This window comes from Excalfactoria chinensis, chromosome 15, assembly GCF_039878825.1.
Source record: "Excalfactoria chinensis isolate bCotChi1 chromosome 15, bCotChi1.hap2, whole genome shotgun sequence".
NCBI lineage: Eukaryota > Metazoa > Chordata > Aves > Galliformes > Phasianidae > Excalfactoria > Excalfactoria chinensis.
In genome coordinates, this window is record NC_092839.1 from 1 (window position 1) to 269,748 (window position 269,748).

General features: G+C 48.7%; 8 protein-coding genes and 1 pseudogene across 34 annotated transcripts; 4 read left to right on the forward strand and 5 right to left on the reverse strand.

The window, feature by feature from the left end:
- Positions 1-6,537: 6,537 nt before the first annotated feature.
- Positions 6,538-7,982, forward strand: LOC140259012 (class II histocompatibility antigen, B-L beta chain). Its single transcript, XM_072349890.1, has 6 exons — positions 6,538-6,628; positions 6,838-7,107; positions 7,207-7,488; positions 7,573-7,683; positions 7,772-7,795; positions 7,883-7,982. Exons 1-6 carry the CDS (start codon positions 6,538-6,540, stop codon positions 7,894-7,896), a joined length of 792 nt encoding a protein of 263 aa, XP_072205991.1. The 3' UTR covers positions 7,897-7,982.
- Positions 7,983-13,133: 5,151 nt separating this feature from the next.
- On the reverse strand, positions 13,134-28,278 carry LOC140259249 (uncharacterized). Of its 8 annotated transcripts, none has more exons than XM_072350370.1 (6): positions 28,094-28,278; positions 17,215-17,294; positions 16,476-16,558; positions 16,172-16,298; positions 15,450-15,548; positions 13,134-15,353 (listed from the first exon to the last, which is right to left on the reverse strand). In XM_072350370.1, the coding sequence occupies exons 3-6, from the start codon at positions 16,497-16,499 to the stop codon at positions 14,257-14,259; spliced, it is 1,347 nt and encodes a 448-aa protein (XP_072206471.1). In that variant the 5' UTR covers positions 16,500-16,558; positions 17,215-17,294; positions 28,094-28,278; the 3' UTR covers positions 13,134-14,256. The 8 variants fall into 8 exon arrangements, with proteins under 8 accessions (XP_072206471.1, XP_072206472.1, XP_072206476.1 ...); XM_072350371.1 differs by having other exon boundaries at positions 16,476-16,561; XM_072350375.1 differs by having other exon boundaries at positions 13,134-15,350; positions 17,215-17,531.
- Positions 28,279-32,049: 3,771 nt separating this feature from the next.
- Positions 32,050-34,013, reverse strand: POLR2I (RNA polymerase II subunit I). Its single transcript, XM_072350377.1, has 6 exons — positions 33,859-34,013; positions 33,658-33,712; positions 33,475-33,548; positions 32,686-32,760; positions 32,333-32,384; positions 32,050-32,237 (listed from the first exon to the last, which is right to left on the reverse strand). The coding sequence occupies exons 1-6, from the start codon at positions 33,915-33,917 to the stop codon at positions 32,175-32,177; spliced, it is 378 nt and encodes a 125-aa protein (XP_072206478.1). The 5' UTR covers positions 33,918-34,013; the 3' UTR covers positions 32,050-32,174.
- Positions 34,014-36,424: 2,411 nt separating this feature from the next.
- On the reverse strand, positions 36,425-81,226 carry LOC140259247 (uncharacterized). 4 transcript variants are annotated; one of them, XM_072350365.1, is made up of 6 exons: positions 81,200-81,226; positions 78,796-78,871; positions 42,528-42,600; positions 42,230-42,377; positions 41,735-41,833; positions 36,425-41,623 (listed from the first exon to the last, which is right to left on the reverse strand). In XM_072350365.1, the coding sequence occupies exons 3-6, from the start codon at positions 42,549-42,551 to the stop codon at positions 40,431-40,433; spliced, it is 1,464 nt and encodes a 487-aa protein (XP_072206466.1). In that variant the 5' UTR covers positions 42,552-42,600; positions 78,796-78,871; positions 81,200-81,226; the 3' UTR covers positions 36,425-40,430. The 4 variants fall into 4 exon arrangements, with proteins under 4 accessions (XP_072206466.1, XP_072206468.1, XP_072206465.1 ...); XM_072350367.1 differs by lacking the exon at positions 81,200-81,226 and adding an exon at positions 48,813-50,002 and having other exon boundaries at positions 36,425-41,620; positions 78,796-78,872; XM_072350364.1 differs by lacking the exon at positions 81,200-81,226 and adding an exon at positions 48,813-50,002 and having other exon boundaries at positions 78,796-78,872.
- Positions 63,196-81,523, forward strand: LOC140259340 (olfactory receptor 14A16-like; annotated as a pseudogene).
- L3MBTL1 (L3MBTL histone methyl-lysine binding protein 1) lies at positions 78,002-120,430 on the reverse strand. 2 transcript variants are annotated; one of them, XM_072350362.1, is made up of 31 exons: positions 120,120-120,430; positions 110,407-110,512; positions 110,021-110,159; positions 109,046-109,269; positions 108,066-108,210; positions 107,769-107,907; positions 107,016-107,139; positions 106,318-106,414; positions 104,057-104,148; positions 103,351-103,455; positions 102,294-102,429; positions 101,725-101,816; positions 100,389-100,540; positions 99,085-99,161; positions 98,561-98,646; positions 97,868-97,978; positions 97,475-97,589; positions 97,183-97,282; positions 96,106-96,303; positions 95,718-95,764; positions 94,617-94,774; positions 93,651-93,713; positions 87,969-92,832; positions 87,581-87,723; positions 85,809-85,907; positions 85,114-85,374; positions 83,281-83,379; positions 83,132-83,195; positions 81,200-82,771; positions 78,796-78,871; positions 78,002-78,406 (listed from the first exon to the last, which is right to left on the reverse strand). In XM_072350362.1, the coding sequence occupies exons 3-23, from the start codon at positions 110,154-110,156 to the stop codon at positions 92,698-92,700; spliced, it is 2,532 nt and encodes an 843-aa protein (XP_072206463.1). In that variant the 5' UTR covers positions 110,157-110,159; positions 110,407-110,512; positions 120,120-120,430; the 3' UTR covers positions 78,002-78,406; positions 78,796-78,871; positions 81,200-82,771; positions 83,132-83,195; positions 83,281-83,379; positions 85,114-85,374; positions 85,809-85,907; positions 87,581-87,723; positions 87,969-92,697. The 2 variants fall into 2 exon arrangements, with proteins under 2 accessions (XP_072206463.1, XP_072206464.1); XM_072350363.1 differs by lacking the exons at positions 78,002-78,406; positions 78,796-78,871; positions 81,200-82,771; ... (4 more) ...; positions 87,581-87,723; positions 87,969-92,832 and adding an exon at positions 93,085-93,454 and having other exon boundaries at positions 101,725-101,825.
- Positions 120,431-124,967: 4,537 nt separating this feature from the next.
- SRSF6 (serine and arginine rich splicing factor 6) lies at positions 124,968-129,547 on the reverse strand. Of its 2 annotated transcripts, none has more exons than XM_072350243.1 (6): positions 129,276-129,547; positions 128,843-129,000; positions 127,462-127,589; positions 127,019-127,227; positions 126,600-126,689; positions 124,968-126,478 (listed from the first exon to the last, which is right to left on the reverse strand). In XM_072350243.1, exons 1-6 carry the CDS (start codon positions 129,380-129,382, stop codon positions 126,121-126,123), a joined length of 1,050 nt encoding a protein of 349 aa, XP_072206344.1. In that variant the 5' UTR covers positions 129,383-129,547; the 3' UTR covers positions 124,968-126,120. The 2 variants fall into 2 exon arrangements, with proteins under 2 accessions (XP_072206344.1, XP_072206343.1); XM_072350242.1 differs by having other exon boundaries at positions 128,852-129,000; positions 129,276-129,521.
- Positions 129,548-184,226: 54,679 nt separating this feature from the next.
- On the forward strand, positions 184,227-261,120 carry EPB41L1 (erythrocyte membrane protein band 4.1 like 1). Of its 15 annotated transcripts, none has more exons than XM_072349807.1 (26): positions 184,227-184,346; positions 194,447-194,496; positions 220,294-220,495; positions 221,248-221,412; positions 224,206-224,310; positions 224,393-224,435; positions 225,457-225,532; positions 225,865-226,083; positions 226,179-226,266; positions 226,704-226,856; positions 227,667-227,764; positions 228,298-228,473; positions 228,888-229,036; positions 229,764-229,799; positions 231,832-232,023; positions 233,225-233,323; positions 247,819-250,470; positions 251,018-251,125; positions 252,256-252,654; positions 254,051-254,158; positions 254,559-254,639; positions 254,848-254,910; positions 255,207-255,302; positions 256,434-256,514; positions 257,435-257,551; positions 260,979-261,120. In XM_072349807.1, the coding sequence occupies exons 3-26, from the start codon at positions 220,319-220,321 to the stop codon at positions 260,985-260,987; spliced, it is 5,490 nt and encodes a 1,829-aa protein (XP_072205908.1). In that variant the 5' UTR covers positions 184,227-184,346; positions 194,447-194,496; positions 220,294-220,318; the 3' UTR covers positions 260,988-261,120. The 15 variants fall into 15 exon arrangements, with proteins under 15 accessions (XP_072205908.1, XP_072205906.1, XP_072205915.1 ...); XM_072349805.1 differs by lacking the exon at positions 184,227-184,346 and adding an exon at positions 185,029-185,131; XM_072349806.1 differs by lacking the exon at positions 184,227-184,346 and adding an exon at positions 185,038-185,173.
- A 3,632-nt stretch (positions 261,121-264,752) lies between these two features.
- AAR2 (AAR2 splicing factor) lies at positions 264,753-269,078 on the forward strand. The gene is made up of 3 exons (XM_072349822.1): positions 264,753-265,738; positions 266,273-266,502; positions 267,855-269,078. Exons 1-3 carry the CDS (start codon positions 264,991-264,993, stop codon positions 268,020-268,022), a joined length of 1,146 nt encoding a protein of 381 aa, XP_072205923.1. The 5' UTR covers positions 264,753-264,990; the 3' UTR covers positions 268,023-269,078.
- The last annotated feature ends 670 nt before the right edge of the window (positions 269,079-269,748 follow it).

Here is a 269,748-nt window from a genome sequence, read left to right on the forward strand (position 1 = left end):
ATGAAGTTCCGCCCCCCCCAAGCCCAACCCCTTCCTAAGCCCCGCCTCTTCTCACGAAGCCCCGTCCCATATTCCCAGCATTCCGCGAAGCCCCGCCCCCTTTAAGCCCCGTCCAATCCAAAGCTCCGCCCCCTTCAGCGTAGAACACCACGGAGCCCCATTCTCCCTTACCCCCGACCCCTCCCTAAGCCCCGCCCCTCTCCCTTAGCCCCGCCCCATACAGCATTCCGCGAAGCCCCGTCCCCTTGTAGCCCCGCCCAATGAAAAGCCACTTCTCCATGAGCACAGCACACCGCGAAGCCCCGCCCTTTTTAACCCCGCCCCCATATTCTCAGAAGTCCTTGAAGCCCCGCCCCCTTTAGCACCGCCCCATTCAAAGCCCCGCCCACTTCAAAGCCCCCCCAGGAGCCCCGCGCACCATGAAGCCCCTCTCTCCCTACGCCCCGCTCCCTCTCTAAGACACGCCCCTCCCTAAGCCCCGCCCCTTCTCACAAATCCCCGCCTCCATGACCAGAGCATTCATCGAAGCCCCGCCCCCTTTTAGCCCCGACCCACTCAAAGCCCCGCCCCCATGTTCGCAGCACACCGTTATGCCCCATTCTCTCCCTAAGCCCCGCCCCCTCCCATTAGCCCCGCCCTCTCCCCTTAGCACCGCCCTCTCCGAAGCCCATCCCCCTCGCTTAGCCCCACCCATCTCGCTTAGCCCCGCCCCCATGAGCGCAGAACACCATTAATCCATATTCTCCCTAAGCCCCGCCCCTCTCCCTTAGCCCCGCCTCCATGTTCACAGCATTCTTCTCAGCCCCCGCCCCCTTGTAGCCCCGCCCCCGTTAATAGAAGATAGAGGGTTGGTCCTCCAAGGGACGCTGGCCCTTTAAATCCTAGAGAGCCCCATAGAGTCCCCAAAGAGCCCCACAGAGCCCCATATAGGGTCTATAGTCCCCATAGAGCCCCCATAAAGCCCCATTAAACCCCATAAGACCCTATAGAGCCCCAAAGAGCCCCATAGAGCCCTATAGAACCCAGTGGGGCCCCATAGAAACCAATGGGGCCCCATAGAGCCCCATAGAGCCCCATAGAGCCCCCATAGAGCCCCATAGAGCCCCCATAGAGCCCCATAACCCCCTCAATCCCCCCCAATCCCACCCCATAGAGCCCCATAGAGCCACAATAAAACCCCATAGGATTCCATAAGACCCCATAGGACCGCATTAAACCCCATAGAACCCTATAGAGCCCCATAGAAACCCCATAGAGCCCCATTGAGCCCCATAGACCCCCCATAGCCCCACATATGACCCCAATAGAGCCCCATAGACCTCCATAGTGCCCTATAGACAAACCATAGCCCCACACAGACCCCCACAGAGCCCCACAGAACCCCAATATGACTCAATAGGACCCCATAGGACCCCATAGAGCCCCATAGGACCCCATAGGACTCAATAGGACCAATAGAGCCCCATAAGAACCAATGGGAACCCGTAGAGCCCCATAGAACACCGTAGAGCCCGATAGGACCCCATAGAACCCCATAGGCCCCAATGGGACCCCATAGAACCCAATGGGACCACGTAGGACTCAATAGGACCCAATAGAGCCCCATAGGACACAAATAGGGCCCAATAGGACCTCATAGAACCCCAATAGGCCCCAATAGGCCCCAATTGGAACCCCATAGAGCCCCATAGGACCCCATAAGACCCCATAGAGCCCCATAGAGCCTCATAGGACCCCATAAGACCCCATAGAGCCCCATAGAGCCTCATAGTACCCCAATAAACCGCAATAATGCCCCATAGAACCCCCATAGGACCCCATGGGACCTCAATATAGCCTCATAGGACCCCAATGGGACCCCATAGAGCACCATAGAACCCCATAGGACCCTAATACGACCCCATAGAGCCCCATAGAGCCCCATAGGACCCAATGGGACCCCATAGACCCCCATAGGACCCCATAGGATGCCATAGAACATAATAGAGCCCCATAGGACCCAATGGGACTCAATAGGACCCAATAGGACCCCATAGGTCCCAAAAGAACCCAATAGGACCCCCATAGAGCCCCATAGGACCCCACAGAGCCCCAACAGGATCTCATAGAGCCCCCCCATAGAACCCCAATAGGACCCAATAGGACCGCATAGAGCCCCAATAGGTCCCCATAGAGCCCCATAGAACCCCGTAGAACCCCAATAGGCCCCAATAGGACCCCATAGAGCGCCATAGGACCCCAATAGGCCCCAATAGGACCCCATAGAGCCTCATAGAGCCCCAATAGGACCCCATAGAGCCCCATAGAGCACCAATAGGACCCCATAAGACCCCATAGAGTACCATAGGACCCCAATAGAACCCCAAAGGACCCTCATAGAAACCCATAGGACCCCAATAGGCCCCAATAAAGCCCCAATAAAGCCCCATAGGACCCCATAGGACCTCAATAGAGCCTCATAGGACCCTAATAGGACCCCATAGAGCCCCCATAGGACCCCATAGGACCCCATAGAGCACCATAGGACCCCAATAGAACCCCAAAGGACCCTCATAGAAACCCATAGGACCCCAATAGGCCCCAATAAAGCCCCAATAAAGCCCCATAGGACCCCATAGGACCTCAATAGAGCCTCATAGGACCCTAATAGGACCCCATAGAGCCCCCATAGGACCCCATAGGACCCCATAGAGCCCAATAGAGCCCAATAGGAACCCATAGGATCCCATAGGCCCCAATAGGACCCAATAGAACCCCATAGAACCCCCATAGAGACCCATAGAGCGCCATAGAACCCCATAGAACCCCAATAGAACCCTCATAGAACCCAATAGCGCCCCATAGAGCCCCAATAGGACCCCATAGAGCCCCATAGAGCCCGAATAGGACTTCATGGAGCATAGCTGCCCCATAGGACCCCATAAGGCCCCATAAGACCCCATAGAGCCCCATTGCTGCCCCATAGCTACCCCATAGGACCCCATAAGACCCCATAGCTGCCCCATAAGACCCCATAAGACCCCATAGAGCCTCATAGCTGCCTTATAGGACCCCATTATACCCCATAGAGCCCAATAGGACCTTATAGAGCCCCACAGAGCCTTATAGAGCCTCAATAGGCCCCAATAAAGCCCCATAGAACCCCCATAGGACCCCATAGGACCTCAATAGAGCCTCATAGGACCCCAATGGGACCCCATAGAGCACCAATAGGACCCCATACAGCCCCAATAGAACCCCATAGAACCCCAATAGAACCCCCATAGAACCCCCATAGAGCCCCAATAGGACCCCATAGAGCCCCATAGACCCCCCATAGGACCCCATAAGACCCCATAGAGACCCCATTAAACCCCATAGGACGGCACAGAGACCCCATAGAGCCCATAAGACCCCATAGCTGTTCCATAGCTGCCCTATAGGACCCCATAGGACCCCATTAAACCCCATAGGGCCGCCATAGACCCCATAAGACCCCATAGGACCGCACAGAGATCCTATTAAAGGCCATAGGGCCCCATAGAGACCCCAGAAGGACCCCATAAAACCCCATTAAACCCATAGAATCCACATAGGACGCCATAGAGACCCCATAAGACCCCAGAGAGCCCCATAGCTGCCCCATAGCTGCCCCATAGGACCCCATAAGACCCCATAGAGCCATATAGCTGCCCCATAGCTGCTCCATAGGTCCCCATGAGACCCCATGAGACCCCATAGACCCCATTGAGCCCCATAGCTGCCCCATAGGACCCCATAGAGACCCCATAGACCCCATAAGACTCCATAGGACCCCATAGACATCCCATTAAACCCCATTGGACCCGTAGAGACCCCATAAGATCCCAATAGGGCCCCATAGGACCCCATAAAACCCCATAAGACACCATAGGGGCCCATAGCTGCCTCATAGCTGCCCCATAGGACCCCATAAGACCCCATAGAAACCCCATAGAGCCCCATAGAGCTCCATACCTGCCCCATAGCTGCCCCATAGAGCCCCATAGAGACCGCATAGACCCCATAAGTCGCCATAGGACCCCATATGATCCCATTAAAGGCCATAGGCCCCCATAGAGACCCCAGAAGGACCCCATAAAACCCCATTCATCCCATAGAAACCCCATAGGATTCCGTAGAGACCCCATAGGACCCCTAAGACCCCAATAGGGCTCCATAGGGGCCCATAGGACCCCGTAAAACCCCATAAGGCCCCATAAGACACCATAGGGGCTTAGAGGACCCCATAGGACCCCATAAGGACCCCATAGGACCCATAGAGACCCCATAAAAATACACAGGACCACATAATAGCTTCATAAGATCCCATAGACCCCAAAAGACCCCATAGGACCCGATAGAGACCCCATAGACCCCATAGGGCCCCATAGGACCCCGTAAGGACCCCATAGGACTCCATAGAGACCCCATAAGTCCCCATAAGACCCCATAGGTCCCCATAAAGACCCCATAGACCCCATAAGACCCCATAACACTCCATAGACCCCATAAGACCCCACAGACTCCATAGACCCCATAAGACCTCATAGGACCCCATAGAGGCTCCATAGACCCCATAAGACCCCATAAGACACCGTAGAGACCCCATAGGACCCCATAGACCCCATAGGGCCTTATAAGACCCCATAGACCCCATAAGACCCGATAGGACCACATAAGAAACTATAGACCCCATAAGACCCCATAGGACCCCATAGTGACCCCATAGACCCCATCGACCCCATAGGGCCCCATAGGACCCCGTAAGGACCCCATAGGACCCCATAGGACCCTATAAGTCCCCATAAGACCCCATAGGTCCCCATAAAGACCCCATAGGCCCCCATAAGACCCCATAGACCCCATAAGACCCCATAACACTCCATAGACCCCATAAGAGGTCACTGTGAAGGGAAGACTGGGGGACTTAAGGGTCTCTCCACAACTACCCTATGGCCATCCCATAGTCTCCTCTTTGTCACTCAATCAAACCCCATCTCCCCCCATGTTATAACTCAGTGGTCACCTTGTGATCCCTTCTTGCACTTCAAAGCTCCAGCTGCTCCTGCTCACCTCCAAGAGCACTGACACTCTGGTGTGTACCTTGGGTCTGGCCATGGCCATGGCTGGTATCATCACAGGCACCATCCTCAGTGTCAAGGTCACGCAGATGAATGGTGCCCATAGCCAGAGGAGTCTGCTGCAATGAGGAGGCAGCATCCCATGTGCCCTCATATCCCCACAACCCCATCCTGACCCACACATCCCCTTCTGTGAGACCTGTCCTTGGGGTGCTTGGTCAGAGGAAAGGTGCTTGGAGACAGCCCAGCCCCACTGCTGACCTGTTTCACTGCAGCATTTGTGGCCCTGTGCAATGGTGCTGTGAGGTCTGCGAGGTCCATGAGGGCAATTGGTGATGACCATGGGGTGACCAAAAGGGACCACGGGAGAATGTGAAGTGTTTGCAGTGGGACCTCAAGATGAGGGAACATGGGGTAAGAATGGGGTGACAAAGAGGTGATTATGGGAGTATCTTGGGATACTCCCAAGTGAAACCAGCGAGACTGTTGGGTGACCATGAAGTTACTATGAAGGAACTATGGGATGACACATGATGAGACCATGGACAGAATACTGTGTGGCCATGAATTAACCATGCAATGATACATGGATGACCATAGAGTGACCACAGACTGGAAAAGATGGGAAGAGCCTGGGGAGTGGTACAGGAAGCAACTGAGTGTGTCCCACAGAAAAATGACAGGGAGCAGTTAGCAGCAGGGCTGGGTGGTATCACTGGTCTATAGTGAGAGTGCTGCCTCACAGGGCTCCCTTTTATACTTAGCCACCATTAAGTACAGAAGGGGGGAGAGAAATTGAATGAAATGAAATGCTGTCTGCATCCCAATGCTGCTCCCCACACCTCCTGAATGGGCAGCTGCCCTTGAGTCCTGGAGCAGACATGGGGTGACAAAAAGATGAGCATGGTGAGAGCACTGGATGATCATGGGTTTACTATGAATGGACCATGGGGACTGTGGATTAAGCAGGGGAGAGTGGTGTGAGCAAGAGGGCACTGGAGTAAATAGTGGGTGACAGTGAGAAGATGATGGGCAGACAGTGACATTTCTATCAGGTGACCGTGTGGAGATGACAGGAGTGATATGAGGAGAACATGGTGTGAGAATGGGGATATGAAGAGGTGACTGTGGTGTGAGTATGGTGAAACCACGGGGTGACCACTGGATGACCATGGCAATGCCATGGAGGGACCGTGGGGCCATCCGTGGGACTCAGGCAGTGGGTGGAGCCCTGTGAGTGACACGGCTGTTCCCAGGCAGAGCAGCAGCACCGAGCATTCCTCGGAGAAGACAGACACACGGATGCCACACAGGATAGCGCTGTCGTGCGAGGGCTGATCGAAGTACCCTCAGTGGAGATCTGCCTGGAAACGGCTGATGCCGCCCGGCCCAGCCAACTCACTGCTCCAGAGCAGCGGCGCGGGCTGCCGGCACCCTTCATCCTCCGACAGCAGCCATGGGGAGCGGCCGTGTCCTGGTGGCTGGGGCCGTGCTGGTGGCACTGGTGGCCCTGGGGGCACGGCTGGCCGCTGGCACGCAGCCCTCGGGTGAGTCACGGTGTGGGGATGGTGTTGGGTGGTCCCTCCCGGTGTCAGCCCCGTGCGCAGCGCTCGGAGCTCCGGCGCTCAGGATGCCGGCGCCAGCGGCACCGCTGCTGTGGTGAGCGTGGGGGGGCCGGGACGGAGTGAGGATGGGACAGGGCTTTTGGGTCTTTCGAGGGCCATCTGGGCTCCCTGACAGTGCCTTCTCCCAGCAGCATTTTTCCAGTGGAGTGCTACAATCGAGTGCCACTTCCTCAATGGCACCGAACGGGTGAGGTTTCTGGTCAGGCACGTCTACAACCGGCAGCAGTACGTGCATTTTGACAGCGATGTCGGTCTCTTTGTGGCCGATGCAGTCCTGGGAGAGTCTTCTGCTAAACTCTTCAACAGCCAGCCGGACGTGCTGGAGAAGAACAGGGCTGCGGTGGAAATGCTTTGCAACTACAACTACGAGATAGTGGCCCCTTTGACGTTGAAGAAGAGAGGTGAGTTCATGCGTCCCCAGAGCTTGTTATAGTTGCAGCACTGATGAGCACATGCAGTGCTCTCACAGCCTGTCCCCAACACTCGTCTCTCTCCCGCAGCAGAGCCCAAAGTGAGGATCTCTGCACTGCAGTCAGGCTCCCTGCCCCAAACCGACCGGCTGGCTTGCTACGTGACGGGCTTCTACCCACCTGAGATCGAGGTGAAGTGGTTCCAGAACGGGCAGGAGGAGACAGAGAATGTGGTGTCCACAGATGTGATCCAGAATGGGGACTGGACCTACCAGGTTCTGGTGGTGCTAGAGACCAGCCCAAGGCATGGGGACAGCTATGCGTGCCAGGTGGAGCACGTCAGCCTGCGGCTGCCCATCATCCAGCTGTGGGGTAAGGCCCCCAGCCCCTGTCCAGCTGTGGGAAGTAGTGGGAGTGTGGCCTTCAGAATCTAAGTCCCCCTTCCTGTCCCTGCAGAGCCCCTGGTGGATGAGGGCAGGAGTAAGATGCTGATGGGCATCGGGGGCATTGTGCTGGGGCTCATCTGCCTGGCGCTTGGTCTCTTTCTCTTCCTGCACAGTAAGAAAGGTGAGCAGTGGTGGGGGGGTGGGGGTGGGGTGGGGCTGATGGTGGCAGTGAGCTGTGACCATGCTGACCTTGTCTGGCTCAGTTTCAGGGCAACGTGATCCAACCACTCCAGGTAATGTCTCATCCCACCAGTGACATTACTGTACTAGGAGGAACCCCAAGCCCACTGTGGTCCTCATTTCAATTCCTTTCCATACAGGGATCCTGAGCTAGCAGCTGCCCCACACTGCTGCTCCACCAGCATGCCCTGCACTCCCTATCCCGGAGCTTGAGTTTCCCTTTGGGTTATTACTGTGTTCCCTGCTGCCACTGCCGAGCCTACCACGAAGATATTGACTCCACCGTTCTGCTTCTTTACTGTGATCAACCAATGATACTGTCGCCTCCCAATCCGTCGACAAGTTAAGGCTGCCGTGTGAAAGTACCGTGCCTCAGCGCATGGGGAACAGACGGGACTCACACACAGTGCGTAACGCCGAAAGTACAAGTTTAATGCCTCACAACAAACCCTATATAGTGGTACAGGTGACCGCCCCTGTGTGACACTCGTGACCTCCCTGACTCCACCCCAGGTGCACACAGGCACCACCTACCCAATACCCAACAGACACCTCTGTGTTTCCACTGTGATCACCTAGTGATCATCTCTTTGTCACCCCATCACAACACCATCTTTGCCCCACATGACCCACACAATTTCCAGTGATCACTCTATGATAGCCAGACTTTCCGCTTCTGATCACTTCATTCTCGAGCTATTTTTCTACCATGTGTTTTTCCTGCTAACCTCACGGTCATCCAGTGGTGCCACCATTTCTCAGCATAGTCCACCCATGGCCTCACCAAGAATATTCCATGGTCATCCTATGGACACCTGTTTGTCACCCCATTCTCACCCACAGTCACCTCATAGTTGCGTTATGTTTTGGCCATGACACCTCATGATCACTCAGTGTTCCTGTCACAGTGTCCTGGTTCCAGCTCGGATACTGCTTGGTTACTCAAGAATCCGTGGAGCTTGGCAGTGAGATGGGGCCACAGTGGGGACCAAATGTCAGAAGGAGTCATGCAAAGCCATGCTGTCTGCAGACAAATTATGCCACCTGGCTCTGCTGTTCCCTGCCCCTTGCTTCCCAGCTCCAAGCATGCTTGGAAGCTCCTCTCCAGTAGGTCAGTGCTAACCTGTATGGATGGATGTAGGCAATTTTTCATACTTGCTTCTGTTGAAATTCATCACGTTCTTGTCTGACAATCTGACCAGTCTGTTCATATCTTGTTGAATGGCAGCACAGACTTCTGGTGCATCAGCCACTCCTCCCAGTGTTGTACTTGTTGAGTGTATACTCTATCCCTTCATTCAGGTCACTGATGAAGATGTTGAACAAGATTGGACATAGAATCATCCCCTGGGAAACACTGCTAGTTACAGGCCTTCAAGCAGACTCTGAAGCAATAATCCCAACCCTCTGAGCTCTGCCAGTCAGCCAGATGGCAATCCACCTCACTGTTCTCTTACACTTCCCTAGGAATGATTAATTGGGATAATTCTCCTGTCTGGGTGGCCTGCAGTAGACTCTCACTTTATTGCCTTGCCCCTTAAACCTTACTTGAGGGCTCTCAACCACGTCATTGGGAACAAGTGCCATGCATTTCAGCCCATCATTACATGCAGCAACACCATACTACCTCGCTTGCTCTGCCTATCTGTCCTGGAGAACCATCCAGTACACACAACATGCATATCACAAAAGCCTTCCCACCACACCTTGCTTATGCTAATGATGTTGTAGCTCCAGGACCAAGCCAAAAGCTTCTAGCTCCTCTTGCTTACACCTCATTCTGTATGCATTGCTATAGAAACGTTTTTCAGTGTGCTCCAGTGTGCCCAACTCCATGTGTAGCAGATCCAAATGCTTTGTCAGCACACTGTGCCTCCAACTTTTGATTGATACCAAGACAAACAAACAAATAAACAAACAAACAAAACACATAACAACCATGCAGATGGAGACCTGGAGAGTTGCTCATTCTCTGTTGAGCTCTGTCTGTGAGGCTGCACCAGCTCCGGGCTGTGCAGAGCTTGTGTACTACACAGAGGGCAAACATATCTGCTGGGTGGATACAACCGCTGGTTGAACAGGCTGAGTGACAGAGCCCTCCCTGCACACCCACCTGTGTAAGTTTGCGTTAGGAAGGGAAATAGGGCTGTGTGCCAAACAGCCTTCCCCTGGAAGCATGCAGGGACCTGGAGTCAGACCTTCTTGCACCCTTCACTGTCCTTCTACCACACTTTGTCTTTTATTTGGAGAAAGTAGGGCCAGAGCACAATGAAAACAAAAGCTCCAGGACAACTCAACTACTTCATACTCCTTCCCTTTTCCACCCCACAAAAAGGCCATTTGCCACCCAAGGGATGCAATGATCAGGTCTATGAGGAGCTGAGCAAACAAAGCTTAACTTCCAGGGCTCGTCTCTTCCATGTGACTTCTCTGAGGTCTAACACACAAGGATGAAGGTCCTCTGTGAAAACTTGCAGGTAGGGTATCCTCTTCTGCTTGCAGGTCATTTTTAGTAAATCTCCAAGAGATGTTTTACTGTTCTCCTGATCCTTGTACATGATTCATCAGTGGACTGTGTCACCACCAGCAACGCCAATCAGGGTGAATGGACGGGGAGATGTTCCCAAAGCGCCTACAACTAGGTGGACAGAATAATGGACTGGCATTAATATAGTGATAACCATCTTCCAGCTTTATTATGCAAAATAAAAGAAAACAAAAAACCCACACCCCCTACAACAAGGTTTACATTCTTATTGTGCTAAACAAACACAGCTGAGACCCGATTACTCCACTTGGCATCCAGTTCAGATTGGCTGTTGCCAAACTTCCTCAATACTCTCATATGGGTCTGTTCAAGTAGCCTCTTGGTATACTGTGCTGCTCAACTCCAGCTGCATCAAATCATGTGGCCCCATTCCATCAAAAAGCATCTCCACAAGTCCCCCTTTTCTTTTTGAGCAACCCACAATATTGATCACAATACAACAGACAACAATTATCAATAACAGAATCAACAGCATATGCAAGCTGTCCTTGATTATCCCTCTGATTCAAGCCGGAATGTCTGTAAACATTGAAGTCAACCACTGGTCTATAGGACTAATATTCCTTTAAATTTTCCTCACATGCTTCTTAAGGTAACTAATTGACTTATAAATCAATTCACTGTGATCACTAGTTAAATTCCCTAAATTGCAAGGACCTCCCTCCACATTAGCCAAAATTCCTTGCCAAACTCTACCTCCACATATTAGAAACATGTCTGAATTAAGTATGCCAATTAAACATGTCTGGAACAGATCAGTGGCTGATGCCATGGCTAAACAGAATTCCAGCGTATTATTCACATCAGCCCAAATTACCCATAGATTGGCCTAAGGGTCAATCTTGTGAATTGCTGACACTCCTATCAGGAGGCCCAACAGGACCAGCATGGTGCCAAGGATGTGCTTTTGTCCATCACACTGGGACCCACTGTGGCCCATGACTGGTGGTATAATGTGGCATAACCCCGTCCCATGAATAATAAACAATGAATAATTTCCAAACACCAGTCATTGGATTGCAATACAGCACTGAAACCCCTTGGGTAGCTGTGTATCAGTCCACCAAAGCTTGGTGGTGTACTACAATAGGAGGATCTGTGTTATTGCCCTGAATACTCAGGAAATTGAGTGATAATAATAATAATAATAACAACAATGAGTTTCTCCTGCGGGTCCTGTATTTCCAGATATTTCTCTATCTGCCCCTACAGGAGTTGATGGGCTCTTCTATGATAGCTTGCCCAGGTGGAGAGTGGGGTATCCCTGTAACATGCTCCAACCCCCATGATTTAAGGAATTGGCGTGTTCTTTCCCCAATGTACTCAGGACTGTTATCAGTCTTTATTTGTTGTGGCACCCCCATTACAGCAAAGCATGCTGTGAGATGTTTGCACATGCGCAGCCCTCTTTCTCCAGAAAAAGCAATGGCCCACAGGCGTGACATCTGTCTGCCATACTTCTAAAGCCCCTGTGGTTTTATCCTGATACCAATCCTGGGACTGTGATAACTACATCGACCACATGCCTTAATTATCCCCACAGCCTCTGCCTGTGTCAGGATGAATTGCTGCCGAAGCACTTGATCATTCTGGTGAAACACCTCTTGGGAATGTCACGCCTTTACAAAATCACTAACAGGGGGCTGTACTACAGCACTGACCAATGCATCAGCTCACACATTTCCTTCACCTAACCCTCTATCCCATTGGTGACTTTGGATATGGATCATGAAACACTCCACTGTACAACAGTTAATCGCTGAGTGAGAAGCGCAAAACAACTCTTGAAGCCACGTGCTTTTCACCTGCCTAAGGAGGGCACTTTCAATTCATTGCACAACCCCGGCTACATATAGCAAATCTGTGACTGTATTGACTGGGCATTCAAACCAAGTTAGCAATGTCCAATGAACAGCAGCCAATTCCTGTACCTGCAGTGAGTCCCCAGCTAACCCTTAATCATGTGCAAACACCAGCAACCTCCTTCTTGCCAAGGGCAAGTGCCCCTATGAGACCATCTGCCTGCATCCATGAATACTGTGATCCCTTTTACTGGTTTCTCCCTGACCTTCAGCCTGGCCACCCACATGAGTTGTGAGAAAACCTGCCACAGTGTACCCTTCACCTGCCGCAAGTTCACTTGTCCCATACAGCTTAAGAAGCTCATCTGCAAAGTGGTAGAATTTCAAAGGCACCATTCAAAGTCCCACTCTCAGCTGTTGTCAGTCACCGGAAGGGCTACATCCGACAGCTGCTCGGCGATGGGTGCTGACTGCCCAGTTACCGGGGTATCCAGTGGCAATGCAAACCCTGCCAACGAGAGCAGCAGACCGCCGAACGGAGCATGCACAGCTGCCGCAGCCACTTGTCTCTCGGCTTGCATATCATGCAAAGTGTTAATAACATCTCTCCACGTGGTCCCCAAAGCCCACGCCGCTTTCCTGCTAAGCTCAGAGCCGATGGTCACTTGCTAGAGGGCATCACCAACCTAGCTCACTGGGACTGAAAATCATCGACGTCTCTGGGAAATGCTCACAGGTCTTAGACCATTTAAACAAGTCTCGCAACAGTTCCAAAGTCACCTGCAAGTCCCCTCTCTTATAGAGTGCACTACAAAGCAACTACAATGCTGCTTCTATCTCCATGTTCTAAGTAGTCTATTTCCGGACTGCAAAGGTGGTCAGCCTTTTATCCAGCTTACCATCACACACTGCACCTCAGTCAGAAACCCCCATTGCCGCTTGCCGTTAATCTCCCGACGCATTGAAATCGGCAAGCTCTTTCAGGTTTGCCTCCTTCCCCTGTCCACTCACTCCACATTCGAATTCCACTTGTCAACGCCAATCAGGGTGAATGGACGGGGAGATGCTCCCAAAGCACCTACAACTAGGTGGACAGAATAATGGACTAGCACTAATATAGTGATAACCGTCTTCCAGCTTTATTATGCAAAATAAAACAAAAAACCCACACCCCCTACAACAAGGTTTACATTCTTATTGTGCTAAACAAACACAGATGAGACCCGATTACTCCACTTGGCATCCAGTTCAGATTGCCTGTTGCCAGACTTCCTCATATGGGTCAGTTCAAGTAGCCTCTTGGTATACTGTGTTGCTCAACTCCAGCTGCATCAAACCATGCGGCTCCATTCCATCAAGAAACATCTCCACAGGACTCTGAAATAACTGAGAGGAACACATGCACACAGAACATCCTGACACAGCTGCACTTCCTTAAGAAATAACTTCAAAAAGCTGCTTGCAGGAAGAGGAGAAAACTGGGCATGGGGAGAGATCTATTAACACAGAAAGAGACCATCAGAAGCTCCCAGGTATAAGTCCCTTAGCCAGAGAGAGTCAGTGATGCTTCCTCTTTTTCAAACTCTTTCTGTATGGTGAGAAGCGTTAGGGTTTCCATCACCCTTGGGGATTCCAGCATCCTTGGCGTTGCTCCAGTGTTGGTTTTCCCATGAGTGGGAACAAAACAATTGGCAAAGAAGGGGTAGATCTATTTGAGCTGCTGAACTGTGGAAAGACACTGCTGCCCAAATAAAGTGGGGCTGAAACTGGAATATCCTTGAGGACCTTTTCAACCCAGGCCATTCTATGGTTCTCTGTAGTGCACTGGGAGTTACAGAGTTAATGCTCCAGGTACCTGGTTCTGAGAAGAGAACAGCTACATACCCCAGGAGACTTTGTGTTTCCATTTACAGATTGGAGGTAAAGATAAAAACTGTTTGCAGATCACAGGATGTCATTTTTTTTCCCTTTCTGCTCGTCCTGGCAGCATATGTGCTGGCCTTAAGCATTAGGAGTAAGGCCTTCAGCCTTTAAACACTCTCATTTTTATTTGATCTATTAACTTCAGTTCCAATTACATTGTATTATACTGTGTTACCTCGCATTCTGATATATTTTCTAGTAACTTTGCTTTCCTCCTCAGACTGTTGCCACTGTTTTGATGTTAGGCCTGTCTCCCTACCCTTTTCCCTTTTCCCCTTTTTTTTGTTCCCCTTTTCCCCTTTGCCCTTTTTCCTTTCCCCATTTTCTCTTTTCTGGCGTGTGGGTTTGTAGGTCCTCCTGCTGCATCAGTCATGGAACCGGGCTGAACCATGCTGCAAACTGCTGACATGCACTGAAAGGGTCTCTCTCCTGTGTGGATGCGCTGGTGGTAGTTGAGCTGGGAATCGCTTTTGAAGCTCTTTGAACACTCAGGACACTTAACGGGTCTCCTTTCTGTGTGGACGCGCTTGTGGTGCTGTAGTTCATATGCAAATCTGAAGCCCTTCTCACAGTCAGAGCACTTAAAGGGTCTCACTGCTGCATGCATGCGCTGGTGACGCTTCAGTACAAAACTGTACTTGAAGTGCTTCCCACACTCACAGCACTTAAAGGGTCTCTCTCCAGTGTGAATGCGCTGGTGGCAGGTGAGGTGGAAACTGTTTTTGAAGCTCTTTGGGCACTCAGGACACTTGAAGGGTCTCTCTCCTGTGTGGATGCGCTGATGGCGCTGCAGTACAGAACTGTATTTAAAGCCCTTTCCACACTCACAGTACTTAATGGATCTCTTTCCTTTGTGTATGCGCTGGTGGCCCATGAGGTGGGAATTGGTTTTGAAGCTCTTCGGACAATCAGGGCACTTAAAGGGTCTCTCCTCTGTGTGAATGCGCTGATGGCAGGTGAGACGGGATTTCCATTTGAAGCTTTTTGTACAATCTGAACACTTGTACAGTCTCTTCACTGAGTATACACAGTGGTGGCTAACAAGGCTGGAATTCCTTTCAAGGCTTTTTTCATTCTCAGCACTAGGGTTCTGCCTTTTCTCCTGACACATTTCCTTGCTCCCTGCATCTTCAGGCTGCTTTTGACATGTGCTGGAGTCCAGGGGGTCTCTCACAATCTCTCCCGGAGGGTTTCCCTGTTGCTTCTTGAGGTGCTCTCCTTGTTCCAGACCCCCTTGGATATCCTTTCTGATTTCTCCCACCGAGGCACTACCCCACTGCCTTTCAGTCATATCACACTTCTGCAAAACTTCCTGAATAGTTGTGACCCCACGTTCTGCTGGATGACAGAGAAAATCCAGAAATAACACATTGGGCCTAAGCTACTTCTCAAAGATGGCTCTTGTCAGCCTCAACCTCCTCCCTGCCAGCTCACCTGGGCTGAGGTCTCCTGCCATGTCCTCCAGGCCATGTGCATCGGGGATCCAGGGGTCTTTCCCTCCTTCAAGCAAGGATATCACTGGAGGTTTGGGGGCTGGACATGGAGGTTGAATACAGAAACAGTGGACATGAGAGCATTTCCATGATTCCGACACAGCTGCTTTTCCAACAACTCTACTCTGTGTCCCTCCCAACTTCTGTAAGCACACTAAGGGCCTGAATGACACTGAATGACCAACACATACTGGCTTGCTTTGAAGCCAAGCACGACCTCTACATATATGAAAATTATGTAGGAACAATTTCTCTAACATTCACCTTAGGATTTCTTTTTTTAAATTGTATCCAAACTGCTCAATGCTCAGGGCTTCATAAAGGTTTACAGGAATTCAATCAGAAAAAAAACAAAAAGGTAAATAAATAACCACAAAGTTGTCAGGTTGCTAGAGACGGTTCACCATACAATGACAGTTTGTAGGAGCTGATCCAACCCCTCCTGGCCGATGTCTGCTTGCCAGCAGTGACTCTGAGTCTTTTCTCACAGTGCTGAGCACAACAATCCCTTCTGAAACTCATGCATATCTGTATTTCGTTTTTGGTGCTGCTGTGTTACTCCATAAGTAACTGCACTGCAATTACTCTATGCCCTGATTGCAGAGGCCCATTCTGCACAGCCTAAGGAGCCCGAACAAGGAGGAAAGGCAGCAAAGCCCTCACCCAGTGAGGCCACGCACTCGTATGTCTCCAGCATCACATCCCGGTACAGAGCTCGCTGCTCAGGGTTCAGCAGTGCCCACTCCTCCCTGCTGAAATACACGGCCACATCTGCAAAGCTCACGGGCTCCTGCAAGCAAAAAGGCTGATTGCTGAGAACAGCCAAGTCCCACGGAAGCAGCTGGCAGAGGAGAGAAACTCCAGTCCCAGCAGCTTCTCTGTTCCCAGCACATAAATGCTGACTGAAGCCACCTCCCTCGCCCCACGTAATCACATCCCTCACTTGCCTGCTTCCCCATGCCCCTACCTGAGATGGATGCGCCGTGGCCATTTGTTGCTCTCCTGCAGACAGGGATAGTCACAGGTGAAAGGCTCAAGTTTCACTGGAGCCTGCTGGGACAAGAGAAATGGCAGGGGAAGTGTGAAGGAGTGCAGCAGTCCCTGCCCAAGGCCAGCTTCCTCCAGCCCATTTGGTGGTAAAAGCCACCTGGGACTCAGACAAGCAGCACTACACCCATTTTCAATCTTGTCGACTTACTACTAAATCACTACAGTGTACCTTCATTATATCAATCAGTATATTCCTGCTAGGAGTACATACTGTAGTTGTATCCATCCATTATAAATTGGCAAACTCTGCAGATGGGATACCAGCTGATTAAAAGAGTCATGGACTGAACTTGTCCCTGTTGGGTATTGGGCAGGTGGTGCCTGCATGCACCTGGGGTAGAGTCAGGGAGGTCACGAGTGTCTGCCAGGGGTGGTCACCTGTACCACTGTATAGGGTTTGTTGCAAAGCATTAAACTTGTACTTTCGGCATTACATACTGTGTGTGAGTCCCGTCTGTTCCCTGTGCACTGAGGCACGGTACTTTCACAAGGCAGCCTTGACTTGTCACCGGATCGGGAGGTGACAGTCCCAAACTCTTATATGAATGGGCTCGAGAAATTGTTAAGACTGAGAAACAAGAGATCATTAGGGGCATTAAGAGGACAAAAGACAGAAAGGTGTTCTATGCATAAAGGCAAGATTGGATGTTACATACCTCATTGCACTCCACAACTTCATAAAGGGAGGTTGCGATGAGGAGGGGTTTGTCCTCTTCTCCCAAGCAACAAACAGAGGCTGCAAGTTGTACCAGTTGAGGTTTAGATCAGGCACAAAGAAAAACTTTTTCTTTCAGAGAGTGGTCAGGCGCTGGCTCAGGGAGGTGGTGGAGTCCCCATCCCTGGCAGTGTTCAAGAGGTGTCTGGATGAGGAGCTACAAGATATGGTTTAGTGGCCTGTGGTAGTAATGGTGATGGAAGGACGGTTGGACTGGATGATCTTGTAGGTCCTTTCCAACCTTGTGATTCTATGATTCTATGATATGAAGCAAGGGAGAACAGAAACAAACAGGATCAAGGAGCAGAAATTAAAGGAAAAGAAAATAAAAAATTTTAAACAAATTTGCAAAAGTGGAGTAATGCATCATGTGAAAAAAAAATGTCCCAGCAGTCCTAGAGTCATGATTCATAATCAGCCCACTGATACTGTGTTTAGTGTAACTGTAGCAGTGTTTAGTGTAACTGTAGCATGCCAGAAATGTCCTTCTTGCCCTTCAGGAACCATGCAGCAGAAACACTTGACACTGTCAGCACTGTGCTCCAAATGACCTGAAACAACTATTCATATGTCAAACATATTCAAGATGTTCCAAGCGGTGTGACCTCAGTGCTACACCATCTTCATGAGTTTGGGGATTTGTCTGCAGGTAAGAAGCTAAACAGGAGCAGTGCCCCGAGCTCAGCTCTGAGGCAGAATGTGGGAGGAGATAGGTGCACCCAAGTGTCTGACCCTCAGTCCCAAATAACCGGTGTCGGAAAAACTCCAACAGAACATTGTCAGAAAGGTCTCCTGTAGCCAAAGCAGCCATTGCGATGGGTGCTGTGGTTTCTCCAATCCCCAAGAGCAGCCCTGGAGCTGAAGGGCAGAATCAGAAATGCTGGTACTAACCCCCCACAACCAGAAACAGGAACTCTCCCAGCAAAAGGCACCATGAAGGAAGGAATCATAGAATCACAAGGTTGGAAAGGACCTACAAGATCACCTAGTCCAACTGTCCTCCCATCACCATTACTACCACAGGCCACTAAACCATATCTTGTACCACCTCATTCAGATGCCTCTTGAACACTGCCAGGAAGTGACTCCACCACCTCCCTGGGCAGCCATTCCAGTGCCAGACCACTCTCTGAGAGTAAAAGTTTTCTTTATATCTAATCCAAATCTCCTTTTGCACAACTTGTGGCTGTTTCCTCAGGTTCTGTTTGTTGCCTGGTATTATTGATATCACAGACAGGATAGCCACCATGAGAGATCTAGTCTGAAACTTATCTATGTGCACCTCCTGGAGCTGCAAGGAACAATACTTAGATGTGAGCACCTCTCCAAGAAGACTGCTCCATATTCTGAAACTACTGTTTATGTGTATATCTCTCAGGGACAGATGAATTACTTTTGACTATTTGCATTTGTTTATTACGTGTGTGCCTTCTAGGGAAGTCCTCTTTGCATTTTGTGATTTAAGTATCTTGTAACTTAAGTGTGAAATTTGAACCTTTTTAGTGTGCACCTCTTGGAGAAGTGAGGAAGTGATATTTTTTTACTTAGAAGTATGTGCCTCGCCAAGAAGTTTATACACTTTATTGAAAACTAGAAAGAGTTGTTTTAGCTTCTTTGTCTTTTGAGTGCTTCCCTCAAAAAAAGAATTTGCATTTGTTTGCACTTTTTCTGTGTGCACCTCCCGTTGTTGCAAGGAGTCTTGTAACCTAGGTGTGGAGTTGGCAGTTTTTCTGAGTGGTCGCAGGAATATAAGGAGCAATTTAACCTAAAAGGTGTTGTTTTAAACTGCTGTCTTTGTGTGCTCCTCTCAACAAGAGGGAGGCGTGATTGGTGCATTAGCATTTGTTTGATAGGTGTATGCCTCCCTGAAGAGGGATAAGGAGTTAAGTGTACCTTCTCTTCCCTTAGTGTAGATCTTTTGGCGTATTGAGAAATTATTGCCACTATGAAAAGTGAAGATGCGCTATCTGACCTTTTAGAAAAGCATGGTGCTCCGCCCTCTTTATCGGGGATGGACTGGGCACGACAAAACAGAGTGTTTCGGATCGCATTCGTGTTTTACAAAATGTGGCTCGTACCCGAGCCGGGAAAAGAAAATCGTTTATTTGTGCGGTACTCGGTGCTGCTTTAAGAGCAGTCGTGGAGTCCCGAGATGAAAAGCATTCGGCAGAAACCTGAACAGTAAAGCAGGAAGCAGATGCTCTGCTGGAAGTCGGAACAAAGGGGGGCTAAAAGGGGATAGTTAAATGGAGTTTGCAGAAGAATGATCTAGTTAGTTAGAATAACAAGTAATGGAAACAATGGGTCTGGGAGAGAAGGAAGGATGCAGATAAGGAGTGAGACCTCAGGAAGACATCAGGCAAGGAGGAGGTTAGATGTTGTAAATACCAGAAGAGGAGTTGCATCTCCCTGATAAGATGGGTGATAACAAGAGGGGGTCTGCATGCTAAAGAACTATTGAATATGCATCAGAATTCCAGGAAATCATTGACTATATATGAGGTGTACCTATATCTGTGTCACGATTTTACAAGTCGGTGTGCAAGTTTGGAGGAGCTATCCCCCTTGCACCCAGCGCTGCACTACGCTGGAATAAACATACCTGCTTTATAACCAATCTCTGGATTATAGAATTTGATTCCGCAAGTCATTTTGGCACCCCAGATGGGAGCCTCTCTGTTCAGCTGCAGGACTGGCTGAGAGGGGGGACACCTTTGGTGAGCCCCGAGATTTCTCAGAAGGACTCCCTTCCCTCATCCGATTACTGTGGGAGCAGACAAGGACCCTCTATCGGCGGATAAGGTATGTTTAATGGGTACAGGGCAATCCATAAGTTGTGAGGAGATGTTCTACGCAGGAGGTGTGAGCTGTCAAGCTCTCCCCTTTGGTAAAGGGCCCAGGTGGTTGGTTGTGTAATTGTGGGAATCAAATGTTGTTTCTGCATTTAGAATAAGATAAGAATATTTTATTTCAAGGTCTCATTATATAAGTGAAGCAATTTGTAGTTACTACGTAGAAGTCATAGGTACAAAGACTACAGCTCCTGTCTGTCCAACTGTCTGAAATAGAACTACTGATTTTTGGTGCTGGACAAATAAGACCTGAGTAATAAAGGAACCAAAGAGGAGAAGTTAAAATAATTAACAATATACCTGTATAAACTAGCAACAATGTATGTTTTAATGTTTTGTTGTACGCATTGCAAAAATATACAAGTCGTGACATACCTAAGGATGTACCTGAAGAGATATCGGGAAGGATATTTCCAACATAATCACGATCAGAGGCCGTGTAAATCGTGGGTTCGAGTCCCACTGAAGGGTCTCTGAGCCGTTTCAATCATGGGTTGAAGTCCCACTGAAGCGGTCTGAGCTGTTCTAATTGTGGGTTTGGGTCCCACTAAGGCAGTCTCAGCTGTGGATTAGAGTCCCACCGGGATTACCGTGCGTGCACGAGGAGAGCTATTTTTGCTGCCCATTAAGGGGTTGGTTGGTGACAAAGTATAGTGGATACTTTGTCAATGTTAACCTGGGTTTTCCTAGCCGTATTAGCAGGAATTGTTGTGTATTTGGCCATTATTAACATCTCTTATTAGCCCTTGATACTGTACATTTGAACTAAGTGTTGAACCAACAACTTTGATATTTTCTGAGAAATGATGTACCTTGAACTGTGTAAAGACCGGTCTTGTGCAGTCTGTGTGAGTGTGGGTGTGAGTGAGACGCAGCCCAACTGCGGGGCGAGTGCGGAGTCCCGACCCGCGGTTCCGTACTCCTGCGAGGGAAACGTCCGGGGAGGTACGAAGCGAAAGGCCTCTGTGTTCTATATGTTACGATGTTTTTGTATATGTTACGGTGTTTTTGTCTTATTAATTGTTGTTAGTATTGTGGCAACTGTAACGCCCATAATAGTGAAGTGCATACGGAGTAGGGTGGTGGAAAGAAAGTCCACAGAAGGCAAACCACAATTAGTATCGAGACCCTGTTGCTTTTGTTGTAGAGAATACCGCGGTTTAAGGGTGATAGAGGAACAATAGGGTTGTGTTACCTCCACTTTAACGTGTTAACTTTACGGAATTTGTTTTGAACCATTGTTCCCCCTCGTCGTGTGTGTACGAATCAATAGAAAACAGAGTAATGGGGAGGAACACAAGGGAAAGATCCCTTAGGATGTATATTGGCATACTGGAGAAACTCTAAGCCAGAACACCCTCATCAAATACTGTAATCATTGGTGATTAGTGTATAAGTTGGAGGATGGGGAAAAATGATCCCAAAATCAGGAAAAAGGACAGGGAAAAGTTGTTTAAATATTGTGTACAGATATGGTCTAGAGGGTCACTACAGGGAAAAATCAATATTTGGCCAAAATATGAACCTGATGAAGGTTGGATCTGTCAGATCTTGAATTTATATGTAAAGAACAAAACCCCTTTTCGAAGGAGGAATCAGATTATGCTGCCTGTTGGATACAAGAAATCAGCCTGTAATTAGTAAAAAGAAAAAGACATGGACCAGGAAGGAGAGGAATTAGAAAAAGGAACTAATCAATGGGACCCTCTAGAGAATCTCCCCCCCATATAACCCCAATGTTGCACAAAGGGAGACAGGCACTGTCCCAGTAAGAGAAAATGGTAAAGCACATAGGGGTCATTTCACAGAAAAGGGGGACATGCTGGGCTCAGGAGAGAAATAAAACAATGTGAAAGGGATATCGAAAACTTTCCCAGATGCTAGCTGTACCAGCACCTCAGTGAACCCCTTATGGAAGGTCCCACTGGGACAAGGACAAATATGCTATGTAAACTCTCACTAGTGGAGAAATTAGAAATTTTAAGAAGGAAATGAAATCTTTAATTGAGATAAAAATAAGTTATATATTGAGATAAAAAAAATGAGATAAATAAGAGTAAGAGTAGCAGAACAATGAGATCAATTTCTGGGGCTTTCAAAAATTTGGTCCCACCAGGAGCCCCTGGTAAATATAAAAGTGGGACCTGAGTGGGAAGAAGTTGTGTTTTTTGGCTGATATGGGGGCAGCTCATTTATTGCTGGTCCAGAATGTGTCAGGACTCAAATTAACAAATGAGGCCTTAGAGATAACAGGGATAGAGAGAACCTGGATGACAATACCAATTTTTGAGAATACTGAATTAAAACTAGGGGATAAAGATGAAATTGGGAATCAAGAAAAACATGAAATAAGGCCATAAAATTAAGGGTGGAACAGCCCAAGGTATTGAACGCTATGGATTGCTAAAGGAAAGTTATATGGTACTAAGGGTGTTTGTGGAAACTGAAAAACTGTACTGTTTGTTCTGTGGGCTCTGAAGGGAATGGGACAAACTGTTTTGATGGTATAAGAAAGCGTAGTTGTTAATGATATAATTGAGGGTATGTGGAAATGTAACTGAGGGTACAAATTGTGGAATAGTGTACAAAAGAAAAAAGAGTTAAAGAGAAAGTGAGTTTATCTGTGCCTGTATGAGAGCAACCCCCTGCACTGTTCCCCCTCCCCCCACAAGAACTCTTGGAGAAGACAGAGACTGCTGCTGTAAACCACAAAGGAGGTGGAAAGGGGGAGGTGGAAAGGGGGAGGTGGAAAGGGGGAGGTGGAAAGGGGGAGGTGGAAAGGGGGAGGTGGAAAGGGGGAGGTGGAAAGGGGGAGGTGGAAAGGGGGAGGTGGAAAGGGGGAGGTGGAAAGGGGGAGGTGGAAAGGGGGAGGTGGAAAGGGGGAGGTGAAGAGGACAGGGCACTGGAAGTGAGAACAGCCTTCATGTGCAGAGGTCTGGGAAACCTTAAATTCCAGTATTAGCACTAGACACCTCTGGAGAGGAGATGAAACTGAAATAGGATGTTAGTAGTTTATGTAACGATGAGAGTTTGGAAAGTGAAAAAGTTTGGGACAGACACAGGATGAAGTAGGCAAGGACTGGCAAGGTGTAACAGGGATATCAGGACTGAAAAGAGGTGAATGATAGGAAAACAAAACAAAATTGATTGACAATCAGATAGTAAGGGAATTGGTGATAATAACAGCTGTTGCTGTTGTGGCGCTAGAATAGAGCTATAGGACCCAGAGATCCCCTCAGGGAGAGTTGGGGGTGTGGGGGCTTGAAGAGCCCAGGGAGGGCTCTGCCCCTGGAAGGAAAGCAGTGTGCAAACTGCAAAGGGAAACTGCATCTAGGGAAGCAGGATAAAGAGGTTTATTTTCTGGTGGATATGGGTGCTTCTTACTACCCATAGATGGTTTTGTAGCAGTAGTAGAAGCTACTGCCCAACAAGAAAAGGTTTATGTTTTTTTGGATTAATTAAATATAAGCTAAGTAGGAATACCTGCCAGGTTACTCTGGCAAGAAATTTAATAAAACTGAAGCTAAGGGTCCAACAGTACTGACTGAATAAAAGCTGTAAGTCTGGCTCTAACACAAATGGGAAAAACAATGTTGTACTCCCAGGAATCACAGCAATCTCAAATATGATGCACTTAGGGGTGAGGGCATCAGGGCCAAACATGAAGCCCTAAACAGAAGTTAAAAGCAAGAGATTGCCCAGTCAGGGTAAAGTGGTGCCCTATAAGGATATGTAACTGTAGAAGGATAGAAGAAATAATAGATAACTTTTTGGAGTTTGGACTCCAATTTTGCAAAAATTTCTGATAGCAAGTGTAATAGTTTGGTACAAGACTTGAGGGCAAGTAATAGAATTGTTGAATGGATACACTCAGTGGTGGCAAATCCATGCACTTTATTAACCCAGTTAAGGAATGAATAGGTGGAGTTTACCTTCTGGATTTGAAGGATGTCTCTTCTGCCTGGTTTGGCCAATATGGGGAGAAGAGACTCAGTTAACCAGAACAGGGTTGTGAGAACAGCTTAATGATTTGTGAGAACTGGTCAACTTGTGAGCCTGAGACCTGGGATCCTCCATCCCAGGGTGGAACTTTACTGCAGCACATGGATGCCATAGCAACAAAAGAGAACTGTGCAATGGTCTGTGAGTTAGCTGAGTTTCTTGGTTTACAGAAAGCAGAAATAACTCAACAGCAAGTGACATATTTGGGAGATTACAGCTGGACTTTGAACCTTAAGGACTGCCAGGAAAAAAGCCATCTGCCAAACCCCTGAGCTGCAAATTGCCAAGGAAGCAAGTAAGGGATGGCCAGGTTGCCTAAGAGCGATGGCTGCACTGGTGCTCAGTATTCAAGAAGCCTGTAAATCTACATTGGGCCAAAGGATCCCAATTTTAATATCTCATCCAGTGTTTACTGTATTGGAGGCAAAAGGGGGACATTGGCTCTCACCCCAAAGATTCCTGAAATACCAGGCCCATCCTGATAGAGCAGGGTGATGTAGAAATAATTGTAACTAATATTGTCAAGCCAGTATCTTTCCTTAGCTGAACACCTGCAGAACCAGGATTACATGACTGCTTTGAAACAACTGAAGCTGCACATTTCAGACGGTCGGTTGGACCTGAAGGACCAAACCCTTAGAAGATGCAGAAGTTCCTGGTTTACTGACAGCTGCAGACAAGGAGACTGTAAGGCAGGATATGCAGTAAATGCTACTGACCAGGATCCAAGGACTATTAGCACAAACATCATCACCCATTTCAAGCTGGGGACTGGATCCTGATCCAGACACGAAGGAGACAAAACTGGAGACAAAACTGCAACCCGGAAGGACTGTTCCAATTACTTCTATTGACTGAAACAGCTGTGAGGACAGCTGAGAAAGGATGGACTTACTACACACTGGTAAAGGCATCCACTAGCCCTGAGATATGGGAACTGTTGCCACGGAAAAACCTTTAAAAGATAAGAATTAGAAGGAAATCATGAAGTTTTTTTATGTGCATATTTTTTTATTAGTATTTTAACTACCCTTTAACTTCTTCTTGAATAGGTAAATAAATTGTATATGTAAGTGGGAGAGTATTAAAACCCATAAAGAACTAATGCTCACAAAAGTTTTCCATGTTGTAACAAGAAGTTTTTACCACTGTACCCATTCATTATCCTGATAATTATCTGGAAAACATAACATTTGACAATAATGCAGGGGAGGGACCAACTGATAGTTTTGATATGAATAAGGGACTCTTGTAGTGTATGGAATGATGTATGGTGGACAACTGCCTATTGAGGCATATACACTCCTTGAAAATACCCAGAACATCCAGGATAGGGAAGAGCTTAAAAAGGGGTAGAAAATCTTCCTAAAAACCCTGCAGTTAGGACAGTTAAGGAGATCTTAGGCAAACATTGGAAATCGAAACAAGATATGGGGACATTAATGCCTAGGTAGAATGGATTAAGTATACTGTCCAGAGTTGAACAGTGAAGCAAGAAGCAGAGGCTCTGTTGGAATTTAGAATAAAGGGGGATAGTTAAATGTAGTTTGTAGGTGGGAAAAGGAATTATCTAGTTAGTTAGAATAACAAGTAATGGAAACAATGGGTCTGGGAGAGAAGGAAGGATGCCCTGAGACACCTGGTGAGGGATTAGAAGTTTAAATATCAGAAGAGGAGTTGCATCTCCCTGATAAGATGGGTGATAACAAGAGGGGGTCTGCATGCTAAAGAACTATTGAATATGTATCAGAATTCCAGGAAATCATTGACTATGTATGAGGTGTACCTATATCTGTGTCACGATTTTACAAGTCAGTGTGCAAGTTTGGAGGAGCTATCCCCCTTGCACCCAGCGCTGCGCTACGCTGGAATAAACATACCTGCTTTATAACCAATCTCTGGATTATAGAGTTATTCCGCAAGTCAAACCCTGTCATACAAACATTACAGGAATCAGTTAAAGTAACGCAAGAATTGGTAAAAACTTTGCAGAATCAAATAGTGAACCTTGCGGAACAATTACAAAGAGAGAAACATAATTCAGTTTTGTTGCAAATAGCTTTTAAGGAACTGTTAACGTATAAGAATACTAGCGACATTGTTGCCCATAGTATCCCTATTTATTTTACTTGTTTATTTATTACTATTGTTTATTGTTAAATGTATGGTTATTGTCAAATGTATGGTTGTTTCTTTTCACTTTCTACCTTTCATTCATCATGTCACCACTCCTGAAGAATCACGGACTGTTGTCTGCGACAAGTTGGTATTGCACGCTGTGCTGTAGTAACTCATACATTCGTACTTTGTACTATTCCATGTTTCATTCAACATATACAACGTTTTGTATCCTCTATGTATTTTGTAACCACTTCAACTGAAGACTGACAAGTCCAACAGATCAGGGCAACATTTGCAACCAAGCCCCAAAAATCCTTTGTAGCAATTGTGTAAACATTTAATTCCCCCTCACCAGCCATCCCTCTTTGAACGGTCATTTGCACATCAGTTTCAAGTAATCTTTGAATCACAGAATCACTTTGGGTGGTGTGAAAGACAAAACTACTTCTTTTTTGACTCAAAGCTTGTTTCCTAAGGCCTTTCTGGTGATAACACTCTGACTGACAACTGCTAATTATCTAGGGGGGTGAATGGCTGGTGTCACCGTGCCACAGTACCTCTGCTTTTGATTGTAAAGATAAGCAGAAGCAGGACAAGCAGTCTTTTTCAGGGGTGCTGCTTGAAGGGGCTGACCACTACAAAAGGCGATAATGCTTGTGCATGGCAAAGGAGGCACCACTTCCTGCTTTGTTTATCTGTTGGGCCATGAGCGAAAAGAAGAACAAAAAAATAGAGAAATGGGGGATAAAAGGCCCTCAAAAAACTAGAGACTTTGGAGACAAGCTCCCAAAGACACTTTTGACGCAGAATTCCCTGAGGGGAAGACCTCTTCAGAAGAACCACCAGGGGCCGGATTGCTGTGGAGCTTCCTGGTTTCCTCCCATCCCCCGCGGTGATCAGAGTTCCTGAAATCAACAGACCTACTACATACCTTGTTGGACCCACGATGGTGGCTATCCCTTTTGCTCTCTATAGAGACTCCTTGCTTATATTTCCTACCGCCCGTCTTCCCTTCCCCATCTCCCTAAACGGCTAGGGCTTGTAATAAACTGGTCAGACCAACATTTGAACTGTTGTTTCTTAATCACACGCCGGGTAAACATATATCAAAGAACCTTGCCTCCCTCCTATAAACTGGGGTGAGACACCTGGGAGGCCAAACCCAACCTCATCACAACCTCCCTTCAGGAAGTTGTAGAGTGCAGTGAATTCTCCCCTGAGCCTCCTCTTTTCCAGACTGGACAATTCCAGATACCTCTGCCACTCCTCATAAGACTTGTGCTCCAGAGCCCTCACCAGTTTCATTACCCTTCTCTGGGCACGTTCCAGGGCCTCAATGTCTTTTTTGTACTGAGGAACCCAAAACTGAACACAGCACTCAAGATGCAGCCTCACCAGAGCTGAGTACAGGGGATGATCACCTCCCTGTTCTTGCTGGCCACGCTATTTTGAACACAGGCCAGGATGCTGTTGGCCTTCTTGGCCACCTGGGCACACTGTCGGATCATGTTCAACCGAGCATCAAAAAACACCCCCAGGTCCCCTTCCTCTTCTCAGTCATCCAGGCACTCAGCCCCTATAGCGCTGCCTGGGGTTATTGTGACCAAAGTGCAGGACCAACACTTGGCCTTGTTGAACCTCATCCCATTCACCTCAGCCCAGGGATCCAGCTGATCCAGATCCCTCTGAAGCACCTCCCTATCCTCAGGCAGGCCCACACCACCTCCCAGCTTGGAGCACACCACATCCAAGCCGACCCCTGGGGAAGGCACAGCTGAGAAAGACAGAAAACAAAGAGGCCGCGCCACAGCCGGTCACGAGCTAAGCCTGAGGCGACTGACATACCAAACGGCGACTGTCCCCACGGGAACTGCGAGATGCGGAAGAGGATCTCAGCCGTCACTAGAGCGTCACTTCGTCCACAGGGAACAGCGGGCAGTGATTGCGAGAAATGAGGCCCTGTGCGATAGGGCTCCCGGTTGAAGGAGCCCTTCGCAACTCCCCGTTTCGCGCCGACCACACAGCGCCGCTCTGTGACGTCACCACGTTCCGGCGCGTGATGATGACACCGCATCCGGCTTGGAGCGGAAGCAGAGTGCGGACGGAGGAGGGGAACGGAGGGAGTGCAGCCCTGCGTCCGTCGTCAGGGCTGCGATCCAGAGCCGTGGAGCGGTGGGTGACGGGCCGGTGGGGCGTGGAGCTGCAGCAGCGTTGCGTGGGGGCGGCTGAGAGCCTGGGAGCGCGGCCCGGCACGAGCTGCGGGGCACCACGTTCCGTCCAGTCCTACGTGGGGGCGGGGGGAAACGTTTCACAGCGCTGCGGGAAGCGGGGGAGGGAACGGCTGCAATACAGCACACTTCACTTACTGCAAACGCCACGTCTTTACTACGAACACTGGCTTGGCAGCATTCGTACCGATAGTAAACGTTTGTAAATTCCATAAGTGAGAAATTAATGGTTTTTGACAATTTTAACTCTCACACGGAGAATTACCAAAGATAACGACTTCATAGAACTTACACCACCACAAACGCTATGGGCAGAAACGAGGTCGGAGAGCACTTGCTGGAAATATCCAGATAATTTATCAGGATGGTATCTCTGATCAAAGCAGATTTTATTTGCAATGCAATGCTGGCCATCCTGCAAGCAGGAGTGCATGCAGATAACAGTGTTACATCTTTTGTGCCTCCCATGGTTCCTCATTGGCTGAGTAGCTCAGGTTTGCAAATCTTCCCAATGCTCAGCTAAACATATGGATACCTGCTAAACATAAATCTCTTCTATCTAAACATGTATACTGCTAATTGTTTAACTTCTCCTCCTTAAAGTTTTCTATTACGCAGGTCTTGTCTGTCCAGCACCAAAAATTAGTAGTCTTTCAACATAAAGAGCCTATTGATATTCTTGTCACACTCTTTAAGTGTGGGATGTCTAACTTGTCTTTAACTCACAGCTCAGAGCTGTTCCAAATGGCTGGACAGACCAGAGCTGCAGTCTGTGTACCTATAGATTACTCCCATCTACCTCATCTTTGTGACTATGAATTACTTCACCTATCTGCTGAGCATGCAAAGACTATCAGAGACCCCTGATGAAGTGAAAAGGCTCTCCTGAAAATAACTATTAGTAAAATATTTCTCTTGTTAGTTCTAATGCAGAACCAACATCCCATTCCTACAGTTCCCCCCTTTTCTTTTTTATACATTGTTGATTTCTGCAATTCTTTTCTAAGGTATGACTTTATAGACGTCTTCTCCTTCTTGACTTTCTTAATTCCCCATCTCCTGTAATATCATCATTATACCCGAATATGGTAGTGGCTCAATTGGCATTTGCTTCAGTAGTGCTGTCTTGATCAGTCACTGTACCAGTTCCCTCACACAGGGGATAACACAGCAACTGATGGCCATCAGGGTTCCTGCTACTATAATCAAGGAAGTAAGCATGGTTACAGCCAGCCCTTTCCATTTACCAAACCAGAATTCCAACCATCCATTGATAGAAGTATCTTCATGAAGTTTCATCAGCAAGGGTGGTAAGCCTTTGCTGTGCCTTAGTTATTCTGCCATCTGGAGCTCTGTTCTGGGGATGAAAGCAATGGGTAGCTAGCATTACACACACACCCTCTTTTAGATAACATCATATCTAGCATGATCCTAAACTTGGATTGGGCCACACAAGGAAGGAGGATGCCTAGTGGACATGGAGCAATGGCACAGCCTTCACCAACTGGTCAGTCTGTCTGTCCATCTGTCCTGGACAAGAATTCCCACAGGCTGTGTTTATAACAGGGATCTTCTCCTGGGTCTGCAGCTGTGGTTTCCTACGGGCTGCTGGGCTCAGGCCGGGTGCTGCACCCTGAGTCATTCTGCCCTTCCCCAGTAGAGGCACTCCCAGCTTTTCTCAGCACATCAGGGCACCTTTCCCATTCTCCTCCCTCTTGAGCACAGGTTCGAGCTGCAAGGTGGATGCTAATGTGTTTACCTGAATGGGGACAGGATCAGCTGATCCCTGTGCTACCTACACAAACACTGGAACTGCAGCTGAGTGGACTGCTACATCCTCTGGAAGCAAAAGTCACACCCAGAATGAGACTCCGTCACCACCAATCGCATGCCAATGCTGTTGCAGGAGGAACCCCTCAGCTGCCACTTCCCAAGCGCTGCTGTACCACAATACCAGGTGGTTGCTCCTTGTTGTATCTCAGAGTAATGTCTTTGTATATATCACATCCTCAAAGAGACACATAATTGCAGTGTGGTGCTCCCTGTTCACTGTCAGGTATTGTAGGAATGGAATGTTGTTTCTGCTTTAGATATTGAAAAGGGGGAATTGATCTGAAGAAGCAAAGCACAATGTATATGTATTTTGTAACTTGTCCTTAGAAATAGCTGATGTGAAAAAGTAGAAATACCATATGTTTTACTAGCTTATTTTAGAAATTTGTTGAACTATATGATTGATTCTTGCTTACAAAACTGCAATAGTTTTTAAATGTTCCAAATGGTATAGGTATAGTATTATGGACTAGAAAGTATATTGTAGGGTTATTCTGTTTGGATAAGAGACCCTCAGCAAAAGAAAAACAGACTTAACAGACATCAAAGAAGCCAGGGCCTCTGCACAAGCCTGGATTGCCTTGCTCTGTGGGCAGGTTGGGATGCAACAGGCAGGCATCAAGATACTCCCCTCTATCCTCCTTCCAAACTTGTCTTTATGCAGGGACAAGCAGATGTCCAGAAACAATGACTGAGTGTTGAATGAGCAAATATGAGAAGTTAACTAATTAGTAATACATGCTTAGCTAGCAAAAAATTATGTTTATCCAGTATCCAAATGTTGAGTAGCGGGAAGATTGTGAACCTTAAGGACTTAGTCAATGGGGAACCAGGGGAGAAAGAAATAAGCGTAGAGTAATAGGGCATAAAAGATGTAACACTGTTTTTTGCATGCTCTCCTGCTTGCAGGAGGCCCGCCACTGTAATTGCCATCTCTGCCAATTCTAAAGATTCTTTAAAGTCTTTGTTTCAAAGCCATTGGTTTTGGGCTTGTTGGATTTGGCCCAAAATAGCATTACTGGGACCAAGACTTATACCAACCACAGGCTTCAGGATGCCAGAGCACAGGCCTGGGGCCTGTGCTGGCACCATTCACCAACTGCAGCTGCACCGGGCTGCAACGTGAGGCCCTCTGGAGATATCTGCATTACCCAGGGGCCAATGTGGGATCCAACTGGGCTATTCAGTGAAGGAGATTTGATACCTCTTGGGGAAATTTATGTTTTGATGGTGTAATCTGAGATAGAGCAAAGGAGATTTGGCACCCAAAGAGACAATCTAGGGATGCAGACTGTATAGTGTGGTACACTAGGGGTTGGAGTATCCAGAAGACAGTTACAGCACCTATGGGGCCATTTAAGGCACCAGGACTGCAGCATGGGACCCACAATGGGAAACATGAAGCTCAGGACACGTCTGGGAGCTGAATCTGGGGTCCAGTGAGGTGACAAAAACTTGGTTGAGGGCACCTGAGGCTCCTCTGGGGCATCTGAGATGCCATTCGGGGATCCTAGGGCTGCAATTCAGGGTCCATTGGGACACTGGGGGTACAAGGGATGCCACATGGGGACATCACAGGGGACCTGAACTCCATAACTGGAAGTGATGGATGCAACATTTCTGCAGGGACCCAGCCACATGACAGACATTCACATCCCAAAGCCTCCCCACTGCCCAGCGCACCGCAGAGCTGCCTCCCATTCAATGCTATCCCACAGATCCATCAACATGACCAACTGCCAAAAGTCAACCATTTTTTGTATGAAAATGCCATTCTGGCAGGTACAGAGAAGGAACTTGGCAGGTGGAAGGGGTTGTACAGGAGTCAACAGCAGTGGTAACAGCCAGACTTAGGGACACAGCTGTCACTCAGTCCAGCGGTGGCCACAATGAGGGGCTGTGCAGACATAGTAGAGCCTCATGGCATCCTGCAGAGTAGGAGGAGGCGATGGTCACAGGAGGGGGACATGAAGGGGTGGCAGCAGCAGAGATCAGGCTGTGGGATTTTGGGGTGGTGCCTCACCTCAGCTCTTGCACTGTGCGACTGGAAAAAAACAGCCTCCTTGTGCCCACACCTGGGGGAGAGAAAGGAAAGCAGTGACACAGCAAAGACTTGGAGCCCTTATACAACACAGGAACCACAGAAGGGGATGTTAAATAACCCCACAGGGAAGTAATGGAGCTGTCAGGAGGGTACAGGTGATGTACAGGGTATAGCAGAGCCCTGCAGCATGGCAGGGATACCATGCCCTCGACACTGGTAGTGTTGGAGCCCAGAGGGAAAGCAGCAGGGCTGGGGACATCCCTTGGCCCCAAAGGAGCCTCTCACATCCCTGCAGGGGGTTCTGGTCCACACAGGGCTCCCCAAGTCCTCACTTCTGGCAGGGGTGGTCCTCAGTGCGTGGCAGCGTAGGGTCCTGTGAGACATCAGCGATGATCTGCGTGAGCTCACTGTGAGAAGACACCCAGATTGTTAATCAACCCTTCTAACGAGCCCCAAGCTAGTTAATGACCCTGTCATCTCCATTATTAAATTTATCCTTATTAATTGCTCTTGACTTGTTCCATCTTACTGCCTTCTCCTTATCAATTACTCTATTCATTTCTCAGTCAATCTTATTAACAATTCCAACAGTTCCTTTATGATTCTTACTAACTGCCTATGAATATATACCCCCTATTAATTGTCCCCATTAGTTGCCCTCCAGTCAGCTTCCCTCATTACCTATCCTTATTAATCACTCCTCATTTACACCTTGATCACTGTTATTAACCCAACCATTCTGTTATCATTCTTATTACCTATGAATTGATCCCCTTTGTTGATCCCCTTTGTTGCCCTCCAGCCAGCCTGCCTTATTACCTCATTACTGAGCCACCCGCCAAGCACTTTCCTCACTAATTACCCCCTTACTAACAACTACCAGCAGTCTTTTTGAAATCGCAGCCCCCCCCCATTCACCAGCTTCCACTGACACCCAGAACAGGGACGGCCAATATGCCGAGGTGGGAGGATCGGGGTAGGGGAGGACATGAGGGGGCCGTCTTATCGGGGAAGGGCCCGCTGGACGAAGGAGGGGTGGCACGGATGGAGGTGGACGGCTCTGGGGGAAGGAATCCCGAGGAAGGGCTGTCGGGATGGGTCCCACGGGGGTCCGCACTCACTCCACTTCGTGCGTGATCTTGTTGACGTAGATGCAGCTGCTGTCGGCCTCCTGCTGGTAGTCGCAGTTGCGGCACTGGGGGCAGAGATGGGAGCGGGAAGGGTCACATCCCGGCCCAGCTCTGAGCAACGCGGCTCGGGGACTCGCCGGGCCCGTGGGAAGCACCCGAGCCGCGGGGGCTCACCGCGTAAAGCAGCACACGGCTCTCCTTGTCCTCCTTGGGGTACAGCATGTTGTTGCTAAAGAGACGCAAAATCAACGCGGGGCCGGGCCTGGGCCGTGGCAGGGCTGGGGATCGGGCTGGGGATCGGGGCTGGGGATCGGGGCTGGGGATCGGGGCTGGGGATCGGGCTGGGTCCCGGCCCCGCTCCCGCCGCCTCCTCACCACTCCTGGCAGAAGCGGATCCCCACGAAACCCGGCTCGGACGGACCCTCCGACTCCATGACGACTCCGCGCACGCGCACCGCAACCGACGACGGCGACTCCACAGGGTCAAAAAGTATCGGAGCGAGGCCAGACGGCCTTAGGCATGCGCACCGCGACCGACCACGGCGGCTCCGCGGGGTCAAAAGACATCGGAGCGCGGCCGGAAGTTCCTGCGCGTGCCGAAAGGGTTCTTCGCCGTCTCCCCGCGTGGAATCATTGAGTTTGGAAAAGAACGCTCAGATTTAGTCCAAGCACCGTGCTCAATGAGCCGTGTGGCTAAGTGTCACGTCTGCACATTCTTGAACACCTTCAGGTGACCCCACCACTTCCCTAGGCAGCCTGTTCCAGTGTCTCACCACTCTTTCTGAGATTTATCTGCTTCTTAATATCCAACATGAACCTTTCCCTGGCACAACTGAAAGCCATGACTTCCAACTCTGTTTCTGTTACCTGGTGAAATAGGTGACTCCCACCTTGGTACAGCCTTCTTTCAGGCAGTTGTGCAGAGCTGACTTGCAGAAATCAAACTCCATAACCACAAAGTAGTTATAAAAGCAGGTATGCTTATCAGTGCTGTGCACACATGCTGGGTGCAAATGGGGTAATCCCTCCTATCTTGCACACCATGAGGTAGAGGCGTATACCATGAATAGGAGGGATATTACAATGACTTCCAAGAGATTATTATCATATTCTCCACCCCTAGCCCAGCCCTCTTAGCATGTGTACTGAATCATAGTGGTGGCCTTCAGGGGTCGTAGGATGAAGGCTTGAAGTCTTCCTCTTGTCCTTTTTCACCTTTGGTCTGAGTTAAGCCTAATCTCTGCCTCTGTCTTTGTAGTTTAATTGTTACATTCTGTTCAAGAATAGCGTATCCTGGCTGAATGCAATCCTCTCAGCCTTATCTTCCCTAGCTTTTACAACTGTGTTATGCAAATCTTGCCTCCCCTTATCTTCTTTAAGCAGTTCAGCAAGGTTTGAGCAATTCTTACCGTTTTTAATCAATTTTAAAGAAATACATTTCACATCAATTACATCACCCCGAGCCTCCTCCAGATGAAACAACCCCAGTTCCCTCAGCCATTCCCTGTAAAATTCATGTTCCAGACACTTCACAACTTCGTTGCTGTTCTCTGGACAGGATCCAGGGCCTCAGTGTCTTTCTTGTAGTGAGGGCCCCAAAACTGAACTGCCAGACTCATCATAGTATCATAGTATCGTGCGAGTTGGAAGGGACCTTAGAGATCATCGAGTCCAACTCCCGGGATTCGAGCCCTCTAGTGTAGCATAGCGGCACTTCTACCGCTTGCGCCACAGGGGGGATTCGAACCCGGGCCTCTGGTGTTGCAAGCGGCGGTTCTAACACCGTGCGCCACCGGGGGCACACACGGTGTGGCTGTGCCAGTGCTGAGTACAGGAGGACCATCATCTCCTTGGTCCCACTGTCTACACTATTATCTGATACAAGCCAGGATGCCACTAGCTTTCTTGGTCTGGGCACGGTGCTGGCTCATGTTCAGTCAGCTGTCAATTAACATTTCCAGATCCTTTTCCTCCCTGCAGCATTCCTCTGCCCCAAGCCTGTAGTGATGCATGGGATTGTTGTGACTGAAGTGCAGGACCCAATACTTGATTTTGCTAAAGGTCATACAGTGAGTCTCAGTCCACTGATCTAGCCTGTCCAGATCCCTCTGTAGGGCCTTTCTACCTTCAGGCAGATCAACAGTTCCTCCCAACTTGGTTTCATCTGTAAACTTAGGGAGGGAGCACTGAATCTCGCTTTCAAGATTATCAATAAAGATAATGGGATATCAACAATAAGGATGTCATCAGTCTTGTCACAGGAGAATATTTCCTGCCACTGAATACGTGCTGCCATGTGCATGGCTGTGGTGCCATGTGGGCAGCAGTAGGGCTAGGCTATTGCAGGGGCAGGGCTCTGACAGACCCACAAAGCAGTTGCCAGGAGGTGTCAGCAAGGATAGGCTCCAAAAATTAAATTTATTTCAGTTGCCTTTGTGGTGGATGCACGGTGTTAGCAGAGGCAAATCTTACCTGCAGCTGGTCTCTGCAAGAAAATCAAGAGCAAAAAGAACAGTTTCAGTTGCTGCACGGGAGACCAGGGCTGAATTAAAGACTGTGCTGATGCTGAATGGAGAGTCTGATTTAATGACAGCAGGTACAGATGGAGCTGAGAGTAGATGTTTTTGTTGCTTTACAGAAAACTGGTCTCAATTTTCTGTATTTCTATTGTCTTTATATTGAGATTTTTATTTTATTTTATTTTATTTTATTTTATTTTATTTTTATTTTTATTTTTATTTCCCCTTTGTTGTCTTCCTTGGATTGATAGTGTATTTCAACAAGCCCTTCTGATTGCCCTCCCCATCTCTGGATAGTTCCATCCTGTCATGGGTTACTTAGATTTACCTGTGCCCAAGACAGGGGCAGCCACCCCATAGGGCCCCCGGCCCATAAGGGGTGGGAAAAAGGGAAATATGGGAAAAGAGAACAGTGGCAGCAATTTAAGGAGGAAAACTTATTTTACTAAATATGATATCGGAATACAAGATAACACAATATAATACAATATGACTGAGGCTAATAAACACAGAGAACAAAACACAGAGAGAGAGTCCCTGAAAACCGAGAGGCCTACTGTGAATTCTAGGCAACACGGCTGGAACGCTTCCCACTCTGCGAGAGTCCAAGAGAGAGAGAGCTCCAGCCTGGAAGCAAGATTATATATGTCCTCCTCCTGTGACTTATCTCTGGCCGCGACGTCCTCTGGGATATGTAGTTCTCCTCCGAGAGCTGAGTACTCGGGACGCTGCCATTCCACGGAACTGGAGCATGAACCTTCCAATGATCCATACTGCACATGATGTTATGATGTGGAATATTGACAGCAATACCACAAAACCATGACACATCCCCAGCTCAGCATTGGCTTCAGTGGCTCCATTCCTGCACTCACATGCCAGGTCTCCATCTGTCTCCAGGGCAGTCTGTTCCCCTTTTGCACTCCCTGCACTTCTTTCTGCTGTTTGAAATCCTAATTCAGTGGTCCCTGTTCATCCATGTCCAGGGTCCTGCCAGACCCTGCTGGAGTCCCTTCATGTCAGACCAGCAAGCTCCTTGACTCCAAGAACACTGTCCCTGAAGATCCAAGATAGACCCATTGGAATCTCACTTTCCTGGACAGTCCAAGTGCATACTCAGCTAAATGAAACCAACACTCCTGCAGGCAGCTGTGAACATGAAGTGACTCCACACTAGCTGTGCTGCAAAGCACAAGAAGTATACCCAACTGGGTTGTGACCACAAATACCAATCTCCCTCAAAGGGTCTAATGGTTGTTACAAGTGCTCTAAAAGGCTAGGGAATCTTTCTAGGGATACTGCAAGTTTCCAGGTATCTTTTTGGTTGCAGCCAGAGGTCTCTTTCCCTGTGAATGTCAGTAATCTTTCTCATTCCACTGAATCCCAGAGAAGTAAGTGTTCTTCTTTCCCTGTATATATCTTAATATAGCACTATCCTTTGAGTGAAACCACCTGGACTGATCTCTAACTTTGTGGGCCCTCATTCACTGCCCACCCTTGGCAGATGAGGCCCATGGAGATCCCCTGGAAGCTCCAGACAACTCTATAGTCCCTCCCTGGAGGATGTTCTCTGTCCTGCCACATGTGGGACTGCCATGAGGATGAACCTCAGTGACCTTTCACCATCTCTGACATTATCAGACATGATAATTATCAGTACTGTGAGATTATCAGTACTGTGATGAGCTTTTTCTCCTCCAAATATGTGGAGCAGCAACCTTTCTGTGGAACAGGAGCTCAATCTTGTTCTTGGCACCAGCTCTGAAAGGAGAGCCAAATCTTCAGTCAGCACATTGTGAAGATCCAATTTAATAAAACAGATACTAAGAGCACTGTCCTGGAGTTTGTCATAGTATCAGGAGTTAGCAGAGCTGTTTCATTCCTCCATAGAAGCAGGAGGAATGCAAACATTTCTCTAATAACATAATAAATGCTAGTGGCAGTAAAGATAGGCAGTAAAGATTGTAGTAAAGATGACAAATTAAGGACAAGGTCTGCCAGGGGATAAGCACAAAATCATTTGTGGAGAGAGAGGATAAATTTATCTCTATTAAGAAACATCTGTAATATCACATTCTGAAGAGCATCTTCGAGCTCCTGGTTCCTCATGCTGTTGATGAGGGGATTCATTGCTGGAGGCACCACCAAGTACAGAACTACCAACACCAGGTACAGAGATGGAATGGAGATGGTGGGGGGCTTAAGGTAGGCAAACACAGCAGTGCTGATGAGGGAGACCATGGCCTGGAGAGGGAGTCTTTGTGCCCTCCATACTCAGAGGGCATCTCTGGCACATCTATGAAGTTCTGCATAGAGGAGAAAAGAATAAAAAGAGAGCACCCAAATGCTACACAGACACCAGTCATAATAGCCCAAACCCCTGTAAAAGCAGGAGTTTGTGCTTATTGCCACAAGCTCGGCTGCCCAGGAAAGTCCCACAGTGCGGAGACTTGCAGGTGGCCACAGTGTTCATATGACATGACAGTAAGCAAGAAGAAACTGTATAAGACCTGGACAACACATCCTGCATCAGAAACATCAGAAATGTTCCTGGTGCCCCAAGAGCACTGGCCATGGCTTTGCAGAAAGTGGAGGAGATGCAGCCCAGATCAAGGAAAGGTCCATGGGGGTGTGCAGGCAGTGGCTGCATTCTATGGCTGTGAAGAAGAGACTGTAGCCCAGGAGGGCAGCCAGGTAGATACACAGGAAGAGCTGAAAGTGCAGGAGCTGCAGATCTTGTGTGTCTGCAAGTGTCAGGAGGGAGAACTTGGTGATGGAGCTGCTGTTGGACCTGTGCTGTCTCTGGACATAATGACCTATTAATGGAAGGAAAAATGGTAAAATGCAAGGGTGTACTTCTCTGAAGAAAAACCTACCTCCTTTTCATGGAGACCTTTGCAAGTCCCTTGCCTGAGCTCTTGTTGGTGCAAATTGAGGGTGCAATAAGGATCAGGAGACTCTGGTGTGGACTCTGAATGAGTCTTTCTGCACTATGCCAACAGGTAAACAGAATTTCAGTGTGAACTCGGGCTCAATTCACTCACAATAAAATGCTCCTCAGCATGGGTACTCCCAATTCACCTGACCAAAGAACAGTGCTCTGTGGGTATGATTTTATGTATTTCTACTTGCTCCACCACTGAGAAGTGTTTTTAAAGCAGAAATCTGTGAAATCTGTAGTGCCCATCAAGCAAGACAGACAACCAACCAACCAAAAAACAAAATACAAGTGCTGAGAGACAAAGGGAGCAGCATACAGCATAGAGGACAGCTGATGTATCCATCAGTCTCAGTCTCAGCTGCCCCGTGCTTTCACATCTGAGGATATGTGAACTCAGATGTTCTCCCACATGATTCTGGATGCTGCTGAGAGCACAGGAATCCCAGTTCAAGATGCAGAACTCTCAGTTTTTACATACTTGAAGATCTCAGCACTCCCTTTCTTGCCAGGTATACAGAAGTGTCACTGCAGCTGCCTACATACAGCAGCACTTACATCTTATTAGCCCATTAGACTCAGCTCTGCCTTGCAGATCCCTCCTGGCAGCAGGACACTGTCCAAGCCTATTTTAATGTGGGCAGCTGCTAAGGGCCATGTCGCACAGGCCCTGGTGATACTGGACATGCAAGGATAGTGTTCTCTATTGGCAGAGGGGCAGAAAGGAATTTGCTGGGGGAGAGTAAGGCTTTGGATTCTTAGTATTTTCTTGGATGTTACAGACTCTATTTTCATAGAAAACAGAAAGGAGAGACTCAGGAAAGCCAGACTTGAAGTAGGTAGCCCCTGCATATATCTCTTATCTTGCAAAGCCCCACCAAAAGTTCGCTGGGGTCCTGCGCAGAAGAGAGTTCCCTACTCCATGCTGCAGCCTTTGGCAGCAGAAGGCTCCCACCCAGCCTGGGGGGCTCCTAACCCCCACACTTCTCCCCACAGTCCCCTGGGCAGCTCCCCAGGCAGGCTGAGTGCTGAGCCTGGCAGGTGGCAAGTCCCATTAACTCCATTCCAGCCAGACCAAGAACAATTGTGCTTGCTCAGAGGAGGTGTGGCCATATGGCCTGGGTGCACTGAGGAGAGAAGAAGGCAAAAGTGAGGACAAAAATCTGAAAGGGCACAGAGGGATATTCCCAATTGTTTTAAGGGGAAAATCATCTCCATGACTGGGCATCAGTGCTGGGTCAGGAGAAAGCGCTGATTAACGTGATCTCACTGTTAAGTTGTCCCTGTTCAGGGCAAACCATGGTTCTCCAGGGTTCCCTTCTGATTTAAAACCCTGTCAGAGCAACACTGCTGTGTGTTGAAGCATCACTGTCCTCTGTAATCCCTGACTGGACCTCTCCTCAGGACTGCACAGTGAATGTGTTCATTGTCAAAAGGAGATTCTTCTTTATGGGCTGAGGGACAGTGCTGAAAATGGGGATACGAAAGAGTCAGGCATTGATTTTCTCACACTCAGGACATTTGTAGTGCTTGTCTCCTGTGGGGATGTGCAGGTGGGAGAGCAGTGTGGAACTCCTTCTGTAGCCCCTCCCACACTCATCACATATATAGACTTTGTCTCCTGTGTGGATGTGCTGGTGGGAGATGAGGTCAGAATTGCTCCTGAAGCTCTCCTCACACTCAGAGCATTTGTAGGGTTTCTGTCCTCTGTGGGTACGCTGGTGAATCGTGACTTGGGAACTGCTTCTAAAGGCTTTTGCACACTCAGGGCACTTGTAGCGTTTTTCCCCCGTGTGGATGCGCTGGTGGACCATGAGCTGAGACTTGCTTTTGAAGCCCTTTGCACATTCAGGGCACTTGTAAGGTCTTTCTCCTGTGTGGATACGCTGGTGGATCATGAGTTGGTAACTAGTTTTATAGTCTTTGGCACACTCAGAACACTTGTAAGGTCTTTCTCCAGAGTGGATACGCTGGTGGCATTTAAATTCAAAACTGCTTTTGTAGCCCTTTCCACAAATGGAACATTTGTAGGGTCTGTCTCCTGTATGGATACGCTGGTGAGTCATGAGGTGAGAACTGGTTTTGTAGCCCTTCCCACACTCTGAGCACTTGTAGGGTCTCTCTCCTGTGTGAACGCGCTGATGGATCACCAGGTGGGACCTTCTTTTGAAGCCCTTTGAACATTCAGAGCATTTGAATGGTCTCTCTCCAGTGTGGATGCGCTCATGGATCAGGAGATTGGAACTGCTTCTGAAGCCCTTCTCACACTCAGCACACTTGTAAGGTCTGTCTTCTGAGTGGATGCGCTCATGGTAATTGAGCTGAGAACTGCTCTTGAAGCTCTTCTCACACTTGGGACACTTGAAGGGTTTGTCTCCTGCGTTGATGCACTGATGGATAGCAAGGTAGGAATGACCCTTAAAACCTTTCCTACACTCATTGCATGGGTTCTGCCCATTCTTCTGGCTCAGGTCTTTTGGCTGCTTTAGATCTTTGCCACAGACCAGGGTTTCTCCCACTGTCTTTCCTGGATGGTTTCCCAGAGGCTTCTTCAAGTGCTTTCCTTGCTCCAGGCCTCCTTGGAATTCCCTTCTGTTTTTTCTAAGAGAGATACCACCCCACAGACTTCTGGATACACCACTCTCCTGCAGATTCTCCTTTAAATTTGTGATCCCATCACCTGCTGGATGACACAGAAAATCCAGGACTAGCTTATTGTGCCCAAAATATGCACCACCTGATCCCACAGGGGTTTTTGCCAACCCCAACCTCCTCCTTTCCTCCACCACCTCACCTGGGCAGATGTCTCCTGCCATGTCCTTCAGGCTGTGTACATCTGGGATCCAGGGATCTTTCCCTCCCTCAAGCAGGGAGATCACCATGGGTTTAGATGCTTAAATAACAGAAATAGTGGAGATGAAGGCATTTCCTTGATTTTGGCATATCTGCTTACGCAACACCTCCACTATGAGTCCCTGCCTTCTTATGAAACCACAACTAGGGCCTGAGTGACACATGGCCAACACAGACTGACTTGCTCTGTGTACAGTGTGATTTCAATCTCTGAAAATTACGCAGGGGCTTTTCTCAAAAAGCATGACACACAGCAATGCAAGGGAAGCATGCAGGGGGCTGATCCTACCCGTCTTGACTGATGCCACAGTGCATCTGTGTCTTCTATCAGAGTTGTGAGCATATTAATAGCTTCTGAAAATCATGCATTTTTAGGGCATTAGTCAGTATGTAATTTTAACATATTTAATCTCTGTCCTGCCTGCAAAGCCCTCACCAAGTGAGGCTATGCACTCGTATGTCTCCAGCATCACATCTCGGTACAGCGCTTGCTGTGCAGGGTCCAGCAGCTCCCACTCCTCTCTACTGAAATACACGGCCACATCTGCAAAGGTCACGGGCTCCTTGCTGCAAACACCTTGGGCCTGAAGAAACAGATTGTGGAGGAGAGAAACTTCAGCCCCAGCAACTTCTCTCCCCAGCACACAAACGCATGAGCAAAGGCATCTTATTCTCTCCTTGCAGTCACATCACTTGCACCTCTGCCTCGCTGGCTGCATCTCCCGAGCCCCTACCTGGAATGGATGTACTGTGGCCATTTGCTACCCTCCTGCAGGCTGGAATGATCTCAGGTGAAAGGCAGGCAGTCTGTGGGGACAAAAGGAACAGTAGGGCAGTTGTGAGGGAAAGCAGCAATCCTCATCCAACCCAGCCCTCCCCAGGTGTGGCAGGTGAACCCAGCAGCAGCTCAGCACCACATCACCATTTGATCACTGCCCCCACAGTGGGATGAGGAAGAGAACTGGAAGCAAAACAGAACTCATGGGTTGAAATACCTATTGACTAAAACAGGAAAGACAAGAGAAGCAAAAATACAATTAAATAAAAGAAGCACATATACATACATACAAAGCAATTTCTCACCATTGAGACAGACCAATGCCCAGCAACCCCCAGCAGCATCTCCACCCCCAACACCTCCCACAGCTGTCTTTTTTTTTTTTTTTTTTTTTTTTTTTTTTTTTTTTTTTTTTTCCCCTCTGTTTCATCATACTATTTTCTCCCCCTGTTTCTTTTTTGGAGAAGGTGTGAGTGAGCCAGGTGGTGGTGCTTAGCTCTCTGCTGCTGTCCAACCACCACACTCAATCCTCTGTCTCCTGGAACACAAATGCAAGGAGGAACGCAGAGTGCTTTTGCAGAGAATGGAACTGGAGTGCAGTGCCTGAGCCAGTGCAGCAGCTGTGCATAAAGGGACCTTCAGTTGTAGGGGCATCTTGAACAAAAACCTTTGGAGGTACAATGAAGAATGACCAGCCCTGTAGTTCAGGGGATAGCAGAAGCCTCAGAACAAGTGAGCAACCAAGCCAACTGCTCACCGAACAACAGGTAGCATTAAAAGTGCCACCACCAGAGGAAGATCTTGTCTGTTGGGTCCCCAGAGGGCATATGGGGGCTGGTGGAGTGGGAAGTGAAAAATACCAACTTGGAGGCTTTACATAAGAGTCGAAAAGGAGGTGGGGATTTCCATAACACACTGAAATCCATATGTGCAGAGGTATGGAGCATAGTCATTTCACGTCTGGGCAAGTATACGTAAGTTCCTTCAAAAGTAATGCCTCTTAATTCCAGGGAAACTACAACAGATAAAAAGAGCACAATAGCACTTTTAAAGAGAGCAAATTCTTTGCTACAAAACACTGTTTTTCAACACAGACACCACCATTAGCAATGCATTTTTTCCCAGCAATGAACAAATGCCTGTATTCCGCTCTCATAAAAATTTGCATCAGCGGAGGTGACCCACTGTGTTCACTGATGGGACGCACCACCCACCACTTCACTGCACTCACATACACTGTTTATTCTCCATAAACATTCAGCAAGCATCAATGAATGTCAGTTGGCACCATTTTTTCTGCTTGGAGTAGATTTTATTCCATGCTCACTGCTGTCATCTGGCGTCCTTTATCAGTACTAGTAGTTTAATCTGCGGGTCTTTTTACTTCATCGTGGGTCTCTCTGATAGTCTTTATCTCTTGTCCTCTAGATGAGTTTTTCACAATGGCACATGCTCAGTAGGTAGATGGAGTAATTTATAGATATGAAGACTGCAGCTCTTGTCTGTCCAGCCATTGCAACACGTCTGAGCCTCGACTTAAAGACAAGTTAAACATCCCACTCCTGAACAGTGTGATAATGCCTTTACAAGTCAACAACCCCTGACAAGGATATAAATACACTCGTGTTGGAAGACTACCAATTTTTGGTGCTGGACAGACAAGACCCAAGTGATAGAAAATTTAAGGAGAAGAAGTTAATTAATTAGCAATACTCATGTATAACTAGCAACACTTTACGTTCAGCCAGTATCCATATGTTTAGTTGAACACCGGGAAGATTTGTGAACCTGAAGTACTCAGACAACGAGGAACCATGGGAGGAAAAGATCAGTGTCACATAATAGGGCATAAAAGATGTAACAATGTTTCTGCAAGCTCTCTTGCTTGCTGGGCACTCGCCATTGCAGTTGTGAATAAAACCTGCTTTATCAGAGATACCGTCAAATTATTTGGATATCTTCAACATACACCATTTTGCCGGATCGGCCCTCTGCTGCCATCTGGCACATGGCAACAACATGTAATGGAATATCAGTGGGAAGGTTCAGCCTCTACTGCCAAGTCACCAATGTCCATCTCTGATGTCATGGGCCAACATAATAAAAAAGGAAGCATTACTTTCAGAGTATCCCTCGTGAAATACACAGTATCATCAATATGTAAGTAACAGAACATTTTAATTTTTAATATTTCTCTTAAAACATTAAAAAAAAAAAGAAAGAGAAAGAGAAAGAGAAAGAGAAAGAGAAAGAGAAAGAGAAAGAGAAAGAGAAAGAGAAAGAGAAAGAGAAAGAGAAAGAGAAAGAGAAAGAGAAAGAGAAAGAGAAAGAGAAAGAGAAAGAGAAAGAGAAAGAGAAAGAGAAAGAGAGAGAGGTAGTGAGATATCTGAACTTGCTTTTGTGGAACTAATACATCACTTTTGTTCATAGGCAGTGGTTGCAATCCAGTGAGCTCCCAAGATGATCATCAAGAGCTTTTGATGAAATTTTATTCTTCTTATACTTCATCCTAGACAACAGTTCACAAATGTGCACATTGCAAAAAAGAGATGACATGAATAAGGTGTGATTGAGAAGTGAGGGATATTTTTCTCTGGTAAGAGAGGTCTTGGAAAAGTCTGGTAAAGAGACATAATCAGATTTTTGAGTTGAATATCTGATTGCAATTCTATACATTCCAACTGCAAATTTCCAGGTCATGTACTTATATCAATTGGCAACAATGTTGCAAACATAAATTGATGATTTTTTTGGTAATTTTGAAACTCATTCTCAAACTCCTTTGGGAGTGCTGACACTAATCCTCCAAACCTCATGTGAGAGCTGATTAAGGTATTTGTAAGAGTCTGGAACTACACAGATCAAGGAGCCTCCACCAGACCTTTAAACAAGGGAGGGACATCAGCACCTTCCTTTCACTGCTACCTTTCACCCATAGGACAACACAAAGTGGAGTTCTGCAAGTCATCCTGGCTGATCACACTGTCCTGCCTATCCATGACTTTCCCTTAAACCCCTTTTTTCATCCTTTCAAGCAACTCAACTATTACAAAGCAACTCAGTTATGTAACTCTTTCATGCTACACTCGACTTCCCAGCATTCTGGGGAAAAGTCCAGGAGACTTAATGTCATGGTTTTGCAATTTTGTAATTTTGCTATCAGTATTCCACATCATAACATCATGATAAAGCATGGATAATTTTGACGAATGTGTGGCTCACAGAAGAACATTAACCCACGACACTTATCTAATATCCCAAGGATGCTGTTGCTAGATAAACCCATCATAAAGCCTCTAGAATGTATCAGTTCCCCTCAACAGGATGTTCCTGGCATTTTTCAGAGCCACAGTCTCATTAACTGTAGTACTGGTCCGGGGGTTCCACCTGAAACATGGTTGCTGGAAAGTGTACAAGTTTTGGAGTCATCCCTCTTATGTCTGCAGAAATCAAGATCCTCTATGTAACCATACTTACAGTGATGCCTTAGATGGCCTCAAGTTTGCTTACCGTGTGGTACAATACACATACTGTCCTCTGAAAGGTATACTCCACAGAACCAAAAATTCTTATAGTAAACTATAAAGATACCTGGACTTGCCAAGCCGGTACACATTTAGTACCACTTGGATAGGTTTGGGGATGTTAAAATGGAAAATATTTAACACTGGAGAGACAAGCAGGATTGAAGTGTGGGATAGCAATCCCTTCACTCTGCCCAAATAGAATATTTAAGTTTACCACCCCTTGGAAGCAGACATGCTGACAAGCCAAATCCTCACCTGAATGACCTGGGTGGGAAATACATGGAGTTGAGATACCTAACTATTATACCACTGGACAGGAAATCTTTCTGATGCTTGAAAACATATTTGCTTCATCTATCAATCTGAGAAGATACAAATTTCTTTTAAAGAACATAACCTGTTGTCAAACTGTACTAGATACACTTTTGAGAAATTAAACTCATAAGAACCAACGAGTATCAAAAATGGAATTGCAAAATTTATCAGCATTTGATATGTCGTTCCTCAAAGAACAGGTGGTATGTGGCATGTTACACTTAATTGAAACAGAATGTTATATTAGTGTTCATAATACTAACACCTCTATACAGTAAGTTCAGGAGAAGAAAAAAATTGCAGACCAGACTTCTGAACTATTCCTGTCACTTCAACCAGAAGACCGGGTATTTGACCACAGCCTAGTTTTCAAACTATTTTACAATCTTTGGTACTGGCCAGGTGGGAAAAATGATTGGTGCAAATTGGTATAACCTTCTTAATTGGATTTGTATTCTTGATGGTTGGCATAGCTGTTGTTAGATGCGTGATCCCTTCACTACTTTCTTCCACCTCTTCTCTCTCTACTCCTTCCCTGTTTGAAGGTGAAGATTACACTCTCCTTTCCACCAGACTTGTAGGGTGGCAAAAGGAAAAATGGCTTACAAATATTGAAGTTATGATTTTGAGTATTCTCCTATTTTTACTGACTAGTATAGCCATAGGTGATATGATTTCCAGAATATCTTTTTTCTTTTCTTTTCTATTATTTCTGTCTTCTTTTTTACCTCCTCTCATAATCTCTCTCTCTCTTTTCCTTTCTTACTCTCTTTTTTTTTTTCCCCACCCTTCTCCCCTCATTCTTTCTCTTCCATTACTCTACCTGCTGTATTCAGATCACCATATTCTTGAGGTGCTCATGCCATGTGGTGGACAGTAACGGACTAATGAAAAACACCATCTGACATTCTGTGATACGTACAGCATGTCTCCAACACCTCCAAGACACAGCACTGCCATGACAACATGTCAAAGTTTGCAAAGCACAGGATCCTGTGAGATTACTTTCTCCAAAAAACAGGTTTTCTTTCTGGCAAGTAAAATTTATTTTACTTTTTTTTTTTTTTTTTTTTTTTTTTTTTAATTGCAAACTTGCTTGCTTATGATTTTGGTACAGTGTACCTGCAAATCTAGCAGGCATTAAAGGGTGTATAATCACCTACATTCCTCCTTCACTGCTGGTGGGCCCAGTGCTAGAACTCTTTGAAGTAAACAAGTAAACTGGTGTTCTCTTTCCTCTGTCCATCACTTTGTCTCTCACTCTTTCCCTGGTTCTCTCCATTTCCTCTCCTTTCTTTTTCTTTCTCTTTTTCCTGCCATCTTTTACTCACCTCTTTAGTGGCCACTTCCTACATTTGATAAGGAAGTAATACCAGTGCCGAAGTATTCTTGATCCACATAATTCATCGTCATTAGAAAGTTGCCTAATGTTGCCTTGAAATAGTTAATTGTTTTTAGAAAATTGTGTAATTTTACCTCAAGTAGTCGATTGCCTCTTGTTAGAAAGTTCAATAAGTTGTCTTGTACTATTCCTCTAATACACTGTCTCGTATTATTCCTCTGAGTCACTGTCTGACTTTGCTGTGCCAGCCACTCCTGCCAAGCAGGGAGTGCCCTATTGGAAGATGGGGTAAATTCATCTTCCTCACAACACACAGAGAGGGACAGGAAAGACGAACACCTTTCTCTTTCAACAAAATAACACCAGGCTCCATAGCAGTTTGAAAGCCACAGAACACACTGCCAATCTTGATTGGACTGTCCTACCACACCCACCACATAGTCTGGATTTGGCACCTTCTGACTGTCATCTGTTCAGGCCGATGAAAGATGGACTGTGTGGGCAAGTTTCCTAGCAACAATGCCGTCACAGCAGCTGCAAAAAAACTGCTGGTGCCGATTATTACGAGTTTAGCATGCAGGCTCTTGTTAATTGTTGGTAAAAATGTGTAGGTAATGGTGGTGACTACGTTGAGAAGGAGTGTTTTGTAGCTGAGAGACAATCTGCTCTACCAGTGTGCTGTGTTGTGCTCTTTGTATCTATTACAGTTTCAATAGAAATAAAAATGAGGTATTACTTTCAGAGCAACCTACGTGTACATGCACATCGTTATTACTGCCATCACTTGATTTTCCCTCTTCACTCTTCCTTTTCTCTCACTCAACAGCTTTTGTACCCCGCCACGAGCTCCTCTTTGCTTGGCTGTCCCCACCCTCCGCTACGCAGCAGAGCGGGCAGTCAGCGCAAGGCGGGCGCACAGCGGGCTCAGCACAGCGCGATCCGACACCCCCGAAGCGGATCGGACCCGCAGCGCCGCGCTGACCGGGGGCCCCGCACGCACCGACCGACCCCGCATGCACCCACGAGACCCCCCCGCCGCTCGGACAACCCCGCTCACCGTGGCGCCGTCCGCTCCGTGAGGTGCCGCAGCCGCTCCGGACGCCCCCAGCGCCTCCGCCGCGCCCCCGCCCCGCGCGTCCTCGAGGGAGGAGCTGAGCCAGGCCCGATCCCGCGGCCGTGTGAGCCCGGGGGGCGTGAGAAGGTTGGGGGATGGTGGGGGCGGTATTCCTGAGGGGCGGGTGGGAGAGTTTCAGGAGCGCTGCGCAGCAACACCACAGCACTCCTTTTCCACAAGTGCTTTCCCTGTGGGTGATGCTGCTGGTGAACTCACAGCAACTGTATTTCAGCAGCAAAGGAAGGATGAGAGGAAATTGAACGGAATGGGTAGCAGGGACCTCAACGATCTGTGTTCAGGGCCAGAATAGCTCTGGAAGAGTCACGAGGACAAGAAAATCTGCTCACGTTCTAGCAATGGACATCTGCTGCTTGAAAGTAAAACGGTTCATTACGACCTCATGTAGTGCTGCATTCTTGTTTGCAACCAGCCCAGAGATTGAATAACCAGAAACCAGGATGGGGAGAAATCACAGGAATTGTTTAAGGCACCCCACAAATCTAAAGGGCAGTAGGACAAGCCTGCAGCCTGTGCTCTTGAGTACCAAAGCACATTTTCTCCATGGAATAGTGCCGCTTGGATGCAGAAATCCCAAAAACACATCCAGGATTTCCTACTAAGGGAATCAGTCCAGTTATGGCACAAAGCACTGCACCCAAGGGAGAGGATGGAAGCAGAGAAAGAAAAAATAAAATCTAAAGGGAATGTTCTGATAAATGGCTCAATTGCAATCACAGCCATGATGTGAAATTGAATATGATTTATGTCCATGTGGAGGTTATTTCCTGGATGCTGTGTATGCGGCCATGGATTGGCTGCCTGCTGTGGTTTGTTTTAAAGTTTGTTTTTTGTTTTTGTTTTTTTCCCCAGTGACAGGGCACAGAGAAGCTGTACCTTTCAACATGTGGAAAAATAAATAAATAAAAATAAACCAAGTCTCATGCAAATGGAAAGGAAAAGCATATCAGGTCTCACCTTCAGCACATGATCTTTGACTTTTACCAGCATCTGGGTGACTTGGTGACACTTCTCTGCCTGGCCGAGGTGCTGTTCTGACAGTGGCATTTCATGTTAGCTGTGAGGGCAATGGCTGCTGAGCAGGTTCCTTCTGTTCAAACCCTATGAGTCTGAAGCTACAGCAGAGCAATAGCATGTTACTAAGGCAGTATGCCCTCTCCTTTTTGATATTTGCTCATCATAACATGCAGTCTGGAGACTCCATGTTTGATAAAGTCCAACACCATGGACACTGGATCATGTTGGAGTGATGATGCTCCTGCCAGCTGTCTTGTGAACTTAGAACCTCAAGGGGAGAAAAACAGATGTTTTAGGTACAAGGAGGGGTAGGTCTGCCCTCCATGGTAAGATACAGGCTATATTTCGCTCTTGAGTCAACATCTCTGCCTGTATTGGAGCATGTCCTGGTCTTCAATCCCATACTCTTTATGGCCTGATATCTGTGGCTGAATCATTATATAAGCTACCAAAGGGGGGGGGGGGGGGGGGGGGGGAGGGAGCGTTCTAATTTGCCACATGGACATGATTAATGAATTAATTAATGAAAACAGGGGTGTCAGCTACTGCCTCTGCTGGCCATACACTGATTACTGAAGGGTTTACTGATCCCCCAACCTCTAACAATCTCCCTCAAGGTGCAAGGAGATCACACCATTTTGGTCTTGACCTTCCAAGGCCATTTTACCTTGTGTTTCCTGGGCTCTAGGTCTTCAGGGGCAGGGAGAAGATTATTCATGGTGCCAACTTGTGGTTTGAGTGAGGTGTCCTTGCCTGTAAGAGGGGAGGCCCAAGTTGTCTGCAACATTCTTAAAGCACTTGGTTTGCCATCTCTTGGTCTCTCATTCAAGTCTCGCAGGGTTTCATAAAGCCTCTTGGCCTTCATTCACAAGGACTGTGAATCTACCTTCAGAAAAACCTTCAGGGTCCCATTATATCTTTCTTTTAGTCCTGTTCCTTTTGGATTATAGGGCAGGTGAAACTGCCATTCAGTGTTGTCTTCAGCTCACTTCTGCACAGTTGCACCTGTGAAATGTGTACCTTGATCACTTTCAGTGACCTCAGGAGTCCTGTACGATGCCATCAACCAAGTTAGAGCTTTGATGGTATAGGCTTGGTTTGCCTTTGGTAAGGGATAGGCTTGCATCAATCCACTCACTGTATTGACACAAGTTATGGCATATCTGGCTCCTTCAGATCGAGGAGTGGGACCAATATAACCAATCTGCCATTGTTGTAATAGGTTTTTTTCCTCAGGTGTCTCACTGTATGTTACTGGCCCAAGTATCTGTTGCAGTTCTTCTTTCAGTGGAGAAGATGACAGGTGGGGTTCTTTGACTAAGATAGGCAACCCAGCGTGCTGCTGTTTCTGATTGGGCTACCCTGATCTTAGGAATGTGAGTTAGGTCTTTTACCACCCCTGAATTGGCAAAGTTGTTTTAACTATAACCTCTGCGGTCTGAGTTATTGGTTCTACTGCCTGCATTGGTAGCCAATAACTGCTTTTCAACCATGCTGAATCCCTCTTCTGCTCCATGCCAAATCTGTGACCAGAACCCAATTGGGAATTGAATGGAACTCTGGCGCTGCCACAGTCCCCAGCCAAACCCTTCTTTGGTTACATGCACATCTAGTTCAGCTGGAAGGGTGGGATCAAATATACCCAGTGCCTGGGCCTGTTTAACAGCTATTTTTGATTGCTGGAAGGCTTCTTGTTCTGTTCTACCCCAATCCCATACTTGGCCTTTTTTTGTTAATCAATATAAAGGTTTTAGCAGTTGTGCTAAGTGGGGTATAAATGATCACCAGTATCCTAATATACTCAAAAATTCCTGCAGCTGTTTCAGTTTCGTGGGAACTGGGAACGCTTGAATCTTATGTATGATTGCACTGGGTAACACCCAGGAATTTAACTGATAGCCCTGGTCCTTTCACTTTTTGTGGATTTATAACCCATCCTGTAAATAGGTGATTAATGATGGTACTGTCTTCTCTAATGCCTCAGTTGAGTCAGAGGTTAGCATCAAATCATTGATGAAAACATGAAAACATGATCCCCATCCGAGCCTGCTGTATAATCAGTGCAATCTACTTGCTCCATGTAGCATCAGTAGCATGATGGGTGGAGGGAATCTTTCCTTTAAACATCCAGTTCAGCACTGGCATTTGGGGTGCCAGACGGAGCTGTGTTTCAGTGCCAATGACTTCAGAAGCATCCTGAACCCCCTCATATGCTGCTAAGATCTCCTTCTCAGTTGGAGTGTACCCTCTTCCAACCCCCTGTATGTCCTACTCCAGAATCCCAGGGGGTGGCCTTGGGTCTCTCCAGAGTCTCTTTGTCACCAAATGGGACCTTTCACTCCAGCAGCAGTGTAGAGAATGTTCTTTACATCCTGTCCCACCCATACTAGCCCCAGGGCCACAACACGGTCTATCACCTGTTTAATCTATTCAAATGCCTGCTGCTGTTCAGCACCCCACACAAAACTGTTCTTTCATGTCACCTGACAGAAAGGGCTCACTATGAGGCTGTAGTTTGGGATGTGCATCCTCCAAAACCCACTACACCCAGAAAAGACTGTGTCTCTTTCTTGCTAGTTGGAAGAGATGTAGTGGTGATTTTGTTGATCACGTCTGCTGGGATGTGATGACACACATTTTGCCATTTTATTCCTAGGAACTGAATGTCCTGTCAATTGTGGCATACCATTTGGCTGCTTTTGACTCCAGTTCATACTGGAGTTCTAACATATCTGGTACAGCAGCACTCAGTGGGGGTCAGACCTCATTCAGACCTCCACTGGCTTTACGCACCAGCCATATGGGGCTGTTAAATGGTGAGTGGGTTCTGCTGATCACCCCCTGACTCTATAGTTGTGAATGGGGAGCAAGGAATCCCTGTTGGTCCGGTACTGCCATCTGTGCACTGTTTTCCTAGAGATTGGTACCTGCTGCTCTTTTACCCATAGTGACCCCAAAACAGACAGGTCTTCTGACAGGCCAGAAAAGACAGACAGCTGCTTAATGTTGTCTGTTTCTACAGAAGCTATTCCAAAAGCCCATCGGTATCCCTTGGGATCCTTGAAATGCCCCTTTCTAAGATAATCTATACCAACTATTGTGGGGGCGGGATTATGGAAGTCAGAGACAACTCAACTAGCACAACTCAACTCAGTTAGCAGCTGAGTACAGATTTATTACTGCACGAGCTAGATTTTATACACTAGATACAATTGTGGCATATGCAATCGTGGCATAAGAAGATTGGGTAACTAGTACGTGGCGCAACACATTATTGGTTGCCTTCTCCCAGCTACACAGTCTAATAAATTCCTGACATCGTGACAACCTGTGACCCTCTCCACTGCCTAGTTCTTGTTTTCATGTTTCTCTTGTTCATTAAGCTTTCTTACAAGGCTGTAATATCCTTGAAGTTATCATGTCCTCCCTGTTCTCTCAGCCAACTCCCAACAGAGTATGCATGGAGCCCCCTGTCCAGTCACCATAGGATGCTTCTGCGAGTCTTTACCAGTGAGGCTTATTTCCATCTCCAACACAGACAATTCCTGAGAGTTCCCAGTTACTCCAGACATATAAATCAGTTCTGTCCCTTTATAACTGGAGGGCATCAGAGTGCACTGGGCACCGGTGTCCACCAGTGTTTTATATCCCTATAGTTCTGATGTGCCAGGCCATCAAATCCACACACTCTATTATCCATTTCCCTCACCTAGCTAAGGGCAGAGCCTCTATTTGGTACCTGAAGTAACAGAAGCAACTTCAGTGGTGGTTGATCTGCTCTGTAGTTCTCTTACCCGTGCTTGTAGTGCAGGAGTGGGTTTGTTGCGCCACTTCTTCATGTCCTCCCCATGCTCACATAGGTAGCTCCACAGGGAAGCATGAGACAATTTACTGCGGTCATTTGCTTGAATAGTGGGGCATTTGCCTTTGATAGCTGAGACTTTAATAAGTTTGACCAGCTCCTTCAGCAGATCCTTTTGATCATCCTGGTCTTCATCATGTGTTTCTGATACTCCCATGGGTTCATCACGATTAATTGCTAGGGACAATTCCTCCTGCATGCCATCCTGGCACTTTATCTGGTCTTTCTGCTATTTAGCACATGGCTCCTATAGAAGCAAGGTATGGCGGTAATTTTTGTTACATGTTTTGAAGTGTAAGAATCAGTACAAAAATTGGGAGTCTTCTGTCTTGGTCTTCGTGTCTATTGGTCATTGCTACCAGTGAAATGGCATACCTCTCCGGTGTTGTTCTTGTGAACTTCTGCCATATTTCAGGTGTACTTGTCAGTCTCTCAGGATCATGGTTGTTGGGTACTGGGTAGGTGGTGCCTGCGTGCACCTGGGGTGGAGTCAGGGAGGTCACGAGTGTCACACAAGGGGCGGTCACCTGTACCACTATATAGGGTTTGTTGTGAGGCATTAAACTTGTACTTTTGGTGTTACGCACTGTGTGTGAGTCCCGTTTGTTCCCCGTGCGCTGAGGCACGGTACTTTCACACGGCAGCCTTAACTTGTCACTGGATCAGGAGGCGACAATGGTCTTGGTGTGGATCATCAGAAACAAATGTGGGATCTTACAGCGTTTCCACGATTGCTGTTTCTCTCAAATACTGGATGCCTTTCTCAACAGTATTCCATCTTATCAACCCAGGCTCCAGCTTGACTTTGAAAGGATATCTTTCCTTCACAGCCACAGCCAATAACATTATTCCCCAGAGGGCAGCAACTCTGTCCGGACATCTACTGATCCCTCTGTCAATAGCTGAGTCTGGTGCAATGTTTCTCAGGTGGTGAGCTTCATTACTATTCAGGGACATGCTACTGTCCCTGTTGTCCCAACACTGAAGCAACCAGGCAACAACAGTTTCATTCTGGTATCGCATAAACTCCTTTCTTGTGCCTTGGATTTCAGTCATTTTCAGGGGTTGGCAAATAGTGGTAACAGTGACTCCCTCCTCATCACTCTCCTCTCCATGCCTCCTACTTTTCTCCTTTGCCTTTCTCGGTGGTGGTTGTTTTGAGGAGGGCCCCTTGTCTGGATCTTCCACTTCTTCCTCCATTTCTTCTTTCCATTCCAGACATGCGGACATCCATTTCCATTTCTGGCCTTCCACAGGGGCAACTGACACTAAAGCTGGTGCCTACTGTGATTGATCGAGATTGACTCAGAGGTTTCCCATTTTGATTTGGATCTCAGTTTGGGAACTCCCTCTCTCCACAACAGTGTTATGGAGCTCAATAAGCACAAGCCAAGCCCCAAAGAAGCTGTTCCTCATTGGATCTTTCTGAGCTGCACTATCCCTTACTCAGATACTCACTGAGTTTCTCAGGGTTCCACAAGTGTTCAAGAATAAAATCCTATGGCACTGGGGGTCCCCACGCTTCTAACCTCTCTCCTAAACCTCTCCATATTCCCTGTCACTCTGCATTCAGTTTTGGTGGAGGCTTCCTCCACATAATGTAAATTACTATTGCAAAGAATACATGCAGAGAGACTGACAGCATGGTACCTAAGCTGGCCTCCTGAACATGCATAAGGAACTGGGAAGAGTACCTAGAGACCAGTCCAAACATCATGTTGTTAGTTAAATTAGCTGGGATGTACAGGGACCAGGCAGGTATCTCCATCAATGCCCTTAATTGATTATAGGTATATGCAACTCTGACACAGAGTATGTGAATGAGAAACCAGCACATTCAATGGAACATAATGGTCCTTAGTCCTCTATACAGTGCTCTTAAAATGAAGTAGGGACCCACATTTGCCTGCATTCTCCACCAATAATTGTCACGGGGTTATCCCTGGATATCAGTCCCTGACAGGGGTGCACAGGCCCCAGGAAAAGGAAAAAATGAAGAGACAAAGGAGGGGAAGAAAGAAAAAAGGAAGGTTCACAGTGTGACCTGAGAGAGGAGAAAGGGCAGAGAGTGAGCAGATATTTTTAACAAAGAGAAAACACAATGGCAACAATCTGAGGAGAAACGGGAATTGACTGAATGTAACCAAACTAAACAAAATGAGAGAGACGAGAGTACCCAAAGTAGGAGTCAAACCACAATAGTGCAAGGGCAGCATTTGCTTTTCTCTGAGGTGAGCTGAGACGACCAGAGGCAGAAAATGGCTGTGGTCCAGTCTGGAGTGCCACCTCGCTTCCTCTTTGCACCAAGGCCTCTGGGGATGCTTCCACTTCCCTCCAGGAACCCAAAATGCCCCAAAAAGCAGTAACATGGAACCAGGACATGAACTCTTTAAGTGCCACTGTTCTGCATGATGTTCTGATGTGGAATACTCACAACAGAAATCACAAAACCACAACAGTGTCTGTTTTCCTCTGGGTCCAGATGCCCCAAGTTTTGGCCTTTAACCAGTCCATTGTTTAGAGATTCCCCATAGATTTAGATAGCTTCCCTTGTAGTAACTAATCCCTGTGGAGTCAGTAAGCTATGAAATTCCCCCTGTTCAGACCTAGATTTTTTCTATTTTGTCCAAGTCTCTCACACTGTTCAATTATCTGATTATATTCAACAATTATATTCAATCATATTCAACACATTCTAAGTAGAGAACTGTTAGACATAAGCAAACTACATATAGAATGCAAATGATTATCAACCTAGCTATTTTCCTAAAACAACATCCTCAGACAGGAAATCACAAGGTTAAGAAGAACCCCAGGTGCCTATTTGCTTTGGATTAAAGTAAAAGTGAACCCAGACAGCAGACCCACAGTCTTCCTCTTCTTTTTTCCTTCAATTTGTCTTTCTAGCACCTGTGAAAATTTGTCTTCATTTTAGAATTATTTTTATTTTTCTTGCATTGCACTTCCTTTCTTTGCTTTTCTTTGCTTTATTTCCCATTGCCCTGATCATTTATTATTCCCTTTCTGATTTTTTCCTCTTGAATTATTACTGCATTTCCCATTAGTCATTATTCTTACATGTTGTGTTGTCTTTTGGTTTTCTCTTTGAGGATCCAAAATTGAGGAGATCCCCAAAGTAGTCCATCTTGCCTTTTCACCAAGACTTTTCTCCTTCTGCTGAGCTGCTGTGGCAGACAGGGACCAACCTCTTCCTTAGCACCTCCTGCATGGTGCAGACCTTCTGGGATGGGAACCGAGCTCTGCAGCTGCTGCCTTTGAGTCCTCCAAGGCTGTTGCTGACAAGGGTTTCTTTCTGTTGATGGAGGTTCCATATCACATCACAATGGATCCTCCCCAGTTGCCTTTTTCACTTGCTTTTCATTTTTGTTTTCTGGATGAAGTGGTCAAAGATATTTCCTTGAATCCTTCATGTTTTCATTTTTCCTTCAGTGCTTTGCTTTGCTTTGTTATTGCTTTACTTTCCTATGCTACTCCAAGCTTTCCTCTTTCCTTTTCCTCTCTCTGTGTTGCTTTATTTTCCTTCATAGATTTAGCCCTTATTCCTTTCCAGGGTGCAGATCTGCAGGTCCCTCCACACCACAAGTCATGGAACCAGGCCAAACCAGCCCATAAACTGCTGACAAAACCCCATTCCTGGAGATATTCAAATCGGGCTGGACAGGACTCTGAGTAACCTGGTCTAGCTGTACATGTCCCCATACATTGCATGAGAGTTGGACTAGATGACCTTTAGGGATCCTTTCCTACTCAAAAGGGTTCTATGATTTTATGATAAGCCATGTTCCCTCAGCCTCTCCTCACAGGTGTAGTGCTCCAGCACCTCAAAAGTACTTTCCCAAACCTGCTCTGGCTTGCTGACATCTTTCCTATGTTGGGGAATTGAAATCTGGAGGCCACATTCTGCGCAATGTCTTCCCTCCATCTTCTGGCCTTGGTCTCTTGTTCGTGTAAAAAATCATAGAATCATAGAATCACCAAGGTTGGAATAGACCTAAAAGATCATCCAGTCCAACCGTTCACCTATTACTAATAGCTCCCACTAAACCACATCCCTCAGCACAACATCCAGTCTTTCCTTGAACACCCCCAGGGTCGCTGACTCCACCACTTCCCTGGGCAGTCCATTCCAGTGCCTGACCACCCTTTCTGAGCAATAATACCTCCTAATGTCCAGCTTGAATCTCCCCTGCTGTAGCTTGAAGCCATTCCCTCTGGTACTATCACTAATGACACGAGAGAAGAGGCCGACCCCCAGCTCACTACAGCCTCCCTTCAGGTAGTTACAGAGAGCAATGAGGTCTCCCCTGAGCCTCCTCTTCTCCAGGCTGAACATTCCCAGCTCCTTCAGCCTCTCCTCATACAGCCTGTGCTCCAGATCCCTCACCAGCTTTGTTGCCCTCCTTTGAACATGTTCCAGGGCCTGGAAAAAAATGTTTAAAAAAAAAAAAAAAAAAAAAAAAAAAAAAAAAAAAAAAAAAAAAAAGTAGACTGTCTTTTTACACAGTCCGATAAAGACGGAACAAGAGAGGTTGGTTTAAAACTAAAAAAGAGTTTTACATTAGATGTTAGGAGGGAATTCCTAACGCTCCTAACATCACATGGTGAGGAACAGGAACAGGTAGCCCAGGGCATCTGTGCATGTCCCATCCCTGGGAATGCTCAAGACAAGCTCAGATGGGTCACTGAGCATCCTGTCTTACTGAGTGGGGCTGGAACTGAATGGGCTTTAAAGTCCTTCCACTCCAAGCCTTTCTATGATTCAGGATCCTGTATATCCTCTTTGCTTAAGCATTCCTCAATCACTTCTTCTTTCACCAAGAGTACATCTGCCTTGCATCAAAATCACCCACCACTCTCAGGCACCTAGGATTCCATGAAGCCCAGTCTGGCTAATAAAGGAGTTCAGGGAGGAACTGAGTATCACACCCTTTTCTATAACCTGCTTCACCAGGTACCCTGCTCCATTCAGAAATCTTCTTGTTGCTTTTGATATGCCTGGGAAGATTTAATTGAGGCTGAGCTCTAGCTTTCCTAAACTCATCTCTGTACATGTACTTGGACAAAGTCTCGGTATCACTGCCAATGTAGCTCTTCCGGTTTCCTCTGGTTGCATGCTTTCTTTCTGAGTTTTGGGTTGATCAGGTCGATTTTTTCTATTCATGCAGGACTTGTGATGCTTTGCCTGTCTCCTTCTTCCATGAGAAGGACTACTTTTTCTTGGAGGAGGTGATCCTTGGATATTCAGCATATTGTTGAATCCCTCAGCATTACCTCAGTGATCCCCAGCTCTTTGCAGGGCCACACCCTGCAGACACTTGAAGAAGCCAAGGCCTGCTGTTCTGAAGCCCAGGACCATGAGCTTGTCTTCTGCCCTCCTTTCAGGAACCTCAGCTCCACCATCTCACAGTCTCTGCAGTCCAAGGTCACCCTGATGTTCACATTCTCTACAAGTTCCTCCTTGCTGATGAGTAGGAGATCCAGCAAAGCACCTCTCCTCTCTTGTTCCTCTATGGTTTGTGTCAGACAGCTGTCACCTGTGCTTTGCAGGAATCCTCTGGATGGCTTATGTCCTGCTGCATTTTCTTTCTAGCATTTATTGGAGTGAATAACATCCCATATGGGGCAGGTATCTTCTCACTAGTAACAAGTGACAGGACGAGGGGAAATGGCCTCAAGTTGCGCCAGGGCAAGTTTAGGTTGGATATTAGAAAGAACTTCTTTACAGAAAGGGTAGTTCAGTACTGGAATAGGCTCCCCAGGGAGGTGGTTGAATTGCCATCCCTGGATGTGTTTAAGAGCCGTTTGGATGTGGTACTCAGGGATATGATTTAGCAGAGGTTTTTTTTTAGAGATAGGCTACTGGTTAAGCTGTGGTTGGACTTGATGATCTTCAAGGTCTTTTCCAACCTGGGTAATTCTATGATTCTATGATTCTAAGAGCCTGAAACCATGAGGTTTGTGTCTATCTGCAGAGGGCATTTTTTCTGCCCAATCAGGAAGGCAGAAACAGACACTGACGCCCTCCTCTTTGATCCATTTCCATAAGCTCTCAGCTGTCTCCTCTGCCATCACTGTCAGAGCTCAGTGCACTTTCCAATAGACGGTAATGTCCACTGCTCATCTTCCTTGCCTGTATCCCTCTTGTACTACAGCCATGGAAGCCAACCCACCATGACTCTATGATCCAAACAAGATCCTGTACCTGCACAGAGATCATAGTATCATAGTATCATAGTATCGTGCGAGTTGGAAGGGACCTTAGAGATCATTGAGTCCAACTCCCAGGGTTCGAGCCCTCTAGTGTAGCATAGCGGCACTTCTACCACTTGCACCACAGGGGGGATTCAAACCCGGGCCTCCGGTGTTGCAAGCGGCGGTTCTAACACCATGCGCCACCGGTCTCTAGCTAATCACTTTTATTCATTTTGTTCAGTACATGATAGTGAAGACACATCAGAAAGCATCCCATTCCAGAACTAGCATCAGATTTATCCTGGCTGCATCTTGTTTCTACACCCTGGTATTGGTGTCCAAAAGGTGGCACACAAGCATTTGTGAGGTTGGGGTTTTCCAGTCAGCACTGACTGACATCATTATGACATAGCTTTTGTTGAAGGCCCTGTGCTGCATTTGCCAGCTGCATGTCACTGTGCTGGTCACCCCTGAACATGGATGCCACCAGGCTTCTTCTGATGCCTTTAAAATGAGAACCCTGAACACACTGAGGTTTGTAATGCCTTGAGCTGCAGAATATGCTGTAGATGGAGCATAGAGAAGATCTGTTTTGTCTTCTGGTGAGCTCATCCATTTGGTCAGCTGAATAACTCTGCGTACTCCATGGGGACACAGGTGAAGAAACAAACCAGGTGCCCAGAATGAATGGATCTGGAGTCATTTAGGATGGCCAAGAATGAGGTGGCTGTCTCCAAGATTTTCCACCACACTTTGCAGGCACTAGCACACATCTAGGACCACTGAAGGCCCCTGGTCATTGTCTAGTGTCCGATCATGAACAAGAGCCCCTCAACCTAATGAATAAAGTCCAAGGACTCAGATGAGAGACTGTTATGCAGACAACTGTACTGTGCATATCTGAAGTAAAGAAAGAGGGATTTCATCTCCTATGGGTCTGTGGGGTGCTGAAGCCCATTTGAGCCTCAGGTTTTCCATCTGGGGATGGGATGACTGCACTGCCTCAGCTGGATCACCACAGTCCCCAGGGAATGCCAACCCCTCCTTATTCTTGTCTACAGCTACTTTTTTAGTATGGACCATAACAGAGTTTCCAGATGGGGCATTTGCCCCTCTAGTAAAGCAAACACGCTCTTGAGGACCAAGCATGCTTCTGGAATCAGACACTGCCCACAGGACATCCAGTAATACGTTCACATGAATTCAAAGAACATTCTGCTATGATCACCCTGTTTTCGTTCAGGAACTGTCAGCCCTGGAGCCCTGTGGATATCTCCAGGGAGAACAGTGGGGAAGAGAAATCACATCCTCCACTGCCGAGCTGGGCTGAGCTCTGGGGACAAAGGGAGCTCATAAAAGTTGGCAATGCTGCAGAGACATTTCTGCCCAGGAGCAGCTTCTCTGCACCACACAGAAGGGCTGGGGCACAACCCACAGAGAAAGGAGAGAGAGGTCACAGGCTGTGAGGGGCGTGAGCTCGTTGGGGGATCATTGCTCACAGACCTCGATACTGTGTTTCTCTCTGCAGGAAATGCAGATGCTTTTCTTGAAAGGATTGCAAAGTGGGGACATCCCATAGCAGATCAGGACGGAGTCACTCTGAGTTCCTTTATTATGGAGAAGGACCTGCTCCAGACGACACTTCCCTGCTGCAGCACAGAGCACCACCCTGAGGGCTGTGTCCCATGTTGGCTGCAGGCTGTGAAGCCAGGGGTACACTCGGGTGCCCAGGGCTGTCCTGCAGAGCAGGGTCCCTGCTGTGCTCCAGGGGCCGTGTGCCGGGGCCTCACAGCCTGCCAGGCTCAGCCCTCAGCCTGCACGGGAAGCTGGCCAGGGTGCTGTGGGGAGATGTGTGGGGGGAAGGAGCCCCCTGGCAGGGCAGGGGCCTTCTGCTGACAGAGCTGCTGCCTAGGGCAGGGGGTTTACAGTTTACAGTGCTCCAAGGCAAAACCCGGTGACTTTACTGCAGAAATAGGGCAGGGTTTTATCTGCTTCAGTGTGGGCTTTCCTTAGTCACTGATTTTAGTTTCTGCCATCACTTTGAGGTTTACCAGGATGCACAGTAAGACCCTTTACTGCTCCTCAGCCCATAGAAACCACCATCACCCCATGCTGTTTCAGCAGGTTCTGTGCAACCTGGCCCTTAGCATGTACATGCACTGAGATGCTCCTGGGCAGAGCCTGATTCCAGGAGGGGTCAGTAGGGCAGAGCTGAGCACACAGTAGCTGAGATGGGCTCTGTGAGCTCCAGGGGGGGAGCTGTGTTCAGAGAAACAGCTGCAGGCAGGGACAGCTGCAGGGCAGCAGAGACATGGGCAGGGAGGGAGAGGTACCTGCTGCCAGAAAGATGGTGGGAGGGGGACTTGAGCACCTCCATACCATCCCTGAAGTGCAGACACCTTCCCTGCAGCAATTCCCTGGCCTGCTCATTTCTCCCAGTGTAGAACTCCAGCCCAGTGCCATGTTAACTCGGCCATAGCTGCCACTGGAAACACTTGGTTGAATAGTGAGAATTCAAGTGCATCTCAGACACTGATGTGGTGAGCTCTCTTATGCAGTTATGTCCATGGAGGAAACACATTCATTCCTCCCCTTCACCTTTGAGGCTCTGGGAAACACTGTGGGTCTGGGAATGAACTGACATTCCTTTCAGGACACCTCATAATTGTGGCATTTGACTTTTTTTTGAGGGTGACTGCTAGGTTGCAAGTGGCTTTGGATCTCCCATAGCATTTCTGTGTTAATTGGCATCCCCATGGAGAGAACACCTCAGTGTTAAGACCATGGAAATGAACACTGAACCCTCTGTGCCCCTGGTGAAGAAAGCAGAGCTGAGATCCTTAGTTATGATGAGAAAGGAAAGGGATTTAGAGTTCTGCACTTCTTACTTGGATTCCCCAGCTCTCAGCAGAATCCAAAGTGTTTTCATAGGAATAACTGAGTGTGCCACGGGTGCCAGCACAGGGCAGCCATGATCTTGACTGAAGGACGGACCAGCTGACCTCACTGCACTGAGGGACAGAGCCATTGCCTCACTGGACCCAAAATAGTTCACTTGGCATGCATTGCAAACACCAAGAATTTCTGCTTTAAAACCACTCCTAATGTGTAGTGGGTCAAGAAGGAAAAAAAAAAAAAAAAAAAAAAAAAAAAAAAAAGCAATACCACAGAACCCTGCTGTGCTTCTTTGTGAAACTGAGAAAAAACTGCCTGATATCTCATGTATTTTAATCTGAGATCACTCTGTATTTCAACTTTCTTCTTGCTGTTGATCATGCTTTAAGGAAAATGATGACATTGACACATTTTAGCTGTGGCAATCTTATTGTCTTTCTCTGCAAATGACTCTCTACAAATGACTCCAACAGTCTCCAGAGCAGCGTTCCCTGTGCCCAGTGGCATCCTCAGCCAGTAGCAACCAAAGCTCAAGCAAAGATCCTTTAGAAAAGGCAGGGACAGTTTAGGGAGGTGACAGCAAGAAGTGAAGTAGGCTTTGCTCAAAGATTTCTACCATAATGTTGTATTACTTTTCCTTCCTTTATCAGGTCCCCATGCCCAAAGGCAGCAGATGTCCAACAGCAGCTCATTCAGCAAGTTCCTCCTCCTGGCATTTGCAGACACGCGGCAGCTGCAGCTCCTGCACTTCTGGCTCTTGCTGGGCATCTACCTGGCTGCCCTCCTGGGCAACAGCCTCATCAGCACAGCCATAGCCTGCGACCACCACTAGCACACCCCCATGTACTTCTTCCTCCTCAACCTTGCCCTTCTTGACTTGGGCTGCATCTCCACCACTCTCCCCAAAGCCTTGGCCAGTGCCCTCTGGGACACCAGGGGCATCTCCTATGCTGGATGTGTTGCACAGGTCTTTTTCTTTTTGTTTTTGTTCTCAGCAGAATATTCCCTTCTCACTGTGATATCCTATGACTGCTATGTTGCCATCTGCAAGCCCCTGCACTATGGTACCCTGATGGGAAGCAGAGCTTGTGCCACCATGGCAGCAGTTGCCTGGGGCTGTGGGGTCCTTAATGCTGTGCTTCAAACAGGTAACACATTTTCCCTGCCACTCTGCCGAGGCAATGTTGTGAACCAGTTCTTCTGTGAAGTCCCCCATCTCCTCAAGCTCTCTTGCTCAAACTTCTACCTCAGAAAATCTGGATTTCTTCTGTTTAGTGCTATGTTAACTTTTGGATGTTTTGTTTTCATTCTATTCTACGTGCAGATCTTCAGGGCTGTGCTGAAGATGTTCTCTGAGCAGGGATGACACAAAGCCTTTTCCACATGCCTCTCTCACCTGGCTGTGGTCTCTCTGTTTCTCAGCACTGACTTTCTGGACTACATGAAGCCCCTCTCCATCTCCTCTCCAATCCTGGACCTGGTAGTGTCATTTTTTTACTCAGTGGTGCATCTAGCAGTGAACCCTCTCATCTACAGCACGAGGAACCAGGAGCTGAAGGGTGCTTTAAGGAAAATGATGACATTGACATATTTTAGCTGTGGTAATCTTATTGTCTTTCTCTGCAAATGACTCTCAATCTGTCCCATAATGGGCCTAATTTATGTTCTTTATGATTGTAACATTTACTTATTTTAATTAATATATTCTCTTTCTCTTTTTGCTGTTGTACTATTTTTATTAGTGGTTATCATTAATTGTTACACTAATATTTTGATTCCTTTCATTTCTACTAAGACATCACTCTATTCCCTTTCTCCTGGAGCACATACACAATGTGAGTCAGAGCAGATGCTCATAGTTACTAGGTCCTGTCTCTGAATATACAGGCAAATGAGATGTCTTCAGTCTTCACTGAGGCAACTGGGATGTCATAAGCACAGAGAAGGGAAGCTGGGGAGGGATTCCTGTCATCCTCAGGCATACCTGTATACTTCCATTGCCTTTGGAAATGTTCCATTGTCATTCCAAACCTTCTGGACACTCACAGACTCCCAGAGAAGAGATATGGCTGCACTCAGCCCCATCCATCTGGGCCTGCTTCACACCCTGACCAGTACAGCCAGTAAAGCCAAACTGATCCAAGGAGGTATGCAGAGTGGTAGAATCATAGAATCATAGAATTACCCAGGTTGGAAAAGACCTTGAAGATCATCAAGTCCAACCACAGCCTAACCAGTAGCCTATCTCTAAAAAAAAACCTCTGCTAAATCATATCCCTGAGTACCACATCCAAATGGCTCTTAAACACATACAGGGATGGCGATTCAACCACCTCCCTGGGGAGCCCATTCCAGTACCTAACCATGTGTATCCCATTCCAGTACCTAACCATGTGTATCCCATTCCAGTCCCTAACCATGTGTATCCCATTCCAGTCCCTAACCATGTGTATCCCATTCCAGTACCTAACCACCCTTTCTGTAAAGAAGTTCTTTCTAATATCCAACCTAAACTTGCCCTGGCGCAACTTGAGGCCATTTCCCCTCGTCCTGTCACTTGTCACTAGTGAGAAGAGACCTGCCCCACTCTCGCTGTAAGAACCTTTCAGGTACTGGCAGACGGCAATAAGGTCTCCCCTCAGCCTCCTCTTCCTCAGACTAAACAGCCCCAGCTTCCTTAGTCTCTCCTCATAGGGCTGATTCTCCAAGCCCTTCACGAGCCTCGTTGCCCTTCTCTGGACCTGCTCCAGTACCTCCATGTCTTTCTTGTGCTGAGGTGCCCAAAACTGGACACAGTACTTGAGGTGAGGCCTCACCAATGCCGAGTACAGGGGCAGGATGACTTCCTTAGTCCTGCTCACCACACTGTTCTTGATACAAGCCAGGATGCCATTGGCCCTCTTGGCCACCTGGGCACACTGCTGGCTCATATTCAGCTGACTGTCCATCAGCACACCAAGGTCGCTTTCCGTCTGGGAGCTTTCCAGCCACACCTCCCCAAGCCTGTAGGGTTGCCTGGGGTTGTTGTGACCAAAATGCAGGACCCGATACTTGGCCCTGTTGAAACTCATTCCGTTAACCTTGGCCCATCAATCAAGTCTATCCAGGTCCCTCTGTAGTGCCCTTCTCCCCTCAGGCAGATCAACACTCCCTCCCAGCTTAGTGTCGTCTGCGAACTTACTGAGGGTGCACTCAATCCCCTCATCCAAATCATCAATGAAGATGTTAAACAGAAGCGGCCCAAGCACCGAGCCCTGGGGGACACCACTTGTGACCGGCCGCCAACTGGATTCCACTCCATTGACCACAATTCTCTGGGCCCGGCCATCCAACCAGTTCTTCACCCAGCGGAGCGTGCGCCCATCCAAACCATGGGCAGCCAGCTTCTCTACCAGAATGTTATGGGGGATAGTGTCAAAGGCCTTACTGAAGTCCAGGTAGACCACATCGACAGCCTTTCCTTCATCTACTAAGCGGGTCACCTTGTCATAGAATGAAATCAGGTTAGTCAGGCAGGATCTACCATTCATAAATCCATGCTGACTAGGCCTGATCACTTGGCTGACCTTTAGTTCATCCATGATGATACCTGAGATTATCCTTTCCATAACCTTCCCAGGCACCGAGGTGAGACTGATGGGCCTGTAGCTGCCAGGATCGTCTTTCCGGCCCTTTTTGAAGACGGGCGTCACATTCGCCAGCCTCCAATCCACCGGGACATCCCCAGTCAGCCAAGACTGCTGAAAAATGATGGACAGTGGTTTGGCGACCACAACCGCCAACTCCCTCAGAACTCTAGGGTGCAACCCATCTGGCCCCATGGACTTATAAACATTCAGCTTTCAAAGTAGGTCCAGAACCATCTCATCGCAGATCACGCAGGGCTCTTTTGGTTCCCCCTTCCCATCTACCAGTGTAGGGGGCTGCGTTCCCAGGGAGTTTCAAGCATAACTATTGAAGACCGAGGCAAAGAAGGTATTAAGTACCTCAGCCTTGTCCCGATCCTCAGTGACCAAGTTGCCCTCAGAATCCAACAAGGGATGGAGATTTTCCCTAGCCTTCCTCTTGGCGTTGATGTGTTTATAAAAACATTTACTATTCTCCTTGACCTTAGAAGCCAAGCTCAGTTCTAGCAGCGCCTTGGCCTTCCTAATTTTCTCCCTGCACAGCCTCACTACAAACCTGTAATCCTCATAAGTAGCTCCCCCATTCTTCCAGAGACTGTAAACTCTCTTTTTGTTCTTTAGATCAAGCCAAAGGTCTCTGGTCAGCCAGCCCGGCCTCCTCACCCATCGGATCATCTTTCGCGATTTTGGGACAGTCAGCTCCTGCGCCTTTAGGACAATTTCCTTCAAGTATTCCCAACCTTTCTGGGCTCCCACACTCTCCAAAGATACCCCCCAGGGGGCCCTCTCAACCATAGTCCTAAGGAGGTTGAAGTCCGCCCTCCGGAAGTCCAAGGTGGCAGTTCTGCTGACTCCCTTCCGCGGTTCGACAAGGATCGAGAAATCTAGCATTTCACGATCACTTTGTCCCAGACGGCCTCCAACCTTTACATCCCCTACCAGACCATCTCTGTTAACAAACAGTAGGTACAGAGTTTTGTTTCCCCTCGTCGGCTCCTTCACCACCTGTGTCAGGAAGTTATCTCCCACACACTCTAGGAACCTCCGAGACTGTTCCCTGTCTGCTGTATTGTAATCCCAGTCTGGGAAGTTGAAATCCCCCACCAGAATGAGGGGGAGTGACCTTGAGGCCTCCCCCAATTGCCTATAAAGCATCTCATCCACCTCATCATCCTGGGTAGGTGGCCTGTAGCAAACTCCCACAATAACATCGGTATTGTTGGCCTTGGCTTTTATTCTGATCCATAAGCTTTCAACCCTGTCATCACCGTTATTGATTTCCATGCATTCACACTCTTTTTTAACAAAGAGAGCTACACCACCACCTTTCCTACCTAGCCTATTTTTTTTAAAAAGTTGGTAGCCCTCGATCACTGCACTCCACGTGTGGGAGTCATTCCACCACGTTTCAGTGACGGCAACTATATCAAAACTTTCTGAACAAACAATGGCCTCCAGCTCCTCTTGTTTATTACCCATGCTGCGTGCATTAGCATAAAGGCACCTGAGCTTGGCCTCCTTGTGATCAGCAGCAGCCCTAATAGCCTTGTGACTACTATTAGGCATTTCCACAGCCACCAGCTTAACACCAGCCCTCATGTTTTTCCTACAAGGGGGTGAGTCATCCTCCTCCTTCACCAAGGGCCAAGACCTTGGGGGTTTAGAAGCACACCCCTCTCCTGCAAGCACAGGGACATTGCATGCAGTTTCCATGCTGGTGGCCCCAGCTACTGCCCCACCCCCCTTCATAACTAGTTTAAAGCCCTCTGGATGAACCTACCCAATTCTCTTCTTAAGATCCCTTTTGACCGGTGGGACCCAAGGTCAAAAAACCCAAACCCCTGTTGGGCACACCAAGCTCGGAGCTAGGTATTGATCTGTTGGCCCATTATATTGAATCCCTCATTCTTCCCTGAAGCAGGAGGGAGAGAGGTGAACACAACTTGTGCTCCCGAACCCTTTACCTGTCGCCCCAAGGCTCTGAAATCCTTTTTCAGAGTCCTCATGGAGGTTCTGCCTAACTCATCACTACCAACTTGGAACAGTAATAGGGGATAGTAGTCAGAGGGGTGGACTAGGGAAGGAAGTTTCATCCTCACATCCTTAACCCGAGAACCCAGGAGGCAGCAGACCTCTCTATGTAGAGGGTCTGGCCTACATATTGTCCCTTCTGCTCCCTTCAGTGCAGAGTCACCAATAACGAGGACAAACTGGTTTTCATCCCAAGAGGAAGACATTTTCTCGACAAAATCATGTTGCAGCATAATATGGCCAATTCTGTCCAGAATGCATGTTTTCCTCTACAAAAGAAGGGCATTTCTGTACTAAATATCCATTTCTGAAAAAGTTATAAAAATTTTCACGGCAATATTGGAGCTTATCCTAGAAAGAAGAATTTTGCTCGTCATGATCACTAATTAGAAAAACATAATTTTCCCCTAAAAATAGCTTTTTCTTCTCAAAATACTAGTTTGGATGGCAAAAGGATGTAATGATCTCTTCAAAATACTGCTTTGTACCTTCCTAAGATGCATTCTTTCCAGAAGACCTGTTTTGCTCGATAAAAGAAGGACATTTCCACCCAAAATATCAGTTTCAGTCAAAATTCAGAAAACTTTCTTCTGAATATCAATACTTATCCCAGAAATAAGACGTTCTCTCTTAAGTATAATTCTTTCCAAAATTATGATTTTTTTCTATAAAAAGAGCATTTTCTCCACAACATACTGGTTGTCATGCCCAAAAGAAAACAATATCTCTACAAAATGATCCTTTGCAGCATCATAAGACGCATTGTCCCCAGATTACCAGCTCTCCACTACAATATCAAGACATTTCCACCCTAAACATCAATTTCTGCCAAAATTTAGAGAATTTGCACACAAATATCAATACTTATCTCTGAAATAAGAAGCTCTCTCCTAAGAATCACTCTTTATCTCTGCAATAATATGTTTTCTTTCCAAAATAATGCTTTCCATCCCTAATTATCGCATTTTCTCCACTAAATACTAGGATTCATCCAGCAAAGAACACATTTTCACTACAAACTGATGCTTTGGACCATCATATGACACATTTTTACCAGAATACCCATTTTTTCTCTTCAAAATAAGGGCATTTCCAGCCGAAATATCAATTTCTGACAAAATTCAGTAGATTTTCACACAAATATCAATACTTATCCCAGAAATAAGAAGTTCTCTCCTAAGAATCACTCTTTATCCCTGCAATAATAGAAGTTTTCTTTCCAAAATATTGCTTTTCAATCCTAAATATCTCATTTTCTCCACTAAATACTTGGATTCATCCAGTAAAGAACAGATTTCCACTACAAATTGATGCTTTGTACCATCATATGACGCTTTGTTTCCGGAATACCGGTTCTTCTCTTCAAAATAATGGCATTTCCACCCGAAATATCAATTTCTGTCATAATTGAGTAGATTTTCACTCAAATATCAATAGTTATCCCAGAAATAATACATTCTCTACTAAGAATCACTCTTTATCCCTGCAAAAATATCTGTTTTCTTTCCAAAATAATGCTTTTCATCCTGAAGAATTCCATTTTCTCCCCAACATACTGTTTTTCTTCAACATAAGACTACATTTCCTCTACAAAATGTTGCTTTGTAGCATCATATGATACGTTCTTTCCAGAACACCTGTTTTCCTATACAAAATATGGACATTTCCACTCGAAATATTAGTTTCGAACAAAATTCAGAAAACTTTCTTCTGAATATCAACATGTATCTCAGAAAGAAGTAGTTCTCTCCTAAGAATCGCTCTTTATCTCTGCAATAATATTTTTTCTTTCCAAAATAATGCTTTTCATCCCTAATTATCGCATTTTTTTCCACTAAATACTAGGATTCATCCAGAAAAGAACACATTTCACTACAAACTGATGCTTTTTACCATCATATGACACTTTGTTTCCAGAACACCTGTTTTTCTCTTCAAAATAAGGGCATTTCCACCCGAAATATCAATTTCTGTCAAAATTCAGTAGATTTTCACATGAATATCAATATTTAGCCCAGAAATAAAAAGCCTTTTCTTGTGTATCACTGTTTATCCCAGAATATATATTGGTTTCTTTCCAAAATATTGCTTTTCATCCCTAAATATCGCATTTTCTCCCCGTCATAAAGGTTTTCATCCCCAAAATAAGACATTTTCTCTACACAATGATGCTCTGTAGTCTAATATGACGCTTTGTTTCCAGATTAACTCTTTTCCTCTGCTAAATAAGACTTTTCCATCCTAAGTATCAATTTCTGTCTAAATTCCGAGTGTTTTCATTTGAATTTCTAATCTTATTATTAGCGTGAGGTTTATTGGTTGAGTCTGTGTTTTTGGTTAGTCTAGGATATGTTTTTTTGTTAATGTTAGAGCTCGGGTTAGGGTTATGCTTACGGTTAGCGCTATTGTTAAGGATATAGTATGTTTAGGGTTAGGGTTAGTTTTAGCGTAGATTTGTGTTTAGGGTTAGGGTTAGTGGTGTTGTAGTATTAGTGTTAGTGTTGGAGTTACGTTAGATTTATGTTTATGGTGTTTAGGTTAGGCTCAGGGTTATTTTTAGGTTTAGGTTTCTGGTATGGTTAGGATTAGTTGAAGTTTTAGGGATATGTTTATGTATTGCGTAGGTTTGGGTTAGGTTTAGGGTTCGGGCTTGTGAAGAGATAGGGCTGAGGTTTTGGTTAGGAATTGGATTAGAATTATGTTTATAATCAGGGTTTGTAGTTTGGTAGGGTTGGTGTCAATTTAGGATTAGGATTAGGGTTAGGGTTAGGGAAAGGTTTAGGGTTAGGGATAGAGTTAGGGTTAGGGAAAGGTTTAAGGTCAGCGTTCAGGTTAGGATTTGCGTTATATTTGGATTAGGGTTCTATTTAGGGTTATGGTTTGCTATAGGATTAGGGTTAGGATTAGGGTTAGGTTTAGGCTTGGTTTAGAGTTAGGGTTAACGTTAGATTTAGATTTTAGGTTTATGATTAGGCTTATGGTTAATTTTAGATTTAGGTTTCTGTTTGGGTTAGGATTAGTTTTAGGTTTAGGGATATGGTTTGGAATGTGTAGGTTTGGGTAAGGGTTAGTGAGTGCGTTTGGGTTTCTGTAGCATTAGGGCTTGGGTTAGGGATAGGGTTAGAATTATATTTATGGTTAGGCTTTGTATTTTGTAGGGTTGTTGTCAAGTTAGTATTAGGGACCGTTTGGATTAGAGTTAGCGTTAGGGTAATGTTAGATGAGGGTTAGAGTAAAAAGACTAAATAAAGTAAGGTGAGGTGAAAATGTCTTCCTTTTAAGGATTAAAACCAAAGTGTTTGGGAGAAAATACCTTTTTACCAGAAGAAAAGAATTTGGGAGAAAATTTTTTTGCTTGGACAAAGTGTGATACTTATGTGTACTTCTTATTTCAGGTATAAATAGTGATATTCAGGTGTAATGATTTCTTATTTTCACTTCAGTTGATATTAATGGAAGATATCTTTGGTTTTGAAGTGGAGAGAAGGAATTTTGAGAACTAAGCTAAAGTGCGGTATTTTAAGAAGAAAATATCTTCTTTTGGAGTGAAAACCAGTCCTTTTTGAAGAAGATGACATTTTTGTGTTTCAAAAGAAGTATTTTCAGGAGAAAATTATCTTCTTCACCTGGTAGAGAGTGATACTTTAGCGACACATTTTTTGCATTATTTTATAAAGAAAGTTCTGTTTTTGCAAGGAGAAAATGATACCTAAAAGAGAACTTTTCATTTCAGGGATAAGAACTGATATTCGTGTGAAAAATTACAGAAATTTGCCAGAAATTGATATTTCATGTAGAAATGTCCTTATTTAATAGAGAAAAACAGGTATTTTGGAACCAGTGTGTCATTGGCAGCATTTTGTAGTGAAAATGTCTTCTTTTGGTGATGAAACCCTGTATTTAGTGGAGAAAAATTTGTATTGGGGGAAGAAATGCACTATTTTGTAATGTAAATTATATTTTTGCAAGGATAAATGGTGATACATAAGAGAAAACTTTTTATTTCTGGGGTTTAAAAATACTCCCAAATACATAAACCTACCCTAACCCTGCCCCTAACCATACCCCAAACCCGAAACGAAAGCCTACACCTAAGCCTACCCTTACCCTAAAAGAAAGATGCTGCCTGAAGTTTCACCACTCAGCTGCAGCAGAGACTATCGAATCTCGGTTCTCAGCTGTTACCGGTTCTCCGAGAAAAGAGCGGTCGCAGCCAAGTCGGTAGCCGAAAAAGAGCGACTTCAGCCGGCTGCTTTCTTCCGAGGTGGGGGGGGGGGTTATCTAGGCAGCCTCGAAAGGAGCACTTTTGTCCTCAGCTTCTTTTCAGGCTGCAAGCACAACTCCTAGAACTTTTCCAAGTGATTATTCTTCCGTTTGGAAAGATTTCTTTCCTTCTTTTGCATTGCTACTCTCCTAGTTTCTCAAAGTGGAAAGAAATGAATTCTTCTTACTTATCTGACGGGTGGGCTGGGTAGGGCTGGGAGATGCTCATTCGGAGAGAACACGACTTGATGTCTAAATCGCTCCTTTCTAGGCTGCGGGGATTCGCTTCTTCCTCAAAACAAAGGTGCCGGCCGAAGTCTCACTACTCGGCTGCAGCAGAGACGGTTCTCGGCTGTTACCGCTTCTCCGAGAAAAGAGCGGTCGTGGCGAACTCGGTAGCCGAAAAGGAGAGACTTCAGCTGGCTGCTTTCTTCCGAGGTGGGGTGGCTGTTCTCGGCAGCCTGAAAAGGGGCAGTTTTCCCCTCAGATTCTTTTCTCGCTGAAAGCAGAACATCTAGCACTGTTCCAAGCGCTTTTCCTTGCATTTGGATAGATTTCATTTCTTAGATCATAATCATACTTTCGAATATTGAAACACCATTCGGCTCTTTTCTTCCAGTGAGAGGGACAGTACCCGTTAGTTCGAATGCATGGATAGGGGACTCAAGTCTTGATCTCTAGGAATGATCATCTCCCAGCGCTGCTCAGCTCTCCCGTCTCCCAAACGGGAAGGAGATTTCGTTTCAATCCTCTGTCGACTGAGAAACTATGAGTGTAGTAATGCAAAAGGATGGAAGAAACGAAATCATTCCAAACAGAAGAATATACGCTTGGAACAGTGCTACATGTTCTGCTTTCAGCGGTAAAAGAAGCACCCAAAGGTGCGCATCTCGCCCTTTCAGATAAGTGAGAAAATTTCGTTTCTTTCCTCAGTCAACTGATTTACTAACATTTCAGTAATGGAAGGAGAGAAAAGAAATCTACCCAAATGCAAGGAAAACAGCTTGGAACAGGAGGTGTGCTTTCAGCGCTAAAAGAAGCTGAGGGCAAAATTTCCCCTTTCCGTGGTACAGAGAGAACCAACACAGCAAGGAAGAAATTCGCCGGCTGAAGTCGCTCTTTATCGGCTACCGACTTGGCCGCAACCGCTCTTTCCAAGGAGAAGAGGCAACAGACTAGAACCAGGACTCGAGCGTCTCTGCTGCAGCCAAGTAGTGCGACTTCAGCTGGCACCTTTCTTTTGAGGAGGAAGCTTTTCCCCACAGCCAAGAAATGAGAGATTTGGACACCAAGTCGTGTTCTCTCAGTCAGCGCATCTCGCAGAGGTGAGCAGCTCGCTCTTCAGGTAAGAAGATTTCGTTTTTTTCCTCAGTCAACTGATTAACAGTTTAGTAACGGGAAGAGAGAAAAAGAGATGAAATTTATCCAAATGCAAGGAAAACTGCTTGGAACAGTGCTAGGAGTTGTGCTTTCTGCAAGAAAAGAATCTGAGGGGAAAACTGCCTCTTTTCAAGCTGCCGAGAACGGCCACCCCACCTCAGAAGAAATTCGATGGCTGAAGTCGCTCTTTTTGCGGCTACAGACTTGGCCGCCAACGCGCTATTCTTGGAGAAGAGGCAACAGCCGAGAACAGTCATTTGAGCGTCTCCACTGCAGCCGAGCAGTGCGACTTCAGACGGCATCTTTCTTTCAGGTTATGGGTAGGCTTAGCTTTAGGCTTTCGTTCAGGGTTTAGAATAGGTTCATGTTTTAGGTTTATATCATTTTCGGTCAAAATTCAGAAAACTTTCTTCTGAATGTCAATACTTATCACAGAAATAAAAAGTTTCTCTTAAGTATCACTCTTTATGCTTGCCAAATCATTCCCAAATACATAATTTTCTCACTAAATACTGTCTATCATCACCAAAAGAAGACATTTTCTCTACAAAATGCAGCCGATGACACATTCTCTAAAGACTACTTGTTTTCCTCTAATGAGTAAGAGGACCATTTCCAGACGAAATATAAGTCCCTGATAAAATTCAGAATATTTTGACATGAATATCAAATATTAACCTAAAAAAAAAAAAAAAAAAAAAAAAAGTTATTATTCTTAATACTTGTGAAAATAGAAATATCTTTCCAAAATAAAGCAAAAAAATGCTGTCTCTAAAGAATCAGTCTCTACCAGAGGAAGAAGATAATTTTCACCAAAAACGCTTTTCACAAACAAAAATGAAATTTTCGATCCAAAGTACTAGTGTGGTGTTAGAACCGCCGCTTGCAATACCAGAGGGCCCGGGTTCGAATCCCCCTTGTGGCGCAAGGGGTAAAACTGCCGCTATGCTACACTAGAGGGCTCGAACCCTGGGAGTTGGACTCGATGATCTCTAAGGTCCCTTCCAACTCGCACGATACTATGATACTATGATACTAGTTTTCTTCCCAAAAAATAACATATCTTCAATAAACTGCTGCACTAATATGTTGAGGAGAAAACGCCATTTTAAAAGAAGAAAATCATTATTTTGGAAAGAAAATGATCTATTTACAAGTAGAAAGAGAGATACTTAAGAGAGAACTTCTTATTACTGGAATAAGTATTGATATTCAGAAGAAAGTTTTCTGAATTTTGACCGAAACTGATATTTTGGGAGGAAATGTCCTTATTTTGTAGATGAAAACAGGTATTCTGGAAAGAATGCATCATATGATGCTACAAAGCAACATTTTGTCGAGGAAATGTAGTCTTATGAGGGTGAAAACCAGTATATTTGGGAGAAAATGCTATTTTAAGGGATGAAAAGTATTCTTTTGGAAAGAAAATAATCTTTTTGCAAGGATAAAGATTGATACCTTAGAGAGAACGCATTATTTCTGGGATAAATATTGATATTTGTTTGAAAATATTCTGAATTTTGAAAGAAACTGATATTTAGGATGGAAATGTCTTCTTTTGTAGAGGAAAACAGTTAATCTGGAAACAAAGCATTATATTAGGCTACAGAGCATCATTGTGAAGAGAAGATGTGTTCTTTTCAAGATTAAAACCTTTATTTTGGGGAGAAAATGCTATATTTACAGATGAAAACCGTTATTTTGGAAAGAAAATTAGATTTTGTCTGGGATAAACAGTGATAGCTAAGACAAAACATTTTATTTGTGGGCTAAGTATTGATATTTGAGTGAAAATTTACTAAATCTTGACAGAAATTGATATTTCGGGTGGAAATGCCATTATTTTGAAGAGAAAAACAGGTATTCTGGAAACAATGTGTCGTATGATGGTACAAAGCATCAGTTTGTAGTGAAAATGTGCTCTTTGCTGGATGAATCCAAGTATATAGTGGAGAAAATGCAGTATTTAGGGATGAAAAGCATTATTTTGGAAAGAAATGTTCTATTATTGCATGGATAAAGAGTGATTCTTATGAGAGAACTACTAATTTATCGGATAAGTATCCATATTTGTGTGGAAATCTATTGAATTTTGACAGAAATCGATATTCAGGTTGAAAAGCCCTTATTTTGAGGAATGTAATGTATTCTGAGGAATGTAATGTATTTTGAGGAATCCTATGTATTCTGGAAACAAAGTGTCGTATGATGGTCCAAAGCATCAGTTTGTAGTGAAAATGTGTTCTTTGCTGGATGAATCCTTGTATTTAGTGGAGAAAATGCAATGTTTAGGGATGAAAAGTAATATTTTGGAAGGAAAACTAATATTATTGCAGGGATAAGAAGTAATTCTTATGAGAGAACTTCTTATTTCTGGGATAAGTATTGATATTTGAGTGAAAATCTACTCAATTATGACAGAAATTGATATTTCGGGTGGAAATGCCCTTCTATTGAAGAGAAAAACAGGTATTCTGGAAACAAAGCGTCATATGATGGTACAAAGCATCCGTTTGTAGTGGAAATGTGTTCTTTGCTGGATGAATCCAAGTATTTAGTGGAGAAAATGCAATATTTAGGATTGAAAAGCAATATTTTGGAAAGAAAACTTCTATTATTGCAGAGATAAAGAGTGACTCTTAGGAGAGAACTTCTTATTTCTGGGATAAGTATTGATATTCAGAAGAAAGCCTTCTGAATTTTGACCGAAACTGATATTTTGGGTATAAATGTTGGGTATAAATGTAATATATATAATATATTATAATATATATAATTTTGGGTATAAATTTTGTAGAGGAAAAGAGGTATTCTGGAAAGAATGCATCATATGTTACTAGAAAGCAGCATTTTGTAGAGGAAATGTATGTGGGTGAAAACCAGTACGTTGGGGAGAAAATGCAATAATTAGGAATGAAAAACATTATTTTGGAAAGAAAACTAATATTTTTGCAGAGATAAAGAGTGATTCTTATGAGAGAACTTCTCATTTTAGTGATAAGTACTGATATTTGTTTGAAAATTTTCTAAATTTTGGCAGAAATTGATGTTTAGGGTGGAAATGTCTTGATATGGTAGAGGAAAGCTGGTAGACTGGGGACAATGCATCTTATGATGCTACAAAGCATCATTTTGTAGAGATGTTGTTTTCTTTTGGGCATGACAACCAGTATGTTGTGGAGAAAATGCTGTTTTTATAGAAGAAAATCATTATTTTAGAAAGAAAATGATCTATTTACATGTATAAAGAGTGATACTTAAAAGATAACTTCTTATTTCTGGAATAAGTATTGATATTTGATATTGATATTGAAATTCTTCTTTCTAGAATAAGCTCCGAAATTGCCGTGAAAATTTTTATAACTTTTTCTGAAATGGAAATTTAGCACAGAAACGTCCTTCTTTTGTAGAGGACAGAATAGGCCATATTATGCTGCAACATGATTTTGTTGAGAAAATGTCTTCCTCTTGGGATGAAAACCAGTTTGTTGCGGAGAAGAGGCTGCTGTGGGGGTTTGAGAAGTATGATCTTGGAAGGAAAATCATAGTTTTGCAAGGATAAAGAGCGATCCTTAAGAGAGAACTTCTTATTTCTGAGATAAGTAGTGATATTTGCGTGAAAATTCTCGGAATTTTTCCCAAAACTGGTGTTTAGTGTGGAAATGTCCTTCCTTTGTCGAGCTAAACAGGTCTTCAGGAAAGAATGTGCCTTAGGAAGGTACAAAGCAGTATTCTGAAGAGAACTGTCTCACCCCAGTTTATAGGAGGGAGGCAAGGTTCTTTGATATATGTATACCCGGCCTGTGATTAAGGAACAACAGTTCAAATGTTGGTCCGACCAGTTTATTATAAATCTTTATCATTTATATGGGGAAGGAGAGGACAGACACTATTATGATGTAGGGTGATGGGGAAGGGAAGACGGGCGATAGTGAAGATAGAAAATAGAAGCAAGGAGTCTTTGCAGGAAGCAAGAGGGAGATAGTCACCACCATGGATCCAGCGAGGTTTGTCATTGATCTTCATTAGTGGTGGGTCGTCAGGAGTTGTTGTTCCACTGATGATGGTGACCACGATGACGATGACGATGAATGAATGAATTCCAATGGTAGCACCAACTTATTTATAAGGTGCTATCAGATGCCTACAGGGTGATGTTGATTATCACACGGTAGCACCCATCACTTGCCTCCTCCATAAATCAGTGAGAGTCTTATCACTAGAAAACACCTCTGGAAGCAAGCTTTGAGTCAGAAAACAAAGAAGGGTTCTCACAGACCATAGTCAGAAACCATAGTCGAAGGTGAGAATAACCACTCAACTCTAGTAGCATCAGTGGTTTTCTTTTGCTTTGTCAATTATTCATTTGAGATGTATAAAAAGATAAATAAAAACAAAAATAAGTGTTTTAGGGGGGAGTGGGAATATCTGTCATGTTTTCTAAGGGTTATTTCTAGAAAACACTTGGTTTGAACTGACAATCACACAATTTTAACAAGCTGGACCGAACTACAGGAAAATCTTTGCTAAACAGAGACACCAACTGGAAACAGTGCAACCGCTGTTCCTTGAAGTGCACGAGTGGTGTAAGTTATGATCTCAGAAAACAGACTGACAATACCTTCAGAATTAACAACAATGATTTCTTGCACTCCTTTCTGGCTCTGAATTCGCTTCAGCGTTTCTTCTACCTCAGCCTGCAAAAACAGAAAGCACAAATCAAAAGATCACAGCTGCTGTTTGCCTTCAACTAAAGCTTCACAACAGCATGCCTGAAAGTAAAGATGCTCATAGGTGATGCAAACAGACACTGCCTACACCTTTCCATAAAGCACCACATACTTTAGTACTATTTTCTCTGCATGGTCTTTTTAGTTGGTTTCCATCCATTTTGGATTTCAGGGGGAAGTTCTTTACAGAGAGAGCGGTGAGGTGCTGGATCAGCTGCCCAGAGAGGCTGTGAATATCCCATCTCTGCAGGTGTTCAAAACCATGTTGGATGGAGCCCTGGGCAGCCTGGTCTAGTGCCAGATCTGGAGGCTGGTGGTGCTGCCTGTGGCAGGAGGTTGGAACGTGATGATCCTTAGGCTTTCTTCAACCCATGCCATCCTGTGATTCTATGATCTTTCAGAGCAATCTTCAGTCATTTGTGATTACAATCTTGTGCAAACTTGGAACTCTCTTTTAATCTTGTCCTTTTCTCCTCCCCACCTTCCTGCAGCCCCACACATGAGCTCCTTACTGCTGGCTCACAGTGGAAAGACTTCTTAGACTGCTAAGGTATGTAGCAGGCATGCAGCAAAATTTGCATACACACAAATGGAATTCATGAACAAACAGAATAATGTACACTATACATGCAAAACTACCCTCCCTTTTATCAAACCAAAGCTAAGAGGAATTAAAAGCATAAAAAGCAAAAGGAAGAAGTGATCCATGCTCTTTACTTCAATTTGTTATTGGTATTACATAGAAATCACTACTTTGGAAAATCAACTCCTCCAAAAAATAAAAGAAAGAAAAAAAGATGGCTGAAAGCATCAGTTTGGAGGCTTTTGATTCCCTGAAAAGGAAACAGAGACATGCCGCATGTTTCAGATCCTGCACAGACCTGGCACAGAACAAAAGGATCAGCTAAAGCTGGGGGAAAGGCCAGAGCTACCGGGGGCACCTGGCCAACAGGGCTGCATTTGCCAGGCACTGCGAGTAACCCCCCGCCCACGTCCCCCAGCTGGGAGAGGTGATTTGTGTCATTGACAAGAAAAGCATCAGTTCAGCCTAAGAACTGCCAGAAACCTTCCACAGGGCTTTGGGAATGTAAGGAGTTCAGAGTAACACAGACTGCTGCAATGATCAGACAGCACCACCTGAGCTTGTCTTGACAAAGCAGGTTTTATCCTATACGGAAAAAAGCTGAGTTTAATCACGTTGAGCCTTTGATTCCTTCTGAACGCTGGACTGCTTCCATGTGGAAGACAAAGAAAGAGGAAAAAGAAACCCCAAACAGATGACCACAGGGTGTGAAAATGCTGAGGGATAATAGTGACACACTGTTCCACCTGAAATAATTTCCTGCCTCCCCTGTAGATGCATCTAAGCCCAAAGTTGTCCGACACTTAATCACACCTCAACGAGTCTGCTCGGGTGCAAAGAAGAATCCATACGGAACTTCACTGACCCCAGATCTCCCCTACCAACCAACAGTAACCTCACTCGAAGGAGGGGGAGCTGCCCTGGCAGCTCACTGCTGTTTGTATAGGGAAGTCTCCTGGAGCCGCACACAGAGAAAACTCCTCCCCAACACCTCACTGAGCCTCTGCCATTCACCGGGCCAACAAAAACATCACCCAGAAAAACACCACGTACTGAACCCGAGCACCAACAAAAGCTCAATCCCAACAAGAGACAGACAGCATCCGGAAAAGAGACGCACTTTGTGAAAGGAGAGCAGCATCTCCTCCTGTCAGGCTCTCACATAAGCTAATGCAGACACAAGCTGCAGATCAGTGACAGGATTCGTCTAGAGCGTGTGAGCCACAATCCCACCGCACTGCGTGTCTTCATGACCCGCTCCAGCTCTTCACATACAGCTCCCATCTTCATTTCCACATGCACAACGTTATCACCACCTGCTGCCCAGCACTGCGCACAGGAAGCATCCTCCCACGGACTGACAACTAACCGACAGGCCGTTCCGCAGGACATCACACACAGACACGGCCTTTTCTCCCCATTCTCCTGCAGCCGTGGCGGCGCACAGCCCGGAGCCGCAGTGCCGTCCTGCGGGCACACACCGCAACGCGGCAGGGCAGCACCGCGGCCTCCCCCTGCACGGCTCCGGGCGCTGCCGGCCGCCCATCACCCCGCGGCTCCCAGCGCCTGCCGCTTCAGCCCGCGCCTCCCCGCACCGCCCCGGCAGCCCGGCGGCACAGCGGCCCTCCTCCTCCCCAGCAGGCCCGGCCCGCCCCGAGCGCTACGAGCGGAGGAGCGGCCCGCAGCCCGCAGCGCCCGGCCGCCTCACCCACCATTGCGAGCCGCCGCCTAGTCGCCCCGTCACACCCTGCACGCGTGCGCCGACGGCTCCACCAATCGGCGGGGCGGAGGGCGCTCCTGACCCGGAAGCGCTCGTTCGCTTCTCCGAACGTTGCCATAGCGCTGCAGAACCGGCCGGCGGTGCCGGTTGTCTCCCGGTAGGCCCCGAGCCCAGCGCTGCGCAGCCAGCACCGCCAGCACCGCCCGCACACGGCGCTGCCATCCGCACAGCTGTACAGCCCGCCGTGTGCACGCTGCAGCACCAGGCGCTCATCCCTGCCCTCAAACTGATGCGAAATAAGGCGACCAGCCACTAAAAACTGCCTGCAGTGACATCCATAGCTGGGTTTACACAACCGGATGGCCTGCTTTCCTCCTGCAGGAACGGAAAACTGCTTGGAATCTGCTGCAACTGAGCAAGTGACATTGAGAGGAACAGTGGGAGTCACTTTACCTCTCTGCAACCAGCTCCTTCCTTGGGGCTCAGCTCTGGGCCTGAGGCACGTTCACCTGCAGCCCTCCTGCTGCCAGCTCCTCCCCACTCCCAGCGCTGCGATTCACACCACCCTACCCACACTTGTACTCGAGGGGAGGCTATCAGCCTATCAGGCCACGGCTGCCAGCATGCAGCTGGGATTCCTGGGGGGGCAAACAGCAACACAGAGTGCATCAGAAGGGTGAAAGAACCCTCAGGGAAGAGAGGCCAGCTGAAGGGGCTGAGCGCAGGGACACCCTTCTTCCTCAAGGGCTGCTTCCCCTTCTTTCTGTTGGTCCTCCGAGAGCAAGGAGATGCTCACAGCCTGTCACCAGCACTTACGGGTTGGCTGAAAGGCCACCAGTTGGGAAGACCAACAAGGAAATGAAGGAAAACCCGCACCATGTCAAGGGAGAGACGTGAAGCCGACCGCTTCATCATCCTGCAATTGCTAGCCCAAGCGAGGGACGTTCTGACCCGCTACTGAAAGAGGCAGCACCAGTTTTAGAAAGTCTGCTTCACTTTTATTGCGTACAAAAGGATTTGGCTTCTATTTATTACCCTGCCCCCCACCCCAAAATGAAACCCCGGTGCCCAGGATCTCCGCTCAGCAATCAATCACTCGGCCTCCAGTCAGACCCAAGGAGAAGCCTGACCCCAGGGCTATGTCACCTCTTCCCTCTCCAGTCCCGGCCAGCCCTGACCCTCAAGAGACACACCCTGAAGGAACGCAGCGTCTCCAGCTCTTGCCATACATCAAGTCCTGCACAGGTGAAGCCCTCTTTGCTTCTAACGCAGCACAAGCCCTTCCCTTCCAGTTCACTTCCTTCCTCTGCTCCGTCCACGACAGGGAAAGCACGGCTGTGCCGGAAAACCGGACTGTTCAGTCAGCTGCTTTTGGTGCCACCTCCGAGGAAGCGTTGCAGGCGGTTCTGCTGTCCTTTGTGGCTTCTCGCTCAAGCCCTCATCGTTGCTTTCTGCTTTCCTTCTCGGCTTTCTTCCTCAGCTGAGCAGCGCTTGCCTTGCCTCGGCTTTCTTCACTCTCTCCCAAGACAGCCTGCTGCTCTACTGCTCTCACGGGGGCAGCTTGCTGCAAGAGGGAAAAAAGAGGCACTATTTCTCTCACGCACGCTGCTGGTGCAGGCTGACTTAGAGAGCTGTTTGGAAGATAGCCTTGGGCTACTGACCCAGGAACAAGGAAGGACAAGAAACTTGCAGCTGCATCGTCTGTTACCGCCTGCCGAGGAAGATTCCTCACACTCGAGCACTGCCCCACTTGCAGCTGAGGGGAGGAGGAGCTGGAAAGGACAGGTGGACAGAAAAGAAGGGAAAAGCTGAAGAGGCGAGAATCAACTTCTCCCCGAGGCAGATCACACCTTCGTGGGCACTCTTTGAGGAATGCTCATCATTCCTAGTCCTAGCGTTAGCAAGATGGAAATTCACCACCTACCTTTTCACACTCCTCGGGTACGCACTGAGGGCCGTGCCGTGGCTGTGCTGCACAACACCAGTGACTGAAAGAAAGCACGCAGAGAGCGATCTGTTGCAGACAGTGCCAGGAGCTGTGCTTGAACAACGCTTACGGTAAGGCGCGCCTACCTTGAAATGGCCACACGGGAGCTTTGGGACACAGACACGTGTTGCTCTCCTGAGTCCCAGCTCCATTTCTCAGCCACTCACACAATGCTCCTCCGTGTTCTGCAAAGGAAAAGTCCCAAGAGGGAAATTCAGTTCATCACAGAAGTCTTCAAACCTCTGCTCTCAGGGCAGTCGCACTCATTGCTCAGGGTGAGCAGTGGTTACTTTTACTTGAGTGTAGCAGCCAATGCCTGACTCTACAGTACAAATAGTAACCTATGCCTAACTCTAAAATAACAACAGGAACCTATACCTAACTCTAAAGAACAAAAGGAACCTATGCCTAACTCTAAAGAACAAACAGGAACCTATGCCTAACTCTAAAGAACAAACAGGAACCTATGCCTAACTCTAAAGAACAAACAGGAACCTATGCCTAACTCTAAAGAACAAACAGGAACCTATGCCTAACGCTAAAACTAAACTGAACACTAACACTAACCTAACACTACCGTCAACAACAAAGCCCAGAACTGGCACCTAACTCCAACAGGGGGAAGAAGGAACTGGGGGCCCACAGAACCAGAGGAGCAACAAGGTGGAGGAGGAGCAGATGTTAAATAATGCCACCCAGCTAACGCCGGGGGCGGGTGCCGTGCAGCAGGTAAGGAGCCGAGCGCCTGGACCAGCGATGGTGAAGCTGTGACCATGCCAACGCGGGGCCTGGCACGGTGGTGTGGTGCCAGGCCAGCTGTGCTGCGGGCGGATCCACATCCATGGGCTCATCCGGAGGTGGATCCACCTCCATCGGCTCCACATGGTTGGTGGTCACGGGGCTGGTCCAGGCACGATGGAAACGGGCTCCTTTCCCCCTCCTCCACATGATGATCATGGCGGGCCCCCTCCTCCTCTTCGTTTCTGGGGCCCCCAGCTCCTTCTTCCCACTTAAAACAACACTATTCTCATCTCTCACTCTCTTCGTGCTGGACATGGCTGCCACCTGCCCAGCACTCTCCGAGGCGAGTGCACCGAGTGGGGCAGCAGCAACCAAGGTGACAGCTGTGACATGGGGAAGATTCCAAAATGGCACCTGTGCTGCTGGGAGTGGCATTCTGCATAGGATGAGGAGGGGGCTGGAGGGCAGGGCATGGCATGGGAGCTACAAGGTGCTCCCTGTGCCCAGCGGGCAGCCCTTCTCTCCAGACAGCAAGAGGGCACAGAGAAGCCTGACCCGAGATAAAGGCCCTCGGCCTCTTTTACCCTCCCCCTCCTTCCACAAGGGAATCCCCCCTTGGGACTGGGGCACCCACATGGAAACATGGAAACTACAAGCTACTACTTTGCTTCTACAGCACGACTATTGTACTTCAATACTACTGAACTTCAAAGCACCTGCAATCACAGTACGCTCATTTTTAATATTAAACTCTCAAGCTTCCACAGCAAATAATAACATCTGCTCACAAAGAAAATGTGGAGAGGCCACAAAAGAGAAAACCCAGTCATGAAAACGTTTGTATTCAGACATTCAAACTAGGAATGTATACTTTGCCATTGCCTAACCGTACCATTCGGTGCTAGAAATACAATGTTCTGCTGCAGAGTACAATTTGGAGAGACCAAAAGCAGCTAAAACCTGGTCCACTCAGTAATCTGACCACACACTGATATCTGGCTTTTATCTCCCTTGCTTTCCAATTGCTCACTCTTTAAACACATGCAAATCACATTGTCAAGGATTACAAAAACACTGTTAGCCAAAAAATTTATACTAACAGAATCCTAATATTCGAAATGTGTCTAAGTTGGTTGCAAAGAAGAAAGTGAAGAACAACACAGTAACCAAATACTCACTGATACAGAAGGCTTCTCTCACGTGAGCATCCTGAAAACAGAACCGCCAGCCTTAATGAACTCTGCTCTTCAGACACTGACTGAAATTGAAGGCTTACGTGTAGCAGCCTGGATCTGGCAATAGTCAAAGAATCCTTTACCTCCAGCTCCTTAGCATCAAAGTACCGCAAATACTGCTGTGGCAGAATTTCATTGAAGCCTTCAGAAAAGGCTCGTGTCTGTTCCTCAACGCCTCGGGAAAGTCTCCATGCTGCGACCAGCCTGGAAAAGACACAGAAGGATCATTTAAAACGGGCTACGCCAACCCAAGTTCATCTTTGTTAGTTTGTTTTGAAATGAACCGTAAGCTGTGTTAAGAAAAATGATGGAAAGTTCTGGGGATAGAGCACTGTATAACTGTATTTTAATTGTATTCGCAACCATTACCCTGCGCAAACAATTTTAAGTTAAAACCCTATGTTTCCAACCACTCAACTATGGAAACCTTTCCAGATGACTCGTGACAAAAGCCATTTCTACTCCCTTGTCCCTCAAAACCTTCCCACAAAAAAGCCTTTGCGGATCAGATGGTAAGAAAGGGAAATTCTACGGCCACAGAAATAAAGCACGCAGAAAGCCCATCTGTAGCAGACAGAGGAGTGAGCCGTGCTTAACCAACACTGCTTCAGCGCACGCCTACAGTAAGGCACACCTACCTTGCGCTGGCCACGCAGGAAGCTCGTGATGCAGCTCCAGACTGTTCTCCTGAGGCCCAGCTGCATTTCACAGCCACTCACGCTCTGCTGCTGGACATTCTGCAACGGAAAAGCCACCAGATGCAAATCCCATCCCTCGCAGATGGCATCAGACCTCCGCTCTCACGGCAGTCGCACTCCACAGGAGAAAGAAAGCAGACGTGTGCTTGAGCGAGCTCTGTTTGCTGCCAGCTGCTGGTAGGAACCCACGCCTAACTTGACAGTACCAACAGTAACCTATGCCTAACTCTACAATGGGAACAACCATCTACTCCTAACGCTACAGCACCAACAGGAGCCTACTCCAAACAGGAAAACAACAACAATACCTACTCCTAACACTAAAACACAAACAAGAAGCTATGCCTAACCCGAAAACATGAACAATAACCTAGGCCTAACTCGAAAACACAAACAACAACCTACACCTAAAACTAAAACTAAACTAAACACTAAAACCAACAAGAGAAACAGGAACTGGGACATACAGGGTAAAGATGGGACTGGGGGCCCACAGAACTTGGCTGCAGAAGAGGCCTGAAGGAGGAGCAGATGTTATAAAAATGCCACCCAGCTAATGCCGGGGGCGGAGGCCGCACAGCGGGTAAGGAGCCGAGCGCCTGGACCAGCAACGGTGGAGCTGTGATGGTGCCGATGCGGGGCCTGGCACAGTGGTGTGGTGCCAGGCCAGCTGTGCTGCGGGCGGATCCACATCCATGGGCTCATCCGGACATGGATCCACCTCCATAGGCTCCACTTGGGTGGCAGTCACCACGCTGGTGCAGGCACGACGGAAACTCAGGGCTCTCTTACCCCTCCTCTGCCCGATGGTCATGGCGGGCCCCCTCCTCCTTTTCGCCCCCAGGGCCCCCAGCTCCATCCTCCCACCTGAAACTGGGAGAACTTCCACCCTCGCCCTCTTTGCTGCTGACATGGCTGTTATCTGCCACAGCTCTCACAGGCGAGTGCGTTGCAGCGGTGCGGTGACCAGCACGCGGCAGCGGTGACCAAGGTGGGGAGTGTTCTAAAATGGCGGCCGCACTGCTGGCCCTGGCATTCTACATAGGATGAGGAGGGGGCTGGAGGGCACGGCATGGCACGGCAGCTACAAGGCGCTCCCTGTGCCCAGTGGGCAGCCCTTCTCTCTGGCCAGCAAGAGGGCACAGAGGAGCCAGCCCGGAGAAAATGGCCCTCCCCCTCCTTCCACAAGGGAATCTTTTCGGGCTGCCATACTGCCGTGGTTTTGTACCTTTTCTATTGCTATTACTCATCATAACATCACGTGGAGATCATAGACTAATCAATCAGTCATAGATTGATCTAGATAAGTCTGCCACACAGATGCAGCACACAGCAGCATGCTGACGGGGCTCCTGAGCTCAGCGCCAACAACGGCAGGCTCCAAAGGGGACCTGACTACGCCTGCCTCCTGGGACACACAAGCTCTGCTTTCCACAGTCGCATCCAGCGCCTCTCCTTGTGCGGCACCTCGGTGGTTTCAACCCTTCCCTACAATTAAGAGCTCTGACTGAGTTGGGATTCCAGGCACTGTGATTCCATCCCAAATCCGCACGGGGCCACGCTGCCTCGCCCATCCTGTGGGGACCCACAGACCCCATTAGAAATGGGACGTGCTCCTGACTGCTGCCGCTTTCCAAACCTCCCTCTCCCTGCCCCCAGTCTGCTAACAAACATCATCGCACGAGACCGCAGTCCTGACTCGTCCCGCTCACCCACAGCCACAGGAAGGACATCGGACACAGCTTCGCTCGGCTCCACAGCCTCAGTCCAACACGGCACCCAGGCCTGACGCTCCATTCCTCGCTCCGTTCCTTTGCTCGCCGCCGATTCCCACGGGGAGGCCTCGTTCACACACCTGAAACCCCAACGCGCACCAACACGTCAGGCAAACGACAGACGCGCACGAGACGCAAACACAAAACGCCCTCCTCGGATCCCGACCCCGTTCGCAGCACACAGCCCGCTCCTCCCGGCCCCGCTCACCGGCCCCGCTCACCGGCCCCGCTCACCGGCCCCGCTCACCGGCCCCGCTCACCGGCCCCGCTCACCGGCCCCGCTCACCGGCCCCGCTCACCGGCCCCGCTCACCGGCCCCGCTCACCGGCCCCGCTACGCCGCCATGTTGCACCGCCTCGGAAGTGCTCTCCGCCGCCACCAAACACTTCCTGTCACGTGGCCGGGCTGGGGGCGGCTGCCGACTTCGTCCCGGATGCGGCCGTACTGCCGGCACTTCGCTGCTTCCCTCCGCGTCTCATTCCGCCTCTTTTCTCTCGCTTTCCTTCCTTCATTCCTCGCCCTCGGCCCCCTCCCCTCCCTTGGCTTCTTTCTGCCCACCCTCGCTATCCAGCTCTGCACCGGAGATGCCTCCGGCAGCTCATCTCCGCAGGCAATCGATGGCTCGCGCTGTTTCCCTGCTCGGTGCTCTCGAAAGGCTCTGCTCTGCTCTGCCCTTCGGACGTGCGGAAAGCAAACTCCATCGGCACAGAGTAGTTACAAAGCAGGTGACTGTCCTTTCCCATCCCCCGCAGATGAGATGCAGAGCAACGTGGTGCGCCTGGCCCTTGGGCTGCAGGTCCTGATCCTGCTGGGGCTGATGGTGGCTGAGGCCGTGAACAGCCAAAGGAACACAGCAGGACAGCTGCCGGCCCTGGGATGAGACACGGCTCCCGTCTGGAGCACCCAGATGGAAGGTTGTGCTGCCGCAGCCACCGGGATGGAAGGGCTCGGTCAGTATGTGCCCGGCACGCAGAGCTCCCTGGAACTGGCATCCTCCCACCTGAGACCAGCAGTGGGATATTCCTCCTGAAGTCCTTCGCGATGAAATAAGTGAATCATCCCTTCCTTCTCCTTCTGCCTCCAGTAGTCACCTTTGTGGGATGGGGCAAGGTTTAGGGTGGACTTTGAGCTCCGTGTGTCCTGGGGACCCGATGGCGGGGTGGGCTCCTGGGGCACGTACCCACAGCAGTGCTCTGTGCCTTCATTTCCCTCCGTGCAGAGGAGGGATGGCCCCCCTCCCCCTAGCGAGAGCAGTTGGGGTCTAAGCCTGGGAGAGGGAGTAGGGCTGAATAAGTCATCTCCAGCTGCACTGACTTCCATTGCTCACATTCATTTATTGTTTTAAAACACTGACAGAACACATCACACCCTGATCTATATATATAAATTTATTTTGTGTAGATATAAATTTATATATATAAAACCTTTCAACTTCTGTATAGTCGGGACACAAATTCCAGAATAGCTTCACTGGCTGCAACAGAAATAGTTTTGTTATGAAAAAACAAAGGGGATGTGCAAATATAAAAAAAATATATATATCTATAGAATAAAAAATAAAAACAAGTGCAAAATGAATGAAAGTGCAAAATGTCTTTGTTATCATATTGTGCTCCTTCCACATATTCCCCCTTTTTCTCCTGCCCAGAAGGAAGAGTTGGGTTGCAGGGATGGAGCTGGGCTGTAGTCCTGTTATTTTCCACTCCTATGGATCCAGCAGTCCCTCCCCAAGAGGTTAAGGAGCAGGAATAGAAGAGTCGTAATCAAGTTGCATTATCTCATGGCTCCCTCTTCTCCTCCAGCTCCTTTCATTACGCTCAAGTCCCCAGATCTGCCTCTGCAGGAGGCAGATGTGCTAAGCCATAAACCTTCTCAGAGAACTTGTTCTCCCATAGGGCAGACAGAGTTACCCTCCTCACTGCGCTTCAGGTTGGCTGCTCCCAAAGAAACAGAGACTTCAGCCTCACCCCATCACAATGCTGACTGCTTCCACAAAGGAGAATCACCTCCTCAAGAGGCTCCAACTGTGCCCGTGTACAGAGAGTCACCAGTGGACCAGTCACCCCACAAGTTGCCGGAGTGTGTGGTTGGACAACTCACACGATCTGGTGAGAAGGAAAAGAAACTTTGGTCCTTCTGCCTTGGTCCTGATGCTCCCTGAAAGGGGGCTTCCATGCAGTGCTCTACAGAGGCAGAGGACTTGCTAAATGTAGAGGTGCAGGAAAACCTTTTTCTTCCTGGCTTCCCTCCTGGGACCAGTGACAACTTCTGCTAACGGAGAATGCATTGCCGGAGCCCCTGGGCCACCTCCATGGCCTGAGGCCACCACGATTAAACAGTGTCACACCAACAGGGTAGGACATCGTTCTGTGATTTTTCCATGCTGGTATCCACAAACACCTATCCACACACACACACGATGCTTTGGGTTTGGTTTAAAGGAATCAAAAACAGCTTATAGGCTTTAAAGAGCAAATAGCCCTTAACAATCTGCAGACCCTGTAAGTCTCTCACTTAAACCACTGCACAAGATTTGTACCCAGAGGGCTGAGAGGAGTCATGCTAGGAGGCAGATGGACGGATGCTCAAGACAGCAGGCAAGTGAGTGACAGAGACCATCACTCCACACGTCACCTTTCCAGTGGCAATGGTTTTCCAGGCAGCTGCTCCCAGGGGGTGTAACAGCCCAGCAGGGACCTGGGATCAAGCTGTGCCACCAGACCTTACAGGGAGGTCAAAAGAACCCAGGAGAGGAGTATTGCATGGGCAGAGCTTCCTGCTGATGCCAAAGGCTGGCACAGTCTGGAGCACACACCTCTGCCTGTTTTGCTGTTTCCCAGGCAGAGTGCAGCTTGATTACATCCAACAGCAAAGCCGTTCTCCTTCAGCAGGTATCTTCTGAACTCACAAGCACCTCTGCACCACAGAGCAGCCCTGTGTTAAACAAGGCTGTCCATCATTCGCACTGGTTTCAGATCTGACATTTCTCTCTTAGCACCAGAACCAATGCTTAGTCACTTCCCCATGAGGAGGAATGACTTAGCATAAGGTAGTAGATGAGAACAGGATTCTTTCCTAAGTTGCTCCCTTATAAGCTCAATAACCACATGCCACACGTGGGTAACAAGAGCCAAGCAGGAGCCATTTTATCCCAGACTACACCTGAAGATGCCTCAATGTGGTCTGCGTGGAGGTCCCGGGACTGCTCTTCCTTTTTCCAAACACACAGTAGCTGAGAAAAGCTCCCTATTAGCTGAAGAGACCAATTTCAGGACCTTTACTGACTTGAGGAGCCACTGTGGGACACAGGTGTCCCCTCCCACTCACCCTCTCCACAGCCATCCATGGTGCAGCTCTTGAAAAGATGACGGAGCTGTCTAGATCAAACCCTAGAAACGACAAAATAAATAAATACATGGACTAGTTGCATGAAAAGCAAGCAGCAGACATTTCAACAGCAGGTCAAATGCAACCTCAAAGATTTACTAACAGAGTCAAAATGCTACATTTCCGTGGGAAGCCTAGAACAGATCGACTCAGGTGTGACAGTGGCTCCCAAGGCGGTTCTGCACCACACATTGCTGGTGCACTTGCTAAGACACCTCATCTCTGTCTTTGGACACTGGAAGAGAGGGAAAACATATTTTGCTACTGGTATGTCATTCTTGGGAATGGGAAAGAAAGTGAGTGTGGGACTTGGGTCACATCACTGCAGCCTATGGAGAGCCCTTGGGGTGTGTGGCTGCCCTGCAGCACAGCGCTGCCACTCCGCTGCTCCAACAACACCTGCAGCAGCTGTGCACATAACCATGGCACAGTACGGTGAGTGCCATGCGGGAGCTGCAGGGTCTCATTCCCAGGATCAGGGGACACATGGAATATCTGAAGAAAGGGTCTTCTTCCAGAACACAGCTCTGTTACAGGGGAGAATGAGCATTTCCAAAGTGCACACATCCTTGCTGGAAAAGTCGTATATTAGTAAAAATATAGGAGGGGAAAAAACAAAAAAACAACAACTGCCTCTTGGTTTTGAAGGGAAGAAATCCAGGTACAGCAAGGGATCCTGCTCTTCATACAGGAATGCCCAGGGACCACACAAGGGCAAAATGGGGGAGAAGGCAGCTTGGCAGGACTGATTAAGCCAGGCCAAGAATGCCTTTGGAGCCGAGCCCTCATTTTGTCTGTGGATATTTTTTACCCTTCTCAGCTGCTTCAGCTCTAGAAAGGGCTTTACCCCTCATACACGGACCAAAGTAGGCTTGATTCTCCCTTGCACAGGACTTTTTTAACTGCTGAAAGGGGTACAATTTAACCAACCACTCTCTCCCACAGACATGCTGGCAAAGACAGCTTGCACAAGAGGAAATGGAGCTTGCTCTACCATCACCCAGCTCTAGCCCCGCCAGGCTTCTCCATAAAGAACAAAACACAGACGGTCATAGGCAGAGCTGCAGCCAGGACACACTGCCAGAAGGAGCAAGAGATGAGGCCACTGCTTCCCAGCACAGTGAAGGGGCAAAGCAAAGTTATCATCTAGCCTTGAGTCACAAGAATTGAAGAAGGCAAAGAGAGTAGAAGCTCCTCTAGAGCATCTAATCCCTCAGAGAGGAACACACAGAGAAAAAAAAAGAACAAAAATCTCTCCCAGTTGTTGAGCAAAGACAAGCCTGCAAGCATGTATGCAGTCAGTCAGTCCTTCCCTTATCTCAGTGGCTTAAGCTGAGGTGTCAGCCTCTATCTGTTACAGCCTCTGCACCACTCCCCCATCCTTAATCACACCCCAAATGTCGTGCAGTCACAGCGGGGTATCGGGGCAATTTTTGCAATAAGGCAGTCCAACATCCACCCCCTATCTCTGCAGCCTGTGGTTAGCCTGTGCCCAGCGCTGGAGCAGAGAGGTGGCATGGAGACAGAGTGAGGGAGAGGACAGGAGACAGACTGCAGGAGATGCTGCAGGACACGACAAGCCACGGGCACTCAGGGAGGTCTCTGTCCTGGCCAGGCAGTTTGGCAGCACCAGTGCTGAAGGAAGGTCCCAGTGGGGCCAAGAAAAGTCACTTTAAGGTGTCATCGGCATTCTTGAACATGAGGATGGCATTGTAGATCTTGAGAGCAGGGCCCAGCTTAACGCTCATAATCTTGACGATGTCAGCCTGAGTCAGCAGGAGGAATGCTTCGCCATCAATCATCTGCAGAGGAGAGTAGGGACTTAAGGCATCATCGACAACCCAGGCTGTGACATCCTACAGACAGACAGTGCAGGCACTCTGGAGATGTATACAACCACATTCACTTCTGGCAGCCCGCCACAGCCTCCCCCCTGCTCATACAGAGCTTGGCAAGAGCCACCCACAGTGCAATCACTGAAAGCTGATTGCAGCAGAGCGGGGTTGGTCTCTTCGCTCTGATGACAGATGACAGGAGGAGGGGAAATGGCCTCACCTTGCACCAGAGGAGGTTTAGTTTGGATATCAGGAAGAATTTCTTTACAGAAAGGGTTGTTAAGCACTGAAATAGGCTCCCCAGGAAGATGGTTGAGTCACCATTCCTGGATGTGTTTAAAAACCATCTGGATATGATGCTCAGGGACATGATTGAGTTGAGGGTTGTTAGGGTAGTGTGGTTAGGTTGTGGTTGGACTCGATGATCTTTAAGGTCTTCTCCAATCTGAGCTGTTCTATGAAGCTGCAGCACCCTCCTCCTGCTCCCCAGTCTCAGCCTCCTCAGAGGGACCCTTCTTCACTCAGGCCAGGGGAAGAGGGCAGCACAACTTGATATGGACAGAATCCAGAATCTCCCTCTTGCCACTACCTGCAAAGGCAGACAGCTGCACACTAGAATGCCATGCAACTGCTGCCCCCAGGGTGAGAATCTCTGCCAGGTGGTGGATGTGCTCTAGGGCATTCAGCAGCAAAGCCACCGAAGGAAGGCCAGTGATCAATTTTTTCCCCCTCTGTTGGCAAACAGCTGTTTTGGGCAGCTGCATTCATCCTCCAGACCTTCTCACCTCATCTTTGAAGAGCTTGGCTTGGTCCTCACAACCCGTCAGAGTTTGAACAAAGCTAAAGACCTTGGAATAAACAGAAAGAAATGTCAAGATGGAAGCAATGTTTCTGTCTGGAGACACCCCACGAGATCACATCCTCATTTCCACAGAAGCTTTATGACTCCTTTAAGTTAACCCATGCCTGGTAGGGCAAAGTGCTGCATTCTCCTATGCCACTCCTGACCTGGGTGTAAGAAGCTGGAACAATTTTTGCCTCAAAGCTTATTCAGCGGAACTCAGCCAAGACATAGCCTGCTCAACAAACAGCATGGGTGCTGGTCCTTTCCAGCCCCAGAGTAGCAAATGCTACAATAGCTTTATCTCCAATAAGCCATCTCCAGACCAACAATGCGATTCCCACTGAGGGACTGGGAGAGAAGTGGCGTGCACAGGAGGAATAGGGACATCAGGTAGAGCTGGGTGCTGGGGCTGCCAGTACAGTGTCAGAGGTCCAGCTACCCAGCCTTCAAGAGAGGTCACTACTAATACCAAAGAAAGTGAATGAGAGTGACAAGTATGAATCAGAGGTAAATATTTCATCACAGGAGAAAGAGGGAAGCGATTCCCTATTTGCAAAGTCTATGGTAGTTTTTTTTTTGCTTTGTTTGTTTTCTGTTTTGTTTTGTTTTGTTTAGAAAAGAGAAAACTGATTTGGAAAACTAGTATGCTAAATGAAGACTGCTGTCCTTCACCTGCCTACCCTGCTAGCATCACGTTCAAGCCAAGGAAGAATCTGGTAGTCCTACATATTCTTCCCAAGCCACTGCCACCAGGGCATGTGACTGACAGCTGTCCACACATTAGCCCAGGGAAAAGGCCACTGTTCTGTGCCTGAGATGTGTATCATGATGCTGCACAGCCAGCTCAAGTTCTCCCAGTCACTCCCATGGGTTAGGAACCAGCACACACACTCCAAAACCATCTTACCTCATCAATTGTCCATTTGGCTACTGTGGTTGCTGTGATGCCAGCCACTCCTGGTAGGAGTTTGCAGTGCTGCTCCCAACATAGCGATAGAGAGCGGTCAGGATGGGCAGACAGGGCAGACATGAAGAGCGACTGGTGCATGTTGTCTGAAGAAATAGCTGCCAATGAAAATGTAAGGTGTGATATAAAGAAGGGGGATGAGAACATCCTATCCCATCCTACAAGCCTTGGAGAAGACTGTTCAGGAGAGGACCTGGGGCTGGGAACAGATGGTCTCATGGGGTCATGTTAACAAGAGCTAGTGGCTGTCCTTTGAATTAAAAGGATATATTAATGCATCATAGGCATTTAGTATGGTAGGACTGGGGATGGTGGGGAAAGTTCAGAGATCAAGCTGACTTTGCCTTGTTCCCTTCAGTCCTTCATGCTGAGATAAATTTCAATTCAAATTTCACACCAGAATACCATCCCTTATCATTCAACTCCATTTAGGTTTAAAACAAAACTTTAAGCCTTAGTCTAATGAGCCAGTGATGGCTTCCAAAAAGAGACCTTCATTCACCTTCAGTGATGGGCTGAACACCAAGCCAACCTATGGTAAAATCAATACTGGCTGGAGAAAATGCCTTACCACCCTACAGCCACTTACATCCCGTGCCAATCATCAGAACTAAATGCCAAACAAAATGTTCAGCAACAGGTTCTGTTCTACAGTAGTGTGGCACCTCACACTGAGGATTTGGGGTATAGCACTGATAGGATGAAGGCACAGCACCCCTAGCTGAAGAAGACAAAGTGCCTGGAAAAATGCACAGCCAGAGAGACAGGGTCCCAATTCCCTGCCCTAAAACATTCAAAGATTCATAGATACAAATCAAGAGAAGTGATGAGGGACCTGGCAGAGTTCTGATAATAATCATGGACATCCCTTGTCAGATGGTTTTGATATCATGAAGTCTACACAGTCCTCAGCCTGGTGCTGATCTGTGCAAGGACTGACCGAGCAAGCCAAGGAGAGACATACCTCTGCCAGCCACCACTCCAGCTCCTCAAGTCTTACCCCTGCTCTGCAATAACACCATGGCAGAGGAGCACACTTACTCTGGAAATCTTCCCGCTGGATCTTCCGGTACTTTGGAGGTCGCCCTCTAAAGATAAAGGAAAACTGATTTCACCTGTGTTGGAACTGGCCTAAGGGCCCTTCACCACACGGCACAGAGCAATGCCTTGACAGTAGGAGCAAGGATTACCCCTCGGATCCTGACAAAAAGGGTTGACAGCCAAAGAAACATAATGTGAATAGAAAAAATAAACAAACAGGAGAGGTGTCCAAGGTCACCAAAGAGCTGCAATAACAAACGCCAGCTGTCAGCAAGCATGCTCCCCTGCAGGCAAGGAGTCTCTCCAACTCAACCATCCATCCTACGGATGCCATGTGTAGCCCAGTGGCTCCACACTGCTGTGTGGGGCTTGCCAGGCTTGCCCCTACCTCCCATGGTGCCGAGATTTCTTCCGCTGAGGGAAGCCAATCAGGTTCCTCTTGCGAGTTGAGGCCTCAGTGTCAGACAAGTCTGCCTTAAGCCTGCCCTGGTTCTTCTCTGCCAGAGGGCACCCTGAGAGGCAGTAGTGTGCTGTGAATCTCCCTGTCACATGTCCTGATCCATCACAGCCTGGCGTGGGGCACTTCCTGGAGAACAGAGGGCAAGTGAGAGTTGGACAAAGCATAAGGCAAGAGTGGGTGAAGCTGGCTTGGGACCACCCTCCGACACCAAATGCTAGAAGCCATAACCCTGGCCAAACAAAGCGTAGTAAAGACTTGCTGAACACATTCCCTGGAGTCACGGTGACATCTGCATGGGTTCATAGATATGGCAAGTCCAGTCCCTCCAGGTATGAACGCCTGTTCTATCTTGTCCACTGGCATCACAGTCACCCTGTGCAAGTCAGCAGAATGCTGATCAAGCACGTCAGTGGGGTTTGTAGGGGTGCTTCCTCACAGGCATTAAAATTAGCCTCAGAATAAGGCATGTGCTGTGACTGTGCCCAAGCAGGTAAACCCCAGGGAGCCAGACTTGCCTCCTTCATTCTCAAGTACTCTCTGCTATACTTGCTCCTCTGCTCTGAACACAGCTTGTCATGCTGGGATCAGCATTACACCAGCACTGATTTCCCCTGAAAAGGGTCATGCAAACAGCTGACAAAGCCTTGAGTGAGATGTCCCCTCTCAGTACTTCCCAACTTACAACCTCACAGTGAAAGGTGAGGGGTGGGAGGAATATCATCATCCAAGCATCATCTACAAATACAAAAAGGCCATCCTCTACAAGGCTTATAGGACCCCTTGCAGATGAACATGAAGAGCATCCCCAGGAGCTCTGGGGAACAGAACAGCTACAGAAAGGAACGCATCAGCTCATCAGTGGTTACACTGGCAGAAGGCTCCAGGGGCAGAGCCAGGAACAGGAAGGGTGCAAGGAAGGACTGGTTGCTGACAGGCTCAGAGGAAGGCCCTGGCACAAAGTTGGCAGGGAAGCTTTGCCCCTTTGAGCTGAGTTGGGGAGCTCACCTGTGGTGAAAACTGTACTTGGAGCTCTTGGAATGAGGAATGTTCTTGCAGCTCAGAGTTGGGCAGCTTGCGTGAGCAGAGGAAGCTGGTTCCTTTGGCCCTAGACCAGAAGAACAGGGGACAGACTGTCACGGACACAGCCCCAGACACCCCAGCCTGCACCAAACCTGAGTATTGTCCCAGTGAAAGCCCTTCCTCCCTGCCCACCCTTGACCAGCACAATGGATGCACATGGGCAGGTGATATTGACTGTGGGGATCTGGCACACTTGGGCCCTGGTATGAAAACTTACTAAGAGGAGGCTGCAGTGGATGACCAGTTTTTGAGCACCAGCCTATGGGATGTATGTCTGGATGATCTGCATCAATCCAGAAATCATAGACGTGGCTCCAGCCGTCAAAATGGATCTGGGGAAATAAGTAGAGAGGTCACCCTTTAAACCTCAGTGTACCTCCATGAGCAGCTCTGAAGTCTTCCAAGCTGATAGCATACAACAAAGCAGGGATGAACTGCAATACAAGATTCTGCTCCACTCCTGCACTAGGATTAGCCATCTGCCATCTTATAAACTGTGTGCTTCCACAGACCTCTATACACCTTGCCATTGCAACTGGCAGTTAATTAGGAAGGGCAAAGTCAGTACAGCGCCTGGACCCAGGCTCAGCAGCGAGACTTCAGAACCCACTTTTATCCTGTGATCTTCCACATCCTCCACACTGGCCACTCGGATGAAGGAAGGAGTCCTCCTGTCCACTGCCTCCAGCTTCATGTTGACTAGGAAGCCATGGGGCGGGCGCTGGGACAAGGAAAAGTATAGATCAGGAGGGAGTAGAGCCATGCTCCAGGATCCTGTTGCCCCCAGACTACTTTTCTTTCCCAGAAGCATACGTGTTCCCAAAACCCAGCTCCTATCCCCTGTCCTGTTTAGGTAAGAGCCACTGCTGCTCATATTGGCTACCAGGAGAATGTGAACAGACCTCCCAGATCTGAACTGTATTTTCAACAAGATGGAAAAGCTATGCCCAAGGGGAGAAAGCCTTCAAGAGTCATTTGGGGATTCTACAGCACAGCTGCACTTGGCTGGACATAGCTATTTTTACAGCAAGTGGAGATAGCTATCAAGCAAACTTAAATGATTTCCCATCACACAGCTTCTGTCTAGCAGAGGTGATGGTCATTCTTCCAATTTTTCCACATTTTGAACTATTTGCCCAGGACAACCTTCACTTCTGAACCTTGAGCATAGAACTTAGTCCCAGGCCTGTGGTAAGAAGATGCTAAACATCTCTTAATTCTTCATAAATGAGAAGATTTGACAATGGAGAAAACCTGAATTCCTGCCCAGATACAATGGAGAAGATGACAGTGTGGCACTCACCACTTTAAAGGCCCAAGCTGGAACAGCAGATGCTCCTGTTTCTTTTAAGTACTTTTCCCAGATGAAGTTATCAGGGTCAGGATAATCTAGAAGGGAAAGATGCAGAAGGTGAGATACACAACAGCAGGAAGATGGCAAGTAACCCAGAGACCTTGAAAGACCAACTATGCCTGTGCCACGTACGTGGAAACCTAAGAGACAGTGAGACGTGCTACTATTTTGTCCTGGACCATGAAATCCAGGGTTCGGGGAAGCAGGAACATTTGGGCCTGCACACATAGCTTGGGACTTCCTGACCTTTCCACTTGGCCTGACAAACATCATGCTGGACCTGAACATATTTGTACAAGAGACTCTTGTACATGCCACCTCCTTGGCCACAAGCTTGCTGAAGGGAACTGCCTGGGCCTGCAGGCAAGCACAGGCCATGGGGTTTGATTCCCCAGGCATCCCGTCCCACCCCAGAAAGCCTGTCTCTGAGGTGATGTGCCATTGAAGGCTGTGCTCCCCAGCTATCAACTCACCTTGAGGAGGTGTGAGGGGTTTGCCATGCTCCTGACACCATCCGACTGGGTGAATGTATGGACTGCTGGGGTCACACCTAGAAAATACATCTAAACCATTATACAGGACTGAGACACCTGTCTCACCCCTGCTAGACTGTGCAGGCTGCCAGGGCCTGGGATAGGCCAGCAAGTGGCACAGTCTAGATCTATACCACCAGCAAAAGCCCCTGCAGAAACAAGCACCTACAGCACCTTCAGCCCTGAGTGACCCAGGGGACTCCAGGCCCTAGCAGGACAAAGGCTACAGTAAGGTACTCCATCTCATAAGAGCAGGACATGAGTGTGAGTTGCATGGAAGAACTGCCCAGGGAAAAGCAACCCTGAGGGAGGGGGGGGGGGGGGTGGGCAAATGCCACATCTTTCAGAGTTCACAGCAGTCAAATCTGGGGAACCAGCAGGGCTCACACCCTGATCACAGCTCCTAGTATGTCATAGGACACTTGAGGTCTGCCTTGGATCAGAGCATGAAACACTTATTTCGTGTACCCAACACCAGCAAGGAGCAGCCACAGACAGAGATTGCTGCAGACGCACAGCTCCTTGGGGTGCAAAGTAAGAGGCTATCAGTCACAAAGCAGAACTCTATTTGTGCTACTTGGCATAAATTAGCCTCAACTGGGACACCTCCCCACTCACATCCAAAGAGGCAAACAATGCCTCACCTACAGGCCCAGGAATTCTTTTCAAGAGTAGGTATCCAGCCTCTGCCTCAGCTGCATTGCAGAAAACCCTCTCTGACACCCAAGTGGGTATCAGGGCCAGCCTTTGGTTTGTGATCAGATGTTAACTAAAAGGCCACAGCAACACCCCAGACAGTGACAGTGAACAGGTAAAGGCTTGCACCCCAGCACAGGTGGGTGACACTCTTCTTCAGTCTCATAATGGTCTCAAGTTGCATCAGGGGAGGTTTAGATTGAATGTTAGGAATCATTTCTTCATGGAGAGGATGGTCAAGTATTGGAACAGTCTATCCAAGGAACTGTTGGAGTCTCCACCACTGGACATGGTTTAGTGATAGGACCTAGTAGATCAGATGATGGTTAGACTTCAAGATCCTGAATGACTTTTCTAATCTGCATGATTCTATGATTGTTGTTGGGTCAGTCTATGAGTGTTACAGGGTCAGCTTGTTGCTGGATCTGCAGCAGCATGCTTGTGATATTGTCCTATGTTTGCTAAAGCACCTCATCACTCTTGCTGAAGCAGCATCAAGGTGCTACTGAGAGCTGTCACTGGGAACCTAGAAGCCTCTGTGCACTTACCAGTAGTCATAAGTATCATCCCAGTTGTCAAAGTGCACCAAAAAGCGATCGTCCACCACATCAGTCACTGTGGCAACACAGATCAGGGAAGGATTCATGCGGTCCACAGCCTCAAGCTTCATGCCCACCTCGAAGCCTGGAGGAGCTTCATGCTGAGGGGAGAAAGAGGCAGGTTTCTTTCACAGCCTCAGGCCCAACACCCTCCTCACCACGTTTCTTGCCTGCTGCAAGAGAGAAGCTGCCTAAAATAAGACCCTTTCAAGCCTGCAGGCGGGCCTACACTTTGGGTCAGAAGGGCCTGTGTACACAAAAGAACAGGCAGAGGGTAATTAAATCACCTGGGCCATACAAAAAGAAAGAAAAAAGTCTTCAGACCCTCAGGATCTTCTATAAGGAGAGAAGAACTGCCTCTAACTTATACTGATTTCAGTCTAGACATGTTCCTCCCATGTTAGCTACTAATGCCCTAGGTTTGGTAGAAAGAGCTGGGACAGTGCCCTGCATCCTACCTCGCCTTTGCTTCCTGGATCCCAAATCTGCAAACACCATGTCACATGTTCTAATGGGACTGTTGCAGCAGTCACATCCCCACCCTGACAGGGAACCCATCCATTCATGGACTTAGCCATAGTAAATAACTTAAAGAGAATGATTTATCAATAGGTTTAGTCTCCCCTGCAGCTGAAAAGAAACCATCAGCATTTTATATTCCACTATATTCTCACTTCCTTTACCCAAGTTGCTATATCATAGTATCATAGTATCGTGCGAGTTGGAAGGGACCTTAGAGATCATCGAGTCCAACTCCCGGGATTCGAGCCCTCTAGTGTAGCATAGCGGCACTTCTACCACTTGCGCCACAGGGGGGATTCGAACCCAGGCCCTCTGGTGTTGCAAGCGGCGGTTCTAACACCGTGCGCCACCGGGGGCACACACAAAATATAAGAAACAAAGACAGAGACAGAGATAATGAAGACAGAAAACAGGCAACGGAACATTAAGAGTTTGTTTGGTTTTCTTTGGCAAAATATTTGTTGAGAGTAATACCTATTTTTCCCCAGTCAATACCTTTGTGACAGATGTTAACAGCCCATGAGACAGAACCAGATGATTAAGCAAATCAGCCCAACTCAAATCCTGGGCACAGCAAACCTGTGCCCAAGGTATAGATCTTCAGCAGCTAAGCACACCACATCTTGACACAAGTAGTGCATTCTCTTGGCCTTACGCACTGTGGTTTTGAGAATTGTGGGGTGAACAGAGAAAAGCCCAACATTCACTTGGAGAGGAGTCACCCCAAACCTGCAGGCTCTGACAGGGAGAAGTTGCTACTCACAGTGTTTCGGATCAGGAAGAGGTGCTTAGGAGCTGCCTGAGCCTTTGTTATCTTCAGGTAGTTTGTCCAGCTGAATTCTTCTTCCTTGTAACCTAAAACCCCTCAGAAAGAGAAATGAGAGCATCAAGTTCACAAGGGAGCCAAGAGGTCATGTGGTTGAGTCCAGACATCCTAATCCAGCCAACCCTCACACCAAGGGTGAGCAGGGTTTTGAACAACCCTTGAGCACCTACAGCCTGTGGTTTAGGCCAGTGTCTCACTTCAAAGGAGTGCTATGAAATGTTAGCACTGGAGTGGAAAAACAGCTCAGCACTGCTCCTGTGCCCAGGAGTTCACTGCACCCAGGTTAGGGTAGCACCACTGGGCCCCAACCTGGTACACCCAGGGCAACAGGGCTTTGTCCCAGAATGGAGGAGAAGTTAAATGTTGATGGGTGCCTAAAATGGTATCCTACATCAACACCCAGTACAGTATTCCCCCTCCTGGAACCCAGGGAGCCACCCCATCCCTATGTCCTACACTTGAACTGGGGGCTTTCTTCAATAAGGCCCATCAACCAAGACTCTTACCTTTTGGAGGCTGGAGTTTGTGTCCTGTCTCTTCAAACCAGCCAGCAGGGTGGATGTCAGGGGAGTCAGCATTCAGCCAGAAATCATGGCACTCAGAGTAGCCGTCGAAGTGGAGACGCATCCGATAACCACATACCTACCCATAGGGAGGGAAGAAGAAGGAAAGGATCGTGGAAACCTCCTGCTGTCCCTGGCTGGGACCCCTCCTGCACACCATTTCAGCATAGCACTTAAGGAAGCCAAGCACTTAAGAAACAAAAATCATATGCCAGTGCACAAATCAGGATGCCAGACCCAAGAGCTATCCAATATGGAATAAGGTAAGTACAAGGCCACTGCTAGCCAGCTTCTGAGCAGGGGGTTTCAGGCTGGTGCTTAAGGTGCCACAGTAAAATATCTTTGTATTCACTTTTTGTGATGGATCCAGTGAGTGCAAGTATTCTTTTTTCTGCATCTGTGGGAGATGTTAGCACAGAGGTTTAGCTAAATGTCATGTTCCTTTGGTGAAATCTCTCCAGTAGTAAGAACAGTGTCTGCTGCCATGTGGGTGATTTTCCTGGCTGCCTGTGGGCCCAGAGAGAAGTGCAAGGCAAGACTGATTTGGGGGCATGACAAGTGACTGAGTAGAGAATCCCAGAGCCAGAGAGCCTCTGTAGACACAAGAGCAATGGGAGACTTTCACATCTTCCATCTCCAGGCCTCAGACGAGTCTGAGTGGCATCAACTAAAAAGTAAGAATCTGTTGCCACTACCACAGTCCCCCATGGCTCCACTGTGTCATGGTGAAAGGAAAATAACTGGGCTGGGGCATGGCAGCTGCTCTGCAGCACTGTCTCCTCCCCTTACAAATGGGAAGGAAACACCCATTTGCTTGACAAAGGTGACAGAGTGCTAACTCATCTCATGCAGTGCTGACAGCAGAATGCAGGTGAGGGCCCCAAATCCATCTTCTCCACCAGCCTCACAGCAGCACCTCCCCTCCTGCAGAGCCTCCCACTGGGCAGGAATGAGAAGCACAAGGATGGGCAGAAAGATGCAGAAAGCAAAGGCACCTTACCTCAGCCACTGTCAGGATAAAGTACATGGATGGGTGTTGTGGATCGATTCCCTCCAGCTTCATTCCCACTTTAAAGCCATTCTTGTGTTGGGAAGCTATTTGGTACTGAAAACAAAAATCAAACTACAATGTAAAAAAATGGCAGATGTAAATGGGTCCAGAACCATCCCAAGGAACAGCCATCAGCCTATGGGAGCTGCTGGGCCCAGGAGATTGTGGGCAACAGATTATGTTTTTGGCCAAACCGTTATGCTTTTCCACAGATAAAAACACCTTCCTCCACCTCCTTGTGGGTTTGTGACTCTTGCTGCTGTCAGGGCAGAGTGTCCCTGGGCTGACAGGGAGTGGGGCATGGGGTGTGGGCTCCTCTTGCACCCTGGCAATCAACCAATGGGAGGTGGGGGCACAGATCTCCTGCATGGCCTCAGGATTGCCCAGGCCTGACTTGAGGAAGGACTGGAAGGGCTCCACCAACCTGCCAGAGCAATAGGCAGACACGGGGCACTTGGGACAGGGACAGCACCCTGCTGGGGAGAAGGACTTGGGGTCAATCAGAACTGGAGGCTGATTGGTCACTTCCAAGTGAAGATGGGAACCCCACTAAATAGGGAAGCAAGGAACAGAGGAGAAAGAGGAGGAATGGGAAAGAAAAGGTACAGAAAAGAGAAGATGAAAGAAGGAAAAAGACAGGAAAATCCCAACTCACATCCTGGAAGAGATCTAAAGGGGCAGCGACAGCTTTCTGCTCCTCCAGGTAGGACGCCCAAGACCAGCCTTCTTTCTTCTCCTCGCTGGCACCTGAGCGCAGCACAAACGCACACACAAGAGGCGCTGCTGAGGTTCTGCTCCAGCTGCAGTCCCTGCCTGCCTTGGGGCAGGTGAGCACACAGGTCCCACTGGGGCCACATCCCACTCTCACACACAGTCCTGCATACCTGCAAAGCTCAGCACTGTCCTACCAGAGCCCCTTCTCCAGCAAACCTGACCAGCTGCCCAAGGAGGCATAGAGCCAAGTGAACCCCCTTCTTACACATGTTCCTGTAATCCAAATGTCTTTCTCTGCTGTACAACATTAGATGCTCTAGAAAGCATCTAATGACCATGAGACACAAGCCATCTTGTGCAAAAGCATCAGGACACCTCTGTAACCAGCCAGTACATCCAAAATGGCCACAGTGCTGACAGATCAGGGACAGCCAGCATAATCCATCTAGAAGTTTAGGAATCACTCCCTGATGCAAGAGGCTCCCAGCCAGTCAAACCACCTTCCTCTACTACTTCAGAGGTACGAGCTCTGCTATCTTCTCTGAGATATCCACCTGAGTCCTCCTCAGACACCAGAGGCACTCCGATGCTCTAGAGATGCATTTACCCCTAGAATATTCACTTAAAGATGACAATACCCAAATACAGCAAAATATGTCCAGGGAATGCATGTGTACAAATTTCATGCTGGAGAGTAACAAATACACCCAGAGACAGAAGGTGCACCTACTCTGCTGCATCAAAGTATCCAGGTGCATATTTTGTCTATCGATTAACTTCTAAATCATGAGAAAATAAAATGCTGAAAATAACAAAGTTCAGCACTGCTTAATTGTAAGCAGCAGGAAAGATTCTGTGTTCAGGCCTCAGACTGTAGAGAAAAGGACCTGACAAACACATATGAACTCCCTTTTCAGTAGTGCTTTACTCACTGTACTCTCAGAATCATAGAATGGCTTAGGTTGGAAAAGACCTTGAACACCACCTAGTTCCAATCTCTCTGCTGTGGGCAGGGTTGCCAAGCACTAAATCAGGCACTAGATAAGGTTGCCCACAACCCCATCCAACCTCACCTTCCAGGGATGGGGCATCCACAGCTGTGGCAGGGCCTCACTACTCTCTTAGTGAAAAATTTCTCCAACATCAAATCTACATCTTCCCTCTTTGAGCTTAAAACTGTTCCCCCTCGTCCTATTGCTATCCATCCATGTAAAACGTTGATTTCTCTCCTGCTTACAAGCTCCCTTAAGTACTGGAAGACCACTGTAAGGTCTCCCCTCATCCTTCTCTTTTCCAGGCTGAACAAGTCCAGGCTGTCAGCACAGAAGAGGTGCTCCAGCCCGCTGAGCAGCCTCATGGCTCTCCTCTGAACCTATTCAAAATCAGGGTTTGACAACCACGTAGAGCCTGTTACAGTCACTACATTTTCCTATGGAGGTGAGTATGAAGCTGGAACAGTTTCATTTTGAATTAACTTTCACTTCAAAGAAAATATGTTTTCCATAGATGTTTACTTCCAGTATTCTCACAAGCTTTCCTCTCCCCCTCACCCCTGTATCATACTCCAAGGTGGGGAAAAAACAACAACAAAAAACACGGAAACAGTGCATCCCTCAGCTTGTCCAATTTCCCTCTGATTTCACCACAGCTCAGTGTTTGAGATTTGCTCTGATTCAGTCTAGGAATAGATGTGACAAGAGCCAATCCCAAATCACTGGGCTCCTACAAGCCAAGACCTACAGAAACAGCGCCCAAATCTCTGAGCTCTTGATTCCCATCCAAAGAAGGGAACAGCCAGACAAGGCTCAGACAGGTTATTGCTCAGGACAGCACCTCTCAGAGTGGATTATCCACATGGGAGGGTTGATTCCCATAGGGAGTGACCAGAAAGCACTGCACAGTATGACACAGCTCCTGAAGAAGACACAGCCATATCTTGTCAGGGTGCAACCATTCCATGGGGAGAAAGAGAGGAAAGGAAAGAGAGGGAAAGAGACAGAGAGAGCAGGATCAATCAAGCAGAGGAGTTCACAAGCTTTCAAGAACATATACCAATGTGTGGCACTGGTGCTTGACTCTGATGGAGCACCAAAATGTTGGCTTATCCCCACAGGATTGCAGTGGGATCCTGCAGCCCTCAGCCCTCACCATGCGTTCCCATCCACACTACTGTGGCAGAGGACTGCTCACCCCACCACCTACCTGGCCCCTCTGGACCATGCTGGCTCCAAGCGTCAGCCTCTGGATTGCTGATGGCAGAGTCTCCCACAGAGTTTTTCAGCTCTTCCTGCTTTTCCTCCTTGACACAAGAGCAGACAAAAGTGTTAGATGTCAGGATCCCTGCACAGAGGTTTATGCTGCATGTTGTACCTTCACACCAGTGCCAAGGGCCAAGATAAGCCTCCAACAACGTCCATGTTTCAACTGGTACTTAGCTCAGAAATGGGAAACCAACGGGATCAATCTGAGAATCTGACAGGGAAATTTTGGTACTGTGTGGTAGCAATCACATCTGGTTTGGATCTGCTTACAGCCAGGCCTGGCAAGTAGAGCTTCTTTGTCTTGTCAAACAGTCCTGTCCCTCAGAAACACATAACACAGATAGGTGCTCTCTTCAGCACTTCTACTCTAGAGTGGCCTAGACTCAAGACAATAGTTGAGAACATTCAGTACCTAAAGCAGCCCAGTCAGAACATGTCCAACACTGAACATTCCTATGTACTCAGTATGCGAAACAGCCAGTCAATTGTCTAGAGGCCATGATACTCATCTTTTTGGCACTAGCAGCTTCTGGTTACCTCTTCAACATACTGCTAATGTGGCACTGAAAAACGCTAATGAGAGCTGCACACAGTAACACTGGCATGGGCACACACATGCTTGCCCTGCCTTCTTCCTACCATTTGCTCAGATTCATAGTCTTCTTCCGAAGGGCTCTGGTAGTCCTTCCTCTTTCGTTTCTTCACTGGCTTGAGGATTTCAGGAGCACTGGTGCTGCTGGCAGAGTTTTCCACAATGACAGACCTACACAGAGGAAAGTAAACCACTGTGGTCCAAAATATGGCAATATTTGTGGTGTTGGTAAGGGAGTCAGTCCTGGAGAAGTGCTGTTGCCCCATCTCCTGTTTGCACACCATCCCATTCCTCCTGACTATCTTATACACTCTTCTTGGTGCCAAAGCTGGCAAGCAGTCAGAATCAGAACACAGAGCAGAACCACCCTCATGCACTAGTATTGGAAACCTGATCCTAGGGATGGATCCACAGAGATGCTAGAAAATCAGTGCTGGAAGTCACATGTCAGTAAGGAGAAAGGTTGGAAATGCCCTTGCAACCCACACTTCTCACTGCTGTTCAGCCTGGAAGTGCCCACTGTAGCAATCTCCCACAGCAGCCCTGCCCCAGTAGATGCATGTTTAGGAGGCCACAATCTGGGTAAGAGAAAATCTGCCTTCCTGCACCTTTTGTTTCCCCTTGGAATAACTCTTTATCTCCCCTACAGTGTACCCTGGGCAACCTGCCTACAGGGAAGATAGAAACAAGTGGGGTCCTCAGAACCTGCCAGAGATAGATGGAAGCATGCTGACTAGGGGAGAGAGGGCAGACAGATGGATAGGTATGGCCCTGCATGGAGCAAACCCCTCTTCCTTTACCTTTCTTTGAACTGCTGGTGACAATGCTCACTGCAGAAACCCCTGCCTTCCCGGGCTCCATCTGACACATGTCTCCGGCCACAAGTATCACAGTGGCAAATGCTATCTGCTGTAGGCAGTTTGGGTTGCTCTGGCATATCTGAGTCAGAGAGAAGAGGAACAGTGAGAAACAAAGAGCAGAAAAGAAAGAGAAAAAAGCAAGAAGCAGGAGATATTTGCCTTGCTTATGTCCTAAGCCAGACAGCACATGCTGGATGATGTTACCCGCCCCCAAAAGTACCTCTAAGATGCTCTTACCCTGAGCAACAATAGTATTGTCCCTGCTAGTGGGTGCCACATCTGAGTCCCCATCTTTCTTCACATGACCATCCTTTATAGCTTCTGCTGGAGGCATCTTGTCAGCACTCACTACCTTCAGTGTTCCATACTCATTTATTCGAAACTATGCCATTGAACCAAAAATCAGAAGGAAAAAGTTAACAAGGATAGAAATGTAACTTTAAAGCTAGTGGTGCAATATGAGTTCTGAGAATAACAGGGGCATGGCTTGGTGATTAGTGTGTCCAGAAAGAGGACTTAGCTCCTCCAAAGATAGAGGTGAGCACAAAAGTCACCCATCCCAATGCCCCACCATGCAGCCCCCGCTGGCTGCTGAGCCTATCCTGCATGGTCCAAGAAGAGGGAAGGAGCACGAGAGGCTCTAACACCAGCCCACATCTGCTGTCTGCCTGCGCTTGGGTGTGATCAGCACCAGCTGGTAGCACTGAGCAGGATTCATGATGTGATGCCCTGTGGCTAAATAGAAGCTGAAAAATCAGTGCACTTCATGCAAGCTATTTCATACTACTCAGTAGACTCAGTACACTTAAAAGCTGTCTGATGAGTGAAAGGCTGCTACTTTTACGGTGAGTGCAGGACTCCAGAGCCAACTCCACATGGCTTGGAAAGGAAAAATGCCCCACATAGAAAGTAGCATTCCTCTGCCTCCCTGTGCAGGGCAGACCACTGCAGCTCGAAACACAGCATATACGTGCTTTCTCTGCTAAGTTCACAACACGGTACAGGTCAGTCACAGAGATGAGGAATGGGCAACCTCACAAAGCAGGAACAGCTGAACAATTCTCTGGCTGGGCCATGGGTACTGCCAGGGCCCCGCATCATATTCCACGGGTCCCAGGCTGGCACATGCTTGAGGGCTACTACTTAAAAGGGCAAGCAGTTGGAGAGAGCAGCAGAAGGGTGAGGGAAGGGCAAATATGGCCCATGGTTACACTTACCCGCAGGTTACTACCAGGCAAAGTAGCTACCCCATCTTTCCACTCCAGCACACGGACTGTGTTGCAGGTCTGCACCCCACTGATCTGGGGGATGACAGTGGCTGTGATGGGTTCACTCCCTACTCCCTTCTCTGGCCTCTCAGCCCCTGTGTTTCTTGGTGGCTCCCTGGGGAATCGCTGGATTTCTAAAGTGCTTGGAGGAAGGTTGATGGTAGTAGCATTTGCTTGAGAGGGGAAGAAAAGAAACAACCAACCAGAGACATACACAGAATGTTTTGTTGATGTAAACAAATCCTAAATCACAGCAGCCTCAGGTAGCACAAAGTAACCTTCCAGCCAAGGGCTCAGTATCATGTTCTAAAGCACTCACATGCAGGCAGTGTGGCCCAACAGGATCTGCAGCCAGAGATGCTGGTGTGAGGACGTGGCACTATCCACATTCAGGGGGTCTTACTTCAGCCTGCTCCCATGATCAGAATGCCACGTTGTAGCAGTATGCCACTAAGCTTCTGGACTGCTCAAAGAATGCACTATACAGTCCATGGCTTTTCCACAGCAGGATCCAAGGTCAGGAAGAGGAACAACCAGGACATTTGCTTCTACGCTGCTCAACTGGGCCAGATTAGCCCTAGAACTGCAACACAGGAGCCCATACACTCTGCAAAGTGGGCACCCAGGCAAACTGCACTGCACTGGCAAAGGGCCCTAGAGATCAGGGCTTCATTTCAAAAGCTTTTGATCAGCCACAAACTATCCAAGTGATGTGGGATAGCCACAGAGAATTTCTAAGATAGTAACAGCAACACAACTTTGCCTCCCAAGGTTTGAGAGGATCACAGACATACAAGAAGTGTGATACGTATCAATGTGTGGTAAGAAAGCTGGAGAAGCCGAGTTAGACAAGCCAACCATAGAATCACAGAATATCCCACCTCCTGGCTCTACAAAGGACCATCCAAAAATCAAACCACATACCTGGTAAGATGAAGGCAGTCGTTGGCAGGTGGGTGTTCTGCACAGTGCTCTCAGTGGTAACCACATGAACGCTGACCTCCCCAGCAGCATTGCCCTTCGTGGTTCTCACAACCTCCATCTCTGATCTGCTGTCCATCACCTTGCATAGGCACAGAGTGAGACATTGGAAGCCAGAAAGAAAGAAATCACGTTGGTAGTACAAACACAACAAAGGTGTGAGAAAGAGACCATGGACCTCCCTTTTCACCACCTTCCAGGAGGCATTTCTCTAAGGTGCTTTAAAGGCCCACTTATCCTAACAGAGAAGATCATGAAAGTTAAAACACAACCTAGTAAGGCCCATGTTGTACAATCCCAGCCTGCAAACATCAAGGTTTTTATCTTACCTGGCACAATCATAAGAAGGGATGAGTGCAGCAGGTTCACTACAAGCAATGCTGTTCTGAGGTCTATACCATCCAGATGTAGACCATGACTGGGGCTTGGTGAACCCTACACAGGAGAAGAAAGAGGTCTCTGAAGTTCACCTTTCAGTTCTACAACTGTGCAGCGACTCTTGAATTCCTTCTAAATAGCTATAAGAGAGAATTTCACAAATGAGACTTAATCGGGAGGAATATCCATTGAATGTAACTGAATTTCTCACGGTATCACTGATGTTCAGCCCATCCAGACATGAATTTCAAGGAGCAGGCAAGGCATGTTGTGGGGGAAGGGACCATCCCCTGCTGGTCTGGAGCCTGACTTGACCTCAGGCTTTCTTGCTGGTCACAGAACTGAGCCTGCAGGTGGATCTCCAGAATGGCCTGTTGATCTGAGTTCTCAGCTGGAACTGTCCATGATGGCTCAGTACTTTCTCCCCTCCTCAGACACCATGGGCCAGGCCAAAAGCTACTCCAAGGCCAAATGTCTAATGAGAGCACTGTTGGTGTGGATTTGTAAACACACCATTGCCATAGCTGAAATCCAGCAGCTCACAGAGATCTCCCACCATTCCTCATGGGCTTCCATAGTGTTAGACAGCAACCTACCACCAACACTGCTCACATTAACTATGGTTAAACTTTTAATACAGTATTTCTGAGATACTTCTTGCACAAATAACATCAAGTCTCAGAGCACTGCTCTGGTTCAGTGTCCCATAACATCTAGGAGCCTCACCAATGGAAGGAGAGCGGGCACCAAATAACAGGCTGAAGAGTTCCTTCCTCACCTCTAAAGGAGTGAGAAATAGCACTGCAGACAGCATTTGTAACTCACACCTTTTGAAACGCTGGCAGAAAAGCCCCCAAAAAGCTCAACTTGATGTGAAATACCTCAGATGGGGAACATCCAAAGAAATAAAAAGGGAGAAAAGAGAATAAGCAGGAGCACAGCTGCAGCTATGAAGACCTAGCATCACTGTTGCAGCAGGAGCAAAGGCACTTTGGACAGCTCTCCTCTCTGAGTGGGACCTCTGTCAGACATCAGGGAGAGGAGGCCCACAGCTGTGGACACATCAGTCTAACATTCATTTCAGCTTTTGGAGTGACCCACGTCTATTTTATTATGCTATCCTGGTTTTGGCTGATGGTTAATTTTCTTTGTAGTAGCTGGTAAGGTGCTGTGATTTGGATGTAGGATGAGAACAACACTGATAGCATACCATGTTTTATTTGTTCATTAGCAGTGCTCAAGGACATTTCAGCTTTTCCCGCTGCCTTGCCAGCAAGGAGATGGAAAGGAGTCAGAAGGAACTGGGAGGGGATGGGACCAGGACAGCTGACCTCAAGTTGCCAAAGAGATGATGGATATCACACAGCATCATGCTGAAAATTGGGGTGAGTTGGCCGGGAGGGGGGGCTGCTGCTGGCTTGGCATCGGTCAGTGCATGATAAGCAACTGCACTGTGCATCATTCCTTTTATGTATTCTTTTCTTTGTGCTTTTCATTTATTTTTTAATTATTATTATTACTTTTCCTTCCTTTTCCTTCCTATTATTCTGTCCTTACCCAAGAGTTTCACTTTTTCCTTTGCTGATTCTCTTCCTTATCTCACTGTGGGGAAGTGAGCCATCAGCTCTGTGGTGCTGAGATGCCTACTGGGTTAAACTACAACAACAGCTTCTTTAGCACCCAACACGGAGCCCCGTAGATTGAGATAACAACAGATCTAACCTGAGTGTGTTAGTGTGTTTGCAATTTGCTGTAAGTAATTAATTTAACAGTTGCCAATTACAACACAGATTTCTTTGCTGTTAACATTGATTTACTGCTTACAAGGTTTTTTGTAACCACTTTCTAGCTACTTCTATCTCTGGGAGCTGACTTCTCAGTTTGTACGTAACATCTGCTTATGTTACATTGACCATGAGCCTAAACTGGTACTTGTACTCAGCACTGCTGGCATCCTCATACTTCAGGAACTATTTTGTCAGACTATGACTAAATACATTTTCTGCCTTTTCTCCACAGGGAGTGAATCTGCAGAGGACATCTCGCCATTCTCCTCCACTTTCCTCTTCTCCTCCAGGCTACTTACAACAGTGCTAGGAAATTCTGAATATCTTTGGAATGACTGAACAAGCAAACTGTTGCTATATCTGCAGAGTGTGTTTCAGGTTCTATCTAGGGTTAAAGAACTATTTCAGAATATCAAGAATCACAGAATCATAGAATGGCCTGGGTTGAAAAAAGGACCATCTGGTTTCAAACCCCTGCTGTGTGCAGGGTCACCAACCACCAGACCAGGCTGCCCAGAGCAACATCCAGCCTGGACTTGAATGCCTGCAGGGATGGGGCATCCACAGACTCCTTGGGCAACCTGTTCATGGAGAGACCTGCCCTGAAGCAGGCTAGTTACAAGTGGTAGGGTGTGTGAGATCATATGGGCAGGCATTTTGGGCAGTGGACACAACCAGAGCTTTGGAACTTCATATCTGAACAAGTGCAAAGTATTGAAAAACTGTTAAAATGTCTGCATCACACAAATCACTGCAACACTGCTGTGGTTTAACCCAGCAGCAAGCTCAGCAACATACAGCCAGAGGGGGGGGGGAGGGTGGAAATCAGAAAGAAAAAAAAAAAAAAAAAAAGTAGAACTTGTAGGCTGAGATAAAAACTATTTACTAAAATAGAAAAGGAAGAGAGAAATAATAGTAATGACAATAATAATACATGTATACAGAGAGTGCTCCAAAAGCAATGCCTCCTATTTATTTCCAAGGAAACTACAACAGGTACAAATAGCACTATTTGACAGAACACATCCTCAGCTACAAAACATTTCTTTTCAGCATAGTCACCACCCTTAACTATGCATTTTTGCCAGCAATGAACAAGAGTCTGCATGCTGTGCTCCTAATAACCTGCACCAGCAGAGGTGCCCCACTGCCACTGTTTCCACTGCTGAAACTCACCACCCACTGCTTCACTGTGCCAGCAACCACTCTTTGGTGTTCATAAACATTCAGCAAATGCTGATGAATGTCAATGGCTACACTTCTTTTCCACAAGGAGGAGATCGGTTCCACACCCTTCACTCCCACACTATGCTATCAGATTGCCCCTCTGCTGCGGTCTGCCAGATCGCAACAAAACAGCACAGGATATTGAGGGGACAGTTCAACTTCTACTGCCATCCCACCAACGTCTGTCTCTGATGTTTTGTGCCCACATCATAAAATAGAGCAGCTTTTGCATGTATTTACATACATCATATTGCTCACCACCTGCTGGGCCTTGCCAAGGCAGTCCCCAGGCAGCAGTATCCCCTCATGACCAACACCCCAATTTCCAGCATGATACTGTTTGCTATGGATCATCCCTTAGGCAAGTTCGGGTGAGCTGTCCTGTTTCTGTCCCTTTTCAGCTTCCTTTGTGTTCCCCAGCTCCTTCCTGGCGGGACAGTATGAGCAGCTGAAACTTCCTTGGCTCTGTACAGCACTGCTCAGTGCTGCTCTGTGTTATCAATACTGTTCTTTTCTCCTAAACCCAAAACAGCCCCATATCAGACACCCTGAAGGAAGTTAACTCTGTCCCAGATGAAACCAGGACAAATGTTCTAGGGTTTGACCTATGCCTACTGAGCCACACTCAACATTAATCCAACATCCACCACAAACACTGCAGCTAATTCAAGCCCTGCAGCTAATCCACCTCTGCTGACAGACACTGTGGCTAACACAACTTCCACTACAGGGACGGCAGCTGAACCAGAGAGCCTGACCTCCACAGTATCAGTCACTGCTGTATTAGGAGAAAACAACTAAAGCAGAAGCCAGCTCACTTAGTAGGGGAAAAAGCAGCTTCTCCTAGCAGGTACCAAGAGGAAGAATTGGAAGAGGCAGGCTCCCATGCAGTGGGGCCATCACAAGAATAGGAGGAGGAAGAGACAGAACTCAAATGAGTCAGAAACTACACAGTCTCTATTCCTGAGTGAGATGTGAGATACATGAAAGCATTTCAACCATCACCCAGGCAAAAACATTGTCTCCTGGTTACTCCAATGTGAGGATAACAGGACTATTAGCCATGCAGGGAAACCATGCAGCTGGAATCCCTCTCTAATAGGACACTGGCAAGGGGATTGGAAAAGGCCCACCAGCCCTCAGACTCTGGAGGGGACTCCTATTGGGCACCAAATTCCTTCACAGAAGATGATGTATGTCACCTATTTGAGTGGAACCACCACAGTAGCTGTGCTGGAAGAGATTTATGGTCACCTGGATAACAAGCAAGTAATCAAAGATCCAGATGGAGCCCATGCATGCAGCCAATGAGACAGAAATTTGTATGGAGCACACGATCAGTCGTCATATGCCAGCACGCTGGAAAGACGGAGAAGAACCAACAGTGCACATAGTGCTCATCCAGCTCTGGCAACACAAAGAAAACCTCTCCCTTCACGATGGGCCTGCTTCTTGGCTGCAAGGAAACTGCCTGAGGGGTCCAGCAACTCAAAGAGAGCATATCCTCCTTCCTACCTGTATGGTCTGCTGTTTCAGCTACTAGGAGGAAGTTCCTCTGCTCATGTGAGAGAGGATACAGTGGGTACATGTCAAGTGCCCTTCTGTAGTTTTATCTGCATGACCATGAGGAAAACATTAGGAAGTGGGAAGAAAAAAATCTACTTTGAAGCTAGCAGGACAGGTGTGTGAGTTGTAAGAATAACACAACAGCCAAAAGTGGTAAATAACTGTTCCAGTTTCTTTTGGGCAGCTCCCCAGACAGAATAGAAGGGCTAATCGTACTTCAGATCTTAATGGACTTCTGGTTTACACTTATTACATTATTACATGTATTTAAACAACAGATACTCCAGTTAGAACCACAGAATGTCTTGGGCTGGAGGGGCCTTAACAATCACCTCATTCCAACCCCCTGCCACAGGCAGGATTGCCAGCCACCAGACCAGGCTGCCCAGGATCCCACCCACCCTGGCCTTGAATGCCTCCAGAGATGGGGCATCCACAGCCTCCCAGGGCAACATGTTCCAGCACCTCATCACCCTCTGAGTAAAATATTTCCCCAGACATCTAATCTAAATCTCCCCTCTTTTAATTTAAAACCAGTCCTGTCACCATCAGACCACAAAAAATTTGGTCCCCCTCCTGCTCGTAAGTTCCCTTCTAGCACTGGAAGGCCATGATGCCATCTCCCTTGGAGCCTTCTCTTCTACAAGTTAAATCAGCCCAACTCCCTCAGCCTGTCTTCACAGGAGAGGTGCTCCAGCCCTCTGACCGTCTTCATGGCCTTCCTCTGAAATAACTGCAGTAATTCCACCTCCACATCCTTCCTTGCTGGGGTACCCAGGCCTGGACACAGTACTCCATATGGGGCCTCATGAAGGCAGAGCAGAGGAGGACAATCCCTGCACCCCTCTGTTGGTGCAGCCCAGGATACAGCTAACTGTACTGGATGCCAAAGTGAGCCTAACTGGGAAGGAGTGGTAAAAGCACTCCACTGTGACTGGCCCAGAGGCTCCATGCATCTTTGGCATACTTCAAGGACCAGAAAGGCTAACAGTGGACTTTTGGTATAGTTGCCATGGACATGGATATTAAACATTTGTCTACTTTGCCCAGTCTCTCGAATTACCTTTCTGCTCTGCGGTGGCTTATGGCTGACAAACAGCAGGTAATGACTGCTGCCACAGCAATCCACTGGCAACAATATCGCACCAATCAACACTCCCCCATGCCCATCTATTAGCTGACTGGAGAGCCAAGGAGTCATCAACACGATTCAGTCACTCTTCAAACTTTAGTAGTCCCATGTGGCCAGTGGGGAAGTCTAATTAAGAATGGAGGCTGACACGCTGCCACAAACCCACCAAGGCAAGTATCGTGCGCTCACAATGGTGGAAGCAACCACTGCATAGTGGGAAATCTTTCCATGCCCTAATGCCAATGCCTGAAAAACTATTGTGGGCCTTTAAAAGTGAGTCTTCTGGCAACACAGCACCCAATAAAGAACTGAACCAGACAGCAGGACTGCTTTCCAAAACAACCTCATAAATGCCTGGACCAAACAGCATGGCATTGAGTGGATATATCACATCCCCTGTCATGCACCAGCCTCCAGTAAAATCAAATGATACAACGGGCCTCACCTCACCAGGTGTGCCTCACCTGTATTGCGTACCCCCCTCTGAAAACTGCACACTCATTCCTCTCTCTTACCTTCTGTTGAGGGACAGAAAAGGACCTCCTGCTCCTGCTCAGAGTCTAACAAAAAGCCCAGAAAGGAAAAATGACATTCTAGGACACTCCAGCCACGCATGAATGGCTGATTTGTGTTCTCCACAGAGGCCACCACAATAGGCAAGCTGGAAAGAAGAATTTGTAACAAACCCTCAAGAAAATTTTCATCCAGAAATGCTCTCTTTCTTGGCCTGCTTTCCTCCAGCACAGCAGTTTTTGCAATCATGTGCTCAATGCATACAGCCATCTGTCTGCAAACAGACCCTGCCAGTCTATTTCAACCAGTTTTGACAGCAAGATAGATGTCTTCATAATGATGGTCTCTAGTAGTAAAACCTTCGTGTCTGGGAATCTACATAGAGAACCAGATCCCTGGATTGCCTCACCCTCAAAGCTGTCAACACGGAAAATGAGCTGAATCTACTGCGGACAGCTGACCACAGCACACACACATACAAAGGAAAATGGCCACAAAGCACACGTAAGTAAGGCAGATCGTATTCTCTGCTTCTGCTCCTTCTGAAGTTTCTAGCTCATCAAACAAAAAATGTTAGGCTTTGGACATCGCTGTCCTGGACCAGCAGCACCAGGACTCAGAAAGCTGTTGTTTCTATTGTTGCTACATAGAAGAAGCTCCAACTCTGCAGCGACCTTACACTTTAACTCTTGCAAACCCACAGCAAAGCCAAAGGATGATCTCTTTGCAAAGAGGAGTGTTACACTCTGTGGAACAGGCCATCACAGAGCACAGAGAAAAGCAACTCTCAGCTCAGAGACACGGTATAGCCCCAACAACCAGCACTTCACAAAGCACAGAGCAGTCAAAAATTGTATCTTTTCATCACATAATTGACTGAAATTAGCTCCATCTAAAACAGTATCATGTGTTTATCGGCTTTGTGGCTTCTGAGAAAGTCAAACATCTTTCAGTTCTGCACTAGTCCATTTGGGAACCATTTGTCTGGGAAGCAGCTTTAGAGGAAAGGAGCTAGTGGCACGGTGCAGACACAGCTAACAAAGCAGAAACACTTGGAACTTCTCTTCCACCGGTCATCTCCAGGAGCATCACTGTCACTGAGACCTTGCCAGCCAATTCTGAGCACCGCTCACAACATCTCAGCCTGCTGTTCTCTACCACTTACAAGCAGGGAGATGCATCCAAAGAGAACTGAAATATGGTTCCCAAACATTATGAAATACCATCTTTTATCTTCAAACTAATTAAATACAAACTATCCTAGATCACCTGGCTGTTGGGCAGCTGTACCAATGCTAATATAACTATGCTAATATATGCTAATATAACTATATTATATATACATATATATTATATAGTTTATATATTTATATATATATAACTAATATAACTATGCTAATATATGCTAATATAATATAATATAATGCTAATATAACAATGCTAATAAAATATAATAATAATCTACCTACTGCTCTGTCAACAGGGAACAAGCCAGGAGAGAAACACTGTGGATGAAAGAGTAGTGCTCCCAGCAAAACGGACAGCTGAGCAGCTTTGTGTCAGGACAATTAATAGGGCACTACGCCTCCTTTGCAAGGAAATCGCATCTGTTATCAGAGGCTACAATTCAAACCTGATACCTACCAAGGAACGTTTTGCTGAGAGAAAAGAGTGGAACTGAGAAGAAGTGTTACCTCGGTGCTGGTTGTTGAGTTACAGCTCACACTGACTGCTATCAATGTATAGCGGATCTGATCACATGGAACATCAGACCCACTGAGGGATGGGTGGTCCCGGAGCACTTTGGTAAACTGAAGAAAGGGGAAAATCTATAGAAAGAAATGTGGAGATTAAAGCTGTGCACTTCAAGTCTCCCTCCTTGGCAACAGAAAGTTCTGATGCTACAGAAATGGCTCCATCTGCCATTTTTCTTAGAAGTATTGACAACGAATATCACATCACTGAAGAAATGGCTGCTTTGGTGCCACTGAGACTCAACTACACCTCTCTGTTTGTATGAAGCAGTAGAAATGACACTTAGAGCCGTGTATTGGGTGCAGCTGCTGATGGTGCCCAGCGATGGCTGGTGAAAGAGAGGCCTGTAAAATAGAAGACAACAACAGCACTGCCAACAACTCACAGCTGATGCTTATCACCAAACATCAACGAAACTAAGTGCAAAAGAGCTCTAAACATGGATAACGTCGTGCAAATCATCATCAACAACCTGACTTTCATTAAGTCCGAGGGACTGAATCAGGGCTGGTTCCTTAAAAGTGTGGATGCTGATGGTGGGGACATCATTTGTTCTTCAGAAGGAAGATGGCTGAGGGGGAAAACGATCCCAAGATTTTATGATCGGCAAGACGAAATCAAGGCACGAGTGGAAGCAAAAGGGAAGCTGGTGCCAGCAGTTGGATATGGAACATTTCTGATGGATTCGAGTGCACATCTAAATGAGCCCATATGCATCTTCAAGGTGAAAAGCAGCTTATCTGTGCTATGGTTCAAATCGCAGCAGCATTCAGAATGAAACTTAAAATTACGGCAAGCTCGAGCGACAGCAAATAACCTAATGCGTTCTGATAGGCTGGCGGAACGCGGTCCTGCGAGTGGCAAAAAATGCACGCCTTCCTTCCCGTTCTGATCAAGGAACGAGAAGGGAAGTTTCAGCCCTCTGACAAAAAACAAAACAAAACGAAACGGGTTTTTTTTTTGTACTCTTGCGGCCGTTTCCAGCTGACACCAACGCGCTGCCGGGATGTCCGAACGGAACGGCCGGCACGGCGACCCCACGCGCCTCTCCGCCGCTCCTCCCCGCCTCTTGCCCCGCCGGAGCCCCGCGCAGCGCAGCGGGAGGGAGCGCGGCCCGCGGCATCCTCCCCTCCTCCCGGACAGATCCGTATCCGCACCTCCTATTTTTCCCCCGTAAGATACGCCCCCCATTGTTTAGAACAGCGGCTCGTGCCAAGACAAAACGCCGCGTAGCGCTGCCACGGCACGGCCGAGCGGCGATGCGGGACAAACCTTCCCCGCACGCTGCTCAGCGGGGCCGGGGCGAAGGCTTTCCGCTGCGGGCCGCTCGCCCGCCCCCCGCTGTCCCCGCAGCACGGCTTTTTTTTCGCAGCGCGAAAATGGCGGAGTTTCCCCTCCCCGCGGGGTGCGCCGGGGCCGCCCCGTCTGCAGGGGGCGGCGCGGAGCGGAGCGCCGCGGGAAGGCGCTGCCCGCCGGGCCCCGACCCGCGCCCTCCTCCCGGCCCGCCGCCCCTCGGCACGGCGCGCCGCCCGCCGCCCTTCGGGAAGGAAGGAAAAAAACCCAATAAAAATCGAGACGAAACCCAGGCGGGCCGCGGCGCCCGGCCCGAGTGCCGGGGCGGGGAAGCGCCGCCGCAGGCCCGGGCTCGGCGGTGCCCTCAGCCGCCCCGCACGCCGCTGCTTACCCGCACGGCGCCGCCGACCCCGCACGGGGCGCCCCGCGGCCCGATCGGGGCGGTGCTCGCGCTGCCGGGAGCGCGTTGCGCAGATGCGGGTTGGGCCGAGTTCCGCGGCGCTCGAGCGGCCCGGAGCTGCGGAGCCCCCGCGCCGGGAGGGCCGGGCGTGTGCGTGAGTGAGAGTGTGCGGGGGGGAGGGGGCGGTAATTGGGCAGGTTGGGAATGTATGCACTTAATGAGCGCCGTCGCCATGGCAACCCGCGCATTTCTCAGCGCCGTGCCGTCGGTTCTCGGTCCGGTCGCGCGGTTTCGGGGAGCGGCCCGACGGCGACGCCCGGACAGCCCGCACGGCCGCGGGGCGGAGAAGCCGCCCGGGAGGGCTCCGGGCGCGGCCCGGCTGTCAGCGGCAGCTCTGCTGCGCTCGGGACCTCGGCGAGCTGCGGCTGCAGCGGTGAATCCGTCGCCGCTTCCCCCGTCCTCCCGTTCCCCCCATCCTAAGCGGAAGCGAGCGTTCACGAAGTAATCGGTCCCCACAGCGCTAACTGCGGTGCCGAGCTCCGGGCTTCCACAGCCTTGCCTTGTGTCGGGGCAATCTGAGATGGCTCAGACGGCATTTTCACTCCCCGTCTTAAAAATGAAGCTTGAAATTGAGTTACGTTGGGCAAGGAGAGCAATAAAAACCCATCACGGATGGTAAAGTACCTACCTTTCATATAGTGTAGATAGGAGACCTGCAGGATGGCACAAACGGCTTCTTAAGCCCCATCTGAATCAGGCAGGCAGTGGCAGCAGAGGAGCAAGCTGCTCCCTGTGGAGTCCCCCCACTTAAGGTGCCTGCAGCTGCGCCCTCCAAAACTTTCAGCGTGTCAAAAAAGATGCAGAAGCCTGATAAAGCAAGCAGGAAATCACTGACAGGTATTTCCTCTGCTGCTACTGCCTTCTTTCCTTTCGTTATTAAATAAACCCTCGGTACTACAGCAGGGAACAAGTCATCCCATAATGCACTTACACTGCAGCAGGAAGTTCAAACAGATTCAAATGAAGAGCAGAGTGAGATCCGTCACTGGAAAAGCAGTCAGAATTCACCCTCCCCCCACCGAAGGCACACACTGTAGCTCCTCTCTTCTTGGCTATGTTTGCCAATTAAAGAGAAAACAAAGTTATGGATTCAAGAATGCTGGATGCCTGCAGAACAGCTGCTTTTGGAGGGGAAAAAAGCAGGAAGGTGCTCAGCTGTGCAGTGAAGGCCCTGGCAGCTGTACTACATCGGTGTGCCTCACCTGCCATCTCTGCAGCCTCTGTTGTAACACTTTCAACTTAGTTCTTTTTTAATGCTTATTTTCACTCTTAAACAGCTCTTCTCACACATTTCTTCTCCCAGCTCCTCACAACGCTTAACCCTGTGCTGAGTGGCACGGCCCTACCGGACAGCTCAGAACAAGAGCTGCCATCCCAAGCAGCCTTGCACCATCCACGTGCAAACCCCTGCTGTTCCTCAGGCTAACTGCCACGTCACCGTGCCATTACGATCCCGAAGGACTCTGCTGCATTATTTTCATCTCACGTTGATGCTGAGCAGCAATGCTGGTGGCGGATGAGAAGCACAAGTGCCATGTATGGGAAAGGCTTTGCATTTTACCTGTTTCTAGAAGCAACGTTCTTCCTGCTAGCAGATCAATCAGGTGCAACTGTACGTCATTACACCAAGCAGATGAGACACGAGCTACTTCACACCTACTGAACAGCAATATTTACTATCCAAACACACAATATTATCCTGTTCCAGATGCACAGACCAGGAGAGTATTTGCCAAATTCCACCCACGGCTCCATCCATGAGCACAAGCCGCATCTTCCAGTCGCTTCCAACTGCAGCTTCCCATGCAGAGCTCTCCCCTCCATAATCCTCAGTACTTTGCACTGAGGTGGCTGAACTGTCTGCTCCCGTTAAGTCAAAACATTGGAGGAAAAGTTAAGAACTTGGCTTTTAAAAATGGAGCATCTTTGCTGAGTTTATAAACGTGTATTTGAGATCCCTCAATCCAAGTAACTGTCCCATAGAAGTGGCTTCCTGTAAGATGATGACGCAGCCCCAGAGGTAGAGAATCACCCCAAATCCCACCCAGAGCTACGAACCATTGTGAAATGCACTCTAAAGCAGCAGTGTGCATTGTACCAATTGCTGTGATGGTCCCTCACCTCTATCCAGCCAACCATCTCAGATCATTACCAAAAGATGGCACTGAAAGGGCTGGAGCCATTTCAGAGCAGCTGACTGCAGGTTTGTATCAGGTTGAGCCCAAACCCCACAAAACCACATAAGATGAAACAAAGTTCCCCCCAGCACCCACCTCTAGCAAAGCAGCATGAAGGAGCTTGGAGAGTTAAGCTACTTGATTCCTTCCACCTAACTAAACATGGGGAAAACGGGTCCATCACAATGCCCACAGTCTTGTGATCCCAAAACCAGACAGTGACGTTTGTGAACTGTTCATATCTGCCACTGCACAAAAAAAGTTTTCATCTTAGTTTTAATCCTCACCTTTTAAAGTAATGCATTCATCTAAATATTAAATCAGCATTGAAAACACAAACAAGAAATACAGCAAAGATCTGCTAACTGTGCCGCCGTAATATTTGAAGTACGTCGCTTGCAAAGTTCTCCATGCTCAGCTGGTTTTGTTCTTGGCTTGTTTGTTTTCATTTTCAGGCTCCTGAGCTCACACAGTTTGACTTTTGGTATCTGAACACACCCCCAGTGTTCGCCCTTTGACTGAAGGGTACATGAATCACTGCTCTCATTACAGTGCCAAATAAATTAGATTTGAGAATTGGAAATAATCCAATTCGTACCAGATATGAAGCAACAAACCCAGCAAGCTTGTTCTTAGTTCATTTCCTGCTCTTATTTACAAAGTGAGTTTTGAACACCTGCCATGAAACAAGCCTACATGTCTGCCTATTAAAGCATGTTGGGAGCAAGACGTTTTTTCACGGTGGCAAACAGCAGCAGAAAAACTTGCATGGACTTCAGTAGTAAAGCTGGCAGCTTCTGAAAACCAGGTGCTGTGGTCACGAAGGCCAAGGTAGGTTGTTCTCAGGCCTTGGCACTGCTGGGGTACCATCTCTACATCTGCCCCGCTTGCTGGTTTTGGGGTATCAAACTACTTAACAGATGCTCAACATATGCTCCAGCCTCCATCACTACCTCATTTCAGGCCTCAGGACTGGAGTCAGTCACCAACCTAGTTCAGGAATAACCATATTCTGCAACTTCCTCCCTTATCAGACCAGGCGTATTACTGTTTTATCCTCTTCTCCATTAAAGCACAGAGCCAGAGCACAACAGGAAGGACCTTTCTGAGCTGGGGAAAAGGAATCCTCCAGTGGCATACTGACACTGGCAGGCAATGCAGATCAAGTTAAGGCAAATACAAATTACAAGTCTGCAAGAAGCCCTGAGCGATGGTGTATTACCAGGTAATCCCACTGAGGTATACAAGCCATAGTCACTCCTCTCTGAGGGAATAGTTGCAGATGCTGCCACATCTCCTACTTGAGCAGTGAATTTTATTTGCTGTTGTGCAGATCCAAAAATCTCAGCTAGTCCTGACCTGATGCAGGATTAAGGCCATTCCTGACTACTGAGTGTACAGCAGCTTCTCTACAAGGTTCCAATCCCCTTCCAAAGCTAAAGAGCATTCTGACTCACCCACAAGCACAAGATCTCCTACTGTTTGTCAACAGTTCCAGACACATCAGACTGAGGTGCTTTCACCATCTCGCTTTAAGGGAAGCACTTAACACACGAACAGGTGCTGTGGTGGCAGGCAGATGGTTGACTGGATAACCTTGGGGGTCTTTTTGAACCTTGGTGATTCCGATTTGCACCAAAACAGCAACATTTAAGGAGAGGTGACTTAAAAACAAACAAAAGCAAACAAGGAAAGCCCAGGAAGAGACTCCAAAGGCATTCACCGTGATTCTCACATCTTATAGGGAGCAACGCTGATTTCATAGTATCATAGTATTGTGCGAGTTGGAAGGGACCTTAGAGATCATCAAGTCCAACTCCCAGGATTCGAGCCCTCTGTGTAGCAGAGCGGCACTTCTACCCCCTGCTCCACAGGGGGGATTTGAACCCGGGCCCTCTGGTGTTGCAAACAGGAATTCTACCGCTGCGCCACCAGGGCACACCAATTCCTCCTTCAAAATTTGCTTGAAGACAAAACATCTTAAATCATTCTGACCCATCTAATGATGCGTGTTTACCATCCAATTTTAAGAACAAATTTATGTTGCATTATGTCTTATTATATCTTTTCTTAGCTCACAAATATGGTTTTGATGAGCATGTTATTTTACCGAGTCCCACTACCCCCCCAGAGTCCAACCCAAGGGCAGTAGCTCTCTTCAGGAAATCTGACCACATCTTGAAGACTAAAAATATACACACATCCCCCTTCCCCACAAACAAGGAAATGCAGTGCTTTTGTGTAATTTCAAGGGAATCTTTCCAGTCAAGCATCATAAAACCATCCAGCTTCTGCTGAAGTCTCCAGTAAATACCCATAATTGAAGAGAAATTATTATGAGCAGCTCATCCATACTTGGGATGGACACAACATGGACAACAGTAATAAATCTTCTGCCACCACAAAACATAAAATGAAATCAGTTCAGGTTTCACCAGGATATGTGCTTACTGGTCAAGTTCGATTTTGAAGGCTCCCAACTTCTGTGCTTAATAAAGAATAGTAGTTAATCAAGGAGAAGCGTTAAGCAAGATAAATGGCGATTTCCTCAGCATGAGGAGGCAGAAAAATAAGTCCATTGCAAGCCAATAAAACACAAGAGTTTGATTCACCAATTTAATTTTATACAAGTCAAACTACACATTGTATAAAGAGTACAAGGCAGTTCTAATGTTGCATGTTACAAAAATCAATTTAGCTATAAAGGGGAGATTTTAGGATGAGTTCTATTTCACAGTTTAAGTGAATTGGCAACTGTGGTTTAGCAAAGCCTTCATTAAGACTAGAACTCTAGCTTGAAGAGATTACGCTTCCGGTAAAGTTCAGGTTCAAACACAATACGATCTTAGTTCTAAAGTAGAATGTTAACATAAATGAGTCTAAAGGGAGCAAAGACAGTTTTGTTTTAGCTAGTTTTCATATCCAATAGGTATTTCAAGGCTGACAAATCATACAACATACTAGTGGGCTTCAACTACATCCAAGAGACACTTTAGTGTCTGAGAACTGCCACTTGATAGTCAAGCAAAAAAAAACATCACAAAGCTTTCATTCTTTTAAGTCTCAAAAGTATGATTTGTAGCAATACTGCATGACACAGGTTACAGAGTACCTTTATTACCTTTAATACAGTCACAGTATCAGGGAGGAATGTTTTTTTGGCAAGTTAAGATGCAACACAAATGTTCCAACTTGAGTTTATTGCTGGTCTAGCCTTTCTAGTTTAGTTTCTTGCTTACAGCTTTGCAGCAGGTTTCCACAAATAAACTAGAGAATTCTGATCTGCCCAGCAAGACAATCTTGCCTTTGGTAGCAAGCTGTAAACCTACTAAGCCAATGATACTCATAGTTCTAAAACCTTGGGGGGGGGGAGGGAGGAAAGAAAGTCCAGATTTAAGCCTGTTATATTCAATTTTTAATATAAAAACCACTTTGCACTTTAGAGCAGTTAAGTTACTCCAGCAGAAATGCTATAAAATCAAAGTTCTAGCTGAATGTCTAAAAAAAAAAAATAATAATAAAAAACCAAAAAGGGGGCAGGGGAGGGCTTTTCCTGCTTTGTACCACACCATCTGATCTTGTATTTTCAAATTTAGGATACAAATTAAAGCTTTACGCCTCATTAATTAGTTCTTAGGCCATTCACTCCTGCAAGAGAAAAAAACAACTTCTGAAGAACTAACATGACACTAATGGCCTGACAAGTAGGAAAAACGTTCCATAATAGTGTGCAAGGTAAGAGGAGAGTTCTAGTCTTAATCTCTTGAACTAGATCTTGATCGTGAGCGAGACTTTGAACGAGATCTGGAACGGGACCTCGATGCAGCTCTTTTGGGTGGTGACTCTGAACGAGCCTTGGCAGATGGCTGCTGCTGTGGAGAATTGGAACGAGACCTACTCCTTGACCTGGATTTAGACTTAGTATCTCCTTTACCATTCTCTTTGGGAGATCGAGACCTGGACCTGGACCGAGACTTCTCTGACTTCTCCTTAGATCTGCTGTGAGAGCGCGAACCCCTGTCAGACTTGGGTTTTGATTTGCTCTTTGATCTAGACTTCCGGCTTTTAGATCTGGAACGTGAGCGGTCTTTGCTTCGTGACCTGGATTTAGATCTTCCAAAAAGAAAGACAGTTTATTCTGCATGAACTGAAACGTACTCATAGCCATTTTCAGTTGTTAGCAATTAATAAGCAGCAACCCTCTTGTACTAGGAGAAAGCAATAGATCACTTACCTGGAACGACTTTTAGAGACACTACGGGACCTGCTGCGGCTGCTCCTACTTCTACGACTTCTGCTTCTAGATCGCCTTCTAGATCGTGACCTAGACACATTCAAACACAACAGGTCCTTACTGTTTGTTTGGTGTGCCCTGCCCTTCTGTTCATCACAGAGAAACTGTTAAAGAACTTCTCATTAAAGCAACATCATCGAGATGTATCACCAATCCACCTCAACTCAACACGCTATCAATTAATCTAATCATGTAAAAACTCTCATACGCTACTGTTGTTTTATATAACACGGCACATTCTCAGTAATCACCCCATTCCTAAAACACCAACCAAAGGTAAACTCAGTCGGTCAGGCTGCTCATATATACCCTTAATTTAACTTGTCTTGATACAGAGACTGACATATCCCATAAGTTACCTTGACCGGCTGCAAGAGTAAGATCGTCTATGGCTTGACCGTGGCTTGTCTTCAACCAGCCTGATCTTCCTTCCATTTATCTCTGTGCCATCCAGCTTATCCAGGGCACGCTTCATGTCTGAGTACGATCGGAACTCAATTACTCCTTCGTTTGTACGTTCTTTGTGAGCATCTGCATAGGTCACCTCACCAGCTTGCCTCATAAAATCCTTTTAGGAGTTGGTGGAAAAAAATTACACAACTATTTAATAAGTTTGCACTCTGCAATTACATAAGCTTAAGACGAGTCTGAGCAAATGAAGAAGTATTAATTGTGTGCCAACACTCATGTGCAAACGCTTCTCAATTATTTCCACCGAAATCCAAACAAACATTTACACAGAAAGGAAGCTACTGCCCATTACTGAGCACGACACATTTAACGACAGAACACTAATACGTACTTTCAAATCCTGCCAACTACAGCGACTGGAAAGGTTTTCAACAATCAGTCTGTGCTCTGTACGAACAGGCGGTCCATATTTATCTCTTCCAGATTGTCTCCGACTGCTATATCCGCCACCACCCCCACCTTTATTGTACAAAGAAAGAAAGTTAGGTTGTCTCCTAACACCAAGAAAATCAAAACGTTCTGAAAAAATTAGTTAAAACAGTTATATTTACTGGAGTAGGACTTTATTTCTCTACACCTCCAATAAACTTGCAATTTTGCCATGATATATATTAATGGCAAATCAAACAGACTGAAATCCTGTAAGTCTGTCTTCCTAAGATCTGTTAGAGAGTGACTGCTCCTTATTAGATTCACCTTGCTAAGTTTTATTTTACAGAACATTGTAAAATATAAAACTTAACTGATTACATGCATTTCTACATTTTACAAAAACGTTTACTAGTTACACTAAGTACTTACATCACAGTATGAGGTTTTTGGTGGTGGTTTGGCCACAAAACACGCAAGGTAACAGTCACCTAGTTCAGTTTAACCAGTTTTGTCTAACCCTTGGAATCCTCACCATCACCCTGCGTCTAATGGCAAAAGGCTGCTGTCGTCATGGCTTCCGGTAAGGTCAGCCAAAGGGTCATAGGGCAAGGGTCACACAATGTATGGAAAAGCCATGGCCAATCAGGAAAGGCAGTCATCTTAGCCTCAGTGGACACAGCCTCAGCCCCACTGGTCACTTTTAAATTGAAACATCAAGGACTTGTTAAAAAGTTTGAAATTGAACATGCAACAATTTTAAACAACATACATTCGATTCTTTTAAACAGACAGATTCCCACCCCCCCCAAACACCACCATTTTAGAGATTACTGAAGAGCGAACGGCAGTACATCAGTTACAGTACTGGGCACGTTAACGTACGTATAGCTCAGCTCCTCAACAAACTACACGAGTCAGCTGAGCATAGAAAAGTTTACAGCACACCCCACGAACACACCAGATTCCGGCTTGAAATCCTCCCCCACCCGTCACCACTGACTGCTTCTACCCCAATTACGCAACGATATCTATTCATTAACATTAGCGATGGAACACCGCTCTTATCTAAGCGCTCCTACGAACGAGGAGCCTTTCTATGAGCAGAGCACGTTATTCTTAAGCTACAAGAAACTCTTTCTACAAGAAGACCCCAATTTTGCAGCCAAAATCGCTCCGAATATTAGCGCTCACATATCTCAGGGGGTACCTGAGCGCAGCGCCGGCACCGCGACAAACCGCCGGCAGCGCTCCCAGCGGCACGCCAGGTACCCCCTCCTGCACACACCGACACCCACCGCGGCCCCGCCCGCCCCGCCCCGGCAGCGTCCCGCAGAACGGACCGTACTCACTGCGGCTGCTGTAGCTGTACCCGTCTCTGTCGCGGCGGGGGCCGCGGGCGTGCTCCACAATCACGCGCTCCCCGCACAGATCCTTGCCGTTCAGCTCGTAAACGGCATCGTCGGCGTCGCGGGAGTCCTCAAACTCCACGAAGCCGTAACTGGGTGAAAAGGAACCCGCTCCGTCAGCTCCGGCCCCGCCCCGCCGGCAGCTCCCGGGGCCGGGACAATGAGGGCCGCCCCGCGGCAGCGCCCCCGCTCCCCCCGCGCCGCCGCCATTTTGAGGAGGGCGCCACGCGGCAGCGGCGGGAGGCGCGGGCCCGGCCGCCACTGTGGGGGAGGGGCGGCCCCGCAGGGCCGGGTACGGGGGTGGGGTGACGGGGAAGGACGCGTTCGGGCGCCCGCAGGCCGCTCCCAGCACGCGGACGGCGCTCACCCATTTTTTAGGTCCACCTCGAGCAGGCGGCCATAGCCGCTGAAGAAGCGCTGGATGTCCTTCTCCCGGACGTGGTAGCTCAGGCGGCCGATGTAGACGCGCGGCATGTCCGCGGCCGGAGGAGGAGGGAAAGGGGAGAGGGAGGGAAAGGAGAAGAAAAAGAAAAGAGAAAAGAGAGAGAAAGAGGCGAGCGAGGAGCGCGCGGTACAACACCGACGAACCGCACCGCCGCGGCCTGCTCCGCAGCACAATGGCGCCTGCTGCCCGCGGCCGCTTTTATAGCGGGGGGCGGGGCCAAAGCGGACGTTACGGAGAACGTAGGCAGGGGGTGGGGCCGGGGCCGTGACGTCACCGCGCTGGCCCGAGCGGGACGGGGAGAGGGAGAGAGGCGAGCTGGGGCGGCTTGTCGGCGCGCATGCGCGTTCCCCCGCGCGTGTCTGCACTCGCGCCATGAGGAAAGCCTGTGCGCATGCGCTTGGCGCCGGCGGGCCTTGAGTGGGAGCGCCGTTCCGCTCATGCGCGGTGGCGTTTCGCGATGGTGTGGCTCCGTGACGTGCGCCGTGGCCGCGCTGACAGTGTGGGAACGGGGCCTACGTGCGCGCAACGGGGCGGCGGATCCGCCGATCTGGTGCTGCTCCGTTCCCACCCCGTGACTGTCGTTTTCCACTCGTGCTTTTCAAGAGGAGACATGTCTTGCTGATGAGGGGAGGGAGCGGTGCAGTGACAGAGGAACTGCGCAGTTATCTTCAATGCAACAGTGCCCATTTCTCTGGGGAACTGCTCATCCCTGCGCACTAAATGCAAATAGCACAGGATGGGACCACATGAAGTTCCATATTCTATATGCAATACTGATATACTGGCACAGGGTGATGCACCTTAGAGGCCTCCTAAGGCTCCCACTATATGCTTTGGGAGGACATCTCAAAGCCCTTGTCAGATGACCGCAGAGAGAGATTTGCTGTAAGCAATGGACAGTGATCCCTTGAGCTTGGAGTCATGCCTGGATCTTGCAGCCTTGTTCTGTTATTCCGTTCCTGTACTTGAGGTGTGAAGGGTCTTCATGGTGCCGTCTCACTGGGTGCTATGCCCAGTGTCTGCCTCTGGTTTACCTTCCTGCCATTTTGAAATCCTTGATTCCACTGGTTGTCCCCCATAATTACTTGCCTGATTCTCACTTTGCTTCTTTTTCCTCTGATATTCTCCCACTTCGGGGCTTGATGGCTGAGCTACAGTCAAGCTGATACCAAGGAGGAGTACAACAAAAAGTCTGCCTAGGCAGATTTCAGGACCCATCTGACCAGTCTTGGCTGTGATTAGAGGCATAATCTTAGCCTTCACTTATGGTCTGTTGGTAAACCTGAGGCACGAAGTGGCTGTAAAACAGGTTTTGCAGTGACGAGAGATGAAGTTCACCTCTTACACAGCCCAGGCCTGCTAGGAGATGTTGCTCACAGGAAATGCAGATAAGATGCAGTTGTCTTCTTCATACTTCTTGGATCAGTGGTCCTGGGCCGTTTCCATTACTTACATCTGCTTTTTCCTATTTTTATTCCCCTTACAACTACGTATCTTTCTTCAAAGGCCTTCCTGACCTCTGGGAGCCCAGAATAAATGGCTTAAATGTGTTAGTTGACTGGCCTGACCCACCAAATCAATTGGCTCCACAGAACTGTAAATTGCAACTCTCTTGTTCAAACCTCTGATGCTTTTTCTTGGACTTAAGACAAAGAGAGAACAGAGAAACGGGGAAATATAAGTATTAGTCTTTACATACAGCTTCCACAGTGGAAGATGGGAGAAGCGTCATAAGAAGAAATTAAAATTCATCTTTTTTCTTGCTAAAGGTGAAAGGCTCTCTTGTTACAAAGACTTTAAGTCTGTAATTAATCATAGTCTGTGAGATAGAAAGCAGAGCTCTGGTAACCTTTTAATGGTCTTTTTTTTTGTTAGCCCAATAAAAAGGATCACATGTAATTTGTATAAGTATTTGGCTAGTGATTATTTCTTATAGTCTGTTGTAAAAGGAGTCCTCAGCATGAAATTGATGACCTTTCTCCAGTCTTGCCAGCAGTAAGTGCACACATACACGTGTGTCTTGTGAAAACAGTATAAAATATGCATATCCCGCCTTTATCATGCGTCAGCTATTTGTTGCAAGACTGACATCTCAGGACACTGCTGTCAGGTGTCTGACAGTGTTTCCGTTACACTTTCGTTTTAGATCAACGATTCTCTGTCACGTCTCTGACAGAGAACCTGGTTCTGAGCTCAGGGTGCTGCTCAAGAGGCAGAACGTGCAGGCTGCCAGGATGGGCCTTTTTGTTTTGCTCATATTTTGTCTAGCTTCTTTAGGTGAATGTCATAGTCACTGATAACGAAGGGTAAGTTTGTATTCACAGTTAAAATGTATTCATACTTAAAGTAGATTCACAGTTAAAATGGATTCACTGTTAAAATGTTAAAATAAAAGAGCTGCAAAAGCTGTCATCATCCCGTCATGGCACAAACTAAAAAATGTTTTGAACTGAGCAGAGGTGCAAGAGATGTTAATGGCTCCCAGGGGCTGTTGTTCAAGCAGCTCATCCATCTGCTGTGGCTTAGCAGATCCTTCAGTGCTATCTTGCTCTCATTCAGACTCTCATTCACTGCCTTGTGAGTGGCTGCCTGGGCTTTGGACCAAAACTGGACCTCCTTACACATATATACACATCCACTCAGAGGGGGGTGAGCACCTGGCACAGGCTGCCCCATCCCTGGAGGTGCCCAAGGCCAGGCTGGATGAGGCTCTGGGCAGCCCTATCTGGTTGGGGGGCAGCCAGCCCATGGCAGGGGAATGGAACTCCATGATCTTTAAGGTCCTTTCCAGCTCAGGCCATGCTCAGATTCCATGTTTCTGTGGTACATGCAAATCTGCTGAGTTGACAGTAACTATTTCTGTGTGTTGGTGGCCAGAATGTGATTTTTTAACGCTTTTTCTGTTGTGTATTTTGGTGTCCTTACCCGTTTTGTGGGCACTCCTTGAGCATCATCAGTGCCCAGTTAAGGATGGCAGCCAAGTGGCTTTTGTAGCTTGCAGTCTCTTGCTTTCTTTTCTGCAAAAGGGTCTCATCTCCCCATGTACCCATCATCTAAACAGAGGCACCCAATGTAGGTCTGGAGGTATCCTTCTACAGCTTGTACTTTACACATATGAGCAGAGATAGATGTCTTTGGGCAATAGGTGTGTTTGTTCTTCTCCCCAGCAGCACTGGCTAGTGTGATGTGCACTGTTTGCATCTCCTATATGGTCAGAGATTCCAGCAAAAATTCTCTCTCCAGACGGACATCCTGCCTCGCCCTGGGAAATGTCACAGTAATGTCATCTCCACCATCTATCAGCATTCCTGGATATTTGGAGAGTTCCTGGAGGATTGCAGGCTTGCTGATGTGACTCCAATCTACAGGGAGGGCCATAAGGAGGATCTGGGGAACTACAGGCCTGTCAGCCTGACCTTGGTACCAGGGAAAGTTATGGAACAAATCATCTTGGGTGAGATCACACGGCATGTGTGTGGCATCCAGGGGATCAGGTCCAGCCAGCATGGGCTCATGAAAGGCAGGTTGTGCTCAATCAACCTCACTCCTTCTACAGCTGGGTGACCAGACTGGTAGACGAGGGAAAGGCTGTTGATGCAGTCTACCTAGATTTCAACAAAGCCTTTGACATAGTCTCTCACAGTATTCTCCTGGGGAAACTGGCTGCCCATGGCCTTGGACAGGTATATACTTCTTTGGGTAAGGAACTGGCTAGAGGGCTAGAGTGGTTAATGGAGTTAAGTCCAGCTGGTAGCCTGTTACAAGTGGTGTCCTCCATCTTGTTTAATATCTTTATTGATAACCTAGATGAGGGGATTGAGTGCACCCTCAGTAAGTTTGCAGATGGCACCAAGTTGGGAGGTGGTGTTGATCTGCCTGAGGGTAGGGAGGCCCTACAGAGGGATCTGGATAGGCTTTATCGCTGGGCTGAGGTGAATGGGATGAGGTTCAGCAAGGCCAAGGGCCGGGTCCTGCACTTTGGTCACAATATCCCCATGCAGTCCTATAGGCTTGGGGCAGAGTGGATGGATGACTGTGAAGAGGAAAGGGACCTGGGGGTGTTGGTTGATGCTGGGCTGAACATGAGCCAACAGTGTGCCCAGGTGGCCAAGAAGGCCAACGGCATCCTGGCCTGTATAAGAAATAGTGTGGCCAGCAGGAGCAGAGAGGTGATCATCCCTCTGTACTCAGCTCTGGTGATGCCACACCTCAAGTACTGCATTCGGTTTTCGGCTCCTCACTATCTGTGTGAGAACTGTAGATACAGCTGCCACATTGCCATTTTAATAAAGTGTCACAGAATACATGTGGTGTTGTCCGTGCTTAGGCCAAAAAAATCTCTGATTTGGGATGTCTCCAAGCCTGGGTTCCCAACTTCTGCTAGCCTGTGAGAATATAACAGGTGAATGCTCAGTGAGGTAAAAGTGAATGTTTCCAAATGCCTTCTGTCCAGCATCTGATATCACTGGAAGAACAGAGAAGGGATTCCCTGCTTGATTGTCTTTAAGTGATTCTCCTGATGAAAATATACTTTGAACCTGTTGCCTCCAGGCAGAATAGGGCCCTGGGAGGTTATCACTGACTGCAGTCTGTCTGTCAGTAGGGATTATCAATGGCTTCCACATTTTCAAATTTTGATGAAATTATTTTTATTTTGGTAGTGTTTTTAACTTTATTTTGCCTGCCAACCCTCATTGCTGCCCTCCACTGTGATTCACTGCTGCGTTGTTTAGCAATGGTACTGACTGCCCAGCAGAGGGATGCAGAAACCAATATACAGACAGCAAACTGGCTGTCATTTCCCCCATTTTCCCATCTGCTCCCACTTCATTTCAGAGGATGCAGAGTCCACTTGTAGAAGGAAGGCTTCACGAGCCATGGCAGCCTCAGGGCTGAGAGCCATGGAGTTGCGGAAGACTGGATCATTTGTCAGCAGAGCCACAGTGCAATGATTTGAGTGCAATGACTTGCCCATGAACGGTAGCTGTGTTTTGCCCTGTTCTTGCATCCCTTTTGTTCCAGCCTTGCACTCACACTTGGCCATGGGCTTGTCTGCCATTCAGACAGATGCCCATAATGTGTGTTTTCCTGACAAGACACTTAGGGAGCTTTAAATGATGTCCAAATTTCCTTCTCTCCATCTGCTTTCCAGTCCTGTCCATCTGTTCTCAGTTCACATCAGTCCTGGCTGAAATTTGTAACCACGAGGCTGTTTGGTGATGCCAGTGCAAGGAGTCCAGTGGGGCAAGTACTCTGCTGGGCTTGCCTGCCCCATTCCCCTGACACTGCCAGTGCTGCCTACCAGCTCTGTTGCAAGGCAGCAGTAATGCATAGGCTGATGGTCACTGCCTGGCCATCATATCATGGCAAGGGCCTGCCTGTGCCCAGCCCTGCCCATCCCAGCAAGCAGCCCTTGTGCTGTTACCATGTCCCACACCTGTGCTCATGCTGCTGCTGTGTCCCCTGCCAGCCCTGTGGAAGGTCTTATGGCCAGACACAAAGTTCTCACCCAGCTCCATGTGCACAGCAGAGATAAGGGTGCTGGTCCCTGGCAGGGAGTGTTCTTGTGGAGGGGGCTGGGACTAGCCTGTCCTCCATGGAGGTTTTCCAGGTGGGTGGAGACAGGGCACCAAAATTGCAAGTCTGGCTTGTGAGTAATGAGTTACTCAGTCCCTTTGCATGCCATTCTGGAGGCCTTTTATTGCCTTGTCCAGCTCTTCTTCTTACCCCTGGAATTCTGTACTTTTTTAGTCTGAATTAAAAGAGTTCTCTGGATTCTAGCAGTCAGGGCAAGTGGAGAGACTTGGTAACTGTGAAAGCAGTGCTGACTCATTAAATTAACGTCACAGAAAATGCTCTTTGCATTTAGGGGATTAATCATAGTTTTTTGTTTCTTTTTTAAAGCCTCTGTAACTTCTATAAATCTCTTCTCTGAATCCTTCTTTATGAAGCCCATGCTACTTGACTTCCCTGGAGCAGGCTGAAATTTATGTAGCATTAAAAATCCCACTCCCAGCAATAAAACTTAAAACCTTCTGGGCTAGAAATTCTAAGAGATGGTCTCCCTTTGAGAAGCAACCTGTCAGAGCTCCTGCCAAACCTTGCACAAGGGGCAGGCATTGAATCAGGGAGGAGTATGAATAGAAAGTGTTTCTGGAAGGAAGTGAGGGGTTAAGGCTTGACTGCAAAACACTACTGAGGATAAGGCTTGACTTCCCTGCTGATGCTTCTGGCATGGTGCTGGTGGCACACCATCACTTCCAGCTGGGGCAAACCTTGCTGGCCTGGTGGAGGCTCTCCTTGAGGTGCTGGCAGGGATTTCAGCTGGAGCACCTGAATAAGGCCACGTGGGAGGGAGGAGCTTTGCTGTCAGAGGCCCTGGAGAAATACAAAGGAGCCCCAGTCTCACAAAATCTGGTGAGAAGAGATGTTGGACAAGAGGTGAGATGATGGTGGATGAACGTTGGTGGGCCAGGGGAGGCATTCTGATACTTGGAGCCTGAGCTGGGCTCAGCAATAAATTTTATGCATTGGTCCTCTTCTGTTTAGAGAGCAGGAGAATAATTCGCTCACTCTGGTAGGTTCTCATCCTTCCCATTGAGCCTGGAGACCAGCAGCCAGTGCTTATCCACTTATCCTGAGAGCCAAACATCTAATAAATAAGACTTTGACACATGTTTCAAGAATAAACATCCAAGAATTTAATCTTGGATTTTTAGACATGAGCAGAGATAGAGATTTATTCTCAGCAGTGCAAAGTGCCTTCCATGAAGGCACTTTGGGCTTCGGATTGAGATGTCTTGAGTTTACTTTTGTCTCCTACATTTTTACATGATCAGACTTGAGAACTGATCTGAGAATTCTAGCAAAACATCTCTGGGCTATACCACATATGAGAGAGAGACATTTAATGCCATACATAACATGAAAACATCTGGTGCAAACAAGTTGTTGCAAAATGGGGCAGTTTTGTGTGTGCTTCCAAAGCCCAGCCATGAAGTTTCTACTGAAATAAGAACACATTGGTACATTTTAAATAACAAAGAGTGGGAGATCAGCATGTTTGTGGATGGTAATGTTTCTGATTTTTTAAGGAAGGGTAACATTTGTAAGCATATTAATTTGCCTCTCCACAGATTTTATGGAATAGATGCTTTCTTTGTTTACTTCTATCTTGAAGGCATTCCAGATTATTATTATTTTTTTCCTATTAAAGAAGAAACAATTTTCATTTCTGGCTTAATTTTACCTTTTCCACATGACTTGCTGACAAGCTTGTTTATAAGCACGGGTTACCTTTCAGTGAATATAAACCTAGGGAAAATATTACTCGGGAGTCATTCAATGCAGTAAATGATTTGATGGTGGGTTTTCAGTAAAGCCTGAAATGCATCTATTTTTCCAGAAAAATAAAAAATGGGTTATCAACCATGCCTGTAGCATTGGCCACATGGTACGAAGACACTGGAGCTGTCTGCACTCCTGGTGCCCTGCTGGCGCCTGTAGCCATGCACAGAGCTTACCCAAGCTTCTCAGGCAGTGGCAGATCTGTGAGTTTCACCTGAAACTGAGCGTCTATCTGAGATCTTTAGGAGATGTCATAGAGGATCTTGAAAGGTTCTTGCTATCATTGTAGTGATCTTGCTGTGAGTTATATCTGTAGTGATGTAGGTGATACGCAGGGATTTCCCTGCTGCACCCCACATCCAGTCCTCCTCCAACAAAGAGCTGTCATAAGCTGGGCTGAGCCCTTGGGCAAGACATCCCTCAGTCCTCTCAGTCAGGATGTTGCACTGATTATCACCAAGACAGCCCCAGGAAAGGTCCAATAACCAGGAGCAAATACTGGAGTTATTTGACACCTGGATCACCAGCCATTTCTGGAAGCTTCTTAAATGGCCTGTGGCGTGTTGCACTTATTGGGAATGAAGCCTTGAGCCTACTAATAAGAGATCAAGGTGCAACTTGGCCAGACGAATCTTTGGGAGCCTTTAATTCCTTACAACAAATCCAGTTTCCCAGGATGCATTTAAATTTACCCTAGCCCATGTCTTGATTAGGCCCTTGCTTGTAGTCTCTTTATGTAACAGCTGTATGGATGAATACACAGGCAGATGCAGTGTTGTAAGAAGAAAAAGAGACTGCACATGGTATGGTGAGAAGTACTGGCATTAGAGCTGAAAACTCACTGAGCTCATTGCAGATGGGGAGGGGGGGGTGAGAGAAAAAAATAGTCAGAATAGGACCTGGAGTGAAATGGTTGTATTTCAGTTCTCATCTCTCATGCTTGGATAGGGAGGGTTGTGAAGGCGAGTCAGAAACAGCCCCAGACTCTGCATATCCTGTGCCCAGTCTGAGAAAATGTATCCCTGAGAGGTCCAGAAGGGTAAAGTTCAGCCAAAAGAGTGACACTTTGACAAGCAAAATGCATCAGTCATCAGCATGAAAAAGCAATCATCTTGTCTTGCATGCTATTAGCAGTGACCCTCCCTTGCAGCTTCTTGTCTCTTATTTATCAATCTGGAGACATCTGCAACTTATAATAATGGTGGAAGAGGTTAAAGGGGATGGGAAATGGATTGGTCTGACACTGCTCCATCTGCAAGTATTTATCCATTTTCCCTCAATCTTCCTGCAAGGCACCAGGGAACTGGGCCAGCAGCAACCCAACTCTGTGCTGCTCCCTGGAATCTAGCAATCCAGGCAGATAACACAGGCTTCTTCTGCACGACAGCCCACGTTGCAGTGGTGGACCATTTTGAGGCAGGCATTAGGGCAAAGGAAGTCACTCCTGCAGATGTGTCTGCACTTCCTCCAGGTTCCCTGCATGCTAGCAGCATTCTGGAAAACCAGGCATGGAATAGAACTTTGCAGTTCACAGTGCTATACAAATGCAGCAGGAAAAGATGTTTGCTGAGTAGGAAACTAAGTAGGAAAATTTGATGGTCAGCTGGAAAACATAAGGTTTCCTTCTGGGATAATATAAAGGCTCTCTCCAAATCCCTTAGGCAGCAAAAGGCTTTCCTTGACTGGGATCAGGCACATTATAATAGAGGGTTTGGATGCAGTTCTATCCAAATAATTGCTCACTGCTGAATCAGCCCTTTATTTAAGCAGCTGATGGTTTTGGTTTTATTTTGATTTGTTTTGTTTTTCTTTCTGTCCCAGTGCTTTCTGTTATGATGTGCTTGGAGAAGCAGCCACAGCCTTATCTCTAAAGCAATTAACTTTCCTTAGATTCTACAAGAGCATCTGCCCAGGGCCTCAGCTGACAGTGGAAAGCACTGAGCTCCCCAGGTGACCAAAACAAACATTAAGGTGTGCGTAGCTCCAGCAGTCACATCCTCGGTACCAAGCTGTGAGATGAGTCTGTGGTCCCTCCAGTTGCCAGCTGACTGCTGCTGACCTCAGATGACCTCAAACTCTGATGAGCTGGTAGCACATAGTAGAGAAATGTGTTTCTTCTGAGTTATAAGAAAGCAAGGGAGGGTAATGGGCATAAAAGGTGACAGTATAGGAATTCTCCTCATGATACATGAATCACCAGGCTTGTGACTTCTTTAGCATCTTTCCTATATCTTTGCCTCCTGAGGCTTGTTCTGAGTAGAGGAGAAGTTGGAGGGTTCATTCATAAGTACCACTGCCATGCAGTGCTTCTCATAGGACTGGAACTTCTCATAGGACTCCTCATCAACTTTACTGCCCTAATCTGGACATACTCCAGGGCCTCGATGTCTTTCTTGTAATGAGGGGCCTGAAACTGAGCACAGCACTTGAGCTGCAGCCTCACCAGAACTGAGTATAGGAGCACACTGATGGCTCACATTCAGCTGGCTGTCAGCTAACATCCCAAGATCCATTTTTCCATGCATCTTTCCAGCCACTCTGTCCCAAGCCTGTAGCACTAGGACCAAGCAATTGGTCTTGTTGAACTTCATTCCGTTGGTCTCAGTCCAGCTACCCAGCCTGTCCATGCACCTTTGTAGGGCCTTCCTACCCTCAGACAGATCAACACTTTCTCCTGACTTGGTGTCATCTGCAAACTTACACTTAAGGTACACTCAGTCCCCTCATCCAAATCATCAATAAAGCTATTAAACAGAACCGACCCCATTACTGACCCCTGGGAGACATCACTTGTGACTAGTCACCATCTGGATTTAACTCCATTCACTGTCACCCTCTGGGTCCAGCCATCCCCAGCAAAGAGTGTACCTCTCCAAGCCACAAGCTGCCAGCTTCTCCAGGAGAATACTGTGGGAGATATCATTAAAGACTTTGCTGAAGCCTAGGTGGACTACGTCAACAGCCGCTCACTCATCTACCAGTCTGGGCACTCTGACTGTTTCCACCTGAATCATGGAAGGTCTATTCTGTTTGCCATCCCAGACTTCCAGGTCAGGGGGTAGAGTACCTCAAGGTCTCAGTTTTTAAGACAGATGCAAAGAAGGCATTGAGAACCTCAGCCTTTTTCTTATCCTCAGTGATCACACTCGCCAATACATCCAGTGAAGAATGGAGATTCTTCTAACCCCTCCTCTTACTGTTAATCCAAATGTTTTCTGTTCTCTTTTACCCCAGTGGACAAGTTGGGTCCAACCTGGGCTTTTGCACTTCTAATTTTCTCCCTGCACATTCTAATAATTTTTTTGTTCTCTCTCTGAGTTGTCAGTTCCTTCTTCCACAGGAGGCAGATGCTCTTTTTCTCCTGGATCCTCTTCATCCAAGATAGTCTTATTCTCTTGTAACACAGGGAGACAGCTTGCTCACATGCCTTTAAAATTTCCATCTTGAGGAGCACCCAACCTTCCTGGGCTCTTTCACCCTTTAGGATGGAATCCCAAAGAAACCTCCCTGTTGGTGTCTTCAACAGTTCAAAGTCCACCCTCTGGAAATCCAAGGTAGCATTTTTTCTGGCCTGACTCACGACTTCACCAAGAATAGAGAACTCTACCATTTTATGGCTGCGCTGCCCAAGACAGCCTCCCATCTCCACATCTCCCAACAGTCCTCTGCTTGTGAACAGCAGGTCTAGCAGGGCTCCTCCCTAGTAAGCTCTCTTAGCTGCATCAGGGAGTTTTCTTCCATGCACTCTAGAAACATCCTAGACTGCTTCTTCTGCACAGTATTATATTTCCAGATTATATCTGGGAAGTGGAAGTCTCTCATGGGAACAAGGGTTGGCAATCGCACAACTTCTGCCATCTGCTTACAGAGGAGCACCTCAATCTGTCTCTTCATCCATGTTAAGTGGTCTACAACAGATCCCCATGTCAGCTTTGTTGGCCCTCCCCTTTATCCTTACCCACTGAGACTTAACCTTATAATTCTTATCACTGAGCTCTACAAGAATAAAACTCTCTAACATTGAGAGTCATGCTGCCACCTCTCCTTCCTTACCTCTCCCTTCTGAAGAACTTATCACCATCCATGGATCAATAGTGCTTTCTGCTCAGGTGTGGGCACTCACATAGCACCTTGCAAGCCACGCTTTCTGCCACATGTTGGGCCTGAAGGTGGCTGAGTGTGGCACTGAGCAGTAAGCAGTTCCACACCATCCAGGGTGAGCTCCACTGTGGAGCTCCAGAGGGGAGGTGAAAGCATCTGGAAAAGGAACATTCATCCCTGTGGTCATAGCCTGGGGTCTACTGGAAAGCAGTGGGATGCCTCTGAAGTTTGGCGTGTGGATTAAGGAGGGAGGTACTGGGGCAGGATGTGCTTCCCAGGCAGGTGAAGGGCACCATAGCACAGCTCCTAATCTTCAGAAGTATCTGTATCAATTCCCTCACACACTGACTAGCTAACAGAGAAAGTAGGAAGAGGTAATTGAGGTGGTTGTGTTGTTATCTGACCTGCAATAAATCTTCCATGTATAGATATAACATTTTGGCATGTTCCATCCTTGTGGTGCATCTGGTCTCCCAGTGGCTTATCACAGTCTAGGGATTTCCTTGGGTTTATTCTTCCTGGGAAGAACTCCTCTGGGAGTTATTTAGGATCACATCATTTCTTTCAAACCTGTTTCTTGCCTCTGCCCCTTTTCACACCAAAGAGCTTGTCTGATTGCTTCTATTAGCATGGCTCTGTAATCAGCTCTTATTGGAAACCCAGAAGTGCTCAGCTGATATCTCACATTCAGAAGCACTGGAGAATACAGAGAATCTAACATCTGGGAGCATCCTCAGATGCACCTGTTCTCATAGTCTGAGATCAGAGGACATGGCCTTGCTCACAGTCCCCTTTGTGTTTCACACTTGCATCCACCTAAACCTGCTTCCACAAATCTTGCTAGGACTCAATTCAAGGTACTGTTTCCACCACGCTTGCTCTAGCCAAGGCAGCTGATTCATTCTGCACAACAGGCCTGCAGAATCAGATGAGGCACGGGCAAAGCTTGGAGCTGCCAAATGGTACTCACTGTATTTTGGGTGGCTCTGTTGATGTCCTGGAGATGTAGGGCCAGCTGCAGTCATGCCATCAGACGTCTTGTCAGAGTCTGATTTGGAATTTTAAATGATCTCTAGTTAATGTTTCTAGTTTCTGCTGGGAGAACAATGTGGTGAGCTGCAAGTGATCCAGAAGACTTCCGGAGTCTACTGACAGTAACTTTCTGGTTCAGGTATTGGACAGGTCAAACAGAGGTGACCTTGTGCTCACCACCGTGGAGACCATTAAGAATGGAGGCAGCCTGTGCTGCAGGGACCATACCCTGGCTGAGTTCATGATCTTCCGGATCATGGACCTGGAAAAGAGTAGGGTAACCCTGAACTTCAGGAGAGCAAACTTCAGGCTGTTTAAGGAATTTTTGGACAAGATCTCCTGGCAAGCTGTCTTTTGAGGAAAAGCAGTGGAGAAAAGCTGGCTACTCTTTAAGGATGCTTTTCTGAAAGCTCAAGAGCTCTCCATCCCTCAAAAAAAGAAAGTAGGCAGAGAGGGCAGAAATCAGCATGGCTTGGCAAGGACATTCTGGTCAAACTGAGGAAAAAGAAGGAAAGAAGGACAAGTACAGACAGTGGAAGCAAGGGCATGTCACTTGGGAAGAATATAGGGATACTGTCTGAACTTGCAGAGATGGGATTAGGAAAGCCAAGGCAAGATAGAACTGAATTTGGCAAGAGATGTTAAAAACAAGAAGAGATTCTGTAAGTACATCTCAGGAAAGAGAGGCCAAAGAGAGTACTACTGATAATGAGGAGGAAAAACTGGCTACAACAAATACGGAGGAGGCTGAGGTGCTCAGTGAGTTCTTTGCCTCAGTTTTCATTGGCTGCCAGGATTCTTCTATCTCTCACATCCCTGAACCTCTTCATGGGATCTGGGGGTGCAAACTCCCCGCCCACTCTAAGGACGAGAGCAAGTCTGAGACCTCCTCACAGGACTGAATGTGTACAAGTCAGAAGGGCTGGACGACGTGTATTCCAAAGTCCTAAGAGATATGGCTGATGTGGTTACTGAACTACTCTCCATCATATCTGAAAAGTTGTAGATGTCAGGTGAAGTCCCCATTGACTGGAAAAATGGGAACGTTTACAACCATTTACAAAAAAAAATGGAGGAGGACTCAGGGAACTACAGGCTGGTGAGCCTCACCTCTGTGCTTGGGAAGATCATGGAACAGATCCTTCCAGAAGAGATGTTAAGGCACAAAAAGGATGAGAAGGTGATCCAAGACAGCCAGCATGGCTTCACCAAACACAGAATTTGCCTGACCAATCTGTTGGCCTTCTGTGATGGAGTGATGGCACTGGTGGGCAAAGGGAAGGCAATTGATGCCATCTACTTGGACTTAAGCATCCTTATCTCTGAGTTGGAGAGATGCAGATTTGAAGGATGCATAAGGCATTGGTTGGATGATCACAGCTGGAGATTTGTAGTCAATGGCCCTATGTCCACATGGAGGCCAGTAACAACTGGTTCTGTCTTGAGACCGGTGCTCTTTAACATCCTTATCAGTGACATAGATGATGAGATTGAATGCATCCTCAGCAGGTTTGCTCATCACACCAAACTGAGCAGTGCAATTGATAGAGCAGAAGGAAGGGATGGCATCCAGAGGGGCCTTGATAAACTTGAAAGATGGGCCCCTTTGAACCTAATGAGGTTCAACCAAGCAGAGTTCAAGGTCTTGACCTTGTGACAGGTAATCCCAGATTCATACATTGACTGGGAGAAGAAATCCTTGAGAGTAGCCCTGCTGAGAATGACTTGAGGGTCCTGGTTAATGAAAAACTTAAAATAAGCCAACAGTGTGTGCTTGCAGCCCATAAAGTCAGTGCTATCCTGGGTTCCATCAGAAGAGGAGTGGCCATTATGGTGAGGGAGGTGATGGTCCCCCTTTATTCTGTCCTCGTGAGGCCCCCGCTGGTGTACTGTGTCCAAGTGTGGGGCCCTCAACACAGGAAAGATGCGAAGCTTTTGGAGAGGGTCCAGGGGAGGGCCTTGAGAATGATCAGAGGGCTGGAGCCCTGCTCCTGTGATGACAGAGCTGGGAAGAGAAAGAGTCGAGAAGACTGCATTGAAATCTCATTGTATGCTTCCAGTATTTAAAGAGAGATTATAAACAGGAGAGAAAGCAATTATTTTCAAGGGTAGATAGTGATATGACAAGGGGAAATGATTTTAAACTGAAGGAGGGAAGATTTAGATTAGATGTCAGCAAAGTTTTTCACTGAGAGGGTGGTGAGGGACTGGAACAGGTTACCCAGTGAGCTTATGTATGCCCTGTCCCTGGAAGTGTACAAGGCCAGGCTGGATGGGGCCCTGGGTAACCTGATCCTGGGTAACCTGATCTGATCTAGGGGCTGGCAACCCTGTCTGAGGCTGGGAGGTTAGAACTTGATGATCCTTGAGGTCCCTTCCAACCCAAGCCTTTCTATGATTCTACAATTCTACGATTCTGTGAATGTAAAGCCTCAGGAAAACTCCAGTGTATTACAAATGGACAGACATGGACTTGGTCTAGTGGATCCTAGACAAGGTTTCACGTGTAGTCTCTGTATCGTCATCTTGCGATGCTGTATCCTCCCAGCCCTGGGTTACACTGGACCTCTTGGAAAAGTGTAGAGACCAGTGGGTCAGCTTGGAATCTGGTGTTGTTTTGTTTTGTGCTGATTCTATGATTTGCTGGGGGCTTCCTATGTACAGCCTATATCCTCTGGCCATCCTACACTGAGGGACTGGATGGTGGCTAATGCTTCAGCTTCTACCTGTCAGTCTTCTCTGATTAATGCAAAGTTAACAAAACTGATCAAAGCAGACAGTAAAAAATATTTCCCTACAGGTGGCAGGGTTTTTGATCACTTTCAAGGGAAGATCTAATTAGCAGGTAGCTGAAAGAAGTAGAAGGTACACCATACGAACTGACTTTTTGCTGCTTTTGTTGCTGTCATGAAGATTACTCATACCAACGAAATAATTGTTTCCATAACAACTAATGTACTTTGTAGGGGAAGAACTGGAGACACAAATAACAAAGGCAGAAGCCAAATCTATAACACTAAGAGGCGTGTGCAAACATCAGGCACAGTGCAGCACATTATGAAGGTTTCAGTGTGTGCCGCTTCTGACACTGGATGGCAAAGCTATGCCAGAAGTGGAGAAGCACAGGGAAGGAAGTGGACAGGGCAAAGGGTTGGCAGGATAATAGTCTGTGTGACTTGTTGCAAGGGCTGTAACAGTTTCCAGTGTGTTCAAGTGGTTGTTACAGCAGGATTACTTGCTCAGCAAATGCTCCTGCCAGCCTTAAAAGCATGATGATTTTAAAGCTAGTTCACTGTGTATAGAAACAGCAAAGCATTTGCAAGTCACACAGCAATTAATCATCACTTCACCTGACTATATCTGTATAAGTTATCCATCAGTTACATGCAGTATTCTGGGTGCAAGTCCTATGTATGTAGTCATGAATTGAGGTGATCCCAAAGGCTAGAGCAATCTGCCTAAGCCTGGTAGGCCGCTCCCTCTGCTGTTTACAAAACTACAGGCACTACAGAGGAATGTGCCTACAAGCATCCCAGTCCTAGCCTACAGAACCCAGCTTATATCCCTTGGACATTACTGCAGGTTCAAATAGCTTTCACATCTCAGCCTGCCAAAGAGCCTTGTGGAAGCCACTAACTGCAAGGATACAAAGAACAGGTTGAACAAGCAGCCTCAAAGGCTGGCCTGGATATATATTTTTCCTTCCCCAGTGCAGAGGGAGGGACACTGACCTCTAAGGGGTCCATACTCCAGTAACAGCCTATTATACAGCCATTGCCCAAGGAGAAGTCCTTGTTTCCTGCTACATTTGTCTTTATTTTTGTGCTGAGAGCAGAGCAAATTTGGCCAAGGAGAAGGATGACCCATTCAACAATGCAGCACAATGTCGTAGTTGTCAGCTCATGCTTGAAATTCACAAGCACAAGGTCTCAGTTCAGCAGGAGCATAGAGTGCTATGCCAGTCTTAGTCCCAGCACTGGATTGTCAGCATGGATGGAGATAAAGCAAACAAGAGCTGGGCAGGCCTTTTAACAACCCCTTGATACAAATGCATAACCAGGTGCAGAAGGATTGCTGGTAAGGCTTCTGAAGCTTCCAGCACTACTCAGCACTTCCTTGTAAGAATCCTGGTTGTAGCCTGATGCCAAGGTTTATGGGAATCCCTACCAGTATGGCTGGTCTAGGGTCTGCACTCATGAAACTAAGACCTAAATTACCTAAGTGCTGGAATCATTCATACTCATGAGTATGGTATGCATTGTCTTGCAAAGGGACATACAACTATTCTATAATCAATATAACCAAACTTATATCCTTTAAATCTTCCTGCTCTACCATCCCCAGGTCTTTCAGACTTTCAGTACCAGGATCAAGCAAAGCATGGGAAACATATTATATTGGTTAGTTAATAAACCAGGCAGATCAGATAATTGTTGCCCTGAAATCCCACAGCCTTCTCTCCTCTCCTCTCCTCTCCTCTCCTCTCCTCTCCTCTCCTCTCCTCTCCTCTCCTCTCCTCTCCTCTCCTCTCCTCTCCTCTCCTCTCCTCTCCTCTCCTCTCCTCTCCTCTCCTCTCCTCTCCTCTCCTCTCCTCTCCTCTCCTCTCCTCTCCTCTCCTCTCCTCTCCTCCCTCCTCCCCCTCCCCTCCTGCCTGCCTAGTCATGCTATCTTACAAAACACATCTCCCCTACTGCATACTCAAATGCCTTTGCCTATTGCAAAGATCCCTGAGGTCTATTATGTAAGTCAATGATGGTTCCCTGAGACAGAAGAACATCTGCAAGAAATATGAGAAATAGCACTGCTCCTTTCTGAGGAGAGCACCTCCCAACTAAAGCAACATTCTTTGCAAGAAGGGCCCTGCAGACAGCTCAGCAGGGCTGTTTCTCACCTCTGAACACAACCTGGTCCCTGAGACCTGCTTCCTTTTTTGAGGCAGGTGTGAGGAATCAGCCGAATGTCTGTTCTTCAACCACTATGACAGTGCTCCCCCCTGGCCTCCAGTAGCCATTATCCCATCTCTGAGGACCCTGCACTCTCCACCGCACAGCTGGTGAGGAGGCAAGAGAGCTGCCCCTACACTACAGCCCTTTCTCCTTTCTCCTTCCCCACCCCATGTCCCCCCTCACCTCACACATCCCTGAAGAGCAGAACCCTCTGTGCCCCAGGCCAGCCAGCACTGGTGACATCACACCACCGTGCCCACCGACTTGTGCCTCCCCAGCGCCAGGGGCAGGGATGCGTCAGTCCTACACAAGTTCCAGCAGGGCAGCCCCAGCCAGTGCCACTGCCACTGGGGCAGTGGGAGGCCACGTGGGTTGTATGCAACACCAGGGTCCCTCGGCAGGGTCACCATGCTAGCTGAGGCTGCTGCAGGTCTCCCACATGCTGAGGTTTGCTCAGGCAGCCTTTCACTGTCTGGCAGCTCCTCTGTTTCCAATTGTTCCTCTAGAGTAAGACTTCTCTTTGAAATATGTCTGCTAAAAATTTTAGCACACGGCTAAAAATCCTATCCTACCTTTTCACAGTGTGGCTGTTATTGCTATTATATCCCCTGCTTGGGAAACTGTGCTGCAAACTCTGGCACTGAGGTCTCCTGTGCCACAATCTGGCTCAGCCCTTTGTCCACCATCCTTCTGATTTGTCCCTTGCTGCCTTCACTGTTCTGGATCTGCTGAGCTACAGCTCCTCCTGCCCAGGAGGAAGACTGTGGTCGCAATATAGCAGGATTTGGACAGTGCTCCTTGTCCTCCCTCTGCACATCCACAGGCCATTTTGGGATTTATGTGTGGGAAGCCAGCACTGTGGTGTCTGAGGTCTCACTTGGCTTGGTTGTGTTGGAACTAGAGGAGCAGGGTGAGCTCCGTGCACAGACTATCTTGCAGAATTGAGAAGCCTGCAGCACTTCCTTGCTGTTGGTTCTTGTTGAGGAGAATCTTGGTAGAGATACCACAGCAAAGTACTAAGAGGGACATTACCTTCCCATCAGCCATTTACCATATCAGAGTACTACAGCTGATGGTAAACCACCAAGCAAGGTGCTGAGCTGTACCCAGAGAATTAGAGGGGTTCTTAGTGATGGCTACTGCCTGGCTGGCTTGAAGTGGCTAACTTGGATGTTGAAGTGGTCAGGATTTACTGAAGGAAAGAGCTGGTGGACTCACCTACAGAAGCCAAACACATGTGCTGGCAGAACAAGCTTGATGGCTGGGCCCTTTGTTGGTGGCACTGGTTGGGCACTGTGGCCCTACTGCGTGGTGGCCAAAGAGCAGCACATATGGACACCTTCCCAGCTGCCAATGGGCACTGAAGAGAATCCACTGGTGCTTGCTTGTGGGAATACAAGAAGGACTGTACAGAGCAGCAGCTGTGGAGCAAGATAAATAGCATGAGAACCAAGGACACCTCTAAAAGGAGAAAGAATGGCTTGTGGCTCTGCTCAGATAAGTGCCCCATGAATGGTTGAATAGTGTTTGTGGAATGTTCTGTTTACACGTAGGGGTAAATGAGAAAGCTAGAAAGAGCAAACTTGTGGAGGTATGTAAGTGATGTGAGGACTTGTAATAAACAATTTGGGTCATTCACATCTGAGTCCATGCATCAGATGCAGCACTTGCTGACTGTGTTTGCTGCTGTGCTGCAAACTGTGGACTTCAAGGCTAAGTGATGCTATCATCCCTGATCTTGTGACGCTGCTTATAACCAGAAAATGACAGGCTAGCGATGTTCCTATCCCTGAATTTGGAGATAGGATATTTTCACACAATTACAATATTTTACAAAACTGTGGGGATTTGTCTATGAAAGGTGAGATCATTATTGTAGAGAAAAAGACTGCAGTGGAGAAAGGTTCACTGTGGCAGCACTGCAGCCATGTGTCTTTGCGAGGCATTAGTACTGAAGCTATAGAATAGGTAGGGTATCACATGGCATGAGTATGGTATACACTGTCTTGCACTGGGACACAACTCCACTCAAGCCACCAAGAGCAGTACTACAGTCCCAGGCCGGTGTATAGGAAACTCAGTCTTCAGCATTACAACAGGTTGTTGCTGGAGTTTAATGCAGCCAACTCTGCAGGGGCTGGATTTGTCCAGGAGCAAGATCTACCTCCAAGTAACAGGTCATGCCAAGGAGCAGTACATGCAGCACAAGGCATGTGCCATGCCATTCCTCTTCCATGGCTGTAGGGGGCCAAGGCTGTGCTGTGGTCATTGGTCTGAGTTTGTCCCTGGCATGTTGGTGGCTTCAGGCTGTGCATTCAATGCAGTGTCACACTGGTGCTCCTTCTTTCTTGGTCAACTGGAGCACAAAGCTGTGCTTACAATTTGTTATTTTTTGTCCTTTGCACCTTTGAATTTGATAGTGACCTGGCAGACTCTCAGCACTCTTCATGAAGCATGCCTAAGCCATCATGTGAACAGCCTCCAGCTGTGAGTCTTGGGGCTCACTTAGGTGTAACCTTATTGCCATGTCATTTCCATTTTCTTTCTTTCCCTCATGTTAATGATCTCTCCCTCCTCCCATCTGATAAGAGAAAGAAAAGTACAACTGATTCACTTGGCATTTCAAAATGAGAGGTCCCTCCAGTCCTTTACTGAAAATGGGAACAATCAGACATATGTTACAGCTGGTAGATCGTGCATCAGGGGCTGGTTTGGACCTGGGCAAATGCATTTAGCCCACAGAGCAGATTCCCAGTAGCGCAGCAAATGATCACTAGCAGTGAGAGCCCTTACTGCACCAAGCTCCTCTGGTCAGCTCTGTCTGCCCTTCACTGGCATCTGTGTGTGCTGTGGAAGAGCTGACTGAGCAAAAATGGCATGTGCAAAGGCTCAGAGCTGCCTGTGCTGACAGAATCCACCTCTTTCCCAAGTCTCTCTACCATCCCACTGCTCTCCTGAGCTGGCTGTCCAGAGCCCAGGGCCTTGGGACAGCAGTGATTCTTGTTCTCCTTGGTGGTGTCAGATCAGGTCTTACACTATGCCTTGGTGACAGTGCACATTTTATTTTGTCACGTGGCATGCCCAAGTCTTCATGGCCTGACATGTTGTACTTGATGGAAGGACCTCCTGGCACACACATTAATTGTCTTGTCTTCTGGGTGCAGAAATTTGACTGTTTCCACCTTTCCTGACCTTTGTCTCCATGCAGGCCCTTAGTGAGTGCAGGACTCACACTTCCAGTACCAACTCTGGCATTTTTCACATCACTTGTTTTCATCGTCTTTCCTCACATCCTTTTCTTCCTCAATAGGAACAACCTTTTTTTATTTTTTACCAGATGTTCTCCAGGCTGATTGCTTGTCTCAGAGATGGGCTCACCTAACACGAGCCACTGAATAACCCAGGGATTTGGATCAAGTGAGCTGCAGGATTCACGTTTGCATCAAGAATCTAATCTTGGCCTATCTCACAGCTCCTGCAGCACCCATCTGTCAGGATGCTCTGCTCTCTTTGTATAGTCTCTAAGTCCTGCAGAACATACAAGCTCGGGCCCATGCCCACTGCCCTCTGATGCAGACTATTCCCCTGACCCCCAGCTGCCCCTCCCCTGACATAGCCCATGCGTTCCCTTGGGCCCTGTCACTGTCACAGAGAGCAGAGCTCAGCACTGCCCTCAAATCCCTGTGAGGAGCAGCAGCCACCACGAGGGGTCCAGGTCAAGCAAACCCATAGACCTCAGCCGCTTCTCACACACACCTTGCCCTCAGACCCTTCCCCTTCTAGCAGCCCTCCTCTGGATGCTCTCTCATAGCTTGATGTCCTTCTTATGTTGTGGCACCCAGACCTGTGTGCAGTGCTGGAGGTGAGGCTGCGGCAGGCAGTGCTGGACTTGAAGTTGGCCCTTCTGGCTGCTGGGGCACACTGCTGGCTTTGATTCAACTTTCTGTCAACCAGAACCCCCCAAATCCCTTTCTGTGTGGCTGCTCTCCAGCCCCACTCATCCCCCAATCTATACATATAGTAAGGGTTGCCCTGTCCTAAGGTGTAGGACATCTGACACTTGCCCTTGTTAAGCTTCATGAAGCTGGTGATCACCCTCTAATGTGTCATGATCTCTACAAGGCTTCTATACTCTTGAGGTAGTTAACAGCTTCTCTCCATTTACTATTATCTACAGAAACACTTTGAATGCATTTGAGTCATGCATGGAGGCTATTTATGAAAACATTAAGAACAGGCCCTGAGACAGAGCCCTGGAGAATTCCACTAGTGTCTGATCGCCAGCCAATTCACTGTAATGATATGAGCCTAGTGTATCAGTTAATTATTCACCCACCATATTATGCATTTGTCTAGCTGTTTGATGGGTATTTTGTCCAGGATTCTATGAGAAATAGTATCAAAAGCTTTGCTGAAATCCAACAAGATTACATCAGCTGTCTTCCCTTGGTCAGCTGGGGAAACTTGCTGTTAAAGGAAATTAAATTAGTTAAGCAGGACCCTAACCCTTGTGAACTCATGTTGTCCATGACCGATGACTGCATTGTCTTTCAAGTGGTCTGACAACTCCAGAACAATCCTCTGTAATCCTACCAGGTGCTGAAGTGAGACAGAAAGGTCTTTATTTAACACAGGTTTCTTTCTTACCCTTCTTGAAAATTTGGACAAGGTCTGCCAGCTTTCAGTCATCTAGAACCTCTTCAGATTCCAGAATTGTTCAGAAATAATTAAGACTCTGACAGTGACATCAAGCCAGCTCTTAGAATACCCTGGGCTGAATCCTGTTGTACTGCATTTCATCATAGAATAGCTGAGGTAAGAAGGGACCTTGAGGATCACTGAGCTCCAACACCTCTACCATGGTCAGTGCCCATCACTCCCATGAGAAGTGCAGTGGGTCCTGATGTTCCTCCAGCATTGCAGGAGGCTGCCACTCTGTGTGGCCAGCATCAAGGGCCAGTTCTGCATTTTCACGAGGTTTCCAGGCAATGGGAGTTGTGACACCTAACAATGTCAGCATTACCCAGTACTTACATCAGTAAGCACATATTTACTCTTACACCAGTGATGCTTGGTGGGCCAAAGATACGAGATGCCATGCATATATCGAATGCTTACTCAGGCAATTTTGGGGCTCATTCTGGTAGAAGATGTAAGATGATTATGTGTTAAAAATCCTGTCAAGGCTGCTTGGCACCACACAACTGGCACAGTGGGTAGGGAAGTAGTACAGACAGCCACAGCAAGTCCATCCCCACAGCCATCCCCTAATGGATGCTTACATGCACTGATAAAGCATGGGGACAGTTTGTCAACAGCTTGTCTTGCATAGGGACTCCGGGGGTCTCATCTGACACAAGGGCAGCATCTTGGCACAACCAACCCTGTGGTGCAGCCTCACAGCCAGAGCAGGGCACAGCCAAGGCCATGCAGGGATGCTCCAGTGACACAGCACTCCCTCAGCCTCTGGATTTCCTTCTTTTTTTCTTTTCTTTTTCCTTTTTGTTTGTCAGATATTGATTGCAGTTGTTAATTATACATTAGATTCAATGTCATGAAAGGCAGCTACTTTCAGATGAAGATTATTTGTGTGTAATAGCACATAATAACACTCATCTGTAGAATGGATGTCCCAGAGAACTGTGTCAATTTTTCTGTGCAGGGAGCCAGAAAAAAGCTCTCACCCTGTGAAAACATCTGTGAAAACAAGGAACCCTTAGCACTGTAATATCTGCTGCATGTTACATGAAGAGAAATAACCCTGCCTTTTCCCCTCCAGAGTCAATGACTCTTACATTGGCCAGAGAAGCACCTCTAGTTTGTGCAGAGAAAGAGTTACCCACCCTTCCTAGCCTGTCTGCAGGATTCACAGGGGCTGTGGATGCAGACTCCTCTCCAGAGCCAAACCCACTGCAACAGTGCCTGCAGCATCTATAATTACTGCCCTGTAGCTCTCCCTGCAAGCATGGCTGCAGAAGGTAGACACAGTGGGGGTCTCCCGGTGCCTATGGTGCTTCTTTGTTTCTGGATGCTTTCTCTGGGCTCTTGCCCATTCTGGAAAGCAGCCTCTTTGTCCTAACACTGGCTTTGTCCTAACACCACGGTAGTGGGTGCCATTGGTGTCAGCTGTGGTGGGGACAGGGATTGGGTAGAGAGGTGTTATCTTCCTCTGCCTTCCCTTTCCCCTAGCCATGGCTGCCTCAGCTGCTCTCCTGGTTTGACAGAGGAGAATGCTCCTCACACTCCGCATCTTCTCATGGAAGCATGGTGCTGCTCCCACCTTGAATAGCACTCGTGAGCTGGCAGTGTGGGAGCTGCCTCAGACGGAACCCTCCTCTCCTGCCTCTCCCAGCCCAAATGGATGGCACAGTGCACATTTAGTCTGGGCATCTTCCCTGACAAGCCGTTCATGTAAATACTGTGTTTTTGACCATTCTTTGATCAGTAGTTTTTCAAAATGCCATTCTGCGCAGGGATCAAATCCAGTCTAAGCTGAAATCAGTGAGAATGCTGTCATCAGAGCTTTGGATTGGTGTCTTCCCACGTGTTTTCAGTCTTTATAGCACAAAAGAGTGTGTGAAAGAAAGAGAGGTCTCACACTGCTGCCTCAACTTGCATTGCAAACATTTTAACACGGTGCGAAGCACTTTTCTCCCCAGACATAGCAGTTATGTGGGTTGCGCTGCAGGAGGCTGCTCTAACCAAAGAGTAGCTGTTTGTGAACAAATTGCACAAAACAGATTTCTGCATTCCATTCCAGACTTTCAGATCAGGGCATAAAGTGCCCTGAGGATAACTGTTCTGCCCATTAAAGGCAGATGTAAAGAAGGCACTGAGGACCTCAGCCTTCCCCTTATTCTCAGTTGTCACATTCCCTACTGAATCAAGTAAAGGATGGACATTTTCCTTGGTTCTCCTCCTTACCATTGATATATTTGTAAAAATATTTTTTATTCTCTTTTACTATAGTGGCCAATCTAAATCAAGTCGGGCTTTTGCCTTCCTAACTTCCTCCCTGCATACCTTAGCAGCCTCCTTGCAATCTCCCCAAGCAGCCCATCCCTGCTTTCAGAGGACACAGACTCTCTTTTTCTTCCAGAGTCTCAAGAATAGTTCCTGGTTCATCCACACTGGTCTTGTTCCCCTATGGCTCACCTTGCCGCACTCAGGGACAGCCTGTTCTTGTGCCTTAAAGATTTCCATCTTGAGATTTCCATCTAAGATTTGAGGAGCATCCGGGCTTCCTGGACACCTTTACCCTTAAGGAGAGTCTCCCAAGGGACCCATGCTACAAGCATCCTGAAAGTCCGCCCTCTGGAAGTTCAAGAGAGCAGTTTTGCTGGTCACCCTTCTGACATCTCCAAGAACAGAGAATTCTAGAATATCATGGTCACTCTGCCCAAGAAATTCCCCAACCTTCACAACTCCCACCAGTCCTTCACTGTTGGTGAAGAGCAGGTCTAGCTGGGCGCCACCCCTGGTAGGCTCTCGTACCAGCTGTGTAGGAAGCATCTTCCACACACTCTCGAAACCTCTTGGACTGCTTCCTCTGGGCTGTATTATATTCCCAACATAGATCAGGGAAGCTGAAGTCTCTCCAGAGAACGTGAAACTTCCGCCAGCTACTCACAGAATGCCTCATCCATCCTGATTAGGAGGTGTATAACAGACCCCCACCAAGATGTCATACCTGCAGGCCTTCCCACTGATCCTTACCCACAGATACTGAACTTTATCATTCCCAACCCCAAGCTCTTCAACTTCAAAACAGTCTTTAATATAAAGGGCTAGACCTTTTTCTGATTTTCTGGTTACGTCCCTGATCTGGGCCCTCGGAAGGCAGCACACCTCCTGATGGCACAGGTCTGGTCTGCATATGGGGCCCTCTGTTCCTCTGAGAAGGAAGTCACCCACCATAACCACCCTTCTTTCTTTCCTGACATATGAAGTCTCAAGGTGTGGGAGTGGCTGCGTTGCCTTAGGCTCCCTCTTAGGCAGCTTCTCCATCCTCTCTTCACTCACCTCCCCTTCCATTCCCAGTGCCTGGTACCTGTTGCTTAGAGGGAGAGGTGGACACAAGGTGGGCAAGCAGGGGCAGCACCCACAAAGCTGAGTCAGGACTCTTTTCCAACCCTCCTCATCAGTCAGCTCTGTCCTCCTGTGACTGCTCAGGGGTCCACCACTTCACTGGGGTTATCTCCGTGGTCCCCCTTCCTTCTGGGACACCAGAGAGTCACTCCACCAGCTGATCTCCCTCTTGCATTCCCTGATGGTTCTCAGCCTCTGCACCTCCTCGAGCTCCACCACCAGGCTGAGCAGCTCATCCACCTGCTCACATCGCACATGCTAACTATGGCACTGTAACAGGGCAAAATCTTGGGGCATGCAACAAATCCGAGAAACACCCACTACTCTGCATTAAGGCTCACGTGAACCTTGTCCTTCCAAATCCTGGTAATGTCACATTTGATTCCCTAATTCTGCTATGTCTCTATTGTAACAATAAACATTACTTCTCCTTTCCCAAACAAGAAGTCAAGAAAGATGGCACCTGGTCCTTTGCTTGCATGAAGATACAGCACAAATTGTAATATCACTAATTCACTTCAGTAGCTGGTTTGATGAACTTACAGTCAACTTTGGAATCTTGTGTAGGATATCCTCTCAGCCTGCTCATCTGGAGCTGTTGTAGTCATGCTCTGGCAGCTCTACATAAAACCACATCTGTCTGTACTGGTAAATGATATGTCATATTGAGGGTTAGTATTTTTTTATTCTTTTTTTTTTTTTTTTTTTTTCTGTTAAAAATGAAAGGGAAAATGCTGTGATGGGAAATGTCACACTGCATGGTGTGGGCGGGATGCCTGTGATTTCTCAGCCAGAGTAAAACTGTGTTATTGAGATGCTCTATGAAGGCAGATAAGCTGAAAACGTGGGTTTTTAAACAACACTCAGAAGCTTTACAATCTGTCATATGCGTCTGATTGGCTTTCATTATGTGTGCATGCTGATAGCCTCCAAATATGTGCCCAATCATTCATCCTCTGCCACTGCACTTCATGCATTGCTTCCCATGGCTGAGCTACCATGCTGCTTGCCTTACCTCTGCATCTTCCACCTCCTCATCTCTCCTGAATTCATCCCCTTTTGAAGAGAGATATTTTTCCCTCTGTGCTGCAATAAGACCTGAAAAAACTCTCCTGTGCCATGTGCTGTGCAGTGAGATCAATGGCTGTTTCTGGAAAAATATCAGTATGAGAAAAAATTTTAAAATGGTCAGAGAAGGGATGTGATGAGGTCAGTCGATAATTGTTGGATATACTGCTAAAGGGAGGATCATTGGCAGGTGCTTTTCACTGCAGATTGCTCTACACTAGTCCGAATGAGCATCCATGGAGATTTGAGACAGCATCACTCCTCTGTGGCTGCAGCCTCCCTTCCTCACCCACATCCGTATGCCATAGCTGTAAGAAGCAGGGTGCAGATGTGCTGCTTTTGTCTTGTAGGGTTTCCTGTAGGTCAGGACATAAAACAAGAGAGCAGAAGCAGAACTGGAGTTTACCCTGCTGTGGTTTCCATTCCAACTATCCCACTGCTTTGCCACTGTTTCAAGTTCTGAGTAGCGACTGGGGATGCCAGTGTAAAATAAAAACAGAGAAGAGTAGTATTTGTGGTTGAAAGTTAACGGCAGCAGAAGCCCAGCTCTGCAGAGCACAGCCAGACTAGGGCTGCCACTGAACACTGCCCAGCAAAGGTCCTCTGGCTTTTTTCTCCTGTGCAGTGTGCCTCTTCGCCTCCTGCTGCCCTCTCACCACCTCTGTCCCTTCTCCACAGCCCTTTGGACATCAGGAAATCCTGCCTGTCCTAAAGGCAGCTCTCTTCTACAGCTAAGACTCTTCAAACCTTTACAGACCCAGCTCTGCAGAGACGATTGGTGTCCTTGTTGTTTCTTAGCAAAGATTGCATTGGCTTTGACAAAGAGAAAACTAAATATTGTCATAGTTTGAATTTTCCTACTTTGGACTAGAAGTGTTTCCCCTCACTAAAGAGAAGTAAAAGAGAGCCATCTCAGTGCCAGCCTTTCCTGTGACCTGCAGATGTGTGCAGCACTGAGGTGCAGCAGTTTTACAGCGGAGCTGTAAATATGATGTTGGTTTTGTGATTTTTTTGTTGCCGGTATTCCCCATCAGAATATGGTGTAAAGCAGTGGCAGTTAAAGAGCGAATGTTCTGGTTCCGATTACTGCCTTTTATAGACATTTTGGATACTGGCAATGAAGAGGCAGAGAAACCCTGCATTTGTGTCAGGTAGGTTCCTACTAGCAAAGACCTCCAGGCTGAGAGATTTAAGTCAGAGAGAGAATAGATGTTTAAAGCAGCTCTGGGCCTCCCCTTAACACATGGGGGAAAATTGGAAGTGCTGGAGAGAAGGATGAAGCTGGAATTGTGGAGCTGTAGCAGCACCCATCCTGCCTGCACAGAGGGGAGGCTCCGTTCCTAAGAGCTCAGCAGCCACCCATGAGCATCACCTCAGGTTGCACAGGTGCAGCACAGGCTTCAGGCTGCTGCTGCTCACTGCTGGCAATCCAAGTCAGGGCGTTGGCCTGTGTTTTTGTGACTCTCAAAGGTCTGGGACTGCTGGAGCTAAAGCTCTCACAATCTGCACTAGGATTCAACACAAAGTTGTGGAGAGCCAAGTCTAGGGCCCACATTCACAGTCAGTTCAGTGTCTAAAGGTGTTGCTTGGGCATGGGAGGTGAAGCTTTCGCAATCATCTGCCTCCATCTGAGCCTATGGTGCAGCACATCTCATGCACCTTGCTGTGTCTTGAAATTGCTCAATGAAAATCTCCCCATGGGAGTTTCCATTCAGGTATCTGTATCTAGGTGCATCTACAGTCTTGAGTCTTACTTACAATATAGGCTGTCTTCTGATGTTCCAGGTTATGTCCCTGGAGCAACAGGGAGAATGAGCCTTACATTCATTTGGAGCCAAGATCTAGGTCAGTGAGAGCAGGGAAGTCTTGGAAGCCTTTGCAGATGGACACAGGAAAGCCAGATCACATGTGATGCTCAGGCTGCATCCAGATGGGCCAGCCATGATTTTCATGAGTATTATCTTACCTGAAAATCTTACACAGATACTTAAGGCTATCAGGTACCTGGTGCTTGCTTTCTATGTCATGGAACCGTAGACTGGTTAGGGTTGGAAGGGACCTTTAGGATCAGCTAGTTCCAACCCACCTGCTATAGGCAGGGACACATCCCATTAGACCAGGTTGCTCACGGCCCCATCCAGCCTGGCCAGGGAGGGGAATATGCCCACAAAGGTAGGAAAAGCCTGAGCTTATTCTGTCACACACAGTGTTGGGCACAAGTCTAACTAAGCTCCTAACTTCAGCTCTGAGAGTGGCACTGAGAAACCAAAGTAGGCACAGGATCTCCAAACACCAAGACCAACAGTTTTGCAAGAAGATATCTTGATTGCCCTATGGGCAAAATAAAGAATCATTGTGCTTTAATGTTGTCAGGACTCTTTGACCTGGGCATTATCTTCATTCTGCCCCTGGAGAAGTGAAGGAGTGGAGGAATAGAGACATTACCAGAGACAATATCCATCTCTGTCTGCCATCCCTGAGAACCACTTTTGTTCCTGCTTATCCTTCCTTCTATCCACCTCCCTCCCACCTGCCTTTACACAGCTCCACCTGGCTCCTCCTGCAAACTGCTGCCGGGGTCAGTATAGCTCAGCACACCATTGGCAGCAATGTTGATTCTGCTCTTCAAAGCAGCAGCTGGAAGAGGAATACACAGAAGAGGATTCTGTGTTTCCCTGCTCTGACATATTTAAACTAAAAACCCCCAGCAGCAATCTCTTGCTTTGCACAGACATTACAGCTGCAGACACCTGGCCTCCTGGTTTTCTGACTGTTGTGGCAGGAGAGCTTTCTCAGTTTCATTTAGAAGCCAAGGGTACAACTGCAGGGCTCAAGTAGCAGCTGCAGTGTTGATCTGATAAAGGGGCTACCCAAGGGTCCCCTCTGCGTTCCTGGTGGACTTCATATGCCTCCGGGTCCTGTGCAAGTAGGGGGACCACTGCCTTCCCCCAGGAGAGAGTGGGTAGCCCACGTCCTACCACTTTGGTGTGAAATTCCACAGCAGATCAGCCCCCAGCCCAGGCACAGCCCTCCCTGCTGTAAAGCAGTGCTTTGGGCTGATCCCCAGGTGAGACCTGCTGCTGGGTCCTGGCTGGGATTGCTGCCCTGCCATCCAAATGGGTCACTACTACACTATGAGCAGCACTCCTGCTTCCTCCTGCGAATGGTCAGAATCTTGGCTTTCATCCAAAACAAAATGTTTCTCCCCCTTACCAACACGTGGGTAGGCTAGAAAATCTGCACAGTCCAGCAAGCAGAGCTCAGCACCACTGGGAAAGGAGCCTCTGTTTTCAGAACCCGAACAGTGTATTCTCAGTGTCCAGGGTTGCCTTTTATCTCAGCCCCACAGTCGTGCCTCCAGGAGAACGTGGCCATCCTGTGCCTTCCCACTCCAAACCAGAACCATCTGGGACCCCACAGACACTCAGGGCAGGGTCCACTCTGGGCTTTTCCCTTTGCTCTGTGAAAGCCTGGCTCAACCCACTGGCAGCACTCCAGAGTAAGACAGAGATACAGGTGTCAGGGCTCAGAGATACTGCTGATGGGAAGCCATTCTTCATGTAAAAAGCACCCTGAGCAGCTTCCTTTCTGACCCTCCTTCAGCAGTTCTTCTCAGAGGGTGCTGCAGAGAGCTGCCTTGGCTTTCAGAAACCGTCTTGGCTGGAGGTTAGCTCGTGGCCAAGCTGAACAAGGCTGCTAGGAAGTGCCTTGGGGGGTTCTCTTATGTGGCTGGTGCTAATCTCCCCAGATTCAGTAAGAAGGAATGTGAAGCAAACCAGATCTTCGTGATTAGGATTTGCTTATCAAGCATGTATCTGGGTCCCCCACTGCTTTTCTTCCTCATCATCCAGCATGTGCTAGCACAGTGCTTGAGCAGGTAGAGTTGTGTGCTTTGCTGCAGCGTGGCTGATGATCAACATCAGTCATGGCATCCCAGGGGAGCTGCATCAGAAAAGAAGAAACAATTGAGTGGGGAAAGCCTGATGTAAGGCTGAAGGCACCCCATCTTGCATTGGGCTAATCACTTAACTTTTGCCTCGCTTTCCCCAATGAGGCTTGATGTGCAAGGTGGAAAGCAGCTGCTTGGCTTCCTGGGGGCTGTGGGTCACCTCCAGTTTGTCTGAAAGCCTTGTGAGGCCATTTATTTGTCTCAGACCTAGCCTTTGTTGTCAGTGTAATTCTACCTTCCGATTTTGGCTCATCTGCAGCTTTGTGCAATACACAGAATTCACGCCAGCTTCTTTTCACCTGTTTCTGGTGGTCTCTCCAGTGCCTCTGTTTTGTCACCTTCAGCTGCAGGTGGTGACTCGGGAACAGAGAGGATACCTCTGTCCCACTGTGCAGATCTACCCCATTGCGACCTGGAGCAGACTGTCCAATGCTGCTTCATTCTTCACCCTCGCATAGTGTCTATCCTCTGGGAGCAGAAAGTCAGGAATCACAGCTGAGTTCCATGTTGGATGGGATGAGGAACTGGGGCCCAAAGAGCTCTGAGCCTTGTGCTACACTGGGCTGCTGCACCCTGACCCCCCGAAGCAGGGCATTTGTGGAGATGCCCTATGAGCACTGGACAGTGGGACTCAGAGATGGTGAAGGGTGATCTTGGAGCACAGAGCATCCTGCCTTGAAGCTAGCACTCATCACAGCCCTTGTGGGAAGGAGGGAAGGCTAATGGATGCTATCACCCAATCTTGTTTTTCCAAAGCACAATTTCCCTTTTGAGGACTACTGAGTCTGTGTGGGACAAGCATCTATCTGCCCATTAGTACATCTGTGGTGAAAATTTCCTGCCAGACACCCAGGAAGGAGGTACAGAAATGTACTGAAGAGCAGTCTGGGGGCACGAAAGTGGAGTGTTTTCTTAACCTCCTGTCTTTAGCAGCTGGCTCTTCAAATGGAAAAGTCCCTCCTCTCTTCCAGCAACCACTGATCTCAGCTGGGTGCAAGGCAAGCTCCCTTCTCCCGAGGAGCAAGAGTGGGTGCTGGCATCATGTGGAAGGCTGGGAGAAGGACAGCCACCTGCAGGCAGTAGCACTGCATGCTGCTCCTTGGGCTGCTAACACCACAGGGGTGAGAATGGCGTAGGGCTTGCTGTAAAGAGTACTGATAAAGTTCCCCAGTGTTCAAGCACAAATTCAGTTTCCCAAGAAACTTGATCTGGAGAGCCCAGAAACCTGACACTGGCACTAGCCATCATCAGGTGCTCAAGAGAGAAAATTGAGGGCTCCAGAAATAAGCTATGGGAAAAAAATTGGATGCAGCCTCTGGTCTCATCAGTTACGAGCACCATAGCAATCAATTGCTAGAGAACAAGCATGAACACAAGTGCAAATGGCAAACTTATTGCCATTGAAAGCAGAGGAAGCAAGAACACAGAGCTTTTATTAAGAGCAATTAGTACTTTCAGACTCCTTAATGAATACCACCTAATCAGTCCAGCTGTTTTAAAGAGCTGTTATGTTCTCTGTAACTCTGTGCACCGCCTTCAGCATTTTAAACCCATTTCACTACAAAAAAGACCATCCCAGTCTTCCAGGGTTTTACTGATTTAGAATGGAATTCATTCAAAAAAAGGCAAAATGGCTTTGGGTCTTCATTCCTCTTCATCATCCTGCTTAGAGCACAGGGTTCTACCAGCATGAAGCACATGGCATGTTCATCAAATCAACACAATATATGTGCTGAGGGAGCTGAAGTGTCCCCTACACAGAGCACTGACACACGGTGGGCTGTAGTCACTTCCATCTGAGGTTGAGCACTGACCACAGCATACACCATGGGTGGCCCTTTGGGGCCATTGAATGAAGTTTATATGCATGTGGATTCTCATTCTTAGTGCACACTGAGTTGTAACCTATTTTTCTGGGGTGTTTCCTTTGGCATGGGGAGACATAATAGTTTCTTCCTGAGCGTGGGGGCCCCCAAAATGGAAAACATCAGTTTGGGGTTGTTAGTTGTTAATTTTGACTTTGTAGATGTTTATGTGCACAACATGCCCCTCTTCCACATCAAACCCAACACTTCAGCTGGCTGACTGATTCACAATAATCCTTAATGTAGGCAATTAGCAAGGAAGTTGTGATCTGCTATTCAGATTGATGGGATACTGCCAAAAGGAATTAATGTTCAGACTTGACCTGCCTGACTGAATTGATACGCTGTCTTCTTTCGATGTGCTGCTGCTCAGGGCACTTGCAAGCACCAGCTCAGATCCTTGTGGCTTTGCTCAGAAGAGGGCATTTATCGCTGCTTCACCTCTCAAAACCAGGGCTGGGTGAAGCAGCTTTGGTTGTGAGTGGAGATAAAGCTCTTGAAAAGTGAGGAAAAGGAGCAGTGTTTCCCACTGAAGATGTTTGCTGTTTTTTCTGCAGGGTTATGTTGCTGGAATGGAAAATACCTGTCAACTTCCTGAGGATTTTCCCTTAGTTAGAGCCACTCTGATACTTGTGGTCTTCAACTTTAAAACTGCAAACTTGGAAATGTAGTAAAGAATAAAAAAGGCCCTAAACAACTCAGCTTAAAATAAGTCATGGCTTTGATTGCCTGGACCCTGATGTGGGGATGTGTGAGAGTTGGAGCTCTACAAGCACTCTCCTCTGACTGTAGAAGTGGATGATTTTGTCAGAACTGACGAAAGGCTCAGAATGAGCTCAGGCAAAAGGAATGTGGGCTATTGGTTTCACTCCCAACCATGCTGCCCTTAGGCTCATCTCTAGAAAGCATGGTTTAATTCCCTTCCCCCTTCGAACCTAGCTTAGATGGAAATGGGTTCAAGAAAGATTTGTCCTTCCCAGGAATCAGTGTGAAGCAGACAAGTCTGTAGTTCCCTGGATCCTCTTTCCCTTCTTGAAAGTAGGGGTGACATTTTCTTTCTTCCAGTCTTCAGAAACCAATCCAAATTGCCGTAACCTCTCAAAGATAATCTTTGCTATGACCTCACAGTGAATGACATCAGACAGATCCCTCAGCAATTGTGGGTTTATCTGTTGCATTCCTCTTGCACTGTCTTCCCCACTTCTGTGTCCTCCAGAATTCCTTATGCTTGCGCTTGTCAGGAGTGCCTTGTTCAAGTCCCATGTTGTCATTGCATGATTCTCTGCTTGACAGGGCAGACTGTTCTTGAGCTTGGAGGAGCTGATCCTTGGAAATTAACCTCTGGATCCTTTTCCTGGATCCTGTCCCACTCCAGGACTGCATTCTTTGGATTTGTCGCCTCCCGATCCGGCGACAAGTTAAGGCTGCCGTGTGAAAGTACCGTGCCTCAGCGCACGGGGAACAGACAGGACTCACACACAGTGCGTAACGCCGAAAGTACAAGTTTAATGCCTCACAACAAACCCTATATAGTGGTACAGGTGACCGCCCCTGTGTGACGCTCGTGACCTCCCTGACTCCACCCAAGGTGCACGCAGGCACCACCTACCCAATACCCAACAGGATTCTTCCAAGCAGATTCCTTAAGATGGAAGTCATATTTCCTGAGTCTAGGTTAATGATTCTGCTACCTTCAGTATGCTGAACTCTGCCATCTCATCGTCACTGCAGCCAAGGATGCACTCAGATCTCACATTCTCAGCCAGTTGTCTTGTTGACAGGAATTAGATCCATCAGAGAATTTTCCCTCACTGGCTACTTGATCTCAGGAAGCTGTCATCTGCACTTCAGAAACCTTCTAGATCATTTGCGCCCCTCCAGGAGACATTTCAGTGGTTAAAGTTCACCATGAGCTTGCATGGGCTTGCAAACAGGCTTCTTCCAGATGACCAAAGTTGTCTGAGGCCTTCACCTTTTCTTCGTCCTGATCAGATGGTCTTTGAGTGACACCCACAACTGCATCACCCATCTTAGTCTGCCCACTTGCCCCAACCCACATACTCTTGAATACCTTTTTATTTATCTGATGGCAGAGCTCTGCATTATTCCTGCTCCCTCGCACAAAGATCAACTCCCTCTCTTTGGCTTTTTCTGAGTAACAGAACACCATGAGTCCCAGCACACCTATGGAGTAAGGGAGGAATTTATGGGGAAAGAGGCTCACGAGAATAATTAAAAACGTGACAAAATGCCAAAGGGACAAATGGACAGATCTAACCTTCAGCCATGCACTCCCCAGGTTTGGCACTACACCGTGCTAAGTCTCTATTTCAGCAGGAAATTGCATTTTGTATTGCAGAGAAATCAAGCCTGACAGCTGATGCCTGGCTCTCAGTTTCTCTCCCATCTCCTTTTCTCTTTATTTCTATGAACTCTCATTCAAGTCTTGTATTTACCACCTCCCCTTGTTTTCTGACAGTTTTGAAAGCTGCCTGAACGTGGCCGTGTTCCAAGTGTCACGTCCATGGACGTCAGGGCTTTGGATGGCTTCTCCCCTGTCCTCCTTTCCCTGCCTTCCCTCAGCACTGGTGGGCCTGGTAACAGAGAAGCATGGTGGAGGAGCTCCAGGCTTTCTAAATAAGTCATATATTTTCTTGGCCCCAGTGAGGTGTCCTGCTGTCCTAGCTGCTGCCTTCGTCTGTCTCAGCCTGGTGCTGAGGGTGGAGGGTCCAACACAGGCACAGCAGAAGCAGGTCTAGCTAAAAAGAAGAAGGAAATGTGTTTCCTATCAAACTTCATAGGAAAGGTTAGACAAGCTGTTTTTGAGTGTTCCTCATCTGTCACCATCCCAGTACGTTTCTTGCTCTTTCCTAAAGTGACCCAGGGGTTATCCTATTCCATATTACATCATACTCAGCAATAAAATCTAGGGGAAAGAATGAGAAATACAGCAATAAAAAAACTCTACTTTGAAAGACTAAAGCTTATAAGACCCATTTGTAAATGTCAGGTGTTTGCAGATTTGTTGATAGCCACAAGTATACAAGAATAAGCAGAAAGGGCAGAAAGAAAGGAGGCAGAGAGGACAGGCTAACAGTACTAAAATAGCCTTAAAGGATCAAGAGGTTGAAGCAGAGACAGATGAATAACAGTAGAAGTACAAGCTGCTTAGTCAAAAACCAGAAGAGAAACGATGTCTGCAAAGATGACAACGACCCTCTCCTGAATTCCCTAGCTCCCATGGCCTATTAGATTCTACTTGTCATGTGTTACTTTTATTCCCATGCCAATGTTAGGTACAGAGCAGAAATGGCTACTGAGTTTTCAGAAGGAGCACAGGGAGGATGGTCACAGAGCAAAGGAATCTGTTTCTCCTGTCCTAAACTATCCTCCAATCTGTATCTCTGCTCCCTATCCCATTGAGCCAAACCTGATGGCTGGCAGGTGATACACCATCAGCCAGACCAGACAAGCCACATCCACATACAGGAGCTCTCTGGGCTAGGAGGGGCTTGCAGTGTCAGCCTATCATCCTACAATCTGGCAGCAAAATGAGGAAGTGAAGGATGTGGGACAACAGCAAAAGAATGAGTCCTGTGAAGTCTGACATGCCATCTAACATCTGTCCATCCCTGTAACGTCACCTCTCTCCATGTGGCCCAGATACCCTGAAGATGGCTTTTACTCTTGCTGCCCTGCACATTACAGATGCCTTCAGTGGATCAGGAGAGGTGCCTGCAGAAGGAATGACTCATTGGACTTTCAGCCGCTGAGCAAACTGCTTTCCTCCTGACTTATGCAGCAGGGAATCAGTTGGGAGCTGTGCAGCTCAGCTGTACATCCAGCCTTGAGTACCACAGAAGTCAAGAGCCAAGACCTGAGGAGATCCAGACGAGGCTGGGCCATCAGGTATCTGATTGCATCGTTATCTTGATGCAGCCTTCTTAAGGGCCTGCAGGAGACAGTGCTGTTCTCCAGATCCCAGGGGAGATCTCCTCACTCCATCTGGCAGCAGATCTCCAGCTAGCAGCCACTCATGGCATGTGGGATGAGAGCAGTGCAGTGGGAACGGGGTTGTGCTGTCCCATTTTTTCCCTATTCTTTTCCAGGGAAGCAGGAAATATGTCCAGCTCCATTTGAGCAGCCTCCCACATTGTGCTCAGGTACCAGAAGTTTTGGCTGTGGGAGATCAGCCCTCAGTGCTGCGTTGCAGGAGAAGCACTTGCCTGTGTGCCTAATAAAAAGCAGAGCTGCACTGATACCTCACAGCTTTCTATACCCCAGTTGCTGGAGCACACTCACAGTTTAGTACACAGGGTTGCCTTATTGACACGGGTGATCTTTGAGTATCCCCAGAGGAAGTTCAGTACCACTGGAGAAGTTCCTCTGTATTGGGCTATTGCTGCACAGCCAAGCACAAGAGCCAGGACCACCATGTGGACGTAGTAGTGCCAACCAACCAGCACCAGGGCTCAGACTGTGCATCAGTGTTGATGAGCAGCGAGAAGAGAAGGGTCCGGAGCTGAAAAGGATCCTTTCTTGTGGTGCTGTGGACAAAAGAACCATGCGGAAACTTATGCTGCGCTTTTGTGCCCAGCAAAGGCAGCCCCAGCAGGGATCGGGGCATTTCAGGGCTGTAGCTGACAGGCAGAGTGTAGCATATCCAGGGATTCCTCCCAGGCATCGTGCTCATTCCTTTACAGCCTAAATCCATCTGCATTAAGGGGGTGGAGAGCCATGCTTAGCATGAGCAGGAAGCACTGTCAAAAAGCCTCTTCAGTGTTGTTGTGCTGGTGCAATCACGTTAGGAAAAAAAACACAGCAACAAAGAATCATCACTGCAAAAAGAGCAGGTGCTAACGCTGACAGCTTTTGGAGCTCCCACCCACATCGCAGCCCTCCAAGAGACAGGCAGAGAACTCATTCCTTGGGTCTCTGCAGTCTATGCAGATGAGTCTCAAGCCCTACATCTAGCTGAATCCTAGCAGAGCAACTCATGATCCCATCCACTCCGCAGCCCTAGAGCAGTGCACCAGCTCCCTGGAACTTCCATGCCTGGAAAGATCATGGAACAGGTCCTCCTTGAAACTATGCTAAGGCATATAGATGGCAAGGAGGTGATTTGGAACAACCAACACTGCTTTACCAAAGGCAACTCATACCTGACTAGTCTAGCGGCCTTCTGGATGAGGAAGTGATTGTATTAGTGGACAAGGGAGGGGCAATAGATGTCATGTACCTGGATTTCCAGAAGGCATTTTACATGGTCCCACACAGTATCTTTATCTCTGAATTGGAGAGAGATGGACTTGATGAATGAATGACTATTCAGTGGGTGAAAAGCTGTCTGGATAGCTGTATCCAGAGTGCTGCAGTCAGTTCCTGGATGTCAAGCTGGAGATCAGTAACAAGCGTGTTCCTCAGGGTCCATGCTGGGAGATGATTCTCTACTCCATCCTTTTTTATATCCCCCCCCTCCCTTCCCTTTGATGTTCTGCATTCAACTCAATGAAACAAGGACACAGAACTGTTGGAGAGAGTCCAGAGGTTACAAAGATGCTTGTAGGGCTGCAGCACTTCTCCTATGAGGAGAGGCTCAGAGAGTTGAGGTTATTCAGCCTAGAGATGAAAAGGCTCAGGGGAAACTTCACTGTGGCCTTTCAATACTTAAAGGTGGTTGATAAGAAAGATGGAGAGAAACTTTTTGCAATAGGACCAGGCTAAAGTCCTTTCCTGTGAGTCCTGCTCATAGGCTCATAGCTTTAAGGCTAGTGGAGATCAGTGATATAATCCAGGGACAGATTGACTGTATCTGGAGAACATCATAGCTGATGCTACCTGCCCTGTGCCTTCCCTGCTAGACTGTCCTTAAAATCTCCTACTGATGCCTTGGAGAAATGAGGGGCCTTACTGAGCAGTCCCTCCTCAGTGCCAAAGGGTGGTTTCCCCTCAACGATGGATGTTGTAGAGAAATGGGGACACTTATCTCCCCAGCACAACGTTCCTGAGCCCTGCTTATCCCTCCAGCAAGGCAGTGTGTTGGTGTGAACCTATCAAGAGCTGCTATGCTACCTGCAGAGCCTGTGTGCCCATCTCTGCCACAGCAGCCCTTGATGGATTCCTGATGGTCACAGCTACACTCTCTGCCTGCTATCTCTCACACCCTTCTTCTGCACCATCCAGCGGACCCTGGAGATGCAGAAGATCATGGGAGTAAGCTGAGGTTGTTTGTCTTCTGATCCCCAGCCCCAGTGAAGCAGCATTGCACTGGACAAACCTGATTTTCATGTTTAGCTGTCCCAAAGTAAATGTTTGGGATCTGCTCACCAACATTTCTTTTGACCTTAGCCATCCTTGCTGACTGTGCCTTTTAAAAAAGCATTTTCATTTTTCAGAAGTGACATATTGTTTTGTCTTGTTTAGGTTTATTTTGTTCCTTGCAGAGTTTCACTTAATGAAAACTTAGAATCATGGAGTCATAGAATAGAATCATGGAATCCTTAGTGTTGTAAGGAACCTTTAGAAGTCATCTCACCCAACTCCCCTGCAATGAGCAGGGACACAACAGCTCCATCAGGTTGCCCAGGGCCTCATCCAGCCTGACCTTGAAAGTCCAGGGATGGGGCATACACATCTCTGTGCAACCTGTGCCCGTGCCTCACTACCCCTATTGTAATGAACTTTCTTCCTTAAATCCAATCTAAATCTCCTCTCTTTTAGTTTGAAGTCATTTCCACCTTTCCCATCACAACAGATCCTCCTAAAGAGTCTGTCCCTTTCCTTCCTTTTACTCCCCTTTAGATACTACAAGGCTGCTCTCAGCTCTCCCCAGAGCCTTCTCCTCTCCATCTGCACAGCTCTCTCAGCCTGTCCTCATGAGAGAGGTGTTCCATCCCTGGGATCATTTTTGTGGCCCTCCTCTGGATGCACTCCAAAGGGTCCCTGTTTCTCCTTTTCTGAGGATTCCACATCTAGATGCGAATGAGATTTTCCTTTTTTAAGTCTGGAAAAGGAAAATGCTGCTCAGATCAAGTCTTTGCTGGCTTCTGGATACCCCCATGTGACCCTACATGGCAGCACTGATGTAAGGTGCTCTATTCTGGGCTGATCCCCTACCCATCCACTGACCTGTGCTGCACCTCACATACCTCAGGATGAGCTGTGGGATGACCACCACTCTCCTGCTCTGCTGATATTGCTGCAGGCTATTCACCCAGCAGGGGTGAATGCATCAATTTGTGCAAATGGTGTAGAAAGAAATGTTTGGTTCACTTCAGAGCATGCTGGCCAGAGCTGGACCCTCCTTGATGAAGAATGAAGAGCATACAAGAACTCCAATGCACCTGTCCTGTGAGGAAAGATTTATTTCCCATCTGAAAGGATAAGTGATGAGAATCATAGACTTCTAAATCCAGTAGCTTGAATATTCCTTTTTTTCCCAGGCACCGGCAAGACAATTTGACATGAGAGCGGAATCTACTGCAGTGCTGTTCAGTTTAATGTTATACAAAATAACACTAATATTAGTGAAATCTCATGAGTCTTGTTACAGAAGTACAATTTTTATCTAGTGAGTATTCTACTTCTATACAGAAATTTCCAAGAGTAGGTCTTCTCTATTCTCCTTCTCAATATTTGGGCAAATAGGCATGTTATTGATCACGAAACACCCTGTTCATATCCAAACTTTCTGTGTCCTGTTCTCCTGACAGATGAGAAGCAAGGGGTGAACACAAACAGGTTGGACCAAAGTCTGGAGCCCCAGAAAGGGTGGGGAAGCTCTGTGAGGCCTGAGCAGGGCTGAAGTACAGAGTGTGGTGCAGATATCCCGAGGTATGAGCGAGATAGATGCAAAACCCAGCAGAAAGGGGGACAAAATGGAAGACCTGGGAATGTCACCAGGCAACTGAACATCACAGGGACTTGGTAGGACAACATTGGCTGAGTAAGTCATTAAAGAAGGAAGAACCTGTTCAGGATGGGAAAAGGATTAGGACAGCAGCGTTATACAAGGATGCATATATAAAGATGAATATAAAGGAAAGCACAACTATGGAGAGACAAAATCAAACAGACTAAAGCAGAAAATCAGTTCTGCCTGGATCTATAAACTTAGAAGAAGAAAATCTGTATAAACAGGGAAATTTAGGTCCACTCTGAAGCCAGACAGTAAAGCAAATACTTGATGATAGTTGAGAAAGCTGAATTGCCCAACATCTTTCATATTTTAAATATTTACAGAGGCATTAACTATGACCAAAGTATTTCCATCAGCAAGAGACTAGGAAGAAAAGAAAGAATAACAAAGCATGGATATCTTGAAATTGACAGGATATGATAAAATTTACCCTGGAGTGCATAAGAAACAAGCTGCAGTAATGTCTGACCCCATTAGCAATTATCTCAGAAAACAGATGGCATTATGTGTGAGATCCCTGAGGACAGGAGGAGGACAAAACTTAGCATGTGACATCAAAAAGGGAGAAAGGGAACTCTGATGCCTAAAGTGATACAGGATGGAATCATTGTGCAACCACTTGTTAAGTGTCTCAAGGACAATATATCCAATGAAGACTTGCTAATAACACAGCTCATTAAAGCAACCCAGTTTCCATCATCGGTAGCGGAAGTGGCCGATTGGGTTCACTGGGTTTTTGTACCGTCCCATGGGATCTGCTCCTCAGGAAACTGAGGGCATGGAGTGCATTTGAAACATTTCTGAGCTGTGGGAGCGGAGGATTCTCAGATGCTCTCAGACTTGGAAAACTTGTTAAGTGAGGTCCTGGGAGGGCCTGTCCTGCATCAGGTCCTCATTAGCCACCGGGCTGACTGAAGAGTGGCTATGCTTATAAAATACCCAAACGATAAATAATAGCAAAGGGCTGCAACTGTTTTGAAGGATTCAATCGCAATTAAAATAAATGAATTAATTAAAAACAGCAACAACAAACAGATCTCAATCACTCAGTAATTGCTTGGAATTTATAAAATGTAATTTGATGAGGACAAATGCAAAGCAGGAAAAATGCAATGCATAAATAGCAAGCAGAAACTCACTGGCTGAAACGCAGCCCTATTGCTGGGTAGTTTCTGCAGGTTCTGTTGATTCACAGCGTGCTGCTGCTGTGAGCAAGTCAGGAACATGCAGTGCGGTGTAAGCTGAGTGTCCCTCCCAGGTCAGGGATGGTCACCGTGCTGCTCTGCTCGCCCCAGAGGTGATGTCAGCCAGAGCAGCATCCTGCTGGGTTTTGTGCTGGTCATCAAAAGGAAGAGTTAGAAAACAGGAAAAGGACTACAGGACTTCGCTGCTCCAGTACGGCATGCAGAGGAGCAGTGCCCTGCAGACAGTCCCACTTGCCTTTTGGGACTATCAGGCAGCAGGAAAGAGCCACCTCCAGGCACCCACAGCTGTGTAGACACAGAAGGAGGCAACTGGGGCTCTTCCTGAGGATCTGCTCACCCTCCTACTGCCGGAGGAGGTCTTTATCAGTGGGAAGAGGTGGAAGCTGTTTTGGTGAGCTGCACCATTGAGTATGAAAATCTTTTCCATAACTGTACCTACAGTTCTGCACTTTCTGATCTGCCCCTCCACCGCACTATCAGCCTTCTGCCCTCGGTCAGTCCCTCTGCTTTGTGCCATCCCTCCCTGCCGCAGAACCCCTCCTGCTCTGTTTTTCCCAACCCTGCAGCTACACTCCCCCTTTCTAGGCTCTTTCTATTCTTACCCCTTCTCACATCGGCTATTTAGTTCAGCAGCAAGGCATTTCCATTTGAATCGCTTTCCTGACTCCATCCAGGACAGGAGCTGAGCCAGGGAGCTGCATCCTGTCCTGGCCCCGCATTCATGACGGTCACGCGCAGGGTGCTGGCTGTCACCAACGAGCCCACTCAGTATGCACGGCTAAGCGCTCCCCACGCCTCCTGTTCTGCCCGGCTGTGGTCAGCTGAGCATGGATTAAAGAACGCACAATGTGTGCGATGGTGCGTGGAGAGAGCGAGGTTGAGCCTCGCCTGGAGATGGGTCGAACGCTCCCCGTTCTCATCCCCACAATAGAAAAGGTCGGGTCTGCAGCCACGTGCGGGGGTTCTGCTGGGTCTGCAGGGCGCCTCTGCCTGTCAGTCCCTGTTATCAGCCTGGGAACCCCCCAGCCAAGCGAATAGCATGAAGGCAGGGCGGAGCAAAGAGGCGGTGAAACGGAGCACCTGGTGGAGGTGGTGCGCTGTGAGAAGTGCTGCCTTGGGGTGCCGTCCCATGGTCCTTAGGGCAGGTTTTAGGTATGCTAGGAGCAAAGCTCTGGCTTTGCTAGGGTGGTACAAGCTCTGCAGCTGGGTGTCAGAGCTGGGCTCCACCTAGCACCCCTCAGATGTAGCCCCAGAGGCTGTTCTGGCTCTGTATGTACCCACAAGGGCCATCTCCATGCATTACTGCTCCTCTGGGTGCTGACTTGCAGAAGCAGAGCTATATTTGGGGGCCGACATGATCTTTTCAACAGACCTTACAAGCTTGGTGCTGTTATCAGTGTGAAGAGTGGGATTTCCTGTGTTTTTCACTGTTGTTGCCCAGCCCAGGCTGAAACAGATCCCATGCTCCCTAGGGAATGCATCACTGAGCTCTATGATCCTTGGGCCACTTTAGTGTTCCCTTCCCCAAGAATCCTAGAATCATAAAATCATAGAACCTTAATGTTGGAAAAGACCACTAAGATCACCCAGTCCAACCAGCAGCCCATCACTACCATGCCCACTAAACCACGTCCCTCAGGGCCATGTCTTTCCAGGGATGATGACTCCACCACCTCCCCGGGCAACCTGTGATGATGCCAAAACTTCTTCAGAGAAGAAAATTTTCCTAATATCCAACCTGAACCTCCCCTAGTGCAACTAAAGCCATTACCTCTCATTCTACCACAAGTTACCTGGGAGCAGAGGCTGAGCCCCACCTTGCCACAACCTTCTTTCGGGGAGTTGTAGAGAGCAATGAAGTCTCCCCTGAGCTTCCTCCAGACTGAACCATGCCAATTCTCCCAGCTGCTCACCATAACACTTGTACTCCAGACCCCTCACAAATTAATTGCCCTTCTCTGAACGTGCTTCTGGGCCTCAATATCTTTCTTGTAATGAGAGGCCCAATAGAGCACAGAACTCGAGGTGCAGCCTCACCAGAGCTGGGTATAGGGAGTCCAATAACCTCCTGCTCTTTCTGGCAACCCGAGTTCTGACACAAGCCAGGATGCCATTGACCTTCTTGGCCACCTGGGAACACTGCTGGCTCACATTCAGCTGGCTGTCAATTAAGAGACTCAAGCCATATGACTTGGAGGTATAATGACACTATGACTCCACTTCCCACACATCAGTATATGTGAACATTCCTCAGGGATCAGACCAGTGCACACGGGGCCCATTGAACTGGGCTTAGATCCAGATGCAGCTGCTCATCTGAGTGCCCTGGCAGTTTCTCAGGATGGAGAAGCAGAAAGTCCCACCCTGTGGGTCACCTCCCCCCAGATATGAGGGGATCTGTTGTGAAAACACCAAGACCAGGATGCAGTTCTGTCCCCAGCCCACACCCCTTTATTTCCCTTGGACCGGAGGGCAGATTTTGGTGGGAACATATGGCACAGATGGCTGCCGACCCTCATCACCTCTCTCTCTTCTACTGAGGCTCATTTGGATGCTCAGCTTCTCAGATTTCTGCCTCTTTCCTTTGTAATCTTGCAGCCCACCAACACCAATTAATACTGATTGTCCAGGTGGACACAAATATCTTCCAGCTTCACAGGACATCTCTTTCCTTCAAGCTCTTCTCTGTCACTTAGAAACACACCTCCTTTTCCCATCAAATCTAATCTGAAGCTCTGTTAGTCAGTCCAGCCAACTTGCTGCCCAGAGCATTTTTGCCCCTCTTGAAGAGCTGCATTTCATCCAACAACAATATGCCTGGCATCTCCAAGGTGTGTTGAGGATCATAGTACACATAACCCTGAGCGTGACACCATGGAAGAATTTCTCAGAGAGAGTGATGAGGCACTGGAGCAGGCTGGCTGCTCAGGGAGGTGATGGAGTCACCATCCCTGGAGGTGCTCAAGGAATGTGCAGATGTGAAACCGAGGGATGTGTTTAGTGAGCATGGTAGAGGTTGATGGTTGGACTTGATGTGCTTAGAGGTCTTTTCCAACCTTAATGTTTCTATGGTTCTATCTTTTCAAAGCTTTCCTCCTGGCAAGCGGACAGCCTTTCAATGTTTTCTTTAATCCCTTCTTTAGTAAGTACCCAAAAAGCTGGCTGGTATCTGGTAAACCTCTCTCCAAGCCAGGCCGAACCGGTGCCCACTTTGCAGATGCCTCAGTACCCAGTGGAACCTCTACCTCCCAACCAGTGAATGTACACTCTGCCACAGTATGCTGGCAGCTGATGATGAGGCATCAAGTGCTGGGAGCTGCTGGACAGCTGTAGCCATCAGCTCTCTTCTAATGACAGAGAAAACGTGTACACAGGTTACTGTTATTACTCTCTAATTATATTCTTGCCCAGAATTACATGTATTTAAAAGGAAGAGGTGCAGATTCTGCTACTAATGGTGCAAAGGTGCAAAATATTTCTCCGTCTTGTTTTGATCTCACTGATACCCATTCACAGATGGTTAGCACACGGTGACCCTCAGCCTACGGAGCAAAGCAATTGGATCTGCCCTTTGGTGGGCAGCAGCATGGCTCAGTGTGTGGCCCCTCCACCCCAAGTGGTGAACATCTTTTGATGTGTGTGTTGAACATTTTTTCTGACATTTTGGAAAAGCAAACTGGCACAGAGGCTTTGCATCTGGACAGTTAAATTTTCACAGCAATTTAGCAAGGCTGGTTGGAAGTCATTTTCTACCTAATTTCAGTTCCTCTGCACTGCTCCCAAGCTGCAGCACCTGGGCTCAAAGTGTGACTGCAGGGATCTGCTCAGTTGCTGCTCAGAGTCTTGTCATAGAATAAAGCTGACCTGGGAAGCACTGTTGTCAGCGTTTGGTAAGAGACCATAATACTAATTTGAGCCCTGAAATCTTTTCCTGATAGAAATGATCAGCTCAGACGTATTTTGTCAGTTATAGCTGCAAAGAGCTCACACAATTGGAGGATACCCAAGTTCTGCAGCTGTTTACATGGATGATGAGCACTAGGGCTAACGTGGGTTTTTGAAGCAATTTCTCTACTTGGAGGTTAAAGCAGCACCTTGGTTTTGGAAAATGGGTCCTGTTCTCACTTTGCAACCCGTGGCTTTTGTCCTTGCAGTGACCAGGAGGCAGCACCTGGCTCTGCTGCAGTAGCAGTGTGGATTTGTGCTGAAGGTCTGACATTTTGAGTGGCATTTTTGTTTAGGATGCCTGCAAGGTGCTTTTTCCAGAAGACGTCATGTTCCATGTGTCAGCTCCAAGTGGGCATACAGGATCCCAGAGTTCTGGATCAGGATCCCAGGGTCCTGAAGTCAGGCCCTGAGCCTGTGTGACCTGCAGAAGTGGACAACCCACATATTTAATCCAGTATTTATGGCCTGAAGGCTCAGCAGAACTCATGGACAGAGCATTCATGGCTCCATGGTGGGGATGCTGTCAGGGAGCTTGCATTACAATGCCACGGTTGGGTCTGCAGAGCCTTTGTAAGGCATAGTTCTACAAGTTTAGCATCAAAGAGAAGATAGTTTTCCTGTCTGCTCCAGACCTCTGCACTGCAGAGCAGTCCTTTTCACAGCTCACTGTCTGCTATCCATTAACACCATTAGCCCTTAACCTGTCTCTTTTGCCCAAATAAATCAAAGTATCCACAGGGCCAATGGAGCTGGTGAGCACTGTGTCCAGCACTGATGGATGGACAAAAGGTGCCAGGGAGAAATACATCAGCCTGATGTATTTCTAGGTCTTCTCTGGCCACGAGGTGATTTGTCAACCAGAGCAATCAGTGTGTGCTGCTGGATCAATGTGGCCCCTCTGAGTGGTGTCTGGGCAGCTGACCCTGCAGCATGGGCAGGGCTGGCATCAGTGCTCCTGCCATCACAGCCTGAAAAAGCTTTTATATAGAGCACTGGAACAGACTCCTCGGGGCAATGTTCACAGCATCATGTCCAAGAGTTGGAAAAGTATTTGGACAACACTCTCAGACATAAGGTTGCATTTCATGTGGGGCTGCGAGGAACCAGAAGTTGGATTCAGTGATCTTTGTGGCCCCCCTCCAGCTCAGGACATTCTATGAGTCTGTGAATCTATGATTTTGTGATTCCATGTGCAAACCTCTGAAGCCAAGGTGGGAAGATGAATTCACTTGTGCTCCAACAAGCCATTCCAACTAGTTTATGTGAAGGGGAAAGCACTGGCATTTCTGCATTGGCATTTCTGTCTGATCCAGGTCTTAGGCAAAACAGCCTCAGTTTCAGCTTTTGTTGGGATGTTCAGAAATTTGATTCTTTGACTCCACTGAGTGGGAGTCACTGAACCCAGCAGCACTCTCTGTGCTGCCCACTTGTGACAGCCGTTAACCATACCCAGTCCTCAAGGAACCAGACCTCACTCATCCCTTCCAAGACAGGGAAATGCGAGTGCATATGTCTAGCATTATGAGGCCCCGTGTCAGGATCCTGCTAGGCTGATGGTGCAAGGTATGTCACCAGGGATGAGGAGGGGATGCTGCTTTATCTGGTGTGACTGCTCCTGACATCCCCCAAGGGCTAGCTTTGCAGGGGTGGATTAGCCCCATCACTGCTGTTGACAATGTGCTTCAGAGTGGAACCAGCAGACAGCACAAAAACTCCTTGTTTCCACTCCTTACCTGAGAAGATCCTGCTACTATAGCCTGAGATCAGCTCTGTATGTCTGGAGAGCCTGTGGCAGCCCTGAAGCCGGAGAAAGCCTTGCCATGTTCTCTGGGTCCACTCCCTCCTCCCACTTCTGGCACCATTCACCAGCATGAGCCACAGCTGGCAGAGGCTGAGGAGTCCCAGCCATGTGAGCAAAAGGGAACCCCACAGCCAAGCCCAATCCTCCACTGAGAGAGGCCCCAGCTGAACTCCCTGTCAGCTACGAACTACTTTTATTTTCCAAATACTATCTGCAACCCTGCATATGATAAGCAATAATAGGGCTGGGACCCTGCTTATTTGCTGCTGCCAGGACTCCCCAGCCAAGGAAATTTACAGTGGTAGCACTGGAAGTGTCTTTGCAGCTGCATTTTGCAGCATTGCCCCATACCTAGAGGTGTTGCTCATGGCAGAGGATGGTGGGGCTTGGTGGGCTTTGGGATCCCCTCCAACCCAGCTATGCTGTGATTCTATTCAGGGGCTGAGACCTGTGGCTGCAGCGAGGATACTCACTGTAGGCCTGTGGGAGTCAGGAATTTGGGACAAAACAAGGTTTTCTTCCCCAGCCTCAGCTTCTCTCACCAGCTCAGCTGAGTGCTGTTTTGTTCCTTCTTCTCAGTGCAGGCATCACCTGGGAGGGTGCTCCTCTGGCCACAGTGCATTTGTGGATTCAAGGCCAAAAGCCCTGTGTCCCCACCAGAGCCTTGCTGAAGACCTGACAACACATGGGAGGGGTTGCCGCTGCCTAAGCCAGAAGGCTCAGCAGTGAATGGGGCATCACAGAAGGGAGGTAGCACCCTGACCAGCAGCTCAGTTTAGGTTCAGTTCATTGGTGCTGGTGCTCAGTTCTGAGGTTACCCCCCAGCTGGCTGCTGCTAACCAGGGCTTTAGACCTTCTGGGAGTAAGCCATGTGGGCAGAAGTGATCTGAGGCAGAGACACTTGGAGAGAGCAGCAAGCAGGGCCCCCACTGTTCCTGGAGGTGTGGGAGGGCTGCGGCTTCTAACACAACAGCACTGCCCAAAGCAGTTGCACTGGTGCAGCTACTGCCCTGGGCCTCGGTGAAGACTCATGTTCCCCTCTCAGGAGGGGAATGCAGAACCAAGCTGAGAGACCCCTAGAGAAAAGGAGGCCCCAGCAGTGAGAAGGCAACATATTTCCTAAGGATAGGGAAGCACACATTTACCAGTTGGTGGGGTTCTCTGTTGTCTGGACACTCCCCACGCTGCTGTGGCCAGGGCCATCCTGCTGCCCTGCTGCCCTGATGGCAGCCAGTACAGCCTGCAGGGAAGCAGGAGCCCTTCTTTGCCACTGGGGGCTATGGGGTCCCCATCACTGTCACACATCCCCAGTGCTGGGCAGAACTGACACAACCATATGGCATCCAGCTATGTGGCCTCAGCTGCCATCAACACCTGCACCTGCATTACGTGTATTATGTGCATTACTTGCAGCAACCAGAGCTGCAAGTGGATCTCGGGCTTTTGCTGAGAGCTGTTTCCTACCCAGCAGAGCCAGAGCTGTGGGCTAATCCAGTGCTCTTCCCAGCACACTGCTGCTCCTGGTCCCAGGCACCACAGCTATTCCTCACCCTCCATTAGATGCTGGGAATGCTCCTGTCACAGGATATAGATAGTTTCCCTTGGAGATGGACCAAAGGCAGTAGGAATTCAGCATCATTCAGTGCACAGAGGCTGCTTGTGCTCCAGTGAGGAGTGGGTTAGGTGCCCACCAAGAAAAGAGACCCAGAGGTGCTGATTCACTCCTGTTCAGCAGGGGACATGGCAAGATCTTACACATACATGTGGCACCTGGTCCCTCTGCATCCCTGCTCATCCTTGGGCTTTCACTGAGTGTAAAACATGAACATGGTCTGATCCTCACCTCAGCATCATGTGTGAGTGCTGGAAGGCACCCGCCTGCAGGATAGGTGAGAGAGAAGGCAAAACAGTGACAAAGAGATCTTACAGTCCATAAAGTCACTGTGGAAGGTCTGGCTTGATTCAAGGGGAAAACCACTTTTCAGCTACCTTCCCTGCTGCCCTTGAACGTCTATTTTCCAGCTTCCCACTGGCCAAGAGCAGGACCTAGCAGCATCCACTCTGCCCACTCTGATCCAGGTTCAGGATGAGGAGGTTTGGATGGTCTCTAGATGAGAGCAAACAGCACAGGTGTAGATTATTTTGAAATACTCTCCTTTCTTTCTCTCAAAAAATCTTGGAATCTGTTCCTTTGGTGCCTGCTGTCCCATCTATGGCCAGCTGTGAGAGTGCAGCTGATGAATATGGTGTCTCTGGTGAATTTCTGGCATGTGTGCTGGGATATTTGGCCAGAAATGCAAGACATGTGAATCCTGCATGTAAACCCATGAGCATTTTGCCAGCATCTTAATCCTCAGCCTAGACACTTTAGGACCAAATGTGGTTTCACTGGGGGGTTTTCAAACTATTCAACTCTTGTCATATACTGATCCCACAGGACTCCAAAGGACCCATATTTGATGATCCTTGTGAGTCCCTTCTAACTCAAGATGCTATATGACAAAATTTATCCCAGGTCTAAGACCCTCTTTTACTGTTCTTAGAAAGTCCTTGCAGCACAGCTTTCATGGTAATGTTGTGCAGTGTGGGTGGTTTTATGTCATTATGCTTGAGGGAAAAGTTTTAATGAACTCTTTTCATTTGGAAGAGTCTTAGGATGATGCTGTCAGTAACAAGGTGTGTGCTATTTGCTGTGAAGGCACTGGAAGGAAACCTCTGCTCCCTGTGACCCACATCCCTCAGTGAAATAAGGGAACAGAGTTGTGCCCACCTCTTGGCCGGCTTCAGCCCAAGTTTGGTGCATAGGGTCCTGAGAAGACTTGATAAAGAAAGTGTCCCTCTTCCTGCACCAATCCTGTAGCATTCTCGTATGGAGCAGAATCCAAAACATGTCTTAAAATTACAAATATTCACTGAAATTATCTATGATGTTGAAAGAGACTCAAAATAGGGTTTGCATGTGCAGTTGGGGTCATAAGAACCTGCTTAGAAGTGGGAGACTGAAGAATTTCTGCTCACTGAGCAGATGCAAAAGAACGCCCAGAAATGCAATTGGGGGTTGCAGGCACCAGTGTCAGGAGAGGCATGTCTGTAACAGAGAACTCATTACTCAGATGCATAGAATCATGAAGGTTGGAAAAGAGCAATAAGATCAGCTAGTCCAATCATCAACTCATCACCACCATGCCTGCTAAACCGTGCCCCTGAGGGCCACATCTTGAAGGGATGATGATTCCACCACCTGGGCAGCCTGTGTCAATGCCTGACCACTACTTTGAAAAATATATTTTTCCTAATATCTCACCTGAACACCCCCTGATGCAACTTAAGGCCATTATCTCTCATTCTATCAAAAGTAACCTGGAAGCAGAGGCCAACCCCCACCTCACTACAACCTCCTTTCAGATCTCCTCTGAGTTTCCTCCAGGCTGAACAATCCCAACTCCTACAGCCACCACCCATAACATTTGTGCTCCAAACCCTTCACAGCTTCATTGCCCTTCTCTGAGAGTGCTCCAGGCAGGGCCTCCATGTCTTTCTTGTAGTGGGGTGCCCAACGCTGAGCGCAGTAATCAAGGTACAATCTCACCAGTCCTGAGTTCAGAGGGACAATTACCTCCTGCTACTGCTGGCTGAACTATTTCCAACACAAGCCAAGACGGTCACCTGGGCACATGGCTGACTCATGTCCAGCCAGCTGTCAGCCTCTAGATCCTCTTTCTCCATACAGTTCACCAGCCATTCTGCCCCAAGCCTGTAGCACTGCCTGTGGTTGCGGTGACCAAGGCCTGCGGTTGCTGTGACCCAGCAGTTGGTCTTGTTGAATTTCATCCCATGGTTTTCAGCCCACATATACAGCCTATCCAGATGCCTCTGCAAGGTCTTCCTACCCTCTGACAGGACAACATTTCCCACCATCTTGGTGTCCTCTGCAAACTTACTGAAGATGCACTCAGTCCTCTCTTTCTGATCATTATTAACGACATTAAACAGGGCATCCCCAGTGCTGACATCCCTGGGAAACACCACTCATGACAAGTCACCGGTTGGATATAACTCCATTCACCACCTCTCTGGGCCCAGCACACAGCCAGTTCTTTACCCAGTGAAGAGTACACCTTTCCAGGCTGTCAGCTTCCACAGGAGTATTCTGTGGGAGAGAGAGACAAAGGCTTTGATGAAATCTAGGCAGACTACCTTAACAGCCTTTCCCTCTTCACCAGGAAGGTCATCTTGTTGTAGAAGATCAGGTTGGTCAAGCAGGACCTGCTTTTCATGAAGCCATGTTGTCTGAGCCTGATTCCCCTGTTGTCCTGCACATACTGCATGATCACACTCGATATAACCTGTTCCATCTCCCCCCCCCCCCCCCCCCCCCCCAGATCTTCCTTTCAACCCTTCTTGTAGACGAGCAGCACATTAGCAAGCTCTAGGATATGGGACACTAGGACTTTTAATTCATAACATGGAAGTATGAAATCCAGAACATTGTGTTTGGTTGTTTTTCTCCATTTCATTTTAGTTTTTTATGTCCTCTTCATGTCTATGATTCTTAATATTTGCTCAGGCTCAAAATGTTTGCACTGATAAGTAATAGCTTGGAAAGTCAGTTTCTTAGACAGAAATAGCATTTTCTGCTGGGGCAGTGCCCCAAAGTCAGCACTCCTACTGCAATGCAGTAATTCATACTGCACCCTCCTCTGTGACTCCCCAGAGCACAGCAGTTTAGTACACAGCCAACCTATCTAACTAGGGCAGCCAGGGGATGCTCCTGCCAAGTGAGAGGACAAGATATTTCATTGGGAGGTACTACCACGTCAACCTCTTCTTCCTCAGAGCAGTGAAGTCAGCAGAGTGATGTTTGCATCAAGGAAGAAAACAAGACCATGTGTATTCCCCAGTTTGTGCCTTGTTCTGCATCTTTCTGTTTCCTCTGTCCTTGGTGCACTGGGTTTCTGCTGGGTTGGCCACAGCCATTGCTCTTGGTGGGCAGGTTGGCATCAGACATGTTGTACTCAACCCCTGCCATTCTCAAGCTGACATATGATTAAGTTGTCAGAACCTCCCCTTTAATCAGAGTATGTCAGACCCATGCCAGGGTCTCTCCTCAGGAGAACGGATAATTTCCTGGCAGCATCAGAACAGAAAGACACAGGATATTCCATCTTACAGTATCTAGGGTAAAGCCTCTGCCTTGCAAGGCTCGTAACAGGATGGAACTGAGGCTCTACAGATGTTTGTGGCCCAGGATTGCATACAGCTGGTCTGTGCAGAAAGCCCACGAGCAAATGAGAGAGCTCTAACCTGCATGGGGAAACATGCCCAATGGGCTGGGGTTGCAGCTGGAAGCAAATCCTGCTCAACCCTTTCTCTTTCCCCTTACGGCTCACAGAAAGGAGTAATTGATTGCAAATGTTGTTGTATTTGTTAAATGTCTCTTCATTTGTCTCTCCTGAACCTACCACTGATTCACTGTGGACCACATCTACCCCACAGGCCTGCTGAGATGGCTGTCATAAAAGTGCTTTCCTGGGTTACTATGCACGTTATAGCTCTGCTCCAGAGCAACCCGTATCCTGCCCTGGTTCTTAGGTTTCTTGACTGGAAAGTGGGCAATATTCCTTCTTCCCTGCCTCCCAGAGGTGCTACAGTTCTTTCCACTGCAACCCTCTTATGCCTGCAAGGTGTTGAGTTGGGATGTGTCACAAAGATTAGGTGAGCCATGAAACTTACTAGTTACATTTTTGAAATGCATCTCCTGTTGTTTTTACTCTCAGTTATCAGCAATGTGCACAATTACCTGGAGCTACACAAATATCTGAAGGTCAGCAGGCAGTGATGGCATTTTGGTACTAGGTCATGTTATTTGGGAAGCAGAAGGCAGGCTGAGTATCCCTGAAACATCAGGGCTCTGGACAAATAGAGATGCGAGGGCTTTGCCTAATTTCTCTGATGACCTCTCAGACCCAGGGACTTCTACAAGCTCTGAGTCCAATTCGGATAACCTGGAGGAAAATGGATCATGTGGCCTTGCATGAGCAACCAAGAGCTGGATGTGTTTTCTTTGGTTGGAAGCACTTGTCTGGAGCTGTTGGAAGGTCACCAGCACATTCCCATCATCCAGAAAGTGTCCTGGAGCCCAGCACCAGGAGCCATGGTCCATTTCCAGCTGGGCTGAGTATTTCTGCAAGCCCTCATGCAACTCCTGCACCTCATGGAAGGCACAGCTTTGCAAGGGGGAAGGAAACGAGGAGCACACAGGGAGAGTCTCACTGCTCCCAGCTGTCAGCTGGCTCCCCAGGGGGCACAAAGGGCCTTTTCACGGCCCGCATAAACAAGCGAGAGCTGGGAAAGGCTGTTATTGAAGAGCATCAGCTCCAGCAGCAGCTCAGGCTGGGATTTCCTAGGCTCACCTCGCCTTGGAAGTGAGAGCAAACACAATCTCACTTCAACTTCTGCTGCAGATCTGATGATGAATACTTTGCAATGATTATTAATAACCAGAAGAGCACTTCCCTGACATTGATGTGGCGAGGGCTAATTCATAGTCGGTTCTGCTGGCGGAAGGCGTTATAAGTGCTAACAGTTACTGTTTCTGTCATGGACACAAACGCTGAATAAAATAGGAGTCATTAAAAACAACGTCGCAACAAAGAGCATAGAAGTACCCTCAAGGGGAACGACTGACACACCTGATAACCCTCCTTGCTTTCTGTTCAATGCAGGCAGGCAGGACGCCCTGCAGCTATTATCTGTACTAAGAAAACTTGCTGGAATAAGAACCAACCAATAAATAAACAATACAAAAAACCACAGAGGCTCTCAAGGAGGCTTGGTGACCAGATCTGTCTGAACCCTTACATGACTGCAAGCCCTTTCAATTTGTACCAGCCCTCATTTCTTTGCACTGTCACTGTTGTTCCAAGCTGACTCTGCCAGACCATGAGAATGTGGCCACCAGACTTCCCTTTGGTGGCAAAAGCACGACCTGAGTGCCTGATGGCTTTCCCATGCTGCTGCTGCCCAGTCTTCTTCCTCCACATCATGTCACATAGGAGACACTGGGCAATGAAGCTCTCCGGCAGCCAACGTGCAGTCCCACCTGGCTGTGTAACAGCTGCTTGCTGTAACAGCTCTTCCTGATGAAAAAGCTAACTTCTGGAGGTGTTTATTTATGTCAATAACTGAAGAAGTGCTGGTCACTCTGAATTCCCATATTTTCTTGTTTTGATTTACTGTCCCTTCCCTCTGTCCCATCTGTTATCTGTGGGACACCAGAGCAGGTATCTCCATTGCTGCCATCACGGAGCAAGGATCTGATAAGGATGCAAAAAAGCTTCTTTGTTATTAAACAAACAGAAGAGGGCCATCATATGATGATGGTCAATATTTTGCAAACTAAGCTCTTTTCCTCATTTCAGGGGCAAAGGGCAGTATGGCCAAGTCTCCATACGGACTGGATTTTCCACACCTTCAGTACTGTTTCACTGGGTGACCTGACAGGTGCAAACAGGCAGCAGCTGTCCTCAAGACTGCGCCCAGACCACGTCTTTTTTAGCAACACAACGGTGTGATCTTTTTCCTGTGACCGCTCCCCAGAGATCCTGCACTGCAGCAGCAAGGTGTGGCACCCGCTCAGCGGCACCCGAAGGCACGGCGACAGAGGGCCAACGGCAGAACCTCCGTAAAGGGAATCTGCACAACCGGAGGACATGCCTTCCGTTTGTAAGTGAATGCTACCGCCTCACGCCTGGCTCTGGTGCGCCGGTTTACCCCCGAGGGGTTCTTGCTGTTTACCCGGCTTTGCGGGGCCGCACCTCCCGGAGGGCGCTGCTCGGCGGACACCCCAAGTGCGGGGCTCGGGCGGACACCGGGCTGACCCGCAGCCGCACCGCGCTCCGTACGAGCGCTGCCCGCCGTAGGAGCAGGAGGCTGGGCCGTGCCAGGCCCCGCAGCGAGCTCCGGCAGCGGTCACGCCCCTGGGAGCCGCAGCGCTCGTCCCAGACTTCCTGTCCGAGGGAGGCCGAGCTTCTCCGCCGAGCGGGAACGCGCAGCTCCGGGCCGCAGCCCCGGCGGGCTCCGGAGGACCCGAAGGGACGCGGGAGAGCGGGGTGCCGCAGCCGCGCGGGCTGAGCCGCACCGGGCGGGGTTCAGGCAGCGCAGCGCCAGCAGGAGACGCCGGAGCTCGCTCGGGAGCGCGGCTCCTCCCCCCCCGGACCCAGCGGCAGTTCTGCTCGAGGCGGCGGGCAGGGCCGGGCCGAGCCGAGCCCCGCGCGGCCGGTGTGCTGCGTGGTGCGGGGCTTCCGCAGCGCGGAGCCGAGCGTCCCGGCCGGGGGCGGCTCCCAGCGGGCGGGGCGGGGGCGGGAGCGCGGCGGCGCGGAGCCGCTCCCTCCGCAGCGCCGCGGCCCGCCCCGCGCTGCGCTCCCGCCGCACGGCGGGCTGGCGGCTGGCGGCGGTCGCTGCGGCGCGGGGCCGCACCCCGGATGAGGTCGGTGGCGGAGCGGGCCCAGGTGAGCGCCCCGCGGGGCACGGCCGGAGCTCGGCGGCCCTAGGTGCGTGCGGCGGCGGACAGCGGCGGGCGGGGCGGCGTGGGGCGGGGCAGGGCAGGGCCGCCTCGCCGGGCCGCAGAGAAGCGACTGCGGCTCTCCCCGCCCGGTCTGCCTTGCTCGGTGCGGCGGGAGCGGCGAGCAGCGCTTCTCACCGCTTCTCACCGCTGCCGTTTCTGGGGAGCGCGGCGTTGCCAGCCACAGCCGAGCGAGCGGGGCGCGGTGAAGCGGCAGCCGACCGTGCAGCCGGACCAGCGCAGCCCTGGGATCCGCCGGCCCCGCGGCCCGCCCGGCGCTGCGGCTTGCGGTAACTGCGTTTAACCGCGGGGCTGCGATTGCAGGGAGACGATTTACATTAGAAGGAGAACGTGCAGAGTGCCAGGAACAACTTGGACCGGGTCCTCGCATATTTCTGTGGTTATTTTTGGAGTATCGTCATATGGCAGGAGGTGGGCTCTGGAGGTATCCTCGAGCTCAGCGTTTTCTCCACAGACCGGTTACCCGGGTGATCGTATTAGGGCTACGCGGGTCCCCTCTATCAGCACTTTCCGCATGAAACACTTTCTGCTGCTGCATCTGCAGTAGTATTGTTCCGCTCCGTGCCCAGCCATGCGTTGCGGTGGGGACCCTTCTGCGGACAAACAATGGTCGGTACATGCGCTGGTGTATTTGCAGCGCTCCAGGAGCGGGTGGTGGAAGAGCTCTGTTATTGGGCTGCAGGCGGTGTGAGATGACTCCTGATGAGCCCTCTCCTTGCTGACATGCCCTGAGAGGTGTGGCTTTCTCAGCACACCTAGCGACCAGCCTGCTCCCAGTTGCCTCCCCCTTCCCCCCCCCCTCCCCGTGGTCTTCTCACATTGGGCTTGTCCAAAGGGGCTCTTGCATCCAAAGAACTGGAGATGTGGGAAGCGCGTTGTGCCCTCGGAGATGCCTTGTAGCTCTCTGCTTCCTCCACTGCCCATTGCGCGTTTGTGGGTGTCCTTTGGCTGCCATGGCTGGGGATCTGCACTCATGGCCTTCAGCAGTCTGCATGCCCGTGTTGCCTTCAAGCAGGTTTGGAGCTTAAGGAGGCTAGGTTTGAGTGGTGATCCTGACAAGTAGACAATTACTCTTTAACTGTGCTTTTTGGCTTTTGGTTTGGCAGCGTGGAGTCCGTCTGCAAGCTGCTCTGGATGCTGAGAACCCTGTTGTCAGTGAGGGCCCCAGGTTCACAGGGTGTGTTCTGTGAGCTGTGCCAGACCCTGGTTATTGTGGTGCATGGAAGGTCCAGAATCACTCTTTTTCCCAACTAATCCCTTATGTGTGAACAATCCCCAAACTGACTGTTGAATAATCAGCATGTATATTTCCCCAGGGGATGTGAGCTGCCTCCTCTGCTTGCAGCCACTGCTGGGAGCAGTGAGCATCTCCTTGCAACCATTGTGCCGTGTTTATTGCCTTAACAGCAACTTCAGATGGTAGTGGGGCCATTAAAGCAGACACTGCTGCATGTAACAGAGCCCTGGTTGTGACAACAGCCTTGTGAGGAACCCACGTGTGATGGACAGCCAGGAGGGGGTCTAGGTTGGATGAAGAAGGCTATGGTATCGCTGTAATATGGAGTGGAGAAAATGTTCAGAATCAGTTTTCCTCCCCAAGGCAGCTGATTTCTCTTTTTGGCTCTGAGCAATGAGATCACCTTGATTTACACAGTAACCTTTTCTTCTTTCTGCTTCTAGCAGTCCTGTAAGTGACTAAAATGTCTGCTCCTTGCTCTAGTGCTGCAGAATAGTTATGCATAACTAGAGGAGGTTTTCATAGATGGACAGACCAGCCAGGTTCCTGGCTAATTTTCTTCATAAAAAGAATAAATAATAAAGTTTCCTGTAGATAATCATGATTCCTAAATGATGGAAGTCAGTGGAGAAAGTTGGTTAAAGTGCAGGAGGTGGCCTTGGCTGTGTTCAGGATTGCTCTGGGTTTCCTGTCCATTCTCACAGGCTTTGCATGCCTTAATTTTGTTCAGCTAGGAAATTATGTTTCCCCTCTGCTTTGGGCACAGTGATACACTGCCTGAGCGACAGCTGGGATTCTGATGGTGCAGTGTGTGTGAGGAGATGGGTTGAGTATGGGCTTAGGCTTGGTGGCAGATCAGTGTGGGTGTCTGGAAGGCCTGTGTTTAGCTATATCGTAGACTTTCATGCGGTGCCTGTCACTTTGGAGGCCTGAGTCTATTCTGAAGCTCTGTTTTGAGAGTATATGCAAAAAAAGAAACACAAAACGGTGGAGATTCCCAAGGCTGGTGGTTGGAAGCTCCTGCACGGAAAGACTTGTGCAATTACAGATACGTGACTCTCATACGACACATAAAATGTGCTTGTGTTGGGGCTGTGACAGCGATGGCTGTGTGGCTTGTTCTCATTAGAGAAGTCAGATGGCACTGAGTCAGCAGGTTTGGATTTGTCACAGCTGTGGTGATTGTGCTGGAAGACCCGTGAGGTTTGGCAGTGTGAGGTGAAGGGGCTGGCCTGCGCTGCAGCCGTGCTGGGGTTTGAGCTTGGACTCAGGCCTGCTGCCGGCTTGTGCTCTCCTTTGAGTCTGGCTGAAGTGGTGGCATTGGTGGAGACTGATAGGCCTTGAGACACTGCTCTGGTACTGTGAATTCATCTCTTTGGGCCATTTGGCTCTGCTAATTTAGGTGATAGTAACTCACAGTGACGTAGCCTGCCAAGTGAACGCTTTCTCTCACGCATCATTTTGTCTGGATTACAGGAGGTGGAACAACGTTGGGAAGGGGTTGTCTTTGGTGAGCATGTGTTGCAGCATTTCCTTGTGTCTTCGGATCCATCTTTACTCTCAGTCCTTGGGTGGAAGCGGGTGGTTTGTCTAAGACCTCAGTGAGCACTAATACACAGAATCCCAGCATTGTTGGGATGGAAGGCCCCTCCAGCCCCACCCCTGCCATGGGCGGGCTGCCCCCAAGCTTGGGCTGCCCAGGGCCCAGCCGTGGACTTGGGCATCTGCAGGGATGGGGAACCCACAGCTCTGAGCAGCAGTGCTGGGGCCGCACCGCCTCTGGGTGGAGAACTTCCTCCTCACATACGGCCTAGATCTCCCCTCTTTCAGTTTAAAGCTGTTCCCCCTTGTCCTGTCACCATCTGCCTGTGTAAAAGGTCACTTTCCCTCCTGTCCAGAACCTTCATTTAAATACTGAATGGCATCATAAGTTTTCCCCACAGCCCTCTCTTCTCCAGACTGAACAAGGCCAGTTTCCTCAGCCTGTCTTTGTAGAAGAGGTCCTCCAGCTCTCTGAGCATCAAAGAAACAGAAGATTTGGGCAGTTGTATCTACTGCAGGGCCTGACCCAGGCCCTGTGAGTGTCCCCCATCTTGGATGACAGTCGCTCCACCCTCCCCTTCTTTTTGCCAAGGAGGTGAATGGTTGTGCCAAGAGCTGCTGGGCCGAGCTGTTATACAACCGGGGCAGAAGCCAAGGTTTGCTCTCCTTGAACCAGACAGGGGAACGTGGGACTGTATGAAAAGGGAGTGTCATCTTAGAGCCCTCTCTGGTAATTTTGTCCTCTTGTCCCAGTACACAGCAGAAGATGCTTTGAATTGAAGCTGAGAAGTAGTTAATGTCTTGCACATAGTGTATGCATGTACATCTATATACGCATGCACACCTCCCAGATTTGCTGTCTGAGAGGATGGGGGTAACAGGCAGAGCCTTAAAACTCAGAAAACAATAGTTTGGAAGAGCTGTTCCCTTCCATCTTTTACTGATGGTCTGTGTTTTGTCCTCCAAAGGGCACTGTGCTGTCACGTGGGCTCAGCTGGTGTCTCAGGCTGGATCTGCCCCATGCAGTAGCTGATGGGTCTGATGTGATCACAGAGAAGCTGAAGTTGAGTTGACCCCATTGTGCTCAAACCACGAGACAAATTGGGCTGAAGCCACAGATCTGCAGTTTCCAGCAGGTCAGCAGTTTCATTTGGGCACTTTGGCCTCTTTGTGGAGATGAAATGTGGTACCACTTTAGTATCGGATCTGTTCTCATTTCAGAAGCCAGGCCTCTGCCCACCAGCTGAAATTGGACCCAGTGGTAATCGTGTTGAGCTTCATCTTGCCAGTTTACCAGTCTGGTCCAAAAGACAGACACTCCTTTCCATCCAGGCTATCAGAGGCACAGTCAAATCTGGCACTAGATGCTTTGCTAGTGTAAAATGCATCCCATGTGTGAGCAGATAGTGAATGGGGATTTAAAGTATGGCATTTCTGCCAGGTTCCACCCACCTGACTCCTTCCTCTCCCGTTCCAGCTATCTCACTGCCTGCGCCCCACTTGCTGACTGGTGACTGAGCAGAAATGTGTGCTGGTATCCTTCACCGTGTATCAGATGGAGAGGAAAACACAGGGTGGAGTCTTCTTTTGCACAAAGGAAAAAGTATCAGTTCTGCCTTCCGTGGATTTTTAGGTGGCTGGGGAGAAATTAAACAGGATTTTATCACGTTCCTAGCCCTCTTCCCACCTCATTTTCCTGTGAATCTGTTGCTGTCATGGTATCTTTCAGAAGATATTTTTAGCTTTGCTTTTTTTTTTTTTTTTTCTTTTTCTTTTTCCATTCATATCAGGGTTCTGAAGGGAAACACATTTTTATGGCAGAAAAGAGCGAGCCATTTCATGAGACATTTTGTTATGGGAAGAAGAGACTGGAATCTGATTGTGTTTTTTACATGACATTTTCCCTTTGTAATCAGCTCATTGTGCTTGTCATTGTGCTTGCAGTGGTGATCCCCGAGGCAGCAATAGGTGCATGCTCTGGCAGGCTGCTGCTGCTGGGGGGGGTTGGCCTGTCTCACCACTCCCATACTCAGCCCGGATCACTTCAGAACTACCGTCCATGTGGGCAAACATGAAAGGTTGCAGCCCTGGGCGAAGTCCTGCAAGTGTTTCTCCCTAGCAGGGATGCAGTACCCCTGTGTTTCAGAGAAGCGATTAAATCTTATTAGATGGACTATTGATTTGGCTGTGTCTCCGCTGGCAGGAGCTCCTGCTGAGCATTAGTATGTATGTATGTATGTATGGTACCTGATGAAATATTGGGTCTCCTCTTTGCCAGAGACCAGAGAGGAGTGTCAAAATTCTCAAAGTGGGTTAATGATGCTGTGCAAAAGCCTGATGATGGGTGGTCAGACCGCTAGGTCTGTTACTTGCTATGGAACCATGGAAATTTTATCAGGAATACAAACCCAATGTTAATGGGTTAGCTTTGGGGTAGGAAGCTTCCAACCTGAATTTGCAGTAGTGCTGCCTTTTAGGAGAGATTTATTGCAAGTCCTCATGTGTGATGTTTCTGCAGAGTAATGGTAGAGCAACCGAAATACCCTTTGATGTCTAATCTGTCTCTGGGTGTATGCGTGCCTATGTGAATCAGGGGCTGTTACCTCTGCAGATTCACTGGGACTTTTCTTCAGGGACCCAACAGATGAGGATATCTTTGTTGGTTACCTTGGTCTAGCATGGGTGCTCAGCCCTTTGGCTTGCCTGGGCCACACAAAGTGAAGGGAAGTTGTCTTGGGCCACATATAAAATATATGCTATAGTTAATGTATATAAGTAACAAAACTTTATGTATATATATATATATATGTATTTATATTTAAATATAAAAGAAGGCAACAAAACAAAAAAATATAGTGGGTTGGCCATGTATGCTAGTGCATCATATGTCTGTAAGAACCACAGCTGGCTTTAGGATGACAGCCAGAAGTAAATAAAGAATGTAAAGGTGGAGAAAATGCAGCTGCCCCTTCTGTGTTTTGATGGCAGCTTCCACTGTAGCTATAACTCTCCCTGGCCCTTCTACATTGGTGCAAGAGCTCTGAAGCTCAGCCTCACTCCCTGCCAGGCGCAGCCTAGCATGCCACGGGCAGGATAACATGCGAGGCCAGAGATGGCCGTGGTGTTGTGGTGCAGTCATCTGCTGAGCACTGGCTGGGCCGTTCCCTCTTGGTGCACCAGAGCTGATGCACACCCAGACTGGGGTGTAGCTGTACACGGCTGGAGCTCTACTCAGGTCTTCATTCTTCAGTTAGCTGCCCTGGGGCTGCTTTACTGCTTTGCCCTGTTTATGTTCCTGGACAAGCAAAAGGGACAGCATGAATCCTTGTCCCCTTTCTTGACCTTTGTTGGATTGGATTTCTTGCAATGCATTGGCCTAGATTAGAGCAAGCTGGGCTTGACATACGGCTTCCTCCTAACCCCTGTGAGTAGGTGCGCCTGCCAGCATTGCTGGCTCAGATCTGCCCCTTGCAAGGGCTGTAGTGTTTGCCTGACTGATCCAGCCTCCTGTTTGTGGTTGATGTCCCAGCGCCTGCTTTGACAGCCAGTACTTGTGCTTACCCTGTCAGGGTCAGACTGGATAATTGCTATGGGGTTGTGACGATGTGGGTCATTGTGGAATGTTTTCAGCCTCAAGCGCTTGTCTGCAGCTGAGATGGTGCACACGGCAGCATTGTGCTGAGGAGAGCTGCATGGCAAAAGCTTGAAGTGCAATCTAGCATGCATTTTTGCTAGCAGGAGTGTTACAAGAAGCTGGAAGCTAGCAGGGATGGGGGAGGGTCTTGCTCCCAGATGCCTGTGTTCTCAGAGCACGTCATTAATATGATGTTAATTGATGCAGTAGCTCCAGTTCCAAAGTGTCTCCCTGCTGAAATGCAGCCAGCTTTAGTGAAAGCTGCTTCATGCAGCAGCAGACAGAAAGGAAGGCTGGTCTGTGTCTGCTCCAGAGCATGGTGGCTTTGTTTGGCAGTATGTACTGGTGGTTCAACGCAGGCAGGTAGTGGGGGAATGCTGAGCGTCACTGCCTTGCGCTCAGTGACCACCTCCTCCATCCTCCCTTCTGTAGGGATGCGGTGCAGCCCTGGCGAGCCCTGCATCACAGACTGCTGATGGATGCTCATTCCTCAGGCTGGACAATATCAGGCTGCTTTTGTGTGTCTGCCTGCCTCTGATCTCTTGAACTGGGTTGGAGAGAGCTGAGTGCATGAGGTTGGGAGCAGTGTGGGGACCCAAAAAATCTTTGGGCTCAGCAGAGGAGGAGCAGGGCCATGGGGGCTCATCCCTATGGGGGGAGTTACTGGGAGGAAGCCCCACAGATCCCCATGTGTTTGTGTAGCCTGCTCGGGCAGGGAGCATGAGCTGTGGACTTCAAGCCTGCTCAGCCCAGTCTGCTGTGCCCAGCTGCTGTCAGAAGATGGGACAGCACTGCCGCTCAGCTTCTCCATCTGGCCTGCTGGACTAGTCAGCGTCTGCCTGAGGAGGCGGGTGTAGAAGTCTGGTGTGGGGCTGAGGTGTGTATGTGTAATGACACCCGTGGCAGTAGCCTTGGCACTCAGGTGGCATCCCCTGGCCTGCAGATATGGGAGTGAGAAGTGTGGGGCCTGTGGTCAGGGTGGTGCTGCCCTGGGCCAGCTGCTGATGTTGGGGCATGGCCAGCATGAGCTGACCTTATGACTTCATGGTGAGCACAATGCAGCATGTGGCCAGGCTGTGATTGCCATGCAGTTATGGAGGGCGAGGAGGGCAGCTGATTTAGCCACAGGCTCTGTGCTGCGTCCCAGCTTTGCTCTCAGTGCAGGGAGACAGCCCAGTGAGAAAACCAGGCCATGCAGGGCTGCAGCAGCCCTTTCCCAGTGGGCAGGGCGTATGGAGCATGGCCAGTGTGACAACATCAGCACAAGAGCCCTCAACCACAGGAGCCTGTGCTTTCCCTTCTGAGGACAGTGGCAGAGAGCTGGGGAAGGGACACAGCATTACAGGTGGACTGGAACTCCCATCTTTCTCTTCCCTGTAGTTCTTGTGCAGATCATCTTGGGGCATGATTTTTTCCCAACCTAAAGGCATTGTTGTTTCCCTGGAGGTGTGATGCTCCTAGTTTACTGCACTGGGGCTCATGGGTGCCAGAAGGTCCTGTCCTTGTTGGTGAGGGCATGGGCCTGAGCCAACTGCAGTTTCTGGCCTAGTTGCTGCAGACTGACAGTGTGAGTAGAGATGCTGTCATTGCTGCACGTCACCTCTTGTTGCTGTGCTGCTTGGGGACTCCATTCAAATGGAAGCAGAACGGCTTTTGTGCTCCGAGCAAGCTTTTGAGAAAGTTGCTGTGGATCTGTGTCACTCCTGCGGAGCCAAAGCCTGTTCTTGGCATCTCCATGAAGAGCAAGCTGTGTAGGGCTATGCGCAGCTGATGTTTGCTTGTGGGAAGTGCAAGGGTTTTACTGCATCCCTGTGAAATGTGAATTAAGTGAGCTGTGGGTCTTTGACATTGAATGTTCAAAGGATTTTTAGTTTTGATTGGTTTTGTTTATGTTTATGGAGTGGTTGAGTTTTGCATAAGCAGGTTATCCTGCCTGCTTTGCATTTATCCTTGTGAGAGGATTGCCTGTGTGTGTTGAATGTATATGTATAAGTTAAACATTGTAAAAAAAGCCGGAGGTATCCCTGTTGAGCTATAGGACTTTGCTTCCTCTTTCATGTAATTGTAGTACTCATTGAACTGCAGTTCTTCCCTGGGCACATGAAGGTCTTCTTTATTTGATTATTTATTTATTTTTCTCCTTCATTACCTGTAGCTGCCATCTAAAAAGTGGTTCTGGAAATTCTGTTACAGGATCCAGTTCTGAGATCATTTCCTTTTAAAACTGCTCGTTTTACTATGTGTGTGCCAAACCTGCTGCTCCATGGATGGGTGAGCCAGGCTGGCTCCTCATGTCGTGTGTGTCACTGCCTGGGATAAAGGTCCTGCAGACCAGATGTTGCCCTTTGTGCCCCAAGTGAGGGCTATCATTATCAGAGGGGCCATGCAGATGACACAGAGGGGCAGAAGACAATAATGTGGCACAGATGGCCCTGAAATGAGAACTTGGGTAGCAATTGGCTGTGCAAGCCAAAAGTCTATCTGTTTCACTTCTCAGAGGTTCTGCAGTACTGCCTGTAGTAAATATTTGCTTTTTTTTTTTTGCTCAAAATTGGCAGAGCTGGCTCTGAACACATGCAGTGAGCAGACCTGCTGCTTTTGGAGGTACTGTTTTCACATCAGTCTCTTTGAGAATAAAGCTTGTATAAAGTAATCTGTAGCAGAAAATCTCCAGCAAGTAGATTTGTATGGAGTCTAAATGCAGTGCTTAAGCAGTTTGGGCACCATCTTGCGATGAAACACCTAGCTGCTGCCCATCCGTGTGCTTGTCATCATTCCTGGGAAGATTACTATGTTATTTTTAACCAAATCCTATTTCTTCTTTGCAGATTCTGAATTGTGCCTGAACGGAGTGCTGAGATCAGCCCCTGGAAGCAGCGTGAGTTTATCCTGAAAGCCTTTATTCTCCTTTCTAGATCCCATGTAAGGCTGAGTAAGTTTTGTAGCATATAATGGGTTGCAGTAGCTGACGGCGGAAGATCAGAGGTCATGCTGCAATATGAAGAAGGCTTGTATGGTAGCTGGTTCGTCGTTAAAAACCCCATTGTGATAACTGGAAATCTGGTCTGCTACTGCTGAAGTGCAGAGCTGTTGTAACTGGGATTCTTATGGTTTTCCTAATGTGTTGGGTTTTTTCCTATTTTAGGCACTAGGCAACAGCCCCTTTGCCAACAGAAGGGTTCCTACCAGCTGTCTGACTCTTTGCTTGCTGACAAAGCTGTTTTGGGGGAATCGCACACTAAGTTTCTATGTGCTTTTTTTCTGCCCAGTCTTCTGGAGAAGGTGGTGTGTTTGCAAACCATAAAATGTGCCACTGAGTTTTGTGAAACGGGGATTTGTGGTCCAAACATAGGTCCCAGGCCTTCAGGAGGGACAGGGCATGGCTGCCATGAAGTCTGTCCCAGTGAGCCAGCTTGGAGTGGAAGACAAGAGAGGACAGAAGATAGATCTGAGTCACAGAATTATTTGGGACACCTGAAAGAGTGGAGGCCTCATGGCTCAGGCCTTCTCCAAGAGGGCTGCAAGCCCCTTGAGTTTGGCTCCTGACCACTTGAAGCAGAAAACGCTCAGGATGCGGGCAGGTGATCCACATCCTTGCTGAGAGCTGCAGGTGTGTTTCTTGGGGCTGGAGATGTCCTTGGCTCTGAACAGAGCTGTTTGTTATTTTTTATGAGCTAAGAGACTATCCTGCAGAAATTCTTTGAAGGTCCAGATCTACTCAAGTTCTGGGGTGCGTGTCTAAAGGGAAAGCAAGAACAGGGTTTCTCTGTGCTAAAGAGCTATTTAGCAGTTGGAAACATTGGTTTTGGAACTAGAGGGGTAGAAGTTCAGTGAGAAGGGATGTCTGTGTGGCTCCCTGGAATTTCTCAGGGACAGCCTTAAATACAGAGCCAAAGCAGAGGGTGCTGTGCAGAGCAGACACAAACTACTCAGGATGGGAAAGAAACACTCTTCTCCTGAGGAAGAGAGGGATAATATTATCACAGCAAGGAGGGAATGGCTCTGCAGGTGACCCCCAGCAGCCCTATCATACAGCAGAGACTCACCTCTGCAGTGCAGGAGCAAATCTCCCAGACAGGCATCATGCAGAAGCTCCCCTGTCAGCAGTGGTCTATGAACCTGGCACCCACCCCATTCCTGAAGGAGGCTGAGGCACGTGATGATACAGAGTCACATGCAAACAAGCACTCAAGCTGGGACTGCGTTTCTACCCCTCTCGTTATAAAACTGGTATTCCAACACTGGGACGGTCTCATAGCTTTACTGGAAGGAACTGCTTGTATAAACTAACTAGCTGCTCCAGACCTGGGGGTGCCAGGTAAGGTGGACTGGATGGGAAGCAGGAGAAAAACCCCTCTGCTGCTTCTCTGTACTGGATGCTACACCAGGAACTGCAAGAGAGCACTGTGGTGACTCATGGCACCACTGATGCCTTTGCTAGTAACCTTGGTGTCCCAAGTGCAGCAGGAGATTGGTGGCCCAGGTCTTGGTATACTGTGTTTCTTGCTTCCCTTTTTCAATTGTGCTTTGTCAACAGATGTCCTGGTTGGCTCTTCAAGGCATAGATCCACCAGCAGCTTGGAGAAAATGCATGTTAAAGCAGAACTGATCTGCTGCTGCACTCTTGTAGCAGCTCTGGGGAGATTTTTGCTGAGCCATGCACTGGGGCAGTAGCATGGAGCCCACAGGTCCCATCTTCCTGACAAGTCTGGGCATATGAAACCATGTTGGAGCAGGTGTAGCTCAACCTGCTGGTGTTCCTGTGTTGGGGAAGGCATCCCTGTGCTTCTGGGAGGGTTGGTGATACTCCTGACTCGGCATCATTATCATCCTAGGAATAAGCTTCTAATTTCTGTACATTTCTGCAGCTCCTTTGCAGCTGATCCTAACTCTTGAATATCACAAAGGACTTACTGATGGATTTTGTCAGGCAGAGTGAAGAGGAACAGCTTTCTTGGGTGCTTGCTGTAAGGGAATGGCCTTCTTCCTAGGAAGTGATGCACAGGATATAAATGGAGAAAATAGCACTTTTGTCTGTGTCTCAAGCAGTGGATAAAGAAGGGCTCTTTTGGAGATGCTGATCACAGAGTCACAGAATGGTTATGGTTGGAAGAGACCTTTGGGTCCACCTAATCCCACTCTGCTCCAGCAGACCACCCAGAGCAGGGTGCCCAGCACCATGTCCAGATAGCTTCTGAAGGTGTCAGAGGAAGAGGCTCTACCACCTCCCTGGGCAGCCTGTGCCAGTGCCCTGTCACCCACATGGTGCTTCCAGACAGCCTCAAAACAGAGCCCTCTACACTGTCTTGATGTACACAGGGATGATTTAGCCTCGTAATTCTGATTGCAGGCAGTTTCTAGTGGAAGCCAATCACAGATGAGCACAGAGCAGCTGTTGAGGACCCTTCTCAGTGCCCCAGGACAGATTAGCTCCTTCCTGCAAGAACTGGCTCTGGATGTTGTGTTTACCACCTTTTGCCTGTGATTTGCTCTTGGTCTGCTTTCCAGAGTAGACAGGAAGATGAAGCTTCTCTTTCTTCCCTAGTCTTTACCTCATGCAGTGATGGGATGCTGGCCAGGGCTGTGCCTGCCATGTCCCCTGTGGTGGCCTGGGGTGCAGGCTGTGGGAGCCTTCACTGCTGGGTAGTGGTGCTGGGGCAGCGCTGTGCCTGATCCACCATCCTGGCTCAGGCCTGCTGGTGCATTTTATTCTAGATTTGGTGTCCATCCTCCCTGGGATACGTGCCGTGGTCAATGAAGATTACTCTGTGTCATCCCGGCTGCTTTGGTGTTGTCTGAGCAAATTGTTTTGTGGTATGTGGCAATGCATGCCCTGAAGGCTGGTGAGAATGCTTGCCAGCTACCTCAGACTCATCTTGGGAAATGATGGCTGCTGGCCAAGCACTCTGCTTGCTTTGACTGATACTTCTAACATTTTCTATATCATCTTAGTTAGGAGTCCAGCTTCCCCCCTGTTGCCTTGTATCTGGGGTGAATGCCCACTGCTGATCTTCTCTCTGTCTCAGCTCAGCTGTTGAAAGCTTCTCTAAGATGTGTGCTGGGCCTATAAGCTTTCCCCACCTTTGGGTATAAATTCAGTGAGGCCTGTTAGAGTGTCAGGAGCTGTGGCTTTCCTTTGAAGATGCAGCTTTGCTGCTCTGATGGTCTTGTGCTTGCCCCTGAAGACCTGGCAGGTCTTAAGGTGACTGAGAGCTCTCAGCTCCTGAGCTATGTAGCACCTTCATCACTGCCTTTGGCCATGAGCGTGAAGGGCTAGGTTGGGCTTCTGCCCTACTGAACTGGTGATCCCACCAGCACTGCATTGAAAAAAAGAGCTTTCCATTCCTAAATCCCTCTAGAGGAGGACTTGTCACCCGTGGCTGCAGTTTCAGCAGTGTGTCTATAAGGACTCAGAGATAAAACACTGTAGACAATATCCCAGCAGATGTACTGTGATGTTTGGATCTGCAGGACTTGCTCGCAGGAGTGGACGCTACTAGAAAATCAGGTTGCTGAAGCTGCTTGAAGTCAGGCAAGTGGGCTGTGAAAGAGCTGCTTGGGGCTGCTGTGCCTATATGAGTCTGATGGGCTCAGCTGCAGGCTTGCTGCATGCTGGGGATGCTGGGGCTTACCTGCATCCCACTGCCTCCCCTCTGCCAATGTGGGAGATGCTCCTTTTGTAGTAGCCAAGGGCTTTTTGGGCTTTTCTCAGCCTGCCAGGAGGATCCTTGGTGGGCCTGGAAAAAGCCAGCTCTCCATTGAGACATATGGCGCCCTGGTGCTCAGTTTGTGCCCTTTGCCACCTACAGTAGTGGCAGGATGCATGGTTTGGTGGTGGGGAAGCTGACAGTGCACCAGAGGGAGGTTGTGTTGTGGTGAGAAGCCTTCAGAACCAGAGAGGTGGCCAAGCATGTGGGATGGAAAGGAACATCGGGTCTCTTCCCCAGCAGTGTCACACAAGGGCACTTGTCCTGCTCCCACATGCATGTGGTGGCCAAGGGCTGTTCAGTGTGGTGCCGTTCTCCTGGCTGTGGAAATGCGTCCATCTAGCAGCTTGCAGGTCCTGCTTCTTCCAGCTCAGTGCCCAGGAAATGCAGCAGGCCCCGTGGGCGGGTAGTGGGACAGTGCTGGTTCCTCACCACGAGGTCATGATTAAACACTGCCTTTGGGATTAAGAGGGCAAGGGAGAGGGCTGCTGGCATCCTGTTACAGGTGCATGCTGCTGCTTCCAGCACAGGGTGGCTCAGCTGTGAGTGCCAGGGGGCCGTGACTGGAGTTGCCATGGAAACAGAGGGTTCAGCCGCTGGGGAGATGGAGGTGGTGCTGGCACTGTAGCACTGTGTGTGTGGTGAGCAGGGGCCATTGCAGCCTGTGGTGCTGTGCTGGTGACAGCCCAGGTGCTGCTCCAAGAGTTGTCACAGAGGGCACTTCGGGTGGTGTGTGCACCCACATCTTCCCACAGAGGGTCCTGGGGTGCTGCTGACAGAAACCCCTGCAGGGTGACTCCCCAGCAGGTTGGGCCTGCTCTGTCAAGGGCTGATGGGTGTCTGTAGGCCATGGATGCCTCCTGCCAGAGAGGCTGGGCTGCATGGGATGGAAGGGGCGGGGCTGGACCTAGCTGAGGCTGCTTGTCTGCAGCTTGGGGCAGTGCAGGTCCCCGAGGGAGCTGTTGTTGCCTTTACTCCTTTTGTCTTTGTTGCAGCAGTGCCCAGCTGAGCTGAAGGACAAGAACCCCACCAGCCTCAGTCCACGCTGTTCAGCACAACACCCTCACGGTCCTGCTGCTGTGTCAGAGTGCTGCTGCTCTTGGCAGCACTTTTTGCCTGGACTGCAAAAAGTGTGTTCTGTGATTGGGCTGTCCTGGACGCTGGGGGCAGACAAGAGCTCACCTTAGTTCTGCACAGCTTGCATCTAGACCCAACCAGCGTTAGCTAAGCCATGAGACCTATGTGCTATTTTGAAAATAATTCTCTATTTACCAGATCAGGAGAATAAGTTTTCCACATTTCTTGACTCAGGTTCTTTCTGCACTGTGTAAACTTTAATCTCTTTGTTAATTGCTTCAGTGGTAAATCATTAATGTCTCACTACATGGTACTTCCCTGCAGCAGGGTGAGCTCAGCTGCAACCCCAGGCATAGGCAGCCGGGTCTTGCTGCCCGAGCTCATATCTGCCTGCAACAACCTCCAGCTCCGGGTGCATGGTTTTGTGCCCTGCCTGCCCTCACTGTGCGCTACGACTTTCCTTCCATTGCTGTGTGACAGCAGGAAGCACTGGTGTTCCTTTCACTGAGAGCTCTGCCCTTGATGAGTCTCTGTCCTTGGGTGTGGTGGGGAGAGGCTTAATTCGGTTCCCCCCTGCCTCCACCTTTTCTTTTTTTCCTTATTTTAACCTCTCCAGCCCTTCATTTTGTTGTCATTGTCCAAGTTCCCTGAATGCCTGACACCTGCCTTGGGGGAGAATTCAAGGCACATCAAAGCAAGAAGAGCATCTGTAGTCACTAAGTATACATCCTCTGAGAGCTAGAGAGAGATTAAACCGTGAAGAAAAACAACGGCTAAAGATTGTCCAAGAAGTAAAAATGGAAGGGCTTGGCGGAGAGCAACAGAAAACAAGCAGTATTTGCTTACCAGAAGTTGTCTGTCTCATTCCTAAGGGCCCTGCTGGGGTGATAGATTCCCTCAGGCTGAAACCTGGCTGGGTGCTGGGGGGGGGGGCAGCAAGGCTGCTGTATTCTGCAATGGGCACCAAGGGTCTTGGTGTGTCCCTCCAGGACTTTACACTTGATCTTGTGACTGATACCCCTTCCACCTAGGGGGCCTCTGCTCCTTACTCCAGAAGCTGGGTGCTCACTTTCTCCTGTGCAGGCTTTCCCTCTGCAACTCCCCTGCACTGGAGAGAGCATTTGCAGTAACCTCACTTAATGGTGTCAATGCTTCTTAGGAAGAGTTGGCATCTGACTGTGTGTAGAAGGTAGAAAAGAGGTGCTAGCAATTAAAAGGGTTAAGTGAAGCTGTGAACTTGGTGTCCTACCCGGACTCTGCAGGTGCAGCTGGGCAGGGCAGCAGAGGGGCACTCACCCAGCAGTGACTGCTGTGTGGGAAGCCTGCCTGGGTGTAGGGTAAGTTGAACTTTGTCTTTCAGCTGAATAGGGAAAAATAAATAAATAAATGTAAGGCTTTGTATTTTGGGAATAATACAAAACAAGCAGGATGAATCACAGAACCATCCTCAGCAGTGGCTTTGTTTGCAGTCCCAGGACAAGATTAAATCAGTGCTTGGGGAGGTGTCAGCAGCTCAGTCTCTAGCTGAAGCAGCCTGTAGTGTGTAAGCTGCTGGATGCGTGAAGGTGTGTGGCATGGAGCTCAGTAGAGCAGCATTGCTCTTGTATGCCGTGGCCCTCCTGGTGCCTCAGGCCAAGCCTGTGGGCTTTTTCTGAAACCTGCATTCAAGGAAGTAATTATTTATTTATTGAGAAAACTATATTAGTAATAATCCAAGTTTCACACAGCATCTCCTTCCCACATGCTAAAAAGTAGAATAACTCATGAACTGGATATATTCTTAATCGCTGTGGTGAAAATGTTCCATTGGTGAGGGGCTGTGGCTGGCAGCAGCATGCCTGCCCTCCGTGGCAGAAGGGAAGGTCCTTCAGGAGGGCAGACTGGAGACTTGCCCACCCATTGTGACTTGGGCTCCTTTAACAAAAGGGCCTTTTGTCTCATGCTGTGTTGATAGCCTGAGCTCATCAAGTCAGCTGTCACTGCAGGGTAAACCAGAGCTCTTAAACCTCTCATTTCTTTTAGAATAATTTTAGGTCAAAGCATTTGCAGATACATTGATTCCTCATAGAGCTGAAGATTAATCATGTTTCCATGTGCCAAGTCAAGGAAAAGCTTGTTTTCTCTCTGGCTCTGATGAGCAGTATGTGTTCCTGAGAGGCTACACCTCTGCTGCAGATACTTGTGTTGGGGACAGCTTAAGGAAACCCAGGAAGCCTATTTTCCTGTCTTTATTTTCCATGGTTAATAGAGCAATTTCCTGCTCCTCTTTCTAGCCAGCTGCTAATCTGTCCTCACTCAGAAACAGGCTGAACACAGCATGAATTGCAGGTACTGTCAAAAAGCTGTTTCCAAGAGCAGTTCTTTCCTCGTGCTCCAAGTCCTGATTATCATTTCACTTAGAGAATTGCTGCTTTTCTTCCTTTGAACTTACATTACTTTCTTTCCTGCAAAGTAATTTTGTGACGTTTAGAGAAATTTGCCCAACAGTGAGCAGAGCACTCCCCTCTTCTGCCTGCAGGTCTCTGTCCCTGTGGGTCAGCAAGTAACAGAGGAGAAGTGCTGCACTTCCAGGGCTTGTTGCTGATTAAAACTTGACTGAGACTGGGGGTAAGGGCAGAGGTGATCTGTTGAACAGCAAATGAGGGCATGGTATGGTGAAGGATGGAGGCAACCTGGCAGGTTGTGAATCCTACTTTGTTGGTACAGCTGTGAGCTGGTATGCAGTAGAAGGAGAGCAAGTTGTTAGGATTTGCTATGCCTGGCTGTTTCCCCAGTGTTTGTAGCTCTGGGACCTGAGAGAGAGGAGCCAAGCTGTGAAGGGTGATGCTGGACAAGAGCACATGGGGGGCTCAGATGATTGGTGTCCTTGGGAGCACAGATTGCGCCATTGGAAGTGCTGGTTCCCAGCTAGCCAGGCTGGCTTCTTGAGATGGAGCAGAGAGATTTGTTTTTCCCTTTCTGAATCCAGCATTAATCAGCTTGTGAAGGCAGCAATTAGACTTGGAGTGGGAGGTAAAATGGGAGGTCAAGCTTGTCTAAAAGCATTGCTCCTTTTCCTCTAGACCTTGGGTACAACACAAGGCTGGGGGGCATGATGTGGGGGATGTGGTCAAGCATCAGGGAGAGGTGGCAGCAGACGCTGGGTGAAGGTTATGCAGGGTTTTCCAGTCCCACCCCTGCTGCTGAAGCTGCTGCAGCAGAGCCAGGGTGTGCAGGCAGGTGGCTGCTGCAGGATGGCTCCTGTGGGATGCTGGTTGCTAGGCAACCTCCAGAGGTGGAGCTTTGCAGGTTCTGCAGCTGTTGCAGGCTGCTTCTGCCCTGAATACATCCTATCCAGCACACACTGGGAGGTGCTGCTGGCTGCCCTGCTCTGCACGGGGAGCTGGGTACCCAAGTGTAGCTGGCCAGGCATTACTACCAAAGGATATGGGGTTTCTCGGACTGAGATTGTTGACACCCTGGCTGTGGAGATGGGAAGTTGTTTTGAAGCTGTGATGGCTTTTTTGTTTGGAGCTTCCACCTCAGTGATTCTGATAGTTTGCACCTAAACAAGGAGAAGATTTGAGAGCTGCAGGGCCTCAGCACCAGCAGCTCATGCACAGCCCTTTATTCAGGATGGGAACTGACTGCGAGACACTGGGGGGAGGTGGGTGAGCATGTCTTCCTTCTGATACAGTGATGGGTTGAGGAGATGAAACATGAGTGCTCTTGGTCCTCTTTAGGTGGTGGCTGTGTTGAGAAAGGGTGTGCAGAGGAAAGGCTGGGCGCTACAGCAGTTCAGATAACCTGTGTAGGCATCAGCAACTGCCTTGTTGTATGCCAGTAATGCAGGCTGTCTCCCTGAGACAATTGCAAGCTTGTCTGGGTAAGTTACTGCTGTGAGTCTCTTTTCCTTACAGTTTATTCCTAAGCCCAGATGTTTGTAGGACACTTGGGGAATCCTTTCTTAGAAACAACATTTAGATTAAATGAGATCCTGAAATGCAGCAAGAAGCTGTGCCTGTGGTTGCCCCAGGGCTGGAGGAAAGGGAAGTTACTCTGGGTGGTGGCTTAAACTTTTTATTTCAGAGCATCCAGATGCTTCAACCTGCAACATGGCATTGAAGGATTTTGCATGCTGAATGTTAAGCAACCTGCTTTTTTCTTTGCCCTTTTCCCTAGCACTTGTGAGATCCCTGCCCACAGCTGGTACATCTTGCTGGACCTTTGCTGACAGTGTTGAATGTCCTGGGTGCACCACCATGTCATAATGCCCTCTTATCCCTGCTCCTAGAGTCTCCTCTGAACTCTGCTGACAGTGCAGATGTGTGTTGTGGAAGGTACTTGCTTGCCTGGAAGAGGCACATTCCTGGCTCCGCAGAGCTGCCTGATGTGTCAGAGGAGGCAAACTGTGTAATATTGTGTTTTGCAAGAAGCCTTACTAAACTTCCATTCCCTCCGCACTCTCCTGGAGCAGAGGACAGGATGTAGGCAGCCAGTAGACAGGGATCACATACAGGGTCTGCTGGTGGTGCGTGAATGGTGTGTGCAGGACTCTGCTGCACCAGGTATATCTGTGCTGTGCTGCTGAGCAGCCAAGCTGTAGGGAGTTGTGCTCCAGTCCAGGTGTGAAGTGAGCTGCAGGGTCCCCATAAAGGTGCAGAACAGAAAGCCCTTGGCTCCATAGTGCAGGTGGTCAGTGCCTCAATCGGTCCTCAGAGCCAGGTGTGGAGCACTGCAAGGTGCGTGCAGAATCCCACCTGCTTTCTGATGGGGGCTCCTGAAAGCGGTGCATTCAGAGCACTGAAGATTGGCTGAACTAGCCAGTGTGTGGCAGTGGGGCGTTGAAGGCCACAGTTGTCTCGGGACCCCTCTGGAAACCTTTGTGCCGATGCAGCAGTGTGGCCGTCTGCATGTGGGAGGGGAATGGGTGCTGGAGAGCTAATGCATGCCGTGAGCTGCCCTGCTGCGGAAAACCAGCCACAGGCTGCTCCGATGTTGGAGTGGCACAGCCCTTCCCCCAGGCTCCTGTTTGTGGGCACTGACTCACTGGCCAGAGAAGTCAGCAGGACAGCTGTCAGCACCAGCATCCTGCCGAGGGGCTCTGACACCCAGGGACCGAGCTGGGATGGCTCCACGGGGTGTAATGGCAGAGGGAGGAAAGCTGCTGCGTAGTGCTTTGCCTTGCAGTGCCTTGCCTTGCAGCAAGTGGGGTTTTTCAGCAGGCTGATGACAGTGAGGCATTTCGACTTTTGCTAACGAGCTGCTGGCGTCAGGGGGAGGGGAGCCGATGCCTGAGGGAAACAGGGAAATCGGAGAGCTCTGAAATAGCATCAGCCCCTGCTGTGGTGGCAGCAGCTGTGTGCCTGTGACATCACTGCTGCTGTGCTGGCCAAGCTGCAAAAGGTGCTGCAAAGGGTCAGGAGAATGGAGATTGGAGGGGACAGTGGGGTCTGTGGGTGCAGGGGAAGACCAAGTCATGCTATGGATACGAAGCAGGCTGTTGGTGATCTGCACAGTACACAGTGCTGTGACATTCAGGTTGTTAGTGATGACATGTGGTGTGCTGTGGCCGTAGGGATGGCATCCCATGCCAACAGTCAGCATGGGCTGACTGGCCATGGGGCAAGCACTGCTTGTCACCACTACCAGAAGCCTCATGGGATGCAAGAGAAACATGGAAGTAAGGAATTCACCAACTGCAGGGATGCTTGTCTAGCAGTGGGCTGTACGTGGGCTGGGCACTTGTCCTGTCCCAAACTGTAGGTCTGAGTGCTGGGGTGGAAGCCAGCCCTATCCTGGGCTAAGTTAGGTGGCCTTATGAGAGGGAGGGAAGCAAACCGCAACATGGGATGTGGCAGAGGCATCACAAGTTGCAATCTGTGCCCAGTTTTTCAGTTTGCTGTTAGATGTCTCAAGTAGCTCCTTAATCTGGAGAAACGTGTGGCGGTTTGGCAGAGCTGAATCCTGCTCTCTCCTGAACCACCACCTGAGAGAACTTCATTTACATGCTGATGGGGCTGTGTGAAAGGTATTTCTCGACTTCCCAACCTGTCCACCCAGAAGGGTTACAGCAGTTTATTCCCAAACTTACATATTCATCTGGGAGGTGTCACTCGAAAGGATGGGAAGCTGGTGGCTGGAACCTGATTTTAAAATGACTTATGTCTTGAAAAACATCTGTTTGCTGCTGTGTGGGGGTGGGAGCTGGACAGCAGGAAGGAGAAAATGATGCTTTTTCATGCAGACAGGCTTGGGCACAGAGCAATGTGGTCCCACCGGCCTGGTGGTGGACATACTGCTGGACAGGCGAGCTGCTGAGCTTTCCTGAAGCACAGGGAACATGATGCAGGTCACAGCATTCTTTCCTGAGTTTTCTGATGCCAGAAGGACTGTGTGTTGTTTTTGTTATCTTTTAAAGCAAAGCAGAGTCTGCCAGGTGGCAGAAGAGAGGCTGTGGAACGTGGCCAAGCTGCCATCGTGCCATGAACTTGAGGCTGGTGTGTTGTGTATTCCTGTTCTCTCCTTGTGAATTTAGTGACTTCACTTTTTTTGCCCTAACTTTATTATTCAAGTTTGACCCATGTCCTGCATGGTGTGATGCCACTGATTTCACATCATGAGGGAGCTGACCCAGGCTTTCTGAGGATAGCTTGGTGAAATACATATGGACTGTTTTATTGGCACTGGAACTGGGCTTTGGTTGTTATGGGAGGCTGCTGCCTGTCTCCAGAAGGCAATGCCATTGGAGGCGTGGTGTGGTTTGTGTAGGGGAGGCGCTTTTCTGTCTGTAAGATGTGTTGGGAAAGCACAGCTTTGTGTTCCAGGGTCAAATGTCTGCACTGCTAACACATGACAAGTAAGCAGTTATCCTGGCTCTTCACAACAGCTGACATAATATAATACATAACTGCCCAAATACCAAATACAGTTTCAATACGTGTCAATGAATTCTAATCTCACTGCATGAGAGCAGCTTACCAGCCTCATTCCAACAGGCTGAGAGCCCTTAGTCTGGAGTGGGCCAGCTTCCCCATAGCTGGTCTGCATGGAGGGCCTTGTGCTCATCTCACTAAGGCAGACACAAAGCATGTAGAGATTTTGCAGAATCATCTCTTCCTCCTATCCTTACCCTTGTATTTTTCCTACTTGATCCAGCGCACATCTCAGCAGCTCTAGCCTTGGCCATCATGTGGCCTGTGGATGAAAAGCCACTGTCTGCTGCTCATCACGGTGCTCAGCAGCTTCTTCAGCCCCAGATTTGACATATTTTTACCAGTTCAACATCTTCGTTGTTCCCAGAAACTCAGGATCAGGTCAGCAGTTGCAGAGCACACCAGCTGAACAGCCCAAGCTTGCCAGGCGATGCTTAATGTTAGAAACCAATCATTTCTCCTGCCTACGTGTCTGTAGTGGTTGCCAAAGCATCATGCTCATTTAAACCAACTGGGCAGGCGGGCTTCTGCCCATCTTCAGAGGGGGAATGTTCCAGGCTTTGAGGTAGACCTGTTAACTGCTAGTGGGGCAGAAGCTGCAGGAAAACCATCCTTGTAGTTACTTTAGGACCATCCTCTTGTGGTTAGTTTGTGGCAATTGCCTGTAGAGCCAAGCTCATGCCTTTATATCTCTTTGCTACCTAGAGATAGGAGCTGTGGTAGTAGGGTCAGGTCCTGACTTGTTGTGTGGTGGGCCAGCCTTGGTCTGATGAACAGGAGAAGACAGCAGAGCTGCATTTGGGCAGTGTGATATTGCTCAGTATTTGAAGTGAAAAGTGTATTATCCATCATATTTGCAGTGTATGCTGCTCTGTAGGGCAGAACAGCATCATGCTGTGTTTTTCTGACATCTCCTTTTGAAAACGCTCTTGGCAGAGGGGTGGGAGGGAGCAGGTCTTGGAGGTGATGGGGAAAGGGTGGGTTACAGGCATTATATCTATGAGACTACATGTTCATGCTATGATGGGGATGGATGCATGGTATAAGGCTAGTGGGTGGATGAAGGGGAGATGTCTGCACCTTATGGTTCCAGTGAGGACTGGATAGTAGTGGCAGGGGGTGGGTGAGTAGTAAGTCTTCAAGCTCCCCATTGCTATGTCTCTTCTGCAGTAACTGAGTCCTGCTATGCAGGGTGGCTGCAGGACGCAATGGCCATGGGACACAGTGGCTTTTAATCCTGCCTGTTGTGTGTAACCTAAAGTACTTGCTGGGCAGAGGAGTTAAGTAACAGGGAGTTGGAGAATGCTTTTGGTGCTAAGCAAAGTGCCTTACTGTAAAGGGGGAACGTCAGAAGATTGTGATTGTCTGGGGAAACTTGGATGCTAGAACATTCGTCTCGGTGACTGAACTGAAGGAGGGACAGAAAATAGTGGGAAACAGAGGACTTGAGACAAGTGTGTGAGTATAAAGGGTCTTAGAAAGCTCCTAGCATTACTGTTCTGCATGTGTGGTTACACACCAGACAGTACATCTCAGTGCTGCAATAGCAGGGCCTTTCTATCCTGACTAGTGGAGAATCTGCAGAAGCCAGGCAATGAGGAGGACTGAAACATGCAGTCTGTCCAGTTAAGAACAGAACGGCATCTGAAGCAGACTCTCACTCTGGCTTTGTGGAAGGAGGCCTGGGTGAGACATGGGAGATACCTTTGTAATGTGCAGAGGATAAAGCTTTGAAGCAGGCTGATGTGCAGGGAGAAGGACTGCAGGACACTATTAAAGGCTTGTCAGACTGGTGTAGATGGACCAGCTCCGTGAGTTGAGCTGAATGGGATTAAATGACCGCTTCAAGCATCTCTTTGCCGCAGTGTTTGTGCTCCTGGTGAAAGGATGTGGTGACTTCCCCTGGGGCTTGCAGAGGAGGCAGCACGGGGCCTGGAGCAGGGCTGAGGGGAGCAAGCGCAGGCGGCTGCGGAGATCAGAGCTTCCACGTCAGCGACATCTGGAGCCTCACCTCTGTGAGTCAGCGGTTTGGGTGATGATGAGTCACAGTGGTGCTGCAAGACAGCCATGGGCTGGTACAGGGCTGGAATCAATTGTCTGGAAGAAGGGCATCTTGAGAAGAGGAAGACAAGATGTTTTCACATTTTTTCAGCAAGCCTGGCTGTGAGGTATGCCAGCACTGAGCAACTCAGCCCTCTCCTGCTCCATGCTGTGGCACCTCAATGAGCTGGAGCTGGTATCTGGTTGCTGGCATCCCAGCCTGAGAGCAAAGCTCCCTGCTTGGCTGCACCTGCCAGCACGTGGCTGTGGTCACATGCATTCCCTGCCCTTCCGCATCCCTAGTGTGGAAAATGCAGTCATGTCCTTCCCCATGGGGTGTATGCTGGGATACTGCTAATCCCCAAAACTGGAATCCTGGAATCTGCACTGAGTGCACACGTTCTGGAATTCACGTTCCAAGTTGATCCTGGGATGTAGGAACTGGTGGCTGTAAGCTGCTGCCCTGTTCTGAGGTGATTGAAATGGTGAGACTGGACAGAATGGGTTTGAAAACCAAGTGGAGGAAATCCCATACTGTGCCAGGGGTGGAAAAGGAGGTGGTGTTCCTCTCTTTTCAGGCAGTCCCTGCTAGGAGCAGCCTCTCCTGCTAGGAGTTTCTTCTGCTTGTCTGCAGCATGCAGGTGATCTTTGAGTGTGTGTGAACATCCCTGTAAATGCGTCGAGGTATTCAGAGCCAGTTCAAGCTCACAAGTGCCGCTTTCATGCTTCAAGAAAATTACTCAGGATTTTTCTTCATCCCTTCCGGGCTCAGATAACCTCAATGTGAAATCTGAATCTCCAGAACTGCCACAGACCCATTCCTGTGAGAAGGCTCAGCCCTGCCCTCAGTGCTGTGGGTCAGAGCCTCAAGTAGCATGTCCTCTGTGCATGTGTCCAAGTCAGTGATAGCCAGCTTGAGATTTCTTTATGGACACCTGAGGGATCTCTGCAGACAAGGCGCAGATGTCCTGCGGCAGGCTGAAGTCTGGTGGCAGTGCTTTGTAAGTTGTTAAGACATTTTCCATTTGCCTCCAGTTTAAGATTCTGTAGTGTCTGGGCCCTCTCAAAAGTTGAAGAAGAGATTCTCTGTAGCAGATGGCTGGAGAGATGAATGCTGCTTACAAATATGTAGAAGTGAGACTGAGGAAGTATTTTGTTAGCTCTGTAGACTTGGAGAGACATAATGGTTCAACTCCACGAGCCTTGTCTTCCATCTCTGGAAGCTGAATTTTGTCCCTTCTCAGGCCACGTTGCCACTCCAGGTTACTATTTCTGGCTGCTGCTCAGTCCTGTGACTTGTTCAAGTTGCTTTGACACCTTGTTGGTCCTACTTTCACATAATCTGTTAAATGGTTTTGAGCATGGAAATTTCCAAGTCACAGTTTGTTTGTTTTTTCCCCACAGCTGCTGTAATTCATCCCGGCCACACGTATATTTTGGGACTCCAGAATACAAGCGAGCACTGCAGTGCTGGTCACTGGGGGCGTGCTGGGGGCCAGCATTATGGTGGCTTTGGGAATCGGACCTGAATTCCTGGCGGTCACTGTGTTTGACTGTGTGGCTATGGCACTGCATTAATGTGCCTTTGTTTTCTGTCCTGAATATAAAGCAGAGATGGAAAGCAGCACAGGCAGAGCTAATTGCTCCTGAAAGTCAAATGGGGGGTGGATGAAGGGTATAAAAAGGGAGAGGATGGAGGTATATCTGTTCCTGAAAACCAGCTATTCCATGTAAGAATGCTTCTTGACTTGTGCAGGGCTGGGCTTGCCTCTAAAGGCAGAACCCTTGTCCCCTGGGGAAGCGATGGGGAACAGATGAGACTGCTGAGCAGGTCCTGTCTCCAGTCCAGAGAGCTGCTACTCTGCTCCTTCTCCCTGTGTTTGGAACCTAGACTGGGGCTCTCCCAGTGCTCTGAGCTGTTCTTTCTGGGGCTAGGAAAGGAGGGCTACCAGCCCTTGTGTTGTCACCTCCAAGGCACTCTGTGCTAAGCCTAGCTAAGCCCTGATCTAGTGAAGTGGGGTCTCAGCTGTTGACTCCACAGGTGCTCCCCCCAGTAGGCACCTGGAATCCAGCCTTCAGATCTCCTGGGGAGCTTTGTGTCAGGTCTGGTCTTCGGGGCCAGCTGGATCTTTGGGGATCCCAGGCACTGGGACACCATCTAAGATAATGAAGAAGTGAGTGAGCGTGGCACAAGGGGGTTCCCCAGTCCAGTGGGAACTGCTCAGTGTTTTGGGGAGCAGAGGCTGCAGGGCTGGAGGCTGCCCTGAGGAGACTGGAGGGGGATGGTTGTGCTTGCAGCCTCAGGGCTGACGTAGGTGCCTGTCATCTTGCAGCTGCCACAAAGCACAAACTCAACACAGGGCAGATTGTGCATTGCCATCAGGCCAGCCAGAAATGCAGTCAATACTTGGGATTCAGTTTGGGCTGCTTGGTGACCTGGTTGTGCACAGATCTGTCACTAATGACCCCAGCACTGGGGCCCTTGTGCTGTATTGTCCCATGTACCTGGGGGCACAGTGAGCATGTCTAGCATTTGCTGGGTGGCAGAAGGCAGGCTGGAGCACAGACCCTGCTGCAGGGCACCATGATCGTGTGTGTGAAGGGTGGTGTGGGTTGGGGCACACTTCAGGGCAGTGGTACAAAGGAATAGGACTGAGATGCAAGCCCCTCAGCACCAGCTGTTTTCTGAGCAGCCCCAGATTTGCCTATGTGCTCTGAGGCCCTGCAGTGTCCCCTTATGTCCCCTTTGCAGGTCAGAGCAGGTAAGCTGCAGGAAGCATGTGTGCTGCTCTGCTACCCACCTTGCTGCAGTCCCAAGCTGCCTTTCCTTTTCTCTCCCCACACTCCTTTCAACCGTCTGTTCTGTTCTTTAACATATTTGTCTTTCATCTTTGATAACTGCCTGCAAGGCTTGAACATCTCCGAGACCTCAGAGCCATCCTTGCTTTGGAAGGAGGCCAAATCTCCTGCTAAAAGGTCATTTCTTCTGTGCCTGGGCACATTCAGAGATCGTGAGGCCCCTTTGCTGCAGCAGCCTGGGAAGCTTAGAATGATATTTCCTTGTTCTTAAGCCAGTGTTCCTCCTTTTTTTTTGCATGTCCACTCCTCATTTGAGCAGTGGGTCTTTGCCAGTGGCCAGACTGTAGCAGCTACTCCTGCCCTTTCTCTCAGGCCCTTAAGCATCACAGCTGGCTCTACTCTGGCCCTACTCTCCTGAGAGCCTGCTTGGGACTCACCAAGTGCTAATAGGTGGGGAGACCATGTTTTGCATGCTTGTCTCTTATCATTGAGGCTTATTTGGTGATGCTCTGGGATTTCTTAGAATCCTAACCCTACTTTGATCTGTTCTCAGCAGTGGGGGCATGATTCATATTCTTGTTCAAAAATGCTGGAGCTGAGTGGGTGCTTACAAGCTTGTGTTGGTGTGGCAGAGCCAGGCTGTGTGCCTGCTCTGCCAGCATGCAGCACTGCTTGGCCCCACTGCTGATGTCTTTAAGCATTCAGAAGGAACACGCTAGGATTCACAAGAAGAGGTGAGATGGCCTAAAGACACCTGAGCTGTTGTAGAAGCTGCTCGTGCCATCTCTGTGGTTGCCCAAGCAATGGCCTTGCACTTCCCACCGTGGCCCACATGTGCTGGGCCTTGCATTCAGGCCATGTCTCCGCCCTGGCCTTCCTTGGGCATTCCTTACAAATGAGAGCATTAGGGGGATTTGAGTGTCTCTCCTGTAAGGTTTGCCATGTCTTAGTGCTAGTCCTGCATGTCCAGCCTGACATGTGCAGTGGGTAGCCGGGCACTACAGGTCCCTCTCTGCCTGGCACCTCTGGGGTCAGACACCTCCCTGTCCCTGCTGGAGGGCATTGCTTCTTGCCAGGAACTGAGGTAATTTTGCTGTTTTTCCCAGGTTGCCCTGGCGAGCTGACACAGAGGCATTAAGGGTGGATCAGATGGTGAATGCATTACACAGTATTGCCTGGCCTGCACCAAACCACTCGGTGTCCCAAGGTGTGGGTCCAGGGCAATGGCACAGTGCTGGCACAGCTCTCTGCTGTGGGCAGCACTGATAATGGCCAGGCAGTTCAGCTGTTGTATTTGGTGGTGTGCATGACACAATAAATTAGGTCCTTCCAATCATGTGTCAAGTCCTATATGAGCCATGGTTATGGTATCATTGTCCTTGTCTGTACCATCTCCTGTTTTCCTCCTCCTCCTGTCTGTGTTTTGTTTCCTCTCAGTTCTGACCTGACTTGTCCCCCTGCTTTCTGTGCTTTCCCTTCCCTGTTCCTTCTTACCTGGCAGCCCCGCTGTGCACCTGGTCCCACAGCTGGTACTGGGGCTCTGTGGCCACAGCAGGCATTGGAGGAGGATTGTGGCTCTGTGTCTTGAGGAGCCTGAATCCTTTGTGCCCTCCACATTTCCCCTTTATTTGGGAGCTCTGAGGTGGCTGCTGTCCCATGATAGTGGGCAGGACTCTCTATTGGGATGCTTCTCACAGTGATACAGATGATTTCACCACCAAATGCTTGGAGGTGAGTGACACCAGATCAGGCTGTGTTGGGAAACGTGTCCTTCCAGCTGAGCTGCTTAGCTGTGACAGAAGGCTCCATCCTGCTGGGTTGGCAGGGGCAGGGATCACATCCTCAAGTGCATATGCTGCCGGGGAAAGGCCAGGTCAGCTTTCATAGCCTCTCCAGGCAGTGCAGTGAGGTACCCACAGGACTGTGGGGCTGATGTGTACACATTTCCAAGGGGCCCAGGGAAGATGCTCGCTCATCTGATGTGTGCCTGAAATTGTGGACTTGCTATTCAGAGAAGTGTGGGATGAGGTCCATGCTCTGTCCTGATATCTCTTGCTGGATGAGAAGCTCAGAGTGGTTCCTGGCTTCAGCACGTTCCTGGCTATAACCATGCTCTTGCCACCTGTGTGGCATTGAAGCCCCAATGGCTTTTTCAGAATCCTCTATGCACATCGCATCTGGTGTCCATCCTGCAGCAGGCCCTGTAGCTCTGTTTGAGACCCTCATGTGTGTACATGTGTATGGGAGATTGGTAATCACAGCCTGAACCTCTGATTAATCAGCTGAGGCAAGTATGGGGTCAGCTGTTGGAGCACAGGTGAGAGTGATGTAGCTGTGCTCCCGGGAGGGGTGGAGCTTGACTCCATCCCCTCTGAGACCTCATTTAAGGGCTGACTCCCACTGGAGCAGTATCTCTTGGAGATTGCTCACCAGGGAGGACTGCCCCAGCTTCTTCAGCCAAGGCACCACCATTGGTGAGTTTTTCCTTTACTTATTCATTTATACCTTCTGTACATTTTGTTACCATCTGTACATTAAAAACCAATACAACATGGCACCTGCTTTAACCGCAGACTTCGGTATTTGAAGTGGGCTGGCCTCCTTCTGGCCAGGTCCCCTGAGCAGTGTTACCTGCTTTGGGCAGTAAGTCCCTGTTGTCTGTGATGTCCTCTACTGATGGCAGGGTGGCGGAGACCCTGCACAACGTACCTCTGATCAACACAGGAAAGTATGACAGAGCAGGGTACCAACTGCTGGGATGTGAAGCCATGCTGCGCTGGTAGGCCTGGAGTCTGCCTCCAGCCAACCTGCCAGCATGGCCTGTGCAAACCTGGGCAGGAAGCTTTTGGAACCCACTGCAGGGCCATGCTGTGGTCCTGATCAGAGAGTGCAGAGATGATTTCCATCACCAGGAACGTTTTTGGCAAAAACTGAGCTCCTTTTTCACAGGTCTTTTCAGGAGAGATAAAAGATGTTTGTACTGTGTCCTCCACACAATACAGATATCCACATGTGTGTCATGGCATTATGGTTGTTTTGGAACAAATAGAATGGTGCTGATTCAGGGCAGAGGATATGCTGCAGGCAGATAGTGTCACCTGAACCTTTTTAGCCTATCAAAACCATTTGGCATATTCTTCCCTTCAGAAGGCTTCACTGTCACCTGTATGAGTGGTTGCTTGATCTTCTACCAGCATCAGCCTGGCTTACCCTTGGGGCTGCAGTCTGGTCCCTGGCTTACTGTTTCCTCTGGGGACAGGTAGTTGTAAGGAAGGAGTGTGTGGTCCTGACAGTAGAGAGTTGTGAGTATCACACAGTGAGCAGTGGGCAGTCTGTGGAGCTCCTGCTGATGGGCAGCTGAGCAGTCAAGGCTGAGAGGGGGTTTCTCCCTCTGCCTTTGGTTGGTGTGTGCTCCCTGAGAGCAAGCACATGCACAGGGTTTGCTGGATTTGTCTTACTTGTGCTTTCTGGGGGGGCTCCTGATGGCTTGGAGTGCTCTGAAGTTTTCATCAGCATTTGTCCAAAGTGGTGGGTGCTCCCTGAGCACTGCTCTTCCACACAAGCTGCTTGGCCACTGCTCTTGGTGCCTGGCAAGCATTGCCCAGTGCCTGCTCTGTCTGTCCCTTTGCCTCCCTTTTCCTGGAGAACTGCTGCCAGCCCTAGGTTGCCAGGCAGGGGAGCAAGAAGGCCAAACTTGGAAGAGCTGTAGCTGAGAAGTGACCATACCCCCGGTGTGGGACCTGTCAGCTGGGTGGTGTAGTGTGGCTGTGCACTGCAGCCAAGCAGGGCAGGAGCCAACTGCTGCATCATTCAGGGGATGCTGGGTCCATGTGCTGTGATTCTGCAGTCATGTGTGTCTCTCTGCTCCTCCTGACAAACATCTCTGCTTGTTGCAGCAGTCTGTGCTGCATGAGAGCAGCCAGTGGCCCTGCACTGAAAGCCACCCATCTCTGAGCTCAGCAAGATGGTTGCCTCATTATGCCCCAGCCAGCTCCAGGTGGGCTGCAGGTTCACCCTGGGGCTGCTCATTCCTGAAGAAGTTAGTGCTTCAGGCAAGGCAGGGACAGGCACAGCCCCCACGCTGCCTGCCTGCCATGGACAGTACCCAGAATGTTCCACAGCAGCTCTACCAGTGCCCTAAGGTTTACCACCACTCACTGAAGACAGGATACATCCCTCTGCTGTGACAATGTTAGCTTGTGCTCTGTGGATACTTTCAGGCACTTTGTGCTTTCAAGTACCACAAGGTACTGTCACCTCTGCAGTGCAGCCAGCAGTGTTTGGGTCCATGCTGATGTTCCTCCCTGGTGAGCAAAGTAGCACGAGGAGCCATATGTGCTGTTAGTGGAGCACTGCTGGATGTCCCACTCTGCACTTTGGTGTGGACAGGGGTGAGGAAAGAGCTTCTGTTCAGCTCTTGCTGTCAGTACATCTCCAAGCTGACTGTTGAACTAGAGCAAGCAGGGTGCTTGGATTACAGAGGCAGTGCAGTGTTTTCTGCCCTATGAACTGTTCAGGAGACCCGGGCGATGCAGAGAATTGCCGCACTGTATAGTGGATCTAGCTCCTTGCTGAAAACCCCATGTAGCAGCTGAATGGCAAAGCTCCTTCCCTGCTGGTATGTGTTTGAGAAGGATGCTGGAAGGATTGCAGCTTGTCCTCTGGTACTTGGACCAGGATGAGTCAGATGTTTGCAGGTGAGAGAGACTGAGTGCTGAACGAGAGGCAGATAGAGCTGGCACAGTCTTCCATGCAGGGTCTGTGCCACAGTGAGGGGCTGTGTTTCAGGCACAGAGCTCCCAGTGAGGTGGGAGCCTGAGCACTGCGGGGGAAGCTGAGGGATACCAGCGGGCAGGTGGGAAGGAAGCCCAGTTCCCAGCTCCGCTGCGGCTGCAGTACACATCAATCAATGTGCGGGGGTGTTGGAGTTGAGGAAGCAGCTGCTCTGCAGAAAGCACTGCCTTGTGTGTGGCATCAGCCCAGCGGAGAGAAGCTGTGCTGGCAGCATGAGGATGAGGAGCTTGCACCAAGGTAGGAACCACTCAGGATGCTCTGTGGCACCGGGTCTGTTTGGGGGGCCAGCTGGTCCGGGCAGCTGCAGCATCTGGGCTTTCACCAGCAGCACCTGCCTAGCAGAGCAGCAGCCTGGGTGTGTTGCAGGTCCTAGAGCCTGGGCAGGGGGAGAGGGACTGTTTTCCAGGTACGGAACAGTTTGGGACAGTGAAGATCTCTGTCCTTGCCAACACTGCATAGGGAGCAGTGATATTCACTCTACAGGAGCCGGGAGCACCCTGTGTTTCTGACCTTCTCACCCAAGTGTCAGTAGAACAGCTGCTAGGATTTTTTGGCCTTGCTGCAGGTCCTGCAGTAGCATTGCATGTCAGAAGACTCACTGCCTGCAGGCATAGTGCTTGGGACAGTCCACCACAGCGCAGCAGGCTAGCCATCTTCAAGTGGGGCTGATTCGGGCTCTGCAAGTCTCCAGCTGCCTGCAGTGCTAGGAGACAAGGCTCCCCACACCAGTGCTGTTGTGATCAGCAGTGTCCCAGTTGTTCTTGCAGCCGTTGCCTGTCCCACAACTGCTGTCTGTCTTGCAGCTTGGCAGTAGTTTTTATCTGGCAGCCCCTCTGAGCCCCTTGGCAGCTGCTGTACACAGTGGTGAGAGAGAACCACATTGGGTTGGTGTGCAGCTCTGACCAGCCTGGGTGCACTGACGGGGGTGTGTTCAGGTATTCGGCTCAGGGGGCTTTGCAGGGATACTTGTGTGTGATGCTTCAGAAACAGAAATATCCAGTCCCAGCTGCTGCATGGCAGAATCCTCAGTGGGGTGCAAGGGGAAGAAAGCTGAGCCCAGGAGCAAAGGGGATTTCTCAGCCTTAAAAGCAAATCTGACTGCACTGAGTGAATGGGAAATAGAAGGAGAAAGCAGGCTCAGATGAAAACCTGCTTGTCTGGAGGCAGCAGGGAAGGGAAGGCTCTGGGAGGGGAACACTGCGGAGGCTTGAGCTGTGATGCGCTGTGGAAGTGTGGGGGCAGAGTGTCTGGGAAATCCGTGAATCCACACACCAACTTGATGGGGATGAAGAGGAAAACACCAAGGAAAAGAGAATCAGGGAGACGGTGGGAGAGCATAGGCAGTGCAGGCCCACGTGTGATCCCAGCAGCTCAACTCAAGAGCTGGAGAGCAAAGGGGTCTGGAGTAACACGTGAGTGGGCAGAGCCTTCAGCTAGAAGTGGACAGAGTGGGAGAGGGCTCATGGAGCAAATGCAGCCAGGCTGTGTTGAGAAGGGCAGGATAAGTTGCTGGAGTGGGAGAGTGGGCAGCGGGCATGTACAGGGCAGCATGTGCCCTGTACTGGATGGAGTGTGATCTGCAGTCCTGGCAGAGCCTGGTGCCAGCAGAGCTCAGGGAAGCTGCTGGCACAGCCACCACTAAGTGCCAGCCCGTGCCATGCCCATGGTGTGCCACCTGCCCATGGTCACGCTTTGGCCTTAGACTCAGCAGCACCCCAGGAAATCAGGACCTGCTGGCAGCCAGTGTTGGGGCTGGGCAGTGCCAGGGTGTGGTGGTTCTGATTGCCAGAAAGGGAACAGTGGAGTTAATCTTGCCAGTGTAGACTGGCTTTGGTCCTCTTTTGAAATGGAAATCACAGAGCAGCCTCTGTGGTGGGCCAGTATGGCAGCCGGGCTCTGCAGGTAGCACAGCTTCATCCTAGGTGCTGTGTAATGAATGAGAGTGATGGGACAGCATGGAGGCTGTTTGCCCTGCAGGTTGGAGTCCTGTCCTGCTCTAGGTATTGTGTAGAAACAAAGTGGGACAGGGTTTCCACTGGCCTCAATCAGTGTGGCTGCAATTGTGATGTAAACCTCTCCTGTCAGTCTGTGGTGTGTCAGTGAAGCTATCCCTTTGGCAGCTTTCTGAGACCTGTGGCCTTTCTCCTACTCGTTGCTCTCCATATCTGGTCTCTGCAGAGGCGCTGAACTTTCTGCAAAGGGGAGGTGGCAGGAGCTTGGGTTTTGCATCTGAGAAGTGCAGTGAGGTGGCGAGCACTCTGCACAACCAGCTTCTTGCTGTCTGGAAGTGTGTTCTGTCTTTAAAACTTTGACAATTCCTGCTTAATTCACAGAGATGCTCTAGCAATAACCACTCTCCGGTTTTGAAGATTTTGAGAGCTGCAGCAAAAACCACGGGGAAAATGAACTGATTGGGCTCCCTGGGGAAAGAAGAGGATGAAATTGCTTGCTAACAATATGCTGGAAGCCAGGGCCATGTTTACTTGCATGGACGGAGATGGGGAAGCCAGGCAGGAAGGCAAACTGTAATGCTGGGCAGAGCTGGGGCATCTACCTCATCTTGGATGCTCCCCCGGTCTGTAACCAAGTTCTGAAGGTGCCTTGGCATGCTGGACATCCAAGCACTGTGGGAATGATTGGTGCACTGGCACTCCTGCTCTCACTGGAGGCCTCCTCCCATAGCTGGGCTTCCGGCAGGCAAGTGCCATGTGATGGAGTGCAGGCGGTACAGGGTGGCAGTGTCATGCTGGATTCTGCCATCCTCAGGGCCTTGGTGCTGACAGACCAAGAGGAGCCAGGCTCACTCCCCAAGCTCAGGGAGTCATGCTGTGCCATGACCCTGGGGCTTGGCAGCAGTCGTGGGGCTGCATTCATTTGGGCTCCTGAAATGTGGCACTGTGTGGGCCGGGGAGGTCTCGCCTCAGGCACTGGTTGGTGCTGCAGCTGCCTGAGAAAAGCTTCAGAGAGCTTGGTAGTTATGGACTGTGGTGCAGGCATGCCTGCTGTGATACTCTTCCAAGTGACAGCTCTGTCCCATCCTGCCACAGCCATATAAGCTCCAGTAGCATCCATCTGCTGCTGCTGCTGCAGAGAGCCCTCAGCTTCTGTGGGGTCTGCAGTTGGGCCCTGACCCTGGGAACACTGAGGGGCTCTGCTGTCCCTCCTGGGTGCTCACAGTGCTGGGGTGGGAACAGACCTGGGGATGAACCTGGTGGGTCCCCCTGGTACAGGCCCAGTTTGCTCTTCATATTTGGTGAGCCCTTGGTCTGGCCTGCAACAGGGGCTGCAGTTGCTGGTGGCCTGATGATGCCAAGGAGCTGGGTAGCACCTGTATCCAGCAGAGCTGGAGGGGAATGCTTGGTGGGTGTGAGCCACGTTGGGACCAGTGAAGGGGGCAGAGGGGAGTGGGCAGGAGCAGCCAGGCCATGGTGGAAGAAGGAAGTGATGGGTTTGGGGCCCATGTCAGTCACCTTCCTAGGGGCTCTGCCCTTGCAGTGGTGACTTTGCATGTAGGCTCAGCCACCCTGGAACTCCTGCATCGTGCTCTCAGCAGCCTCAGCGACTATTCCTGCTTAGAGCCTGCATGGTCCCCAGAGCTGGTCCTCCAGGCAGATGCCCCACATGCTGACAGGGGCTGGTGCTGTTGCCAGGCCACGTGCCTGTTCCATGGCCAGGTGTGGATGGCATGCGGTGGCAAGGCCAGGCTGAGCCCCACAGGGCAGGCACACACATGACAGCCTGGCTTAGCTGCCTCACCCCCCACCAGAAGCTTTGAGCTGGAGAATAGAGAGCAGCCCTAGCTGTAGAGCAGCAGTGTGTCCCCACCTGCCACCCCTGGACAAACCCCATGCTAGAGCTGAGATGGTTCCTTGGGGCTCAACATGTGGACATGGGGGGAAGAAAGTTTGGAAACTTTAAGTGAATAATTCAGGGTGATTTTGGGCCCAAGTGATCACTTAGAAGTGTTTAGAAGCAGTTCATATGGAGAGCATGTCAATTTTAGTCTGAAGTTGAAAAGCAGCAGCCCTCTGTCCCATTTCTTCTGTGTAAAAAAACAAACTGGCAGTGGCCTTCAAAGCCTTCTGCCCTCAGCTGAGCACTCAGGGTTGGCAGGAGTGGAGCTGGGCTGTGAATGCAGTGTTTCGACCTGACTCAGCCAGTTTTTCCTCCCGCAAAAAAGACACCTGTAGTTGACTTTATAATGTATGTTATTTGTGCATTATATGTATGTTTTTTTCTGATGAGCTTATTAGGGGCCCCTGAACTGGGGTATAGCATCCTCCGTGTCTCCATGGTGCACGCAGGGCTGGGCAGCAGGTGTGATGAGTTGTGTCTCTCGTGCAGTGCCAGGGCAGGGTGACCAGAAGCCATGACGACAGAGACGGGTCCTGATTCGGAAGTGAAGAACGTGCAGGAGGAGGCCCCGCAGCAGCAGGTGGAAGCAGCCACACACGGCCGTGTTGCCACAGCTGCTGGCACTGCCAGCCGGGACGCTGAGGCCAACGAGAAGCCTGGAGCACAGCCTGACAGCCAGAACACTGAGCCGGTGAGTTTGGCAAGGGGCAGGAGCTGTGGGACAGGAGGGAAAGGCTGGCTCTGTGTGGCTGTCAGGGAAAGTAGCTTTACCTTCCAGCTGTTCCCAGCAGCTCTTGGTGTCAGACCAGAACAGGGCACTTGGCACACCCAGCCTACAAACTGCTGCCTGCATGGAGGAGGGAGCCCTAGCTGTTATATGCGAGACCCTTTATTTGTAAGTGCTGTTTTCTGCTGTGCAGTGGCTCTGCAGCCTCCTGTCCTTCCCTAGAGATCAGGCATGCTCCCTGCGGCAGGGCAGTGGCCCAGCAAGCAAGGTGCAGGCTTTGCACAGCCACTTTCTCAAGTGGTATTTTGTGTTCTGAGCACTGCAACCTGGGCATGCACATGAGAAGCCTGTGAAGCTCAGCATATGAACTTTATGCTCTCACCATAGGCAGAAGTCAACAGGTGGCCAAGCATCCTAGAAACTGAGATGCCTCAGCAAGGCTGGGAGCAACAAGTGCACCCCAATGGCCACCACCAGGCAGGGAGCCTCAGCTCTACACCACTGCAAATGCTGCCAGCAGCCATCGAGCTGCCTCAGCTCCCTGGGCGGGGAGGTCTAAGCTGCTGAATGAGCACCAGACTCACAGGCATACTTTTTCCAGAGTCCATTCATGACTATGCCAATAGCGTGGGATGGGGGAGCTGCTTGTAGCATGGACTACTGCATTGCTAAGGGGCAGTGGTGCCAGGTGACCCTGTGCATTTCTCACCCTCCAGGGCACAGACATGGAGGAGAAGGACTACAGTGAGACAGATGGGCTCTCTGACAAAACAACGCCTAGCAAAACCCAGAAGTCACCCCAAAAAATCAACAAGAAAGTCAAAAGTGCTCTCTGCAGAGTGACCCTGCTTGATGCCTCTGAGTATGAGTGCGAAGTGGAGGTGAGTCCTGTGCTTGAGGGAGGTATGCTGGAACTGAACAGGAGATGTGTCAGCCCAAGGCTGGTCTGGAGCAAGTCCCTAGCATCAGGGTTCTTCCAAGGACAGCTTCGTAGTACCTCTCATACAGACAAATTGATCCACAGAAATAACTGTTCGAGTTGGAATTTCAGAACTAAGAAAAAGTCTGGGAAGACAGACTCTAGCAGGCAATTTCAGTCCAGAGAGCCAAAGTTTGTTAGCTAGTTGCTATTGAAAACAGTGTCTAGAAAGCAGAAGCTTAATAGTTGGAGATAAAGCTCTGCCTTAAAATATATGCCTGAAAATATGTGCATGACACATACATATGCCAGTGTATCTGTTGACACCTCAGGAGCACAGCATGTTTGCTGTCCCTCATGCCAAGGCAAAGGATGTGTGTGCGTGTGTTTGTGTGAAGAGGCCAACGTGTGCAGGCACACATGGCTCCCCCAGACGGGTTTGCATGTGCACACAGACCCACACACATTTTGGCAGCACTACAAACTGCACCTCACCCCATCCTCACTGTTTTTATCTTCTCATCCCTCGCTGTTCCTCCCCATGGAGCTGGCAGTGCAGGGACTGTCTGGGAGGTGTGCAGAAGCCTGGCAGTGGTGTGTGTGTGTGTGAGTGTGAGTAAACAAATGTCATCCACACGTGCTGCTGATAATCTTGTGTGTGTGGGCAGGACAGCGGGTCAGGCACCCTGCTCTGGGCACATGGTCTGCTCACTATTTGTGCACCATCACACACACACAGCGTGGGCACATGATTGCCTGGTAGTGGCTGTCACTGCGGGAAGGAACAGATGGACTGGTGCCCACCAGCGGCCTCCTTATGCTGGGATACTCTACAGGGCTGCTGGAGCTGCTATCATCACAGTGAGGAGACACCCAGCACTAGATCAAGACTAGAGTTTGGACTGGTTCCTGCTGTAGGGGATGATGGGGGGGTGGGCTCTGAGCCTGCTCAGAGGAGGAGTGTTTTCTAGGAGAGCAGATTTCTGCTCCTCACACTTGCTGCTGTCTCCTGCCTGCAGGTTCAAGGGGGCAGCACTTCTCTGATGTGTAGCATCTTCCTGGTGAGAGCGATATTTCTGAGAAACTTTATGTAAAAGTGTAAAAACTGAGACTGTTCAGAAGCAGAATTCCTCAAGCCTTTGCCAGGGAGACCTTTGCACTTGTTGCTGTTGAGCAAGTGAAGGTGTTTTGTTCCCAGTACAGTTACAGCAGCTTGTGAGCTGGCTGTGCATAGCAGGCCTGCATCTGTATGCTGGTCCTGGTTCTATGAGGTCTTAGCTGTGCAGGATTAATGAATGTAAGGAATGTAGCTTTCTGCTCTCTGTGGCTGCACTGGAAAAGTGAGTGCTGCAAGGCAACTGGGGGTTGGGGGCTGGCCTTTGGGCTGCAGCACTGCCAGAAATAGCTTTGGGGTCTCAGATCCCACAGCTCTCAGTGTCATTTCAGTGTCTGTCACTGCAAGCCTTAGTGACTGTGGCAAGATGGATCCTCATGAAAATGAAAGCTCCCTCGAACTGGAGCAGAACACTTGCCATGACTGCAGTGGGCTCACGGGACAAAGAAGTGACCTTGGTCAGCCCTGAAGCAGCATGAGGTGGTGTCATCCTTCCCCGGGCCCCATTTGTGTTTTCCAAGCAAAACCTGCATGCAAACAGAAAGCTGGGTTGTACAATGGTTGGCTGCTTCATTATCAGAACAATAGTTCTAGACAAGCCTTAGGAAAAGCAGAGCTTTACAGTCCCAGCTCCCACTGGGCTTTGTTTTTAGTCTGTTTTTGTTCCCAGTGCTCGATGTTGGCAGTGTGCTGGGGCATGCGGGGCTTTATTCATGGTAAGGTTGACTTTTCTGTTGCAGTGCAAAGGATGGGGTTGACTCAGCAAACAGGGAGCTTCTGCTCTCTGGAAATATCATTTGGGGCATAGGAGAGAGAAGAAGAAATTGTTTAGCATGGAAAGATCTGTGCTGAATTTCTTCTTTCATTTTGTTAGGCCCCATAGAAATAATTCTGCAATACTTGCATACAAGTATTGTTAATGTTTAATTCTGTAAAAATAAAAAAGAGAGGTCAAACCATTTGATGTGGTACCTCTTGAGATGCTATGTACTGAACTCCTGCCTGAGAAGTCTGGATCAGCAGGAAGGGGGGGATAACAGAAAGGGTGTTGGTTACTGCTGAGTCCTGATAAGGATTTGGAGGTCAGGAGGAATTCTTAAGGCTGGGGGTCTGTCAGCAGTGGGATGCTGGAGCAGTGCTAGTTTCTGTGTGAGTGGTGCTCTGGGCTCCAGCGTCAGGTTGCTTGGTGGACGTACTCGAAGAAATGGGTGCCTCAGAGACAGGAGGTCCAGAGCTTTTGGGCCAAGAAGGCTGTGTGTATGGAAGAAACAAATGAGCATCTCCATAAGCAGTCCTTATTGCCTCACTGACACTGGTATGAAGCAAAAATATACAGGGGAGTTCAAAGGACTGGATAACAAGGGCCCTTCCATCACAGCATGTGGCTTAGACTTTTCATGCTTTTCTTTCATCCTGCTGTGCCTCAAGACCTGGCCGCTACTTGCAGCTGGGGAGAGTGTTGGGAAGGAGCTTGTCCTTCAGGCAATATCATCTCCCAAGAGGTTTGGGATGTGTTTGTGCCAACCCTTTAGTATGGGTCAGAGGTTTCTGGGCTGGCTGAATCCTTCTCTGGTTTGGCACCACCCTCTCCTTGTGCCTTTGCCTGCTGGCTCCCTGTAAGTATTTCCATATCTCCTGCAGAAGCATGCCCGAGGCCAGGTTCTTTTTGACATGGTATGTGAGCACCTCAACCTCCTGGAGAAGGACTACTTTGGCCTCACCTTCTGCGACTCTGACAGCCAGAAGGTGAGTCTGGGGGACCCCTCTGCAGCCACCCCACTGCTGAGCAGGGCATCCCACTACCTGACATGCTGTCCCCTCATTTCAGAACTGGCTGGACCCCTCCAAGGAGATCAAGAAGCAGATCCGCAGTAAGTAACTGGAGAGGGCCACTCCCCCACAAGTGCTGGGCCCCAGAGGTCTCCCAGGTAGCTCAGCCCCAGATGGTGCTCTTGGTTGAGATGAGCCCTTGCTTCTGCTTGTAACTTTTTGCCTTCGGTGGGTTCCAGGCAGCTCATGGGGCAAGGCCAGGATGCACCTGGGCACCTGATGCTCCAGAGTGTCATGCATGGGAAGCCTGGGCTGGAAGTGGCTGGAAACTGGGCCCCATGTGAATTCAGCCACTGCAGTAGGGAAACTTGCTTCCTCCACATTCCTACATCCACCCTTCATTCTGTCCCCAGTATGCTGCTCCTGACTTCTCTGTTCTCGCTGTGCCCTCCACAGGCACACAGGAGGTTCCTGCAAGGTGTGACACTGACACAGGGTTGGGGCCATGAGGTATTGCTTATTCATTTGCCTGCTAGCCCTATCAGTCTTCCCTTCTGCCTGTGACAGGTGTGAGCATCAAAGGACCCGTCTGTGCCACTGGAGAGCTGGGAGAAAGTGGCTCAGACCTTATCACTCCCTTTGTGCCATTTCCTCCAGCCCTGAGTGGGGAGGATGGAACTGGGGGAGGCATGGGAGTGACCTTGCTTGGATGTGTACCAGGATGCAGGAAGGTCTTTGTGATGCTGCCTTGCCAGACCATGTACTTGTGAGGCAGAAGGGCCATGGCCCATGGTGTCACCCCACTGGGATGTGTATGGCTTTTGCTGTGACATTGCAAGTATGAAGCAATCTGAGATGATGACTCCCAAGGTTGTGGTGCTTCTCTCTCCCCAGCTGTTTGGGGTTGTTTGACCCAATCACATTGGTCCTTCTGGCCAGAGCAACTGGGAGCTGCTCTCAGGGGTTCATCTTCCTCCTAGCAGCTTCTGGAGCTCCCCTGTTCCTGCCCTGCACTGGGCTTGGGTGGAGTCCTGGGACACTTTAATTAAATGGCTGGATGCTCTGTGCAGCCTGCCAGCAGCCTTCACAAGCCCTGCCCTTACCGCTCCCTACCCTCGCTAGGTGGGCCCTGGAACTTCGCCTTCACTGTGAAGTTTTACCCTCCTGACCCTGCTCAGCTCACGGAGGACATCACAAGGTGAGGTTTGCTATTGGGAGCCCCCCCACACGGTGTGTCCATGATGGGCACAGCTGCTAAGGCAGCTTCCAGAGGAGCGGGCAGGACTGCATGGAGGGACAGTGCTGAGGCAGGGCAGCAGCTGGGTAGACAGGGTAGATGTCAGGGTCTCACTGCCTTTTCTCTGTGCATGGCACCTTAAATCGTGCAGAGTGGGGCTGGGAAAGTGTCATTGGGAGGTGGCAGTGCCCTCAGGGAGCCAAGCAGTGTGGGTGTCCTTTATGTGCAGGGTCACAGACTGCTCTAAGGGCACTCACCTCTGCCCCACCCTTACTCTCTGTTCCCTCTTGCAGATACTACTTGTGCCTGCAGCTGCGTGCGGATATCATCACAGGGCGACTGCCCTGCTCCTTTGTCACACATGCCTTGCTGGGCTCCTATGCTGTGCAGGCCGAACTGGGTGACTATGATGCTGAGGAGCATGTAGGAAACTATGTCAGTGAGCTCCGCTTTGCCCCCAACCAGACACGGGAGCTGGAGGAGCGCATCATGGAGCTGCACAAGACCTATCGGTGAGCCCCAGCTGGCAATGAGGGAAGACACTGAGGAGCTGGCCTGTGCCCTGCTGGGCATCTGGCCATGTGTCCCCTTCTCTGTCTCTCTGCAGGGGCATGACCCCTGGGGAAGCAGAGATCCACTTCCTGGAGAATGCCAAGAAGCTCTCCATGTATGGGGTGGACCTGCATCATGCCAAGGTACTGTGCTGTGGGAGCTGTGGGAGTGATGGCCAGCACACTGCTGGCAGCTAGGGGCTTGCTGTAGATGCAGCTCTGTTTCCTGTGGTTGGTTCAGTGACGTGCAGGAGAGATTCAATGTGTGAGTTCCTTTGGATGTCCCTTGGGCACAAGAGCAGAACTGGACTGAAACTATTAGATCAATGGGGGTACGTGTGAATTCCTGCACATGGGGTGAGAAAAAGCCTGGACACCAGGACATCTTGGGGGCATCCAGCAGGAAAGCAACCTGTCAGAAAAGGCCCAGGGACTCCTGGTAGACAGCAGGTTGAACATGAATCAACAATGTGCCCTTGTGGCAACACTGTCCTGGGCTGTGTTGGGCAGAGTATTGCCAGCAGGTTGAGGGAGGTAGTCCTTCCCCTCTCCTCAGCTCTGGTCCTTCTTGCCTCCTCCAGGACTCAGAGGGTATTGACATCATGCTTGGAGTCTGTGCCAATGGCCTCCTCATCTACAGGGACCGCCTGAGGATCAACCGTTTTGCCTGGCCCAAGATCCTTAAAATTTCCTACAAGAGGAGTAATTTCTACATCAAAATCCGCCCTGGTGAGGTGGGTGCCATGGGTACAGCATGACCCAGGGGCACAGCAGGGTGCCTGCTGTGCCAGAGTGGGGCTGTGCAGGGTGGTCCTCATCTGGCTTCATCCTTGGCCTCTAAGTCCCCAGGTAATGCCCTCGGCTGGCCAAGGGAGCACAGCTCCTGTGGTGAATGGAGGCTCTGAGCAAGTGTCTTCCCATTTTCACTCTTGCTCTCTCATTGCCTCTCTTGTCTTTGGCCACAGCAGTTCAGAAATCTCAGGGCATCTCATAATCCTTTTACCATAAGCCAGACACTTGTGAGCCTGTTGACTCAGGGAGGTGTCCAAGGAATGGGGCTTTTATAATTTGTCTTCCATACTTCAAACACACACAAAAAACCCACCCTAAAACATTTGGAATTCTTTTCTTTTCTTTTGTATCAGTGCTTTCTGACTTTCATTTCAGTCTCTTTACTTCTACATGCACTGACAGGAGAATTCATTTCCACCCATATTCTTCCCAGTGGACAGTGCATCTGAGATGGAGTGAGGGATTCCTTCACACCAAAATAAGCTGTAAATTTTTTCTGTTTCTTGAGGGAATTTATCTCGCACTGAAAATACATTTACAACTGAGGAAGGTGCTTAGGCTGAAAATGTAAGGGTATGATTCCAGCAGCCTGTGGGACTGGGTGTGAGCCTTTCCAGCACTGGTTTGAAGATGTTTTATATGGCCGTAGCTCCTGCCAGGGGAACCTGAAGGTCTTGGCATGTCAGGTCCCATCCCATCACATCCCCTTGGGCAGGATCTGCCTGTAACAGCATGTCTCTATCTCCCCCAAGTATGAGCAGTTTGAGAGCACCATTGGCTTCAAGCTGCCCAACCACCGCTCTGCCAAGCGTCTCTGGAAGGTCTGCATAGAGCATCACACCTTCTTCAGGTGAGGAGCCCTTTTCCAGGCCCTGGAGGCAGGCATGCTCCTGCCTCCTGTCTCCTATCCCAGCATGTTCACTTGGGGAAGGGGAGCTCCTGCAGTGCCCTGGGTGCCTGCACCATGCCTGGGAAGGAGCTGGCTGTCCTGTCACCTACAGCGGGGACTGTCCATCCCTTGCCTCACGGCCCCTGCATCGAGCCACTCTGCCTTTTGTGTGCAGGGAAGGAAGAGTTCTGTTCCTCTCTCAGCCACAGACCTGCTGTACCCCATGCATGGTAGGCACTGGCTTGTCTTTCCCATGTACGGAGCCATATCTGCTCCATTGGCTCCAGCACACACCGCTGCCAAGAACCACTTGCTGGTTCATCCCTAAACTTCAAATGGTGCTGAATTCCCTCTGTCACTCCTTTAGCCCTGCACTGATGTCATCCCAATTCCTTCACTGTTGTCTCAGCTCTGCTTTGCACACTGGTGTCTGGGGCCGGTGCTGGGGGGCCCAGCTGGGACTCACTGACAGCACCTCATCTTTCTATCCCCAGGCTGGTATCTCCAGAGCCACCCCCAAAGGGCTTCTTGGTGATGGGCTCTAAGTTCCGCTACAGCGGGCGGACACAGGCACAGACACGGCAGGCCAGTGCCCTCATTGACCGCCCAGCCCCCTTCTTCGAGCGTTCCTCCAGCAAACGGTACACCATGTCTCGCAGCCTTGATGGAGGTATGCCCCGCACTGGGGAGGAGGAATGGGATTGGTCCTCTGGGGGGAAAAGTAGGCCACTTTGGAGAGGAGGGCAGCCAGGGTTACTTCCAGAGTCTGTCTCTAACCTGGCAGAGAGAGAGTCCTTCTGCCCCCAGGTGGTACCTCAGACTGTGTGAGTGGCAGGGACACGGGTATGGCTGACTCCAGCTGCCTGGTCACAGGGCAGGTATGAAGGCCTGGGTGGTGCAAGGAATGAGAAAGTACTGAGCTTTGGGTCATCATCACCATCAAGAATCCCTAGGACATATTCCCTGCTGTGGGTCCTTTTGGGGCTCCACTGACTCTAAGCCAGACTGGGGCAGAGGGCTGGGGCAGACAGGGCCAGGGGTGGTGGCTCACTGCCCATGACCTGGACTCTCCCTGCATGCACAGAGTTCTCACGCCCAGCCTCCGTCAGTGAGAACCATGATACTGGAGCAGAAGGTGAGAAACAGGAGGAGGATGGTGAGTTTGGCAGTGGGAGACGATCTGAGACAGAGGATGAGGAGGTGACTACACCGACGAAGATCAAGGAGCTGAAGGTACAGACCTCATGGGCAGCCAGCAGACCGTGGGGGCAGATGGGTGGGCTGGCTCATAACCAGAGCAGATAAGCAGGGGGATGAGACACAGGCATAAGGGCTCTGTCTTCCTCTTTTGGGGCTGGGCCATGGGTGGGAAGGATTACACTGGGGCACAGTCATCTGAAACCCTTTCTCCATGAAGCAAGCCCTGGTGCTTGCTATGACTCATCTAGCTTGGGGACTTGGCTCTTGGCCTCACCAGTGGGCATGGAGCAATCATGCCCTATCCAGAAGCAGCTACAGTTCTCCCAGCACCATCCAGGTTGCCTCCTGGCTGGTCCCCAGGCAGGGTTGGTTGTGGGATAGCTCAGTTCTGGTGTGCAGTACCGGAAAGGGCCAAGTGTGCCAACAGTCACCACCATGCAAGTAAGGAGTTCCTTGGCTGCTGGGAGCATACTGGGCCCTTGTTCCATTGGTGCCCCATAGCTACATGCCCATACCTAGCACCCTGCTGGCTTGCAGCCATGCCCTTCTGCTCTCTGCCCACCCCTGGACTGGCTTGGGATGCACCCCAGTCCATCTCAGCCCTGCACTGAGCAGGGGATTCAGTCCTTTTGTGCTGATACTAGTCCTGACTGTGGGCAGGGGCCTGCATACATGCCCAGATTCAACTGAATTGTGATGCTTGTGAGAATTTCCCTCGACTGACTCTGCTGGTTACTTTTAACCCTCTCTTTGCTGCCAGCCGGAGCACGAAACAACCCCCAGGCACAAGCAGGAGGTATTCTCTCTCTGGAGTATTTTAGTTCTCATCGGTGCATCATATTGTCCATTCTTTTCAATGCACCACTGTGTGTCACCCTATTTACTGGAATACAAGATGCACCGAGGTGGGGAGGTTGACCTGCTAGAGACTCCCAGTGAGCAGACAGCTGGGGATCTGCCCCAGAGCACACACAGCATCTTCTATCCCACTAAGTAAGGTAGTCCTAACTGTATGTGTGAGCAAGAGCCCTCCCAAGGCGCATTGGCCAGGCCACTATGCCGGGTCCTTGGCTTGCTGGGAACACCTGGCTTTTGCTCGTGTTACTGACTCTTCCATGTCCTCTCCTCATGTTTTCTCTTTGTCCGACCCTGTGGCCTTAATCCTTCCGCTGAAGAGACAGACCTGGTGCAAGCTGGCCTTATCACTTCCATCTCCCTGTGAGACCCTGTGTCCTGGCCTGCTCTCTGCTTTTGCCTTCCCTGACCTGGGGACTGCATCATGTGCCCTGCTTTCGTGAAGCTCCTTGCTGCCTTTCTGCCCTACCAGAAGCAAATGAGTCCCTGAGCCCATCAGAGGCACACCCTGACGCACAGCCCAGTGGAGTGCCGTGGAGCAGCCCCCCAGCTGAGTGTGGCTGGCCTGGCCAGGGTGTGTTGTCACAGGTGGGAGAGAGTCTGTGCTCTCCTCTTGCACAACTTAACAGTGTCTGCAGTGCCTCCTTCCCCTCAGAAACATCCAGCAGAGATCTCCTCAGCCTGGGTCTGCTGATTTATCCCAGCCTAAAGTTCAGAGCTGTGCTCTGAGGGTTTTCTCCTCCACTCACACTGGGGTTTGAATCATCACTGGACTAGTCAGCAAGGCCAAGGAAGCTCTAGCACCTCCAGCCACATGGCCATGAGCTGGGGCTTGCTGTGCTTCAAGTGCACAGCCACTGCCATCCTGCTCAGCACAGCGGGGGCAAACCCTACTGATGCAGCAGGCTGGCATCCTGCTCTGCAGCCCCGTGCCAAGCAAGCACAGTCCCCCCACTGTCTGCCTCATTGCTTACCCCTGCTGCATGTGCATGTGCTGCTCCTGCAGCCCCGTGCGCCTGGCACTACCCTGAGCCTATAGAGGTGGGCAAACCATGAAGCACATGCAGATGGATCGGGGAGTTCTAAATAAATTCTGCTGAGCCTTGAGGATCTGGAAATTTGTCTGGACTTGCCATGAGACTCCTTTGTGTCTCTGGGATTTTGCTGAGGAGAAGTGTGGGAGAGGGTAGATAATTTAGTTGATTCGTTTCGAACCTCAAACCAGGTTTGAGTTTGAAGTGAAAGTCAGGTTCTTGTTCTGAGATAGTTTGCCCACCTCTGTGGCAGAACAAAAGGAACCATCCTGGTGCCTGTAACATCAACAAAGGATGCTTGAACACCTAAACCTCACCATGCACTTGAACTCTCTGAGCTGTCCTCTTTCTAGAGCAGGCCAGGCCAAACCCCCACCCCAGACTGCTGCTGGGCTCAAGCTGTTGCAAGTTTGGATCCATGTTGGTCATCTTTGAGTAGCCTTTGACCTCTTGCCCATTGGCAGAAACCCACTTTGAAGGCACTCTGTTAGAAATGCCAGTGGGTGACTCGTGGAGGCTCTTGCTCAGATGGTGGTTTCTTGCCCTGCTGGGTCAGAGGCTCTTGGTCCCTTTGTGCCTTGCATGTGGGAGCAGCAGAGTTCTGGTTACTGATATTTCTTGTGCTGGTTCCCAGGGAGACCCCTCTCTCTTCCCCCAGATGGTTTATCTCATCTCATAGGAGATGCCCTAGGGAGATGTTGTACCCTTCACAGAGAGAAGCCCATTGTGGGTGTTCTGCCACTCCCTGCATTATTGTTGCTTCCCACAATGGTCTTAGTGAGAACTGCAGCCCGGGGTGCTCAGATATACTGTTCATTTAGCTCTTGAGACCCTACATTCAAGCCCAGTATAAAGCAGACTCACTCCAGTGTCTCTGCTTGTCTTTTTGGCCTTGACTAGTTCTTTAATCATAGTTACCTCCTTTTCTCCTTCCCCAAGTTTTTAGACAAACCAGAAGATGTTTTGCTAAAGCATCAGGCCAGCATCAATGAGCTGAAACGGACCCTGAAGGAGCCCAACAGTAAGCTGGTTCACAGGGACCGGGACAGGAGGCTGCCTTCCTCTCCAGCCTCTTCCTCACCCAAGCATGAGGAGGAGACTCCGAAGGGAACCCCAGAAAAGGACAGCGAGGTTTGTTCTGCTGCTTTTCTTATGGAGGGGATCAGACTATTCACAGAGGGGTGTTCATCAACTGGTGGGCTCCTGGTCTCTGTCTCCATTGTAGCCCTGAGGAAAGCATGGTGGGAATTATGTGTCGGGCACACTGGGTAAAGAGAGAGACCCGTGGCCAGGCTCTTATCTCTAAGTTTGTTCATGAGCTAACTGTTTTCATGCTGCTGGTAGTGAGCTCCCCTTGTGCCCAGACATGGGGTCAAACTTTTCCTTTTCTGGGGGCTGTGAGTTGGGCTGAGGTTTTGTAAGTCCATGATATGGGGCTTTCTTCACCCCTTACCCTATCAGAGCTGCTGCTTGTCAGCACCTGTTACAGGTCTTGTCCAAGGTGTGTTCCCAGGAATGTGGGACCAGGATCCTGTGCTTAAGTGCCCCATGGTGCACTCAGCTGTCAAGACCTGGTTGATGGGAGCAGGAGGAGAGTGAGCAGTGCTACTGTGGGATCCTGCACTCATGTCCTCTCATCCTGGCATTTTATCTGCTGGCTTTGCATTGGTACCTCTGCCCTGAATGAGAATAGAAAGTGTCTGGGTCACAGGATGGGAGGGCTGGGCTGTACAGACTCCCCTCACTGCTGGAGGGGAGCAGACATGCTGCAGCTGATTGCTGTGTGGTGTTGGGCTCTCAGTTGGCTCAACCCAGGCAGCACATGTTGTGGGCATCGGTGGACTGTGAGCACCAGACACTCTCTGCTTGTTCTCCAAACACTGGCATCCTCTGTGAGAGCTGTGCAGCCTGCACAAACAATGCACGTGAGGCCCCCTGTGCCACGGCTCTGTCCTGAGATGGTCTCACTGAGAAAATGAGAACATGGCACTGCACAGCAAGGAGGTGCCTGCACAACTGGAGATATGGGGCTGGCTGGCTTGTGGCTGCAGAGCATCACAGGCAGAGGTGAGCTGAGAGAGCTCATAAGCCCTCGTCAAAGCACCAATATGGGAAGAGGAAGAAGGGTTTCCACACTACATTTGTTTTACAAGCAGATGCATATATGTGCAAAGAAAGACCTAAATGGAGGATTTAAAGCTTTCATAGCTGTGATCTCTGTTCATCCATCCATCCCTTCGTTCTTTCCTTCCTTCTCATGTGCTCTCTCTGTCTGTTTCTCTCTCTGTCTCTCTCTCTTTCCCCATGGGTGCTGGGGTTTCCGTGCTGACAGAGGATGGAAGAGGACACCTTAGACGATTTTGCATCTGAGCATGGAGTTTCCCTAAGCATGGAGTCTTTCACGCAGAAAAGCCTTGTCTCTTCTCCTGAGGTTATCACCATACCTTTTCTTACCCCTGATTCTCACAGTTTGCCCTCCCCCTGGTGCCCCTCAGGGCCTCTCCAAGCAGAGTTGAAGCTGTTTGCTGGCATCTCTGGGTGGGTACAGGATCCTTCACTGTCACAGGGTCGAGGCTGTTGGTGAAATCTGCTCCCGTGCCTGTTGCTTTGGATCTGTGAGACAGGGTCCAAGGAGACCTGCTGGTAAAGCTCTGATGGCCAGTGGTGGTGGGGTATCCCCCAGGGTTGGCTCTGCTCTGCATGAAGGTCTGTGCTGGAGCTGGTACCAGAGGTCCCAGGAGAAGCTGAGACCCCTGACACTGTTGTTCTGCAAATATCTCCTCCAGGTGCAACAGACACCCAGCTACAACAGACACCCAGCTACAAACTGTCTTTAGCAGGCTTTTGTGTTTATCTCTCCCTTAAGCTGCAGTTACAGTTGCTTAGGCCCAGGCACCTTGAATTAGAACATCTCTGGATGCATCAAAAATATCAGGCTCGTGCCTGTACAAAGCAGGATCACCCTACTTTGAAGTCCTTGTTTTGTGAGTGAAAGTGTACTTTCAGCACTGCTTGCATACAGGGTTTTATCTCACATGATGGCAGTTCTTTCCCAGGACAGCTGATATAGGATAATAGAGTAGAAGAAAACTAGTCTTAGAAACTTGGCTCTGATGTGGTTGGACCCACCCACAACAGAATGTAGTGCACAGCAGTGCTGGGGTGCTGAGTGCACCCAAAAAAGGCAGCAGAGCAAGAGCAGCCTCAGTCTGAGGCAGGTGGACAGGGCCAGTGCATGCTGCTCCTTCTCACCGCAGGTTGCAATGCAGGTTGCATGCAGGATGGTCGGGGGCCCTCCCTGTGGGCTGCAGACCGTGTCTGTGCAGGATGGGCAGAAGTGAGATGCAGTGTCTGCTGGAGCAGAACCCTGCAGCCTTTGCACAGAAATCACAGTAGTGAGGTGGACACACAGTGCTTAATGCACGCCTTCAGGCCTTCTGCCCTGCAGGGGCCCTCAGGGTGCCAGGGCTGCACCTCTCCATGCATGAGATTTCTCTCTGCTGATGTATGGGATCTTGCCCACACATGACTAATGGTTTCCATGAGGAACTCAGGGTCCCTTGAGGGTGACTGCACAAAAATCAGCACACCTGCAAAGTTGGCATTGTGCTCAACTCGAACGTCCCTTGGTGTCCACGGAGTTGCTGAGGTTGGGTTTTCTGTCAACCACCACCTACACACAGCCACTTCTTCCCCCTCCCCACTTTGCTTGTCCTGCTGAGGGAGGGGCGCCGGATTAGAAGGTGAATGGAGTCCCCTCAGCTTTGGTGATGGTATGTCGTGTTGATCTTGGTTCATTCATTCTTCTCTCCTTATTGTAAAGCTCACATGTTCCTTTCTGGTGAGCCGTGTCTCCCTGAGGAGCCAAAAAAAACCACAAGGCAAATACATCAAACAGTGCCAAAGGAAAAAGCCACCTGTCTGCCCTGGGCTCCTCCAAGGTTGTGAGTTTTGCCTGCGGCCATCAGGTGTCTGCTCTGTCTTGTTTCATTTCTTTCCTATCTTCTAGTTTGTCCTCTCTTGTAACTTGTAGGTCATTGTGAAAATGTCCTTGCTAGCTGTTCCTGTTCTCTGGAGGAAGTTGTTGGCATAGATGAAGAAGATTTGAGAGCAAATTATCCCTTGGGATGTCAAGGTTGCTCTGTGGTCAGACCAGCATCATCACCTCTTAGACTAAGCTTCTACCTTGGCACACTCTGACCTGCCAGGTTCTCTGCTCTCCTGGAGGACATGCCCATGTATCCAGTTATTTGCCCTGAACACGCACAGAAGCCCTCAAGCTCTGAAGACCCCAGAGCTGTGGATCCAGGGCTGTTGCCAGAGATGGCTTTGAGCCATCTGAAGCAGAGAGTTCAAAGCATGCCACAAAGTAATCGCTGTTTCCCTGGAATGGGCCATACTCATCCCAGCAAATTTGATAGGAGCTGGTTTGGAGATTAATCTGGAGATTTGCAGTTTTTTCCTTAGTGGTATGATGTACTGCTATGGATCAACACATTGTTTCAGGCTTCAGATGACTTAAGGCTCTTTGATATCCACTTGTGTTAGAGCCTTAACTCAGAGCAGGAGCCTGACCAAGCTCATCATCTTTGTCCAGAGAAGGTCCCCTCTGAAGGACTGTGATTTTCAACCAGAAAAAGGGAAGGAGAAGACATGAAGAGATGCATACCTGTGCTTATACCTTATCCATTGATGTCTTGGCTGCAAAAAACCAAACAAACAAACAAAAAAAGGTGTTGAGCAGTGAGGCTGAAGTGCAGGAGCAGAAGAGAAGTAAGCAGTCCTCTGCCTTACTCACCCATAAGCATTCCTAGTGCCAGAAACTGGCAAGGGCATCCTGGCAGGATAAAGGCATCCGTTGAGTTAGTGGTAATGTTCCTTCAGGGGTCAAATTCACCCATGAAATATGGAGATACTCCTGGGAGTCACTGACCACCTCTGCTGCATCTTCTGTGGTATGAAAGGGAATGAAATTAGCGTGAGAATCCCACTGAGAGACACAGGTGTAGAGAAAAGGACCTGGAGAGCAGACAGTGTTTTGGAAAAGAGGTTACACTCAGGAGTGATACCAGGGAGGCTTCTATAAGTGGTGATGTAGGAAGCTGGCAGAGGATGGGTCCCCTGAGGGCTCAGCCTCCTATGGTGCTTCTGTGCAGGGTTGCTGGCTACTGCAGAGGAGGGGAACCCCATGCAGGGCATGCAGCCAGCAGGGATGGCATGGGATCACTCTGCAGTACCTGATCCTAAGGGAGAGTGCCCACCATGGTGGGTACACATGGCTACAAATGAAACAGAGTGGCCGGCTGGGTGCTCACAGCTCTGTGGGGCCTCCAGCTGAAGCACAGCTCCTGATGGTTCTCATGGCCGATTTTCATGGTTGCTGTGCAATAGCCATAAACTCTAATCAGAGCCTGAGAGAGAAAGGAGCCAGTGTGAGGCCCATTGATGGCCCAGGTGGTGCTGGAGCCACAGCCTAAAGATGCTGTGTGGCAGGAGCTTCTTTGGCATCAGTTTTAAACTGAGAAAGTTAGAATTAGATGACATGTTAGGAGGACATTATTTACTGTCAGAGCAGTGAGGCACTGGAACAGGCTGCCCAGAGAGGCTGTGTATTACCCCATCACTGTCAATATTCAAAGCCAGGTTGGATGGGCCGTTGGGCAATCCTATCTAGTGAAAGCTGTCCCTGCCCGTGGCAGCAAGGTTGAAACTATGTGGTCCCTAATGTCCCTTCCAACTCGTATTGCTTCATGATTCAGGGATTTTTTATTCATCCCCCTGTGGAAGCCCTTCTATTATCAATTATTTATCCTCCCTTCTTTCTCTCCTCTAAACTTAACTCTTTTCTCTCTGCTTCCCTTTGCCCTCTGTTTTTCCTTGTTCATTATCAGTTATTAGGTTTCCATTTCAGGGGCAATGACTCCGAACATTCAACCTGACACCTCCTGTATAGGGCATTGGCAGTCTAGCTCTCCTTGGCACAGCATGGTTTTCCTACTTTGAGCAGGGAGAGCGCAGCTAGCTGCATTCCTCTGGGGCTGCTGTACACAGTGGTGGTGCAGGAGGTCAGTCTGTCTCACCCTACAGAAGCAGTGCTGGCTCTGTCCTGCAGGCCTGTGCCTTGGGTGTCCCATGTTGTGGACTGAGCCAGCCTAGGATAGCTACAGGAGCCCTGTGGTGAGCTCTGCAGTACTGTGCCCACAGCTCTGCCCTTCATGTGCGTGCCATGTACCCTAGGATGGCTGGGGAGGCTGCTGGGCTTCCTCATCAGTACAAAAATGCTCATTGCTGTTTTCCTCCTGCTCTGTCGTTCTGGGTTATTTTCAACCTTCTGTTCCAGAAGTGGCTGAATTTTAACAGTGCTTTGTCCTTGGAGCCTGTGACATCTTCAGGTATCTTGCAGGACCAACACATGAATGTACTGAGTGTGTGTAGAAACAGTGATTTTAGCATCCTCCTCTGCACAGCAGCACAGGTGCATTTTGTTGTATCACAGACTCGCTGTGTCCTTGCTGCAGGATGCTCTGTAGCCTTCACCTGGTCCTTGCTGTAGTCCCTGCAGCTATCTCAGCTGCCAAGCCCATGGTCTTGTACATTTTATAGGTAGCCTCTTACAGGTTACTTTTCTGAACTGCTGATCTCATCAGAAACCTCTGCTTAATAATTGGTTATGTGAGTGAATCTGGGCAGTGGCATCTAGTAAGAAAGGGCCTTTCTAATTCTTGAGGTGGCTTCTCTTCTTGCTCACGCTACTTCTTGCTCAGTCTGCTGCAGTATTAGGGCATGTGGATGAAAGTGAAAGTAAAGGTAGTCAAATAAAGACCACTGCTTACAACCAAATCTCACTCTTTGCTATCACAAAAACTGCTGGAGCCAGTAGGAAAATGGGGGGTCAGAGTTTGATATGACTCACTGTGCTCTCTTGCTTCGTAGAGAGTGTCCTAACAGCTCTCAGTTTGTTGTTCCCACTTCTTTATTTCCAAAGAAGACACAGATTTTGCAGACATGTCAGTAGGCCATCAACCAGAACAGGACGTGGTTGCAGGCCCTGCAGAGGATAGAGGTACACCGTCATCTTCAGTGTTATCAATTTATACTCAAAGAGTCAGGTTTGATTCCAATTTAAATAATTTTATTAATTTCAGCAAGCAAAGCAAAAGGCAACTCAGCGCTGGGCGACAGGGGAATCACCGTCCCGCCAACTGTCGCACCCTCTCAGTCTTTTCACAGTCCTTTTAAGCAGTTCTATTTCCTGCCACGGTGGCTCTTTTTGGTGTACTCTGCGCATGTCTCCACTTCTGTTGCCAGGCGTTGTGTATATTTCGATCGTTGCAGTTGGAACTTTAGCTTCCTCTTGCGACGCTCCAGAGAACAGTTCTACTCACGCAAGCATAAAGGATTTAGCAAGCTTAAAGTCATATGTCTGTACTGACCACATCCTGAGTTAATGAACAAACAATCTTTATCACAGTCCCCCCTTTTTCTCTTCTTGCAAGTCTTTGTTTTGTTCATTAAATCGCTTTAATTCTTGTTGACTCCATTCTAGGTCATCTTCTCCAGGTCCGTCTTCAATGATTTCATATTTAGCCCTGATTAACATTAAGTGTGCTGCCTCAAGCCGGCTTCTAACAATCGCTATAAGTTTATTAAAAATACAAGGCCCGAAAGTTAATCCTAAAATTAACAAAATTACCGGTCCCGCTATAGTGGATAATAGAGTCGTGAACCATGGGGAGTGATTGAACCAGGTTTGGTACCAGCTTTGTTGAGATTCTCTTTCCCTCTCTCTCTGCTCTAACTGTTTTCTAAGTTCTGCCATAGTGTCCACCACTACTCCTGTGAGGTCAACATAGGTGCCGCATTGTTCTTTGAGGGCTACACATAATCCTCCACCTTGTTGTAATAGGAGGAGGTCTAAGCCTCTCCTATTCTGTAATACTACTTCAGACAGAGATCTTACAGACTGTGTTAGTGCATCAATGGCTTTCTCTATTTTCATTAAATCTTTATCTACTGATTTTCTGAGAGTTCTTAATCCCCCCTGTTGGGATACCAGAGAGGCTACACCAGTTCTACACCTGCACCTCCTATAGTCAGCAGCATAGCGATTGTTAGAGCCGTAAAAGGTTCCCTTTTAGCTAAGTGGTGCTCAGCGGTTATTTGGTGGTTCAATACATATTCCTTGGGATGATATATAATCCGTGGGATAACAATAACTTGTATGCAGTAGTAATGGGTAGTATTGAAAATTCTAGTGGATAGGCATGGGGTAACTCCCAGCCTGGCACAAACCCATTTGGCGTTGCGGGCAGGTAAAAGCCAATCACTCCTTACCTTTTTTCCTTGTATCTCTCTTGTTTGGTTGCAGAGATGTTTCTTTCCTTGTGGTATGTTTCCAACACACATTCCTTTCCCGGTTACTTGTGCTAGGGTGATTCCCGGAGTGGCACTTTTTCCCTGCTTCCACAGACATTCCCTGGGATTGGTTCCATTTATCCTCCTTACTTTTGCAACAAGACCAATTGCTTCATAAAAGGGAGGTCTTATATCATAGTATAACCAACATCATTTGGTTAATTCTGGGTGTGTTTGGTTTAAAACCCCAAAGCTAGCTTGCATTATTTTCCATAGGGCACTATATTCTCGGAGGGAGTGTTGGTTGGGGTTACAGTGATATTTTCTTCCCCTTCTTCATTAGTTATATATTTGGGATATTACAACTGTTTCAGCTAACACGGGGTTGGGTCCTACTGGTTCGGGATCATGCGGTACCCTTTCCTTTTTAATAAGGAAATGACCTCCTCGATCCTTTCCCAGTTCCCATAGTCTTATGCCCCAGGTTCTCCCTGTTAACCATCCTATATCGTCTAGTTTCTGAGGGAGTACCCTAATTTCTAAACCGCTACAATTCCCTGGGTCTCCAACGCTACCATCGGATCCTATGTCAGGCTTTATACATCCCTGGGGTTCCCAATCGATTGATATATACTGGTCCTGGCCTCCTCCTGGTGTGAACCCTAGTGCAATGGTCTCTCAACCCCAATATCCACAATAATATTCTCCTGGGTAACTTTTTCCAGGGTTGGACGATGGGCAGGCATAGACTCCCTTTTTATTAAGACAGGGTTGTGTTTGCACCAGGTCACAGGTTACACATTTAAAAGAAGGTGCTCCTGGGGTAATATTTGTTTGGATTGTCTTTTGATCTTCCCATCTAGTAAGAGACCATTTAAAAGGTTCATGTGTATTTTCAGCTAGACTTACTTCCAGTGATAAGCAAGACATAGTAACTATTATTACTAAAACCAGGCTCGGAATGGTGACTTCCTCACTGCAGTAATGGAAACGAAAGTTTGGATGAGGGTTAATCCCATTCTCGGGGCTTTTCCTGGGCCATAACTCCTTGACTCCACTGGTTGCAGGGTAACCCCCTCCACAGTCCTTGTCTCCTCTGCCTCGTCCGTCGACTCGGTTGCTTCGAGCCACGGGGTGTATCATCTTCTTTGCAGCAAGAGTATTCTTCAGGAGGGGACTTATACCCTTATTCCCGTTGCGGTTGTTAATCTCTGGGGCACTGCAACGTATCCCCTTTTTATTTTCTGTTGACACAACCCTGCAACAATCTTTGCCACAGATGGGGTTGGTTCGTTCGGATGGTAACAATATAGGCCCGGGTTTACCCCTTTCATAAAGATTCCCCACCACTCTTTAGATTTTATTTTTAGATTTCCTGCAGCCACCCTCTGGGCCAATATCTAATTAGTCGATCCACGTTGGGGCAACCAACAGGACTGACGCGCTCCCTTGGGAGGATATCCGTTCCTGCAGTGAGTCCATCACCTTTCCTTACACTAAACATTCATAACATACGAAAGGATAACAATCATTTTTCAGCATGTATCATTGCAAGTTATGCGAGCATCTTGTCCTGGAAGTATTCGTTTTAACGGCTTCTGTCTTTACTGACTGTTCCAGGACTTTCTGGACAGTTTTACTTTCAGATCTCCGGCAGGGCTGGTGACTGTCCAGTTACTGCTCACGGGTCCTTTAATACGGCTGGTGTGAGTCCAACCCTTTTCAGCAGTTCGGACAGCTGAATTGGTGGTTAATAATACTAAATACGGCCCTTCCCACCGGGGTTGTAATGTGCTCTCTTTCCCCATCTTTATCAGGACCCAGTCTCCAGGTTTTACCTGATGTAAAGCAATGTCAAGAGGGGGTCGCTGGGTTAATTGTCCCTTCTTCCACAATTCCTGCTGATACTCCATTAATTTGCTTATATATGTTTGGATGTTTTTGTCTAAAATTCCCGGATGTTCTTGGGGAGTCCCTATCTCATAAGGCATTCCATATAGCATTTCAAAAGGGGATATCCCTAAGTCTGTTCTTGGTTGAGTTCTAATATTTAAAAGTGCAAGGGGAATACATTTCGTCCATGGGAGTCTGGTTTCTATAGTTAATTTTGCTAGTTGTCTTTTTAATTCCCCGTTCATTCTTTCCACTTTTCCCGAGCTCTGAGGATGCCAGGGAGTATGTTCCTCCCACCTTATTCCTAACGCTTCTGATAAATTCTTTATTACTTTAGAAGTAAAATGGGGTCCTTGATCTGAGTCTATTACCTCCGTTACTCCGTATCTAGGGATTATATTTTCCAGTAAAGTTTTTGCTACAGTCTGGGCTGTAGCTCTTGTTGTAGGGAAAGCTTCAATGTAGTTTGTGAGGTGATCTACAATTACTAGTGCATATTTATATCCTCCTACCTTAGGAAGTTCTGTAAAGTCACTTTGGACTTTTGAAAATGGTCTAATAGCCAATGGTCTTCCTCCCATTGGGAGTTTCCTCTGCACTACTTTATTAACTTTTAAACATGTTGGGCATCCCTGTGTAATTTGTTTAGCCAAATCATGTAAGCCTATACACATGTATCTGATAGCAAATTGGTCTATTAACACTTGACTTCCCCAATGTGTCTTTTTGTGTATCTGAGTAAGTATTTGAGAGGCTATTGATTTTGGTAGCATCTCTCTCCCATCGGGTAAGTTCCAATTCCCTTTGGGATCTTTCTTGATGCCCATCTGACTCATCTTTTGTTCTTCCCTAGGTGTAAACAAAGGATTCTTTATCAAAGGATTCTTTATCTTTTCGCTCCCAGAGTCTAAATCCCCCATCTGGCTCAAAACCAGCTCCTTAAGGGCCGCTTGTTTGGCTTTTTGATTGGCAGCATTATTTGCCCTGGTTCTATAATCAGTACCCTTCTGATGACCCCTAAGATGTACTACAGCTAACCTGTTTGGTTTCCTTAATGCTGTCAAGATTTCCTTAATTAACTCCTGATGTATTAAATCTTTTCCTTGGGAACTGATTAATCCTCTTTCTTCCCAAATTTTACCAAAGGTGTGTATCACCCCGTAACTGTATTTGGAATCTGTGTATATGGTTCCCTCTTTCCCCTGTAATCTCTTTAGTGCTTGTAGTACTGCATATAGTTCACATGCTTGTGCTGACCAAGAATTGTTTAGAGGTCCTGATTCTAACACCTTGAGGGTTTTTCCATCTATTAGGGCATATCCTGATCTCCTTTTCCCTCCTACGACCCTGGAGGATCCATCTTGGGTCTGTGCTGGGTCCAGTCTTGTTCAACATCTTCATCAACGACCTTGATGAGGGGATAGTGACCACCCTCAGCAAGTTTGCTGATGACACAAAGCTGGGAGGATTGGCTGACATGCCTGAAGGCTGTGCGGCCATTCAGAGAGACCTGGACAGGCTGGAGAACTGGGCAGTAAGAAACCGGATGAGGTTTAACAAAAACAAGTGTAGAGTCTTGCACCTAGGTAGAAATAATTGCATGCACCAGTACAGGCTGGGGGAAGACCTGCTGTAGAGGAGCTCTGCTGAGAGGGACCTGGGTGTCCTGGTGGACGACAGGTTGGCCATGAGCCAGCAGTGTGCCCTTGTAGCCAAAAAGGCCAATGGCATACTGGGGTGCATTAAAAAGAGCGTGGCCAGCAGGTCGAGGGAGGTGATCCTCCCCCTTTACTCTGCCCTGGTGAGGCCTCATCTGGAATACTGTGTCCAGTTCTGGGCTCCCCAGTACAAAAAAGACAGGGATCTCTTGGAAAGAGTCCAGCGGAGGGCCACGAAGATGGTGAAGGGCCTGGAGCATCTCCCCTACGAGGAGAGACTTAGGGAACTGGGTCTGTTTAGCCTTGAGAAAAGAAGGCTGAGAGGGGACTTGATCCAGGTTTATAAATACCTGAAGTGTGGGAGCCATAGTGGCGAGGCTGGTCTGTTTTCAGTAGTGTGTGGGGACAGGACTAGGGGAAATGGACTGAAACTTCAGCATAGGAAGTTCCGCACGAATGTGCGCAAGAACTTCTTTACAGTGAGGGTGATGGAGCACTGGAACAGGCTGCCCAGGGGGGTGGTGGAGTCTCCTTCTCTGGAGATATTCAAGACCCGCCTGGACGCCTACCTGTGCGACGTAGTGTAGGGAGCCTGCTTTGGCAGGGGGGTTGGACTCGATGATCTCAAGAGGTCCCTTCCAACCCCTACAATTCTGTGATTCTGTGAACTACAAAGATTATTTCTCCATCCTCTAACTGTTCCTCCTCTAAGTCAGGTCTGATTTTTGTTTGTTCTTCAATCGTCTGAAGACAATCGTGTGTTAAATTTGTGTCCTCAGTTTTTCCATATAAAAACTGTGCAGGGTTTTGGAGGGTGGTAGTTTCCAAGGTTAAATTCGGGGCTTCTAACAAAATACCCTCATATTTCAAAAGAAGAGAATCTGATATCCACTTTTTGGCTTTTTGTTGTAAGACAGTTCTGATATTATGAGGTGATAACACCTTAATATTGCTATTGAAAGTAATTTTTCTAGCTTCTTCCACTAAAAGGGCACACCCTACAATTGCCTGTAAACAGGTGGGCCAGCCCTGACTCACAGGGTCTCATGACTTCGATAAGTACCCAACTGGTTTCTTCTTCCCTGCCCAATCTTGGGTTAAGACTCCCTGAGCTGAGCCACTGTCTATGTTGACAAACAGATAAAAAGGTCTTTTTAGATCTGGCAGACTTAAAACCGGGGCATTAACAAGATCTTCTCGCAACCTTTGGAAGTTTTCATCATCTGTCTCATCCCACTATAACAACCCATCCATGGTCAACTTTTTATATAAAAATTTGACTTTGTTACTATAGTCTTCAATCCACTGTCTGCAATATCCTACTAATCCTGGTACCTGCCTTACCTGTTTTTTGCTTGTTGGGGGTGGCAAGGACAGGATTCCTTTTACTCGCTCAGGGTCTATTCTCTTTTCTCCCCTACTAATGTAATGTCCCAAGTATTTGACTTCCTCTTCCATAAATTGGAGCTTGGCCTTGGATACCTTAAGGCCTTTCAATCCCAAAAAGTTTAACAACTTAATACTTTCTTTCCTTACTAGTTCTTCATCTTCTCCTGCAATTAATAAATCATCCACATATTGAATTAATGTTACACTAGGGTTTGTCTGGTACTCTTGCAAAATTTGTTCTAGGGCTTGTCCAAACAAGTTGGGGGATTCTGTAAATCCCTGGGGAAGAACCGTCCATCTTAACTGCTGTTTTCTATTGGTGTCCGGATCTTCCCACTCAAAGGCAAAATAATCTCTACAGGATTCATCTAAAGGGCATGCCCAAAACGCGTCCTTTAAGTCAATCACGCTGTACCATAAGTTTTCGGGTCCTAGCTTACTTAATAACGTATAAGGGTTGGCAACTACAGGAAAGCGGGTGATAGTTCGTTTATTAATTTCTCTCAGATCATGGACTAGTCGGTATGTCCCATTAGGCTTTTTTACGGGTAGTATAGGAGTGCTGAATGGGGACATACATGGTTCCAATAGTCCCTGGTTTATTAATCCCTCTATTTCAGGCTTTAAGCCTTTTCTTCCCTCTAATGAGATGGGATATTGTTTTATTCTGACTGGAATTTCTGGATTTCTAATTTTTATTGTAAAAGGAGGTATGTGCAATTGCCCCACACTCTCAGGGGAATACCAGACTTCAGGATTAATATTTTCTTCATCTTCTGCCTTGAGGGGGCAGAGCCTAATCTTTAGTTCATTTTCTTTTACTTCAAGTCCTATTCCTAATTGTATAATTAAGTCCCTCCCTAATAAGTTAAATTCAGCCTCAGGAATTATCAAAAAAATCTTCTATTCCCGTTTTGGATTCTGTTTCTATCATAACATTTTTAACAACCCCCACTCTAAAGGGCTCTCCTTTGGCGCCCACCACTAGGGCTGTTTCTCGGGATAATTTACATCCCGGAGGTAATTGTTGGATAGTAGATCTTTCGGCTCCCGTGTCCACCTCCACCAAAAATTTTAATTCTTCAGAGTGAGGACCTATTTTTAGTTTTATCAAGGGCTCCTGGTGGTTCGGGGTCCCCAGGATGTAGAGCCCCTGACCCCCCTAATCTTCTTTAAACATCTTCTCGTCTCGTATTCTGACTCTGCAATCTTTCTTCAGATGTCCCTTCTTATTGCAATAAAAGCAAGTCCTTTCCTCCCTCCTTTCTCCAACTCCCATTTCTGCCCCTGACCTTGAGGGCAATCCCCCTCGAGGTAACCGCCCTTCCCAACGATCTAATTCTCTACTTTCTCTCACGGCTGCTATCATCATCCTGACTTGTCTCTTATGACTCTCCTCTTCCCTTCTAACATATACTTTCTGCACTTCTCTAAGCAGTTCATCCAATCCTCTATCCTGCCAATTTTTAATTTTCTCGAGCTTCTTTCTAATATCTTCCCAAGATTTTGCTACAAACTGTGTTTTCAACAATGCTTGTCCCAATTGGGTTTCAGGATCTAAGCCTGAATATAATTGTAGATTCTTTCATAATCTTTCCAACCACTCGGTGGGGGTTTCATCCTTCTTCTGCCTTTCATTAAATGCTTTGTTAATATTTTGACCACGCGGTACCGCTTCCCTGATACCTTGTATGATTATTGTTCTTAAGTCCTGCATGTGTACTCTATGCTGGTCATTTTGATGATCCCACTGAGGTCTCTGTAATGGCCATTTAGTATCAGCCAGAGGTCCTTGGACATGCTGGGTATCCCAAATACGCATCCCGGCACGTCTGATCATATTTTTCTCCTCAGCAGTAAATAGGATGTTTAGGATGGACTGCATCTTGTCCCAGGTATATATGTTGGGTACCAAAAATTGATCCACTCTTTCAGCTACCCCTAAGGGGTCTTCAAGCAGATTACCCATCTCCATCTTAAATTCTCTCACATCCCCTGAATTGAGGGGGATTGATATGAATCCCATCTGTGGATTTGGGCCTCCCATGGGCATCTCCCGTATGGGTAGTAAGTTATGTCTTTGTGCTCTACCTCATGTTATCAGCCCTTGTGGTTCCTGGTTTCCTTGATTATCTAAGTCAGGTTCCTGCTGTAGGGGTGGAGGGGCTAATGCTGGTGGAGGGGCATAAGGAGGGGGTCCTACTGGGAAATCCTCCTCGTTTCGGGGTTTAGGTTTTTGTTTATCTACGTCTTTTTCCAAAAGCTTAAAGACTAAAACCCCAGAGTCTCCCGGACGGGTGACCCAAACTGCAGCATAATCACTTTCTTCCTGACTGAAGGGGGTTTTAGCATTTACCCAAATGTTCAATTTTTGCTGTACCCAGTCCTCACTGGAACCAAATTTTGGCCACAATACTGCCCTATCTATTTGTTGTCCTCCCCAAACTTCTACACAATAATGTATCATTTTTTGCCTTGTCCTTATCCCTGGTTCCGGGATAATGCCTCCAATTGTTTAACATAAACCCCAGTGGGGAATCCCTAGGTACCGAGGGACACTTCATGGATTCAGAGGGCTTGCTCTTCCCCTGTCCCATCTTCCGGCAGTGCCTTCAGTCACACAGTTGTGTGAATTCTCACTTGCTTCCCCTGGTTCGTGGCCCACATCCTCGCAACAATGGGAAACGCACTACTGAGGGTCCGCACTCGCTTGGAGGATCCGGCTGCCGGTCCTCCTCTCAAGCACACACCACACATTGCACTCCGGGATCCCGACCCCAACCGAACGGTTTTCCCTGCACAACAGGCAGTTACTTACGTCTCCTGCGTCTTCGTCCAGACTTCCGTGCACAGAATTTAAAGAGTCTACCTGTTCTTCCTTTGCCTTTTTGCTTTAAATTTCGGATCGTCAGTGGGGATAAGGCAAGAGGGAGAGACTGGGGCCACCTCTGTCAGGTGGGGCGCCTCCCCAAGCCTCTCACACTTTCACCATTATGCCCATCTGAGTCACGGCACCAAATTGTTATCAATTTATACTCAAAGAGTCAAGTTTGATTCCAATTTAAATAATTTTATTAATTTCAGCAAGCAAAGCAAAAGGCAACTCAGTGCTGGGTGACAGGGGAATCACCATCCCGCCAACTGTCGCACCCTCTGTCTTTTCACAGTCCTTTTAAGCAGTTCTATTTCCTGCCACAGTGGCTCTTTTCGGTGTACTCTGCGCATGTCTCCACTTCTGTTGCTAGGCGTTGTGTATATTTCGATCGTTGCAGTTGGAACTTTAGCTTCCTCTTTGCGACACTCCGGAGAACAGTTCTACTCATGCAAGTATAAAGGATTTAGCAAGCTTAAAGTCATATGTCTGTACCAACCACACCCTGAGTTAATGAACAAACAATCTTTATCATATTCAGGGCACCAGCCCCCCCTTTTATTTTTTCAGTCCCTTCCTTTCATCAGCAAGTTGCCAGGCACTTCATATAGAGACTGCCTCAACCCTTGCATGTACAATAAAAGTAATTGATCAGTTCCATCTAAGGCAGGACAGCTGTCTGTGACTCATGAAAGCAATCACCAGCTGTTAGGTAAAGTATGTTTGATGCTAACTCTTCTTGCTCCAATTGCAATGCAGGGCTCGGAGCATTGGGTATTTATAGAGAGAGAAACCACTAGGCTGGAAGAGGTAGCTCTAAAGCAAGCTCTGAGAGTCAAGAAAGAAGAAGGACGTGCGGGTACTTCAGAGGTGAAAATGAGTGTGAGCATGTCGAAAGTGGAGATGGCAGTAGGGAAAACCAAGGAAGTGGCAGGCCAGGAACAACCAGCAGATGCACATCTGGATACCTGGAAGAGAGCAAAAATGATTGCTAGTCCTGAAGATTTTGAGTCTGTCTGGGAGGATGAGACCTATGAGAAGGAAACTGGAGAGGAGCCCACCACAGAGGCAAAGTGTTTGACACATGAGAGAGCAGAGGAGGAGTCCAAAGAGAGGGTTGAGGGGGTAACCAGGAGTGAACTGGGGCTGTCCAGGCCACATCAGAACCCTGAAGAGAGACAAAGGGTTGAGGCTTTGGGGCCAGGCCCTCTCCATGGAGAAAGCATGATGGTGTCTGAGGAGCCTGTTTCTGCATCCTTCAGGAAGCAGGATGCCAGAGCACCAACTGCAGTCACAGAGGTCATTAAAATTAAAGTGAAGTCTAGTGATGACAACACAGAGACTTCTGCTACACAGAGGATCATCTATTTAGGAGATCTGGAGGGAGAGGAGGACAATAAAATGCTTCTGCTCACAGAGGCAGGAGGACAGCTCAGCTCAGCAGTGAGGCAAGAAACTGTGGTGAATAGGCCAGGGGAGGGACCAAGGTCCATGGCATGTCTGGGAGAAAGGTCCCAGTGCAGTTCCTCAGTGTATGCACAACAGAAAGCAGTGTCAGAAAAACCTTCCGTAGTGCCAGACCAGCCTGAGACAGGCTGTGATGAGACAAGCCCTTCAGGACAGCCTCCCTCGGAGCAGGAGGAAGGTTTTTCAGTGCAACAAGAGCAAGCATCAGTGAGTCTGACTGGCTGCAAAACACTGGAGGGAGATGAAGGTACACTGTGTTCCCAAGAGATGGGGTCAGATGAGAAGGATCTGCAAAGGTCAGTAAGAGGATTGAGGCTGTGTGCACTCAAGAGGGCTGAGGACTCCAGACAGAGCCCAGGACGGAACCCAGCCGCAGAAGAGCAATGTGGTTTGGAAGTCTCCACAGAAGAGTGGGAGCTCTCAGAAAGAAGTCTACCTGGTGAGAGGGAGGAGAAAAGCTCCACCATGGTTCTACAGATGGAAGAGATAGAGACAAAATTACCTCCATCAGCTGTGCCTCAGCAGAGCTGCCCTCATGCCACTGTGGGGCTGGAGGAGGGTGAACCCAGCACTCCCACCCCTGACATTCTTCCTCAGCAACTGAGCCCTGCAGAGCCAGCCCAGGAAATGGAACTCGAGGGCAAAGACCTGTCCCAGAATACCAGCCTTCTAAGAGGTGTGGGCACACCTGAAGATATGAACCCCTCAGCAGAGGTGGCATGCAAGGAGGCAAGCCCTGCAGTAGGTAAAGAAGCATTCGAGGACATGAGCCCTGTAACGGAGGTGAAAATACCCAGGGATGCGAGTCCTGAATCTGTAGAAAAAAAACAAGACACGCACTTTGCTACACAGAAAACATACCAAGATGCAAATCCTATTGCAAGAGGACCTCACCAAAGCAAAGGCAGTGCAGCAGAGACAGTCCCGCTCAGAGATCCTGTCACAGAGGAAGTGGTCCAGAACTCAGATCCTACTGCAGCAAAGGGAACACTGAGAAAAACAGAAGAGGTATGCCAGGAGGAAAAGCTTGTGATAAAAGGGCTTACCCAGAACATAGGGCCCACATCAGGAAAGCTGATAAGAGGTGAAGGCATGGAACAGCTGCCTCCCAAGGCAGAAGAACCAGAACAAAAAGCTGAGACCATAATAGGAAACCTGCCCCAAAAGGGTCCTAATTCTGGAAGGGTACTCCACACTGCAGATACCAAAGCACAGGAGCCAGCCTGTGACTTGGAGTTTAATGCCGGACAAACTCTGCAAGGCAGGAGCTCTATGGCAGGAGAAACTGCTAGAAACAGTAAGCTTGCTCTGGAGCAGTCACTGCAGTCTCCAGGAGATGCTGATGTCTTGCATTCCCACTCCTCTATAACAGGTTTGTGTCAAGGCAGCAAGTTGTACCAGCTCTCAACCTTTATGTGTGAAGGTGGGGAAGAGGTACAAGTGAGCAGTGGAACAGAGAAGAGAGAGTCTGGGCCATTGATGTATACTGCTGCAACCGAAGCTGTGTGCCAGGAGCACAGAGGTGTCACTGAAGCCCCACTCCTGTGTAGCTGGAAGGACAGTGAGAGCTACAAGAAAACCTCAGTGGCATCTAAGATTAAGATGTTTGAGCAAAATGAATCTGAACAATGGACAGCCCAGGAAGGACAAGAGCATGCACATGCATCTGAAACTGAGACAACAGCAAAAGCAAAGGGAAAGACAAATCTGTCACAGGACACAACTTTGAACACAGTCCCCATCACACCTGCAGTGATGGCAGGTGCTCCAGTGGGATCTATGTCCAGTGTGGACTCCTTTGCCTTCAGGCAAGGAGCTGGTCCAGGAGATTCCTCCCAACTCCTGAAAGAAGGTGTTTTTGTTGATCTGGAGCATGAAGGAGAAGACAGTGCTGACCTGGCTTCCTCTGACTCCGGCTGTGAACTCACACTGGCAGAAGCCGTGGTAACTCTTCTAATGAACTGTCCGGATGGAAAGTTCATGCGCATGTTGTGTGGCTCTTTATATACCATGTTCAGTGGCACCTCACACATCCATTGACTGAGAACAGTTGCTTTGCATCCCCTGTCCTTTTATGTATGTATGTGTGTGTGTGGTCAGGCTTATTTGCTGAATGCAGACCTGCTGGCCAGTTGGTTCATTGGCTTTTGTTTTGTGACACCTCCCCTCTGCCCAACATTTTGGCTACTTGGAGAATGCCACCCAAGCTTCATATCCAGGAACAAGAAAGGGAGACGGGGGGGTGGCTTAAGGAGCTGCGAGTCCATCACAGATGCGCACACACCAAGCAGCAGTGCCCACGCTTCCAGCTTCACCCTTGCATTTCTTACGTTGATATCCCTTCTTGCTTGGCTCACCAGCCTTACCCATCCTACCCTGTCTTTGGCAAGCTGGTGGCTGGATGATGAAATAGCTTTCTTTGCTCTTGTAAGCACTAGATCAGCTTCTTTAGAGTTAATTTCCTTAAAACTAACTGTTTTCTCTAATCCAGAGCAAATCTCAGGAACCAAGTGGGGAAGAAAAGGATTTATCTGGCCCGTCATTAAAATCTACCATGAAAGAAGAGAATTTAAAGACTGCTGTTCCAGTGGTCTTAAAGGTCTCAGTGCTGTTCTACTAACTGCTTCTTGCCATAGTGTGATAGCTCACCTTAAGCAGCTGAGGACTATATGCTTCCAGCTCCTCTCCCCATTGTAGAGCTGTTATGAATGTATTTGTACATGAACACACAAACGTATGCAGGCGTGTTCCCCTTGAGTTTGTTTGTCACCCTGTTTCTCATACCTCTCAACCTCCCAGCACTGCAAACAAAAGGTGCCTGTGCTGTCAGAGCCCGGCATATTGCAGGGGATGGCTCTAGCTGCAAATGCTTGGACCATAGTCCAGGAGATGGGCTTCCCATGGCATCAGCTGGCTTGGAGCTAATCCTGAAGCTAACAAGGAGCTGATCTCCTAAAGAGAATCAAAAGCAAGTAATCGCATGGGTCTTGATTTCCTATCACTTCACAGCAAAACGGCAAGGGGAATGCACCCTCTGATGGTAGAGTTGAGAGATATGTCCATGTCTGGGGAGCAGCTAGTGCAGGGATGTCTTCCCTCAGCTCTGATCATGCTGTCAATTACACTGACTGAACACACAGTCTGCATCCCTAGGAGCCAGTCCTTTGGAGGGCGCTGGGAGGTGGGGGGACGTGCTGTGCCTGGCCCTCTTCTGGGGCACTGCCCCGCCAGCCGCACGCGGATGCTCCACTTGGGTTGAGCTCAGTGCAATTGGCACGGTCCTTCGCTTCTCTGCCAACCTACCTGGCTGATGGGACACTTTTCTCATGCTCAGTTTTTCTGACATATGATAGCATTGGCGTCTGAGCTGTTTCTGAATGTCTCTTAACGGAACTGTTGTTTTGCATACATCTGCTTTCACCAGGTGCAGTGATGTGCCTCTAAGCTGGCCAAGCTTTTCTGTGTGACTGACCCTTTTTTTTCAGTGATTAATTACCGATAGGCTTTTGGCAAAATCGGATTGAATAACCCTTCTCCCACACCCCTGCAAAGTTGCTGCTGTCAGAAAGGTTTTGGTTTCCGTGCTTGAGCTGTGTTTGACTCTACTCTGTGATGTTTGCTGCTACCTTTTCTCTTCTTCCTCCCCTCTCCTCCATTGGCACAGCCGGCGCTGCCATGCCACGCAGTGCTCACTGTCTCCATCTCTCTCCGCCATTGTGTCTCATTCAGAGAGCAGGCTTGAGGGAGGGCGCCGAGGAGAAAGTTAAGCCACCTCGGCACAGGGCTCCCGAGAGCGACGCTGGTGATGAGGAGCAGGACCAGGAGAAGGACTCGGTGTTTCTGAAGGACAACCACCTGGCCATCGAGCGCAAGTGCTCCAGCATCACGGTCAGTTCAACCTCCAGCCTGGAAGCAGAGGTGGACTTTACAGTGATCGGTGATTTCCATGGGACAGCCTTTGAGGACATCTCCCGGAGCCTGCCTGAGCTGGACAAGGACAAGAGTGAGATGGAAGATGAAAGCCTGGTTTCTTTCCAGCAAACTGACAGAGTAGTTCCTGGATTGGAAGAGGATGGCAGAACTAGGGAGAAGGTCACCCAGCCCAGCCCAGACGTCTCCCAGCTAGAGGTACACAGGGAAGTTGTTCTACCAAGGTTGTCTTGGTGCTACCATCTCTCCATGTTCTCTGTTGATGCCTGGCTTTGCCTTGCTGATGTGCAGTCCCACATCAGTTTGGAAGAGCATGCTAGTATTCATACAGCCCTGGGTTTCCGTCCAGTGTAACTGTTTTACTGTCATGCATGCTGTTGTCTGTCTTGCATGGTTCTTTCAGTTTGGCAGGTGCATGGTGCTGTCTTGTGTTTTGTGAATCTGATAACCAGGAAGGTCATCTTCATCTCTTCATGCACTGTGTCTGGCTGTCTACCCTGCCCCTTGTGTCACTGCAGCAAATCGGAAGCTGGAAGGACGTGTTCTGTGTTATAACCAATGGCTCCGTTCCCATGTTTTGCATGAAATTTGAGTGCGAAGAGAAACGTGCTGCTAATTAACCTGTCTGGTAGTGCCTGGTTGGGAGAGATTGACAAAGTAGCCTGTGGGAGTAGACCCAGGGGTGGTGGAGGTCAGTCCAGACAGGAGTGCTTATCAGTAGGGCTGAGGAAACTGCATGTGGCACAGAAGAAAACTGCAAGCAGAAGTGGAGCACGTGCCTCTGAGACAGGACAGTAGGGCCAACCCCACCTCAGACAAAATGTACCATGGCCTCTGTGCAGGCACAGGGTTCCCTGTGTGCTCAGCTCTGTCAGTGCTGGCCGCAGCACCCAGCCCTGGCCAGGTGGGTGCGCCTGGACCTACCTGCAGCACACATCCTGCCCTGGATCTGGGAGAAAGCTGCAGAAGAAAGTGAGTTTCCTCGGAGCCAGGCCTTCTGTGGGGCACTGTGCAGCAGGCTGCTGGGCCACGGGTTTGGCTTATAGCCTCCATGGTGCTGTGTGGCCAGTGCTGGGCATGGACCATGGCTGACTCAGAAATGCTGTGGACTTGCTGGAAATTTCTATTCCCAAGTTAGCCTCCATTTGACATGCAGGTGTTACAACAGATGTTGGGGACTGATGCAATACACAGAAATACCTTAGGTCACAAGAGAAATAGATCTGTTGGGTCTTACCTGCTCTGAAAACCAGTTTATCCTGACCAGTGGTATCCATGAATCTATCAAAAGAAGATTCCGTAAAAGCCTGGGGATGGAATATTGGGTCTAATTTAGGGTATGTAAGTCATACGGGGTGCTCTACATGGTAGCCATTAGCCTAGGATAGTGGCCTGGGCTCTGCTTGTTGTCCAGGTGAGGCTCAGTGTGACACTTGCTGGATATCACACACAGGTGGCACTTGCAGAAGATTCCAGGGGAACTGCTCATGCAGGCTGGTTCAGGAGGAGCACTGATGTAGGGCTGTATCTCATCGCAGCCTGGGAAGCAGGGCGGTTTGGAGCAGTGACTGACTTGCTGCGTTTTTTTCTGCAGTCACCAGCCCCAAAAATGGATGCTGTAACAGTCAGCCTGGGGCCAGGCACAAAGAAGTCCGAAGATGCCTCCATTGCTCACCAGATCAGCACCCCAGAAGCAGCCCAGGTGACACAGCTGGGTCTATGGTCCTTCTCCCAGTGGCTCTGCAGAGCCTTGGTTCAGCAAAACCTGTCTGCATGCAGCAGTGGTGTGTGGTCCAGTGGCTGAGTGAGGCCACTGGGGTTCTCTGCTTGCACTTGTCTTGCTAGAGTCCCCAAAACATCAAACCAAACCTTGTCTGAACATATCCTGCATTTACTTTTTCATGCAGGCATCACTGCACCCAGCCCCTGTACATGATTCCCCTACCCCATCTGCCACATGTCAGCATGTGGGGATGTCTCCAGAGGGTGATGGGCCTGTGTGCATTGCTTCTCTGGCAGTAGGGATGTAAAACACCGTGCCTACAGATGTCATCCCTTCAAAGGCACTTCCAAACTTACTGGGTTTCCTTTGTCTCTGGCAGGTGGAAGGAGGCTTGCCTGGCAGCAGAGATGCATCAGCCTCTGTTCGTGCTGTCACCACAGAGACCACACCAACAACCTCAGTAAGCGGGGCTGGCCCCTCAGGGTGCTGGGACTGCTGCTGTCCCACATGGGCCTCCTACTCTGAGGAGGGAGACCAGAGTAGATCTGCAGGGGTGGGGAGATGAACTGAGGGCTCCAGGGTGACCTACCCTGCTCCAGAGCTGCCCTCTGGCTATGCTCACCTGTGTGATGTGTTCAAGCTCACATGCCTGTGTGTTCTGATTTCAGGATAACACCACCAAGCCTGGGAAAGGGGCTGGCTCTACAACAGAGCTTCGCTCTGTGTCACCGGTGAGTGAGCACTGGAGGGAGTCAGCCCTGGGCTGGGGCTGGCAGTCAGGGCTGGGCAAGGTGGTCAGATCATCTCTGCACTGCAGAGAGAGCTTTTCTGTAGGTCTGGGCTTGGGGTAGCTATCGTCAGCCCTGAAATAGCACATGTCCACTTGGAAGCACAGTGCAGCATCTTTTTGCTTGTTGTGCTCTCTGTTGTGCAAGGCAGAAAGGTGCTCACCTTTGTAGTTTTGTGCCAGTGGAAAGGTGCTGGCAGTTCATGGTCTGGGGACCAGCTGCTTCTCTCTGTCACGCAGATCAGCAGCAGCTCTGCTGGGAAGGAATTGATCACCAGCATATTCAGTGCCACTGCAGAAACCCTCTCCACTTCTACCACTACCCACGTTACCAAGGTAAGAGCATCTTCAAATTGGGCAGCTAGGGAAGGGTCTAATGAAAGCTACTGGAATGTGAGGAAAGACAATAGATTTATGCTGTGCCTAGTACAGAAGAAGATGCCTTTCTTCTTACAAGCTGAAAAAGTGTATGCTGGGCTGTGGGGAATCATCAGCTGGCTCAGTGCCTTGTTCAGTCCAGTTGTGCTACCCACTCCATTCAGCCAGATGCAACTGCAGTGGACTTCAGACACGGATGGCCTGTGTTTGTCAGGCATCAGGTGCTCATTGCCTGCATACCATCCACATGGATTGTGCCTGAGTGCCATGCCCACCTCCATGCTTTGGTATATTGTGAAGGAAGGGAGTCGTTAGGTTGAGAAGGAACTTGATGTTGCTGAAGCTCTGTGTCCTGAAGGCAGCAGCAGGGATGGAAGTGACTGCAGTAGATTGCCACCAGCACGTGTGCAACTCCCCTGTCCATGCAACTGGTGCATGTGTTCCCAGACATACCTGGAGTCAGAGCCCAGAAATCCCACAGCACAGCTGCCAGGTACCTCACATCTGTGCCAGAGCACCTCACTTTATCTCAACTATGGGAGTCGTGTTTATCAGATTTATTAGAGCTGGAGCAGCTTAAAGTAGGGGGGATAGATGCATCAGTGGATCTCACCCATGGCCGCTTCATTCCCAAATAAAATACACATAAATAGAATAATCCAGCAAGAGATTTGAGCAAGCAGGAGAGGTGTTTAGTACCTGCTGCTGGCCCTTTGCCTTACACATCTCACATTCATACTTCTGCCCACTTCTGCCCTGCCTGTGTCATGCTAGCTCTAACCATGCACTACATCAGGCTTAGTGGGACATACATGAAATAACTCAAGGAGTTCCTAAGATTAGGTTTGCGCTATCTCTTCTCTGGTGGGAACCCATGTCTTCCAGAAACAACTTTCTGAGTGTCATCTGTCTCCTCTCCCTGACATGCAGGCTCATGGCTTATAAATTTTGTTATCCATTCTGTGACCACATGCTGCAGGCAAGGCCTTGAATTAGGCTTTTTGCCCCAGAAGCCCGTAGCCTGCAAGGTGTGGGGCTGAGGAAGGTCCTGGGGGGTGCACATGAGTTCTGTTTCTTCTTATTGCACAGACTGTGAAAGGAGGATTTTCGGAGACCAGGATAGAGAAGCGCATAATTATCACGGGAGATGAAGATGTGGACCAGGACCAGGTAGGAGCAGTTGTCTGTGTTCCCAGGGCATGCAGTGCTGCTCACAGGAAACCCCAGTTCCATCTCAGAATGAGTGATGTCAGTCAGCACCCACTTGGCCTGTGAAAGAGCAGGAATGTTTGGCTTTTATCAACTAAGAGCTCCCAGCCCAGCCCCCATCAGTACCTGCTGCAGAAATGAAACAGCAGTGAAGATTACATTCCAGCACAGAACCCAGCTATGAGATCACCTTTTAATTTCCTAAAAATACATTTCCAGTTGCTTTTTCCCTGTTGAAATACCATGAAGTGACCAATGTTCTCCTTTCTTTTCTGCACAGTCTCACTCAGGGTTGATGCACACCAGGAAACCTTGTGCAAACATCTACCTCCTCAGCAGAGGAACAAAAAGCAACAAACTTCTGTAATGAAATATCAGATATCGATACAAATCTCTCAGGCTGCAGGGTCATTTTCCTGACACCCAATCCTTTGGAATTTGTTGCTTGAAAAATGAAATTGAAGGCCTAAAATATTTTAAAGTGATCTTGAGGGAGCTCTAAAGTAATTCTTAGATTTTGTTTTAGAACTATAGTCATAAATTTAAGAAAACTATCTTAGTTTTTCTTTTGGTAGAGTTTTTCTGCAGAGAATGGCTGCTGTTCCTTTGCTTGGGTTTCAGTGGGGAGCCTGGGACATTGCACATCTCTACAGAAAGACAGCACGTTAAGGGGGAGCACATGGCCTCCCACTGCTGTATGAACTCGTGGCCAGTAGTGAGCTCCAGCCTTTTCTGCCAGGCCACCATGTGTGGGTTTCGCTTTGAATCTCTGCCTAGAATCCCATTCAGCTCCAACTGCTTCCTATCCTCTGGCTGAGAGCAGTATTCATACCAGACTTCAGGAAAGTAGCAATGAATGCGTTCATCATTCTGGTTTCTAGGCACTGGCTTTAGCAATCAAAGAGGCAAAACTACAGCATCCTGACATGCTGGTAACCAAAGCTGTGGTATACAGAGAAACAGAACCTTCTCCAGAGGAAAGGGACAAGAAACCTCAGGTAGGTGGAAAAGTCATCAGGTACAATTTATGTTTGCTGTGTATGAGATGTATGTAACTCTACAAGTGCCACTTCATGTCCCTTTTCTCCATATGGTGTGGAATAACACAGTGGAGTCCCTTGCAAAGGTTCTTCACTGACACTGGCCCAGTCCCCCATGTGATTGCATAGGCAGAGCATGTGTTTCCACATTGCATGGGCTTTACTCACCTTCCTACTCAAAACGGCCAGGGCACATTTCCACAGCTGGCCATTATCAATGTTTGGGACAGACCCCACCAACTGCAGTATGCTTTTGGAGTGGCAGCTCTTGGCCAGTGCTTCCAGTGTGACTGTGACTGCAGGCATGGCCATGTGGTGGTTGTTAGAAAGCCAACACCACAGTCACCAAATCTGTGCTGCCAATGTCCTGATCTGCGGAGGAGTCAAAATCATTTGCATGTAAAGAGGAAGGACTTGCTTGTCCCCTCTGTGCTGGGAGTAAGAGAGGTGATACCCATAATGCAGACAAACTTGGCTGCAGGTTTTGCAAACCCATTCCCAGGATTTGCACCTCCCCACATAGGCCTCAAAGCAGACACATCCTCTTTTCCAGAGCAAAGCTGGCTTGAGGAGTCATGCCCCACTCTTACCCCCTTGCTCTGACCCCTTTTATAGAATCATACAATCACAGAATCACCGAGGTTGGCGAAGACCCACAGGATCACCCAGTCCAGCCATGTGCCAGTCACAATAGTTCTCACTAAACCACGTCCCTCAGCACAATGTCCAGATGTTCCTTGAACACCTCCAGGGTCTGTGACTTCACCACCTCCTTTGGCAGCCCATTCCACTGCCTGACCACTTTTTCAGAGCAGTAGTATTTCCTGATGTCCAGCCTAAATCTCCCCTGGCGCAGCTTGAAGCCATTCCCTCTGGTCCTATCACCAGTTACAAGAGAGAAGAGGCCAACCCCCAGCTCACTACAACCTCCCTTCAGGTAGTTATAGAGGGCAATGAAGTCTCCCCGAGCCTCTTCTTCTCTAGACTGAACATTCTCAGCTCCTTCAGCCTCTCCTCATATGCCCCCATTGTGCTCCAGACCCCTCACCAGCTTTGTTGCCCACCTTTGAACACGTTCCAGGGCCTCAGTATCTTTCTTGCAGTGAGGGGCCCCAAACTGAACACAGTACTCGAGGTGCGGCCTCACCAGTGCCGAGTACAGGGGGACAGTCACCTCTCTGCTCCTGCTGGCAACACTGTTTCTGATGCAAGACAGGATGGTTGGCCTTCTTGGCCACCTGGGCACACATTGGCTCATGTTCAGCCGAGCATCAGTCAATACCCCCAGGTCCATTTCCTCTACACAGTCTTCCAGCCACTCTGCCCCAAGCCTATAGCGTCGCCTGGGGTTGTTGTGGCCAAAGTGCAGGACCCGGCATTTGGTCTTGTTGAACCTCATCCCATTGTTGTCAGTCCAGCTCTCCAGCCTGTCCTGATCCCTCTGTAGGGCTTCGTTACCCCCAGGCAGATCCACACTCCCAGCCAATTTGGTGTCATCTGTGAACTTACTGAGGGCGCACTCGATGCCCTCACCCAGGTCATCAATAAAGATATTGAAGAGGACAGGCCCCAGCACCAACCCCTGGGGAACACCACTTGTGACTGGTCACCAGCTGGATTTAACTCCATTCACCACCACTCTCTGAGCCCGGCCCTCCAGCCAGCTCCAGCCGAGAGTGTACCCATCCAAGCCACGGGCTGCCAGCTTCTGCAGGAGAATAATGTGGGAGACAGCGTCAAAGGCTTTGCTGAAGTCTAGGTAGACCACATCAACAGCCTTTCCCTCATCCAGCAGATGGGTCACTGGATCATAGAAGGAGATCAGGTCAGTCAAACAGGACCTGCCCTTCATGAACCCATGCTGGCTAGGCCTGATCCCCTGGTCATCCTGCACTTGCCATGTGATCTCCCTCAAGACAATCTGTTCCATAACCTTCCCTGGCACCAAGGTCAGGCTAACAGGCCTGTAGTTCCCCGGATCCTCCTTACAACCTTTCTTGTCAATGGGAGTCACGTTGGTGAGCTTCCAGTCTTTTGGGGCCTCACCAGTCAACAAGGAGCGCTGGTAGATGATGGAAAGGAGCTCGGCTACCACCTCTGCCAGTTCCCTCAGCACTCTATAGTGAATCTCATCCGGCCCCATGGACTTGTGGCAGCCCAGTTGGAGCAGTAGGTCTCTGACTGCATCTTCTTCTGCTCCCCAGCCGAGACTACCAGGTCAGAGAGAGGAGTACCCTGAGGATAACTGGTCTGACTTTTAAAGACAGACGTAAAGGAGGCATTCAGAACCTCTGCCTTTTCCTTATCCTCAGTGGTCACATATCCAGTCTCATCCAGTAAAGAATGGAGATTCTCCTTTATCCTCCTCTTACTGTTGATGTATTTGTAAAAGCGTTTCTTGTTCCTTTTTACCCCAGTGGCCAGGTTGAGTTCAAGTTGAGCTTTTGCCTTTCTGCTTTTCCCTCTACACATCTTAACAACTTCTCTGTACTATTCTTGAGTTGCCCATCCCTCCTTCCACAGGCTGTAGATTCTCTTTTTCTCCCGGAGCCTCAAGAATAGCTCCCTATTCATCCATGCTGGTCTTCTTCCCCGCTGGTTCATTTTGCAGCTCAGGGGGACAGCCTGCTCCTGTGCCTTTAAGACTTCCTTCTTGAAGAGCAACCAGCTGTCTTGGACCCCTTTACTCTCTAAGACTGAACCCCAGGGGACTCCCCCTCCTGGTCTTATGAACAATTCAAAGAGGGCTCCCCTATAAGAGACCGCGGCAGCTTTTCTGCAGCAGAGCTATGGCACAGCCCAATACACTTCTGTATCAGAGCAGCTAAGGGGCAGAGGAGCATGGTGAAAAAGAGAAAGGAGGTTTGAAAGGCAGCTGCACTACATGCATGAGAAGCTCCTTAGCCAGCCAGACTGTAGGTGCATTTTGAGAGGCATCTTGGAAATGGATTTGGTGTTTCTCTTATGAAGAGAAGTCTGTTTATCCTCTATGAAGATTTTGAAAGGCAACTTCTAAGCTTGGATAAGCTCTTTTGCACATTGGAGGGTCAGACAGGCCATTGCATCTGTCTGCTCTCACCTCCTTTAACACAGCATAAATGAGCCCAGATGTTTCTGTATCTCTTGGGGAGTCACCTGATTTTAAATGAATAGCTTAAATTAAAGAAGCCTTTAGCAGTGATCTGCTGGTATCTCCCTAAACACCAACAACAGCTCAATGAACTGAGAGGTCCAGCTCATGGCCAGAGGTTTTGGTAAGGAAATACAAACAGTGGTCTGAAGGGTTCGCAAGATTACTGTTCATTGCTCTCAACAAACAGAAACCCTGTGATGGTCAGAATGTTACAGCACCCCGTGACCAGTCATTTCCATCTGCCTTGTACAGGAATCTTGACCAACATGTTCATGAAGTCAGCATCTGTATTCAGACCTGGAGGACAGTGAAGAAGAAGCCTTCATGCTGGATTTGTCAGCAAAACACAGACATCCTGGCTGCAATGTTCATGGCTAGAGACAAAAAGTTTTTAAAAAAGGAATAGCAAATATATTATATATATATATACATACATACACATATATATATATATATATAAAAAACAGGAAACAAAATGCATCCTTGCACTGCTGCTATATGCTGGAAATGAATAGCAAACAACACCACCAACAAAAAAACCAACCCTCTTTGCAGAAAAATTGAAGAATTTGCTGGATTGGTGATTAAATAAGGTTTAAAAATCGTACTAATAACAATAATACAATAAGCCACCATCTTGCATGTTACATTAAAGGATACACAATCATGAATTCATTTGTTGCACATTGAATGGAAACAAAAACTGCTTTGCAACAAAGCAAGAGATAAGCAAACTGATGTAAAACAAACACAGGCAGAAGCAAAACCATTCCCCACCTCTGGAAAGAAGAGAGAAAAACATTGAGTTTATTACTTTAGAGTTATTTTCCAATTTGGAAGTGTGGTTTCGCCCTCCTCTTCATTCCATGCTGGTTCTTTTGCATCTTTTGTGGTTCTGTTAACTCTTCCCCTTCTGTTCCTTACCTTCTTCTCTGTGCACTTGTCTAACCTCTTGTTCTCTGAAGGTATTTAAGGATGGAGTTCATTTCAAACAGAACAAATGATATGTATATGGTTTTTCATTTATAAAAATGCAGCCTGTAGGGGTTTCGTATGGATGTGCATTTAAGTTATGTATATTATTATATATAACAAGGGGGGGGGGGGAGGGGAAGAATATTGAAATAATTCAATAGTGCTGGTAAACATGATGCCATTTTAAAATTATTAACTATTGGATTGACTTTGGTTGGTGGTGTACTTTGAGACTCTCAGATCACAATGGGACTCCTCGTCCTGCAAGGAGAGAATGGGGAAGGTATCAGCCACTGCTGTTTTGAGGGAGAAGGGGAGGGGGAGAGGTGGGAGCCATCCTGTTGGCTGATTGGCGTGGCAGCAGGAGGTCTGGGTTTGCTGTTTGGTGTGGGTTGTTTGGAAGTGGTCTGTCAGTGGTGAGTTGGAAGGGTGCTGGAAGAGGTTCATGCTCCTCCTGCAGCCCTAGGTAAGGGTCCTCTCCCTGGCCCCCACCCAAAGGTACCAGAATCAGCTGGAAACAAGGGGACAGCTGCAGGATTCATTGCTCCTCTCCAGCTCACTGAGCTGTGATGATAGTTGGGTTGCTTTGGATTGTTTCTGGATCCCAGCAATGGGGTTACTCGAGTTTTGTAGTAGGAAGGGTTGGAAGCAGAGCAGTTGTTCCTGCCCCCATTCCTGCTGCATGATGGAAAGGCTGTCTGAGGCACTGAGGTTTGGTGGTTGTGCTGGAGGGTGAAGGCAGTCCTTCCCCAGCCTTGCCTCCAGGTGCTGCCCAAAGGCATGGACTGGAGAGGTCGCACTGTCATTGAAGAGCATCCCAAGTGTACAAGGCTGGGCAGCAGAACCCACACCCTCTATGTAAGGAGGCACTTGTCAGGGTGGTGTCAGTGATGCTGCCTGCCCCATAGCCTGACAGCTTGGCCTTTAGATACAGGCCTCCTCTGTGGCTGCCTTTGGAAGGGGATAACAGGCTAAGCCCAGGGCCTGGCATACTGTGAACCAGGTGGTTAGAATAGACTTGGAGCCAAAACCAGAAAGGAAAGGAAAAAAACAGGTTTTATTTTATTTTATTTTATTTTATTTTATTTTATTTTATTTTATTTTATTTTATAATTCTATCTCCCGCAGAAACAAAAGGGGCCACAATTCTGCACCATTTTGCCTTTAGTCTCCCACCCTTCATACAGACTGTGCCCAGAGACAGGTGTATTTCACCAGTCCCACAATGGATTTGAGGATGGCAGTGGGAAGGAAGATCCTGAGCCGTTAGGGTGCTGTGGCAGACCCCACTCAGCTCTTCTGTCCTGGTCTCTGTCAGCCTTGGTTTACCAGCTGCTTGCTATGATGTCCCCATGAGGTCTGTTCTCCTTCAGGTTTATCGGTTTCCCCTGCCAGCATGGTGAACCTGAGCACAGGCTGCTCGGGCAGGGGACAGCTGCTGGCTGATGCCAGTGCTGTCACATCCCTGAAGGGGTCGGTCGTGGTGGCTCTCCCTCAGCTTCTGTCCAGGTAGGTCAGCTGCAGCTTTTAGAGATGAGGCCCCAAGCCAGAAAAGAGTGAAGGGAGTTGCAAAGAGGCTACTTTTCCCTTTGCTTTATAAATGCACCCAAGGCAGCTGTCAGTACCGGTTGCACTTTCAGAGACACCAGGTGACAGAGGACCTGCTCTCAGTGCCTGTGCAGGGCATCCAGCCCTTCTCACCTATTAGCAATGGCCCGCACACTGCGCTCACTGTTCCTTGGCACACTGTGGTTTATACTCAGAGGAGCTCACGTGGCCTTCATACCCTTACAGCCACCCGCTGCTACTCTGAAGCTAAGGCACCTGCTTCTGGCATCACCTGCACAGTTATCAAAAGGAAGGTTACTGCTCAAACTAGTGGCCTTATACAGTTAGAGCTGACTTGAGCGTGGATTCAGACGAGTGATACTTGGAGTGAGCGGACCCCACTCTGTGGTTTTTACAGCTTGTTTAATGGGCGACGGCGTTTCAATTAGAAAACGACAACAATAATAAAAAAGCACCAACAAACAAATAGGATGAAAGCAAACTGCCGGGCTGGGGCAGCTCAGCATGGCGTGTTTTCTTCCAGGGGCCTTTCTGCTGTAAGGGGCAGGAGACATGAGTGCCTGTTTTTACCTGATTTATTCCAAACCTGGCCTGCAATTGCATGAGTGATAATAACAGTAACAATAATGTTTATATTTGAAAAGCACCTTACCAGCCAACTGCAGTGCTCTGCTGTTCCTTCACTAACTCCCCTTTTCCCTTATTCTTCTTCTCCCCCCTCCAGTCATGCTCCTTTTCAGTGCTCGGTGGTGTACGCGTGTGTGCTCACTGTTCTTGTATTCAATAAAAGTGAAATAAATGTGTTTGAGGCTAAACCAGCTCTGCGGCCTTTTCAGACTCCTTCCCACCGAAGAGGATGTGCAGATGTGGACAGGGGCTCCATCCAGGGGCTGCATAGCGGGCTGTCCCCCATAGGTACTGTAGGTGGTGTTTGGTGGCGATGCTGCATGGCTGGCATGCTGTGGGCTGTAGGGTCACCCTTTGGGGTTGGAGGTTGCCATTTAGTGTCAGCGTTAGGCGGGTCACCATTTTTGCGTTGGTTAGGGTTGGGTGTTAAGGGTTAGCCTTCAGAATACGTTTAAGGGCTACAGCTTTGGGTTAATATTAAGGGCTAAGGGTTACCCTTTGGGGAGATGGCTGAGGGTTGAGTTACCCTTTCTGGATAGAATTGAGGAGTAAGGGTTAATATTTTGGGCTATGGATACGGTTACCCTTTGGGGTTGGGGTTAAGCATTGAGGTTTCTCCTTTGTGTTGGGATGAAGGCTCACACATTTGGGGTTACGGTGAATGGTTTGGGGATTACCAGTTTGGGCTACCAGTTACCCTTTTATGTTAAAGGCTGAGTATATGGGCTGTTGTTAAAGGTTACACTTTTGGCTCATGGCTAAGGTACCCTTTTGGGTCGCGGTTAAGGGTTACTGTTAGCATTGGTGTTAATCGTTAAGGATTATCCGTCGGCTAAGGGGGGCGGAGGGCGGCCGCCTCTGTAGGAAGACCGGATGGAAACAGAGGCACGGCCGGCGGGGCGCCACCGGCGAGCGGCCGCAGAGCAGCGGGGCTCCCCGGGCGCCGAGAGCGGCGCAGCTCCGGGACCGCGCGGAGGCGGAGCGAGGAACGAGGAGCGGCCCGGAACGGCCGTGCGCGGCGCAGGGGGCGGCCCGGGCGCAGCGCGGAGGACGAGCCGCGCGTTTCCGGCCCTCCCCGCCCTTGGCCGCGACGATGGCGGGGCCGCAGGCCGACCCCGAGCTGGCCAAGCGCCTCTTCTTCGAGGGCGCCGCCGTGGTGGTGCTGGGCGTTCCCGAGGGCACCGAGTTCGGCATCGACTACAACAGCTGGACCGTGGGGCCGCGCTTCCGCGGCGTCAAGATGGTCCCTCCGGGGGTGCACTTCGTGCACTGCAGTGCGGCGCGCGCCGCCGGCGGCACCGAGACGGGACCGCGCGCGGGGCTGTTCCTCTGCCTGCGGCCGCGGCAGGTGCGCGCCCTGCGCTGGGAGCCGGACGGCGAGGAGCTGCGGGAGGCGCCGCGAGAGGAGGAGGCGCTCGGGACGGACCTGCGGGAGATGGACGCGTTCCTCGGGCCGTACCCCTACGAGACCCTGAAGAAGTGGGTCTCCCTCAGCAGCTTCGTCGGCGAGGCGGCGGTGGAGCGGCTGCGGCCGGAGAGCGGGCAGATCTGCGCCTTCTCGGAGGTGCTGCCGGTGCGGGAGGGGCGGCACGGCCGGGACCGCGCGGGACAGAAGCTGCCGCCGTACGACGCGGGCTGCGGGAGTTACGCCGAGGGCGTGGCGAGGCTGCCCGAGATGCGGCCCAGAGCGGGAACCGAGATCCGCTTCACCGAGCTGCCGCGGCGGACGTACCCCGAGGGAGCCAGCCCGGAGGAGATCACCAGGCACTGCATGGACCTCAGCTACGCGCTCGAAAACGTGATCGCGCGGCGCTACGCCGGCCGGCCGCAGGACCTGCTCGGTGAGTGCGCGGCGGGGGCGGCCCCGGGCGGAGCTCCGGCTGTGCCGGGGGTGGGCGCCGATGGGGCGCGGGGCCGACTCTGCGGTGCGGAGGGGCCGGGAGGCCGGCCGGGCTGCGGAGCGAGCTTTTGTTTTTCACGTCGGCAGCGCCTGCAAGCCGTGGCACAGGAGGTGAACGCCTGCAGGGCGCCGGCAGTGGCGGTGTGCAGGTCTGCGCACCTGGGAGTGTTGCAGAAGTGCTCCTGTAGCTCTGAGTGCCGGCAGCACCGCTCTGCAGAGCTGGCAGCCACAATGAGGAGCCCTGCCCGGTTATGCTGTGCTTTCGCTCCAGATGGGAGAAGAGCACAACATTAGGAAATAATCGGTGTTGGCGGTATTGATCGCCATTTGCAGAGTCACTCAGGGGGCTGAAGGTTGTTTATATGCCCGAGCTAAACCTACAGTTTATGTAGTCATCTGCAGAGCTTTTTAGAGGATGTGTGCCCTGGTTATACTTCAGTTCACCTGTTTTGTTTTGTTTTCTGAATGCCTGCAGCTGAGTTGCAGTTTGCTTTTATCTGCTTCCTGATCGGGAATGTATACGATGCATTTGAGCACTGGAAAAGACTGTTAAACATCCTGTGTCGTTCTGAAGCTGCCATTGCAAAGTATCAAGACCTTTATGCCAATCTCATCTTTGTCCTGTACCACCAGCTGAATGAAATCCCAGCTGATTTCTTTGTGGACATCGTCTCCCAGGACAACTTTCTGACCAGCACCTTGCAGGTATGGCTCTGCTCTCTCTTGATCAGTGCGAGTCAGAAGGCAGGGCATGCAAGGCATTGAAACAGATGCAGAGAGAAGCTTCAAGAGGAAGTAAGCTGCTGTTGAGTCTGCCAGAGATAGGGAGCCTGTGTCCTCTGAGGGGACACTGACATTTCCTTTTACTTTTTCCCGGCGTTGGTCACACAGAAATGCCCTCTTTTGTCATCTTTGAGCCTGATCTGCCAATGCTTTACCTTTAGCACGTCGAGCATTTATTGCCTTCAGCAGATCAAGCATTTAAAGCACTGTGGACTGGAGTTGGTCTGCATGCACATACCAGCAAAGTGAGGCAGTGAGGGGAGAGGCTGTCAACAGCTGCAGTACAGAGTGAGGCCTATGTCTTCTCTATTGTGTTTTCCTTGAAGATAGCACTGACCGTGATCTGATCCATTGGCACGGGCTTGGAGTTCTGGAGCGGCACAACTGACATGACTGTGTGGAACCAGCATGCTTGTCCTAAAAGTGATTTGGACTTTCAGCTGTGTGAAGCTGAACATCGCTGAGAGGGGCTGAGCAAGTTCAAAATGGTGTCTGTTTGTTGTTCAGCTTTTTTCCCCTCTAAATACCATTTGTTTAAAAATACGTGGCTTGGTGTGAGAGAGCGGTGATGGTTTCTGATCAGCTTGGATGGTGTGCTCAGCCTGCAGGGAAACTGCAGTGAAATCTTACTGAGCTGAAGGCATGGATAACATATAAGAAGCCTTTCTGCTCCTGCCCGCTTTATGCAAACGAAGGTTTCCTGAAATCAGGTTGTTGTTTGTATGGGATTTATGGTTAGTCCAAACAGCAGAAATGCACTGCTGGTGCTGAGACAGGCACGGGCAAACCTGTAAGTCACTCCCAGTCACTGTAACTGTCCTCCCAGTTCAGGGGCCCCTGAGTCTTGCATGCCCTCGGATTTCATCTGCCTTTGTTTTTCATGCTGGCTGATGGAGCTGATGCCCTTAGTGTGGCTGTGTTGCCTTCATTGACTACTATTAGCCCCTGGCAGCTTTTCTTTCCCTTTGTTCACACGGGGATCTTTTGCTCACAGTTGAGCGTAGTTCAGAATTCTGCAATATGTGTCTCATTGCGTGTGCGCTGCTACGTAACACAGAGTTATTGCCTTAATTTTTGTAACCCCAACTGAAGGCAGGATGGCTGTGGGATGAGAGGGGACGTCATGCGCTGCTGGGGCTGTCCCAAACAGGCCTAGTTGCCAGGAAGTCTCACCCTTTCCCGATGGACCTCTCTCAAAGCATTCCCTTCCACGTCCTGTTGGTGCTGCATGGCATGTGCCACAAATCTCACTGACATCTACTTTGTTGTTTCAGGTGTTTTTTTCCTACACGTGCAATGCTGCTGTTGATGGGGCCTTAAGGAAAAAGGCGGAAAGATTCAAAGCTCACCTAACGAAGAAATTTAAGTGGGACTTTGAGGCAGAGCCTGACGACTGTGCCCCTGTAGTAGTGGAGCTTCCTGAGGGTGTGCTCACAGACTAAGCAAAGTGCTCACACAGAAACAAATGGCTTTTCTAAAACCACTTTTTCTCCATACCCTTCTTAACTTTTCCAGCTTCCCAAGTCGTTTTCTGTCACTAATTCCTCTTGCTGCTGTAAAGACAGACGTGGAAAAACCAGAAAAATTCCTTACCACGTGAGATGACCAGAATTGTTGGAGCTGTTTGAACGTAGCCATGTGGCTTTGGACACCTTGTTTTTCCTCAACCCCGTCAGCAACAACTTCTCCTTCTGTACTGAACAGCTCCTTGCTCTGATCTTATCTGTCGTGCTGGGCTGGAGGTGGTGCATCTCACGCCTGGAGCCAGTGCTGCTCTTGTTTGATGCCTCTGGAGTGAAGAGGGTAAGCTCACATGATTGTTCATGGCTTTCTGCAGCCCAAACCCAGGCTCTGAATGGAGAACTTGTACACTTCCTAAGCTCGAATTACAGGAACGTAACCAGAAGCATTACAAAACTGTGTCAGACCCTTAGCTGCCTGATATGAGTTATTGCCGTGTTGAGGAATGCTCAAAGCTGCAGCAGAATTCATCCCATTTTATACCACTAATGTTGTAATATCTTTTCCTCTAATTCTGTGGAAACCTTTTGTACTTCCTGCTGACACTCTGCTTAGCATGATGTAAAAGAACGTTAACAGTTTGGTAGCGTTCGTTACTGGACAACAGTCACCCAGGTTTTGAAGCAGAGGAGAACTAGCATGAGATGAGTGTCAGACCTGAACTGTACCCTTCTGTTTTGTTGTAATCAGAAACTTTAAGTACTTTCACAAAGGACAGTCTCTTCTTTCTCCCCATCATCCCCAAGGTAGGTTGTAGGAAAACTCTGTGGCCTCATTTGGACCTGTGCAGGGCTTTAGTCCTGTAACCTGCTCGTTAACCATCTCATCTGGTAGACTTCTTCAGATATTTGTATGTGTATCTAACAAGGTAACACTGCTTGTCAATCTTTTGTAGTTAAAATAAATCTTATATTGGTCTCGTCTACAGAAAACATCTGTACAATTCTGTTTATATATATATATATAGCTGAAGTTTATGGTGCTGTTGCTGGCTTGTTTCATTGGGATGTCCAGTGTCCCCAGAAGTAACGTCGCAGTGTGTTCTGTTATACCTGAGTGCAGCTCATAATGAGCAGTACACAGCAAGGCACAAATGCAGCATGTTCTGGGAAGGGAGTATGTGGTAATGTGATGGTGTGTTGCCAAATAATCAGAAACCTACTGCAGGAATCAGCCGCCAGAAACCATCATGTTGCTGCCTTGATGCTGTTTCTTCACTTTCCTCAAGGGCTTCAAACTCCATTACTCTGGTGTCTTGATATGTCCATTTCCAACAGACACAGTGCTGACAATGAGCCCTTAGGGAAGGTCACTGCAGTTTGGTGTGTGTTTTGTTCTTAACCCTATCTTTATTTGCTTTCTTGACCTTAACATCCTTGAGGTCTTTTACACTCTGACTGCTCTTCTGGTCTTCTTGCTCTTTGCTTGTCTATGTGCACAGGGAGTGCTGTCTTTGCAATTGCCATTTGGACAAATGGTTTGTAACGGGTGTTCCCAGATCTGATGAAAGGTGCCTGTTTGGTTTGTTGGTTCTTTGCACCAACCCAGTGACTTATTCTGCTGCTTTAGAGCAGAACATCAGTTACTGATGTAACTGAGAAGCACAGGTAGCATGGAGCGTGGGGACTGTCCTGTCTGGAATGGGAA

Coding starts and splice junctions, on each gene's coding strand:
- LOC140259012 (XM_072349890.1), top strand. CDS start 6,538: ATGGGGAGCGGCCGTGTCCTGGTGGCTGGGGCCGTGCTGGTGGCACTG. Junction 6,629..6,837: donor CGCTGGCACGCAGCCCTCGG/GTGAGTCACGGT, acceptor TTCTCCCAGCAG/CATTTTTCCAGTGGAGTGCT. Junction 7,108..7,206: donor TTTGACGTTGAAGAAGAGAG/GTGAGTTCATGC, acceptor TCTCTCCCGCAG/CAGAGCCCAAAGTGAGGATC.
- LOC140259249 (XM_072350368.1), bottom strand. CDS start 16,499: ATGGCCACGGCGCATCCATCTCAG. Junction 15,549..16,171: donor CGAGTGCGTGGCCTCACTGG/GTGAGGGCTTTG, acceptor CTCCATGTCCAG/CCCCCAAACCTCCAGTGATA. Junction 15,354..15,449: donor GGCAGGAGACCTCAGCCCAG/GTGAGCTGGCAG, acceptor TCTGTCATCCAG/CAGAACGTGGGGTCACAACT.
- POLR2I (XM_072350377.1), bottom strand. CDS start 33,917: ATGGAGTCGGAGGGTCCGTCCGAGCCGGGTTTCGTGGGGATCCGCTTC. Junction 33,549..33,657: donor GCCGTGTGCTGCTTTACGCG/GTGAGCCCCCGC, acceptor CTCTGCCCCCAG/TGCCGCAACTGCGACTACCA. Junction 32,385..32,685: donor GAGGACCACCCCTGCCAGAA/GTGAGGACTTGG, acceptor TCTCTCCCCCAG/GTGTGGGCACAAGGAGGCTG.
- LOC140259247 (XM_072350365.1), bottom strand. CDS start 42,551: ATGGCCACAGTACATCCATTCCAG. Junction 42,378..42,527: donor CCACAGTACATCCATTCCAG/GTAGGGGCTCGG, acceptor CTGTTTCTTCAG/GCCCAAGGTGTTTGCAGCAA. Junction 41,624..41,734: donor GGCAGGAGACATCTGCCCAG/GTGAGGTGGTGG, acceptor TGTGTCATCCAG/CAGGTGATGGGATCACAAAT.
- L3MBTL1 (XM_072350362.1), bottom strand. CDS start 110,156: ATGGACAGCAGATCAGAGATGGAGGTTGTGAGAACCACGAAGGGCAAT. Junction 106,415..107,015: donor ACTATGAATCTGAGCAAATG/GTAGGAAGAAGG, acceptor TCTTGTGTCAAG/GAGGAAAAGCAGGAAGAGCT. Junction 103,456..104,056: donor CTTTAGATCTCTTCCAGGAT/GTGAGTTGGGAT, acceptor TTTTGTTTTCAG/TACCAAATAGCTTCCCAACA.
- SRSF6 (XM_072350243.1), bottom strand. CDS start 129,382: ATGCCGCGCGTCTACATCGGCCGCCTGAGCTACCACGTCCGGGAGAAG. Junction 127,228..127,461: donor GTAGTTGGCAGGATTTGAAA/GTACGTATTAGT, acceptor AACTCCTAAAAG/GATTTTATGAGGCAAGCTGG. Junction 126,479..126,599: donor GTCTCTAAAAGTCGTTCCAG/GTAAGTGATCTA, acceptor TCTTTTTGGAAG/ATCTAAATCCAGGTCACGAA.
- EPB41L1 (XM_072349807.1), top strand. CDS start 220,319: ATGACGACAGAGACGGGTCCTGATTCGGAAGTGAAGAACGTGCAGGAG. Junction 221,413..224,205: donor AGTATGAGTGCGAAGTGGAG/GTGAGTCCTGTG, acceptor TATCTCCTGCAG/AAGCATGCCCGAGGCCAGGT. Junction 225,533..225,864: donor CTCACGGAGGACATCACAAG/GTGAGGTTTGCT, acceptor TCCCTCTTGCAG/ATACTACTTGTGCCTGCAGC.
- AAR2 (XM_072349822.1), top strand. CDS start 264,991: ATGGCGGGGCCGCAGGCCGACCCCGAGCTGGCCAAGCGCCTCTTCTTC. Junction 265,739..266,272: donor CCGGCCGCAGGACCTGCTCG/GTGAGTGCGCGG, acceptor GAATGCCTGCAG/CTGAGTTGCAGTTTGCTTTT. Junction 266,503..267,854: donor TTCTGACCAGCACCTTGCAG/GTATGGCTCTGC, acceptor TTGTTGTTTCAG/GTGTTTTTTTCCTACACGTG.